At 38.7% G+C, this 288,358-nt stretch overlaps 2 protein-coding genes across 3 annotated transcripts; one reads left to right on the top strand and one right to left on the bottom strand.

Annotated features, from left to right (window-relative positions):
• Window positions 1–79,059: 79,059 nt before the first annotated feature.
• VEPH1 (ventricular zone expressed PH domain containing 1) lies at window positions 79,060–285,930 on the top strand. 2 transcript variants are annotated; one of them, XM_019732040.2, is made up of 14 exons: window positions 79,060–79,199; window positions 88,452–88,743; window positions 102,256–102,471; window positions 112,086–112,260; window positions 141,852–142,018; window positions 155,578–155,787; window positions 177,829–178,049; window positions 193,121–193,330; window positions 193,949–194,346; window positions 237,003–237,142; window positions 240,053–240,187; window positions 266,633–266,750; window positions 281,346–281,482; window positions 285,273–285,930. In XM_019732040.2, the coding sequence occupies exons 2-14, from the start codon at window positions 88,606–88,608 to the stop codon at window positions 285,507–285,509; spliced, it is 2,502 nt and encodes an 833-aa protein (XP_019587599.2). In that variant the 5' UTR covers window positions 79,060–79,199; window positions 88,452–88,605; the 3' UTR covers window positions 285,510–285,930. The 2 variants fall into 2 exon arrangements, with proteins under 2 accessions (XP_019587599.2, XP_074183023.1); XM_074326922.1 differs by lacking the exon at window positions 79,060–79,199 and having other exon boundaries at window positions 88,471–88,743; window positions 193,124–193,330; window positions 285,273–285,648.
• Window positions 128,516–134,647, bottom strand: PTX3 (pentraxin 3). The gene is made up of 3 exons (XM_019732045.2): window positions 134,365–134,647; window positions 133,507–133,908; window positions 128,516–129,719 (listed from the first exon to the last, which is right to left on the bottom strand). Exons 1-3 carry the CDS (start codon window positions 134,492–134,494, stop codon window positions 129,106–129,108), a joined length of 1,146 nt encoding a protein of 381 aa, XP_019587604.2. The 5' UTR covers window positions 134,495–134,647; the 3' UTR covers window positions 128,516–129,105.
• Window positions 285,931–288,358: the final 2,428 nt, after the last annotated feature.

Genomic DNA, 288,358 nt, shown 5'->3' with positions numbered 1-288,358 from the left:
GCTGGATTGTGTTGCCATATGAATGGAAATCCCATCGTGGCTGGGTTTTTATTTCTGCAACCTATGGATGACAGCGGCTCCCTGGTCCCTCCTGGCAGTGGAGCCTGGAGCAGTTACCTGCTATTATTCGCCTCCCATCAGGACTCAGCTTCTTGCCTCCCTGGATTTTCCTGGTTCTTTTCTCTGAAAGGGAGTGTCATTCTAGACTAATTTCCTGATGGTGTAAATGATTTAGCAGGGCTGATGAATATCAATAGAGCTGCAGATGGGTTTAAGACTCCTAATGAATGTGACAGTCACCACTGCCAAAAATTTTTCCAACTTGCATTTAGGATGAAAACAAGCTTGAATAGTACCCACAAAGGTTACTTCTTTAATTATGCATTATAAATTTTAAAGTCAGTAGTCAGGTGCCGGCAAATCATGGCTCAGATGAGAAGCTGTATCCATGGCGATGTGCCAGAGAGCCCTGGGTTCGAATCCCAGCTCTGCCACTAAGAAGCTGTGTGAATTTGAACAGGTTTTGTATACTATATAATTTCTCAGAGCTTGATTGTAAAAGGCAGATGATAGTATTTGCCCTCGGGCAGTTTTAAAATAATGAGCACAGGGAAATGTAGTGTTACTGGCCTTCGTAATTCAACAAATAATTATTAAGTACCTACTGTGTGGAAAGGGCCGCACTGGGCGCTGGGGATTTAGAGGCTTTAGAAACTCATAGGTGAAGGAAACAACTGGATCAATGGTTTGCCGGGGTGTGACAGAGAGAACCCACAGGGCTCAGGAAACAGGGGGTGTGTCAGCTGAGAGAATTTGAAGGCAATAATAAAGTTGACTAAAAGTTGATCTGCTTTTTATCACCAACATGTGTCAATAATTCTAAACAATGCCAGTGATAAAATACTCTTTCCCCTCGAAATCTCTTGTTGGTTTAAGTTCTGGAGAACTATTGTGGCTAATGCTGGGTTTTAATACCATATATGTAAGCTTCGTAGTGTTTCATTTTTAAAATTGCTTCTCCTCAAATGCATACGTATTATATTCTATATGAAAGTTCACTTGAACTGCCAGTAATACAGTGGGGCTCCTCTCCCCTCCAACACTCGTGGGTTCAACCACAGGAGTTTGTTTTAGAGCAAGTTTGCAACCTTTTGAAATTGTTGGAGCTGTTGGTTCATGTGCAGGTTTTGCCTCAAGCTCTGGTGGTACCACCTCTTCCTGCATTTAAATAGTAGATTGGAGATAAACACTAGTCGCTCAGTGATTGTAAAAACAAAGAAACAAAGATGTTGAATTATACCAATTCTATAATTTCTGTGCAACCTCTTGGAGGTTTTGTATTTCCAATTTAAATCAAGAAATCTGAACGGTGAAGTACAATATTTTTGTTTGGCAAGTACACATTTTAGTGTATACATGAAATATGTTACTGAATTTGAATATCTTTAAAGTTGCATTTTGGTCTCCTTTTTCAATTGTTATTTGTTTTAATACTAAAGAAAAAGTAGAGATATTACTGACTAGTGTGTGATAATTACGGAAAAGAACTTTATCATATAGAGAAGAGAGTGTTAAACAATGATTCATTCCAGGTGTCAAATATGTGAAGTACATCATTACAATGGATTACACAGTATGTTTTTTGAAATTGTAATTGCTGTAAATGGTGGCCCCTCCTCTTCCATCATGGCAGTCCTCTAACACAGAAGTTCATAATGGAAGAACTAGGTGTCTCTAGTGTTTCTGAATGATGATCTGATTCTGTGGCTTTAAAAAATAGTAGTAACTGCTCTTAAGGGGTCCTTCATATGTGTCAGGCATGGAGCTGGCATTTTACAAATATCATCTAGTACTCTCAACAGTACAGTGAGATGGATATTATTATTCCCCTTTAATCAATACAGAAACTGAGGTGGGGAGAAGTTTGCTCCAGGTCATGCAGCTAGTGAGTGACAGAGCAGGGCCTGACACTGTGCATTTATTACCTGGTTCAAAAGCTTGTTCTCTTAACCACCAGGCCATCAAAAGAAGGGGACAGTGATGCTGACATTTCAATTCCTGACTAGATTACAGGAGAAGCTTAAGGCCAGTGAGATTCTAGTCTTTGCTTGTCTAAACAACCATGCAATTAGATAAGACTCTGACGCTCGCAAATCAAATCAGTCTCAGAGCTAAAATGCAGCAGAGGCATCATGGAGAATTTCATTCACAGGGAAAGAAGTTAAGGCCCTGAGGAATTATTGCACCAATAATCACACAGCTACTACTGGATCAAGAAACCGCCTATACCATGCTACTCCCCAAGCTTAAATTATACACAATAACCTGCTTTTCCTTTTCCAGTTCTCCCACTCCCTATTTCCATGGGTTTTGGCTTAGAAAGGGGAGATCTAGGTTGTTTGAAGCTTTAGCCTGGAGACAGCAGGTTAGCAATATCACTGATAGAAGGGAGAGGTGTGTGCACCAGAGTTAGTGCAGGTGCCCTGGCTAGGGTGCTTTTGGACATCTATTGTCCTCCCTGGGCTATAATATTCAACTTCCCAGACATTGCTTAATATTGATGGTGATAACCTGTTTACACCTGGATAAAAACTCACCATTCACTGTAGAACCATGGGAGGCATTTATGTAGCACCATGCTCTTTCTTCTCCTCTTGAGTTGTTCTGTCCTAAAAGGTTTTATAATTTTATTATAGCTCAGTTCATCTTCCTGGGTTTAGAGAGTTTACATTATTTGCCCACAAGTCTGTTTCCCCATGTAGAAAATATAAGCTCCTAGCTTAATCATTCTAAAACTTTAATGCATACAACTATTGCTTATTGCAGGTTCCTGGGCTTCACCCCAGATGCTCTGATTCAATAGGTCTTGGGGGGCGGGTCCTTGAATCTGCATTTTCAATGCAGGTTTGTTGCAGGGGTTCCCCGACTCTCATTTTGAGGTACTCAGAAGCAATGACATATGTCTTCAATTCTTTCCAGTCCCTTCTGAATGATAGGCCCTTGGTAAGTGTCTGCTGATTGAAAAGTAAGACCACTGCTTCTACTCTTCTACTGCAAATATACACGATTTGAAAAATTTTGTTACTACTTTAGGTTAGGTTTATTTTAATGAACCCCATAATTGATTCTTAATGCTTTCTTTCTCAGACATTGTTCATACTTTGTTTTTTTTTAAGCATCCAAAAGTTGTACATAAAAGGAGAAGTTGCTTAATCAGCAATATGGTTTAGAAAAGCATCAGCAATATTTCATAAACATTTCACATTAACTGTCAGGAAATAGGTTGAAAGGCAGACTGAGAAATAATAATCCATTTGTAGGTACTTCCAATAACAACAAAATATACCGCTTAAAAGAAAACATTGGGTTTCCCTTTCCTGATAACATAGAGACATTCTAATAGTTGCAATGTAAAAAAAAACAAAACAAAAAAAAAACAAGAATTGATTAGAAAGAGTCCTAGAACCCAAGTTTAAAGGAAACACAACAGTCATTTTTGCAATAATGAGACCTCTCAAGCATAATATAGGTGGCAAAAATTGGAATCTGGTAGTCTAGGAAATCTAGCGTATCCTCTTAAAATATAAAATAAAATCCCAGGGTTCTTCTGCCAGTTTTTGTGACAGTCATTATTTTCATACTTATACCAAAGTTTTAAAAGATGAGAAAAACAATAGGAAGCATGTGTTTTTCTAGCATCTGTCAACAGTTTGTGAGGGAAACAGAGAGAGGGAAAAAAATTAACAGAGGACTTGGTGATTTGCTACACCAGTCATTCCAGGGCATCAGACAAGGTATTTACCAATTATTATAGCTTCTCCTGACATTAGTGGACCGCTGGAGGATTTTACCCATTATTTTCCAGAAATTCCATTTGGGAATCCACGTTCAATATGTGACTTCCTCATCAAATTATTGTTCAGCCTCAAATTGTGCCACATGGCAGTTTGGTGAGCAAAAGTCACTTTATTTCCCTTCTTACAAAAATTTCATCTAAAAGCCAAGGCAATCGTTCTAAACCAACCATCTGTGTGGTTCTAATTTTGAAATAAGGATTAATAAAAATTCAAAACACTCAAGCACCTTCCTCACAGTGCTCTTTCATCCATGCCTTGCCTACAGGCCTCTGAACTTTGCAGCTAAATTCATTGTAGGTACTGTTGTCTCCTGAAATGTCAGAAGAGCATTTGCACCATTTTCTGGTCTCAATTTATTCTGCCCAAGTGAGGAGGCAGATCAGGACTTATTACATATCTTGAGAAGAAAAACTCTAAATCAAACTCCAAATACCAAGGTAAAGAGCAGAAATATATTACATTTTAATTTCCCTTGAGGTTAAAGAATATTCTGAAGAGATGTTCGTTTAAAAACAAAATGATGACTGCATATCCAAAACTCAAACAGTTTAACTTTTTTTTTTTTTTTCCTGAACGAACCACAGTGGGAACAAAAGTGGAAGAAAAATCAACTTCAGGACGTATAATCTCTGTGGCCCTCACAGTCTCTAGATCAAATGTCTTACAGAATGGGCAGAAATTGCTTTCTTTATAAGAAGCGCTGGCTAACTTGATTTTTTTCCAAAAGTAATGCTAGATGTTAAGATCTCTCTCACTCACTTTTTTAGGAAAAAAATAAAATGGAACAGGGCAACATTATCTTGTGTTTACATTTTATGATGACTTATTATTCAATGTACTTGAATTTACAGATGAAATAGCCCTTTGGCAATTCATTCATTTAAATCAATGAATTATTCCTACCCGAGATAACCAAAAATTAAGTGATTCCAAAGACTGATTTTTTTTTTTAAATTCAGGCATTAAAATTGAGTACCAAACAGATGTGGAACTTTCTCTGGTCTTGTGGGATGTTTCCCTCTTCTTGTAAGCTGTTCAGCCCACTCTTGCTCTTCCCTGGTGTTTTTAGGTGACAAGAACAGTTGCTACGGTCCTTGCTCAGACACACCTGCAGTGTGTAAAAAGTTCCCAGACACGGGATGATGGAAGATAGCAGGCTGAGGGTCAGAGATTTGTCTCAGGCCTTCCACTTGACTGTATGACTTTGTCTAAGTCATTTAACTTTGTGCAGCCTCCATGCCCTCATCCATACAGTGGGGAGATTGGCTCATTATTTTTAGCTCTAGCTTTCTAGACTGTGTGACATATCACTTGCAAAGTACCACACCAGTCAAGAGAAAGATAGAAACTGCCAAATAACAGAAGCTCTATGGTTTATAATGATAATAGCTAGTATTCATTGAGGACCTACAATGTGCCAAGCAAAATACTAAGTACTTTATACCCACCACACTATTGGAAAATAGGAAGTTCTTCTGTTTTAAAAAAAAATTCTATACAGTCCAGTGTAGAATGCCCCAGAAGTCTTAATTGCTTTTATATACACTGACTCACACAATACAGAAGTCATAGCTATGTTATGGGCATCTACCATTCATACAACTTAACAAGATTACAAGTGTCAAGGATCAAGGGTCTTTGAAGTGACTTATAAAGAAAAATCTCCTTTTAGAAATATTCATTGTAATGTGGTGTAAACCTATGTAATACCCAGGTATGCTAACTTCACTTATCTGAAGGAATAGGATACATATAAAGGGCACAGATTCCCCAGAAGTGACAATCCATTCCTCTTCCCGACGATCGATAGAGACTGAATAACTGAGGTCGGAACATCCTGGGAAAGGAAACATTGATAATAAAATATTACCCAATGTTTACATTCCAATTTCAGTGAATGCTGGTGCCATCTCAATACAAAATAGCAGCTTGCAGTCTTGCCAATAGTCCATGGAAACTTTGATAATTAAATTTGCTAAAGTCTAAAAGATCTCACCCTTTTGTTCCCTTTCTGGAATCTGTGCCTCTATCCACTTAAAAGGTGTATTTGAGGCAACCAGCACATAGCTGGATGATACAAGATAGCTTTGCACATTTAAGGTATTTATGGTAGCCAGCATATTGTAATGGGAACGTTTTGATCCTTAAAAAATAAATTGAGTAAAAAGTTATAATGAATTATAATCACATATGATGATAATTATCAACCAAAATTCCTTATTCATGAATAAAAAAATGTGCCATAGATATAGTATGTTACAAAATTTACAAGTTCCCCAAATTATAATTACCTTTTATGTTAAAAAACAAAACAAAAACTAAAGATTGTGGGGTTCAACTTTTTAGTCATGAAGTGATGTGAAATTCTATACTTAGAGAAGGCATTTTAAATCATCAGTGTAATTTAATTTCAAAATTGTATTAAGCAAAAAGTAATGCACACATACAGGAGTGCACATGTACCACTCCCCCCCACCAAATAAAAACCATTAAGCTTAACCAGCTAGTTTCAAAGCTGTAGTACAGTGAAAGGAAAAAAGTTAGAGTTACTTTACTTTTAAACATTTGAAAATATAAAAAAATAAATTAAAATTTTAAACTTGTCAATTCAGATTTCAGCCTGACTGTCTCAGGGGCAATGATGGGGTAATGAAAGGACAGATATTAAGGTAGAATTGGGTCCTTTTATGATGACCCAATATAGCTGTGTCTCCACCTTCTTCAGTCCCTGACAGACATGCAACCTCGTGGAGATATACTTACTACATGAATATGAACAGGGTGTTTTCTAGCTCCTTTTCTCCAGGCTTCACCTGCATAACTCATTGACCATCCACACACCAAAACTGTATCAACTACTCATAGAAAAATATCCATTTGTAAATGTGCAAGTGTGTCCTGCCAGACAGAGGGATTGAGCCCACCTACTCAAAATTGGCAGAGCTAGCTATGCATAGAATTCTTGTATCAGCCCAGTAGGATGCAGAGTTTGAGAGACCTAGGGAAGTACTCTTGCTCTAAGGACAGCCATGGCTTATGTTGACATGCCAACCAGTCTAACACCTTTCTACTAAAACTTGACATTTTTTCTAAGAGTACTTGCAACAACATAGAAAGTCTACACAGAATCCGGAGAGAATCCATGCATTTACTCATTTTTTAAAAATTTCAACACATATTTATTGACTGCCTACCACATTCCTAGTGGGATATCCTAGGGATACAACAATGAGACCAAGTCTCTGCCTTCATGAAATATATGTAATAGTGGGTGAAACAAAGGTTATATAGGACATAACTAGTGCATTCACGTGAATGAATTTTACTAAGTTAATTTCTTCTACAGTAGTACTCTGTTTCCCCGAAAATAGGACCTAGCCGGACAATCAGCTCTAATGTGTCTTTTGGAGCAAAAATTAATATAAGACCCGGTATTATATTATATTATATTATATTATATTATATTATATTAGACACAGTCTTATATTATAGTAAAATAAGACTGGGTCTTATAGTATTAATATTTGCTCCAAAAGACACATTAGAGCTGATTGTCTGGCTAGGTCTATTTTGGGGAAACATGGTAGCACCTTGGACACCAAGACAGAACTGGGCCCTTGACCTAGAAAGCTGTATATATCAGTGTCCTAACTCCTTGACTTTTCTCTGGTCTATATCCCTTTCAATGGTATCACTCTAAAGGTGTGTATTTGCAACTAACACACGTTAGAAAGACATTTAAACTTTTGTAGAAGATTAATAAAATGTAGTATTAATCCATGCTTTTTTTTTTTTTAACATTTCTTTTTTACACTACTGGAGAAAAACTTCAATTCATACAGCTCTTTAAAACTACATTTGTTAGAGTCTTGGAGCTTTTGAAACAGGCTTATAGGGAGAAAGCTAAGTAAAGGACTTGATGCTTTTTAACTAAATGAAGTCAAGGCCCTTGTCTAAGAGTTAAGCAACAGAATGAAGTTAGAGAGGCCACAGAGCTGGTGTGTACATTACAAGTTTAGGTGAGTGAACTTGATTTCCAGCAATAAACATTCTATCAAATTCAATTTCCTTTCACAAACTTATAGTGAGTAAATGCAATTTCCCATTCCAAGCAAGCATGTCTCTAAGATTAAGGATAGAAAATAACAATAAAGCCTAAAGTCAGTATTTCTCCAAGGAAATTCTTGCAAACTCATCAGAGAATGATTTAATGATAACAAGATGCAGTATAAATATAAACATGGGGAAAAAAACCTTCACCCCAACCTTGCTGTTTATATTCTTAGTGTGTTTAATGTAAACATCTTATATTTTCCAGCTATTATATATTGAGAGGTTCTGGCTAACTCAGTTCTTTGTATTCACCAAGCTCTGTGCCAACATTTTTCAAAGCTCTTCATTAAACTGAAGCTTGTGATCCTCTGGCTTTGGTCACAATTGTTGCCAAGGTTGAATCAAATAAATTTCAGAGAAGGTCTAACTTTCTCTTTCCATTACTCCTCAGTGTCACCCTCACACTCTCAGCTGGGTGCTCATTGCCTTGGGGAACAAGTGATGGTGCCTAAAGAGGAAAACAAGCCATTTTTCTCTGATTTGTTCCAAAGTCCAACCCTCAAAGGAAAACTGACAGGAGGCTTGTGCAGAAACAATATAACAGATTTGTGAGAATGCTTAATTATGTAAGTGTAAGGCTTGCTGACCCAGAGATTAAAAAGATTCCCTATAGCAAAGGAAGGGGCAGCGTGGAGTTTATGCTGGGGTCATTGAGGGAGGATTCCTGTGATCCCAAATACCATGGAATGGAAGAAACCCATTCCTCCTTCCTGGGCAGAGCATGGAGAGTTGAAATAAGATCCCAGAGTTGAAATGGCTACGAGTTGTATCCACGTAGATATGCCAGAGGCAACCACATAGCTTTTCCCTGCCCAAGGTAGGGATGAAGCAGCAGACTCATATTCTTGTGCCCAGGAGATGCATGGAAATTAATAGAGACCTACAGCCTTGCAGTGGGATATAAGGGAAGTCATAGCAGCAAGGACCAGACAGGAACGAGGATATTTCAGTAATTCCAGCAGAAAACAGGTGATGACTCAGATTAGATGGACAACCTCCCTGCTGCCCCCTCCACCTCCAGGCCTTGCCATCATTTAAATTCCCAATAACTTAGTGCAACCCCTGGGAAAGAAGTAGGAAATACGCTTTATTGACTAAAACTAAGATTTTGCCACCTAATAAAGGGGAGCTTGAAATGAATATTGAGTTATAGAAAAATAAAGTTCCGTTTCTTGCATACCTAACTTTATGGACAATATTCCCACCTACTACGTTTTCATAAAGAGTTTGGATATTCAGCTTAATTGGGACTAGTTGGGTGTGGTTCTAGGCAGGAACTTGTTTTGGTAAACAGATTTTCTGTCTTTTATCACGTGGTTTTATTTTGTTTGGTTGGTTTGAGGGACTCAGGAGAAAGAGAAAGGGATCTCTTTAAGTTAGAGTAGAAAGCAAAAGTCACTGTTTTGAAGTCACTAGTTTGAATCCTAGATTGGCAAAGACCTTTTTCTCGGTAAGCTAACAAAGTTTAAAAAGAATTAGAATCATAAGGATTAAAATTCTTTGGTATCAAATTTAACCTTGCCTATCTGTCTGTGGCCCAACCTATATAAAAGTTTGAAAAGCTGAATATAATCAGTGATTTTTCAACCCTAGGTGTATGTCGGAATCATCCGCTACAAAAGCATTATCAAAAGCCATTGGAAATGGTCATTTCTGTATTTATTCAAAAAATATTTATTAAGCATCAATGATTTGATAGGCCCTCTCAGAGTTACCATACACAGATAAGTAGCCTTTTAAGACCTGCATGCAATCAATATAAAATGTTGTTTCAGCTTCAACACCTCAATGTGAGAGGTGTCACTTAACCCAAAGATGAACTAAAGTCTAACTCCCCTGTCATGAGTTGGGCTGGTACTTTCATCAGAAGCCCAGAGCCAAGCATACTTCCCGAATCTGGCACTCACATCGTCCATTCCCTACTCAACTAAGAAGCAAATAAGGTCAAGAAGCCCCACAAGTCTCTTTTCTCTTGTGGGGGGTAAGGGATGGAAGTTTCATGGGGCAACAATGCTTTCTTGCTCTTATGTGGCAGTGAGTCCTCTCTCCCACCAGTTCCACTCACCTGACTCCTGAGCAGTATCACCTGCCATACCTGGGAGTGGGTCGTGCTCACGCTGCTGACAGCCACGACGGACTTCAGCAGGTGCCAGGCAGACTTCTCTGACAACTCCATACGAAATAATGTCTCCCAAATGCTGCTTTGATCATGTCACTGCTTCAAAGCTTTCAGTGAGTCCCCACTGCCCCCAGACGGCTCTCAAAGCCCTGAGGATCTGAGCCCCTTCTAGCCTATTCTTCCACTACCGTTCTATCTATAGTGACTCTTCTCTAGGTCGTATCATAGCTCAGATATTTGCCCACCTCTAAGCCTTTGTTCTTGCTCTGCCATTTGCCTGGAATTTCCTTCGTTTTATCTGTCGCTATTGATAAGCTACCCTTTCAAGGCCACATCAAATGCTCCCACCTCCATGAAGGCTTCCGTGTGGGTCTGCTGGGGCTGCCATACAGCGTACCACAGGTTGGGTGGCTTCAACAACAGATACTTATTTACTCACAGTTCTAGAGGTTAGGAGGCCGGAAACAAGGTGTCAGCAGAGTGGGTTCCTTCTAAGGGCTGTGAGGGCAGAATCTGTGCCAGGCCTCTATCTTTGGTTCATAGATGGCTGTTTTTCTCCCTGTCTTTATAATGTCCTCCCTGTGTCAGTGTTTGTGTCCAAATTTCCTCTTCTTATTGGGAGACCAGTCATATTGGATTAGGGCCCACCCTCCTGACCCCATTTTATTTATTGATTTATTTATTTTTAAATAATTTTTGTAGTATTTAATTACAGTTGACCTACAATATTATATTAGTTTCAGGTACACAGCATAGTGATTAGACATTTATATAACTTAAGAAGTGATCACCCTGATAAGCCTAGTTCCCATCTGACATCATACATAGTTGTTATTATGTTGTTGACTCTAGTCCCTATCCTGTACTGTACATAACTCTTTTTATAACTGTCAATTTGTACTCCTTAATCCCTTCACCTTGTCCTTCATTTTAATTTAATTACCTCTTTATACACCCTATCTCCAAATACGGTTACATTCTGAGGCACCAGGGGTTAGGGTAGGACTTCGTCGTATGAACTTGGTATGAACTTATGCCTTCTGGTCACTCACTGCAGCCAGCAGGGAGCTCTCCTCCTCTGTGCTGATTGTCTCTACTTCGCAGCAGCTGGACTTCTATCTTTGTTCCCCAACTGGGGACTGTCACACTGCACTCTACTTGGTAAGAATTGATTAGAGTAAAAGCTGCTTCACAGACCCTCCCTTACAAATTCTGCACAGGAGCGATTACTCACGCCCTCCGTACGCCTCCCTCCTCCTTGACCCAACACTGAGGGCTAACAGACAGCGCACCTTTCTCTACAGCCGTTTAGCTTCTACTCTGACTAGCTGAGTGGCAAGTTCACCAAAAATCAGTTAGTTTTGATCCCCAAGCTGGGTATGCCCTATTGGACTTAATATAGTTACACAATTAACTAAATATTATGGGAACCAGTGAAATATAAGTGCAAAGAGAAGGAACTGTTTCTGGGAAAATGCAGATGGCTGCTTTGGAAGGCTTGCCAAAAGGGAGCTCCTCAAAGTACTGTTAAATTATATGTGAGTGAGACAACTCTAAAAGTCAGGAAAAACATAACAATTGTAATCTGGCAGCTTCTGCTCTCAGATTACTCTGTGGGTGACTTTAAATTGTTGGTCTACTCTAATGAAGCCATAACGTTAAAGAAACCAAAAACTGAGAATTGTTGATGATGTATTATAAATGTGGTTTGTGAAAGACCACTCCAATATCAGACCCAGATTCAAAGAGAAGACTTTTGCCCTCTTATGTCAAATGATTCCTGAATGAGTACACAATTTTATATTTTGAGTTAAAAGGAAACGTTTATAGAATGTATTTTTTTAAATGACTCTTCATTTTATGAAAGTTTTCCAATCAACTCTCCAGTTCCTCCTGAATAAGCTGCCATGTCAATGAAGGATTGTACTGAGGTGTGGTTTTCATAAACAAAGAAAGCATAAGAGCTGCCTGCAGGATTTGCTAAGCTCCAGGCAGCAGCTGACACACTTGAGGTTTGAGGAATAGTAATGTTTCTTTCCAAACAAAGAGCTCAGGACAATTGCCTCAGAGGCAAAGTCCTAAACAGAAACACACAGTCTGGAGAGTGGCTGCACTTGTCATCACAGCCCCATCACCGTGATGGCCAGAAAATCCTCTGCCCTGGGACCCTCTCCTGGCCATACCCACACCCACAGGTCAGTCCACTCTGCAGTGTCTGATCCAATGTTCATAGAAAGCCTGCTCACACCAGGCACTTCTGCTTTGAAAACGCTTTGCAATCTTTCCCAGAACCAGTTCACTCCATGCTTTATCAATATGTTACTCACAGCCCATTAAGACATGAACCATTTCACTATTATCCACAACAGAAGGGGACTAATCCCCTTTCAACCCCTGTCTATTTTAAGAGACCAGGTATCACGCAGAACACACCTGAGTGTTTTCTGTCATTCTGCACATTAAAGACATAAGAACCACTGCTAACTATGGTACTGAATAATGTTAGAAGCAGAGATAGTAATTCCTACAGATTTTCAGAGCAACTAAAACATAGCCAATTGCAGAAAACTTTGATGGGAAACGCATTCTTTATTGAGTATCCAATGGACCTGGTTGGGCAGAACTTACAGAGTGAATATGCTGCAGGGAAGAAAAAGCTGAACTCACCCCTGCTCCCAAAGAGCCTCAACAAAACGAGTTCCTCATCACACCAAAGACAGAGGCTGCAGCTTGCACATTAGCAGTTCTCTTTATTAACCAGCAATGGCTCTCCTTCCAGCACCATCAACCGGGCCATCGGGGTCCCTCTCTGCAGTACAGCATGAACTGAGCAGTCACCTGGTATGTTTTCCTTAAGGAAAAAGTTAAAAGGATTATTCATTCTGACACTACTTACAGAATTACACTGTAAATCATCAGCTTTTCACCCCCTCATATTAAATCTGAGATACGGGAAATTAATTCGCCTCCCACAGTTCTCTCACCCCATTACTTATCGATAAGCCTGTTTCCTTTCGTTCTGCTCCAAGTTCTTTCTCAGTCTTGTTGCTCTTTCCTGATCTCTGCCTTCCTTGCCTCCTTCCTCGACTTGCTTGCTTTCCTTTATGTCCTACAGCCAAAGGAATTGAAATGAACAAACAAAACAAAACAAAAAAAATGAAATAAAAAACCTCTTGACTTGTATATAGAGTGTAGACAATGAATTCTAAAGCTGGGAAGAACTATATAAGATGGAATTCAATTCCTCCCATTTTTGACAAGTGAACTGAGGTGCAAAGCATGGCAGCTGCTTGTGGCAGCATTTTCCCCGCGCTGGTGGCTCATGGGGTAGCTCTCCAGTTGGTACCAGTGCAGGATGGGCTGAAGCAAAGACCATGCTGCTTCTCTGAATTCACCAAGGGCCTTCTCTCCAAAGAACAGCACGTCTGAGATGTCGTGCGGGAAACTGCTTGTCAACTGGATAACATTTTAAACATTTAAGCGTTTTAAGAAACTCTATTGATCATCAGTGTACTGCGATGACATTTATATCTCCTCAGTTCTGAAGTGACACTGAGCACAATGAAGGCTGGTGTGAGAACTCCGTTTAGCAAGCTCTCTGGTACCAGTCTCCCTGGAAGGAGTTAAATGAACACCTCCAAAAGATGCACACTTCTTAAATTCTCACATTTAAAATGGCCCAGGACTCTCAGGAGAGCAAAAACAAAAAGAGGGAGAGACGGTACCACATGCTAGGATGATGTGTTATTCCTGTCAGCACCCTGAATCATGTGTGAATCCATTCTCTTTGGGGGAATGGACATTGTTCTTAAACAAGAAGAAAATTCATCATTTGAATAAGCTGAACAATTCCTCTCCTCTATTTACTTATTTACTTCACATTTGGCCAAGTCCCTTCCTCACCTTTTCCACTGCAGTTCTTATCTCAGAGATAGTCTACTTTTGGCCCAGGGATTTTTAGAATTAAGTTCATGGCTGAAGTGTTGTCCAAACAAAAAATTATATGTGATGATACTAGTAATGAAAAATACTACAGAGGGCTCCTCAATCGTTTTCATCTGCTAATTCCCCCAAGGGATATTGTATTTATTGCTTTTATTTCTTTTAAATAAAGGAAGAGTTTTGCTATTAAGAGATGGAGTGAAGTTGTACTAACTTCTCCTCTCATCTAGGGTCAAATAGACAATGGCAGGGTTCTATACTGCTCACATCCAACGTTAGTTTGGATCATGGGGATTTTTGTTGAGAGGAAGCAGTGAAAGTAGAGACAATCCCAGACATTCTTTCAAGTTGAACAAAGTCAAATTAGCACTGTCTGGGCTTGAAATCACTCTGTCATTCCTTAGCAGAGACACCACATCCTGGTATAACATGGACATAGCCTAGGCTATAGAGATTCCACCCAATGCTAGGGTATATTGCCAAAGAATGGAGGGCAAGAGAGGTACTATTATAAATGTGGAGATTTGACACAGAGGTGAGAAAAGAAGGGAGGGAACACCCTTAATTTCAGCCACTGAATCAGAAATATCAAAGCAGGAGTCTGGGGAACAAGTGAATCCAAATCTCATTTAAAAGAATTTTGAAAGAGTTTTCTAAGAACAGAATCTGCCACCAAGGGTGTAGAAGTCAGGCTAGCTGTGGTCTGTGACTGGTCTGACAAAGGCTAACTCTTACCCAGATGTCCAATAAAAATACTTAGCCAGTATCATTTCCATAAGGCTTTGTCTACTTGAAACACAAGCCAATTGTTTGGGTCCAATTTATGAAGCAAGGTCTTACCAAGGTTATAGGGTGAGGAGGCCTGATGACAACTAAATTGCCTTAAATGGAGCTCAAAATACCACCTTAAACATTCTCTTCTCCCAAGAAATGCTTAATCATAAATCAAGGGGCTCAAAATGTATTAAAAATGACAAATAGAGCAAGCACTTACATCTCATTTTTTTCTTTTAATTCACCAATGCATCAAAGATTTCTGAGGGATATTATTCCACACACACACACACACACACACACACACACACAAACATAAAGTGCACCAGGAAAGCAAGATTCCAGGGATAAAAGAGGAGATTAAAAATCAAATGGTGGACCAGACTTAATGTTGAAAATTATTCTGAAAATAGACATACTCATTTTAAGACAAGGAGTTGAGGAGTGTCTGTTCTGAACTTGTAAGGAATGGTGAATCTCACAATAATTGGACACATGTTTCTCATCTTAGAAGAACTTATGAATCCATTTCAATGCATTAAAGTTCATGGGCACTATTTGTCCACAAGTAAGCCCCCCCTTTCCCAACCATGCATTCTTTAATGGGGATTTAATTCAATGGGGGGAAAAAACCATCCAAAATTCACTAATGTTTCCTGAACTGCTGTTAGGTTAGCTTTAGAAGGAGTTTTAAAGCATGTGCTAAGTGAAACTTTCTGTGCCAGAATCTTTAATATTCTAATGCTTTTGTGTAACAAGTTATTTTTTTATGTGTCTCTTTCCCTATGCATCAAAATTAATTCTCAGCAATAAGAATTATTAAGTACCTAACAGAGGACATAAGTTTTATCTTGACCTGGAGTAGGTTAGAAAGTGAATCAGGCAGAAAAGTGCAGCCTGGCAAATTATAACGCACCTCCTCAAAAGATATAGGTTCTGAACATTCAGAGGGCTCCGTGTGGAAGGAAGAAACAGCAAACTCTGGGAGCAACTCAGTTCTACCTTCCTGTTGTCACAAATATCTATAAAATTTAACCAGTTCTAAAGGCAGTGAACCTGGTTTTTGCTTCACAACCTTCTTCAGTCTACTTGGAAACATCTGTTTTTAATTGTGTTTGGATTTGAAAACGAATTTCGGGTGAGACTGGGTTCAGGCTCCAATCAAGTTGGAACTGAGAGATTATTGCTTATCCACACATCCCCAAATTCAGGGAGGCTGAAGGCCAAGGATACCACACTTTCTGAACGAATGCACGAGGCACATAGATTTAGAAATGAAAGGGGAATGGCCTAATTCTCTCAGGGAGACTTCTTTAAGGCCATGATTTGGGTTTTAGGTTACAGCTTTTAGACTCAGGATTCCATTTTAGGAAAGGTCAGTTGGAGGACAATACCCTCCCGTGAATTCCAATATATGGAGCGGGAGATTAAGCATTCATATGATCAAATCAAAATAAAAACCAGCATTTTGAGTTGCCTGAAGAGATCATAAATCCACCCCGCGCCCTCAATTTGAAAGAAATTGAAACAAATATGCTGTCACCCAACCACAATTTCCTTCTATGGTCTTGCAATGGTGAGGCGCTCTTTTCTGCCCTCCACCTTACTAGAAGGGCGAAGAAAGAAGAGTGACTCAAGAATTCCTCTTTGTAGGGGTTCTGAGCCTGCCTTTTCCAGGGGACCTGTTGAGGACAGGTGCTCAGGGGTCAGTCCCAACTTGACCACTAACTCACAATGTATTCCTAGGCTCTCTGCCTCAAAGTATCCAATGTTAAATGAGGCTGTTATTTTTCTGCTTCATAAATCATTTTGGGAGAACTCATTAGCAATGTATCACAAAGTACTAAAAATCATGAAGAGCTGCTCGAGTGTAAGAGACGATTTCGATTTTCTTTAATAGCTGAATCCAAAAAATAAAAGTAAAATTCATGCCAAGAATTCTAAGTGCTTATGTTTGATTCTCTGTTTGACAATTCAGAACATGAGCTTTGGGTCTCTTGGTCTGCAATTCCAAATGACAATGAGTGCCAATTTTATCTAACTGATCAACAATAAACATGCTTATGCTTTTTTAAAAAAAATTCTTATTAAAATATAGTTAACATACAACATTATATTAATTTCAGGGGTACACCATAGTTATTCAGCATTTCTGTACCTAAAGAAGTGATCACCATGATATATCCAGCAACCATCTGACACCGTACTATGCTATCACAATATTACTGACTATATTCCCTATGCTGTACGTTACATCCCCATGGCTTATTTATTTTATACCTGAAGATCTGAAACTCTTATTCCTCTTCACCTTCCCCCAGCTTTTAAATTTTTCAATTACAGTTCCCATTCAATAATATTTTATATTAATTTCAGGTGTACAGCACAATGGTTAGACCTTTATATAACTTAAGAAATGATCCCCCTGACTAGTCTAGTACCCACCTGGCACTATACATAGTTATTACCATATTATTGACTATATTCCCTATGCTTTACGTTTACATCCCCATGACTATTTTGTTACTACAATGTGGATTTCTTAATGCCTTCACCTTTTCACCCTGCCCCCCAATCCTCTCCCATCTATCACCCTAACAAATCTAGTACCCATCTGACACCATAGATAGTTATTACAATTTATTGACTACATTCCTCATGCTACACCCTACATCCCCATCATTACTGTGTAACAATTTGTACTTCTTATCCCTTCCCCTTTTTCATTCATCCCCAACACCTCTCCCATCTGACAACCATCACAATGTTCTCTGTATCTATGACTTTGTTTCTGTTTTGTTTATTTTGTGCTTTAGATTCCACATATAAGTGAAATCACATTGTATCTGTCTTTCCCTGTTTGACACTCCACTCAGCACAATTCCCTCACATCCATCCATGCTGCCGCAGATGGCAAGAACCCATTTCCTTCCCTGGCTGAGCAATACTCCACTGTATACATGTACCACCTCCTCTTTATCCATTCTTCCATTGACAGACATCCGGGCAGCCTCCACAGCTTGGCCATTGTAAACAATACTACAATGAACATATGGATGCATATGTCTCCTCAAACTAGTGCTTGGGTTTCTTCAGAAAAAAACCCTGAAGTGGGATTACTGGGTCCTTCTTTGTCCCTTGTTATAGCCTTTGTTTTCAAGTCTATTTTGTCTGGTATAAGTATTGTTACCAGAGCGTTTTTCTGTTTTTTTCATTTCCATTTTCATGAAATGTCATTTTCCATCCCTTTACTTTCTGTCTGTGTGTCTTTCAATGCGAAGTGAATCTCTTATAGGCAGCCTATGTAAGGGTTTTGTTTTCTTATTCATTCAGCCCTCCTATATCTTTTAATCAATACATTGAAAGTAATTGTTGATAGATATGTAGCTATCACCATTTTTATTATTCATAATTTTGATCTGGGATTTTTTCCATCTTAAAGAAGTTCCTCTAACATTCCTTATAATAAAGATTTGGTGGTGATGAACTCCTTTAGCTTTTTCTTGTCCGGGAGCTCTTTATCTGTCCTTCAATTAGAAATGATAGTCTTGCTGGGTAAGCTTGGTTGTAACATGTTGCTTTTCATCACATTGAATATTTTATGCCAATCCCTTCTGTACTGCAAAATTACTATTGAGAAATCAGTTGACAATCTTATAGGAGCTCCCTTATAAGTTACTAGTTGCCTTTCTCTTGCTACTTTTAGGATTCTCTCTTTGTCTTTAACCTTTGCCATTCTAATTATTATGTGTCTTGGTGAGGGCCTGTTTGGGTTCATCTTGTTTGGGACTTTCTGTGTTTCCTGGACTTGTATGTCTATTTCCTTTACCAGGTTAGGAAAGTTTTCAGTTATTATTTCTTCAAATAGGTTCTCAATCCCTTGCTTTTTCTCTTTTCCTCCTGGTACCTATATGATGCGAATGTTGTTATGCTTGCTTGATTTTGTCCCAGAGGTCTCTTAAACTATCCTCATTTTTTTGGATTTTTTTTTCCTTTTTGCTGTTCTGATTAGGTGTTTTCTGCTACTTTGTCTTCCAAATGCTGAGTTCATCCTCTACTTCATCTAGTTTGCTGGTGATTCCTTCTAGTGCATTCTTCATTTCAGTTATTGTATTCTTCACTTCTGACTGGTTCTTCTTTATGGTTTTTATGTCCTTTTTTATGCCTGCTATCTGTCTGTTGAAGTTCTCACTATGTTCCTTGAGCATCGTTATAACCATTGTTTTGAACTCTCTATCTGGTAGGTTCTTGTATCCACTCCATTTAGTTCTCTTTCTGGAGTTTTCTCCAGTTCTTTCATTTGGGATGTATTTCTTTGTTTCCTCATTTTGGCTGCCTCTCTGTTTCGATGTATTAGATAGTTCTGCTGTGTCCACCATTCTTGGCCAGGTGGCCTTATGTAGTAGGTGCCTTGAGGGGCCCAATGGCACAGTCTTCCTGGTCACTTGCACTGGCTGTCCAAGGAATGTCCCTTGTGTGAGTTTTTGTGCCCTCCTGTTATAGGTGAGCCTTGGTTGCTATTGGCACATCAGTGGGTGGAATTGATCCTCAGTCTGATTGCCCGTGGGATTTTGCCACGTCCACAGCTTACAGGTTGCTATGCAGAAGGGCTTACCCCGCTGAGTGGGAGTCACCCTAGTGGGCTCTGGTGCCTTTTGAGACCGCCCTTTTTGTGTGCCACTTGTGGGTTAATTAGGCTGTGCTTTGCTGTAGTCTGAAGCCAACCTCCAAGTATACTGGTTATGGGGCCTCTTGAGAGGGGCTCCGGTGCAGGGCTAGGTCACCCACTGCCTGTGACTGGCCGGGGACTATCTGGTAAGAGCTAGAAAGCAATCTGCAGTTGTTTGCTGCCTGTGCTATACCTGGAGGTATGTGGGAGAGGCCACACTGAACTGAGGACATCTGTCACCAGTACGAGCCTGGGGTAGCTTTGCAAAATGCTAGGACACCCTGAGGTCTGCTGCTACCTGCCAGCTGCCTTAAGGTTCATCCACTAATACAGCCTCATGTGTTTTGCAAGTTAGTTGAGGCAGGGTCTCAGGCAGTCACTGGAGTATGAAGAGTTATGGACACCATGTTAATGTAAATTCTGGTTTGGTGCCAGTGCTAAGCCTGAAGCTATTCAGCAAAAGTCTCAGAGCACACCAAAGCCAGTTACTGCCCGCCTGGGGTCTCAGACTTTGATAGTTTTCCAAGAAAGCATGCCATGTGGGCAGGGCTGGCTGCTCTTGGAAAATGTGCCTCTGGTATTCAGAAAGTTGTGTGGTATGGAGTCCCAGGGAATCAACAGGGTGGAGCTGCAGAGTTCACCAGACCAATCAGATTCAGATTTGGCCATAAGCATAGGGGGAGGACTCAACACAGGAAAGATGGCACCTGCCTGCTGGCTGCACAGGAGAAGAACAGGGAAAATGCCAACAGTTCTCCAGCCCTTGTTCCAAAGCCACAAAATTCAATCTGACCCCCTTATGTCTCCAACACCCCCCAAGAACTGTCCTTCTGCTGGAGCCCAAGGTGAATGCTTAGGAGTGAGAGAGTCTGTGCCTGGGCCCTTTAAGAAGACACCTGGGTTTCCTGCCACCTCTGTCCCATCCGGATGGTTGGAATCCCCACTCCCCCACCACTGCTTTTCACAGCTAGACGTTATGGAGGCTCCTCTTCCTGGCAGCAGTACTCTGGTCTGGGGAGGCTGGCGTGGGCCTGGGGTCCCTGACTTTTCTGGGGGAAAACCACCATGGCTAAGATATCCCTCCTGGTTCCCAACTGCCACACAGAAGGTTGGGGTTAGCCAGTTCCACATCTACAACTCTCCTACCTGTCTCAACATGGCTTCTTTTTTATATCCTTAGTTATAAAAATTCTGTTCAGCCAGACTTCAGATGACGCTCCAGGTTGACTGTTCTATAATTTAGTTGTTATTTTAATGTGTTCACGGAAGGAAGAAGGCATCAGTGTTTATCTACTCTGCCATCTTGGATCTCCAAGAGTAACCTTCAGAATGCCTTTGTTTTTTTGAAACTCAAATTACCAGTGAGCAAAAGAATACAGAAACATATTATTTCAATTTGACTACATAACTATTATAAATTTTAGTAAACTAAGATACTTAGTACAAAGAATGCCCTCATATTTGTTCCCTACATTCTTTGAATGTAGGTTTAAACAATATTGTTAATTTTCATTAAATTCATTCGATGTTTTATTTACCATAAACTATTAATTTATAAGATTCATGTTACTGACAGAAGGCAAAGCACCAGTTATCATTTATTAATTCTAAGTGTTCTGTATAGTGATTTTTAGAGGTGACATGGTTTCTTTTCTTAATACCTGACATTGTAATCTAAGTAGAATTTAATATCTAAAATCCTTAATCTTGGTTCAAATGTTTTCTATCTGATAAAACAAAGATAACCAAGGATACTACATTTGTTTGAAATCTATCCCCTGCTAAAATGCTAATAATTAGGAGACCTTAGAAAAGAAAGCATTTTCCTTATAAATGAAGACCTCAAATAAAATAAGCACCCCTGTGAGTATGGGTTGCATACAATATTTTATCCTGCCCTTTTCTCCACTATTATATATTGTAAGGTCATTTGGGTTGTTCCCCAAATTACAGACAACATTGTGACAAATTTCTGAGTACGTATATCTTTTTTCCATTTTTCTGGTAATTTCTTTAGACTAGATACCTATATAGAATCCACACTTTTAAAGCTTGTGAAACAAATTGCTAAAATGTCTTGCAGAAAGTCTGGAGCAATTTACATATCTACTCAGCAGCATATATATGCCAATAAGCCCTGCCCTTATCAATTTGATCCCTATAATTTCTATATATTTGCCAATTTGATAGACTAAAAAGGTCTACTATTTTATTTTGCATTTATTCAGCTCCTAGAAGAGTTAAATTATTTTTCGTGAATGTGCTAATCATTTCCATTTCTTCATTTACCTCTTTTTGAATCCTATGTAAATTTTTCTATTTAATTGTTTTTCCTTCTCAATTTATGGAAATTTTTATTAACATTCTGTTACTTACCATATGTATTTTCTAATATGTTATTTGTTTTGATTTCATATCTGTATTTGATATCCACACATGTCAAATATTTGTAGTTAATTCTATAACTTTTTTCCCTTCTCATTCATTTCTTTCAAATTCAGAAAGTTCTAAGATTTAAATATTTTTTATGGGTGATATTGGTGATAGTTAATGCTCTTTTAAGTGCCATTTGGCACTTATCACTTAACTCCAACATTGGATTTGGGGTTAGTAAAATGCTTACCTACTGAGCAGCTGCCTCTTAGGTTCATTTTCAAGGCGATTCTGAGGGACCATAATATTCTCCACTGAAGAAAGTGTTGTTTCCACAAAACTTCTTTATCCTGAGCCTGCAATGTGCTTCCTTGTTACTGATTACTAGTTTATATATTCCTTTTGGTTTACAGACACACACACACACACACGTGTGTGTGTGTGTGTGTGTGTGTGTGTGTGTGTGTGTACACTGAGGGTGCCAAACAAATTCATACACAGTTTAAGGAAAAAAAACTATTAAAATTGTAATCCTTAATATATACCAATAACAAGACGAATACAAGTCACGTTTGACTTTGAAAATTACAAGAGGCGCTCAAAGTGGTTACCATCAGCGTCCAGACACTTCTGATTATGGCAAACTGCTGCTTGAGCAATGTTGACCAAAGTGTCCACCTGTATACACTTTTTGGCACTTCCAGTACATAGATACATAGATGTGTATATATGTGTGTGTGTGTGTGTGTGTATGTGTGTATATATATATATATATATATATATATATATATATACCTTTTGCAATACTTCATTTCAAAATATTTATAAATATGTAAAAACTTTGGACCATTGGAAATTCAAATGCCTTAATTAGAGAAAAATACCATTTTATTCTCATTAAATGTTCAGAACTTTAGTTACAGGTTTCAATTTCTATGACAGAATGAGAGAATATACAACTGGAAATTCCAATAAATCATGGATGATTAACAAATCAGGAAGATGAGGTGTATGTCTCCAAGTTGGGTCCTTGCTAGGTAGCCACAATGAAGTATATCAGCTGCAAAGTGCAAGGGAATAGTAACTCCTTCACAAGTTGGAACCACCACTATATCCATGCAAAATGCTTTGTATAATTTGTTGTGACTTCATCATACTGGTGTTAATATGCAAGCCCAGCAAAACAGATTTAGACAATTCTGGCTGATCTATATTCTGATGCTTAAGCTGAAAGGAGCTTAAGAAACAGCAACAACAAAAAAATCTGACAAGAATCAATTCAACACTGTGACTTCCATGTTGCAGGTCCCAAAAGCACTCCTCAGAATTCCACAGCACATCTTCCAAAAGTAGACGAAAAGAGATAAGAAGTGCTTCTGACTGAGCAGAGCATACAGAGCAAATAATGTACTTACATTTCTATATAGTTGGGGGACTCGAGATCCCAAATAGCATATACAAGACATACAGCCACAAATAAAGCCTGACATTTCAATTATGCCAAGAGTATCCTAAAAGCAGGAACACAGAAAGAATAATAGCATTAAGGTTCAATTTAAGCATACATTAGGATCTAAATATTTTAAGGGAAACTGAGAGTCATTAGAGAAAACTAGGATGGAAGTTTTTTTTTCCTGTGTCCTTGTTATTTTGGAGACCAGTGAACATTAAACATCTCTTTCTAGGATGGACAGTATTACCTAATCAGGTAGCAAAATAATTTATCTACCTACTCCTGTAAGTTGAGTAAGTTGTCTTGAATAATGACAATTAAACTGTATTTCAGATAATTTCAATAGGTTTAGTTAGCTGGTTTCCATCTGGATTTCTGGTTCAGTCCCACAGAACCCGTTCTCTGACCAATATAAAATCAACTTCCTGTAGGAGGCACCAAGTGCACAGGTTCACCAGCTGGTGGGTCTCCTCACTTTTAGTCAGGCCATTCTGCCCACCAGCCTCTGTCCCCTGCAGGGAGAAGGTACTCTCTGAATTTTCAAGTATCTGGCTCTTACCAAGCCCTGATCAATCCTGGTATACTAAAGTTCACTACCTGTGAAATCCCAAAGGCTTGAAGTTTCTTAGATGTATTTCACAAAGTTAATAAAAGTTCCTTCTTGAATTTTTTTATTAGGAGAATGTAGAGGGGGTGGGGGCTTCTTCCTAGCACACTCTCATTTCTTTTTTGAGATAAAATATTTCCTCCACTAACTTCAGTACATCTACAATATCTTTGTGGAGGTTATAAGGTTAACCACAGTGAAAAACTCTGCAAAAAATATTAGACCCCAAAAATGGATCTAAGAGCAAGGGTTTATGGATCTCCAATGAAGATTACAGGTAGTATCTGATGGGCTGTGGTAATTGGCTGGATCAAGTATAAGAAAGGAAGGTGCTGTTTTAATTGTCAGCTACACATTTATAAGCTTAATGCCTCCATCCTAGCACTGACCAGCCTTGGGAGGGGACAGCAGATAAGAAGAGAGAAGCACGACAGACATGAAGAAGGAAGAAAGTGCAGACTAGGATAGAGATTAAAAGTGGTGTTAGTGGCAGCTGTAGCTAACAGAAATTAAAAGCAGTAACAGGGAAAGTGATCCAGTCCTCGTGGAAGGAAGGAGAGAGGCAGCCGAAAGTTCTGCATTTGAGACAGATAAAATGCAAAGTGACCAAGAGAAACCCAGGAACATGTCACATAGGGGTCCTGGGATGGAGAAAGAGGAAACATTTAATCAACAAATTCTTAATAAACACCTACATTTCTAGGAACCAGGCATGCAAAACAATAATTCATGCTAGTGCTCCAAAGATGCTATAAATTAAGTCATTACATCCTAAGGACCACATCTCATATATCTGCATCTGGACCACTCAAAGTTAAATCAGCAGCGCCAGCAAAGGTACATGTTGGAAAGCTCTCCAGGGAAGAACACAAAAAGCAGCTGGTCCACAAAGCATTAACTATACAGAAAAGAAGGACTCCTCCACATGGGCACTGGCGGCTGTGTTCTTATTCCACCAGGTAATAATAAAAGCATGAGAACTTCCAGGAGTGATGATCAAATCAAATACCCTTGTTTAGGGAGCTAGGGAATACTGGGATGTAGAACCTTAGCATCTGTGAAAGGCAAGGCCAAAAAATGAACAAATTATACTAAAACTATACGAAAACCTATGTTTAAGTGGAGCCCTTGGTCTCATAAATCACAGCATCATCCACCATGGGTTGATAGAGGCAGAGTAAGTCCATGCTGTTTTAACCTCTGTATTCTATAATATTTTCAATTTTTTAGTTTATGTTGCATCTATATTAGGGAGACATCAGGAAACACCAGACATACGGACATCTGATTGCAAGATTCAGGGTAAATCATTCCCACTTGTTTAACATCAAACTGATGAAGCATTTATTTAAGAACATTTGTGGAGTTATAACTGCAGAGGGAGAACTCATGGTTTCTTTCACATTACAACCACATGTTAAGACAATAGACTTCAATAAAAAACATTTACCTTCAAACACACTTTGTATTTGGGGGATTTGCTTTATTCCTTAACATTCCAGGTTAGAGAGACCATTGAGCACACATTCCTTTGCAAAACTTAATTTTCTTCTGAACCCTGCATTGACCCTAAGTTTAACATCATTTTAAATTCAGTATACTTTGCCCACACAAGATATTGAAGCTAAGCAAAACTCTGTTCTAGAAACCTCATAAATTGTATGAGCTGCTCAATTGAGGCCTGAGGGAGTAAATTGAAGAGAGCGAGCCTGTCATACCAGTTTGGACTGTTTGCCACAGAAATTGAGGATTAGTTCTAGATTGATTGAACTAGTTATAGTGGTGGATTGATTAACTAGTTACGTATATACATATATATATACATACGTGTGTGTATATACACACATATACATATACTACATATGCACACATACGTATCCTGCTATTTTAGTGAACTTTTATCAAGTAGTCTCTTTATTTTAGTTCTTGATGCCATGCTTTATTTAATATACTTAAAGTGGGTTTGGTGTTGGAGATAAAGGTGGATACGGAGCGGGGGGGCACGACTGGGTGCCCTCTAAGGACCAAGAGCTTTACTGGGGACCTCCACATATTTTATAATTCATTCCATTTTACACCACTGTTCACTGAATGCCTGCTAGGGGCTAGGTGATCAGGACTCAATATTTAACAGACAGAGGTAGAGCCTCTTCTTATGAAGGTTATGATCCACGTGACACCATTGAAACTGTGAATCACTCAGATAAATTCCTGACATCATCTTATGTTGGTTTAGAAATGTCATGCCTCCACTGACTAGCTGTGTGATCTTGGTCCAGTTTGTTGATGCCTCAATTTCCTCATCTGTAAAATGAAGATTGCTATGAGGAATGAGTGAGCACAAGGCACACATGAAAGGACCAGCACAGTGCCTGCTACCCAACGGGGAGTTGTCCCCCTGCCTTCCTCAGAATAGTACCCAGAGGGATGATGAGGAGTCGATTTTGTGGATTTGAGTAGCTGCTCTCGCCCCTGTTATAGTCACGCCCACCAGGGGGCAGTAGAAAATGTGACCCGTCAGTTCCAAGGAGAGAAATGGGGCCACTTGCACTGATACGAAGCTAAAAACACATTTTGTTTTTGTGCTGTCTCATAAATAAACAAACGAAGAAACAAACGAAAAACATAAGTTAAACAGGCATTTGAAGATACAGTAATCAAAGCAAAAGTAATATTCAGTTATTTAACAAATATATGCGAGGACCTAATCTGTGTCAGCCTCTGAACATAAAAATAGTACCTGCTTATGGAGTGGTGTGAGGATTAAATGAATCACAACAGTATTGACAAACAATAAACGGGAACTATGTGCAGTAATCATTTGGGGGAGGGTGTGTTTTCAGAGTGGCCACAAGGAAAAATGGTAATGTTTATCACCTACAGATATCTGAGTGTTTGACTTTTCCTGTCAATCTCTCTCTTATTAGAAGAACCAATTTTTTTCTGATTTTATCATTTCTCTTCATTTTGCAATCACACAGACCAATTACAACACAAGATAATAGCATGGAATATAAATGTGCCACATACAAAAATTCTCAAAAGACTCATTGAGATGATTAAGAGCAATGTTATGTCTAATCAAAGTATGCCTTATCTCATTGAAAATAACTCTAAAATGTTCTATTGGTTTTTAAATGATAAAATGTCAATTACAAATAGAATTATTAGAATAAACTGTTACTGATCTGACATTTTTTCCCCCTCTGATTCTTTAACTTAGTACATGAATTGTGAGAGCATGATTACATGCCTGTCCATGTGGAAGACAGCTGTAAAAATGTGGAGTGGTAAATAAGCATGCACATTGGTGAGTGTCAAATCCATTGTGGAAGCCACCATTATCCAACATCTATAATGTGGTGTATGAAGGTGATAAAGTCATTTACATGATTAAATATATTAACGAGATATTTTAAAAGCTTACAAATCTTCCACTTTATTTTTTTTTTTTTCCATTTGAAGACTGCCACAGAGATGTTTGCCTGTAGCCACTGACTCTATTTTTAATGATTACTTTCATTGTGGCCTATCTGTCAGCATCCAAGGATCATTCATCACCCTTCCTTAGTATTCAAAAGAGTAAGATAACCCCTAATGGCAATAAGTCACGTTCAGCTACCTTGAGACAAGAAAATATTAAAACTGGATCAAGACAAGAAATTAAAACTGGATGTAGATTTAAAAAAAAGAAGAATACCTGAAAACAGACTGGCCTCAATTTTACTCTAAACAAGATGCAACATTAAAAGGATTGTCAGAGAAAATACAGGATTTTCATGTAATCTTTAAGGCATGCTTATACCAAAAAGTTAATCATTTATCTAAATGATTGTTTATCTGAAAGCCCTGTATTTTCATTTGCTAAATCTGCCAATCCTATACATAAGCCATCCACGCACACATAACACAGAATCTTCACTCTTTGAAGATAAATACTGAGAAAGATTTACCTGACTAGATGGTTAGTTGGTCAGGTAGCAGCCTATAAAATTTGTCAGGTCCCTACCTATCCAGCACAGCAGAAAGCCCAGAGAAAGTGCTTCACCCACTTTTCCACTTCTGTAGGCCACAGAGAGCTGGCTGCAAAGTGACAATTGACAAATAAACACTTGGCTCACAGAACTTAATGAGGCAACTCAGTACCAATTACAAACAAAACTAATGATGTCTAGCAATGAAACATCCCACTCACGCCCAGTCAAAGCTCCAGAACTGTTCCCTGACCTTCATTTATGACAAGCAGCAAACGTACTTAAGATCTAAAAGAAACACAGTGCCAATCCAAAAAAATTAATCTGCCTCTTCTCTCTGCTTTTCTTTTGCCATTTGTATGGAAATTCATATACATGTGCTAAGTACATGTTATATTCTCTTGGCCTCATAAGAGAGGAAGGTATTAAGTTAGGTAATTAGAGAGACTAGACATATCATTAAAACATAATTAAGACCACAGGTTCAAATTTACTATCAGTGGTTAGATTTTTAAACCAGCATCTTTTAAAAATAAAATCACTTGTAATGAAGAATGAAGTATAAATACTTTATACTTCCACTAGTATAAATAGGGAAATAAATGCAAAAATCTATTTGACTCTTGTGTGGAATACTCAAAAAAGCTAGAACTCTGGGGTCCAAAAGACCAAAAGCTATGACTTGTCACCTGTGGGAAATCAGACAATAACTTAACCTCTCAGGACCTCAGTTTCTGTATCTATAAAATGAGATTAAATGATGATGATCAGAAAGTAGTGGTAAAAGTGGGCATCAGCCTAAGTCTGCCAATTCCAAGAGTATCTTTCAGTACCACAACAACTACCTAATAATATTCCCGGCACTCAAATCTGAGACCATAAACCAATGCTGAGTCATCCCTCCAGTAAGTGGCGGTGAATGGTATGCCAGCGTGATTTTCAAAATGCATTTCCTTATGTTTCAGATCGCTGGTGCATCTGAGAACTGACTATATTCTGTACCTTTCTACAATACTTTGTAAACAGATGACATATCTAGGCACGTATAACATTTTACACTTTCCCTTGAAGCAGTTCTCCCTTGCTTGAGATTATTTCTGTACTAGATGTGGTTGGTGTCTGACTTCTCATTATAAATAAATTCAGCAAAGATGGACAAGTTTGCTCAGCAAAACTAAACTTCTTAGGCTCTTTTGAAAAGTATCCCCTTGTCCACTAGCAGAGAATTGTACGATGCAATGTCTGACGAAAGATTATTTAAATTTTGCTCTCATCATAGAACATATTTAAAAGGAATTCAACACAGGATAGTAAAAAGATAAAGTACACATGCTTTATTTTCATTTTCTTTTTTTTCTTTTTTCTTTACTAAATAGAAAAGATTTGTGTATCTTAATCAAGAGAAAAGCAGTCAGTGCAACATATCAACAACCTTGCTGTAATATTTCAAAATGTTTTAGGATGCTTTTCTAGTACATTCAAAATTTACAACATACATAGAACATTGGTTTAATAGGAAGCCCAATGTATAATTTAAAAATATTGAACATATTTAAAATAAGAATATTTAACATTTTAAAGAATATTATGGGCAATAGTATTAAATTATGGACTTAAATTAAAGATTCTTAATTTACTGTAGAGTAGTAAACAGAAAACAGACAATGGGAACCAGTCCTGTAAACGCACTCCAGTCTTCCTAGGAGTTGCACACACATTTCTGCTGGAAATGCAAAATGCATGATGTCCCCTTCATACAAGCCTTCCTGTCCTCTACTGAAGAGAGACTAGCAGTAAGCAAAATTCACCTGCGATTCCATAACACACGGATAATCAGTGGTGTTATTTTCCAAGAAAATACAATTTAATATCAGAATGAAGGCTTTTCTCTTTAAAGATTGTCTTGATTCAAACTGAAGTTTGGCTACAAATTGTTTCCAAATCTGTAAAATTTAAATATAAAAATTAAATGACATGTAAAAAAAGTTTTTCTTACAAAATATTGTTGAAAGAAATTAAATATTAAATAAATGAAAAGACATCTCATGATCATAGTTTGGAAGACTTAGCATTGTTAAGATAACAGTACAACCCAAAGAGATCTGCAGTTTCAATGCACTCTTTATCAAAATGCCAACTGCCTTTTTTTCAGAAATGTAAAAGTTGATCCTAAAATTCATATGGAATTGCAAAAGACCCCAAATACCCAAAACAATCCTGAAAAACAACAACAACAACAAAATGTTGGAGGACTCACATTTCTTGATTTCAAAACTTATGACAAAGCTACAGTAATCAAAACAGTATGGTACTGTTGCATAATCTATTCCATATAGATTAATGGAATAGAATTAAGAATACATAAACAAGCCCATCACTTTATGGGTAATTTATTTTTGAGAAAGGTGTCAAGACCATTCAATAGGAAAAAATACTTTTTTAAAGATTTTTATTAAAAGTATAGCTAACATACAATATTATATCAATCAGGTGTACACCATAGTTATCCAACATTTATAAACCTAAAGAAATGATCACCATGATAAGTTCAGCAACCATCTGACACCATACAATGCCATCACAATATTATTGACTATATTCCCATGCTGTACGTCACATCCCCATGACTTATCTGTTTTATACCTGAAAATTTGAACCTTTTATTCCCCTTCACTGTTACCCCCCCTTTTTAATTTTTCAATTACAGTTAACATATGGTATTATTTTGTATTAATTTCAGGTGTATGGCATAGTGGTTAGACATTTGTGTGATTTAAAAGCAATTCCCCTGACCAATCTAGCACTCACCTGGCACTATACATAGTTATTATCCTATCATTGACTATATTCCCTATGCTTTACATCCCCATGACTATTTTGTAACTAAAAAATTGTATTTCTTAATCCCTTTATCTTTTTCACCCTGTCCCCCAAGCACCCTCTTATCTATCACCCTGATAAACCTAGTATCCATCTAACATCATACATAGTTATTACAATATTATTGATTATATTCCTTCTGCTATACCCTATATCCCATAACTACTTTTTAACAACCAACATGTACTTTTTAATTCCTTCCCATTTTTCACCCATCCCTTCAACCCCCCTCCCATCTGGCAACCATCAGAATATTCTTTATATCTATGAATTTATCTCTATTTTGTTTGTTAATTTTGTACTTAGATTCCATGTATAAGTGAAACCACATTGCATCTGTCTTTCTCTGTCTGACATACTTCACTCAGCACAATACCCTCCAGGTCCATCCATGCCACCATAAATGGCAAGAACCAATTCCCTTCCATGGCTGAGCAATATTCCATTGTATATATGTACCATCTCCTCTTTATTTATTCTTCCATCAACAGACACCCAGGCTGCCTCCACATCTTGGCCATTGTAAATAATGCTGCAATGCACAAATGTATGCACACGTCCCTTCAAAATAGCATTTTCGGTTTCTTCAGATAAATACCCAGAAGTGAGATTACTGGGTCCTTCTTTGTCTCTTGTTATAGCCTTTGTTTTAAAGTCTGTTTTATCTGGTATAAATATTGCTCCTCCAGCTTCTTTTTGTTTTTTTGTTTGCTTGTTTGTTTCCCTTAAACCATCCTCATTTTTTGGATTCTTTTTTCCTTTTTACTGTTCCAATGGGGTGTTTCCTGCTACCTTGTCTTCCTAATCATTGCTTTGAACTTCTGCGTCATCTGCTGGTAATTGCTTCTAGTGCATTTTTTATTTCAGTTATTGTTCACTTCTCGCTGGTTCTTTTTTATGGTTTATATGTCTTTTATTCTGTGCTTGCTATCTCTTTGTTGAAGTTCTCACTAAGTTCCTTGAGCATCCTTATAACCATTATTTTGAACTCTGTCTCTGGTAGGTTGCTTGCCTCTATTTTGTTTAGTTCTTTTTCTGGAGTTTTCTTCTGTTCTTTCATTTGGGACATATTTCTTTGTTTCCTCATTTTGGCTGCTTCTCTGTTTGTTTCTATGTATTAGGTAGGTCTACTATATCTCCTGCCAGGTAGTCTTATGTAGTAGGTACCCTGTGGGGCCCAGTGGCATAGTCTCCCTGGGCACCTGCTCCAGGTGTACGAGGAGTGTCCTTTGTGTGGGTTGTATGTGCCCTCCTGGTACAATTGAGCCTTGATTGCTATTGGCATATCAGTGAGTGGGACTGATCATCAGGCTGATTGGCTGTGGGATTTGGCCATGTCTGTAGCTTATGGGCTGCTATGCTGGGGGGGCTTACCACATGGAGCAGGATTCACCCCAGTGGGCTCTGGTGCCTGTTGAGACTGTCCTTTGGATATGCCACTTGTGGGGCTAATTGCGTGGTGTTCTGCTCTGGTCTGAAGCCAACGTCCAAGTATGTTGGTTCCGGGGACTCTTGGGAGGGACTCCGGTGCAGGCTCAGGTCAACCATGGTTAGTTGCTGCCTGTGTTGGACCTGGAGGTGTGTGGATGAGCCATGCTGCAAACTGAGGACAGCTACCACCAGTACCAGGCCTGGGGTAGCCCCACAAAAAGCCAGGACACACCTGAGGTCTGCTCCTGCCTGCTGGCAGTTGCCGGCTCAGGCAAGGTTCAGCCGCCAATAAAGCCTCCTCCAGTATGGAGTTGGGTGTGGTGGGGGCTCGGTGAGTCAGCAGGGCGGAGCTGCGGAGCCTACCAGGCCAATCAGAGTCAGATTGGCTGTAAGCGTAGGCGGAGGGCTCAATACAAGAAAGATGGAGCCCACCTGCCAGCTGCATGGAAGGAGAGCTCCTCACAGGGAAAATGCCAACTGTCCTCCAGGCTGCTCTCCGAGGCCACATACCTCAGTGTGCCCCCAGTATGTCTCCGACACCCGCCGACTCACCATCCCTTGCTGGAGCCCAAGGTGAGTGCCGGCAAGCAAGTGAATCTGTGCATGTGCTGTTTAACAGGATGTTTCGGCGTTCCACAGCTTTCCGTCCCACCCGGATGGTTGGAATCTCCACTGTCTTTCACAGCCAGATGTAGTCGGGGCTCCTCTTCCTGGCACCAGTAATCCTGGTTTGGGAGCCTGGTGTGAGGCTGGGGTCCCTTGCTCCTCTGAGGGGAACCTTTGTGGCTGAGGTATCCCTCCCAACTTTCACCTGCCACGCAGAGGTTTGGGGCCAGCCTGTTTCGTGTTTCCACCCCTCCTACCAGTACCAGCGTGGCTTCTTCTTTATATATTTAGTTATAAAACTTCTCTTCAGCTAGATTTCAGTTGGTTTTCCAGGTTGATTGTTCTATAATTTAGTTGTAATGATAATGTGTTCATGGAAGGATGCAGGAACAGTGTTTATCTACTCTACCATCTTGGATCATTCTCCAAAAATAGTCTTTTCAACAAGTGGTGCTGGTACAACTGGATATCCACAAGCAAAAATTGAAGTTGGACCCTTACCTCACACTATTTACAAAATATGACTCAAAGTGGATAAACAACCTATGTATAAATGCTAAAACTGTAAAACTCTTATAAGAAAATAGGACTAATTCTACATGACTTCGATTTCATGATGGATTCTTAGATATGACACCAAAAGCACAAACAACAACAAAAAATATAGATAAATTGGACTTCATTCAAATTAAAATTTTTGTGCATAAAAGGACACTATAATGAAAGTGAAAAGACAGCCTAGAATAAGAGAGAAAATTTTGGCAAGTAATATACTTGATAAAGGTCTGGTATCCAGAATATATAAAGAATTCTTTCAACTCAATAACTAAAAGACAACTCAATTGAAAGGGCAAACGATTTAAATAGGTATTTCTCCAAAGAAGTTATACTAATAGCCAATAAACACATAAAAAGATGCTTAACATCATTAGTTGTACAAATCAAATCCACAATAAGATACTTCAAACCTACTAGGATAGCTATAATTTAAAAAAATAAGAAATAATAAGTATTGGCAAAGATGTAGAGAAATGGGAACCCTGGCACTTTTTTGGTGGAAATGCAAAATGGTCCAATTGCTTTGGAAAACATTTCAGCAATTCCTCAAAGAGTTAAACACAGAATCACCATGTGACTCAGTAATTCCACTCCTAGGGATTCCATTCCAAGAGAACTGAAAACAGGTGTTCAAACAAAGACTTACACACAAGTATTCATAGCCGCATTATTCATAATGACCAAAGGTAGAAACAACACAAATGTTTGTTAATGATAAATGAATAAACAAAGCATGATATATCCATGCAATGGAATATTATTCAGCAATAAAAAGGAAGAAAGTACCGATACATACTCCAATAAGGACTTCGGTGTCCTTGAGGGAAAGGACACATCTTCCACTTGACTTTCTCTTCTTCCTGCTGGGTAATATGGAGAACTAAAGGCAGCACCATCTTAGACAACAAGGTGAATTTATGTGTTGAAGGTGGCAGAGCAAGTAGAAAGAAGCCAGGGTCATCACACTGGTTCTCACACATCTAACTGTCTATGCTCAGAGAGAAATAAACTTTCATTTTGTTTTAGCAATTATTAGTTCTTTGATGTAGCAGCTGAGCCTTTATTCTAACTGATGTAATAATCTCTAGTTTGCTTATATGGTTGCTCCCAGCAATATGTCATCCATGGAAGTTTATATTACAGAATGATTCAGGATGACTTGGTGAAAACCATCACTAACTGGTCTTGAAAACTGTAGTGACTGCAAATGGGATAATCAATTGCACTTTGCTAATATCCAATAATAAAAGAGAAGGAGGCAAGTGCCAAAGCAATAATTCAATATAAAATCAACAAGTACTGGATGCCTATCATGTTCTAGGAAGGATGCTGGGTGCTAGGCATAGAGTGATGGGCAAGAGTGACATGGTCCTTTCTCCACAGAACCTGCAGTCTGGCTGGGAAGGTGGACAAGGGCTATGACAGGGTGCTATGGGAGCACTCAGTATGGGTACTTTACCTCCTCTGAGCTCAGGAAGTGAGACAGAGGGAGGGAGAGGTATGTGCAGGATGATATGGTGCTTCGGAAGGGCTCCTCAGGTCCTGCCTCCAAACAACACAACTTAACAAATTGAATATAACTGTGGAAACATTATCTAAGCTTCTTCTATGTGCAAAACTCTGTGCTACGCCCAGTGAGGGACACAAAGATATATTCTATACATAAATTTACTGCAAACTAAATTTAATAAAGGATACGTCAAGCCTTTTAAAAGGGACACATAAAATATTATGGAAGGAACCACGATCAGAGTTTAGAGTTCCAGAGAGGAGGACACTATATAGAGAAATGGCGCCAGAAATCTGCTCATGGGTCACCTTGAGTCTTTGGTTGAATGCTCATCCAAAGTAGGTCAAGACTTCATGAGGTCAGGCAAATAATAACTACCAGGGAAAGAAAAGCTACCTGGGAGCTATTAACTGTAAAACTACTGGTGCTTATATAGTGCTAGAAGACATTTGAGTTCTGACTAGGCAGAACAGTGAGACCTTATTGAAACCAGGAACATTCAATAGAGGTTCCAAAAAGGCCACGCCTTGGGAGTAGGTACGGGTAAGCTAGCCTTAGAGGATGTTTAAAATTAAAAAGACTAACCATACCAAGTCTTGATGAGGATGTGGAGTAACTGGTTGCAGATGAGCGTGTAAGGTGTTTCAAGCAATCAGGAAAATGTTTGGCTGTTTTCCAAAGGCTAAAGTTAAGCCCACACTTACTTTATGACTCACCAATTCCACTGGTAAGTATTTACCCAAGAGAAATGAAAACATGCCCATACAAAGAATTGTACATATATGCTTATAGGAGTTTTATTAATAATTGCCAAAAATTGAAACAACCCAATGTCCATCAATGGATGACTGGATTAAAATTTGTGGCTTAGTCATACAATGGAATCTACTCGGGGTTAGATAAGAATGAATTACTGATACACTGACAAAATAGGAAAATCTCAAAAACATACCAAGTGAAAGAAATCAGCCCAAAAAGAGTAGACATGCTGTATTAATATTTCTAAGTTCTAGAATAGGAATACTAATCTATGGTGTGAATAAACAGATTAATAGTTGCCTGGGCTGGGTGTGAATAGTGGTGGTATGACTGGAAGATGCACAAGGAGAATGCTTTGGGTGATGGAAATGTTGGATATCTTGATTGAGGTGGTAGTGACACCCACTTAAACCGGGGGCATTTTATTGCATGAATACTATACCTCAATATAGCAGTTTTTTATTGAGGTGAAATACATATAATATAAAACTAACCATTTTAAAGTGTAAAACCCAATGGCTTCTCAAATATTCACAATGTTGGACAATTGCCATCTATCTAGTTTCAAAACATTTTCATCACCCCAAAGGAAATCTTCGTGTTCATTAGCAGTTATTCCCCATATCCCTCTCATCCTGGTCACTAACCACCAATCTGCTTTCTGTCTCTAAGGATTTACTTATTCTGGATATTTCAAGTAGGTGAAATAATACAATATGTGTCCTTTTGTGTCTGGCTTCTTTCACTTATCAAAATGTTTTCTAAGTAGCATGTATGAGTACTCCGTTTCTTTTATGACTGAATAATATTCCATGCATATACCACAATTTATTTATCCATTCATATGTTGATGAACATTTGGGTTGTTTCCACCTTTTGGCTACTGTGAATAGTGCTACTATGAACAAGCATGTGTATGCATTTGTTTGAACACATGTTTTCAATTATTTGGGGTCTCTACTTAGAAGTAGAACTTCCAGGTCATATGGTAATTCTATGTTTAACGTTTTGAGGAAATGCTAAGCTGTTTTCCAAAGCAACTGGACCATTTTACATTCCCCTCAGTAAAGTGCAAGTGTTTCCATTTTTTTATGTCCTTATCAACACATTATTTTCCTTTTATTCAAAAAAATTATAGTCATGCTAGTGGGTATGAAATTTCATCTCATTGTAGTTTTAATTTGAAGCCCCCTAATGACTAATGATGTCAAGTGTCATTTCATGTGCTTATTGATCATAGCTCTATCTTCTTTGGATAAATGTCTATTCAAGGCATTTGCTCATTTTAAAATTGGGTTGTTTGTCTTCTTGTTCAGTGGTAAGAGTTCTTAATATGTCCTGGATACTAGACTCTTATCAGGTAGTGTATGATTTGCAAAGATGTTTTTCTGATTCTGTGGGTTGCCTTTTCACTTTCTTTAGAGTGTGTTTTGTTTGTTTGTTTCAAACAGCAGGCATTTATTATCTAAAATTTCTGTGGGGAAGGAATCAGACCTGAGTCAGTTGGGTCCTCTGGCTCAGGAGCTCTCACAAGCTATAATTAAGCTGCTAGCTAGGACTGTATTCATCTCAATGTTCAACTACAAGAGGACCCATTTCCAAGTTCATTCAAGTAGTTGTTTGCCATGTGTGAGCTGCCCTGTGAGAAGCCCATCTGGCAAGAAACTAAGGGATGGTCCCAGCCAAAGTCAACCAGGAACTGAATCTTTATAGTGTTCTTTGATTCTCAGTTGTAGTCCATTAATCCTTATGTCTATTCTTGTGCCACTAGCACATGGTTTTGAGTATTGTAGCTTTGTCGTTAAGTTTTCAAATCAGAAAGTGTGATTCCTCCAACTTTGTTTTTCTTTTTCAATATAGTCTTGGCTATTTGGGTCCCTTGAGTATCCATATGAATTTGAGGTTATCTTTACCATTTCTGAAAAAAAAAAAAAAGAAAAAGGCTGTTAGAATTTTGATAGGGATTTCATTGACTCTGTAGAACGTTTTGGGTAGTATTACTCTCTTATCAATATTAGGTCTTCCAACCCATGAACATGGATATTTTAATATTTACTTAGGTCTACTTTAATTTTTGTCAGCAGTATTTTATAGTGCTCAGTGTACAAGTCTTTCATATCCTTGGTTATGTTTATTCTCAGGTATTTTATTCTTTGGATGCTATTATAAATGGAATTTTCTTAATTTCTTTTTTGAGTAGCACATTGCTGGTGTATAAAAATCACAGATGATTTCTGTGTGTTAATCTTCCATGTTTCCCCAAAAATAAGACCTAGCTGGACATCAGCTTTAATGCGTCTTTTGAAGCAAAAATTAATATAAAACCTGGTTTTATTTTACTATAATATAAGACCAGGTCTGATGTAATATAATATAAGACTGGCTCTTATATTAATTTTTGCTCCAAAAGACACATTAGAGTTGATTGTCCGGCTAGGTCTTATTTTCAGGGAAACACAGTTGTACCCTGCAACTTTGTCGAATTCATTTATTAGCTGTAGTAGTTTTTTGTGGATTTGGGGGGATTTTATATATACAGAACCATGTCATCTGTAAATAGAGATAGTTTACTTCTAGAATTCTTTCCAATTTAAATCTCTTTTATTTCTTTTTCTTACTTAATAGCACTGACTAAAATTTCCAGTACAATATTGAAAAGCATTGGTAAAAGCCAGAACCATTGTTTTGTTCCTTATCTTAGGGAGATAGCTTAAAGTCATTCAACCTTGAGTATGTTAGCTATGAGTTTTTCATAAATGCCCTTTACCATGTTGAGGAAGTTCCCATCAACTCCTAGTTTTCTGAGGGTTTTTATCATGAAAGGGCGTTGGATTTTGTCAAATACATTTTCTGTGTCAATTGAGATGATAGTGTGTTGTTTTTTTTACCCTTTATTCTATTAATGAAGTGTATTAAATTACATTGACTGATTTTCTTATTTTTACCCACTCTTTCATTCTTGAGTTAAATCCCACTTGGCCATGGTATATAATCCTTTTATTAATAATATACTGTTGGGTTCAGTTTGCTAGTGTTTTGATGATTATTTTTTGCATCTATATTAATAAGGGCTATTGTCTGTAGTTTTCTTGTGGAATCTTTCTGGTCTTGGTTTCAAGGTAATACTGGCTTCATATAATGAATTTGTATGTGTTTCTCCTTCTTCAATTTTTTGGAAGAGTTTGAGTAAGATTGCTGTTAATTCTTCTGTAAATGTTTGGTAGAATTCACCAATGAAGCCATCAGGTCCTAGACTTTTTGTTGTTGTTGTTGGGAGATTTGATTTTTAAGTCAATCTCTTGTTATAGATCTGTTCAGATATTTATTTCTTCTGAGCCAGTTTTGTTCATTTGTGTGTTTCTAGGAATTTGTCAATTTCATATAGGCTACTTAATTTGTTGGCCTACAATTGTGCATAGTATTCTCTTTTAATCCATTTTATTTTCTGCAATATTGGTGGTAACAACCTACTTTCATTTCCAATTTTAGTTATTTGTGTCTTCTCTGTTTTTCTGGGTCAGTCTAGCTGAAAGTTTGTCAATTTTGTTGATATTTTCAAAGAACCAGCTTTTGGTTCATTAATTCCCTCTATTGGTTTCGTAATCTCTAAGAATAGATTTTATTTTTATTTTTTTTAACAGACATGAAGGACATAGGGGACAGAGAAACCAATCTTAATTAAGGACCTTTGGGAGGGTTACTTTGAGGGGGTATATATAATTTGGCCATTAAATTCCTAAAAAGCAATGTTTTATTTCACAACTGTCTCCCAAATTGAGAAAAAGGCTGGGAAATTTTTGCTACTTTTGAAGAGGTGCTGTATTAGGGAAGGAGATGTATCTGGAGAACATTGTGTGTTTATTTGACCTCCTATTGAGTGGCTTTTTGAGTAGTGGTTAGCTTCTAAAATGGTAATATTGAGGGGGGGAAAAATCCTCCAAGCAAATTAGCTTGACTTTCTTTTTTGTTTTTTTTCCACTTCCTGATCCTTGACATCATGGAACATGATTGTTGGTTTGAAATTGAAATGATACATGGCCTATCTTATTTATCAAAGTGCTACGTGCTTAGGTCCAAAAGCATATGTTTTGAAAATGAGTGTGATCAAAAGAAATGATATTCAAAATAAAGGTTAAAAGTAGAGCCTATCCACGTTTCAGACGCAGGGAAGAAAAATAATTCATGCATAAGTATCTTGGAAGCTTCTTTTAGAATTTGAAGATTGAAACCTCTTCTTTTTGACCAGTCCCAAACATGACACCTCTTTTAACACATATATTAAAAGAACAGAGCAAAGCAAGAAGGAAAAACAGATTTCCTAAAAGTTTTAGACAATGTTTCATCATTGTATTTTCCACGAAATTCACTCTCCTGGACACAAAACACAGCAGTAAGATATTAATCACCTTAAGAGATGCTATCAACTTTATTAGTATGAAAATTCAGATGCTATCTATAAAATCCCATAAGATTTTGTTTGAAGCTAATAATCAAAAGCTATATTTTTCTTTTTGAAAATTACATTTAGCTTTGAGACACATGCACATTTTATTCTCCATTCTCAACTTCTTAGTAATCTTCTATTATAAAAACAAAGCTATTAGAAAATGGGAACCCTCAGTTTAATCTTTTGTAAACTCTCTTGAATTGTTCTCTAAATAGTATAAAAGGAGAAAGCTCACACATCTCACATCAACATCAGTCCGTCACAGCCAGTAAATGTTAGTCAGACGAGGCAAATTCCACCCACTATGTCATCAGTAAGCTCTTACTAATAGTTCAAACGTGTGGTTCTAGCACCATTCTGTTGTGCTCAGAAATAAACCCAAGATGTAATTTATGTGTCAAAAAATATACTTGTATTTAGGTCAATCCAGCTTTCTAACTGACCAGCACCCACCTACAAATTAAGTAGCTGCCAGGTAGGGCGGCCCACTAGCTTTTGCTGTTGTTGATACTTGATATAATCTTTAAAAAACTGCTGGCAGTTTAAGTAGAAACACATTTCTGTAAATATCTCCACAGCACTTCCTCCACAGTGAGGTGGAGCTGCAATGTAAGTGTGGGGACAGAGCCAGGAGTACAGTTTCCAGGCTCTCGGCCTCACATGGAAAGGTGCTGGCTCAGGTAGTAAATGGCCATCAACTGAGATTGGATGGCTATCAGCTGTGGCTGGTTGGCCATCAGCTATAACCCTTTAGCCGTTGGCCGCTGATATAACTGCCGCATCTGCGCTGGGGAGTGGAGTCAAGGAGAGTCGGTTGGTTGGCAGAAAAGCGGACAGCAGGTCACACGTCGTTTGAATCCAGCCTCCAGTGAGACTATAGTGGTATGACTCCCTTACCTATGGCTCTGTGGGTGTTCCTTTTTGGCCTAGCCATATCCTGTGTTCTTATGTGGGGAGCGGAACTAGAGACCAGAGGAGACTCCACATGACATCCTGGCATGCCAGTAAGTCTTTTCTATTTTGAGGGCACAATATAAGAGGTGCCTGAAGCTCTTTGGACTGTAGTTGTAAAAAGGTTTTAGTTTGTTGCCAATGTTTATAACAAAGCAATCTCACATAAAAATAGAGAAAATAGGCTTCTTTTGGAAATGGGAAAATTTGGCAACTAGAGCAGCTTTCTCCACAAGAAGTCTGGAGCTGAGGAGCAGCTACTCCTTCTAAGATGGGACATGCACCCTACAGACCTGTTGGCATTTGAGTTTGCAACTCTGGCTTTTACATTCCCCACAACTTTTAAAACATGGTCACAGAGTCTACGGCGTGAATGTAGAGGACTCTGGAAAAAAGGCATTACTTTCCACATGGAGGCATGGTTTTGTGTGTGTCTTCGTCGAACTGGCCCATTGTGACTCTCTGGTCTCCTAGTCATCCTGTTTACGCAGACTTTAAAAAAAAAAAAATCTTATCTCTGCTACTTGTTTCAGGAGGATTGAACGTTTTTGAACTTTGTGTTCCTCACTGCATCTAAAGCCATTTGTGAAGTGACTGCAGATACCGTTTCTGCTTGGTTAATTTCTCTTGTTTCCCTAGAAGCTTTTATTCTGCATCCCCTGAGACATCCATGGTTTGTTTTGCCTGCCTTTTGGTACACAACAGTTTCTTTTTCCATGTGGGAATAAGGGACACGCAGGTTCAGAGTCTTCAAAGTCAGACGCTACCCTTTCCCCCGACTCTGCTTGGCCCATATCTGTTGAACTGCCGTGCACAGTCCACATGGCTCAGCAGAATTCATAGCGGGCATGGTGCTACTTTTAATAAGTCACCCAATGATACTTAGCTGCTTAAATGTCATAAGGAAATTATTGCGTCTAAAAGGCACATGATAAATAAGGTGTAGTGGGCAGAATATGGATTTGGGGATAGGAAAGAGATATAGTTTAAATCCTGGCTCTGCTATTGTATAGCTATATGATTTTATTAAGTTTAACTCCTAAGCAAGCATCAATTCCCATATTTATAAAATGAAGGGTAAAAATGAAAATATATGTAAAGCAACAAGCGCTGTGTCTGACACACAGCAGAGACTCAATAAGGCTGGTTCCTTCCACAGTGTTGTGTTCTATAGACAATAGAAGTCAAGTCTTACACAGACAGTAGTTTAGTGGTTACCAGAGGGTAAGGGGGGTGAGGGGTGGGAGATGAGGGTAAGGGGGATTAAATATATGGTGATGGAAGGAGAACTGACTCTGGGTGGTGAACACACAATGGGATTTATAGATGATGTAATACAGAATTGTACACCTGAAATCTATGTAATTTTACTAACAATTGTCACCCCAATAAATTTTAAAAAAACATGTCAAGTCTTAGAAGTCCCACCAGTCTCAGTGACATGAGGAGTGAATCTGGGGACTCTGTAAAGAGAATGCTGAGAATTACATTAACTTCAATATGAACCCAAGTCAACCGAAGGGAAAGAAAACCAAGAGCCAGGAGAACTCAAGAATAAAATTTAATTTAAAAGATAGAAATGAAAAAGTCTCCCAAATTTTGTCCTTACTCCTTGATCTCTCCTCGAATCAGTCCTATGTCTCCCATCCAGAGCTACTCCGAAGGGGATGCTTGGCCAAACCGATCTCTCAACATCTGTCTCCTGAGCCTCGCTATATGGCCTTGTCTAGCTCCTTGCTACTGAATTGTGATCTGCAGACAAGGAGCGTCAGTATCACCTGGGAGCTTGGTAGAAATGCAGGATCCCAGGCTCCGGCTCAGACCTATAGAATCAGAAACTGCAAGTCAACAAGATTTCCAGATGATTCTTATCATATAAATGTGTGAGGAGCGCTGCTATCATTCATATACTGCATCAATAGGGCACTTTCTTGGTTATCTCGGTCCAGACTATTCCCTGAGCTCCTGTTACATGCCAGGCACTGTCAGGTGACTTGTATGTATGTATATCCTAAGCCTCACAAAGGTAGGAATTATTATCACTAATTTATGTGTGCTCAAGCTGAGGACCAGAGAGTTTGAGTGTCTTTCCTAAGCCGTCAAGAAGTGATCACAAGATCTCTTCAGCAGGCCTGGACCTCTCATTTCTAGAGCTGAGGCTCTCAAACTAGTTTAGGAGGCAGAGCCCCAAAGTCATGGTAATCTCTCAGGAGAACACCGTGAAATATAAGATACAGACTTTATCACATGAATGAGAAGGGTCTTAACTGGCAGGCTCTAGGACTAAATTATGTTGTTGCAATATAAAAATCACAAGTTAGAGCATTAAATAAAAGACAAGCTGTCACACTTTGCAGTTAGCTGCTTCTGAATTTTATCATTAATATTTATCTGTTCCTTGATCATTCACTTTGCCTTCTGCTGACACTCACATGCCAACAAGTTGTACCAGGCACCAAAGCTTTAGGAAATGTGAGGGAGGAAATACTTAAAGGTAAGACAATTTTCACTTAACTTGTTCCCCCTGTGATTTGGATGAGACCAGGCCTGGCCCATTTTGGCAGTCAGATATCACTGGGTGTAGCACCTAGTATTTTGAGGGAAGGAAGTTTGAGAAGTTTACTCTGTTTGGGCAGTTTATGATGCAGAGAACCAGCCATGCAGCCTCTTGGTGCTGGAAAGCCTTTCCGCCTAAATACACAACACAAAATCACATACTTCCTGTACATCTCCATTCCCCGAAAGTACCCACAGCCATCCATAGACCATTAATGGCAACCAGGTGAGACAGCCCCCTTTCTCAACACCTACAGGTGTTAAGTACCTACAGGCCAGGAATGAGGTCTAAACTATGACATCCCCTGGTTTTTCTCCATCTTCCACCTTTCCCAGATTTCCATGTGCTCAACGAGGGCTTATTAAATAAGATAACTTGATAATACTGTTGCCATTTATTGAGTGCCTCCTACCTAGTGCTTGACACCGCTCCAGGGGCTGGTTAAATGAGACACCTGTATGTAGGTACAGAGCATAACAGAGGCTCTTAGAACCACGCCTGTCTGGCACACAGATGTTACTATCATCATCATCAGAGTCCAGACACCGAGTTGCACTTTAGTGGGAGCTCACACCAGCACTTTATGGAGAGAGAATCTAAAAGGAACAGTAAGGAAAGAGGTTTCTTACCCTCAGAACACAATAACTCTTCTCTCTACCCTCCTTACGTCCATTTCACTTCCCACATTTCCCTCCAGTCACGCTACACATGCTTCAACTCAAGGCCGAAACATGCTGAGAGCAGGGTATGTGATTGACTCCCTATGCCTCGTTCTGCTGAATGAGTTTCACTTTCCAACCATATACCCCCAGCTCCTATATCCACAGACAGCTAATCTCTCCAGAGTGGACTCTCTCTTCTTTCTGCTGTCTATTTCACTTCAGATGGTTATTCCTTCTCTTACTGGAGCTACTTTCATAACTGAACTTCCCCTAAACTATCTCGTCCGTGGCAGGACAGAACTCAGGCAGAAACCTTCCCACCCGAGAATCTATGCTCCGGCTAAAATACTCGACTAGCTCATTGTCAGCACACACATCTTTTCTCCACACTGATGTGTAAGCCCCCCCCCGCCCCCCCCCCACAGAAGGGACAGACTTAGTATACTGTCACACAGGGACGTCACTGGCTTTTTGAATGGGACACTTCTTCATAATGTCAGGCTATCTCAGGCGTCATAGCACATCTGGCAACCCTGGCCTTGATCATTAACTTTGAGTGGTCCCCCTGTGTTTGTGACAATCAAAACTGACCGCACATTTTCAAACAGGTGGGAGATGTGAGGTCACACAGGTTGGGTAGTCCTCCCTAAGTTTTATTTTTCAGTTGAATTTGGCCTCCACCTTTTCCTCCCATTACTCTTAACAGTGCCTGATTGAGCAATAGGTATCCATAATTATAAACCAAACATTTGGGTAATCCAATTACTACATTTGGGTATGTAGTAATTTTTCAAGTAAAGAATGTTTCCAAGGAGTGCAATGCACTCCAGGAGTATGATCTCAGGCGGGTTGCTGAGATCTATGCATCCGTTTCCTCAACCGCAAAATGGAGATGCTAAGGATGCTCAAGGATAGATGCTTCTTGTTCCCCTTCCATTGTGTAGAATTGTTCTGTGAAGTGACTTCCTGGGCTGGAACTACACTTCTTTGCCCCCCATTGTGTTTAGCTGGGGCGATGCGGTTAGTTCAATGAAAGGTGAGCAGAAGTGATGTGTGTTACTTTCTGTTAATGTGGTTTAGAAGTAGTTGCATCTTTTTACCTGTTTTCTCACTTGCCAGCTAGATATCAATGTCCCGAACATCCTAAGAAGGGACACATTGTAATGAAGGAGCAACAGCCCAGGAAGGAGCCTGGGCTCCCCGGATTTCCATTTGGAGGGGAACTGCCTGCCAGTCAGAGATACTCATACTAGACTTGGATGGATAAGGAAACTTCAGTTGTGTTTGAGCCATTGTACATTTTGGAGTTTGTTAGAGCAGGTAGCATTGCCTTCACTAATACAATATTTAACTCTTGTGATTAATTAAATAAGGTAAAGCACTAAGGAAAGCTCCTGGTACACGGTAAACATTCAACAAATGCTAGCTATAGTTATTATAATAATTATTATTGTCTCCCCATATTTTTTAGTGGGGTCAATGGCATCAAAGTCTCCTCCATTGTTTGGTGAAAACTGGGTGAAGGATGATTTGAGACACCCTGGTTTACCTGGGACTGATGGGTTTCCTGAGATGCACAACTTTCAATGTAAAAAAACGGGATGAGCTGGCCACCTTATCTAGGTCCTCTGTACCCAGTTTCTACCCCACCTTCCCCTATGAGTTTATGGATGGGAAAGATATATTTTCTGTTGAAAGTATGAGGTTTGGTACCCTGGATTGATAACGACAGGTGGTTTTACTTGAATGAAAACACTCATTTTTCTGTCATTACTGCCATTGTGCCACTGGTTGACGGGTCATGGGTAGACAATGGAAGGGCCAGTCTCTTGGGCAGGATCAGGATATGTGGACAATTCTAAGTGTCTGGCAGAGATGTGGAGGCTGCTGTGATACACTGGCCTGGGCCTCTGGCTGGGGGTCCGGGGGCTACATCTGCCTGCTCTCTGGATCTGCAGTATTAGTAACTTCAGATTGGTATGAAGTATGAGAGCACATGCACTAAATAGGACCAAGTAACAATACTTTATATAGGCCTCTCCTGTATATTTGCCTCTCCTGTTGAATTTCCTTTTATTTTTGTTTACATTTTATACTTGGCCAATTCCTTTGGTGAACGTCAACTGATCTTGCTGCACTGAAACAAGAAAAGGGTTTTATCTACATTTGTGCTAACACTGTAAATTAGTGGAGCATTCTCTGGCTGGAAGGCAATGGTGATCTACATAAAGGAAGACTGACAGGGAGGGGAAACACCATGGGAAAGGTGAGAACTGCTTGGCCAACCATCTCCTCCCATCTTCCAGGGCTAAGATGGACGAGGCCTGCCTTTTGTTTTCATAGGGACAGCAACCCCTTATCGCCTACTGCCTCACAGCATGGACTATGGGACCAGATTGGATGAATTCTGTCTTAGTCAGCTCGGGCTGCCATAGCATACTGCAGACTGGCTGGCTTAAGCCCAGAGCCAAGCATAAGGTGAACATTTAAACTTTTACCTGCAATTATATACACAGGGAAGAGTCACCACCACGCAAACCCAATTTGTACAATATGCACTCTGTCCTCATCTTAAGTACTGAAATAACCCCAAGGGGAAACCTCATCATTACAACTGCACCACGAATTTAAAAGTGGCAGTTCCCCAGCGGGTGGAGAGATTCCCCATCAATCTGGATATCAGGTGTAATCATGTGTTTCTTTCCCCAGAAGAATGTGTCCCATTTGTCTCTTCTCTGTGAAGAGATCCAGGGCACTAAATCACAAAGGAGAGAAAAGACAAGAAGCAGAGTGGATTTAGGAAATCACTTAGTGGTTGCCTTAGGACTTGCACATGGAATATACAAGATTAAAGAAAGTGAAGGCACAATCACTTTTAATAGTCCCTTGGAAAAACTCCATCCTCAAATGTCCTTCATTCTTGTTGCTATTTGTTGAAGCTTTGCAAAGCTGACTAAGAGTGTTTTATGCTAATTGGCTTTATCTGACATCCCTTTATCATTTGAAATTAATAGACAGCCTCGTAGATACAAGGTTAATGGAATATCTTCTCCACCTCAGATTTGCAACTTGGCGTTTTCCCCAAAACACCACTTTCATCTTTATATAAGTGGTCGTGTCTATAAAGTCTTCTAAGAGAGGCATGCTGTCTGATCCCATGAACCCATTCGTGAAATGCTCCAGAGAGAAATTGTTACACTGTCATTGTAAAAGCTGTTCTGCTCTTGGCATGCTCCTAAATGCCCATCACATCTGACATCCTCTTAGCCTGGTGGGAAGACAGCAGCCTGATGTGCCAAGCACCAAGCAACGCTGGCCCCGTAGCAAAGCCCCTTCTTCAACTCTTTGGAATGATGCCATCTGAAAGAAGTAGAACCAAACTCCACCTCAAGGTGCAGAGATGATAGAAGCCCTCTCTCCTGCTACTTCTCCCTTTCTAGGAATACAGGCTGAGGGAACATTTGGAAAGGAATCATAAAAATATTATAAAACTAGAAAGACTTTTGGCTAAAGGAAGGCTTCTCTGAGTATCTATGAGGAGCAAGAGGAGAGGAGAGGGGAGGGGAGGAGACAGGAGGGGAGGGGAGGTAGTAGATAGGGTGACTATTTGAGCATTCAAGAAAAAGAGTCAAAAGAATCATCTGGTTTATCTGTTTTACTAAGTCATGTCAATAAAAGGACAGGAAAATTGAAGGAGGCAGATTGAATATAGAGCTCACAATGGTAACTCCACAGGCTTTAGGCTCCAAAGGCTTAAACAGCAGTGTGCTGGAATTTCAGCCATTCTGTTCACATTGCTGGCTGAAAGACAGGGAAAAGGCAGAAGGGCACAAAGGGGTCATTAGCAGCTAAGCACAATTCCTTTAAGAAGTTCCTGGAAGGCCTTCTCATTTCCACTTACAACTCATTGGCCAAAACTAAATCACATGACCACACAAAGCTGCAAGGTTCTCTTCACTCTGGGAAGCAATTTGCCAACTGATATTATAAATTCTATTACACAGAAGGAAGTAGAGAATGGCTTAAGCAACTGTAGTCTCTGCAAAGATTCATAGTCGTCTATGTGTTTGTTTTTGCTTACATGCATTGCTGAGATTCATCCATGTTACAGTTATAGCTCTGGTTCATTAATTTTCACGGCTGTATACTATTTCCTTCTTTCCTTCCTTCTTTCCTTCCTTCCTCCCTCCCTCCCTCCCTTCCTTTATCCCTCCCTCCCTTCTCTCTCTCTCTCTCTCTCTCTCTCTCTCTCTCATTGCACCAACCTGAATCTCCAGTTCAGTGATCAATACTGAATACAAGTGGTAGTAGCAGGTTTTCTTGTCTCATTCCTGATTTCAAAGACAATTTTTCTAACATTTCACCAGTTTGAAGTTTGCTATAGGATTTCATAAGGTTCTGTATTGGGCCTTTTTCTCCCTCAGCATAAATATTTATTGAACATTTGCAACATGAAAGGAACTGTGCTAGGTGCTATGAAGTAGACAAAGATATATAAGACATGATTCCTACCTCAAGAAACTAACAGGATCATTAGTGACATGAAATACATACAAATAACTTGAATACAGAGCAATTTGAAAAGTGACAAATGAAAAATACAAATTGAGAGTTTAGATGTTGCATCATCTCCTTGAAGGATTCAACTCAATAAATATTGAGCACCTACTCTGTGCAATGATTAGGGTAGATTCTGTAAGAAATTATTTGAATCTTAAAAATGTTTCTAAAGCTTAAATGAATAAACTCTTAGGTTAGTAGTGAGGATAAGTTTGTGTTCAGTGCTTTGCCTATTTTATGATTCAGCTCTTAAAACCCAAAGGTTTTAAGAAGGGGAAAAGGCCAGTTTTATCCCCATGATAGAGCTAAACTCTAAAATGTACAGTGCAAAAAATATATATATGTCAGTATTATGGAAAATAGTGTTTCAGCTACAAAGCTACATTTTAGGCATAAATTTAAGAAATAGAGTGGTCATGTAAGAGTTGTAATGCTATCTTTATAGAAAGAGGGACAAAAAATACTGCCCATAAATAATTGCTTTTAGTGCCTTCAGAACTTGAATTTTTTGTGTGTGTGATTTTGTAGTTAAATTCAATTTAGTAAGCTGCAAGGAAAAAATAATCCTCTAGGGCTTGGATAAAACCATTTTTTGGTATGTTTTTCTCATTATAAGTAATTAGAGGTAAAACTTGATTGTACCCTCTTCTGACTATCCTAAAAAGAAATAAATATCCATTTTCCTAAATCATTTGTATTTGGCAGTGTTATATATGTATTACCACATAGAAAAAAAAAAAAGACTTCTTCCAACATTTTCCCATACAAAACATCTATCAATCTTATTATAGTTAATGTTTTGTAACTAAAATATTGTCTGACTCAGTTGTGTGTGAAAAGTAAGAAAAAGCAGAATCTAATTCTCTCGGGTAAAGTGTAATAATACTACAGAAAAAAATAAAAGAATGACAGGAATGATCAATAGTTTTCCATGCCAGTGAGAAGAAATGTCTGAGAAGTGTCCACTCCATTGGGTCACTAGAGACCTTACTGATACCATTTTTAGTGAAGTGATTGGAGTGGGAAGGAAGCCCTTACTGAAGGAAGAAGGGAAGGTGAGGGAGAGGAAACAGTGAGTATAGACAACTTCTTCCACCGGTGAGTCTGCTGCTATCGCTCAAATTCCCTCAGGGGAGTTGGAGTCCAGAAAATAATGACTCTCAAATGCCAATTGTTGAATTCCATCCAGATACATAAAATAGTTTTCACTGGTCCAAATCAAAATGAGGAAGGTACAGACTATGTAGGAAGCTGTTCATAAAACTGCATTCATTCAGTTTAAAGAATTGGCTCTTACTTTGAGTAATGATGTTCCGAAGTATCTGTCATCTCTTGGTGACGTTAGGAGTAGAGGTGGGGAGACTTTGTGAAAACACCTTTTCCTCTATGAAATGATGGGGAAGGTAGGTAAAAATTTTCGGTATGGCTCCTTTTTTGTAAAAAGGTTCTGAGTAAAATTTTAATAGTTGTAGTTGTATATTTGTTCCATTTCATTTCTGGTGGAGTTTATTTTGGTGTTTTTTTTGTTTGTTTGTTTGATTTTTTGCTTTTCTTATTGTTGTTGGCCTAAGATTCAAAAGTCTTAGAATCAGATTTCTTTCCCTAGAACAGAAACTGCCTTGGATAGACCATTACCGCAGCAAACCCACCTGGGATACTCCACCTCCTCTCAAAGGCCTGTCTTCTTTCTCCCTAACTCTGCTTCCTTAGCCACCCTGCCCTAGGGAACATGCAGGGTCCCACAAGTAGGACCCCTTCCTTTTCTTCTCAGCCCAACAGCAGGGAGCAGTATCATAGAAGAGAGCATAACCTCACCTCTTTAGTTGTAGGATTGCTAACCACCAACTCTGGGCTACTCAGAATCCTACACAGCCCCAATTGGGCCGTCTCTCTCTATAGCAGTTCTGCCAGGTGTGGCAGCATTTTTGTACTCTTGTCTTGTGGGCAGTGAACTCTTGCAGAGTTTGTGACATTGTCAGTTTGGTAGACCCTATGGGTTCTTTTATTCCTTCTCTCTCTCACTAGATGATGACGACGGCGACGATGATGATGATGATGATGATGATGATGATGATGATGCTTGGAGTTCCATAGGCAGAAAGTTCTTTAATCCTATAAGTCATGCCTATTAAATGCCTTCTCTTTACAAAAACAGAATTTTGTTCAAGAATGACAAATAGCAAAAATAATGTGCATGTGTCCCAATATTTGTCAATTTGAAAATGGTGACAGATTGTATTTTCTGAGATAGCCATCCAATTTCCCTTCTTACATACTTTTCTTCTGATGTGAGGTTGGCACTTCCAGTTGTGAGGGGATGTCTGTGTCACTACCCTTTGAAGGTTGGTAGGTCTGGGACTATGGCAGAAGTGATGCTATGTGACTTCCAAGGCTGAGTCATCACAGAAGATACAACATCTACTTGCAGCTCTTGGGATGCTCATTCTTGGAATCTAGCCACCATCATGAGGAAGTGGAGGGACCGTGTATGGGTGATCTAGCTCATAGCATCAGCTGACATTCCAACTGACTACCAGCATTGACAGCCCAGCATCTGAGGGAACAAACCTTCACATGACTCTAGCCCCCAGCTGTGGAGTCACCCCAAGCTTTCTAGTCTTCTAAGCTGATAATGCAGACATTATGGAGCAGACGCAAGCTACAGACACAAGCTGTCTCTGCTGTGCCCTTTCTGTGTTCCCAACACAGAATCTGTAAGCATAATATGATGTTCATTGTTGTAAGCCACTAATTTCAAATGATTGGTTATGCAACAATAGATAAGTGGCAAAGAAGCTTGTTGATTTGTTATGGAATAATAATGAAAGTTAACATTTATTGGGCCTGGTAATAGGTAAGGAATATATAGTACTTTCTCACTTAGTCCTCAAAATGAGCCCTTGAAGTACGTATTCTTATAATTAATTCCGTTTTACAGATGATCAAACTGGTGCACAAAGGCATAGGTGAAACCTCACGGAGCACAAATACGTTTCATATTTTTCATAATTAATGCCATATTATTTCTCTTCAACTCTTTTGGCTCTTTTCTATATGCCAGTGACAAAGGGTCATTTAATGATGAATATCTTTTTTTTTATGTTAACTTTTGAAGAATCTAAATTCTGAGTAAAACTTGGAGTAAACTTCATTCATATGCAAACTCAGAGTTTGCATTGTCTTGAAAGAGAGATTATAAAACAATTTAATGAAAGAATCCTGGCAAGTATTTTGCTCGTGGAGAAGATAGTATAATAAACTGGTTTCTATAAAGAATATACTCCATTGCATTCTTATATTTTGTTATAAGAGGCTCAAAGAACTCTGCACAGGGTTATCTTCATCTGTCAACCATATCAACCATAATCCTGTCTCTTGAAGGCTTGGAATGGTATAACTAAGTGAGCTCTAAAGGATCAAAACCCCAGCAGGAGGGGAAGGGGTAGGAATTGTACCTCCTAGTCTGTGAGCTGGCCTCTTTATTTACTTAACTGCAGTTTTCTGACAACACTAAGCATCATTCAGTCATTCATTATTGATTTTTAAATTTACAGTGACCTATCACACACTAATAGTGTGTCAGGCACAATGCTAGTGTGATTGGGAAATGTTTTTGAACTATTAATTAATTTTTTAAAAATTTCCCCCCACCTCCTTTTTTGGTTCTTTCCCCCAATTCAGCCAGTTGGGTTTTTCTGCGTTCATAAATCCAAGTAAGTGATGTGAAAACAGAAATCAGAGGGAAAAAAGTTGCCGTTTGCTTTTGGGTTTGAAAACACTCAGCCCTCAGAGGAACACAGGACTCCATATAGATAAAATATTCGCGAGAGAGAGCTCAAAAATAAAAGCCAAGTCTTCTATCTATACTGTCCTCTGCTCCTTCCAGGAAAACAGTCTCTGAATTGAGAAGATGGGGAGAGTTGGAAGAAGGTAACGAGCATGCAGACGTGGGTGGGGCCTGGGCGAGGGCCTTGTGCCTGTCTCTAGGTAGGAATGTCTGCACAGACCAGGCTTCAGTCAGCAGCACAGACCGCCTGCTCCCTGGTGTAGGAACTGCAGGATGGTTTGTTTTGCACATAATAGAGACAGTGGTGAGATCCCTGGGTGGAAGGGCCTTGTGACTTGGAAGAGGGCGTCTCCCTGGTGGTCTTTGTGAACCACTGACAGGCTTGGAAAGACAACAGGTCCTGGCAGGTGCTCGTGTAGACAGAGAACAAGGGGAGATTGAGAAGGCACACATGTAACGCCCCTACCACCTTGGTGCCACCTCAGGGAAGTGGATAGGCAACCCTGTCGATTTAGATTAAATTTACCTACCTTGGGAGAATGGGAATTTGTAAAGAAACATGCATTATTTAGTTGTTTTTTTGCACACTGGTTTTAGGAGCAGTGCTTTTTCTTGACTGAACCAGGTTTGGGGATAGTTGGATAAAGAGATAATAAACGAGCAAGCAAATAAATGAATGAGATAATTATACGCTGTGAAAGGAGTCAGGAAGGAAGTAAATTGGGTGCTAGAGAATAACCAGGAGGACCTACCTGCCTAGGCCGGTCAGGAAAGGCCTGCAGGAACAGCCAGCACAAGGGCGCTGAGCTGTGAAAGAGCTTGGCCTGTCCTGGACCCCACAGAAGGCCAGCTGACCGGAGTGAGGATTGGGATAAAATTGGAAAGGCTACAGGTCTTGTGGGCCATGATAATGCGTTGGGATTTTATGTGCAATGAGAAGTCATTAAAGTGTTTGAAACAAGAGAAATCAGAGTCAAATCTATATTTTAAGAAGCTTGATAAGGCTGCTGTGTGGCCTGGACTGTAGGGGGAGGGACAAGACGGGAGTGGGTGTCCCCTGAGGGACTCCTGCCGTGTCCAGGCCAGAGATGACGGGGTCTGGAACGAAAGAGGAACATGGGATGAAAAGAAAGCAATAGAACAATATAAGGTATATTTTAGATATAGAATCAAGAGGACTGGCGGATGCGTTTGAGTTTGAGAAAAGGAAAAGTAGATGTCCACTGGTTCCCAGGTGTCTGGTTTTTGTAACCAGGTAGACATTGGCCATTTCCTGAATCTGAGGGAAACGTGATGCTGGAAGGGTGGTGAAGTCTTTTTGGGGTTGTGGTAGGCAAACACTTGTTCCATTTAGACTTGTTCAGTTTGATATGGCAAGAAGCCGTCTACATGGTGCTGTTCGGAAGGTAGTTAAATGAGTCGGTAGTTCAGAGGCAAGGTCTGGGAAGATGTAAGTTTGAGAGTCATCACTCTACAAATGGTATTCAAAATCATGGAATGGGTGAGATTGATGAGGGAAAAAATGTGATGGATAAGAAAATAAGGACAGAGAACTAAGCCGGATCCCAACATTTAAGATTTACTTTAAAGTAAAAAAGTGTATTTCTATTTATTTACTCTTTGTGATAGCTCTCCTTGGTGCATAGAGCAGCTGACAGGGAACCAACACGAATGAGCCCTGTTCCTCACATGCAACTCCCTTCTAAGGCTCTGAATCAGTCTTCTCGGTATTAGTTTCCCCAGTTACACAAAAAGGCCCCTGTGGTAGGAGCCACTGCCTCCCTTACAAGGCTTGGTGAGAAGTGTCAAGATGGAATAAAACTCAGGCACAAAGATTTACATTCAAATGCCAGCCATTTTCTCAGTCTTTAAGAATAGTCCAGACTTTGTATTTTAGGCCTTTAGAAATACTAATAATGCAAACGGAATCAAAATCATCATTCATATTATTAACAAGCATTTTTTTGAGTAATGTTTTGAGTAAGTGCCTAATAAAGTTTAAGAAATAAAAGTAACTCATGTTTATTAAAGAGGAATTACTAGGTCTCCATTCATAAGCTTCAATATCCTGCTTAATGGATTCCATACAACATAACACAGAAATCCAGTGAATGAATTATGGAGAAACAGTCCACAAAAATTATATGGTTTCCTCTTTTACTGTTGGTCCCCCTCCATGAAATAACAATGAGGAGTGTAGCTTGAATAAAGCCATTTCTTATAACAGAATGAAAGCATTAGGGTGACACTGGTTGTATTTTAGCAGACTGGCAAGGACATCAAAAGCTTTATGGTCGGAATGTGCCCCCTTGTGGAAGATGTGAGTAAATAAAGATGCAGAGAAGCCAGTATTGAGCTCAAGATCTTGTGAGCGAATTGAGGGTGGTGAGAGGCCTAAAGAGGCAATGAATAAAATGCTTGTTGACCACATTTTGTAAAGAGCTGTGTAAGGAAGCAGTCACTTCATCAAATAAGGAAATGAGTGTAGCCGGGTGGAAAGGAGAGCCTGGGGCAATTAAGCTTGCAGTCTTAGGTTCTAGAAAACTTGAATCATTTATGATGAATTATAAATGAAAAAGCCACTGAATGAATTGTAAAGTGGTAGAGGAGTATGTTGCCTCTGAACTCAGCCTGCCTGGGTGCAGATTGTGGCTCTGTGAGTAGCTGTGTGACTTGAGGGAGTCATTTTGCCGTTCTCTAAGCTTCTGTCACCCCATCTGTAAAACAGAATAACGACAGTGCCCTGTTAGGTGTTGGTTGCAGTTATAGATCAGAGTTGTTGTCTGAAGCAAATGAACTAATGAATAGGAAGAATTTTCAGTATAGTGACGGCTGTTAAAATAACTATCACTGTGACCTGCCAGTGCGTACATTTAAAAGCGCGGAAGACATTGGCATTTCTATTTTTAAAAATGGCTTCCAGATACAGTCACTGACTACAAAGGGAAGCTCTGTGGCTCAGTGAAAGTTGGGAGCTTGAAGATTTTTGAAGCTTTCTGCAAGATACACCACAGACAGTAAATCATGTTCCACTCGCTCATCTGCCATATGTGCATCATCAAAGATGTCTGGGCACATATGGATGAGTGTGATCAATTTGTTTTTATTGCAGTTGAAGGAAGGTCCGTCAGGGCTGGGTACCTGACTGAGCAGGGCTGGTGGGGTGGGTGGTGTGGGGCAGGGTTCAGTTCGTGAGTGACAGACAGGTAAAGGCAGAAATGAGAAATCAAGCCAGCGCCACAGGAAGGGCACAGGTTTACTGGAAGCCAGAAGAGTTGTGTGTTAGGAGAACACAAGAGAACATTCTCAGAGCAGTGACTACTTCCACTCAAGCAGCAACACGGTGCCAGTGGGCAACAAAAAAGTAGCAGGATAATCATGGGAACTTTTCTGGGGTTTCTGAACTTACCTTTTTTTTTTTTTTTTTTTTTTAAGTGTTTGGCTCTTAATTCTCTCAAACGTGCTGCCAAAAATTCAGGTATTTGAAAATGTCAAGAAGCACTAGAATCTCAAAAGAGGGAGGTTGGTGGGCGTGTGTATGAGGTCTGAGGGCCACGCACCAGGCTGAAGGCTATCCTTCAGAAGGAGGCCTCAGGGAGAGCTGCTGGTGGACAGCTCTGCCCGTCTCTCTCATTCCCTGAGAGAGTTCACAAGCTTCATTTTAAATGCAACTTTTGTAAAACAGTTATCAAATGAGGAATTCCAATTCAGTTAACTATCATTTGGAAGTTACCTACCTTTCTCCTTTCCTTAATCACTAGAAGGGGTAAGTTTCTCTTGTTTGCTCACCTCACAAAACGATAGCTCAATAAACTTTGGAAATTAACTCAATCTAGTGACTGTTATAAAATGAAACAAAGCCAGTGTAGTGATACTAATAATGATATTAGGTTTCCACGAGTTTCTCTGCATATCCATGACATCCTTGTGGATTCCCTTGGCTGGCTGCTTGGCCTGGGTCATTCTTTTACTGTCCAAACAGCACTCTCTCCAGCACCTACCATCCCTCTCTTCATTGGCTTTGTGCAAGTCCCGTCTAGCCTGTCCACACTTCTGGGTTACTCACACTTTGTTTTGTCTTTTCTTGATCTGGGCTGACAAGTGTTCCTTGGAGGAAAAATCCCCAAATAGTGCTATTAGAGTCCATTATGTATTTATACTCTTAAAATCTGATCTGGGACCTCAAGGCCTCTTCCAAATCTTTTATTTACTTCTTATCGCTCCTCACTTTCCCCATGGTGTCTGGGTTGGACCAGACCTGTTCCTCTGCCATCAGGGTCCCAGCCCCAATGCCGCCACTTCTCACTTTCAGTAACTCATATTCTATCCTTTACTTCGGAAGAAGAACTAGGATCATTTTTCTTGGCTCTTCTTTGTCCACACAAACTGATTTTTGTTTTCAGTGTAAACATTTTTTCATGTGTCTCAGAGGAATGTGGTGCTTCCACTCTGACAAGGCTGACCTTACATTCTACTCTGGGTCCTGTCCCTGGAATGCCCTGCTTCATCACTTACCTCCTTTCTGTCCCTTGGCCAGTTGCTTCCTTTATGCCTGCTTCCCATGTCTAATATACTTACTTCCCATGTTCCAACTATACTTACCTACCCTTCAACTTCCACCTCCTTGTCAAACTTCTTGAAACAGACCTCTGTGCATGTTCCCAATGACTACTACTCTTTACCATCTAGGCTGGCTCTTATCACTCTATTATAATGTTTGCTTTTTCTTTTTTCTTTTTTACAATGTTTTTTGGAGGGCTGTTGATGACCTGTCTTCAGATGTTATCTTTCTTAACCTCTCTAGAAAGTTTCAAATGGCTGACCATCCTCTTTCTTGATAATCTCCTCCCCCAATTCACATGCATTCTCTTAGTGGTTTCTTCCTGCTTTTCTTAGCACTAGTTTTATATCTCCAGTGCATTCTCCGTGTGTTGTCTGAGTGGTCTATCTAAAGTACACATCTGACCATGTCATTCTTCTGCTTCAACCACTCAAACTTCCAGTTTTAGGATCAACCTCAAATCTTTTCTTTTTTTTTTTTTTTTCTTTTTTTTGAGTTTCAGGTATACAAAACAATGTAATAGACACACAAAGTGATAACCGCCCTCCCCCAATCTACAACCCCTCTAATATCATATATAGCTGTTACAATTCCATTGACTCCATTCCTTATGTTGTACTCCGCATCCCATGACTATATATGTGTGTGTGTGTGTGTACATATATATATTTAATTATAGGATCACCCCCAAATCTTTAAGATGGCTCATGAGGTTCCGCTTACTTCCTTAGCCTCTCACCTCACTGCTGCTCATCCACTCCATAATCCAATTACCCTTAACTCTTCCCAGGCTGCTTCCTCTAATTGAACACTCTTCCTCTACCTTTCCCTTTATGCACCACCTCTCATTATCCCCTTTGACTGGCTAAGTCTTGCTGGTTTTTCATATTTCAGTTTAGCTATCATTTTCTCCTGGAAGCCTGGTCTAGTGTCCCATGTCTCAGTTGGATGTCTCTACTATGTGCTTCCGAGCCTGTGTTTCTATAGAAGTTAGCATGGTGTGCAATCATCTCTTTCCTCATCACTGACCCCCACCATTCTGTGGTCTCCATGACAAAAAGGCGCTGGTTGATTAGGTCACCACTGAAGTCCCACAGCAAATTACAAATATTAGAAGCTTAATAAGTAATAATTGAATGATCAAGACAGTGAATTAAATGTGTTATACAATCCACATAATAACTAATAGTAACAAAAGTAGCTAACATTTTTATACTGTTTATCATGTTTTAAGTACTTACTATGTATTATAGTACTTTCATAGTTTAAGTACTTGAGTACTAATTAGTACTATTTAACTCATTTAATTCTCCTAACATACTCACAAGGTAGGTACTAACATATTTTTATTTTACAGAGGAGAGTAGACTGAAGGATAATAAAATAATGTTCTACATCAACAGTTCACAAACTACTGCTGTTGGGCCATCTGCCTGATTTTGTTAATAACGTTTTATTGGTACACAGTCATTCCCATTTATTTACATATCTTCTATGGCTGCTTTCCCACCACAGTGGAAGGGTTAAGTAGTTCTGAGAGAGACTGTGTGGCCTGCAAAGACAAAACTTTACTATTTGGTCCTTTATAGGTTCATACTTGCCATCTACCAAAAAGTCTTCATTTAAGGCATCCTGGAAATCATGTTTATTTATGCTGCTTTATTTTTTATATCCTGAGAAGACAACCTCACTATTCTTAAACTCCATGTTAATTTTCCACTTTTTATTACTATTGTGTTTTGGTAGTACATTAAAGCAAAATCTATCCATCTATAATATAAAAATACTTTCTCTTCATGGAATAGATACTTTTAAAACCCCATGACCTGGCTCTTTCTAGTTTATAGAATTTAGAAACTGAAGGTGCCCATGGCCTCTCCCAATCCATTTTTAAAATATGGATTTGGAAATGAGGTCTGGAGACCCGTGAGCAATCAAGTGTAGGGTCTGGACAAGAACCCAAGTCTCCTAACTTTCTGACAAAGGCCCTAGCAGCCCAGCTGTCTGCCTCCCAGAGCACCCACTCTGCCTGAAGGAATTATTTTTGGGTCAGTGATTTGGGGTGGAGACAACAAGTTTGGAAGATCTGTTTTCCGAAAGCATAGAGACAATTCTAAGCCCTCAGCATCAACAAGACCAAGAGGGTAGCTAAGGACTGCTGTTACCTTTCTGTTAGAACTTGTCCCTGATTTCTTTGTTTATCTCATTCATGTGTGTATGTGTGTGGGGGGTGGGGGCTGGACAATCCAGTTTTTATGACCAAATCTTAAGCAAATGAGAAAAGTGCTCTAAGTTCTAACTAGCACAAGTGCTACTCTAGTAAATATTGGTTTTCATACCATCTGAGCCTTGGGGTACACAATATGAAAATTCCAAATGGTTATTATTCAGATCAATCAGTAAAGAGCACATTGGCCTCTGCGGAGCAGCACAGCTCAATTAGCACACACAGCATCCACTCCCATGCTTACCGGATGCAGCTCACATCACCCAGGACCCTGCACAGGCAACACTGTGGTTAAGGATATGTCACGGCGAATCAACAAAATATGCAGTTTGATCAGCACATTCTAAGAGCAGATCATTAAAATATGCAACCAGATCCCCCAAGTGCATGAAAAATTAACTAACAAGTTTTGTATCTTGATCAGTTTAATGAGTGAGAAGTCGCTGAACAAGAGTGTCGAATTGTACAGTCTGGCAAGGGGGCAGATAATTGCCTGAGAGGAGCTGGGAGGGCCAGAGCTAATACTGTTGGTTTTCAAAATACCAATTCTTAGAATTCAATGTCAGAGAGAGCTGATTAGTATTAAGATGTTGTCCAGCCTGTTTCCAGCAGGATGTGATGAGATGTCGAGCCTTCTGATGTAAATGAAACATTGATTCTCTCTTTCAGGCTTCACTAAGTCTTAATAGACTCAGCCATGTGCCTGGAAGCTCCTGCCAATGGCATCATAGACACATGTGTGGAACTAAGAGGCAGTGGCAGCCTTCTGGAACTATCTAGATGATCTGACCTTGAAGAGCAGCTAAAAGAAAGAGGGGGGAAAAAGTTATTTAGTCAAACTGTATCAGAGATGCCCCATGCCATTGAGAAAAAAGCAGGACTTAATAAACCAAGAATGCTCCAGCTAGAAAGTTGGTGGAGAATTTGAGTAAATTAAGCCTGAGTGGTTGTGATCACTGAGGAGACGTGTGAATTGGATTGTCAGAGAAGACTGTGAGGCCTGCTGTCACCCGGCTATTGGCAAGATGCTGATGGGGAGATTGGCAACCCACTTTTAACACAGCCACACATGCCCCCAATGAGCTGGCCTACGTATTAACGGGGACTTGAGCACCAGTCTATTAATTCTGCTCTGCTACTTGATCTTGGCTGACTGGCTGGCATTGCAGCTGCAGGAGTGTCAGTTTCCCAGGGCATAAATTTACCCGCTTCTATAATGAGCTGGGTAACAGAAAGATGGCAATCCCAAATAAAAGGCAGAAAGCAAATCCAAATGGGAAACATTCTTCAGACAAAGGAGGAGATTGGCAGTCTGGCAGATGCTGAGGCTGGAACTGGCTGCCGGTCGCCCTTCTGTTGAATGTGTACCGTTGGGGCAGAGGAGGTGGGAGACAGGTAGACTTTTTTGTGTCTTTCTCAGTTCAATTAGACTTTTCCAAAATGTAGCACATGAACATATCTAAAATGACTTTTGGTCAAATGTGGTATATGGACACACTTTTTGAAATGGTTACAGTTAAATGATTCTATTTTCATAAATATCGGGCATAACAGAAATAGCATATCAAATTCATGATTTAACTAGTATTATTTCTTAGAGTGAGGTAAAGATAGCAAAAGTCAAATTAAAACAAATTTAAAGAAAAATACTCCATGTATGATAGAACATGTGATAAATAGATATGTCAGAAATCGTAAAGGGATTTTTCAAATGGCTGAGGTTTAGGAAAATTTGGGCTACAATATTTTCCTTGAGCAAGAAAGTTTCATGCAGTTCAGCCAATGAAACAGTCCTGTGTATCTGTTGAAAAATGTAGGTTACTGTTTAAAATGATTTTCAACAGAAAAGGAAGAATGGAGAATAGGAGTAAATCATGGAAATAAAAGAAGGATCTCAAAATTTGTGACTTGTCCCATTTGCATTTATTGGCTGAGCTAAGGGAAGTTCTCTAGCTATCAATGCAGGAAGAGAAAAAAGTTAAGGGTCCACAGATTTTTTCCACACTGTGTTTCAATGATACATATTATACACTGCTCCATGCTGCCATAGGGCCAGACCCCGGTCTGCATGAGGGCCCTCTTTCTTAGATCAATCAAAAAATGTGAATTTAAAAAATTTATAATAAACAGGCGAAGGAATAGAAAATCACATTACTGGAGTTAGCTTATTACCTCCCTGTAATACAAAGATAAAAAGTAAGAAGCTCAGACCCAGAACACACACTTGAGGCACTAACACAATAATAAGCTGTCATAAAACCATAAAAGTACTCTTTGAATTACCCAAAACTAATGTTTAATCATTAAAAGTTTTAAGTAAATTTTTATTAATGTTTTATTATAAATTATAGTGTGCATCAAAAGCATATATATCTATATATACAACATGTATACATGCATATATGCATGTTTTTTAAACAATAAGACACACCTTACCCTCTAGCTACCTTAATACATAGAAAATGACTAGTATTTCGAAGCTGCCAGTATGTCCCCCAACAGCAAACTTGTTCCCGTCCTTTTCCAGTTACCTATTTTACTAAGTTTAATGTTGATCATTTCCTTGCCTTTCTTTTAATCTTACTACGTATGTATGCATGTATCCCTAAGTAATGTGTTATCTAATATTTCCTGTCCTTTAATTTTATATTAAAGGACTCACACTATATTTTTCTTCTTAATTTGCTTTTTTTCATTCAATATTATGATTTCAGTATTGACACATTAATATATTAGATTTATTTTTATTCATTTTCATCCCTGTGTACTACTCCAGTGAATATACCGCAATAATTTATCCGCTATCCTGTTCATTTTTTATTATTATGAACAGTGCTGCTTTTACAGATCTCTTGGTATCCATGGTAAAGAGCTTCCCTTGGGTATACACTTATGACTGAACTTGCTAAGTCCTAGATATGGGCTTCTTCCACTTCATAAGGCAGCATCACATTGTTTTCCAAAATAACTTTATCAATTTACAATCCCACTATTTGCAATAGCAACAAAAAATAAAACGACTAGATCTTTATCTTATACTATATACAAAAATCAACTCAAAATTGATAAAAGACTTAAATGAAGACCTGAAACTAAAACTTCGAGAAGAAAACATAAGGCAAACGCTTCTTGACATTCGTCTTGGCAAAGCTTTCTTGGATATAACACTAAAAATACTGGCAATAAAAGCAAAAATTAGTAAGACTACATCAAACTAAAAAGTTTCTGCACAGCAAAGGAGACCATCAACAGAATGAAAAGGCAACATACGGAATGGAAGAAAATATTTTCAAACCATGTAGCTGATAAAGATTTAATGCCCAAAATAGTAAGAAATGTCAACAACTCTTTGGAAAAAAAAAAAGAAAATCCCTGAATTACTCAATTTTAAAAAGAACAAAGGACTTGAATAGATATTTCTCCAAAAGAGACACACAAATGGTCACCAGCTATATGGAAAGGTGTTCAACCTCACTAATCATCAGAGAAATTCAAATTAAAGCCACAATGAAATATTTTTTAGGATTACTATTCTAAAAAAAAAAAAAAAGACAGAGAAACAAAGGTAACAAATGTTAGCAAGCATGTGTGAAAATTGGAACCCTTGTACACTGTTGTGGGGACGCGAAATGGTGCAGCCACTATGGAAAACAGTATGGAAGTTCCTCAAAAAATTAAAAATTGAACCACTTTTGGGTGTATATCCAAAAGACTTGAAATCAGGATTGCAAAGAAATATCTGCAGTCCGATGTTCACTGCAGAATTATTCAAAATAGCCAAGATATAGAAACAATCTAAATGTCCACTGATGGATGAATAAATAAAGGAAATGTATATATATTTAATAGAAATATATATATATACATATAATAAAATATTATTCAGCCTTTAAAAAGAAGAAAATCCTGCCATATGTGACAACATGGATGAATCTAAAGAACACTATGCTAAGTGAAATTAGCCAAAAGATAAATACTGCATAATTTCATTCATATGAGGATTCTAAAATAGTCCAACTCATAAAAGCAGAGAATAGAATGGTGGTTGCCAGGGGCTGGGGGCAGAGGAGAGCGGGGAGTTGTTGTTCAATGGGTACAAAGTTTCAGTTATGCAAGATAAGTAAGTTCTAGAGCTATGCAGTACAACATAGTTCTTAGAGTTAGCAATGCTGTATTTCGCACTTAAAAGTTTTGTTAAAGAGGGGAGATCTCATGTTAAGTGTTCTTACCACAAAACCAAAACCAAAAGTAAAGGGGCACAAGGAACTTTTTGAGGTGATAGACATGTCTATTACATTAAAAGGCATATGCAAATGCCCAAACTCATCAAATTGTATACATTAAATATGTGCAGTTTTTTTCTATATCAATAACAACTTATTGCTATTTAAAAATGTGTTTAACATGTTTTAAAAATGTACTTGTTCATGAAAAAACTAATTTATTAAAAAACATTAAGGGAGATCTAAATAATTTTGAGATAGCTTACTGTGGTTAGGAAAACTTAATAGTATAAAAATATTAGTTCTTCTCAAATTAAGTCTCCTCAAATATTAACTGTAAATTTGATATTCCAATCAAAATTTAGATAAAGGCTTACAATCTGATTCTGAAGTTTACATGGAAATTCAAGGGGTCAAGAATAGCCAGAATAATTTTGAAAAAGAAAAAGATGAGGCATCTTGTTCTACCAAATACGATAATTAAGATAATGTGGTTTGAGTACAAAGATAGACTGTATAGTAAAAGCACAAAGCGTCAACCCTAGAAATAGAGCATTTCTTAGAAGGGAACAGTATGGTAGACATGGCAGTGTCGGTCACTAGAGAAGGGACAACCTCCTAAGTAAGTGCTCCTCTGGCTATTGGTTGACTCTATCGGGAAAAATCAAACAGAGCTCTGCATACCACCACACACAACAACCAATTCCTTGTCTCTAAAGACTTAAATATGACATGCAAAACTGTGAAAGGCAGTAAAGGCAAATAAATTTATAAATCTCAGTGTAGGGAAAGATTTTTTTTGTTAGTTTCAGGTGTACAAAACAACATAATGATTAGACATTTACACCCTTCACAACTGATAATCCCATCAAGTCTACTGCCCCTCTGATACCATACAGAGCTGTTACAATACCACTGACTATATTCCCTATGCTGTACTTTCCCATGCTGTGTGTGTGTGTGTGCGTGTGTGTGCGTAAAATAATATTGAATGTCAACTATTTTATTTTATATTAGTTTCTGGTGTATAGCACAGTGGTTAGGCATTTATATAATCTATGAAGTGCTCTCCCCAGTAAGTCCAGTACCCATCTGACACCCTACAAAGTCTATGCAACATTATTGCTTATACTCCCCATACTGTATTTCACATCCCTGTGACTATTTTGTGACTACCAATTTGTACTTCCTAATCCTCTCACCTTTCTCACCCATCCCCCACTCCCTCCCATCTAGCAACCATCAGTTCTCTGTGTTGATGAGTCTATTTCTGTTTTGTTTGCTCGTTTATTCTGTTCTTTAGATTCCACATATAAGTGAGATCATATGGTATTTGTCTTTCTGTGTCTGACTTATTTCACTTAGCATAATATCCTCTCGGTCCATTCATATTGTTGCAAATGGTAAGATTTCATGCTTTTTTTATCGCAAAGTGATACTCCATTGTATAAATGTGCCACAATTTCTTTATCCAATCGTCTATTGATGGACATTTCCATTGTTTCCATATCTTGGCTATTGTGAATAGCTATTCTGACAAAAGTGAGGTGGTATCTCATTGTGGTTTTTATTTGCATTTCTCTGATGATTAGTGATGTTGAGCATCTTTTCATATGTCTATTGGTCATCTGTATGTCCTCTTTGGAGAAATGTCTATTCAGGTCCTCTGCGCATTTTTTAAATTGGATTTTGTTTTTTTGGTGTTGAGTTGTAAGATTTTTAAAATAAATTTTGGGTATTAACCCCTTACCAGATGTCTCATTGGCAAATATCTTCACCCATGTAGTAGGATGTCTTTTCATTTTGTTCCTTTGCTGTGAAAAATCTTTTCAGGTTGATGTAGTACTATTTGTTTATTTTTTCTTTTGTTTCCCTTGTCCGAAGAGATGTATCAGTAAAAATATTACTAAGGGTAATGTCTTAGAGTTAATTTCCTATATTTTCTTCCAGGAGTTTTATAGTTTCAGGTTTTCCATTTAAGTCTTTAATCCATTTTGAGTTTATTCTTGTATATGGTGTAAGAAGGTGATCCAGTTTCTTTCTTCCTTTCTTTCTTTCTTCCTTCCTTCCTTTCCTTCCTTTCTTTCTTTCTTTGTTTTTTTTTTTTTTTTTTTTTTTTTTTTTTTTTTTTTTTGCATGTATCTGTCCAATTTTCCCAGCAGGGAAGGATTTCTTAAACAAGACACAAAAACACAAAGCATAAAGAAAAAGATTTATAATTTTGACTATGCTAAAATCAAGATATCAAAAGACATTTAAAAATATAATAGAGATAGTGAAATTCAAACCACAAACTGGGGAACATATTTGAAATACATATATCTCAAAAAAAAAACCCTCATATTAGAAATACATAAAAAGAATTCTTATGAATCATTAAGAAAAAGATAAATAATCAAATAGAAAAGTATGCGAAAGACATGAATAGGCATGTCTCAAAAGACATGACTGGCAAATATTAAAAGATGCTCAAACTCATTGGATATCAATAAATTTCTATTTAAAACCAGAGTAAGATACAATCTCACACTCACCAGACTGACAAAAATTAACGAGTCAAGCAATATTATCTGTTGGTGATGATGCAGAGCAAAGAGCTCTCACTCACTGCAGGTGAGAATATAAATCAGGACACCAACTTTGACAAATAAATAAGCATTTTGCAGCACAGTGGAGGATTCACATATTCTGTGTCCTAAAAATTCCACTTCTAAGTATATACCCGAGAAACACTTGTATATTTGCTCCAGGAGACATGATAAGAATGTCCAGAGCAGACTCTTCATAACAGCAAAAATGGACTAAGCCAGATGCCCATCAGCAAAGAAAGGATACAGTGGGACCAAGGCATAAAGTGGAACACTATGCAACTGTAAAAGAGCAAATCAACCACACCTCCATGGATGAATCACAAGAACAGAATATTGAGTGAAAATCACTGAGTCACAGAAGAATATATAATATATTACCCAATTAATATTTCAAAAAATGAAATATTTAGATAAATACATAAGTATAAAACTATAAAGAAAAGGAAGATAATGCTCGTATACAATTCAAGTAGTGCATATTTCTGGATGGGGAAAGGGAGGGGAAATTGGAGGGTACACGTTCTAACTACAGGTAATGTTTATTTCTGGAGCTGGGTGGTAAGTACATGAGTGTTGATTTTATCATCCCTTAAATTGTATATATAAAAATACATATTATCTACACTAATTTGTATTTATTGTAGAACCTACATTTTTTTAAAAAAGACAAAATCAATTATACAGCTAACAAATACACTAAAAATTGTGACAGTATCACTTAATTGACCAAGTAAGGGTCATTCTATGCCACAGAGAAAAAGGAGGTGTGACTGCAATATATGTACTGCCAAAAGTCCCATTAATTCTTTTGGGACACCAGTGCGTACATGAATATTTGACACCTGGCACATAATAGATATTTAATACAGTTGGTGAAAGAAAGTAGGAGAGGAAGGAAAGAGAAAGGAAGGGAGAGAAAGAAGAAAAAAAAGGTAGATAGAGCCAGGGGTGGGGAGGGAAGGAGGCTGGCCACCCTGGATCTGTGAATAATTGATTCCACACAATAAACAGATTCCCTGGTTTTTGGAAAGAGTTGAGTCTTGTTTTGACTGAGGGAGAACTCTATTCTCTTGCAGAACTTAGCCCATTGTGTCATGTGTTACTAATGGCTCTTCTGACAGCTCTAGTACACCACTGAGACTTGCTTGTCAAACATTAATGACTAAGCCATGTTATTATAGATTTTTTTTCTGGTAGAGTAATCACTACTACTTATGCGGAATGACAGAAGCTGCCTGATAGTATTTAATCTCATCTGAAAACGTAAGAAATAACCCTGCTATGTAAGACATAGAAAGAACCCAAAGGGAATTTTTTTTGGAAAATCAGGATGGGAAGGGAATCGTTAAGCATATAACTAAACTCTGACTGACTGTACTTTTTGTTTTAGTTCCATGAGACTTGGGGTAGTAGGTAAATAATCCAGGATGTTGATCGCATGCTTACATCTGTATTTTAAAAATATTTTTTTAAGGTTGAATAAGTACCAAATAATGTTCACAACATATTTTTAAAGTATAAAGTAATGATAAAAGCAAAAACTTTAAAAACACAGCTTTAAAAAATAGAACATTCATGTAATCTTAGAAGCTCTTCTCACATCCCATCCCATCCACTTTCTGTTAGTCCACGCAAAGTAACTACTATCCTGAATTTTATTTAAAGCATCTCACAATTTTTGTTGATAGTGTTACATATTTGGATGTAATGCTAAGCACTAAATTCTTTGTTTTTACATATTTTTAAACTTCGTATAAATACAATAATACTGCATTTTTTCTACTGTGACTTGTTCTTTTACCATTCGGCAGTCTGTTTTTGAGACTTGTCCATGATATAATGTACAAGCCTATAATTTATTCATTTCCATTGCTCTTTACAATCACATTGTGTGAATATCACACACAACAGACTTACCAGTTTTTTCCTATCGATTGATATTTACGTTGTTTCCAGTTTTTTGTTATTGCGACATGATGAACTTTCTTGTACATGTCTCCTGGCTGACATGTGCAAGTTTCTCTGGGACTACACCTAGGAGTGAAATTATTGGGTGAGAGGGCGTGCACATCTGCAATTTTACTAGATAATAATTGTTTTCTACAACGGCTTACTAATTTGTACTCCCACCAGTATTGATTGAAAATTCCTGTTGCCCATATCTTCATCTGTCATTTTTGCCACTCTTATGAGTTAGTATTCATCAAGCCCTCTGATGTGCTGATTTATACTCTTAAGTAACTGCAGATGTGATTCAGTCAGTATACAAACCATACATTTAGATCTATGCCCATGATTTGAAGTTAGTGGCCCATGTTGAATGGGGCTGTGGCCTCATTTGGACATTTATCAAAAAGCAGGGCTTAAAAAGGAGAACAACTCTGCTGTTTTCTCAATAAAGTGCTGATTGACAAATGTGAGGAAAAAATCATGATGTTCGTGGTAGAAATGAAATATTGTATTTGGCACTGTTGGGAAATCACCCAAGTTTTGTGGCTTTCTTACTTCATAACTACAAGATATTTGGATCAAAGTATACTTACATTAGGTGACATATGAATTCATAATCCAAGGGAAAAAGCCTCATAAAAATAACTTAACATTAAATATATCTTGCAAAAGAACCATTTAACTTGGCAAAATATTAATGAAATAAAACACATGGGTTAGATTTCCCTTATAATACACATAGGAATAAAATGTGCTCAGCAAAATATGCTTTGGCTTTTGCTAAACTAGAAACATCTGAAAATAACCTCAGAGATTTTCTTAAACCATAGCATGTTTCTGGCTGTGTCCACCATTTAATTAAGTGTTGTTTTAATAATGAAGCACATTAGGCATGGGAGTTGTATCCAACTTACAAACCATTCTTTATGGGGTAGTAAAGATAAAGACAATAGTGCCGACATAAAAAAATATATATTTAATTTCACAGTCTTACCTTCTTAGCATATGTTTCATATCAGCCTTACTACTTGTTTTCTGAAATCCCCTTTAGTTAAGAAAGTTAGCCATTGTTTTGTCCTTGAAATTTTAGGTGGAAATCTATTATGATGGCTCAAGGATAAAGGAGCTAGGTAAGATGTTTCCGTAGCAACTGTAATACCATTTCTTATGAGGAATCAAGTTATGTATGCTGGGAAAGCATATTAGAGTTCAGGCATGTTTCAAGGCAAGTTATTGCATTATTCCATGTATTCACAAGGTGAACTCTCGAACCTTTATCTAACCAATCCATTTGCTGAAGACAATACAACCTGGACAAGACAATTTTTTAAGTGTCCAGAAAAAATGTATTTCAAAGCATTAAAAAGATAAAAAGAATAAAGTATTGGTGAGGCAAGACATAAGGAGAAGGGAAGCCAAGGGAGGTGAACCTGGCTTTGGGGGCCATTTTTTCCCAGTGGGCTTTTGCTGATTCAAAAAGGAACCAGAAAGTCTAAGAGGCCAAGAAGCTGAGCATTACTTTTCACAGAGAAAAGAGAATAAGCATTAGAGTCTAGTACCTATCGAGAAGGGAAGGGAACTTGTAGAAATGCCTGTGGAAATCCTGAAGGGCTAGACCCTAGGGACAGGGTAAACTAGAAATAGAGGAAATGAAGCTGTTTCAATTTATCTCAATACTTAAAACTGGACTGAGGTGATAGCAAGGCTAATGCATGAATCCTCTTACTAAGAACAAGACATGCTGAGCCTCAAATTATTCTTACAATCAATTTTGCAAATATGATGTCCGCTTACACACACACACACACACACACACACACACACACACACACTCACATACTCATATACACACACATAGGCAAGCATCCAAGGAAACAACAAAATATAAATTAAAAGAAGTGGGGAAAACCCTTAAAATAATAAATGATATATAATTTCCAAGCTTACAGATGAGAAAAGTGGGATTTAAAATGTTCAATCAAAACCAAAGGAAGAAAGGAAAGAAAAAGAATCAGAAATCAAATGCTAAGATGATAGATTTAAACCCAAATATGTAAGTAATTAGATTAAATGAAAATGGTCTAAATGTTCTAATTAAAAGACCAAAGTGATTGGGAGTGTGGGAACAAATGATGGAAAAAAGACATATCCAAATCATAAGGATAAAGAGATTGAAATTAAGAGATAGAAAATGCAAATATCCACCAAAAGAGACTTCATGATTGTATTATGAGACAAAACAGACATTAGAAGAAAAAGCTTTCATATAAATAAGGGATGCTTCATAATAATAAAAGTTTCTATCCACCAGAAAGAGTATGACAATTCTAATTTTCTAAGTAAACAGAGCCTCACAATAGTTATAATTACAAAATAGAACTTTAACATAGAAAAAAGGAGAAATGGACAATTCCAAAACCTATGAGGAAATTGTAACACACCTCAAAATATCTAACTTAAAAAGACGTACAAAAATAATATTATAATATTCAGAAAACTAATTTGCAAACTTGATCTAATGTATATAAATAGAACACTGAATCCAACACACAGGCATTGTTTAATTGACCACATACTGAGACATAAAACAAGTTTCAAAATATATTAAAGGATTGAATAGAGTGGATTCTCTGCCCACAGTGGAGGAATAAAATGGCAACTAGAAAATCTCTAAGTGTCTGGAAATTAAACAATAGACTTTTAAAAAATTCATGGGTCAAAGAAGTCATGATGAAAATAGAAAATATTTTGAACTCAGTGATAATGAAAATACAACATATTAAAACTTATGAATGACAGCTAAAACTATGTTTAAATGGAAAATTACAATTTTAAATCCAAATATGAAGAAAGAAAGAAGGCTAAAAATCAATAGCCTCAAACTCCAATTCAGGAAGATTGAAAAAGAACAGCAGAATAAACCTATAGAAAGTAAAGGAAGGAAGTAATAAAGATAAGAGTGTAAAACCTATAAATGTAATTTAAAGAACATTTTTAAGAAAACTAAAAACATATATGAATAAGCTAAATAGTCCTTCCAAGAGACTAGGGGAAAAAAGGTAAACCCAATAAAATTTATAGAAAAGAAACAATAGCGATAAAAGTAGAAGATAACAAAATGGAAACGAAAAACAAAAATGAGAGTGACCAACAAAACAATCTGGTTCTTTGAAATGACTAATGGCAAGATGGGTAAAAAAAAATTAAAAAAAAAAATCAGAGGAGGTACAAATTAATAAAAAAGAAGTAAGAGATATATGAATGGGGGAATGGGGATGGATAAAACTGTCCTTATTTAGAGATACAATTATCTACATTCAAGAGACTCTACACACTTTTAAAATTAATAATAGGATTCAAGAAGGCTGTGGATACAAGACTAATAAACAAAAATCTTTAAGGTTCCCTCACACTAGGAATAATAAAACAGAAAATGTAATAGAAAAAAAGAATCGTAAAAAAAATACAACAGCAACAAAATTATAAAGTACCTAGAAACAAACCCTATAAGTATGTGCATGAACTTTATAAAAAACAGGTAATTGTTTATTGAAGAACGTAAAAGAGGACTTAAATATTTTACCTTGCTCATGAATTAAATAAATCAACATTAAAAAGATATCAGTACTTCCCAAATAATCTATATGTAATTCATTACAATCCACACAAATCTAATTGCAATTCTAATCAACATCTCAAATTGATTTCTGTTAAATGATTAATTGAATCTAAAATGTATGTGGTCAAAAAATTGTAAAGGTCAAAGACCTCTAAGATAATGTCAAAGAGAAAGAACAAAGAAGGGGTACTCTTTCTATACAATATCAAGACATACTAAAAAGCTAAAATCAGCAAAACAGTGTAGTATTGTTCCAGAGGAAAACAAATAGATCAATGGTACATAATAGGGACTCCTAAAATAGATCCAAATATATTTGTAAACTTGGAATATAACAGATCATATTGGTTTCATATATCATACATCACTGGTATGTATCAATGGGTAAAGAGCAGACTAAAATATTGTTAGAAAAATTTTCTATATATATATATGGTATATATATATTACTATATATATGATATATGTATATATACATATATATCATATATATAATATCATATATATAATATATATAAAACCATATTCCTACCTCATATTACAAATAAAAAATAAATTTTGCATTAAAACCTACATATAAAAAAATCTACCTATTTTAGAAAAAATATAACAGAGTTATCTATCTTGATGAACTCAGGGTAATGAAGTCTTTCTTAAATAAGAAATAAAAAGCATAAACCATAAAAGGAAAGATACATTTTTTAAAAGCTAAAACCTTCCATTTTAATTAGTTCTTTATTTTTGATATGATGAAAAGTTGAAATTAACCAAATACCCATTATTAAATAAATTATGGTATATGCATACAGCAGAATAATATGCAGCTTTAAAAAGAATGAGTAAGTGCTCTACATGCTGATATGAAAAAAGCATCAAGATAAATTATTAAGTGATTAAAGCAATATGCAGAATTGTGTATATATAGAACTGCCATTTATGTAAAGTTGAGGAAAAATATATTTATGTTTGTATTTGAATTAAGAAACTGGAAAGATACATGTTTTTTATAGCAGAAGGTCAGGCAGGAACTAAGTAGAAAGGGGTCAGGTTTGAGTGTATACTTTTCACTATATATTTATTTTCTTTGAACTGTGTGAATATATTGTTTTTCTGAATTTTAAATTAAAACTTTTCTATAGCAAATACCTGCCCCAAACAACGATGAAACATAAGTTAGATATAATTGCAACATATGTAGCTGACAAAGCCTTAGTATCTATAATGTATAAAATACTCAAATCAGTAAGAAAAAGACACTTCATACAAATCCATGAGAAGAATACGAGACTAAACAGACATTTAACAGTAGAGGAATTATAAATATATTCAGAACTTAAAATATGTTTAATTTCATCATTTATCTGGAAAGGCAAATTAATACCAGAAAGATATCATTTTTATCCAACAGGTCAAATTAAAGAGTCTTTTTTTAGTGTTTTCAGGTATGTGACAAAAATTTGGCGTTCTTGTGAGAATATTGGTTAGTATTGACAGTTTGGAGTGCAATTTGGCAGTGTTGAGTGAAATAAAAATGAGCATACCCTACAACCCAGAAATTTTACTTCTGATATGTATCCTAGACAAATTCCTGCAACTGTGCACCAGGAAGCACTTATAAGGATGTTCCTTCCAGTGTATATTTAACAAGCACTCCTGTAGCACTTACTGCATTCCAGTCCTGGTTCTAAGCACTTTACAAATATTACCTCAGATAATCCTCATAACAACTCCAGAAGGTAGGTACAATTCATATCCTTGCCTTATAGATTAAAAAAGAAAAAAAAGCTTGACATGCAAAAAAAAGGTTAAGATTGTGGTCTAAAGTCACGTAGCTGGTAATACATAAATAGTAGGTTAGATGTGAACCCAGGCAGCCTAGAAGGAGTGTGATCTTTCAACCTCAACAATACAGTGTCTCTCAGTCAAATCCTGCACACCACTTACTTCATCAGTAGTGGAACTGATAAACAGAACGTGCCATACTCATAGGATGAAGTGTTATCAGCCACTAAAAGGATATATATGTATATAAATATGTATATAGATCTATATATAGATATATATGTATCTATAAATGTTTATAATGTATATATGAACACTTAGCTCTCAAAGCATCTTATTGTGAAATAAAATAAATTTTCTGAAAGAATTTGTATACAATTGATATAATTTATTTCTTAAGTGTATTGTAGAATGTACCAGTGAAGCTATCTGGGCTTCAAGTTCTCTTCATGTGAATGTTTTTAACTATAATTCCCATTTTTAAATAAGTAAATATAGGGCTAGTCTTGTTATCTATTTTTTTCTTGAATGAGCATTGACAGATTTTGTCCTTCAGGGAATTTGTCCATTTTGTCTAAGTGTCAAATTTTTTGACATAGCATTTCCATATTCTCCTTTTAATGTATCTATAGAATCTGTAGTGATGGCAACTTTTTTATTCCTTGTATTGGTAATTTGTGTCTTTTCTCTGTTTTTCCAATTGATCTGATTATAGTTTATTTCAGTAAAAGGATACGCCCCTTTCTCCCTTTTTACCAGTACTGGGACAATTAAAAAAAAAAAAAGTTGTTTTATTTTTCACCAGCTTAACAAGTACATAATTCTCTCTCAGCCAAATAGATTTCTTTGCTATACATTTCTTTGTTTCTGTATCATGAATTATTTTCAATTATAGAATTATTATTCTATTGGTGTTTTTATAAAGGAAGCCTTCATTCATGAAATTTATATTGAATTCCTCCTTTGTGCCAAATAGTAGACTGGAGCTGGAGTTTCTCAGATGTTTAAAACCTGATCCCAGCCCATGAGGGGGGGGCCAGCTAGTGGGACGGAATAAGGATAATAATGTGGCCGAAGCCTGTGCAAGTTGCCCTGTGGAAACAAAAGAAGAAGTAATCATCTATACTTGACCTGGGAATCCTTACAGAGAGGAAGGGGTAAGAATCATGATTGGCATTTTATAAACAGGCCAGGGTGTTACATGTAGAGGGACTGGCAGTTACGATGTACAGAAGAAAAAGGGAGAATAGTATCGGTGATTTTAGCTGCAAGAAACAGAAGCAGTTTCTGGTTGATTAAACAGAAATGGATTTTTATTGAAGATCCCGACTGGGAGTTCACAGAATGCTGGGAGGACTGGAGTATCAACCCCACACTGAAGAACAAGCCTCACAAGGAAGCCCCTATTGCGCCTGCGCTGGGCACTGTGGAAAACCACCTCTGTCCTGGCCCTACAGGAGCCAGTGTTGAGCCAGGACCATGACCTTGCAACCACTTCTGCCCCCAAAAGATGGATATTTCTGCTCCTTTACTCCATGATAAAGTGGGTTCTACACAGTTATCCTTCATCAGGTTGTTTGCTTCTAAATCAGTCTTGCATGGAGAGTCCGACTGAGTTTAAATCCTCTTCTCCTATTTATTCAATTTATTGAACAACGGAGGTCCATACTACATACAGAGTGTGGAACTCTAGAAAAATCAACTGAACTAATAAAGTCCCTGCCTTCATGAAATTCATATTTTTGGAGAGGTAGTGATGGAGAAGAGTAATAAAAAACGAAATAAGTAAATATATAGTATGTCAGATGACAATAATTGCTATAGGCAAAAGTAAGCAGGAAATGAGCCATGCAGGGGGGCAGGGAGAGTCGCTGTTTTCTAGAGAGTAGTCAGGGAGAATATCACTGCTAAAGTGCTTTATGGGTGAAGCTATGAAGGAAGGACAGGAGCAAGCCATATGGACCTTTGGGAATAGAGCCTCCCAGACAGAGGGAACAGCAAATGCAAATGCCCTCTGGAGGAAATAGATCTACTGTGCTGTGGAATGGAAAGGAAACTCTGTGTAGCTCCAGCTGGAACAGAGAGAGCAAAAGCAAGAATGATGGGAGATGAAGCTGAAGGCATGGAGGGCGAAGGGGGAAGCTGTATCACATAGGGCTTTGCTGATGATTGAAAGGACGTGGGCTCTGACACTGGGTGAGAAGGGGAGCCATTCCACTGCAGAGTATTGAGCAGCAAGGAGTCAGGTTTGATTTGTTTTTTGCACAGGATCACCTGGATATTCTGTTAAGACTATACTTTAATAAGACAAGGATAGAAGGCAGTGAGCTATTGCAATAATCCAAGTGAGACATGAGATGATGGTGTTTTGAGGCCAGTGGTAGTGTTTAAAGACATGGAAAGGTGATAGGCTCCTGGATATATTCTGAAGGCGTTGACCTCAGTACACAGGGTTGTGCGTGCGTGAGTGGTGGAAGCAAAACTGGAGAGAAAGGAGAGAAAGACATTACAAAGTCTTTTGTGTGCCAAGACAAAGGGTTTGAATTTCATCCTCAGGCAACAGGTTGCCACTTACTGATTTTAAGTAGAAAAGTCACATCTCATATTTTGTTTTGGAAACCTGATTTGGTGGCAGAGTTGAAGGGCCATCCACGCTGAAGGCAGTGAGACCTGCTAGGAGACTCTTGTCAATACCCTGACAAGAGAGGATGAGGAATTTAACAGAAACAGTGACTATTAGTTATCACAGGGGGAGAAATGGGACCATGGTCATGTATTAGTTTTCTATCGCTGTGTAACAAATTACCATACACTTAGTGGCTTAAAATGACACACAGTTATTATCTCATACTTTTGTGGGTCAGGAATTCAGGTATGGCTTAGGTGAACTCCAGAAAATGAATCATCAAGGGTCACCTTAGGATATCTCCACCACAGACCATAAAGAATGTTGAGGACATAGAATGGGCAGGACCTAGCATGTGATGAGATCATTGAGTGCAAGTGGGAAAAGGAGAGAAATTTGGGATAATGCCCAGATCTCTAGTTTGTGATTGGTGGATAGGAACAACCCTTCACCAAGGTAAGAAGCACAAAAGGAGGAGCTAGTTTGGGAGAGAGTCTTCTCTATTTTGGGTGTAAAAGATGTTACCTTTACTATCATATTTTTTTATCAAAGTATTATTTATTATAATGAAACAAACTAAATAAACCTTAGCCACAGGTCTCTAGCCCCCCGTTCTTAAAAAAAAAAAGGGAAAAAAAAAAACCCGCTTGACTCTCACAGTTAAAGCAGTCACATGCTATTCTGCAGAGCTAAAAGGGAGTTCCTGGATTTCGGAGATTTTCTGTGCCTGTAATGGGCTCTTGCAAAGCTGGGAGGCTGAACACAGGAATGGTGTACCTGAAGGAGTGTCGCTTGTTTCAGGTTAAGAAAATTTACAGAAAATGAAATCATCCAGGAATTCTCAGTGTTTATATGTAAGCTACCCATTTAAAGTTGCTTTAGAATTTATATGTTTGCTGTAAAGGAAGCATCTTAGTCTGACTTTGTAGTTAGAGAGAGCGTTCTTTATTTCATATTTACTAAGAGTGGGGAGGAGGATGGGAGCTGTGCAGGAATGGGGTGGGGGGTGGGAGGTGGGGGAGAGATAAAGATAGAGCAGTAGTCTGTGAAATTAATTACCCAAAGGAATTTATGAAAACTGCATGCATGGATGGGTTCCATGACCAGGTTTACTGAGGTCAAACAGTGTGTGGCTAGGAACCACCAGACAAGTCTAGGTAGCTGACTGGGAAGTAGTTGGGGGACCTGAACATGTAGTTCATAAAGAAGAATTAATTTAAAGAGTCCCACTTTCAGGTACACTGAATGACTCCATTCTTTCCCAGGTTTTGCCTGCCTCCTGGCTGTCTGCGGAAGCCTGTGGCTATCATTAAAGGATGCATTTGTTATGATGGTTCCTAGCGAGTCTCCTAGTCCACTTTGTTTGCAACAAGCTGCCCGGTGGGGACTCAGAAGAGCCCACCCACAGATCTGGGTTGGGCTGATTCTGTCGGGTAGAATTTTTTTAATGACAAATGGCAGAAAACCCAACCTAAAATCACTTAAGCTGTTAAGGAATTGGCTTACAGTGAAGGGTGGATCTTATCTACTTCAGGGGGAGCTGGTTTAAGGGGACCAAATGAAGTCACTAAGATTGGGTTTCTTGGTGGCAGGATGGCAAGAGCAACCAGCCCTTACATCTTCTTGTCATCGAGTCCAGCAGGAATCACTCTGTCCCCACCGAAGCCAAACATTCATCTTTGTCATGACTCTCATCGGACGGGGAGGGGTCACACACCTCCCCTGGATAAATCACTATGGTGAGGGAATGCAATTTCTTGGACTGCCTAAGACCCAACCTGTCTATGTGAGTCAACTCTTCCCAAAGAACATTGCTTGCCAAGGGTAACTTGGGCACAGTTTTTACCAGAAGTAGGATACATGGATGTTGGGGGGTAAACACTCTCCACCCCATGAGTATGCCTGTTAATGGAGCCAGCAATTTTCTTACATGGCAGCATGACTGCCAAGGACAGAAATATTGATATTTCCAGTGTACACCTTACACCTTCCTCTCCCCCACAGCACTACCCCACCACACTCACACTTACTTTGACTGAAAGCTAATTAGGAGCGGCTCAGAAATATTCCATTGCCTTATGTGTAGGCCAAACCTCAGATCAATGACGGGAGAGAGGCCATGTCATACACTTAAAATGGGAGAGTAGAGCCTCCAGATATACCAATCCACTGGGTACCACCAATTAATTTATGCATTAGAGGTTTGAAGAGCGTTCTTAAAAGAGAATGAGAGAGATGTAAGGAGATGTAATACTACTTGTAAGGGATCCCCAGTGTATTAGGGCTGAGAAGAGGAGTTCTATATTTGGATGTAAAAGGAAATGAAATAGCAATTTGGATGGGCTCAAGAAGGAACAGTGCTGACTTGGAAAAAAAAAAAAAATCCCTTGTGCTACTAGCGGGGCTTCATTAGGTTGTTCGGTGTTTCCCTGGCAGTACCAATAGCATAGTTAGGCTTTTGGCTCCTTTAGCCATTTTGCTTCTCTTGTGGTATTTTTCTTCTATCATATTTGGCTTAAACACTATCTCATTTCACTACTGCCCTCTCTCCATCCCTCCCCAAGCCTTTTCACTGATGCCTGCCTGATAAAAGTCTCCACATCTGATATTAACCTAAAACTTCCTTGATTCCTTAAAGTGGGTTATTCATTAACAGAAGCTAAATTACTGGTTCTTGGGCAGATCTTCTCATTCTTTCAAATGACTGATTTGCTCGCAGAAACTTCTGTAAGTCTACTGTAAAAATAAGTGAAGCTTTGTGCCCATTGTTAGCTCTCCGCAGAAGTTTGGGAGAGGGAGGAGAAGTTACTCATTTGCCCGGATTCCACACGGTGAGTCCAGGGGAGGGAGTCAAGTGTACCGCAGGCTTGACAAGCAGCCCCAGGAAACCCGGCTGCTTGCCAACAGGACAGGACGGGCAGGGGCTCCCGGGCTGCTCTGAGCATGGTCCTGGGTTGCAGAGGAATTGCTCTAAAGATCAGGCATGTTGCCTTCTCTTTCCTGTGATGGCCAGAGTTTCCTGTGCTAAGAGGTATGGCTATCCTCTTTCTTGTCCTTTTGTTCAGCAAAAACAAAAGCTAATTAAAGTAAATGTCAGAAGCTGCAGTGAGGCAAGCAGTGGGCTGCGAAAGCTAGGGGGGCAGAGAAACTTCCAGGGGCTGGCTGATTATGCAGATAAAGCACATTTGGGAGTTGTGTGTCTAGCCACGTATGCATGCTTTTCAGTTATTCGGGTAAAAAAAAAAAAACCACCTCTCTGAGGGTTATTAAAACACGTCTCTAGGCCTGAGGAGCAGAAAACTGTGCTTCTCTGTGCATTTTTGGTTTATGTGCATTTTTGTTTTATTCCATAATAGTCTAGGCTCATTTCTATTTCATAATTTGTTTACCTCAAGAAACATTTTGCAACCAGCAAAGAAACTACCCCTGCCTATGATTTTCAAAGAAAATTCAATAGCATCACTGCAGTCGCTGGGCTGGACAGTCACCATAACTGTTTGCTGTTGCTATCACTTTTTCCTTTGATAGTTCAGATGTCTTGGAAGTCATAATTGAATCTAACTACTTTTCGGTTCTTTCTAACGTGTATTTAAATTGCCATAGCAATCGACTGTTGCATTTCTTGACATGGATATATGTTTTCAATTTAAAGAATAAGAAAAAACACTTAAGACATTATTTGAATTAGTCATGTAGTTGTTTTAGTACATGGAATTTAAATGTAAATAAAGAAATATTTAACATAGAATTTTCCTTGTAATTTGAGGGTTTAGGTATACTTTCTGGAAAAACAAATCTACAAAATTTGAATTTAAAAATGTTAGCAAGATTTATATCAATTCCAGAGCAAATCTGACCTGCAAAGTTCAACTTTACAGGTGAAAATGGATACACTATGAAATCATTATGACAGATCACAAATTCTTGGTTTAGAAAGTTGGTTAGACTTGAAGATGTTTCCCTCATTCCCGATGAAGAAAAATGTTTCCTATCTATTTTTGTTTCAATAAGTTGCAATGCATGTTAGAAATTAAATATGGCTTTTGAGCTCTTGCCTAAACAGGTTACCAAACCTATGTTTTGTATGTGCTTATGGTAACAAGTCTGCTAGAAACGCAGACTAGATAAGTCCGAGTGAAAAGACCAAGGGCCGAGTTCCTTAGCATCATTTGGAATAACCCAGCCTCAGAGGCTTTTAGTAGAAATGAAGTGTAGCAACATGTCCTGGCAGAGGAAACTGAGAGACGCCCAGGGAACAATAGACATCTTGTGAGAAGGGCTGAAATGTATGCGGCCAATTCCCATGGGAACGCCTGTAGTTCTTTCATACTGTGTGAAAAAGATGCTCCTTGAAAAGAATCTTTAATCCTTTCTTCCAAGGGAAAAAAAAAATCTATCTGAGAACGGTATCAAAAGTTTCTAGAACCCAAATGGGTCTAAGTTAGTCCATGGGTATTTTTATTACAGGCGAATAAACTGCAATTTTTTTATTTTTATTTTTGAATTAACGTTTATCACAGTGACAACTATTAGTAAAGTTACATAAATTTCAGGTGTACAATTCTGTAATACATTACCTATATCTCACATTGTGTGTTCACCACCCAGAGTCAGTTCTCTTTCCATCACCATATATTAAACCCCCTTTACCCTCTTCTAGAGACCCCGTCCCCTTACCCTCTGGTAACCCCTAAACTATTGTCCATGTCTATGAGTTTTTGTTCCTTCCTTTGTTTGTCTTGTTCTTTTGTTGTTTTCAGTTTTATATACCACATATCTGTGAAATCATATGCTTCTCTACTTTTTCTGTCTGACTTATTTCGCTTAGCATTATAATCTCAAGATCCATCCATGTTGTCATAAATGGTCCTATTTCATCTTTTCTTACTGCCGAATAGTATTCCATTGTGTATATATACCACAACTTCTTTATCCATTCATCTATTGAAGGACATTTTGGTTGTTTCCATGTCTTGGCCACCATAAATAAACAATGAATATTGGAGAACATTTGTCTTTATGAATAAATGTTTTCAGATTTTTTGGGTAGATACCCAGGAGAGGGATTGCTGGGTCATATCGTAATTCTATTCGTAATTTTTTGAGGAACCTCCACCCTGCCTTCCATAGTGGCTGCACCAATCTGCGTTCTCACTAACAGTGAATAAGGGTTCCTTTTTCTCCACAGCCTCTCCAACACTTGTTACTATTTGTCTTGTTGATGATAGCCATTCTAACTGGGGTGAGGTGATATCTCATTATGGTTTTTATTTGCATTTCTCTGATGATTAGTGATGTTGAGCATTTTTTCATATGTCTATTTGCCATTTGTATATCCTTTTTGGAGAAATGTCTCTTCAGGTCCTCTGCCCATTTTTCAATTGGTTTGTTCATTTTTTTTATTGTTGAGTTGTAAGAGTTCCTTGTATATTTTGGATATTAGCCCCTTATCGGAGACACTGTTTGCAAAAATCTTCTCTCATTCGGTTGGTTGCCTTTTTATTTTGTCGATGGTTTCTTTTGCTGTGCAGAAGCCTTTAAGTTTGATATAGTCCCATTCGTTTACTTTAGCTTTTACTTCCCTTGCCCTTGGTAAACTGCAAAATTTTTGATGCACAGTATTGTTGTCCAAAGCTTAATGTAAATAAAGATGGTTATTCTAGAAGTGAAGAAACCAGAGAATGTCCTAACCTCGAGTTGGAAGCTATAGGCTAATTTCCTCAGTTTTCCTATATTTTCATTTAGCAGAATCTACTGATGCATAATAGAGTAAACCAGCAATGTTTTATTAGCACCCATTGAGTGTAGGTCACCTCGAAAAGTCATAAAGAACTTTCCCTTTAGTGTCCTGGAGGGAATTATACATTCCCTTCTCACTGTTACTATTTAGCCATGGTGGGGGTAGCGTCAGAGTAAGGTTTTCTCTCCAGGGAACAAGATAAGTTTGCCAAAACATCAATAGGGACACATTCAAGATAGTGCATGAACTACTCAGATTTACGATTGAAGGAGAGTACAACTGGGATATAAATATGACACGAATGGGAAAGTCCTAGGCATTTGTAATGCTGTACACCCAATGTTAGGTAGCAGTACAGAGTATTTGCTTCTAGGGAGGGCATGGGGACACGTTAACAGGTGAGTGAACTCTAATATAAAGGACATTACGGATATGATTTCTGTCACCTCCTGTGTAGTTGCTCTCTGCTAGGTTCTGTGTTAAATGCCTTGCATAATCTCAGTGAACCTCCCAACAACCTATATCATAATCCTCAGGTACAAATAAGGAACCTGAGGCTCAGGAAGGTCAATTAATCTGCCCAGGTCCACACTGTAGGCAATGGCATAGCTAAGCCCAGTTCTGTCCAGGTTTCCACACTCTAACCACGTGGCTCTTCTTATTGGAATCCCATAGTGTCCAAATCTGGATGCTATATGCCTTTAAAAATGTAAGAGAATTGGATAAAATCTAGTAATAAGAAACAATAATAATGAATAAAGGATAAAGAAGAGGGAAGGCTAAAGAAACATAGTCTATTTCATTAAAAGAGGATGTGTTACCTGTAAGCCAGAAAATTACTAATAAAAGAATACACCTACTCACAGATGACTATATTCTCTATTGTTATAAAAGAAACTCTTCAAGGAGACATTTCTCCATGTGTGGATGGCATAAAAATGTCATTGATCACCAAATGTCTAGGAAGATTTCTGAGGTCATTCTCCCGGAGCATATGGCCTAGTTCAATGTCAGGTGTATAGCCATCTGATCTTGCACCTTTGTGGGGTAGCACTCTGGGGGGGACAGTCACAATATCCCCATCTTAGTGACCACACAGATGAATTTCTCTGCAGCACAGTTTCCCGTGCACTTTGCCAGCAGACAGGCGATTTGATGGGTAGTTGACCTATCACAGGAACAGACAAAATAGGGGTAGAGAATAATACAGTTTAAAAACATGTTTGTTTTTTTAAATGCACTGTTAACTGTTGAAAGGAGGCTTTCAGTACCTTTTTCTCCTTTGGAGTGTTAATAGATCAGGCAGGATAAAAGTATTCTCTGCAATACTGAAAGCACAAATCTGCTATATCTGATCCAAGTGGATTTTTATAAAGAAACTTCCAGCAAATACAGTGAGGAAAAAAGAGGGTAACATCATTGATAGATTCTTGGAAACTCTGACTTTAAGCCAAACAAGTTAGAATGAAACCTATTTTACCATAGGCTAGCTGATATGCACAAGAGTTAAGTTCCTGTACCATATTTCTGGTCATAAAATAATACCAAACTTTTTAATAAAGACTCAAAACACTTCTAATAGTAAATATTGACGTATATGCGAGCTATACCTACATTTAAGAGAGATTAATAAGAACAGGTCAGATCATTATTTTCCAACCGCTTATTCCAGTTCAGGGTCTTGGGGGGCCAGAGCCCATCCCTGCTCTGTGACTCAGGGCACAAGGCAGGAACCACCCTGGACTGGATGCCCTTCCATCAGGGGGCGCTCTCACACCCACACCACCCTCACTCAGGCTGGGACAATGGAGACATGCCCATTCACCTGACTGCAGATCTTTGGAATGTGGGAGGAAACTGAGGCACCCAGAGACAAGCCATGTAGACATGGGGAAAAGTGCAGGATCCACAGACAATGGCCTCAGTGAGGAATCGATTTTTTTCTCAGCAATTATGAAGGAAACAATGTTGAAGGAAACGACATTATTCGAGAACCTGCTGTATGCATTCTTGTTGAGTAGGTTTGTTCTGTTCATTAGTGACTTCCTGCATCCTTAAATTTTCAACCATATTTATCTAGAGGCAGAACAAGAGGATCGCTTCTTTAGGAGCTGTGGCTCTTGCTGGACAAACACTCAGTGTTTCAAACTATGTGTGTGAAATCTCTAGAGGGAGGGACGTGTTAATTAAGTTACAGTTCTCTCTTCCCCAGGCTTTGTGCAATGGCTCCCAATAGCCATTCCAGTCACCTGCTTGAGTTCCTGTTGAAAGTGTATTTCCTGTGTGGCGTTTTTTTTCCCCCCCAATCTTCCCAGGGAAAGGATAGATTTTCATGAACACAGGGAGTTTTGTTTTCTCTGTTAAAAACAACTCTACTTTACTGGAGCAGGCTTTATGTTTCACCCCAGGAAACAGAGCATGTTACTCAGAGGTAACTCTCTCTCCACTGGGTGAGGCACAGCTTGTCACCTGACCAGCTCTGGAGGTGCCCATGGCATCAAGCTGCATTCTTTGAATTCTTTCACCCTGCACCAGCACCGCACCAGCAATGAACAACTTCAGGTTCACTGAGCTGAGTGGATTCGGCTCGCTGTGCCCTTGGAGTCCGCTGCCCGAATCTCCCGCCCAGTCTCAAAACACACAGCTGAGTAACAGCAAGCCCGCTTTTGAGGAGTAGCACGCAGGTAAACTGAGCTTGTGGGGAGAGCTGTGACTCCCTGAAATGTGTCATGCTGGGTGCAGAATCATTTCTCTTCTTGTGGTGTCTGTTTCTCCTTACAGAAACCTGACTTGTCAACCAATAGCTTAAAAATATTTATACGAATTAACGAGAATCTAGGCTTCAAATTAGGATTCCCTTAAAGATTAAAAAAAGAAATTATGAGAGTGAAAGTGGGGAATAAGAAGGAATTTTATAACCCCTTTTTTTGTAATTCAAAAAAGCCAGATTTGGAGGCTGACCTATTTGGCTGTGAAACTTGGCTCTGTGTGTAACCTCGGACACAATATTTAAACTCACCAGTCCTGTTTCCTCTTTGGTAATAATATCTACCTGCATGGTTGATGGGAGAACTGAGAGAAGAAAGTGTCTAGCAAAGAGCTTGGTGTATAGAAAGTTTCTGAGTGTGCACATGTGTGTGCATATTTGTGCGTACATGTGTGTGCTTGTGTTTGTGTGGTGGGTGCATCTGCATACATGCATATAGGCCACAGGACTATGACATTCATAATGGAGGGTAGGGAGTTTCTCAGAAGATGAGGTTGAATTTGATCTGGCTGTGACATTCTCTGCTGTTGCAAAGAGACCAGCAGAAGAAGCCAGACACCTGAGCCAAACATTGATCAGAGCTGCTGAAAAATAAATAACGTGCCTTGCTGATCCTTATCTAGGAACGGGCAGTATAGTGTAGCAGTGAGATACTCCTTAAATGAGGACTGATGGGAAGGGAGGCAGTTTAATAATTATCAAACATGTGTCGTGTGTACAACGGTACACAACCCTGAGAGGGCTTTGTCCTGGGAGACCAACTGCCTTCAATCCTCACTCTGCAGCTTGCACTCCAGGTGCGCCTGGGCTGGTTATTTTCCTCTCTGAACATCAGTTTTTCATTGCATGGAATTGTCATGAGAGTTAAGTGACTCAATACTTGGGAAGTTCTTGGAGTAGTGCCTGACACATGGTAAGCACCCGCTAAACATTAGCTGTTCATGTCGTTATTTTACAAAGAGCTCTTTTATGTGTTATCAGCTTTGATCTTCAAAATAACCTGATGAGACAAACTAGGCGTGTAGTAGCCCCATTTTGCAGATGAAGAAACTGAGGCTGGAAAAGGAACTAGCATGAACCAAAAGTCCCATAGCCACTAAGTGGCCAGGCTGGGACTTGAATTTCAGTCCCCAGGCAAGAAACTGAGTATGTACTCAGGACTCATGCATTGAATGAAATCTATTCTAAAAGGTTCAGCTCAAACACCCTTTCCTCCACAAAGGCATTCTTGTGATCTTCCCCTATGAGACATCTTTGTCCCTTATACTTCCCCAAACTTCCTTTTACAGTTTGCTGGAGACTTTTCTCTGGATCATCCTTGTGTTGTAGAATGTTTGGTATAAGTCTCATCTCGCCCTTCCCCACCCCTAGATGTGTGAAAGTTTTCATACCCACCTGTGTGTTGAACAATAATGTTGCATATGATAGACACTCAAGAGTAACAGCTGAAGTGGGAAGCGTGAATGTGAGGCTTCACACCAGGTGTTAAGTGTGGAGAGTAAAGGAGGAGCCCAGGAAAAGCCTGTGGGTGCTCCTTTCCCCCAGCATGCATTTCTGCTCCTACTCAGAGCTCTGGCTCTGATATGCGTGGGGCAGCTGACTCTGCTTCAGGAAGGGCCAGATGTGGACCAACAAGCTGGCTAGTCAAGGTGAAGTCATTGCCATCCAATGTCTTATTTTTCCTGAATCTTATTGCACTGAGACTCTCACTTCAAATGTCTGAAGCTGGACAGGGGGATAATGCACTAAGGCGAAAATTCAGGAAAATGGTGTCCTAACTTTTCTTGTAGATATTGTAATTTACCCTTCCACATTTGCCAGGGTGCAAACCACTTTGTAGGACCCTCGTTCCTCTCTCCGCACACCCTGAAACCTTTCCGACCACTCTTCTTCATTTCTCTTCTTCTAAGCTTCTCTTCCTTGTGACTCTTCTGCTCTCTGGTTGGCCTAAATCCTAGGGCATAAAGGGGCAAAGATGTAGGGTCAGAGCAGGAAAGAAGAGGGGTTCATTTTCTTAAGACTCTACCCATCTCTTCATCCTTAAATGTTACGAATGCTCTGAGGGCCTTTATTCCTAATAGTAGCCTCACATGGGACCTCACAGGGAATCAACATACCGTCGTGGTTATGAACTTGGAGCCTAGCACTCTGGATCCAAAATCCAGCTCTCCAGTTTGTGAGAGCTGTGTGGCTTGGGCAAGTTATTTCATGCCTTGGGTTCCTCACCTGCCAAATGGGGATGAAGCATCCTGATACAATTTTTACCAGGGTTAAATGAGTTAATGCTTACAAAGCCTCTAGAACAGTGCCTGGTACAGAGACAAGCATATGTAAGTATTGGGTGTCATTTTTCTAAAGCTGGTAGGTAGCACAAAAGTTACATGTAGGCAATACTACACTTGAAGTCCCTTAAACAACCTGTGAATTGCACCATTTGGATTATTATTGGTAGCCTATTTAATTGAGTGTCTGGTGAAGGATTTGGCTTGTGTTTAGAGACCATATTACATGGAGAGTATGTATCTTTAAATTTTAAAATTGCATTCAGTATGGAGAGGTGCTCCCACAGTCATAGCTCAGAGGGGAGGTCTGTGGCCCAACCAAGTAAGCAGTAAACTTCCTTCTCCCCTTTCACACTCATTCTGGGGAGCACAAGCGGAGTAAAATGCTGGGCAGAATCACCAATTGCTTATATTAAATAAATCACTCTCGGCTTTCACTCTCTGAACACGTGGCTGCATTTGTAAGTTACTTGCATGTATAAGATGACTCCACTTCCCTGTAAACCATTAGGGAAGCCCACTGGCTTGAAATCAGAACAGCAGTGCCACAGTTACCATGGGGCCTTGGGGAAGTCATTAAACCTCCCTGGCCATTAAATGATCGCGAAGGTCTCTACCAGTGCAAATGGTCTGTGATTTTATTAGGCCCAGAAGGGAGCTGATGAGAATAATCAGATACTTAATTTGTGCCGTTTCCCTACTCGCTTTGGACTGTTAATTGAGTGAGAAGTACAGTGGGACTTTATTATTTCAACTGTGGGAATAGAGGGAGAATTTCCTGATTCCCTAAGCCCTTCATCTTTAGCCTGCATTGCAATGCTATCACCTTCAAGTTCAATGTTCAAGTTCAAGTTCATGCTCACGTTCTGTTAAGATTTATTTAACATAACTCCGAGGCAGAGTCCTTAATTTCATTGTAACTTATTTAGAGAATGCATAATAATAGGACAAGTATTGAGATCATTTTCTGGACTGAGTGTTGGGGCAGCCTCTGTGGTCAGTATAGCAAAGACACCCAGCCAAGAAGGAAAACATTGGTTTCCATGTCCAGGAAAAGATAGGCAACCAGGCAGTGAATCGAAAAGGTGTTTCCTGTGTTTTCTCTTTCCTTTCATTGCCCTTTTCAGTTTGGTTTCTATGGGAATCTGTTTGGGGGAAACCTGGCAAGTGTTGGGCATATTTGTTGCTTGTCCACTTGTTTGCTTGTGACATGGGGAAAAGTAGAAAGAATATAGAAAAGAGGAAACTAGGTGTGGGATTTATGCTGCTTTTAAGGCTCAAATTAAATTTTTGAGAAACCTAGTAATTTTTGACAGGACTTTTTGAGACGAAAATAATGAAAGAGCTCATTTGAAGACCATCAAGCCAGAATCTGTTACTCTATGCACATTTCCAAAGGTATTTTTTTTCCCCTCTCTGCTGGGCACCAAGTTCACATTCTGAGCTCATGACATTCTAGTAATGGCTACATTGTGTCATTTGTTTCTCTTGCAGAGAGTGTCCAAGAAGACCTCAAAGTCTGGAGAAAGATGACCTTTCAACGAATCCAAAGTATACCTCCTGCTACATGTTTTTGTCCTACTAACCTCTGATAACTGCGACACATGGCCCTGGGCCTGCAGAAAGTCAATTGACGATCAAACTCATCATGCATCACCTGTTCAGACTGGTCTTGGGACAAAAAGATCTTTCACGAGCCGGGGACCTCTTTTCCTTAGATGACTCTGAGATTGAAGACAGCCTGACAGAAGCTTTGGAGCAAATTAAACTAATTAGCTCATCTTCAGTAAGTAAACTAGTTTTTAGATGAGACCTCTGAAACGATCTATTCTAGAATCAAATGATGGTACATATCACAGGAAAAACGATTTTTGTAAGGGAAAGAGGAAGGACCATCAGTATTGGTCTCTCTTATCTCTGCTTATATCTGTGGTTTAGTTGGCGTCTAAGAAATAACACCAGGGAAGTCATTGACTTAGGGAGCAGCCAGGCCACCTTTTGCCCACTCAGGGAGACCAGAACTCTGGAAATGGCAGGCCAAAGTGTAATTCTCACAAAAGGCTTATCTAAGGGTTTTGTCTACACCCTTGGAATGACATGGAGAGGAGAGGGAGCGAATCCAGGGAAAAGAAGACCTGCCAGGCTGCCTTACAGCATCAGTAAACAAAGCAGGGTATGCAGTGGAGGCTGAATAATGAAAGAAGGCAGGATGACACCTCCTGCAGTGCAAGTAACATGAGACCAGGACACCCATCACTCTGCTGCCAGAAGTGACAGTTACCCAGGGCTTGGTCATGCTGATTCTGTTTGCTTCTGTATCATCTGTTTTCTTTTTTTCTTTCCTTTGCTCCTTTTTCTACATACTGCCCACCATTTAGTTCAACTCATTCATTATTAGCCCCCAGTATCATCAGGTAAATTTAAAATTTCCATCGACCCTCCCATTCCTTTACTTCTCAATGTCAAGATTATGCATTCTGAAACCACTTCCCAAAGGGAATATGGTTTGATGTTGACCTTCCTCATCACACTTGGACCTTTCATGAGACTGGTCCCATTTCAAAGGCCAAGGCCACCAAGCACCCATTCGCATCCTCCCAGCTCAACAGCCTTTGCCAACACGTGGCATAAATTCCCACTAGGCAGAGGAAAGAAGTATGACTCAAGCCATGAAACACTGAATTAGCAAATGTGTACACACTTCAGAAATAACAGCTTTCTTCCATGTTATAATGAGGAAATATTTAAAAGGCCTACTAGCAACCAGTGCAGCTTCTTCCTCCAGCCTGTCAGCAGGTTCTGTTGTCGGCTGGCACGACACGCCAGACTCCCTCGGGGACCAGTGAAGTCACTGCCCAAACACTCTTCTTTTCTCAGGTAATGTCTTTGACAGCAATTATGTGTCCACATTTTTTTCCAGAACATTAATCAACTTAGACGGATTCAAAATACAGAGTATTCCTGGTACATTTCCACTTTCTGAGTTAGGATTTATGTGTTATTTCCAGCAGTCCCTTTCTTCGCACTCCTCTGGAAATTAATGTATCACTGATTTTCATCTAATCTAATACTATATACATACATATATATATATATATATATATGGTCTATAACATACCAAATCCTATTTCCACTAGAGGTCACTAGTGTCAGTGATTTTTGTTTGTTTCTTTCTTTCATCAATTGCTTTGTCTCACAGATGTTAAATTCAGAATTTTAGCACTGGTAAGTTCTGTTATGGGTCCCACTTTTAGCCATTAGGTCTGGCAGGTCCCTTGTCATCAGAAGAACGGTCCATCCTTTAAGCCCTCAATCCCACTAGACCAGCAGGTCTAGACAGTCAGTAGTTCTGCGTTCTTCATCTACTAACTTCTCTCGCATCTCACGTCTTCCATTTCTCTATCAGTAACCATGGCGTAGAGCAAGTGGGTGACAGAATAAAAATAATCACTTTTTAGAGGGATTGTGCAAATCAATCTAATTTTTAAATTTCTTAATCAATCTTAATTATAAATATGTCCTTTTGCGAAATTCCTTCTCCCTCTCCATTCCTTTAAAAACCAGTTCGTTTCATTATTCCTGAAACGATTTCCAGTGGTTCTAGTTCTTAGTGATTACTTCTCTCTAAAAATACATATTGCCCTTTTGCATGATAGTCTGTCCTTATAGAAAATCATCTATTCATATACTCTCACATGCAATCTCTACATTAAGAAATCCCAAATCTCTGTTTTCAGCCTTGACATCTCTCCCTAAGCTTCCAGCTCATCCTAGTTGATATCTAGCACCTCAAAAATCAATGTATCTTAATTAGAAAGTATCATCATCTTTCTTCCAGTTATCCTGTCCTGGAGTCACTCTTGACCCCTTCCTCTCACTCTCTTCTTGCCCTGTGAGTTCTGTAGACACTGCCAGAGAAATGCCTCTTCATCTGCTCCTTCTTTTCTCTTCCTGCTGCTGTCACCCTGGCTTGGGCTGTCAAAACAATTCATCTCCCTGCCTTTGGTCCTGCCTTTCTCTAGTTCAATTTACCAACAGTTATCAGAGTAAACTTCCTAAACCAGATTTTATTACACATCTCTCCATTGTTAAAACATATCCATGATGCCTCACTTCCCATGACATTCAACGACCAATGCCAGTAATTAGTCCACTGAATCACCAGGCCTCCTCTGTGGCTGACTTCCCTGTTAGCTGCATCCTGTCCTTCCCTTAGGACTAGGACCACATCTTCCTTATCAGTCTTTTGCTAATCAATAACCCTGGAGCTCAGTAATCCATTCTATTTTTCAATTTATCATTAGAAACATAGAACCTTCAAAATCATCTTTTTCAACTTCATTCCAGCACAGAAATCCCTTCTTTAGGACTCCTAACAAATAGCTGGATTTTCCTCCTGCACTTGCAACGGTGAGGAGGTTTCGTCAATATGAGCAGGTTTCTGGTATTTTTTCCTGCTTCTCAATTTTGCTTTAGTGAATTTCCCCTTTCCATTGCATGAAGCTTGATGGGACCTTCAGCCAAGATTCCCTACTTTGACATTGCCAGTAGAAGAGGGAGGAAAAGAGTGGGAACATCTAACCCAAGCTATGCCAATCAGAATTTCTTTCCCAGTAATTCTAGGAAAGGTATCAGCAGAGGGTGATTTACCATAATGATTGTTCCCCCAGGAAACAGTCCATTGGTTCCTGCCTTCCTATCACCATAGCTGCTTTGGTCACTGCCCTTCTAAGGCAAAGTCCGGCAGCATTTTCTTCAAATCTGTGAGCCACATTCTATCTTTTAATTATTTTGCTGTAGTTATCCAGACTTTTTCTGTTGCTTGTGACCAAAGAATCCTAACTGACAAGGAGATAGCTCTTCCAGTGTTGGAAGTTCAGATTGTTAGTGTGCTCTTCCTTTTGGCCAGATGGAGTCTCGTTCTTTATGCTTTGTTCTATCTATTGTGTTTTGTTCTTTGCCCCAACAATCAAAAAAATCTAACCCCTAGAAGAACTTTAAACATATGAAGATAGGTATTAATCTCACCTCTGGGTTCTCTCTTCCCAGCTAAACATCCTTAGTGCCTGTATGGTTTCCATGACAAAGAAGGAGCCTATGACAGGGAAAAGCTACACCAGCTCACATTTCTAGTCTCAGGTCTGGAAACAGTTTTGTCAATACCTGAGAAATACTATCAAATCATGCTATCCAAATGCGAGACTCAGAATTAGAAATTAGAATGCTGACTTACTGATTTACAATGTAAAATAAAACTCACGTTGGTCAAACTTCTTGTGTACTCCATACTGTTCTTTCCAACTCTGTTTACCCAGTCTTTCTCTAGACAAGTAATATTATTATTGATTAGATTTCTTCCTCTATTACAATCACATTTCAGCTCTGCCTCCCTGAGATTATATTTAACTCACCGGGAAATCACCCATGTACAGATCATATCTGGGGTTACCCCAGTAGCTGGCTAATCCCATTTATACAAATGGACCTTTTGTTTGTTTGTTTGTTTAATCCTCAAAGGGCAATCTTGTTTCCAAGTTCTTGGAGGATGCCTTATTGTAACTTCCAAGTACTGCCTACATTCTCAACATTCTGGTTACGCTCCCCTGAAATCTTCCTAATTTATTATTGTAATGTATCATTGCCTAGTACTTGAACCAATTTTTTAGAAAAACTGCTGGTACTAATCAGGTACTCCATTTCTAAAATTTCTTTCCAATAATAACCTCACACTGTTGGGCACATTTATCCTGTGATGGGCAGAGATCCTCAGGTTGAATCAAAACTTATAATTAGATAACCTGAAAAAACTTTTTAAAGTAAATTATGTCATATTTTATACCATTACAATAATATGCCCTTTAGGCTGTTTTTTGCAGGATATCCATTCTTTTTACAAATCATGATTCTGTCCAATATGTTAGTTATCATTCAAGATTTGTAGATCAGAAAATTTGATAAGCAAGCTTCCAATCCTCCTAAAGTCACTCACAAAACAATTGAAACTTACTAGATTCCATTCTGCAGTCCATGCCCTCTTTTTCCATATTACTCAAAAACACTTCTGGAAAATATTTACTCCTTATGCTTTGCTTTGAAAATGTGACTTCTCACTCAAAATTCTCTCCAAGTTCCCCAATTGTGCCTTTAAGTTTTGTCTTTTCATTTCAAGTCCTTTCTGGAATACCTTTACCTAATAATCATTTCTTCTACTATCTTGGCTCTCCTCCCATCCTGTTTCTGGTGAGATTGTCATCTTACCGATTCATCCTCTTCTCCGGCTCCCAACCCCACCTTTCGTATGATGTTCATACATGCTGAATCATTCCACCCACCTTCCAGTTCACTTTAATTTTTTGATAATAAAAAATGGTAGGCACTCAAAAATCACCCAATTTAAACAATTAGATAAAATTGAAGTCACCTGCATTGCAATCTATAATCCATTTCTCAACTCCCTTTCCTCTCAAAGGTAATCAATATCTTGATTGTGGTATTTATTTAGGCATGTTTTTATTTCTTTGCTACATATTCATGATTCAAAATTACTTATAGCACCATATATCATGTTTTTAAACTTTATATAAATGCTGTCATAGGCTCAATATTATGTTTTTGAGGTTTAACTGTGTTGGTACATGCAGTTCCAGTTCATTTGTTTTCAATAGGATAGAGTATTCTATTACATGACTATGCTGCAGTTTGGTCATCCATTCTTTATTTGATGGACATTTACTATTTAAAGAGTGCTACAGTGAACATTCTTATAATTAACAATTTTGGCAAATATTTTGCTAGTATTTCTAGTGTACACACTATGAGTGAAACAACTGATTTGGGGGTCTTATATACTTTCACCTTTCTAATATACCACCAAAATGCTCTCCACTGTGGTTATTCCAATTTACACTCCCAGCAGTCATGGATGAGAGTCCCAGTTGCTTTATGTCCTCACCAGTGATGCTTGCTTTTATCAAACTTTTAAAGTTCTTGTCAATTTAAGTGAAACAGTATCTGATTGTTATTTTAAATTTGTACTCCCCCCTTTTTTATAATGATTATTTGCTATTTGTCATTTGGGTTTCCTCTTCAGTAAAGTACTTGTTAATGGTTTAGGCTTCTTTTTTCTTTCTATTTTTCTATTGAGATTTAAAATATATTTTTTCTTATTAATTTGAAGGAGATTTTGTATATTCTTGTCCTAATCCTTTGTCACTTATGCATGTTACACATTTCTTACTCTAACTGTAGCTTGCCTTTACCTTTTATTGTAATAAGTATTGATATCTGGTAGGACAGTTATTCCCAATTCCTTCTTTAAAATCATTTTGATTTGTTTTTGTTCTTTAACAATTTTTTATTAGGCTTCTCTAGTTTCATGAATAATTCTGTCAGTGTCTTGATTGGAATTTCTTTAGGTCTATAGATTAATTTGAAAATATTAACATCTTCTGCTCTGTGGATATTGTATATCTATTTATTTAGATCTTTTTAAATATCTCAATAAAGGTTTATAATTTTTTCTTAAGGATCTTAAGAATCTCATACATCTTTTTTTCAGTTTGTAAGTATTTTATATTTTTCCCCTGAGACTATAAATGGAATCTTTTTCAAAAATTGTATTTTCCACCTATTTTTTCAGGTGATTTTTACAGAACTGACACTTTTGTAGTGATCTTATATCCAATAAATTCACTCAACTCTCTTTTAATACTAATAATTTGTCTATAAAATTATTTCCATTTATTCAACAAATATATGAGGCACCTACAATGTGCAGGCCCTGTACTGAATGCTGGGGATACAGTACTGAGCAAAATAGACCCAAAAAGTTTCTGCCATCATGCATTTAATTGGGTGAGGCAGAAAATAAACAAAATAAATAAGGGAAATATGTAGCATATCAGAAGTGCTGTGTAGAAAAATAAAGCAGAGGAAGAGGACACAAAGTGGAAGTTTGAAATTTTAAATTGGCAGAGATGGCAGGACACACTGAGAAACTGACATTTAAGCAAAACTTGAAGGAGTTGAAGGAGCAATATCTATGGATACCTGGAGGAAATCACTTCAGGCCAAAGAAACACCCAATACAAAGGCCCTTGGGAGCAGCCTGGAGTTTTTGAGAAACAGCAAGGAGGCCAGTGTGGCTGTAGCAGAGGGAGCAAGGCAAGAAGATCGTAGGACTATAGGTCAGAAGTGAAGTAGAGCCTGGATCCCGTAGGGCCTTGGGTAGCCGTTGGAGAGTTCTGACTTTCCTTTCCCTATTTTGAGAAGAGTCTGTTGAAAGGCAAAGGTGAAATCAGGGTGGCCAATGCAATAAAAAAATTAAAAGCCTACTATAGTAATCCAGATAAGAAGAATAGAGACTGACCATCATGGAGCAATGGAGGTGGTGAGAAGTGTTCAGATTCTGGATATATTGTTGAAGGTGGAACCAGTAAGATTTGCTGATATGGTATGTAAAGAGAGAGGGAGGGAGGGAGGGGAAAGGGAGAAAGAGAGGGAGAGAATTTTGAAGATTTTTAGCCTGAAAAACTAGAATGATGACATTGTCTTTAAGTGAGATGGAATAGACTGAAGGAGGAACAGATCTGAGGAGAAAGATAGGAAGGAATCAAGAGATCTGCTGTAGACATGTAAAGTGTGGGCTGTCAGACATCTGACTGCAGACGTCATGAAGATAGTTGGACATATGAGTCTGAAGTTGAGGAGAGACGACTGAGCTGGACAATTTTATTTTCGAACTCATCAGTCTTGAAACTGAATGAGATCACCACGGGAGTGAGTGTAGAAAGAAAGTCCAAAGACTGAGCCTGCTGCTCAGATATTGAGGAAATGATGAAGGACCAGCAAAAAACTGACAGAAAGTCCAGTGAAGGAAGAAGAAAGTCAGAAGAGCATGATGTCTTGAAAACCAAGTGAGAAACTGTATCAAGGACAGAGAAATGTCAAATGCTGCTGATGGGTAAAGGGAGATGAGGACTGAGAATTGATATTAGATTCAGGCACGTCAAGGGCACGTGACATAACAAGAGCAGTATCATTGGATAGTAGGGTGAAAACTGGATTAGAGTTAGTTGAAGACATAATGGGAGGAGAAGATTTGAAGAAAATGAGCAGTGACAACTCTGGACATTTTCTTATAAAGAGGAGCAGAGAAATGGGGCAGTAATTAGACAAAATTAGGAAGTCAAGAAAGAATTTTTTTAGATGAGAAAAACATATTCTTTACAATTTTTTATGTATACTTGTACAATCATCTTTTTTTCCCCCCTTTTCTGCCTCTCCCCCACCCCGCTCCCATTCAAGCCGTTGTTTCTCAGTCTGATTGTGTAGGACACAGTTCCCTGGCCTGTGCTGGTATTATGAGCCTTGGGTCAGTGGCCACTCACAGCAGCTCATGGCAGCTCTGGCGCTCCAACCACCTGAGCCACCAGGCCTGCCCCAATCATTATCTTAATAATGGTTTGTTTCTTCCTTTTCAGTCCTGCCTTTTATTTGGTTTCTCTGTTTCATTGTCCTCACTAGCAGAACAATGTTGAATAGACTGGAGATAGCAGAAATCCTTTTCTCTTCTTTAAAAGGAGTTTTCTGACTTTCCAATGTAAATATGATGCTTGCTCCAGGCTTTTGGTTAATACCCTTTATCAGACTAAGGAGGTTCCCTTTTATTCCTATTTTTCTAAGAGGTTTTTAGTTTTGTCAACTGCTTTTTCTGCTCTTTTGAGATAATCCTGTTTTTCCCTTTTAATCTGTTATTGTGGTAAATTGCAGTAATAGGTTTTTTAAATATAAAACCATTATTGCATTCCTGGGATAAAATGAAATATGACCTTTATTTTAATAAATTTCCTGATTGCATTTGCTATTTTTTAAAAAGTTTTGGAACTATGAGATTAGTCTATAATTGTTCTTTCATCCACTGTCTTTTTCCTGGGTTGGGTTGGTATCAAATTACACATACTAATCTCATAAAATGAATTTGGAAATGTTTCCACGTTTCTATTACCTACAAGAGTTTTATAAGATTGTCATGATCTATTCCTTGATGTCATAGAAAGCTGTAAAACCCTCTGGGTACCATGAGGTTTTTTTGGTTTGGGGTTTTTTTTTAAGTAGATTTTTACAGATTCAATTTCTTTGAAGAAAATTGGGGAGGAGGGCAGCGGCCTTACTTTAATCACTTTTGATAAAATATGTTTTCTAGGAAATCATATATTTTATCTGCGTTTTCAAATTTATTGACATAAAATTATTTGTATTATTCTTATTTCTTGTGTTCTGTTGCGTTTGTATTTAAATGCTCTTTTTCACTGTTGCGTTCTTTTATCAGTATTTTCAGAGCTTTGTCTTTTTTAAAAAAGCTTTTGGTTTAATAATTACCTATATAGTATCTTTTTTCCTGTAATTAACTTCTTTTTTAATGTTTACTATTTTCCTCTTTGTTCTTTTCTCTGGTTATATTTTTCTGTTCTTTTTCTAGTACCCTCAGTTGTATGATTAACTTATTTTTTTTAACTATTTTACTTTCTAGTAAAAACATTTTAGACTATAAACATAACCACAAGACCACTTAATCTAATCCCACAAGTTTTTGAGGTATAGTATTTTCATTTTAAATTCTAAATACTCTCTTATCATGAATTCTAAATACTCTCTAATTTTGATTGTGATTTCCTTTTTGACTCATAAGTAATTTAGAAGTATGTGTTTTATTTTCCCAAAGAATTTTTAAAATCTTTTTGTTGTTAAGTTAAAATTTAACTGCATTATAGTCAAACAATGTAAACTGCATGAGACTGGTTGTTTGGAAATGGTTGAGACTGCTTTGTAGAATATTTTAAGGCTTATCTGTGTAAGTAATAATAACTAATAATTATGCAGCATTCACTGTGGCTAGAAACTGTTCTAAGAGCTTATCGCATGTTAATATATTTATTTATTTCAATGGCTTTTGAGATAAAAGTACTAACATTATCCCTATTTTATGGATGAGGAAACTGAGGCACAGAGACATTAATAATTTGATTTGTCAAAGATTTTATAGATTTTAAAAATAATCCAGTATAAAATCTCTGTCTTCTAATTGGTAAATTTTGTCAACTTATATTTATTGTTATAAATGATATATTTGGATGCATTTCTCCATGTTATTTTGTGTTACATTTCCTGATTTTTCTAAATTTCTCTTTATCTTTTCTTTTGCAATATTTTTAATTGACTGAGTTTTATTATTTTATTTTCTACCTCAATTGGCTTTGTTGATTTGCAAGTTACACATTCTATTTCTATTTTTTTAGTAGTTACCTCTAAATTTTTAGCAAGCATATTTACCATATTTCATCAACTGTAAGACAGACATTTTTCACATATTTATATCTCTGATACAGGTATATATTTCATAATTGACTGCAATCTTGCGATTGTTGTTGGCCTGTAATTTCTACTATTGCTATTATGGAATCTGTCATTAAGCATAATATAGTTGCCATTGTCTGAACGTGCATGAATTAACTGTAGCTTTTCCTGTTGTTGCCATTCCAACTGAATTAGGTACATTGTTGTTACTACCAATGCTGAGTTAAATATTCATTTAAAATGTTTCTGAAATTTCTAAATAGAATATGGCACTGAAACAAAACTTACTGCAATGCATAAAGGCATAGGAAGAAAGCACCAGAAGATAATTTTCATATTAGTGAACCAAATATTCATCATTAGGGGGAATGACAGAAATCCCACATTTTCTTGCAAAACAGTAACCGAGCTTTACAGAAACTGAAAGAGGACTTTTTGTTACTGAGTTTTGGTAAAAGACTGTCTATTACACTACAGAAAGTGATGCAACTGAAAATAGGAGAAATAGGCAATTTGCTTGAAAGAGAATAGATAAGGTATATGAAATGAGAGAGAGGATAGTACCATTAATTCATATTTTGCATAGAATTCTCTTTAAGGCATGTCGTAACTCACAATTTAATTGGCAGTCTTTTCTCTTTCTTCATAATGGGAGATCTTCTAATTGACACCTTACGTTTGTAGAATTACAATAACTATATCTAAAGTTATTCAATAGCTTTATTTTCCTCCTATTACCGTACGGACCTTGGAACACTTTAATGCCCATCTTACATGTTTTTCTTAAGTAACATTTTTATCCCACCTATTCTTTAAAATTACTGATTTTTTTAAAAATTCAGCCAATGTTTACTTGGAGTAATTAATTCTTCCCTATTTTATTCTCACTGTTCTTTTATTTTATTGTCTTCCTCTTTTTTTCTTCTGAATTTAGTGTCCACTTTCCAATGGATATAGTTTTTAAAAGTTTCTTTAGTGAAGATTTGTTAGTGATAAACTCAATGTTTGTTTTTCTGAAAAAGTTATTATTAATGCTTTGCCCTTAATTTTGAATGATAATTACCTGGCCATAAATTTCTAGACTGGCAGTCTTTTTCTGTCTCAGTAATTTCTACTATTGCTATTATGAAATCTGTTGTCAGTTCAATTGTTATTCTTTATATCTTATCTACTTTTTCTCTTTTAATATTTTCCCTGTGTCTTTGGTGTTCTATGGTTCTATTAGGTGTCTAGATATGGCTTTATTTGTATATTCTGACTCAATTTTCATTGTATTTTGTGAGTTTGAGTTTTATACCTTTTATCAATTTTGGAAAATTTAAAAATATTGTATCAAATATTATTTTTTCCATCTAATCTCTCTTTCTAGAAATCCCATGTGTTCACTCATTTATGCATTCCACAAATGTTCTTTGAGTATCTTCTATCTTTCAGCAATATTCTCAGCGTTGGTAATGTAATAGTAAGCAAAGCAGACAAAAATCATTGCCCTCATAGCCTTTGTATTCTATCCTATTTTATCCTCCATGTCTCTTGATCTTTCGTATTTTCCATCTCTGTGTGATACATTATGTCTTCATTTCTTCAGCTCTATATTCCAATCCACTGAGTCTATTTTTAGCTCTATCTTATTCAGTATTTCATCCATTCATTGAGTTTTTCATTTCTGGAAATTTACGGTTCTTTCTAACATTTTTCTTGTCTTTTTTAAAGTGACTTGGTTTTTGCACATAAAAAGAATTTTCTTTTCTATATTGAATCATTTTGAATATATAATAGCACAATTTGAAGTCAACAATTACCTGAAGTTTGTGAATATATAATCTGCTGACAAGTGTTCATATTGGCTTATTTCCTTGGGTGTTATGATTTTGGATATTTGAATTCAGTTTATATAGAATTTTACTGTGTAAATACTGAATGAATTGCATTGAATGTTTCACCCCTCGAAGTAGTTCACTTTTGCTGGAAACACCAGTGATATCATCAGCTCTGGGACCATTGTTGTTGTTGCTGCTGTTGTTGCTAGTGTCTTGACTTTGGAGACTTTTGGAATGGAAAGGTGATACAAATATAAAGAATTATTAGTATTGATGCCAATATAGAATATGACAACAAGAGAGGAGTAACTATGTGGTCTTGTGTGCTGTACCTTATTAAGTGGTTGTAGAATAAATGTGTAAAAAGTAACTATGAAAGGAAATATCTCTAACACACTGTGTGTTACAAATATAATTACTGCATAGAAGGATTTTGTTCTGATGTAAATAATAATTCTGCTGTATTAAAATAAAGAACACACTCACTAACAAAGGAAAGTAAAAGAAAATACACTGAAACAGTCCACCAAACCAAATAGTGTTCATTCTATGAATAGGAGGATGGATTAATACCTGGAAATTTCATGTTATATGGCAACATAACACTTCATATCCATAAACCATATAGGAAAAAATGTTTGGTTACATCCATAGATGCTGAGAGGGCACTTTCAAAAATTAAAACAAATATATACACTTTGAAAAAAGAAAGTGATGTACCCTATTGATATAAAACATTGACAGTATTTTCTTGCTTTTAGTAAAATTTTATATCAAAAATAAAGAACTAAAACCAGAAACTAGACCAGTATTCTTTCTCTTATACTTTTATTAGGAAGAGCAGAGCTGAACATCTGGGTACAAAATAAATACAGAAACAACAAGAAAAAAGCTGTAGGTTGACTTAATCAGCAATAACTACAAGTTCTAATGAGGGGAAAAACAAAGATTTTGTTAATAGCAAAAACAGACATGAAATACAATGGTAAACACATTTAAAACTTTATGGAGCTTATATGAAGAAAATGATAAAATTAGTATTGTGAAAGAATTGAGAAATGAAACAAGCAAACAGAAACAAACAAACAAAAACAGCCTTGAAATAGAACCTGATGTGTATAAAACAATTACTAGGAAATGAATTATTCAGTAAATAATGGTAGGAGAATTAGACTAGCTATTTAGAATACAATGTACATCTTTACTTACTTCCATAAGTACCAAATAGATTTAAGTGAATAGTTAAGAGACTAATTTCTAAAATACCAATCTAGGCTCTAAATAATCCACAGTGTGGAGAGGGCTTCATGCATATTTACTGCAGCATTAGTTATAACAGCAAAAAATTATTATTAGAGCTAGAATTTGCAATAGGACTGAAAGGCTCATCGCTTCCTATCTTTAATGGCACGTGACAGTGTGAGGATCTAAATGCTTCACTGCTCTGTTATACTTTCAGGTTTGTTAGTCCACCGTGTAGAGTTCACAGTCAGACCAATTTCCAAATTAAAGCAATGGGCCTATTTTTCACATTTAGATGTTTTGAAGGGTCATATTATCTCTCAATAAAGATGATTAGGTATTTGAGGGAGAATTAAAATAGAGGAATGGAGGGCAATTTGCTTGGGGAAAAAGTTAAAATGGATTTGGTAGTTATTTGAATTGAAAAAAGAGAGATGAAGTGATGTGTTCTATTGTGTACAGAAAGAGAGAGAAAGTTTATGGGAGAAATTGGAAGGTAGCTTCAAACATTTCACAAAGGTTACTAAAATGTCAGAGTAAAAAGTAAACCTTGACCTGCAATGGACTTAGAAACTAAAATAGCCTGAGGATCATACCCACCTGCAAGTGAATAATTAAGCTCCTTTGAACTCTCACTGCTCCCTATCAGTGTATCTGTGATAACACAAACCTGCTGCATTTTAGCACGTTTGCAAATCTGCCTCTTCCATAAGATTCTTGTCTCAAAAGAAGGCCCTCATTGTACTGGGTTTTACAGCCCCACCTCTTATGCTACCGTGTGGCATACCCATTGGCTAAATGACTGTGTTTGTATCTTGTCAGTCCTTTGGAAGGGTGACTTTCCAGGGTACTATCTAACATGAAGCTTTTCTTCCAAATAGGATTACCAAACCAATAACAATGACCAGGCAGTGGTTGAAATCTGTATCACGAGAATCACAACAGCCATCAGAGAAACAGAGTCGATTGAAAAGCATGCCAAGGCCCTCGTGGGGCTCTGGGACTCCTGCTTGGAACATAACCTGAGACCCTCCGGGAAAGACGAAGACACTCCCCATGCAAAGATCGCCTCTGATATCATGAGTTGCATTTTACAGGTATGTCGGTGTTCAACATCACGATATTTGATACTGGCTTGGCAGTTTAGGCGAACACGTGATGTCTCTGAACCAAGAGCCAATGTTTCTGTAGTGTTTGGATACTGTAAACTGATACCACAGACCATCAATAGCTAAACCAGACAGGTTTGGTCATTAATAAACCGTGAAGGTTCTATTGACTCCCTACTGTGTACAAGACACACTGAGGAGTTCAAAGGAATACCACAGCAAGCTCTAATTTGTTTGGAGAGATAAGACACGAGCATATAAAATGTTAACAGTAAAGCAATGTGTGCCAAGATTCAAATGAGGAATCTTGGAAAATGCAGAAAAGGAGACCTCTTTCATCCAAGGAGACCAAAGGGGAGGGGGAGTCTGAACTGGGGGGCAGTGAGCTTGGAATATGCGAAGAGAAGCAAGTCATTTTTTTAAGTGTATTTCTATATGACTGGGAATTCTCCCTAATGATATTTGTCTGTTCTGATCATGTTTAAATTCTTCTGGCAAAAACATGAATTTGGAATTTTGGCTCCACCTCAAACCAGTTACATAAGACTGAAATAATGGACAAGTCACTTAACTTTCTAAGCCATAGTTTTCCCCCTCTGAAATGTAGATGAAACTACATTGGCTATGACAAATTTTACCAACCAGTGATGTTGACAGGTACTTTGCAAAAACAAAAACAAAAAAATTCTGTGGTCAAATAAGTTGGTAAATACTGAATTCAGATTTTCCCTTTTGAGCAATAACAAGTCTTCCTAGCATATTAAAGGCTCTGGAAACTCCTGCAACAAAGAAAGCTGGTTAACTGTTTAGTACAGAATTTCCACTCTGACTTGATCATGGAACTTTCTTTCCCCTCCCTACCCGCAATGCAACATTGACGAATAGCCCTCAGAACTATGAGTCCACTAAGCACAGTTCAGGAAATTCTGGTTATGTTAAAGCATTTAGCACGGTGTGTGGCAGCTAATATTAGTTTCTTTTCTTCTATTTTTTCTCACAGTTGTCTATGCTTCACTGGAGCATATTTCATTTTGTCTCCTCAGTCCAGGGACTGGCCAACTCAACAAAAGACTCTACATACACACTTGCACACTTTCTTTGTCCCTAGGGTTAAGGGTGGGAGGAGAGGATATGGAGATTTAAACAAAATTAATGAGAGATTAATAAAGTTTGGGTATAATAACAAAGACCTAATATATCTGTTCTTTATTGGTTATTTTGAGTATGTTACTGATATACATCAGAAACATAGATTATTTTACTCCAAAGTGCCACTCCACAGACTCAGACAGAAACTCACAAATCAGCTGTGCTCCCCAGTCCCACTGCAATTTCAGAACATCTGGTCTAGACTCTAGGGCAGTGCTATCCAACAGAAGCAGAACGCAGGCCACAAACATGAGCCACCTATGTCACCTGAAATTTTCTAGCAGCCACATTAGAAAAAAGTACAAAGAAACAGATGAAATTGATTTGATAATCTATTTTCCTCAACTCAATATATGCAAAATATTATTATTTCAACAGGTAATCAATATAAAAATGAGTGAGATATTTTCCGTTGTTTTACACTAAGTCTTATAAATCTGGAGTATGGTTTAGCAGGTCTTACATGGGAGTCCTCGCATTTCCGGTGTGCACTACCGTGACGTGGGTAGTGGCTCCTGTGTTGGCAGAGTTCTGGAGAGTCAGGAAGGCTTTCAGGAGATCACATTTAGAAAGTGTTATGGGCAATAAGTAGGAGTTTCACCAGATAGAAAAAGTGAGGGGACATTCAAGCAGGAAAATACATCTTGTGCCAGAGTCTAGATTTGTAAAATAAGACCAAAGTCAGAAAATTATAAACAGACTGCCTTTGCAAAATGCCCCAAATTGTAACATAAAGGGAGGTTCGATTCTGGGTAAGGCATTATATCTCCTATTTAAAAGTTGTGGGTGGGGGTGATAGAAGGGAAGCAAATGCTTTTGAGAAACAAAACTGCTTCAACTTACTGCTGATCCATGGCTCAGTGTAGATGAGCCTGTGAGACTGTGGAGAGCTGGGCCCTGAGGACAAGTACTGATATTTGGGGAAAGGACCGAGGAAAGGGAAAGGGGGTAGGCCTCAATGCTAAAAAGGACAAATAAGTCACAGAAGTGGACCCTGACCGGCTGTTGGGCCAGTGTAGGCGCAGGGTGTCCTTAGTGCATCCTGGGAAGATGCAGAGGGTATTGTAATGGGAGGTGGGAAGCCCTACAGGCAAGCTTGCCTTTCAACAAAGGTCAGCAATTTGTCCAGGCCACCCCTGAGGCTGTGATCCCAGCAAGTCAGCCCCACCAAAGGCAAGGCTGTGGTCACAGAACTGGCATTTAACTTTCATCAAATTTTAAGATCTTTTTGGCCTTCAGTAAATACTGAAAAGATGATTTTATCCTACTTGTAATTTGGGTTCTTGTGGGAGCCATGTAGAAATCCAGATGACTCATATTCTGTTCTGTTTTTTCAGTAAAATAAAACAGGAGATCAACTTTCAAAAGTCATCCTTAGCATTTTTAGCTTGCACAACATACAAACAAGTGATTTCCTCTCCACCATCGTACCTCCCTGGATAAGTAATCCAGCATCAGGCAAATCCAGCTCTTCCCCCATCCTTGGCCATTTCACTTGATTTTCTTTTTTCCTTTTATTGACATTTCAAACAAACATGTTCACTCACAACAAAAACTTTCTGTCTTATTTTCCCCCAAGTTGCCTTTTTCAAACTAAACTCCAACCTACTGCAAGGGACCATTTCGATTCCTCGTTTAATGAGTACTTACATTGAATCCTTTCTTTTTTTGGTCCCTAAATTTGTGAATTTGCCAAGTCCATACATTTATGAATTAGCCATAAAATAACTTCTAAAATTGCAGAATTCACCTTGTAGACCTTTCTCAATATAAAATCAATCCACGTGTGCGGTAGATACTTGTGAATTCTGCTTTCTTTTGCCACCTTGGCTGATACACTTTTACCAACCCACCATGTGTCCTTAGACAATGCTCCCAACCTGTCATCTAGATAACAAAGGATGAACCTTTGCTGTGACCCTTTCTCACAGTTGTTTATGCTTAACTGGAGCATATTCCATTTTGTCTCCTCAGTCCGTGAACTGCCCAACTCAACAAAAGACTACACACAGTCTCTCAGATCGTCTCCCGGTTTGAAATTCCCTTAGGAGTTGCTGAGAGGTAGAATAGTAAGAGCTTTAGAGCTTGGGGGCTTTAGAGTCAGATGTTCTTGGTCTTACATAAATGAGAGATAACTTATTTGATCTCTCTAAGACTCTGTTCTGCCATCTGTGAAATGGGCATAACAAACGTGCTGCTCACGGAGAGCATCGTTTTTATTATTATTATTAAAGTTTATTGGGGTGACAGTTGTTAGTAAAGTTACATAGGTTTCACGTGTACAATTCTGTCATATATCATCTATATATCACATTGTGTGTTCCTCACCCAAAGTCAGTTCTCTTCCCATCACCATATATTTGATCCCCTTTACCTTCATCTACCACCCTTCTCCTCCCTTACCCTCTGGTAAGAAGTGCATCTTTTTTTACAAAAGCAATCTTCCTGTGTGGTCTAGTCACTGTCTGGAAATTCCTATTTCAAACTACAGCTTCCTCTGACCAGGTTTTTATATGGAATTGGCCAATGCCTATTTCTTTGCCCTTGGAAAAGTCCTGAAAGGGAATATACCCCACACACACACCCACAAGGTACACTACAATCTAGCATAGATCCAAACCTGAAGAGGGTTGAAAAAATTAAAATGCACCTCAAGGAAGTTGGAATGCTTGACGTAGCTGGTGTGCTAGAATGAAATTCTAGAGGATTAACGGGCCTCCCATCATGGTGTTGAGAGCCAACGCCTGTTTTACCTTTACTCTACTAGTTACAGCCTCTTCTCCCACCAAATCTCTTAGAAGAGCTGCTGTCAAGTGAGCTCTGCATTTCATCTCTTTCTCCATCTCTGCTCACACAGTTGATGGACCCTGTAAAGAAGATCTGCAAGGGGATTGTCTGGAGGGAGAGAGAAATAGGAAGAATCCCCAAATCTGCTGTTGGAAAATCAAAAAGTATCTATTTTTTTCTCTTTTATGGAAGGACCCACTGTCCATTCTCCTTGATTCCACTCTTCAAATTGCTTATTTCTTCCCTAGTGAGTGTATGAAGAGTCAAATCTGCCAGTGGTTAGCATTGCAGGCAAAGTTCCTCGGACAGTTTTGTGAGCATTTCCATTGCAACTCCTAGAAGCAGGACTGATTTTGTTGGTCTAGAAGTTTATTCAATAGGCAATCTCAGCTTTATCATTTACTTGCAGTGTGATCTTGGGCAAACTAATCTTTTCGTACCTTCATTTCCTCATCTGTAAAATACGGATAATACTAAGAGTAGCTGCCTATGGAATCTGTTGTGAGAATTAAATGAATAGACATTTAAATACAGACATAAAATCTTTAGGACACAGAAAGCGCTGCATGAATATTGACTCTGGCTAGTGTCATCATTAGCATCATCTGTGGAAGACTAAAACAGTACTCAACATTTTCTTATAAGCTATTAATTTCATTATTTGTTATAGTCATTGTTCACTGCCTGTCTCCGCTTCCCCAAAATATAAGTTCTGTTTTATTCACTAATGTAATCCCAGTACCTAGAACAAGTGAATGGCACACAGTACGTGCTCAAAGTAATATTGTTTGAATGACTAAATGAATGAACAAACGAATGTTTTGGAGACGTGACTGTTTTCTGGTTTCCATACTAGCTACCTTTCTCCCCAGAGTGGGCTGCAGTACCTATTCCTCAATTAATGTCACATGAGACAGTGGCGTGAAATGGGAGGAGACTGGGACACCCCCCCCCCCAAGTTCATGAGACCTGTCAGAAAATACACTGGGAAAACTTACAAGTATATGCCATTTAGATTTTCTATATAGCCATGCTGCTAAAAACCAAGCATTTTATCCAAATTTAGTTTGATTTATCTCATCAATGATGCGGGATGAATAACCATAAAATAACTATTTTAATAAACGACCCTTACTATTTCTTGAGATTACTCTTTTATGGCGCTCGCTTGAATTCGAGGCCTGAGAGCCAAAGAGCTTTTTAGTTGCTCTCACCTCAGATAGATATCTCTTCTACTTAGCTTTATTCTTTCCAATTTCAAAACACTGGGAAATGTTCCCAAAGTGCATTTTCAAAAGGAAAATCTCTACCAAAAGCTTAAATTGGTGCTAATCTAGTTAAGAAATATAATTCTTGGCATCTGTAGAACAAAGGCCTCTTGTTTTGCTTCTCCAGCTAGATATAACTGTCCCTGTGAACACGTCTTTATTTCTACCCTGTACTTCACTGAATTTGTTCCCTGAGTGCTGGGCACTGAATTGTGTGTAAGATGATACACATACCAACATGCTCACGTCTGCACTGAGGGGCAAGATCTATCATAGGCTCTGGCATTAACAGCTGCCGCTAAAGTGGTTTATTTGTACGAGTAATCACAGGGCTTTCTTTGCATGTGTGCTATTAGCATTCCTGTGATCCAAATAATCCTGGTGGTAAAACAACTTCATGGGCTTGAGATCGACTGCATTAGCAACTAATTTTATTTCACTTGAGAGCGAAGCTCAGCCGTTGGAAGAAGGTTGTATACTACCTGTCAGGTCCTAGGACCTGTGTCTGTCCAGCCTCATCTGGGCCTCCCAGCCCCTCACTCACATCCTGTTGCTGTCAGCAGTGCTTTTGACACACTAGGACCTGTCTAGACACTGTTTAGAGATTGTGAGCCTTTGGTCACAGATTCCTTAGTGTTTATGTGAACTATTTGCTCTTTGCTTAATGTTTCACTTCTCTTATCATTTGAGAGATTCCCAGATGACATATGAAGGAGGAAAACAGAAAAATTGAATGTTACAGTTGTTTTGTTTTAAATAATAACATTATACATTTGGGGGGGGGGGTCATACAATTCATTTGGAACCACAGTTTAAAGACTTTAATAGCTGCCCACTATTTTTCTCAAGGACATCTATAATTGTGGTAAAAAAGAATATGATCAAGTTAGCTAAAACAGCCTGCTGTTTCATTGTTGCTGGCAAGCATTAGCCTACGCCCAAGGTACAAAAACATCAGTTGCGGGAATACTGATTTCCAGTGACCTTTCACTGCGCCTGTCTGAATTCACAATTGGTTGGGAACATCTGCGTTATACTTCCCAATGCCACCACCTGTGGTTTCTCAGTAAATTACAGGTTAATGTGTTTGGAGACGTAGTCCTCTAATGGTAGACGTGTACCACTCTAGCTGCAAATTGTTCTCGGCGAAAGATCCAGAGTAATCAAAGTAAACTGGGGCCTGCCATGCTTCGTGGGAAAGCGCTGAGAAGAATTGTGCGATTATGCTCCCCTCTCCACACTAGGGCTTTGACCTTCCGTCGCAGGGACAAAGACGTGGCATCTAAAATTGAAAACTGGCAAAAAATTACACGTAATGGAGAGATTAGCTGTCTGTAGGGACAACCCAAGAAATTGTATAGGTAAGACAGAAGAGCGTGAGAAAAACCCGGTGCTCTCATAGGAATATAATCTCAAGGGAGCAGGGATAGACTATGACTATAATTGAGAAAATGGACAAATCAGTTGGCCTTCCTTAATACCTCCTATCTGAAGAGTATGTCAGCAAAAAGAGGATGCTCCGCTTGGGGGGGGTCATTATTTTGGCACATTTACCCAGCCCTGTCCAGGGGGTAGACACTGAATCTGATGACTAGGAAAGCTCCAGTCACTAGAGATGGCAATTTGGTTGCCGGGTAATAATTTGGGAGACTGGGCAGAGACAAGACTGTTATTTTAGTTGGTTTTCACATGGCCAAAATGACATATCCCTCAGGATCTTTCTGTGCTTCAGGCTGATCTTGTGCCCACGAATGAACAGTCTGGTTAGTACTCTGGTTCCTAATCTCCTAAACAATGTGAAAGGGAGACTCTTGGTGTGACCTGGGAGACACCCTCACTGTAGATGAGTAAGCTGGCGTGGCTGATTATGCACCAGCCTTTTGGAAATCTCCTGGTGTAATCCCTCAGTGGGTCCAAAGAATTCTGTATGGCTAACCAAGCACACGTCCAGACTTCTGAAGCTAAAGGCAGGAGAGCAGCCAACCTCCTAGGGAGGCCTCATAGTTCATCATGTCAGTAGTGGTCCAGTTCAATCAGGCCCAATTAAATTCACCAAGAGGGGAGACACTAGACCAGGGGTGTCCAAACTTTTTTCAACGGTTTTCACCAAGGGCCATATGCGGTAAAATACACAAACAGCCGGGCCACTCACTAGAGGTGAAGTACATATTGTCTCACCTGGTTTATTTAAGTAAACTAAATATATTTTTGGAATTTGCTGCAGGCTAATTAACAAAGAATTCCGGGCCGCAGTTGGCCCCGGGGCCGCAGTTTGGACACCCCTGCACTAGATAAAGGTAAAGCCTGGTGTCAGAGAAGTAAGGCTGCAGACCATCGTCTTGATAGTTAGATCTTGTCAGGAACTCTAAGAAGATAGAGCAGAAACCTAGTGAATGGAAATGCTATATAAACACGATTTGTCACCAAGGAATAGGGTCAGAGCTCTCAACATGGCTGACTTACGAAGCATAATGGTGAGATATCAGGTTAGGTTGTTGAATACTTGTTTTCTCTGCTCAGAAATCAGATTAACCCTTGAGTCTGGAAAACAGGTAGAACTACAGGAATGAATTAAGATCTTATCAGGTCTATTTTTGCTTCTAGGGGGATGGGAGGGGGAAAAAAGGCTTAAGCACAAGAGACTTAACTGGCTCACTTAAAGAAATTTAGGGATAGAACTGGTCTAAGGCACAGCCTAATGCTTGAGGCTCAGATGATGTCTCCAGGACCTGGTTTTTCTCAACTTGTCTCTCAGAGAGACACATATCGCCTTGACTATCAAACAGAGTCTCTCCTTCTGGAGGTCACAAGATGGCAGCAGCTACTTAATCTTCCATTCTCAACACTTTGAATCCATCAGAAAACAGAATCTCTTTCACAGAGTCTTTGAATGGTTTCTTGATTATAATTGGGTGACTTGCCCATCCTGAATCTATAATTTGGACTGGGGAAATTTGATTCTCTGGTAAATGTCTGAGTCATTTGACCACCCTTGAAGCCAAAGGTATTAATGTCTTCATTAGGATAACCTGAGTTGGTGACTATGGAAGTTGGAATCTGCTAAGGAGTGTCACAACTCACCTGCCTAAAAATCAGCGGCGCTGGTGCATTGGGCCCACTATTGCTGGCAGTGGGTGGTGTCAGCAAGAGGGACTGAAGTGAGCAAGGTCCCACATGTCCCTCCTCCTTTATCACCATGTTATGTTCCCAATGACAACTATAACAACAGATTTACATTTTTATTAGTTATTCAATTTGACAAATGTTTACTGAACACCTATCATAAACCTAGAGTTGTGGGAGGTACCAGAGAGGATAATCCATGGTGGAAAGATATAAGCACTTTTCACGTGAACAGTTAGAGAAAAACAACCACTTTGTATTTCTAATATAATAACATAAAGTCAAATCCCCAAACACATGTGCTCTGTTCAACTTTTGCTTTAGAGATAGTGTAAGGAGTGGGCTTAATGGTCAGAATGGTTGATGGTAGGGAAGAGACACCATTCACTTTTAAGAAAACAAGTTGTATTTCCCAAATAGTGTTCCCTAATTGGGTAATCAAATGTTAATAGCATTATTTTATATGCTATAGATTGATGTTCAGTCAGAAAGAAAATTACTTTCGGGTCCAGAATTCCTTTAGTTTTTAGTATTACGCTCATTCATTTTTTTTTTTCTTCTGAATTTCATTAGCTGAAGCTTTAGTTTTTAAGATACAGTCGGAAAGCAGCTTGTTCAACAGTCCTTGGGTTCTTTTCTTAAGTATAAATCTGATGAGTTATTTGTCTCATCAATAACTCCCGGAGTCAAAATGACCCTTAAGTCAATTCCAAACTCCTTAGCACGGCATGCCAGACCTTTCAAAACCATACCCCTGTTTACTTCTCCAGACCCTTCTCTCACCTCCCACCCTAATTTTTCCACATGCAACACACTCCAACTATACTGAATGATTTACAGTTCCCCAATGCACAAGCTCTCTCTCTCTCACCTCCGTGCCTCCATATGTTCTTTTCCTTCTGCCCACTTTTTTTCTCACCATCACCCATCCATCTCCTGTTCCTCCACTAGGTCTCAGCTAAGACATCACTTCCTTCATGAAGTCTTTCTTGATACATCCTCCCCACCCTACCCCCTGATGGGTTAGGTGCTCCTTCTTTGCTCCATTAGCACCGCGCACTTTCCTTTCATGGCCCTCCTGGCCTGTGCTATTCACAGCTTGTTTGCCTTTAAGTCTCCCTAATAAGAACAAGAGTTTTCAGAGTTCCCAAATACCATGAAAACAAGGTGAAGCCTGTATTTTCACGTCTGCACTTTGGAAGCTTAGCTCAAGAAACATTTGTTGGATGAATAAGTAATGAGCCACTTATTATCTGTTGTTTTCTTACATCTCAGAATTACGACCGGCCCCCTGTGATGGCATTAGCCATCCCCATTGCAGTGAAATTCCTCCACAGAGGCAACAAGGAACTGTGCAGGAATATGTCCAACTACCTGTCACTGGCTGCAATCACCAAGGCAGATCTCCTGGCTGATCACACGGAGGTTATCGTAAAGAGCATCATCCAAGGTATGGTGTGAAGGCTGTGCTTGGGGACGTGCGTCAGGAGTTGTTTAAAAGTGTTGTCATGAAGTAGTAGTGGTATGTGGGAAGTGAGACCTAGAGTATGGAGAGATATGTTAGACTCTCTCCTTTGCCACTAGATGACTTGTAAACATGGGTAAGGTTACCTGGGCTGGCTGAGTCTGTGTCTCTTCACCAGGCAGATGAATGATTTGGACTCATTAGATGAGTGGTAAGCTTCCTTCCAATTCCACATCTCTCAGTTTGGAGAATTGTGTTTTCCATGCTTCTGGTCACCTTGTCTGACTACTGGCTGTAGAGAACCTATCTGTCTCTACTGAGTGGAACATATTCCACTGCTCTCAGTGGCAGATGAAAAATTTCATCTTCCCTTGGTTTCCAGAAGCAAGAAATGTTAGATAAAATATGTCAGAAATGTGTAAAGACTTCTTAAATGAGAACATGATTGGGGACTGATTTATAATTGTGTTAGATACTATTATAAAAACCCAAATCAGAGGACGTCATCAAAATGGCGGTGTGAGGTGAGCCTCTGTAAAGCTCCCCGGGAATTTACAACTAATCAAACAACAATAACTCCACAAAGGACTCCCTGCACAGCAGACAGACAAGACGAAGAGGCCCACTACTGAATTCACCAAAAGGTGGGCAAATCCCGCGAGCGGGACTAGGAAAGGGAGAAGTGCGGAGACGGAGCCACGCAGGCACAGGACACAGACGTAGCTCAGTGCTCCGAGCTCGCTGCTTCCCGGAACTACCGCAGCTGCAGGAGAGGGAAGAACTCAGACTGCTAGGGCTCTGCTTATGGCCCACAGGGCTGAGGGGGCAGCATGTAACACGGCTGAACCCAACCCTCACTGCAGAGACCTCGGAGAAAAGACTGAGGGAAGAAGGCTGAAAACGGCGGTTTAAGCCCTCACTGCCGAGCAGAGAACGGAAGCCTTAGGCACTGAGACTAGCCGCCCCCTCCCTCCCCTCCCAGAGCTTGCCCCGCCCCCACCTGCCCGGTGCTAGAAGTGGAACAGTAGCAGTGTCAGATCAAAAGAACAGAATATTTGCTGTTCTGAGAACTGTGGACCGCAGACACAGATTCGCAGCCCAACTAGTTCCGGCAAAGGGGAGGGAGCTGTGGAAGCAGGACTGGCTGTGGTGGTGGTCACTGCCATTGCTCTGGGCCACCTCTCACAACTCACCCCGCCCCTGGCCCCACCTATCTGGGTGGATCCCTGCAGGAGTAAAAAGAACTGCTGAAACACACAGGCTCTGAATCTGGTGCAGGAAGAGCTTTGGAACTTCAAAAGCTCTCTGCATACCCACACGGACACTGCACCCTGTGACCCAGGCGAACTATTAACAAAGGAGAAGCCCGTCTCCCAGAGAATCCCCCCATTGTGTGAGAAGCTGGGATAGTGCAGAGAAAACATAGCACTACCGTGTGAGAGAGAAAAAAGGCTGCAGTCAGAGAGAAAATAAAACATTCTACCTACAAGTACTGGAAAACAAAAGAAAGACCTCTTCCTATCAACCTGTTGCAGAAGCCACTCCTGTAGATGTCTAGGAAGAGAAATAATAAATCAGTAATTGCCATGAATAACCAAGGCAACAAGACAGCTCAGAAAGAAAGTGAAAAGTCTCCAGAAAAGGAACTTAAAAATATGGAAATATGTGACTTAAATGACAAAGAATTCAAGATTGTAGTTCTGAAAAAACTCAACGAGATGCAAGAAAACACAGAAAGGCAGTTTAATGAACTCAGAAACACAATCAAAGAACATCATGAGCATTTTATGAAAGAGATTAAAATTTTAAAAAAGAACCAAATAGAATTTCTGGAGATTAAGAACTCAATAGAAGAAATTAAGAATGAAATAACCAGTTTAGATAGTAGAGTTGACCAGATGGAGGAAAGCAGGCAAAAACACAAATACATGGAGATTAAACAACATACTTTTAAAGAACGACTGGGTCAAAGAAGAAATTAGAGGAGAGATCAAAAGATACATAGAAACAAATGACAATGAAAATACACCCTACCAAAATTTTTGGGATGCAGCGAAAGCAATTTTAAGAGGGAAATTTATATCATTACAGGCCTATCTCAAGAAACAAGAAAAATCTCAAATAAATAACCTCATGTTACACCTTAAAGAACTAGAAAAAGAAGAACAAGTGAAACCCAAGGTCAGCAGAAAAAAGGAAATAACAAAAATCAGAGCAGAACTAAATGAAATAGAGAACAAAAAGACAATAGAAAAAATTAATGTGACAAAGAGCTGGTTCTTTGAAAAGATTAACAAAATTGACAAACCCTTGGCTAGACTCACTAAGATAAAAAGAGAGAAGACACTAATTAACAAAATCAGAAATGAAAAAGGGGAAGTTATCACGGACACCACAGAAATACAAAGGATCATCCAAGAATACTATGAAGGACTATATGCCACCAAATTCAATAACCTAGAAGAAATGGACAAGTTCTTAGAAACATATAGTCTTCCAAGGCTGAACCATGAAGAACTGGAAAATCTAAACAGACCGATCACCAGTAACAAAATTGAACCAGTCATCCTAAACCTTCCCAAAGGCAAAAGTCCGGGACCAGATGGCTTCACTAGTGAATTCTACCAAACCTTCAAAGAAGATCTAATACCACTCCTGCTCAAACTCTTCCAAAAAATTGAAGACGAGACAGTACTCCCTAACTCATTTTATGAGGCCACCATTACCCTGATACCAAAACCTGGTAAGGACAACACAAAAAAAGAAAACTACAGACCAATATCTCCAATGAATACAGATTCAAAAATCCTAAACAAAATTCTAGGTAATCGAATACAACAATGCATTAAAAAGATTATTCATCACGACCAAGTGGGGTTCATCCCGGGGCACAAGGATGGTTCAACATCCACAAATCCATCAATGTGATACATCACATAAACAAAATAAAGGACAAAAATCATATGATTATATCAATTGATGCAGAAAAAGCATTTGACAAGATACAACATCCTTTTATGATTAAAACACTTAATAAAATAGGTATAGAAGGAAAATACCTTAACATAATAAAGGCCATATATGACAAGCCCTCTGCTAATCTCATAATTAATGGTGAAAAACTGAAGCCCTTTGCTCTACGTTCAGGAACACGACAGGGATGTCCCCTATCACCTCTGCTTTTCAACATAGTGTTGGAAGTCCTTGCCGGAGCAATTAAGCAAGAGAAAGAAATAAAAGGCATCCAAATTGCGAATGAAGAAATTAAATTATTATTCTTTGCAGATGACATGATGCTATATACAGAAAACCCTAAAGACTCCACCAAAAAGCTATTAGAAACAATAAACGAATACAGTAAAGTTGCTCGCTACAAAATCAACGTACAAAAGTCCATTGCATTTCTATATACTAACAATGAAATCTCAGAAAAAGAAATACAGAAAACAATTCCTTTTGCAATTGCAGCAAAAAGAATAAAATACCTAGGAATAAACTTAACCAAGGATGTGAAAGACCTATATGCTGAAAACTATAAGACATTTTTGAAAGAAATTGAAGAAGACACAAAGAAATGGGAAGACATTCCGTGCTCATGGATTGGAAGAATCAACATAGTTAAAATGGCCATATTACCCAAAGCAATATACAGATTTAATGCAATCCCCATCAAAATCCCAATGGCATTTTTTAAAGAAATAGAACAAAAAATCATCAGATTTGTTTGGAACCACAAAAGACCCCGAATAGCCAAAGCAATCTTAAGAAAAAAGAAGAATACTGGAGGTGTCACACTCCCTGACTTTGGCTTGTACTACATGGCTACTGGTACTACCATCAAAACAGCATGGTATCGGCAGAAAAACAGACACATAGACCAATGGAATAGAATTGAGAACCCGGAAATAAAACCACATAAATATGGACAGATAATTTTTGACAAAGAAGCAAAAAACATACAATGAAGAAAAGACAGCCTCTTCAATAAGTGGTGCTGGGAGAAATGGATAACCACGTGCAAAAGAATGAAACTGGACTGCTATCTGTCACCATGTACCAAAATTAATTCAAAATGGATCAAAGACTTAAGCATAAGACCTGACACAATAAACTGCATAGAAGAAAACATAGGTACTAAACTTATGGACCTTGGGTTCAAAGAGCATTTTATGAATTTGACTCCAAAGGCAATGGAAGTAAAAGCTGAAATAAATGAATGGGACTATATGAAACTTAAAAGCTTCTGCACAGCAAAAGAAACCATCGACAAAATAAAGAGGCAACCAACTGAATGGGAGAAGGTATTTGCAAACAGTGCCTCCGATAAGGGGCTAATATCCAAAATATACAAGGAACTCATACAACTCAACAATAAAAAAAAAATGAACAAACCAATTGAAAAATGGGCAGAGGACCTGAAGAGACATTTCTCCAAAAAGGATATACAAATGGCAAATAGACATATGAAAAAATGCTCAACATCACTAATCATCAGAGAAATGCAAATAAAAACCACAATGAGATATCACCTCACCCCAGTTAGAATGGCTATCATCAACAAGACAAATAGTAACAAGTGTTGGAGAGGCTGTGGAGAAAAAGGAACCCTCATACACTGTTGGTGGGAATGCAGACTGGTGCAGCCGTTATGGAAAGCAATGTGGAGGTTCCTCAAAAAATTAAGAATAGAATTACGATATGACCCAGCAATCCCTCTCCTGGGTATCTACCCAAAAAATCTGAAAACATTTATACATAAAGACACGTGTGCTCCAATGTTCATTGCAGCTTTGTTTACGGTGGCCAAGACATGGAAACAACCACAATGTTCTTCGATAGATGAATGGATAAAGAAGTTGTGGTATATATACACAATGGGATACTATTCGGCGGTAAGAAAAGATGATATAAGAACATTTGTGACAACATGGATGGATCTTGAGAGTGTAATGCTGAGCGAAATAAGTCAGACAGAAAAAGCAGAGAACCATATGATTTCACTGATATGTGGTATATAAACCAAAAACAACAAAAGAACAAGACAAACAAATGAGAAACAGAAACTCATAGACACAGACAATAGTTTAGTGGTTACCAGAGGGTAAGGGGGGTGCGGGGTGGGAGATGAGGGTAAAAGGTATCAAATATATGGTGATGGAAGGAGAACTGACTCTGGGGGGTGAACACATAATGGGATTTATGGATGATGTAATACAGAATTGTACACCTGAAATCTATGTAATTTTACTAACAATTGTCACCCCAATAAATTAAAAAAAAAAACAATTCAAATCAGGACACCTCTATTGTTTCATGTTTGAATGAAAGAGATCAAGTTAGTCCATCAAAATATCCCCCTTGTCTTGGGTTTTTTCCTGTGGTTTTAAATCTGTCAGAAACCATGCTTTGGGATTTGGGATCAGAGAAGAATATATGGTATTATTTGATATGTACCCAATTGTCCCAGTTCTCATTAACAACAATGTATAAGGTCCATGAGTATCTTCGCCTTCATTTTACTGACACCTCCTCCCCACGTGCTCAAGTTGAGCATTAACCGCCTGTAAAGTGCTCTTAGTCAAAGTATTTCTTAGAGACCCCAAGGGAGTCCTGTATGTGCTCTAATCCTGAGGGTCCACAAGCCTGTGCTGCTTTTTTCTCCATGCTTCCTGGCATGGCACGCTGTGGTGGTGTCTCCTTCCACCACCCTGAGCCCAGCAAACTCTGTGGCTGCTACCATCAAGATCCCAGGAGCACACTCCATTCCACACTGCCCTGCCTGTCTGTCCTTCTGTGCTGCTCCACTTGAAGCTCCAGGAGCCATCTGTCCTGGGTCCACTAATTCCTAGTGGCAACCTGTGGCAGGGTCAAGGACAATGCCTGCCTTTCTCCTCGGGGTTACACGTTGGTAGACAGGCCCAGGGCAGAGCTGTTTGGCTCCCGGTACCAAACTGTGTTACCGAGTTTGTGGTCACATAGGTGTTTCTGTTTTATTTAAAACTCTCTCTTCCCTGGGTTCCACTATTGATCCAAGAGTTGGGCTAGCCACAAATTAGTCCTCCAGTTCTCAAAATGCTTATGGCCTGCCAAGGACTAAGGTTTTGTTTATTGTACCAAACATTCCCAAGAAGAGTTCTTAGCACCACCACCCCCAACGCCCAGACGTCTGAGCAGCCACCCCAGTGGTCTGCCAGAGGCTCCCCTCTAAAGATTTGTCATTGATGTTACTAGTCAGTATCATTCATTTCTCATTCTCTTTGGCTACAGGATTGAATTGCTAATTTCATTTCATACATGATATTAAATTTACTAAAAGCCCAGAAAAGCAATTATGTTGTTCTCACCACCTTGGCTATATATTTGGAACAGATTTTATGGGAATTACAAAGAGTTATACCCACCACACATTTTAAATCCATGATAGTTAGACTCACAAGTAACTTATTTATGGGGGAAAAAAATGAATTGTCTCTTTGCAGCTGCCAAGAGCTTAGGTCATGTATTTGGGGTGGGGGGATGGTTGTTTTTTTGTTTTTTTGAAATGCACTTTCAATGACAAAGAAATCTTTTGAAATGCAAAATACACTTTCTCAATTCACTGCAAGCATTTGAAATAAACAAATGATTTGGTTTATTTGTTCTGGCACAATGAAAATTACCATAAAATAAATGATAATTTTATCTAAAAGGTTGGGACTACATATTTCATGATTTAGATTTTTAGGACAGACATGTCTATAAAACTCCACAATCACTCACATGAGCACATCAAACTTTGAGCTTCAAAGCAGAAGTGATTTTGCTGTCTCTGAGTAGTTAAGTTTTCTGCTCTGCAAATCTTTGTCATATATCCCCTGCCAAATAGCCTTAGGAGCCATCATTGGGATTTCTTTTTTCTTTACCTAAAGTTTTCTCCCCTTTAGAACTTGACTTATATTCTCCTAAACCTCATTCTCTCATTTTTCTATTTCTACAGAAAACACTGAAGTATTACAGTTATTTGATTTGATCTAACTTTTTACAAGACTAGAATTACAGAAGTATAGAATCTTAGGTTGCGACATTTAACATGATTTAGCGCAGTTACTTAGGCAATGCTTGAATCCCCACCAAATGGTCATCCATTCAATGATAACTATAATAATAATAATAATAATAACTACAATGGTTAAAATTTATTTCATACTCTCTTTATACCAAATACTGTATTAAGTACTTTATACTGATTATGTCGTTTAATCCCCACACAATTTCTATAACAGAAGTCCTATTATTACCCCATCTTACCAGTTAGTAATATTTTAACTAACGGAAACACCAGGTATAAATGCCTTGATGGTGGTAAAGATGATGAAGAAGAAGAAGAAAGAGAAAGAGGAGGAGGAGGAAGAGGAGGAAAGGGAGGAAAAGAAGGGGGAGGAGGCGGAATTCCTCATTGGAACACAGGCCTTGAAGGTGCATAAGTATATCAGACTTCCCATATGGCTTGATTCAGAGGTCAATGGTGGCCCCAAAATTCATTACTTAGCTCTGCTTCCTGTGGATTGGTTTCATTCTCAGGCTCCATGGTATGGGCCTCTGCAGCTTCCAGCTTATATCATCATGGATACCAATTAAGCAAAAGAAACGCCATATCCAGTCTCTATCTCTGTTTGATCTATCATGGCTCGCATGCCTGTTTACAGCCTTGTGTATCTACCTTTATCTCTTTATACTTCCTTCTTAAGAGATTCTGCCCATTGCTTTGACATGCCAAGATACTGGACTAATGATGCTTCCATCTCAATGTATCTACAATTCTTCGGAGATTCTTGTCATCTGTAAATTTTGTGGAAAGAACCACTCTACTTCAATTTAAAGCACTAATGAGAAAGTAGGCCAGATGGGGCCATGCAAGCTTCGTCATGTACCGATGATGACTGCCCCTAACACTTGGTCAATATTATTCTATTGATCATATTTTTTCAGTTGTGTTATACACGTCTGTCCCTGATTCCAAACCGAATGCCTCTTTTATGCTTATAAGTCAGTCATGCAAGGCTTTGTCAAATGAGCTTATGTATTTATCCCTGAAGGCAAATATTTCAATAGTTCTAAGCCATTTTTTTGCTACTTCTCATTATTCATGGTTATATATGAGTAAAAGTGTTTACTTTTACATTAAATGTAAATACAAATTCATTTTATTCAACTCGTTGAGACTCTATTACTATGTTTTAAATTTTCTGAGCTCTCCCAGTGAGAAGGAAATTGTGAAAGGTTCTTCCTTTTGGAGAAATTATTGAAGGCATTAGCAGGGCACTGTCTTGATTTGTACTGAAAGCTAAGGAGATAGAAATAATACATTTGTATCAGGATTTTTAAATCAACCCACTAAAAATAGCAAAAGTGAAAACTGTCCTATTCAGTTTTACAGACAAATTAGGACAAATATACAAGGAATAATATAATCATATCTAAACTTTTAAAAATAATAAACCAAGAAGCACATTCTCTAATTCTAAAAAGGTAGTTTAGTCATGATATCAACACCAGCCAAGGACAATATAAGAAAGGAAAACATAAGCCCATATTAATTATAAACATAGATACACAAATCATAAGTAATAATTTCAACAAAATGACTCTAGCAATGCTTAAAGAAAATAATAGTTAACATTTGCTGAGTACTTTCTCTGTACCAGATGCTGGTATTTTAACTCATATATTCTCCCAATTATCTTATGAGGGAGAAACTATTGTTATCCACATTTTATAAAATTCATAATGATTAAGTTGAATTTATCCCAGGAATGCAAAGATGGCTTAATACTCAAAATGTAAGTCCCCACAGTAAAAAACTAAAGGGGAAAACAATTATGTGATCAGTAAAACATCTCATAAAATTCAGTATTCATTCATGAAAAAAGGTTTTTATATGTGGTGGTGAAACATTAGAAGCACTCTTTAGAGTCAGGAATGAGACAAAAATGCCACTAAATCTACTTCTATTTACTACAGCACTATAAATTCTGATTATGAGTATCAGAAAGGAAGTAACAAAATAATCATTATTTCTAAAAAATATGATTACCTGTAGAAGAAAATCAAAATACTTAGTAGTCATATCTTGGACATAATAAAACAAATTTCAGTAAATTTGCTGGAAGTGAGATCAGTTTATAGAAACCAGGTGTTTTCCTATATACCAATAATAATAAATTAAATTTATAACTTAAAATTACAAATATTAAAGTAGCAAAATAAAAGATGCCTAGAGAAAAAGATGTGTGTTAGTTTTGAAAATAAAATAAAACCTTATTGAAAGTAACTGACTAAAAGATAAACAAATAGAGCAGTAACCCATGTTCAAGCATAAGGAAAACTTGATGCAGCAAACACAGATTTTTCTCTAAATGAATCTATAAATGCAATGAAATTTTAATAAAATTCTCAGAAAGATTTCCATGAAAGACAAAAGCTGATTTCAAAATCACAAGTAATATACACTGGAAAGATAACCAAAACAATTTCTTCAGGAGAAGATGGGATTTTTTTAGGGAGAAGGAAGAGGCAGTAACTTCCGTACCAGATATCAAGACATTGTAAAATCATAGTACAGTGCCTGAGTTATAACGGTTCATCTTACGGTTTTTCGACTTTACAATGGTGTGAAAGTGGTACACGTTCACTAGAAACTGAACTTCAAATACTGAATTTCTATCTTTCCCCAGCCAGCTATACCCAGTACGATACTCTCCTGATGCTGGGCCGTGGCAGCGAGCTGCAGCTCCCAGTCAGTCACAGGAGTGTGGGGGTAAACAGCTGATACTCTCCAGGCTACTGTGTTGCCAGGGGGTTTAAATATTGGGTTCATGTTTCTGTATCCCATCATGTCTGCAAAATGCCCATGTGTCTTCTGTTTCTGGTGGGTAGAAAAGGAAGGCAAGTACTTTTGAGATGAAACTCAAGATAATTGTCCAACTACAGTCTAATGTAAGTGTTCTGAGCTCGCTTAGGTAGGCTAGGCTAAGCAATGGTGTTCAGTTAAGTTAGATATACTAAATGCATTTTCGACTTAAGGATATTTTCAATTTACAATGGGTTTATCAGGACACAACCCCATTGTAAGTCGAGGAGCATCTGTAATTAAAACGGTGTAGTGCTGGTGCAAGAACAGGCAAATAGCCCATGGAATAGAATAAACAGGCAAAAGACACATACATGCATATACAGAAATTGCATACATGGCAGGGGAATCTTCACAATGGGTAAAGATAGACTATTCAATAATGGTTCTGGGACAACTGTCAGTATCACAACATGCATAGATTAATTTCATGTGGAATGAAGACCTAAATATGAAAGGCAAAATTTTAAGTCTCTCCTTTTGTAAACTTCAAAGTCTATTCATGATTTTTTTAAAAATATCTTAACAGACTAGGAATAGAAGGAAACATCCTTAATCTAATAAAGGATGTCTATAAAATACCAACAACTGAAATCACACTTAACACGTTGCGTACGGATCACGAGACTCTTCACGAGGGATTTAAACCCCGCTGTACGCAATGTGTTAATGGGGAAATATTGAATGCTTATCCTTGAATTAAAAAATAAGACAAGGGTGTCACTTGGGTAATGAATTTGTTTTCTGTTTAAATCGTATCAGAGATAACTCCATATTTTGTAACATCACCATCTTCTCAGAGTGGGAGAGTTCCTTCTCAATGGTCCTGAGTAATTCTCCACATTTGATCTTGGCCATGTGAAGATGGTGAGTAGTACCTGTCCAGTATTGGAATATAAAAACAGAACCCATACTTAGTGAAGCATGCGTTAGCATATCTTTCACCCAAGGAGCTGGTGATATTATTGGAAACCTCTAATATGAGGGTCTCTCCAACTCTAAGAGATTATTTGAGGGCTTGTAGGGAAACCCCGTCCAAATTTTGATTTGAAATTCTGTGATGCAACGCCCACCACTGCTATCAGAACTAAAGCAGTGATGTGCCTTCCTCTGCATTTCTGTCAGTGGTCGTAATAAGGAAACACTATGTCTCTCTGTCAATATCCCTTTTACATGGTCCTCTGGCACTAGTAACAAAATGACCTCAGATGATTTGAAACTTAAATAGAAAGTTTTTGGAAAGAAAATGTAATATTGCCTCAGCAAGAGTCCAAATTCCTTTTCTAACTTATTGGCCATAACCTAGAAAAGACTGTCTAGTAAATTATGATAAATTCACCTCATTTCTTTCTCAATGTGAGGTAAAATTCAAATCACTGATTAGTGAGCTGTCTCAGAAGAAATGGAGGTAGAAAACTGACCACCTTATTATGGCAGTAATAATATATATCAGCTAGGACAGATGTGAGGCTTAAATAGATAAAGCAGATACAGTTTGCATGATGCCACATCACAGTTCACCATGGTTACTATGATTCTTCTTAATATCTTCATCATTACTGTCTCATTGTTTTTGTCATTGTCATCATTAATTGAGTATCGCATGTCATGTGCCCATATTAAAATACTAGAGGCAGAACCATATCCATTTGTGCAGTTTCATAATCTCTTGGAGATACTTAGCCATTAAAAATTCATGATACAATTATTCTTAAAGGAACAGGTTTTAAGTTCACCGTATTACAGGTTGTTGGGAAATAATGTATTGATCAAATATTCTAGGAAACGGGGGACCAAGCATTCTTATTAAAAATATTCGCAACAACATGGATGGATCTTAAGATTATAATGCTAAGCAAAACAAGTCAGACAGAAGAAGTTGAGAACCATGTGATTTCACTGATAATGTGGGCTATAAAACTGAAAGCAACAAAGGAACAAGACAAACAAATAAAGAGACAAAAACTCATAGACATAGACAATAGTTTAGTGGTTACCAGAGGGTAAAGGGGGAAGGGAGTAGTAGATGAGGGTAAAAGGGATCAAATATATGGTGATGGAAGGAGAACTGCCTCTGGGTGGTAAACACACAATGTGATATATAGATGAGGTGTTACAGAATTGTACACCTGAAATCTATGTAACTGTACTAAGCATTGTCACCCCAATAAACTTTTTTTTTTAAAGAATATTCATATGCATAGGGAAATATTAAATTAATATTGTAAAAAGCCAACCCAAATGTGGATTAAGAAATAGAGACGTATTCTGAAACAGCAAAGGACCTCTTGAGTTGTTAACCAAGTCTGGGGTCAGGTGCTTGGCAGAGTTTGCACCTTCTCGACTCCACCAGCAGATGTTGCTGTGAAGTAGTACAAGACCTGCTCAGATATGAGCATCCATGCGCTGAACTCTGAGAATGACTTGCCCACGAGGAAAGGGAATCTTTATATTTGTTTATTTGCTTATATTTTATTTGTTTGCTTATTTTCTATTTAACCCACTGGGAATGACTTGGGAAAACATTTTTTAAGTAACTCTTTTATTTCAAATATTATTTTATAATTTAGAAAGCACTTCTAGATATGTTTTCTGTTTTTATATCATTTTCTTAGTAACTGTACAGCAAAGTAGGCAAGTCCTGTTATCCCTAATTTCTTAGCTAATTTGAGACTCATAAAGACTAGCTGGCAGGCTTAGTTCTTAGAGTTAGGAGGTGATGGTGCTAAGATTTGAATGCTGGATTTCTGCCACCAAGCCCAGCAAGCTTTCTTTTATACTCCAGATTTATAAAAAGGAATGCAATTGTCAGCAATCTGAGTTTTCAAGTTCACTGAATTCAGGAATATATAAGTAAACATATACAATTATTTTGACCAAGATTTTTAACTGCTTGAGTGCTATTTTTTAAGTGACTAAAAGATAGTTCTGGAAACATTCGGCCTTCTAAGCTTCTCAAAGAAGAGCTTTCTAATACAAAATTTAACAAGATGAAATACAATTCAGTTATAATTTCTTCCTTGTTTGCAAATCTAATTCTTTGTTAAACTGAAGTTAATTAATTGTAAATACCAAGCTCTAAAGTTCTAAAATATACACTTAGTAATCAAATGTTCTGAATATATTTTAAAGGAATTAATACTTGATTAAAAGCCAATTTATACTGTAATAGACAAAGAAAATATGTTTTGTTCATGTATTGTCACTGCAAAATAAGTTGGTCTACTGATATACGTACATATGTACTAGAGTGACAAAGTGGTAAACTGTCACAATATGCCTGGAACTGAAGGGTTTCCTGGGACATGGGACTTTTAGTGCTAAAGATAAAACAATCTTAGGCAAACCAGGACCAGAGGGTGCCAAAAAAATGTATACACATTTTCAGAAAGGAAAACTGTATTAAAATTTTTAATACTCAATATATACCGATAACAAAAGATGAATACAAGTCATGTTTGACTTCTGCAATTACAAGAGGTGCTCAAGTTACCATCAGCGTCCAGACACTTCTGCTTATGGTGAACTAAAGCTTGAGCAAAGCATTAATGCTTTGACCAAAGTGTCCACTTGTACACATTTTTTGGCATCCCCAGTGTACAGTTTATTATATATACCTTTTCCTCCTAATAACTTGAATCACTTTGCACAATTATTTTACTAGGCCATAATACGGTGATGCCCTTAATAACCATTTTGGTGAATGAAACTATTTGCCAATGTGCTAAACTAAACCAGCATATTAATATTTCTTTTTAGATATTTTATGTCAGTTTCACACATTTCTTACTTTTTCCTTTTGCTGTCACTATGTATTCTAAAACTCATTAAATGCTATGAGTATAAAAAAAAAAGTCACATAACCAACTTCCTGAGAATTTGTAAAATGTATTTTCTAAGTGTAGTCTATGTGGTTTTTTTAATTTTTAAATTTGTAGTTGACATACAATATTATGTTAGTTTCAAGTATGCAACATCGTGATTAGACATTTATATACCTTATGAAGTGATCACCATGATAAGTCTAGTACCCATCCGGCACCATACATAGTTATTAGGATATTATTGACTATATTCCCTGTGCTGTACATTATATCTTGGTGACTAATTTTATAACTGGAAGTTTGTACTTAATTCTTTTCACCTTTTTTTGTCCATCGCCCCACCCCTACTTCCCCTCTGGCAACCATTAGTTTATTCTTTGTATCTATGAGTTTGTTTCTGTTTTGTTTTGTTTCTTCATCTGTTTTGGTTTTTAGATTCCACATATAAGTGAAATTATATGGTATTTGTCTTTCTCTGTCTGACTTATTTCACTTAGCATGATATCCTCTAGGTCCATGCAAGTTGTTACATAAGGCAAGATTTCATTCTTTTTTATGGTTGAGTAATATTCCATTGTGACTATATGCCACTTCTTCCTTATCAATTTGTCCCTCAATATACACTAAAGTTGCTTCCAAATCTTGGCTATTGTAAATAATACTGCAGTGACTAGGAAGTCTATAAGCATTTGGAGGGCATAAAATGCATAGTCTTTTTTTAAAATTTATTTATTTATTAGCATAGTCTTTTTAATTTTAAAAAAACTGCTCTACTGAATCAGGATTAGATTAGGTGGTCAGTCAATAGTGCATTACAGAAGCTAGAGGGGATTTTTCTCTCATGTAAAAGCAATCCAGGAACAGGCAGCTCAGGGCTGGCTAGGCAGCTTAATGCCATTGGAGACCAAGGCTGGTTCTATATTGTTACGTTGGATTTCATGGTCTAAGATGGTTGCTGAGATTCCATCTTTACCATATTCCAATCAAACAGAAGGAAGAAGGAAAAGACAATTACACTCAATGTTTCAACTTCAATCAGAAGTTAGAAATATGGCCACACCAAGTTGCAATTAATGCTGTAAAATATAGACTTAGTCTGAGTGGCTATATGTGCCATTAAAACCAGACTTCAGTTACTTAGGACAAGAGGGAAAATTGATATCAGGGAACAATTAGGAGTCCCTGGAATACCTATCCAGACTTACTGGCTGTAGCAAATGAATTGTCTACTTCTGTAACACACAAATTACTTTATTTTTTTCTATTTGTTTTTTGTCTGCCCTCGATATATGATTCGCATATAAAAAAATGTAAAGTTCCCTTACATTTAACTCTGTCATCATATGTGTTTGCATATATCTTGGCCTATATCATGTTGGGTCTCTTGAACAGACATAATTCATGCTGAAATGTGGAAAGGAATTGAAGCATGCCTAAATTTATGATAAAGGCTGATGCTGGTATGTCTTCTTACAGTGAAGCATTCAAGTCATATGGACAATACTACACAGGGATTTGCATATGGCCACTGTGCCTGCAACCTTGAATTACATGATCTCCAAAGTATGAAACTGGACTATACCCTCAAAACTGCAATTTTTTTAGAGAGCTCTCAGTCTGGTTTGGTGGGTCTCACAAGTAGGATGAAGCTATACTGATACCATGAAGCTATACATTCCTAGATTCCTGGAACTTTATTGCTAAAGGGTACCAAGTGTCCGCCTCCCTCCTTTTCCTGAGAAGACCCAGAGGAGTTAAGTAATTTGTGTAAGGACAACCCCCTAGTTAGTTACAAAGTGTACTTTGATAATTACTCCTGGCCCTATTTTCCAAACCACGTGAACAGCACATGACCTGTGGTTGTTCAGACCCTACCTTTAGATGGACACATCATCGCTGTTTCCACCATATTTCCCGTTGATATTCAGAAGCAGCTTTGTGATCAGCCTGGCCTAACATCCACAGGAGGCGAACACTACTGTGATAGAGAGTTACCTCCCCACCTGCAGGGACAAGGGCTTGACTGTCCTCTCCTTCGTGTGTAAGTAAGAGAATGGGATGTGATTTGAGGGCAGGAATCGTTGATTCTTTTCCAGATTCTTAGATCTCCCAAATAACGGCCCATCTCTTTCAGGCATCGTATGTATCCGGGGAACTGATACTTCATAGGTTTTTTTGTTTCCGTGTTACACGTGGCAGGAAGTTGTATATGCTCATTAGAATCATCAGATTGGAAGAGACCTAGGGATCATTATTTCCTCAATTCCTGGATTTCTCAGTTGTAAAAACTAAACCCAGAGAGATAACTTGACTTAGCCAAGACCATAGTTCTTCTTTGATTTAATGAAAACCAAAGCTTAAGACAACTTCATCCTTTGTTCCTAATAATATTAACTCTTGCTATTTACATAATGGACTAGTGTCTGAAAACTAATTGCCCGCTTTAGATGAAAAAAGTGTGAAATTGCTCCAAAATCTTTTCAATTTATAAATTACATGACATGGGCTAGGTTTATAAAATATTTTATTTACAGTAGAGCTTTACAAAAATAGTCTTAATAAAATTAATACAAAACCATTTTACAATATAACTTATATAACTATCTTCTCAAAAAAGTGACACTCGATTGTAACACATAAACTACATTTGTATTTGTTAAGTCACAGTCTAGTATAAATATGTCTCATCATCATTTTTTTATAATAAGGTACATGCCAGTAACAAAGAACAATGGACAACAAACGTAATTTTATTATCCTTCCAATGTAAAAGTCATCTCTGGCCAAAACCAAATTAACCAAAGAAAAGTAAAACAATTTTCCTTCTGTTCAAAAACACAGTCCTTTTGAATTACTTGAGAGTTTATCTGACAAAGACACAGCATTAATCTGAAAGCACCATGGCATAAATCTAGTAACAATATCCTCAAAAGCCTTCTCTGATGTCTTCTCTCAACTGTTTATTCAGTATTTTGCCAAGATAAATATTGATCTCAATTCTCTCCTTCGTTAGTCTCAAGTGTTCTTAATATGCACTAAGGTTTCTAGACCATTCCAACTGGCATATGTTTAAAATGTGAGTTTCTTTCTTTGGCTTCAAGTAGAGTTTCACAATCCTTATGAAATGTACTGAGCTCCTCCGTGCGGCTGAATCTCTGTGACCCCCCACCCAACAACATTTCCCCGGATGTGACAAGACTCTGCCCCTCCCACCTCTATGATCTCTTCATTGCTGAGAACATGATCCCAGATATTGAAGCCTGTGAGTCTTCCAGAAAAGGCTAATGTTTCGTCAAAGCCACCACTCACGCAGCAGCCATTCTTTTCTTGGCCAATCTGCAGAATTCCTCCTTCGGGAACAATGTGATCTGTGGCTATCCCGACAGCAGTAGCCACCAGCTCACCGTTTACCCACAAGAACATGCGCCCTTTCTTTGAATCCCAGGTGCTACACAGATGGGTCCACCTTCCCAGGGAAATTACAGTATCGGCCACCAGTTTGTTCTCCTCTCCACCCACTGCGAGCACTATGGTCTGATAGCTGAGGTACAGCTGGATCTCATATGGATTCCTCTTGGTGCCATAGGAAAACAGTATGGTTTTGTTTAATACATCTGTGGCTTTGACCCAAATGCAGGCACTAAAAGACTCCAGCGTCATCGGTGTTGCCGGATGCACACTTCCAAAAATCTTCTTGGAACGCATTGGGAATAAAATTGCTGTTTCACAACCTAGAGTAGCAAGAAAAGAAGAATATGAGAGAAAAATATCACTTCATTCAGAAAGGATTCCAGCACTTAGGTATTTTAGCATGGGCATTTTAATGACTACAACTGAAAATTATATGCAGTATCACAATATGACTTAAGGGGCCTCAAGTGTAATCTCTGTAGAGGAAAGAAAAGGGGAATAAGGAAAGCCAATTGTCTCATTCAATGAAGCGTCTAAATGGAGGAGAAGGTGTGCAGAAGCCAAATTGTCCAAACCCACAAAATAATGAAACTCGTTTTAATAACGATTCCCCTCCCAATTAGCTTGTTTTCTTTGTCACCGCTTTTTTTAAAAATGTCGAATCACTATGTGTTAATTTCAAACAATGATGCTGTAATTTCCAAGAACTCAGAGCCAAACTTGTTTCCCGAGATCTCCTTGACTTCACCAAGCTCCTAGAACAAAAACCTGTGAAATTCAGTGGACCTAGCTCACCCCATTTTGCCACTGTCAATATGCATTTTTAAACAAAAACTCTAGGACAGCTATGTTGTTGCTGCATACAGTTTAACATACCACATGATCTCAGATATTTGTAAACTTTGCAAAATTTGTAGAAAACTACCTGTGAAAGGCAACAATGTATAATAATGATGACTACCTCTTATTGGGTACTCACTATGTGCCAGATAAAGTTCTTATCTCTTTGAATGTCATTTTAATCCTCATATTAACCCTAAGTGATAGTCTTAATATTCCCATTTGATGGATGACAAAACTGAGGCTTAGAGCACTGTGTAACTTGGCTATGCTTACATAACTGATAAGTGGTAAAAGTGGGGTTTGAACTTGGGCACGCTTTCTGCAGAGACCACACCCTTAACCTGCACACCGCATTGCCTCTTAATGGTAGAAGATCCCCGGGATTTGGCTAGAAGAACTAGAATTCAGTTTGTTATACTACTAGTAAGCTGTGCAGCTTTGATGAGCCCCCTAAGCTCTCCAGGCTTCACTGTTATCTATAAAAGACTCTTCCTTCCGTTCTCCTTCCAATATTCTGCAAGTCTGCAAGCAACAAGTACATAGCACTCACAAGAACTGTGTAGGCCAAGTTCATGCTTAAAAACTCTTACTTTTTCCTCATGCTTACTCATATAAATACTGTTTAAGCAATAATAGAAAATCTTAAGGGAGAGTGAATTCTTCCAAGGAGACTGGTGGAGAACATATTTCTGCTAATGAGCACTTAGAAGGAGACTTTCAGACTTGGGGGTTGGAAGTTCAGTGAACTCCCATCTCTGTCCATCCCCAGGTCACATGTCTAGTCAGGGAGCTGGAGATGCTGAAGTGAAACCTTCTAGGAGTCTCTAGAAAACGATGTGCTAAAACCTTTAATAGATAAGCTCTGCTTTATGCTAACATCATATATAAAAGACCAGGTATTCACTTTATAACAACCTAAAGTATATTTGTCATAAGATAGCTTTGAAAAGCAAACTCCCAGAGCATTGAAAGACTAACTGGTGAACAGACAGAACTTGCAGGAACCCTGTGTCCACGCGAAGTGTGGTAAGCTAAGTTAAATGCCTGCCAGTGGCTAAGGGCGCCATCGTAAAAAAAAAAAAAAAAAAAAAAAAATTTAAACAAATGAGGACCTAGAAATAGTCAAAGAAACTACTGACATTCAGAAAAACCTATAAAAGTAACTATAATACTAAAGCACAACATTGGTCCTGTCACACTTTGGTATTAACTTTTTCACTGAATAATGTGAATTTTTGAAGATTTTTTAAATTAATTTTTATGAGACATTCCTTTTTCAAATGAAATTGGTAGATGCATTTTTTTTCTCCTAGCTGTGTTAAATAAATCAAACAAAGATCATGGAACAAAAGATCACCATATGCATGGGCATTTGAGAAACTCTCTGTCAAGTTTCAGTAAAATAGTGTTCAAGACTGTGCCCACTGCAATCTAATTAACTGATTTCCTGTTTAAATAAGCCCAGGCAGTCAGGACTGCATTCCAAAGCATTCCTTGATTGCCTCTCAGAGACCCCGTTTCCCCTGTAGGCGGCACTGGCTATGTGAGTTCATGGAGTTGAACTGCATGTTGGCAGGTTTTTTTGTGATTTCTTTAGGGGACCAGTGATTGAGACTCTTGTATCTCTTTAAAATGTCAGAAACTCTCTCATGAAATGGCTTTTGACTAATAGGTTTTTCTGATTATGTTATCAAAGACCAAACAAAATGAAAACCAGGTTCTTAAGAGGCCAACAACAGAATAATTAGGAATCCCTTAGGAGCCAAGCTGGCAGGAAACCAAGAGAGGAGAAATCAAAGCATGTAGGTAAATGTATTATATTATTGGATATAATAAAAATTAACATTTTAGAATTTAGAAATACATCCCTCTTCTGTTCTAATATGCAGAGGTGAAGATGAAAATTAAAGTAATTCTTGTTTTTCTGGTACATTATATGTTCGATGACTTTACATGGCTTGCAAAAGACAAGAAATTTCATTCATTAACATAGCCACAGAATTATAATTTGTCTCCTGGTCACTTACATTGAGGATTTATCTTATATGTGATTTTATTCTCCCCCCACCCAAACCCTACTTAATATTTAAGAAAATATATTCAGTACTGATAAACAGTCCTCAAATTTTTAGGAAAGACTAACAATATTCTAGTATGGTTTCTATAATTTTAAATGCAATATGCTCTGACATGCTTATGAGTCTTCCTCATCCTCCACCCAATAAGAGTAGTTTTACTGGGAACAGAGGGAAGGCTAGTACTGCAATTGTTTTTGGTTTCTGAGATTCCCAGGAAAAGTGCAAATCATATTTTCTTACCTAGGACACTGATTTTCTAATATAACCCACAAATGATTGTTACATCACTGTGTCTTAGAAATTTTGACTTACAAAGGAGTGTTATTTGGCTCCAAATATCTTTATTTTTTTAACCATCTTTAAAATGTATTATTTCGGACCCATGTGAATGGGAGATTCATGGAATATCCCATGGGACTTGGAGAAGTTGCATCTGGTTTGAACCACCTCTCTCCTATTTGGTCCTGATCCTCCAAATCCCTGGGGTGGGGTCGGGGTACCAATTGGCTCCTACACTGACTGTTCCACTTTGGATCCCTCGGGGGCTGGTTTATTCCAAAGCGCGCACCCTGGGATCTCTAGTCACCAGCTAATTCCACAGACTCCGGAGGCTGGGGCCTCTCCACTAATCCTTCAGGAGATCAGATTCGGCCTCAAGTCCCTTGCTCAGACCCGCAAGGAGGAGAGGCAAGCCCAGGGTGGGCCCTGAACTTTAGGCTGGGCCTTGAAATAGCGCGGAGAACCAGAGCTCCCCTAAAGAGAGAGGCAGGCTAAAATTAGAAGAAGTGGAAATCCCGAACGGAGGGAAGCTGGACGGCTAGAGAGGTCACCATTATAACTGGCCCATAGAGCCCCTGCAAGGCCTGGTCATATCAGGTGTCAGTCAGGGGCCCTTGCCTATTTCAAGACTATGATCGTCATGTCCTCAGCTATCTTGGGGGGTTCCGTGGGACTGGAGAATACTTTTTTAAGCCAATTTCCCCGCCTTGCATGGTGTGTCTGACTCTGTGACTGTGCATGGAGAAATAGAGGCGTGTGTGTGTGTGTGTGTGTGTGTGTGTGTGTGTGTGTGTGTGTGTGTTTCTCCCGTTAAAGCTTCCCCTGGAGGGCGGCCTGATTTGGCTTCCCGTGATGCGCCCCCCAGAACAAAGCCGCAGAGGTGTCCCTACTAGGCCTGCGTCCTCACCTGCCGGCAGCCAGCGCCGGGCCGCCCATCCCTGCACCGCGCGGAGGTCCGCTCTTGTTTGCCGCAGCTCTTCGAGCACGGCGCCCAGGGCGCGCCCCGCCTCCTCCGGGCGCTGCGCCTTAGCTCCCTCCAGGAGCGCCAGCCTGCGGCTCGCGTCGCGGCTCTCCTGCAGCAGCTCGTCCAGCACCCGGGCAAGCCTGGCTTCCGCGGGGGCCGCGGGTGCGCATGGCCTCTCCGGGCTGTGGGTAAGCCGGCCCAGCTCCTCCCGCAGCCTTCGCAGCTCGCGCCGGAGGATGTCGTCGGTGGCCTGCAGCAGCATGCCCTCCCTCATCTGCGAGTCCTCCAGCATGATGAAGAGCTTGTCCCACTCAGAGTGCTCCGAACGGCAGTCGCACGGCGTGGCTAGAGCGCGGGAGACACACACGCATTACCCACCCGCCCAGGCCTTCCTTGGATGTGCTTTGGAAAAAGATGACCTCCCTCGGTGGTCCCAGGTTACGGTCCTACCCAGCACTCCCCTTTCCTTTAAGGACACCTCGGAAAAAAACAGCGTGTAAATATCTCGAGAATGACAGAAACCATTCATGTAGGTATATATTAATTTGAACTCTGTGAAATTACCGTTCATGTAGCTCAAAACAGGCAAATTTCGGCAATTTCATACGGTTCGACCCATTATATATCTGACAGAAAGAACTTTCTGAAACCTCCCCCTTTCCTAAAGTGCTTCTCTCTTTTACAAAACAAACTATAACTTTTATCTCGTTTCATTGGCTCGAAACTATATGTATGATTTTTAGACCCAAAGAGGTGGGTGTGTAGTTAGGCTTAGCAGAGAAACAGTTAAAAGGAACTTACGGTCCTCAGTGGGATGGAGTCCATTGTCTATTTCGTTGTCCAAGTTCACATACATGAGCTCATAATCATCCGAGTTCTCGGCGTGCACTGCAGACCAGAGAACACAAACTAGAATCGCAGAGAGATACATTGCTGGAGAGAGACAAAGTTCTTCCGTGACTTCCCACCGCTGGCAGGCAGGGACCAAGCGAGAGCCTCTCCAGTGAGCTGAGTTTGAGCAGAGGAGAGTGAGAGTGAGAGAGGCAGGAGCCCAGAGCCCTTAATAAACGCTGGGAAAGCCAGAATGGGGATGAATGAGTAATGCCGGTGGCACTGCAGCAACGGGAGTTCCCCTGAATTTAGTGGGGGAGGGGGCTGGGTGGGAGGGCGAGAGAGACAGCGAGGTTACACAATAGTAAACCACAAAGGTTTACACGGCAGGCAAATTAATTGGAGGAGGGTCAAAGGGGAAAGAGGGGGAAAATGGGCTAAAACGGTGCCCCTGAGGAGTAGCTGTTATAACTTGAATTGGTAGCACTGAGGGATGAAGGGGGGAGGGGTAAGGAGCGAGGTTAGGGGGAGAAATAATTCAGCAGGCATAGAGGTGTGAAAGCAAGATAGTCATTTCAGCGTTTTGTGTGCGTTTTTATTATTTCACAACCCGTTATGTATAGAAAACTTTTTTCACTTCTTTGGAAGCAGTTTTACAGGTCTAAGCTGTGAAACTTACTCTATGATTCCAAAATAAACCAACTTAGAAAGAATTTCTGTGGCTCTACAAGCCAAGTCCATTCCGAGTTACTCCGTCTTGAATCCTTCTGGAGTTGCAAGTATACTTTTATAAACATACATTTTAAATGACAGCACAGCAAAGCTGGTAAACCTAACATGAGAAAGAGATGCAGGAAAGGAATAAACTGATTTTAGGTATGTTTTTAATAGCCTTGATATTATGTGTAAATTATATTATTCCACTAGGCTTAGAGTCAAAAGTCATGTTTTAAAAGTAAATTTAGGTATTCCTTCTTCCAATACATGGAGATCTATATAAGCTTAAAACTCTTCTGTACAAAACACCTAGAAATGTGTTTAAATTATAATAAAAATAGAAATTTTAAATGTACAAATGAGTTCACCTCCCCCCCGCCACCCCCAAAAAGGGAAATACCCAGTAGCAGAAGATAGAGAGGGAACCTAAACCAGAATGGCAAGCCCAAGAGCTGATGCTAGGGCCCCCCTGGAGAGGGTTATCAGTTCTGTAACAACCAAGTGTTAATGACCATGTGGGAGTAAAGCTTAGGCCAGGGTGGGAGTTAGAAGTGAGACCCTTACCTAAAGCAGGACTCTCAGAGAGTAACCTATTGGATTTCAGTAGACATCGCCCCACTCTGCCCTAGCACGAGAAAGTGAGAATTAAGCATGTCTCTCTTTGATGGAACTCTACAGAGTCCCTAAGAGTTTGTGACTTTGGGCCTGCCTTCACATGTTTCAAATTGAAGTGTATGCTATCTGCCAGTGTAAAAAGAAATTCACAAAGGAAAATACTTAAACATATGAGGAAATAACCCACCATAAATGACAATCAGCGGAAACCCAAAAGGATTAGACACTCCTCCCCCAAGAACTTCAGTTTTTAAAATATCAGCTAGAAACTAGAAAATAAGTGTGTTTAAATTATTTAAGATCTACAAGAAGGAATTGGAAACCTGATAAAAGAAAAAGATTAGGTGGATTTTTTTAAAGAACCTAATATAACTTCTAGAATTAAAATAATAATAATTGATGTTTTTTTTAACCTCAAGAAATGGGTTAAATGGCAAATGAGGCAAAGCTGAAGAGAATATTAGGGAACTGGAAAAAAGAGCTAAGAAAATAATCCAAAATGTACTCTTTAAGTTGAGTATACTAAAATCTTTTCATTGTTCAGCAGGATGATAAAGAAATTAATTAATTTTGTTTTGTTAGTTAAAGAATGTTTATCTTTTTAGGGGTGACCACCAAAACCAAAGGAAATAGAACATCCAAATAGAAGGAATAGAGGGAATTAAAAAACAAAAAACTTGATGTATTCAATAGAAAGCAGTGAAGGAGGGAAGAAAAACATAGAGCAAGATAAATGAAAAAGCACAACATAATGTGGTAAAAATAAATCTAAATATACCAATAATCACTATAAATATTAATGAAATAAACTTTCCAATTAAGAGACAAAGGTTGTCAGATAGGTATAGTTTTAAAATCCCCAGCTATATGTCACTTACAAGAGCCATATGTAAAGCATGAGAATCTAGAAAGGTTGAAAGCAATAAATTTAAAGGAAGTGGAGGAGGGGAGAATATATTGAATAAATGCCATTCAGAAAAAGCTAACATAACTATATTAATATCAATTAAAAATAGACTTTAAGGCAAAAGAGAATTATTAAATTATGATAAAAGAAACACTTTACCAGGAAGGTATCTCAAAATTATCTAGTGAGGTAGTTTCAAAACATATATATCCAAGATTGACAGAATAATAAGGAGAAATTGACAGATCCATAACTAAGTCTACTTCTATCATAACTGATCATTCACTGCCAAAAAAAAGAAAGAAAACTGCTAAAAGGTACAGAAACAAACTATATAATTTAAAGTTCAACTTAGTGAAATACATAGAGAATCACCCAGAAGGTTTTATAAACAAGTTTAAGTAAAGATTCAAGTAACTCATAAATGCCATCTTACCAGACTGCTTCTGAGAATAGAGTATGCAGGAATGTGGTAAAATCTTTTTATATGTCTAGTAAGTATGAAACCAAAAAGAGACAAAGACAATACAAGAAAGGGAAATTGCAGGCCAGTCTCATTTAAAAACATAGATGCAAAAGCTCTAAATAAAATATTAGCCAAACAAACCCAGCAACATATGAGTACAAATACGCCAGAACCAAGTTGAATTTATTCCAAGACCACAAGATTGATTAAATGTTAGAAGATCTATTAATTTATTACATTAACAATTTAAAGGAGAAATCACATAATCATGCCAACAGATGCAGAAAAGTCATTTAATAAAATTCAACACTCATTCATCTAACTAGGAAACAGAAACTTAAACTGATAAAGCATAAATACCAAAATCTATAGAAACATATACATACATAATGGTGAATCCTTAGAAACATACTCTTTAAACAGGGATAACAAAAGGGTACTCATAGACACTGGTTCTATTCATCAAAGTGTTGGAGGTCCCCGACAGTAAAGTAAGACAAAAAAAAAAAAAAAAAAGGGCAACATAAGGAATAAAGTTGGACAGAAAGAAACAAAAAGCTGTCATCAATTATTCTGAGTTAATTATCCATATACAAAAAACTTAAGAGACTCTAAAGACAGATTATTAATAAGAGAATTGAGCAAGTTTTGCTGGGTAAAAGATCAACATACAAAAATCAGTTGCTTTCTTACTATCAGCAGGCAATAGAAAATACATAAAAAGGCTTCCATTTACAATAGCAACAACAAATATGGGATACTTAGGAATCAATTTAATAAAAAAAACAAAGTACAATATTACATACTTTATTGAAAAATGTAATATATATGTGTATATATATATATATATATATATATATATATATATATATATATATAAAGATATATCACGTCCTTGAGTGAGAAGACTCAGTTTCACAAAGAAGTCAATTGTCCCAAGTTAGTATATACATTCAATGTGGAAGAAAAAAAATCTCAATCTAGTTTTGCAAGGAAGTTGACAAACTAATGGTAAAATTTATGTGAAGGAGCCAAGAAGAATTTGAAGTACAAAGTGAAGAATTTTGACCTATGAGATAACAATGATTTATTATAAAGTTGTAAAGAAAATGTGTTATTGGTGAAGGTATGATAAATACCCAGAAACTGATCCAGACACATGGGACATCTTATATATGAAAGGGGTATTACAAATCAGAAGGGAAGCAATTGACTACTTAATAAATGGATCTGGGACAATTGTTTATAAACATGCAAATGATACATAAGTAGATCCCTTCTTCACATGTACAAAAGTAAATTCCAGGTGGATTGAAGACAACTATAAAAACAAAATCATAATGTTTTTAGGAGAAAATATAGGAGATTTTTTTAAAGGAACTTAGGGTAGAGAAAGACGTCTCAGTAACAAATAATAATAAAAATAATAATGAACCATAAAGTAAAGAAATTTTAAAAATCATCTAGATTAAGACTGCGACTTTAAAATTGATTTAAAAAAATCCATGTCTAGAATAAATAAGGAACTACTACAAATCAATAAGAAAATACAAACATTCCAATTGAAAATAGGCAAAAGATATGAATGACTAAATCACAGGGAAGGAAATGACCTCCAAACATATAAAGAGAGTGCTCAGCCTCACAAGTAATCAAGGAAATGGAAATTAAAATAGAAAAATGTGATATCATCTGACACTCCATCAGACTGGAAAAAAACAATATCTGTCAAGAGCAAATGTTGGCAAGGATGTGGAGCAACAGAAACACCTATTGCTGGGAGATGGGAAATTGTTGTAATCGTGATGGTAGGCAGAATAATGCACCCTACCAAACATGTCCACATCTTAATCCCCACAACCTGTGAACATGGTACATTTTATTGAACTGAAGATGGAATTAAGGTTGCTATAAAAGATAGGGAGAAACACCTAGATTATCCAGATGGGCCCAGTGTAATCATAAGGTGCTTAAAAGTGGAAGAGAGAGGCAAAAGAGAGAATCAGAAGAGGTGTGATGACAGAAGTAGGGCCAAAGAGATTCTATGTTGATGACGGTGAAGATGGAGGAAGGGGACCCCAAACCAAGGAATGTTGGTGGTCTCTGTAAACTAGAAAAGCCAAAGAAACAGATTACCTCCAGGTTCCAGGAAGGAACCCATCCCTTCCAACACCTGAATTTTAGCCCAATGAGACTCATGTCAGACTTCTGAACTATAGAAAAATATAATAATAAATTTGTGTTATTTGTGGCCCACTAAGTTTTGGGTAATTTCTTATGGCAGCTATAGAAAACTATTCCAACCACTTTGCAAAGAAATTTTTTGAACCTGTAAAAACTTAATTCTCAGGGACATACCCACTGTTTTGCTACTTAATTATGTGGTCCAGGGACCATCAGCATCACCTTAGAGCTTGTTAGAAATTCAGATTCTGTAGCCCTACCCTCAACTGGCTGAATCAGTATCTGTGTTTTAACAAGATGCCCAGGTGATTTCTAAGTGCATTAAGCTCAGAAGCAGTCCCCTAGGGAATATCTCCCATTTATGCACAAAGAAACAGGTATAAAAATTACAGCAAATTGGTAAAATTGGTAAAACAAGTAAATATATATATATATATATATATCTTTCAACCACAGAATATATGAACAAATTGTTGCATATTTATACAACGTAATACTACCATGTTTCCCTGAAAATAAGACCTAACCAGAAAACAAGCCCTAGCATGATTTTTCAGGATGACATCCCCTGAACATAAGCTCTAATGCGTCTTTTGGAGCAGAAATTGGTATAAGACCCGGTCTTATTTTCGGGGAAACACGGTATACAGCTGTGAGAATAAATGGAGAGCTTCTTGGAGATAAAACTTCAACATTATGCTGCATGAGGGGAGAACATGTTGCACAGAGGTATGTTCAATATGCTACTATTGATACAAAATTTTAAAGCCTGCAAAACTCTATGAAATGCTAATTGGTACGTGCATATGCAATTATAGTATAAAAACATTCATGAAGATGATAAATACCAACTTCAGGATGGTGGTTGCTTCTGGGGAGAAAAGGGAATGATGGAGATGAGAAGAATCACAGCACAAGGTTAAGTTTTGACAAAGCTGGTTCATGAGTACACCAGTGCTCCTTGTAGGATTGTCTACCTTTGCCTAATGGCTTGGAACATTTCATAATTAAAAAGAATGTACTTGTGTAAGAATGGAATTTATACGATTTCTAAACCAAAAAGTGTCTCATCAGTGTCTAACTCAAAAAAAAAAGTTCTTATGCATTTATTGTTGTATTATTTGATTGAAATTCAAGTCAGCTGAAAATGACTAATCTGAGGTTCTCCCCAGGGCCTCTAGGGAGTATTGTACCCAAAAGCCTTACACCAATTTCCTATCTTTCATTCCAACGATAGCCCCGTTCATCATGGCATTTTTCAGCAATTGCTCAGTTGTCCACATAACTAAGGTTTATAATCTAGGTTGGGCATTACATATAAAATTCCTGATCCTTTAAGGAAAAAGTCTTAGTAGAAAATAAACAGAAAATAAAGAAACAAAGTAAAACAGTATTTTCTGAGGGACACCATAATTTTTTATAAGAAAACCATGACTATTTCCACTACCTTGTATTCTATGGGCATCTGACTAAAATGTTTGAGACTAATTCTATGAACCACATATGGAAAAAGCAGTTCTCATTATTTGTTGTCAGCCAAATACATTCAGTTTGCTCCAGAGTCAGCCCTTCATTAAATTTAGTCATTGGTGTTCTGAAAATGCTGGCCTTCTTTCCTGAATTCTCACATCTAAATGTACTCTATATATGAACTTATCTCCGTTACTTAATAAAGGTCTACATATGTGTAATCACTGCTTATTTGATTCTTTCCATGTATATCTTCTATATACAAAGCCAAATTTAAAGTAAATATAGGCAAGAAAATTTTTGTTCAAGAAATCCCTAGGAACCAGTTCTGAGGCACTTAAGTACTTGAGAGGATTTTGAGAAAAAATCCATACCATAAAGTGATAGGCAGATGTTTCCCATATGTTGTTTGCAGATAAAGCCCTCTAGTTTATGTAATAATTTTTCTTGAGATTTTGCCATTTTAAATCCAGTTGTCCATGCATGTCTTTGAGGCAAATCACATGTGACAAATAAGCTGACTCTAAACTTCTCTTGAAATAGTGCAGAAATTAGGAATTTAAATTTGCATTGCTACTTTTCTAATTATTCATAAAAATAAGGCATAGTTTCCATATGTCAGTTGGCTAAATCATGTCTTGTATTTCTCAGGAACGTGAATACATTCCTTTTCGCTTTTTTGTTGTTGTTCAGTTTCATTTAGGTTCATGCTTATGACACTGCTTAGTTTTCACTTAAACAGCATCCAAATGTTCTCATCAGAAATTCTTTCTCGGAGCTGTTTCCTTCAAGGGTGTGGTCTGGTTACTGTCAACGTTTCCTCTTTCCCCATAGGACATTACTCAAGAAAATTTTTCATCAGATAATAATACTGATCACATCGTAAAATACTTCCTTTTACGGAATAGGTTTAAATTGTGCTTTTGTGATTTTTTTGGTAAAAGGTAGCATCACGTACTATGTTATCTTCAGCAGAAGATTTAGATTTCAGCTTGTGCTTTTTAATGTGTAAGTGGAAAGTTTACCTCATTGACAATAACGTTATTTTGTTGTTCATGGGCTAAAAACTCATAATTCCCTTTATTGTTTCCTCAACAGGTAATACCATGTTGTTGAGGGTGCTACCTGCTGTGTATGAAAAGCAGCCTCATTCAATTAACAGGCACCTGACAGAACTCCTGGCCTTGATGTCTCAGCTGGAACAGCCAGAACAGTATCATCTTCTACGGCTTTTGCATGTGGCCGCAAAGAGAAAGCAACCAGAGGTAAAGAATGCATTGTATATGTGATGGTCCATGCAACCAGGCATGTTTTGGGGTATATGAACAGGATGTGTGCTTCAAGTTTCCTCTTTCAGATGTCTGTACACACCCCTCTTTAAGTGAAAGCTCTCATCTACTTTTTCTAGAATTGTAAAACTCAACAGGTGATGGCAGACATTGGGTACTCTCTTAGGGTTCTCCAGAGAAACATAACCAATAAAGTGTGTGTGTGTGTGTGTGTGTGTGTGTGTGTGTGTGTGTGTTGTGTTGCGTGTGTGTATAATGAGGAATTGGCATACACAATTATGGAGGCTGAGAAGACCCATAATCTGCCATCTACAAACTGAGGACCCAAGAGAGCGAGTGGTGTAGTTCCAGTCTGAGTCCAAAGGTCTGAGGAGCAGGAGACCTGAGATCTAGTTCGAGTCTGAGAACCTGAGGGCTGATGGAGTAAGTCCCAGACAGACTGAATGAGACCCATCTACATTGCGAGGGCAATCTGCTTTACTTACTCCTCCAATTGCAATGCCAATCGTATCTAGAAACACTCTCACAGACACGCCCAGAAGAATGTTTAACCCAGTAAGATTGACACATACGATTAAACATCGCAGGTACCGTAATAAAAATACAACAAATGTGCAAATCTGTAGCCATTACAAGACAGCTTTAATGAAAGTTTAGTTGGGCCATGCGGTCCCAGGAATGTATGATTTCTGGGACAGAGCCAAAGGAAAGATTTAACACATGCCTGGATTTATGGGAAAATCAGCCTACGTTGACAGCAAAGGATCATTTTCTAAATAGCAAATTAATTAGTGTTCTTTCGATTCAAGTAAAGTATTGTATTAATTAGGATGCCTGTGATTATCAGTAACATAACACCCAACCCATAGTGGTTTAAACAATAAAAGGACTTTATTAGCCAATGTAATGGGGAAAAAACCTTCAGATGAGGTGTGATTGAGGAGCTCAAATAATGTGAAAAGAACAGTTTCTCTATCTCTATTTCTCAGATTTGATTTCTAGGTTTTGCTTCCATTTTCTGCAGACTTTCTCCTGTGGGCTCCAGATAGGCGTTAGGGCCTCTGTAGGCACTTTGCTTCTCCTACCTCCACCACGACCAACATCCAAGCAAAAGTTCTGATATTTTCTGTTTAGGACACAAGGCTTTTGCATGTGGCTGCAAAGAGAAAGCAACTGGAGTTAAAGAATACATTGTATACATGATGGTCTATGCTTCTCCTGGAACTTCCCCTGAACCCCAAGGGTACCTGGATAGAAACTTGAGGCTGCCAGGAAGGGGGAAGTAGAAATGGATTCTGGAGGGTACCAAAGTGTGCACAGTGAAGATTAATGGTCAAACCAAGTTTCTATCAATTATGTTGCATCTATGCCCCATTTCCTGAAAATGTCAATATCTATCACTTGGAAAACCAGTCAACACTAAGGTGAAGGACTGGAACATTTGTATTCAACATTCAAATTGTCCAAAGAAAGGCCCTGCAAGAATGATCATATACATAATTAACCACAATAGACTGCAAGCAAGCTCCTAGTGGTAAGGAATAATTGCTTCTTTTCCTCTGTATCCCAGACCTTGACATAGTATCTGATAGCACTCAATAAATATTCATAAAACCAAATTTAATTAAATAGGGTGATAAGTGTTCTGCGAATGGAGAGTGGGGTGGGGTGGAGCATTGAATTCTGCCTCAGGGGGAAATGGGTCATATATGCCATGCAGACTCACAAAGGGAGTGGCCTCAGGGCCAGACCTGCATGACTAAGCAGTAGTGTTTCAGGTGGAGCAGAGATGCAGAGGGGCTCAGGACGTGCAGACAGGCTGGGAGTCCTGGACGCCAGAGAGCAGGCTAGAGCCCCACCCTTAGAGATTTCCGTTCAGTAGATCTGGGGTGGGGACCCCAATTCTGCTTTTTGACAAGTTTCCAGGTGACATTACTCCTGCTGCTTCAAGAACCACACTATGAGGGTAGTAAGGCTGGAGGCTGGACAGGGGACTGGGAAACTCTATGTTACCTGGTATACAATTTATCTCTTACCCTTAGAACAATATATTGTCACTAGTTTTGCATGTCTGTCTCTTCCAGTGTATTGTAAACTCCTTGAGGAGCATAGAACCTGTATCTGCATATTTGTGTGCACTTTCTAGCATAGCGCTGGGCACATATAGTGTCTCAATAAAAAGTTGTTAAATTCAGAAATGAATAAATGAACAAAAGAGACCAAAGAGTGGCGACTAAAAAGAACCAGGGAAAAGATGTATTGTGGTCTCCAAAGGGGGAAAAGTGGATCAATAGAGTCAAGATCTAAAGAAGTAAAGGAGACTGGAGATGACAATTTGCCTTGGATTTGGCTACCAGGACTCACTAGTGACCCACAAAGGGCAGTGACTGTGGGGGGTTGGGGAGTGGCGGTCATCTATTATGGATTATGTATGGAAGGGGAAGGTAGGAAAGTAACACATGAGTACGGGAGTTTAGAGGAAATAAGAAGGGCTAAAAAAAATTCAATAGTTGAAGATAAGAACAAAGTACTAAAGGAAGTTACAGAATGAATTCCAGAGCACAAGTGGAGGAATCAGTTTCAGAAAGGATTGAGGACAGAAAGGATGAGTAAAGCCACAGTAGAGTTTGGGCAAGGAGTGGAGTTGATGGATCGCCTGAAAGGAGGCTCAGAGTCAGGGGGCCAGAGACGGTGATGTACGCGTATTCGTTTCCTATTGCTGCTGTGAGAAATGACCACAGACTTAGTGATTTAAACAACACAGATATATTATCTTACAGTTCCAGAAGTCAGAAGTCTAGCACGAGTCAGCAGGGCTCCATTCCTTCTGGAGGCTCTAGAGGAGAATCTGTTCCCTTGCTTTTTCTGGCTTCTACTCTCACGGCCAACATCACTCTCACCTCTACTTTTTTCCATCACATCTCCTTCTCAGACTCTGACCATCCTCCTCCCTCTTCTAAGGGCCCTTTTGATTACATTGAGGCCACCCAGATAATCGAAGGGTATCTTACCATCTCAGGACCCTTAACTTAATCACACCTACACAGTCCCTTTGGCCATGTAAGGGAACACATTTACAGGTTTGGGGGATTAGGATTGACATATTTAGGGAGTCATTATTATGCCTCCCATAGGTAGGTGATATGGGGAGTAGGGAGGGGTGATTAAAAGGCCAAACTTGATTTCATAAAGGAGGCAGCTGGCATGCCACTTTATCTGCATGTTTATATGCTATGTTCTCCACCTGGAATGTGCTTCTGGACCATCCTCCCTGGGCTGACTATTCCTGGTCCTTTAGACAGCTGCTTAGATGTCACTTTCTTGCCAGGAATCTTCTCTGAGTCCTTCCCTCCCCCAACCCCTGCCACAGCAAATTTCACATGGTCTCTACTTGTCTCTCTCCCTCTGGACCACCTTTGCTGTGGTGCAAATGCTTGAGACATGAGGAGCATCTTGCTCATCACTATGTCCCCAATGCCTAGCGTAGTACCTGGCCCACAGAAGTCACTTCATGAATATTTCTTTTCGTAAGATTTTTATTAAAAATATAGCTAACATACAATGTTATATCAGTTTCAGGGGCACACCATAGTTATTCAACATTTTTATACCTACAGACGTGATCACCATAGTAAGTCCAGCAACCATCTGACACCATACCACGCTACCACAATGTTATTGACTATCTTCCCCAGGCTGTACATTACATCCCCATGACTTGTTTGTTTTATACCTGGAAATTTGGACCTCTTACTCCCCTCCATTTTCCCCCCACCTTTTTTAATCTTTCCATTTGAGTTGACATTCAATATTATTTTATATTAATTTCAGGTGTACAGCATAGTGGTTAGACATTTATATAATTTAAGAAGTGATCCCCCTGACTATTCTAGTACCCACCGACACTATGCATAGTTATTACTATGTTATTGACTATATTTCTTATGCTATACTTTGCATGCCAATGACTATTTTGTAACTACCAACTTGTACTTTTTAATCCCTTTACATTTTCATCCTGCTCCCCAACCCCCTCCCATCTATCACCCCAACAAATCTAGTACCCATCTGATACCATACATAGTTATTACAATATTATTAACTATATTCCTTATGCTATACCCTACATCCCCATGACTACTTTGTAACAACCAATTTGTACTTCTTATCCCTTCCTCTTTTTCACCCACACCCCCAACTCTCCTCCCATCTGGCAACCATCACAATGTTTTCTGTATCTATGAGTTTGTTTCTGTTTTCTCTTGTTTATTTTGTTCTTTAGATTTGATATGTCAGCAAAATCACTTTGCATTTGTCTTTCTCTGTCTGACGATCCACTCAGCACAGTATCTTCCAGGTCCATCCATGCCACCACAGATGGCAAGAACCCATTCCCTTCCATAGCCGAGCAGTATTCCATTGTATACGAGTATGTACCACCTCGTCTTTATCCATTCTTCCATCGACAGACACCCAGGCTGCCTTCACATCTTGCCCAATGTAAACAATATTGCAATGAACTTATGGATGCACACGTCCCCTCAAAGTAGCATTTTGGGTTTCTTTGGATAAATACCCAGCTGTGGGAATACTGGTTCCTTCTTTGTCTCTTATTATAGCCTTTGTTTGAAAGTCTATTTTGTCTAGTATAAGTATTGCTATCGCAGCTTTTTTATTTGTTTGTTTGTTTCCATTTTCATGAAATATTTTTTTCCAATCCTTTTACTTTCTGTCTGTGTGTGTCTTTCCACCTGAAGTGAGTCTCTTGTAGGCAGCATGTGTAAGGGTTTTGTTTCCTTATCCATTCAGCCCTCCTATGTCTTTTGATTGGAGCATTTAATCCATCTACATGAAAGTAATGGTTGATAGATATGTAGTTATTGCAATTTTATTACTCATCATTTTTATCTTTTTTTTTTTTTTTTTCCATCTTGAAGAAGTCCCTCTAAGATTCCTTGTAATACTGGTTTGGTGATGATGAACTCCTTCAGCTTTTTCTTGTCTGGGAAGCTCTTTGTCAGTCCTTCAATTTTAAATGATAGCCTTGCTGGGTAGAGTACCCTTGGTTGTAGGTCCTTGCTTTTCATCACATTGAATATTTTGTGCCAATCCCTTCTGGCCTCCAAAGTTTCTGTCAGAAATCAGTTGACAACCTTATGGGAGCTCCCTTATAAGTTACTAGTTGCCTTTCTCTTGTTGCTTTTAGGATTCTTTCTTTGTGTTTAACCTTTGCCATTTTAATTATAATGTGTCTTGGTGTGGGCCTGTTTGGGTTCATCCTGTTTGGGACTTTGTGCACTTCCTGGACTTGTATGTCTATTTCCTTTGTAAGGTTAGGAAAGTTTCCAGTCATTTCTTCAAATAGGTTCTCAATCTCTTGCTTTCTTTCCTCTCTTTCTATGATGTAAATGTTGTTATGCTTGATATTGTCCCAGAGTTCTCTTAAACTATCCTCTTTTTTTTTTCAATTTCTTTTTGCCGTTCCAATTGAGTGTTTCCTGCTACCTTGTCTTCCAAATTGCTGATTCGATCCTCTGCTTCATGTAGTGTGCTGGTTATTCCTTCTAGTGCATTCTTCATTTCAGTTGTCATATTTTTCACTTCTGACTGGTTCTTTTTAATGGTTTTTATGTCCGTAGTTCTCACTAAATTTTTTGAGCATCTTATAACCATTGTTTTGAACTATGTCTCTGGTAGGTTGCTTGCCTTCATTTTGCTTAGGTCTTTTTCTGGTGTTTTCTCCTATTCTTTCATTTGGGATGTATTTCTTTGTTTCCTCATTTTGGCTGCCTCTTTGTGTTTGTTTCTATGTATTCGGTGGATCTGCTATGTTGCCCAGTCTTGGCTGGGTGACCTTATGTAGTAGGTGCCCTATGGGGCCCTGGCACAATCTCTTGGTCACTTGTTCCGAGTGCACCAGGAGTGTCCTTTGTGTGGGTTGTGTGTGCCCTCCTGTTATAGTTGAGCCTTGATTGCTATTGGCATGTCAGTGGGTGGGATTTGTCCTCAGGCTGATTGGCTGTGGTGTTTGGCAACATCCACAGCTCATGGCCTGCTGTGCAGGAGTATTACCCCACTGAGTGGGATTTGTTCCAGTGGGCTTTGGTGCCTGTTGAGACCACCCTTTGGGTGTGCTGCTTGTGTGGCCTCTTGGGATGGGGTCCAGTGAAGGTCCAGGTCACCACTGCCTGTGACCAGCCAGGGAATACCTGGTAGGAGCTACAAAGTGACCCATGCTTGTTTGCTGCCTGTGCTGAAGTTGGAAGCAAGTGGGAGAGGCCATGCTGCAAACCAAGGATGGTTGCCACCTGCCAGCTCCCTTAAGGTTATGCCACTTATAAAGCTTCTTGTGGTATGCAAATTGATGAGAAAGGGTCAGGGAGTCACTGGAGTGGGAAGAGTTGTGCTCACCAGGTTAATGTAAATTCTGGTTTGGTGCCAATGCTCAGCCTGAAGCAACTTAGCAAAAGTTTCAGAGCACACCAAGGCCAGTCACTGCCTGCCTGAGGACTGTGGACTCCCATAGTTTTCACAGAAAGAGTCAATGTGGGTGGGGCTGGCCACTCTCAAGAAAGTGCCTCCAGCGTTGGGGGAGTTGGGTGGGGTGGGGTCCCTAAGGAGCTCATGAGACCAATCCAGATTCATATTTGGCCAAGTGGGAGAGAGCTCAACACAGGAAAGGTGGTCTCTGCCTGCTGGCTGCACAGGAAGAGGACCCCACACAGGGAAAATGGTGACAGTTCTCCAGCTCTTGTTCCAAAGCCACATACCTCAGCCTGTCCCCCGTATGCCTCTGACATCCCGCAAGTCACCATTCCTCCAAAGGAGCCCAGGGTGAGTGCCTACAAGTGAGAGTTAGAGTCTCTGTGCAGGCCATTTAAGAGGATGTCTGGGTTTCCCACAGCCTTCTGTCCAACCCAGATGGTCAGAATCCCCACTGTTTGTCATAGCCAGATGTTGTGGGGGCTCCTCTTTCTGGCACCAGTACTCTGGGGTAGGGAGCTGGTGTGGGGCTGGGATCCCTCACTCCTCCAGGGTTAAATTCCATGGCTGAAATATCCCTCCTGATTCTCAACCATGACACAGAGGTTTGGGGCCGGCCTGTTCTGCACTTCTACCCCCCTTCCAGTTTTGAGGTGGCCTCTTCTTTATATCCTTAGTTATAAAGCTCTTGTCCAGCCAGACTTCGCATGCTTCTCCAGATTGATTGTTGTATAATTTAGTTGTAATTTTAATGCATTCACAGAAGGAAGCACACAGTGTTTATCTACTTCACCATCTTGGATCTCTGCTATGAATATATCTTAACATGGATGAGTTAGTATTAGTGCCTAAATTTACAAAGAACTTTGTCATTCACAAATGACAGTTTTTAATTTCTAATTTAAAATTTCTCATTTAAACCTATTAATAACTCTATAATGTGTTATTTTTTGCTCCATTTTTACACCAGTCAAAATGGATGCGCTGAGAGGTTAATTTGCCCCCTATCATACAGGCAGTAAGGGACAGGTCCAGGACTCTGACTCCCAACTCTCTTCTCCTCAGCCTGGGGAAGTAACAACAATGCAGCCTCCACTTAAGGATGGGAGCAGTGTTCTCAACTGGTTCAGAGGGCTGGGAGGTGGACAAGGAGCACTGATAGTGGGCAAGGTCATACCAGGTACCAGACACTGTGTAGGTGTTTTATATTCATTATCTCACATATTCCCCACAACAAACTTTTCGTTTTGTAAACAGAGAAGTCAAAGTTTGGAGAGGTTAAGATGGTGGTACCAAAGAGTGACTTGGTGAGGAGGCATTTCATGCGCCCCTCACCTTATCAGCCCCTCCAGTTTTTTTATGGACAATGTCTTTGTCTCCCAATGGCGATTAGAGTTACACCCCTCTCCCTAAGACTGCCATTTACAAACAAATCTGGGACTGACACTGGCGAGATAAGTTTCCCAAAGCCATACAGACAAGGCCAAGCTACATCATAAATCCAATCTAATTCCAGCCAATGAGATCTTCTGACCTCATACAATAAAAAACAATTGAGGCTGTAAGGCTGTGGCTGGTAAGGCAAATGGTGGTTCCAGAAGCCACACCAGATGATAGCAGTCAGAGAGGTGAGCTAGACGAGAGAAGGAGAATTGAACTGAATAAGGAGGAGAGGATGAAACCAGATTCCTATGTGTTGTGGGTGCCGAGTCCACACTTCTCTAAGAATAAAGAAGCAAAGGTTTAGGAAGCACCCATAGTGATGGTAATGAACCCCACCAGTGCCAGGACACCAAACTAGTAGGAAGAAGTTGTGACAGGGGTACTGCCCAACCCTTTGTTTCCCATTAATGCTTCCCTATATGTTAAAGACCCTCCACTTGCCTCCTATAGCTCTTAGCTCTTCACAAGCTCACACTTGATTGCTGAGTTGTACAGGCAGTGAACTAGAGAAATTCCTGATTCACCTCTTTTCTCTTACATTGTTCCTCAATTAGACAGCAGGCAAAGGGAATGGGAGGCATATAACAAAAGGTTTTACAGAGAGAGGAAAGTGAAATAACTTGCAGCAATCAGAAATGTGAACTGATGCTTTCAATGTAAGTCTAGTTAATTCAATTTCAAGATGAAATGAGAACCTAAATAAGGAAGTTTTTGACCTTGTGATTTTTTTTTTCTTTCTGTAAAAGCTGTGCCAATGCTCTGTGACTTCGAGGTAAACTGAGCAGGTTCTCCAAAGAGAGTAATGTGCATGAATGTTTCACACTTTCTTGAATGCCCTCTTCACTCCCCACCTTCTGTGACTGATGGTAACCTGACTTTCCAGGGCTGGAGAGTCAACCATTGACTCTTGAAAAAAATCCTTTTTATGTATAACTGACCAGTCCATGGGATTGCAAAGGTGGCATAGCTTCCACGTCTATACATCTGTGAGCTTCTGATGTGGCTGGCTCCTTTCCTCCATCACTGCCCTCTGGGTATCCCTCTCTCAGGAAACCATCCTTCCTAGGTAAAGACAGGCAATTCCTGGTTAGTGCTTCATGGCTGAAAGCTCCAGAGAACCCTGAGTCCATTTATAGGAAGGCTGGGTGGTCAATTTTCCAAGTGACCTTCTGGGGCTAAGTCTGTATTCTTGGCTGCTATAAATTATGCTGCAGTCCAGCCAATGAAAGGAACAGAATTTAGTAACAGATACGATAATATATATTTAGTAATACAGATATATTTAGTAATATATCTGTTATTATCTCCAGGACATTGGTTTCTAACCCTAACCGTACAGAGATGAGTGGTAGCCAGTGGCAAGTTCAGCCCTCTGTTGATTAACGTTCAGGCCCAGAGGAAGTACTTTTGTGGTCTGGTCCCTCTAGAAGAGAGTCATTTTCTAAGATTTTCTCTCAGCAGTGTAGAGCATTCCTATTTCCATACCTAATCCTGCAGCACCAAACATAGCATTGCCAAGCTGACATTACTCAGAGGTCATTTGTGGTATGAAAAATAAGAAGCCAGTTGTAGAACATTAAGAAGATGAGTGATAAAATACATAGATTGTTCAAAAAGAGTCTTTGGAATAGAATCATGGTTTTTGGAATACATATATTGTCAGTGTGGTGGGAGTAAGTAGTAAGCGAAAAGAGTGGAAGTTATTTTATAGATTTTTTTTTATAGATTTTTAAAGATTAGTAGAGATTGTTAATGCTATCCAAATTAATTGAAAGAGAAAATTGAGCTTGAGGACTAATTTAAGGGGGAGTGTATGCACACATGAGTACACAAACTCATACACACACACACACACACACACACACACACACACACTAGATCTATCTTTTACTCTATACATAAGAATTTAAATGTCATTTGCTGCCATCTAAGTTATGATGCTGTGTTTTCAGATGGCCTTGCCCACGACGTGCCCATGGCTTGGGTGATGAGATGTGTTCACAAAACTTCAGTTGAATGAAAAGATGCTAAGCTTGTCAGTCTACTGCTATGGAAACACAGAAAAGGCAGTAATTCTGCTCAGGAAGGACCAAAGAAGCCAGGGATAGGACCCTTCCCTGGGCTACTTGCTTTAAAGGGCTCTGGCCTGGCCCAAATCCGGTCTGTGCCCTCAGGTCCCATCTATTCCCTCACCTACTAGGTAACAGGGACCTTGGAATCCCTTTGCTTTATATCTCCATTCTGCTTACAGGCCTGCTACCTGGGTCTGTTCTCTCAATGACAGGCCTTGCCAATACTGTGACCCCACAGGCCTGAGGGGTGGCCTAACTGAGCTGTGCGCTCATCATATGTGGGCCGGAGTATCTACATACACGCAGTACAAAGCCAGAGGTAGGAAGAGAAGGGAGGGGCAAGAGATGGGGCCTAGGACTCATTTTTCCCTGTTCCTTCTACAGAGGGCAAAAATTCTAAAGTCAGATCAAGCCTCTCAGATTGTTATAAAGGTGTGTTTGTCAGGTAGAAGGAAAGAACCTTTTTTTTATGGCTGCTGAGTATTCGGGTGTGTGGTCTGGGGGCCTGCATTTGTACTGTAGCCCCAGGTCCTGCCTAGGTTAGGAGGGGCTGGAGGGAAGCCTTCCCAGAAGTAGAGCTGTTTGAGATGGGCTTTGAAAGTATGAGGGTTCTCCCTGTATTTAAGCCACTGTGGGTGGTCAGTGGCATGTTGCTGGGTCAGACGGTTCATGGAGGAGGAGGCAGCAGATATGCCTGTCAATGAAAACCCTGGAATTCCATGGCATTGGGATTCTGACCGTGGGCTGTGGGAAATCTCTGAAGTCCTGACATGATCAGATGGGATTTCAAGACAATGACTCTGATGGCAGTAAGGAGGCTGAACAGAAGGGACAGATACTTAAGGCTAGGAGGCCCGTTTGGAAGCTCTTTCTGTGGTCCATGGAAGGGGGCGTATGGCCTAAATCAGGGGTGTCCAAATTGTGGCCCGCGGGCCAACTGCAGTCCGCAATCTATTGTTAATTGGCCCGCAACAAATTCCAAAAATATATTTAGTTTACTTAAATAAACCAGGTGAGGCAATACGTACTTCACCTCGAGTGAGTGGCCTGGCTGTTTGTGTATTTTACCGCATATGGCCCTTGGTGAAAAACATTGAAAAAAGTTTGGACACCCCTGGCCTAAATGAAGGCCATGGCAGCTTGCTCTCTATTGGCCACCTATATTGTCTGAGTGACTGCTCTGCTCAGCAAGGACAAGGCTTCCTCTAAGCAAAGCAGCTCCCAAGGAGGCAGCACTGAAGAGGCCAGCCTAAGCAAACGCCCCGTGTTTGGAAAACAAAATAAATCCATATCCAGGAGTAATCTACCCAAGCCCCAAAGCACCAGTTCTCTCTCATGTGTATGATAAGCTTCAAGAAGTATCTATCTTTTCTGTCACCATCATAATAAACTTTGGGTTATCAGGAAACTATAGCAAAATGACAAGCTTTCATCTAATTGGTAAAATTGGTGTTACTTTCTTTACATTATTCATAGCATCTCTTCTCTTTGCTCCTTTTATGTATTTGACTCTGCCCAGGCCAGTGTATTGGCCCTGATACTCCCTTTGTTCTTTCTCCCCTTTTTTCTTTTTTTCTTTTTTTCTTTCTTTCCTTCTTTTCCTTTTTTCATTTTTCTTGATGGGGCAGCAGATATAATATGCTCTTGCATGGCTTGGGATATATGAGTGGAACTTAAGTAAAATTAGCATGCTACGTCCCAGAGACCTTGGTGTGCTGTGGAATAGACCGTGAAGAGTCAGCCCTGGGAAATGGGATATTATAGCTTGGGACAGGAAAGGTGTAAGCATTTTCCATTCCTAAAGGCCTCAGGTTAGGTATGCTGCCCTGACCCGGAGCAGTCGGTGACATTTCTGCCATATGTGCCAGGGAGCGCTCTTGGTTTCTCCTGAAGGATGCACTATCACTCCCAATGCACAGGCATCACTTATTGAAATGTTCGTTCATCTGTGCCATTTAACAGAAACTAGTCCTGTTCTTTCATCTGCAAGAACTAAATATAAATATAAAGTTTAAATTTACGGGTAGGATAATTTTAGTTATATCAAAACTGTCTACTTTTATGTCCCTGTTACGTTGTATATGACACATGACAGTATATATATTTAAAGATTATGGGCAACTATTCAAGTACTATGGGGTAGGGATGGGGGATATCCATATGCTATCCTGCAAAATCACTTTGATTTGCTTTTCTTTGATTCATTTCTCCAATATTTACTGACTTACCTCTGGCCAGGCTCTGTGCTAGGCATTGAGTATACAATAATGTATAAAATAGAAATGATTCTTGACCTTGTAGAGCTTTCAATCCAGCCTGCAAGACAGACATCTAGACCAGCAATAAGAAGGAAGTGTGAGAAGCATCTGCTCAGAGCCATTTGGTGTATGATAGGAGACTCAGCAGGGGCACTAGACTGAGAGGAGAAGAGGAAGGAAGTTGAGGAAGACTTTTTAAGGAAATAGCTAATCTGAGGCCTCAAGAATGAATAAGAGTTATCCAGCAAAATTGGGACAATGAGAATTACAGGCAGAGTGAATCACATGAGTAAAATCCCAGATGTAAGAGAAAACTTAGCAGGTCAAGAAAACTATTAAAAATTCAGCATGATGGAAGCGTGATATGTGATGGGATCTGGATAGGGAGAGAGTAGAATAAGTGGGTGAGGAGATAAGTCTAGAAAGATGGATGGGAGTCAGTTCACAAATGATATGCTAAGCTTCTATCTTGAGAGAAATGGCAAATTAGGAAGTGTTTTAAACAAAGAAGGGTCACCTTTGGCCATGGGTGGAGAAGGGATTGGATAGGCAAAACTGAAGGCAGGGAGAACACTTAGGAGGCTGTTGAAATAACCCAAAATTTGTCAGTATGCAACATGTCCGTGTGTTAACATAGTGAATTTATTCCACAAGAAAGTCACATTATCCTTAATATGAATTATTGTGTCTTTATATTCATAAAAGCATTCAAAATATAGAAAGAAACATTAGAATACTGGAACTATGCCAGAAATAATTTTACTTTAATATTTTTTAACTTATCACATTTTTGTGATCAAAATAGAAAAACTAAAAAAAAAAATGTGAGGACTCTTTTTGCTTTCTTATTTTTATTATTGTTTCCAAACCATAGTTCTCCCATTTGAAGGCTTTGATTGACGTTATCAAGGATCTCTTACTTATATTGTCCTTTAAATTGTAGCTCTCATCATGGTTTGGTGGAAATGTAATACTCCTGATGAAGACATAACACGTCAAAACTTGATTTATGAAGAGTGGTATCTAAGTACTTGTAAACTTCACTCTTCAATAGCAGAGCACAGATTAAAAGAAAAAGAAATTGAAGCCTCTGTAATTTTATTGTAAATTTTAAATTCCAGACTTGGTAGATTTGCTTGAGTTCCAAGGAGGGTAATAATCTCAGAATGTGTTGAATTAAGATTGAATACCAAAAAAAAAAAAAATTAGATTGATTCTGATGAATTAATTTTCCTCCTTGTTTCTCTTCCTTCCCTCCTCCTCTACTTTCTTCTTGTAGGTGGTTCAGAAGTGTGTTCCTTTCCTAATCGGGCATTTAAAGGACTCGGCCCATAATGATATCATCCTAAATATCCTCATAGAAATAGCAGGCTACGAACCAGTGGCTTTGAATAGTTTTCTTCCAATGCTGAAAGAGATTGGTGAGAGATTCCCTTACCTGATTGGACAGATGGCAAGAATCTATGGAGCCGTGGGGCATGTGGATGAAGTAAGTTTGGCTTTTTTATCCCTCCATTTCCCTAAATTTCATTGGCATTTAATCTATTGGAGTCCTATGACTTATACATTTGTCCTGGGACTTCTGAGAGTTCCCATTTCTCTTTCAAACCTTTTGCAAGGACAGTGGCTTTCGGATCAAGGACACATTGAAATAGGGCTACATGGAAAGTTCAGGAAGTAAGGAGTTCATTGCTGAAGTATCACCTGAGGAAGGGGAAAGGTTATAATGGAGAGAGCACTATGACAGATTCAAGACCACTTCATAATAACAACAAGTAATAAAAGAGTTTCATCTCATTTCTGGTCACAGTTCTGCTTCACTCAGGAAACCATCAGTAAGCACAGGGTTGGGTCTCAGAGATTACCTGTTAATGAGAACCCATAGTGATCCTGTCAATAAATGTCTGCACCCTCTGGACGATGTTACTTGGGAGAGTCAAATAAACCTTCATTGATGTTCAAAAGTCCCATCCTAAATATTTGCAGGATGGAAACTTTTGGCGAGGACAACAGGATGCCACCAGAGCTTGTGGGGATTAGACAACTAAGAAAGAATTTCCAGAAATTCAAGTACTGAAGGGTGCGTGCAAGCATGTGTGCACGCCTATGTGTCTGTGTGATGCTTTTATATTGGGATTTAGGATTTTTATCTTTTAAAAACAAAAGCAAATATATAATTAATAGAAGGAAACTTTTACTTTCACCCACGGACATATACTGTAGTTTCCTATAAGATAAATATAAAATTGCACAACTCTTAAAAGGGGTTTCATCGTTCATCAAGCTCATCTCCTTAATTCTACACAGGAGAAAATAAAAAACTGGAAAGTTTACGTCACTTACCCAGACTCAGACCAGCTTGGTTGGTGACCCAGTTGGAAGTAGGTCTTTGGTGTCCTTGAAACTCTTTCCCAATTTTGTCTTAAAGTGGATCTTTGGTTCTGCTGAAATTTGTGTAGAGCCCAATGAATGCTGGGTAGAGAGCTTTTCTCCTCCATCTTCCCAGAAGAAGGAGGGAGAGCTTAGCCCCCAAGCAGCCTGCACTTGTCAATGTGACAGTGGTTCTTGTAAGAGGATTACTGTGATATAGACATGCTACTTAGTCTAATCCCTTTCTGTCCACTGCTGTTGGGAATGTCTCACGCCTGCCACAATCTGCCTTCTGGTAACACTTTCCCGTGCCACCACCTTTGCTGCCAGGAGAACCCACTTATGTGCCCAAGTGCTTTTCAGCCAACTTCAGCTGACAGCTGTTTGACTGAATCTGCTGACCCTGCAGATTTTTTAATGCACCAAAAAAATTCAATTCTGATGTGGGAGGCCCTGGAATCTTTAAAAAGCGTACTCTTCTTGTACTTTAATGGTGTTATTTTTGTCACAAATACATTTATGATTCATTACTAGGTAGTAATGCACAGTGGAATTGACTAAACTTCACACATAAAATGTAATCTACTAAAAAAGAAAAAACACTAGCCACATACAATTACATCGCTGTTGGTTTGTCTGAACTAAGGTAAAGCTGAGAAAGAATGGTCTATTAGGTGACATTTGTGTGACTCCAGGTGGTTGCAGGGCAAAGAGATGATCCATGCAGCATGAGGAGTCAATTATCCAGAATATCAAAATATTCTGTCTCTCACTCTCTCTCTCCCTCAATCTCTCATTTTCATGTGCCCATACAGACATCTATGTTTGAGGGGGAGAAAAAAAAAATGTTTCTGGTGGTTTTCATTCAGCTCCCCAGCAGAGAACAATTCTGGATCAAATACTTCTGAACGTATCTGGATATCAAGATTTCATGGGGAGATTTCTTTTTTTCCATAAAATAAGTTCTTGGACCCCACAGAATACCTACTAAGTCAAAATCTCTGGAAAAGGATCCAGGACTCTGGATTTATGGGTCCCTCTGCCAGGGTAATTCTGATGCAGCTGTTTGTGGATCCTTTGACATAAAATATTTAAAGCATTTTCTCTTTTAGACTTAGAATCAGGCCTTGTCTATCACGCATTCTGCCCTCCTCCTTCAAGTCATGCTAATCAATTAAAACTTTTCCCAACTACTGGAAACTATAGCAGTTTAGATTAGGTATGGTGGAGAGTAACACAAAAATTCCAAACAACAGTGGCTTAAACAAAGATACACATCTATTTCTTTTGCAAACAAAGAAGTCTAGAAGGCAATTAATACAGAACTCCATATTACAGAAAACCAGGGTTTTTCTACCTTGTTGCTCTATCATCCCTGAGCACACCAGAAAGCATCTGGCTTTCATCTCTTGGTTCCAGAGAGCTACTCATCTCCACCCATGAAGTCAATATTTCAGCCAGTAGGAAGGGGAAGGGGAGAAAGAGTTTTTCAGACAGTCAGACACAACCTATTGTTCATATACCATTGGCTAAATAGAATAAAGCTGCACTTGACCATACCTAGCTGCAAGGGAGGCTGGAACATGTAGACTGGATTCAGGTGGCCACATGCCCAGCTAATGGAGAGAGAAGGGCAGAAAGACTGATGGAAGACAAAGAATGTCTCTGTTACAGCTCCTTGAGTCATTTCATTTCTCTGGGTCTCTTTCCTCTCCTCAACAAAAATATTTTGCACTGGATTACCTCCCTTCTGGCTCTGATGTTCTTTGATTTCATTATTCCAGTTCATTTAGGATCAGCCTGAAAAAATTACCTATAAATGTCAGTCAGTCTCCTTTACTCAAGAATAATGCCCCCTTATTTGTTTCTAATGCCTAAATATCACCATTAGAAAGTCCTTTTAGCTTTAAAAATGCTAAAGCTCAGATGTCCCAAGAATAAGCATAGTAGTCTAAGCAGTTATTTACTGATTAATTTGAGTGAACCTGTTCAACTTTCTGAAAATCTTGTGGAGCAGTATTCCTAAAGACCAAAACCAATGAGGAAGATATATATGTATGTGTATTTCTACCCAGCCTCTTTCCAAAAGGCAACAGAAAGTTACTGAAATACATTGCCAGGTGGGCATGAGGGTGGAAGTCGAGTATGGGGTTCTGAGCAGTTATGGAGGAGGAAATTGCAATAAAGAGGGAGCAGCAGGAAATTTGCTCTGGAAGGACCGTACCACTTTCTGTGTGGAAAACTTGATCTATGGTGAGATAAAGAGACATGAGAACATATAAGACATGGAAATGTTTAGAATGTTAATGGTAAGACAGCCACAGGACCCTCATAACACCAGACCCTAGGATCCTCTCCCCATCCTATCCTGGTCTCATCTAGACATTGGCTTAATTTAAAATTTTTCTCTTTAACACCAAAGTAACAATTTCATATAGACTTAGGGGTTCCAACTATCACATGATTTAATTGGTAGGATTTAAAAGACTTTGGAAATGGAGAAAAGCTAATCCAACATTGAATATCTTGCTCCCACTTTTGAAATGCACAATCTGTGACTAATTGAAGCCTACTTTTCAATCCCTCCCTTATTGCCTGGCTTCCAGCAAACTGCATTATTTGAGGAAGATGGGGGTACACAGTCCAGGGATAGCCTCGGGGGTAGAATCAGCCTGGAATCAATCACACAACTTATTAATTGGCTTGTGCTTCACCTTCTGTGCTTGCATGAAGTCTGGTGTAAGAACTCCAGGGCTGGCTATGGGGAACAAAATGGGGACACCCATCTGTCTTTCAAATCCCGGCCCATCTGGGTGGGCAAACTGTTTCAACAGCTTGATAACAGCATTACAATATTTTTACCAGCATTATACCAGCAAAGAAGACCTGTTTATATAAAATAAAAAATTAAATCCTACAGATTCTTATTTTCTATGTCTCTCAAATTACCTCAAGGATCTTTTCTTTTCTTTCTTTTTTTTTTTTTTTTTTGGCCCAAATTTACATGAAACCATGCTTAACAGCCATATTGTGCTTGTGTCATGATAGGAGACTATAGAGTGACTCACAGGCCAATTTCAGATATGTGCTAGCATCCAATGCATATCTATCGGATGGAGAGTGAAACTGGAAGGACCCAAGGGCAACTAATGAGCTGTTGCCCCGAAGTGTACCTTCCTTGGCCTATCTAGTAAAGGACACAGCTGTTTCTTCATCATGGCCGGGATTCATTCCACTTCTGTGGTATGCTCAGTTGAAGCAAACGCATAAATAAGAAATACTATTTTATTAGATATGTCCTCAACGTGGCAAAATTACACAGGTCTTTTTGTCTTTCTCAGATGGGAAGATTGCCATGGAGACCTCTCAGCTAATAGCAGGAATGACTTGTTAGCTCCTAGGGGTCCATCCCCAAACATACATCCAGGAAATTCATACAAAGCCCTTAGCTCAGTGCCTGGCTTATAGTGAGTGCGTGATACATTTCTGCTAATAATAGTAACAGCAGCAACAGCCACAGTATAATAAAAACCCGCCTCGCTGGAAAGGCCTAATGAGAGAGGAATGTGTTTCTTCCCATTCTAACGCATCTTTTGTAGAGTTATCAGTTTTCTCCCTAAGAATACAAGCGCGATCCTACTTCCTTGTACGGTCTTCTGTTGGTTCACTCTCTGCCTATAGGATGCTATCTAAACTCTTTGCTTGGCCCAAACTTCCCTCTCTAGCTTTAGCTCTTACCTGTCCAGGCTACTCCATTCCTTTACATTCATTCTGTCTACTAACATTTTTCATCCCTCCTTGAGCACACCTTGCTCTGACACACCTGGTGACCTAAACAGCCCATACTTCCTCCTGGATAGTCCCCACTGCCTTCTCCTACTTATCTTTCTAGACCCAGATCAAATGTCACCTCCTGTGTAAATTCTTCCCAGTTCCTTTAGGCAATTAATCCCCACCCCTCTTCCCACTCCCACCACACTTTGGTTGTACCTCAAATGTCATACAGACTGTGCCATGTTGTAATTTGCCTGTCCGTGTCTATTTCTTCTCCATGAGTCTCTGAGCTCCCAGAGGAAAGGAGTTACACCTTACCTACCTGAATTTACCGGTGGTCAAAAGAATGAATGAGTAATCAAGAATACTGTTAATTAAGAATTTAAAGGTTGGATTTTATTAGCCACGTCATTCAATCAAGTCTCTGATTCTTCTAGGTGACATAATTATAGCTTAAGAGAAAGGAGAAGAAAGTATTAAGCGGGAGAGGACTGTTGATACTTCAGAGCCTACACAATTTATCTCTGATTTCTAACAAGTGAAAGATGAGGATGAGTTTGACAGAGGACATGGGGTCACTAACCAGAAAGCAAGTGATAAAGCATGTCCATCTATGATTCTAAAAGATCTTGGCTCCTTGGTAGGTGACGTAAGAGAAAGATGACATTGAGTGGATCATGAAAGGAGGCTTTCATGTTTGAGACCTCAGCAGGCAGCACACCAGTTGAAGTGCAGCTCCAAGGAAAACATTCACCACTGTAGGCTGTGTAGTGAGCACCATCTAGGATATGGCTGTGTAAGAATCCATCACATGATCTTGCTTACTGGGGACACCCATACAGTAGAACATACAGACCAAGAGACTGGGCTCAAGAGTCAGACTGCCTTGGTTTGAATCTTGACTCAGCCACTGACCAGCTGTGTAGCCTTAGACAAGTTCAATCAGCTCTCTTGACTCAGTTTCCTCATCTGTAAAATGGGAATAGCAATATTAGTCACCTCAGAGGTTTGCTGTGAGAATTTAATGAGTTAGACTGTGTAGAACGGTGTCTGGCAAATAAACATTCAATAAATGTCAGTACTTTAATTTATTGCTTCCTTCCTCAGTGTTGCCCAAGGCTTTCTCACTGTTTATATTTGGATATGGACCTGAAAGTTAAACCTAATAGACAAATTAAGGAAGCTAGCAACCAGGTAAATGGCTTGCCTCTTCCCTGTTTCTCCAAGGAAATAGGCTGAATGGATGGATACGTGATGGACAAATCAAGATAAGGCCAGACAGACAAGGGATGAGGAACTATGGATAACTGCACGTACTGTCTTGTTAAAGGTGTGAAGCAGAACTAGCTATGTACTCTCTTTTTTTAGGAAGTAACTGGTATATGGAGATTCCTCAGAGTGGACTGTGTATTTGCATTATATTTATATTGCAGAGTATTTTTCATGAGGGAAATAAGAGTAACAAAAACAATAAGAAAGCCACATTTCGTAAAAATTTTACAATTTAAGATTGGCCTTGTTTTACTTGGGGGCACTGGAAGTGCATTGTTTTCCATAAAGGGCAGGTGGTCCCCAGTTCCCCACCTATAAAAACAGCTCAAATAAGTTTGTAGCAATTTTTTTTAAAACCCTCATTAACTAAACTGAAGTGGTTTAAATTAAACCCAGGTGAATTGACTTTTCCTGTCCATGGAGAACCGACATAGAATGTTACAATTCTGGATGGTTTATTTTTTTCATTATTTTCTTCACTCATTACACTCTTTCAGCCGTGCAAGTAGTCTCAACGCACTTGTTTGGGTACCGGAGTTATTATAACCCATTTTCCTAACATAGGTCAACATGGCAAAGAGATTCCTTTAGAAATGGCTTTGAATTTTTGATAAGCCGAATTGAGTTCATGCATTCTGTCCGTCTGCTTAAGTCTCAAACAAACTGAAACAATTTGAGTTTAATAGTCAAATCCTCACTAGTACCTAGCCTTATTAGAAGGCACACTGGTTAGTAGCTTGTACTCCGTAGCCATGTTTTCCCACATGCCAGACCTACAAAGCAGCAGACCTGTGTGGCGGAAACAGAAAAGAGGTGCTCTGAGATGCTCTTTACAAATGATCTCATAGTACGAGCTTTGACAATTAAGTTCACGAACCTGTTGCAACGATGTTGCTAACCTTTTTTGATATCAGAGGGATTATTCATTACGAATTTGTACCAACTAGACAAACAATTAACCAAGTTTACTATTTGGAAGTGCTGAAAAGGCGGCGTGAAAAAGTTAGACAACCTGAACTTTCTGCCAAGAATTCATGGCTCTTGCATCATGACAATGCACCAGCTCACATTGCACTGTCTGTGAGGGAGTTTTTAACTGGTAAACAAATAACTGTATCGGAACACCCTCCCTACTCACTTGATCTGGCCCCCAATGACTTCTTTCTTTACCCGAAGATAAAGGAGATATTGAAAAGAAGACATTTTGGTGACATTCAGGACATCAAGGGTAATATGACGACAGGTCTGATGGCCATTCAGAAAAAAGAGTTCCAAAATTGCTTTGAAGGGAGGACTAGGCATTGGAGTCAGTGCATAGCTTCCCAAGGGGTGTATTTTGAAGGTGATATTCAGCAATATTCAGCAATGAGGTATGTAGCACTTTTTCTAGGATGAGTTCGTGAACTTAATTGTCTGACCTTGTATGTGGGAGGATGCTATGGTCAGTTGTTTTCCTTAGCTGGAGACCAGCAGTCTGCACCTGTGAAGAATCAAATGGCATGCCCTCTGAGGTCAGCTGCTGCCAGCGTGGGTGTGAAATCCTGTGCCCTCTGCCTTGTTTGCCTAACTAGCTGGGATATGCTGGCCAAGCACCAGGCCCCGTTCATTACATCCTCTCTGGGCTCAGTGTCATGGACACTCTCCAAGTTAAGAAGTGACACCCATCTTGCCCAGGTCGCGTTTCTGTGACTTCCGGCAGGTCTTCCACAAAAATACTTTCAGGAGGAAAAGGAAAAGAATGACAAAGGCCACTGAGAACCACTTTACTGTCCTCATCCTGACTGTGGAAAAACATCCTGCAAAACAGGAGCTGGATAGATGATTTGTGCATTCAACTTGCAAATCAAGAAGAAAGGATTTGGGGGTCATTACACAGGAGGAAGGACCTATGACTTCAAAAACCACAATTTCAACAAATATGGTGACGTAAGTTAAAACTTGGGTCAGCTCAGTGACTTTGGGGATTTGTTTGCTCAATTCTTTGGTTGGTGCCCGCGGCTACTGTATTGTCAAAAGTTAGGGACGATTTTTTATCCTGAAATGAAAATACGTTTCTTGTTCTTTATATTGTAAGAAGGTTACATGCTAACTGTAAATAATAATAGCAAACCTGTTGCACAGTGTCAAGAAAACAAAAAAACTTTGAATATGTACAAAATACACTTTCAAATAACTGCTGATATTCCAAAACCTTCCTTCTTCAGTGATACAGGGTTGAGCTGCAGGTACTTTCCAGGTGTAAACCCAGTGCTGGTGATAGGGACACAGAGAGGAGAAAGACATGGTCCCTGTCCTAGCGGGACTCACAGTGAATGAAGACAAGGGACAAATGAAACAGCTGATTCATATTTAATATGGTGCCTCTTACTCCTGACTTCTGGACTGGCTCAAGAAGGAAGCAAATAACCCCGCATAGGGGAGTTTGGGAATGTGTTATAAACTGGGCTTGTTGAATGGTGTGATTATGTCAGGGGAAGCAGAGGGTCGTGTCCACAGAAGCACAAGCAAGCAGGTAGAAAAAGGCCCAGAGTCTTTTGGATACCGTGAAGAGTTTCCGGTGCCTGATCATTGAATGACGAGGGAGAGGGATGAGGCTGGATGGTAGACTGGGGCCAAAGTATGAAAATGCCTCATTGATTAGCAGATGCTTCCTGTCTTCTACCGTCTCTCTCTGAATTTATTCATTACCAGTGCCCAGGTGACCTTGGAACAGTATTTTGTTTCCCTTCATGATGCAATCAAGTAAATGGATACTGTGGACCTCAGTTCCCAAGAAACTAAAGAGTCTGGAGAAAGGACAAAATGGTCCCCACAAGTAGTTGCAGACCTAGGATAGTAAATAATGGTTACAAAAGTTACATGTTGCAACAATTTTCAACAATGTCTTGTAATTATGAAGTGTAACTGAGGCCGACTGACCAAATCCAGCAAGTGCTTTCAGGTCCTCTGTGAGCTGGAAGCTTGGCGAGTCCCATGATGATACAGCTGTGCCTAGAAGGGGCCTCTGGCTGGCCAGACTCCCCTCAGGAAGAATGGTCAGCTGGTCCCCACAGATCTAATCTTCCTCTCTTCAAAGGGGCACAGTCTGACTTTCTTGCACCAGGATGTGTGAGGGAAGTAGGTGTGTGCTTGCCCCAAGAAAAGCAGGTTTCCACCTACTGCCCCAAGAAAAGCAGAAAGTTTCCACCTACTGACTGCCCCTTCTACCCTGGAGCTCAAGAAATGAATGAATCCAGGATTCACCAGAAAGGACAACTGGCCATTGGCTGCAGTGGGGTTGAGAGGATTAGCGTAGTTGCTAATTCCAGCTCAAATCCTGATGCTCTTTTAAGATAGCAACAGCATTTATTTGCCTATAGCTTTCCCCAACTTCACAAGGCACTCTGCTAACACTCATAGCAAGACAGATGTGTGAGGAACTAGATAAAGCTCCCCCCCAGCAGCCCTCAACCAATGATGGGGGTATTTGCACCTCAAGCCCCTCCCCCCCCAAATGAGATCATCTTTCCCCAGAATTCCCAGACACCCTTCCTGAGCCACTTTCCTTCTATGCCACTCTACTCCCATACCTGTCTCCAGCAGTTTCCAAACAGATGATTTGCATTTAAATCATCTCAGAGTCTGTCTGTTTCTGGCAATCCTAATCCAAGGGGAGGAATTTCCATACGTCCCCAGGCTGTTGCAATCTCCCCTGCTCTGAACCCTTGAGAGCATATGTCAGTAAGATGGAGTTTAGCACCTGATTTTCTTCTGGTCGCACGTGCTTTCCATTCATTCAGTGTATGAATACACACACTCCCAACCCACTATAAGCACACAGAAAGGAAGAACCAAGCCTTACACTTCCTCATGCCCCTTGTACCACTCATCTCAATAACGTGCTTATACTAGCATGCGGCCCACTGACACTTGCCAGCTAATTGCTCTGTAGAGCCTGGAACGTGATTGAGCATCAGTGTCTTGTACTAGTAAATGGCAGCTGGTAACGTGGCAGGCTGTGTTTGAGGAGGGCCAGGAAAACTATGAGCATTGAGTTCTAGTCATGGGTGGTGGTTAATAGTTTTCAGGATTTGTTGGTCTGCTTCCAGACAAAGACCAGCAGCATTGGGCATCACCCGGAACTTGAATCAGAATCTACAATTTAACAAGATCCCCAGATGATGTGTATGCACATGAAAGTGTAAGAGGAACTGGTCTCGAGGATCCAACTCCTACAGGGTTTATCTGTTATAGAATCCCCCAGGAATTTATCAAAAAAATTTAAACCCAGATTTATTTTGTAGAGAGTAGGAGTTGAGAACTTGATACTGGTTCATATGGACTGAGCTAAAGGCCCTAAGGAAAGATGTATCTGACAGTAAGCTCATCAGCAATGGACTATCACACTGAAATGTTCGTTACAGTTCTTAGCATCAACCACAATGACTCTTGTTATCTAGATGAATACATGTAGATAGCATATTAGAAACTACAATGAGAAGGGTATATTTACATCATCATTTTCTTGTTAAGTAATAAATAAATCCAAAGTTGATAAAGGAATTGTTGTTCCTATTTAAGATTAATATATTTTAGAGGACTGGAAAATGAATGTTCCCAGAACATGAGTAAATGAAAATGATCTAGGTAATGTTTCCTAACTTCAGTGCTATGTAGATCCCATAGAGTTTTAAGTATGTGGCAGTTCACCCAGAGAAGTGGAAAACAAACTTTCCTAACTATTTCACATCATTGAAATGTTTATTTACTAAGTATAGTTGATTTCAGAAATCCCTGGGTCATGCTAAGCTCCTACTGCTCTCTCCATTCTCTCCCGCTCTTCTCTTGGACTGCCTTCCACTATGGAGGGCAAGCTTCCTACAGCTGTAGACAGCATTCTCCCTAACGACGGGTCCTATCTCATTCAAATATCCCTTTCCTCTTTCAAAACACTTGTGAGAGCCCATCTTCTCTATGACAGCTCAACAGTGCTAAAACACTATTTGGTTACCAAATCCTTCTCCTTATGACTTAGGCACACATTAAATTGGCAGGGAAGGGAAAGATGGGAGGAAACAGTAGAAGATACAAAGATTTCCTGAAGGAAACAAGCTACCTTCCTCTATCTTAGCAAGTGAGAATGACCTTAAAGGCAAGATGCATAGATTTTTATTATCTTAGATAGTAGATGCAATGGAAACAGTAGGTAAAATGAGGTGACTCCTCTGTTATTCTGTTGAGAAATGGCAAGATTAAACCATTCTGTGGTCTGAATGTACCCCCCTCCAATTCATTTGTTGAAACCTAACCCCCAAAGTGATGGTATTAGGAAGTGGAGACTTTGAGGGTGATTAGGTCATGAGGGTAGAGACCTCAGCAACGAGATTGTGACCTTATAGAGGAAGCCCAAGAAAACTCCCCTGCCCTCTTCCTCCGTGGAACCAAACACCAAATCTGCCAGCATCACAATCTTGGACTTCCCAGCCTCCAGAACTGTGAGAAATAAATGTTTGTTTTTTATAGGCTACCCAATGTGTGATATTTTGTTATAGCATCCTGAATGGACTAAGACAAACCACGAGCTCATTCAAGATCTCAGTGCAACCCTATCTAAAAATCCTAAGAGACTGTTTTACTTTATGTCCATTGTTTACATAAAGCTAAGCTCACAAATGAGTGGAAAGCAGTTTGGAAAGTAATTGTTCTCTCCAGTCTGGTATATTTCAAACTTTTTCTTTTGAGCTCACCCTGGCCAGACATACCTTCAAAAATTAGCTGCAATTTGTTTGCATATTTTTATTTACTTATTTATTTATGCCCCACTTACTTCCAGCAAGCAGTTAAGGCAGTTCACAATGAAAACAGTTGTTCTAAAACCAAAAATAATTAACCCAAGGCAAAATCCAGGAACTGAAAATAGGAGTATTGGAGGGTGACAAGTTACAAAATAAAAAAGAAACTGTATCAAACTCTCCTAACTAAGGAAATTGCCAATCTCAGACAAGGTTTACACTTTTGCAAACTGCATTTTTCCATTTCATTTTCCCCTATAAGTAATGAAATAATACTCATCAAATATTTCTAACTTGTATTTTGGGAGTTACATCTTGGCTACCATGGAAAAATCTGGCTATTTCTTTTGAACATAAGAAGGCGAAAAGAAAGATAGGCATCATGTATTTAATTACATAATGAGTAAATTATGTAATGCAATGAGTAAATTATAGAAAGTTCAATCATAGCTGATGTATCATTGGACTGAGTTAAATCTTACCATATTGTTAACGAGCACAAAGCACTTTTTTTCTTCCTGGCAAAAGGTTCAAACACAATTTCTTCCTTTCTTTCTTCTTTCTTTATATTTCTTTTCTTTCTTTTTGGACCCATAATAAGCATCTTTCTTCAAAATGGTTTCCATGATTGGGCCAGAAGCTCTGTGGTTACTTTTTTCTATCATTCTGTGATTACACCACATTTGCTAAACAGATATTGTGTAATTAAAGATGGGCTGCTTCTTTGAGTTCTCTAGAAATGTTTCAATGCTGAAGTCCCCAATGGTCTTTCAAAAGTTTGCTTAATTGAAGCAAAAGAAATAGTGGAACCATTGTTCAGGATAATCAATGAGAGGTCATTTACATGAGGGGACCATGGTGTGGTGGGAGAAGAAATTCTGGCTCAGTATTATTCACTCTGGGTCCCTTGAGCCCACACAAAAGATTTACCTTTAAGAGGCTAAGTTCCCAAGCCCCCAGTTTTCAGAGAGGAAATTTGAACTAAGGAAACTCTAAATCTTTTATCAACCCACAAAATAACACTATATTCAAAGTTCAAATTAGATGGGCTTCTATAAGTTTTAAGGTCTGTAAGTAGTTGGGGGTCAATGCAAAGAAAAGATGCTGAGAAATAAGCTCTCAGCACAAATGGAGATATTTGGGTTTTCAAACATAAATGTGGCCACATTAAATGCTATTTTGGGGGAAATAATCTTAAATTGGAAAATTTTATTTGACAGCAGACCATGTCCAGTTTTCTGACTTTTTAAAAAATAAATCATACTAAAAACATAATTGTCTCAAATAACAAGGTATAAAGGTAAGCTATCTTTCACATTCTCTGATTTCTATTTTGAATTCAAAGTTGATTTCATTCAAACATTTCTTTTAGGAAGACATAGTAAGTTCCATATTTAAATAAAAGCCATTATTATTTTATAAATACAAAAATTGTACCTGGGTTTTTGTTTTTTTACTTACAAGCGTGGTGTTTATTTTAGCAATCTGTGCCAAATATATAGAGTTGAAGTGAGGTCCAGTTGGTACTTAGTTTTTGCCATGTTACAAAATTTGAGTTTCATTCAAAACAAAGGATACATGTGTTTTCATCAGCTGTTTTTTGACTTTTATTATGGGACTTATTTTTTTTTTTAATTCTTTTGCCCTGACAATATTGTTTTACTAGGCATGATTTATTGCTCTCTCATGTGCCCACAGAAACTATGAGCTCCTGAAATCATGCAAACTGAATAAAAAATAATAAGGAAAGAATGGGAACTTATTCCATTTACATTGGATTAAATAGTCATTTAGAATATGTGTATATGTTTAAATCCTAATGGAGTTTTTGTTTATCAGTGGGAAGAAAAGTATGGTCAATTATTCCAAAGTGATATACAAAAAAAATTGAGACATGATCAGAGGATAAATGAAAAAATTGAGGAATGTGACATTTTGGAATGCTGTCTTTAAAATCAGTGCAAAATTGGAGGTTTATCTGCCTAAGAGAAACATTAGCAATGTTTTTGTTTTTTCAATCTCTACTTTGTTCCAGAAAAGAAGGATTTCAAGGAGTTCTCCCTCTCAATGTTCTTTTTTAAAAATCACTGAGTCTTAACTTTAGAATATGGTAAACTAACAATATTTGATGCCTACTTACTGTGCAAGCATTTTGTATATATTTTATAGTGATATTTAAAGGCTAGAAGTGCATATCCTTGTCCTTTTTAAAGAAGAGTATTTATTAATTATACAATTATCTTGGAATATATAAATTACTGGATACCTTGACTATTAACTGCCTTTCCTACTCCAATAACAGCAACTTTTTGTGGGATTGAAAATGTTATAACAGTAGACTATTTTTACTCCAAGAAAAAATTGCAAAAGATTGGGAAACGACTGGAAAAATCTAGCTAGCTCTAGATAATAAGCTAAAATTGGGTGCAGGTCATTAAGAAAAGTTGTATAGTGTTTTGACTTAATCATGTAACATTTTTTTATAAAGGAAATAGGCTTTCTCAGTAAAATGAGCATATTTCACTTCAGGGTAAACTTTTTGGCAGGTTACCGAAGCACTGGCTCATATTTGTTGGTTTGGGTATTTTGGACATTTCTAGAACATCCAAACCTTTCCCAATTTACAAAATAAGTTAACCAAAAAAAATTAAGGGGATTTATTGCTTCTGAGACAGCCTGTTTTAGTTTTTGTAATAATTCAAATATGTCTGCATTTGCATTTAAGATTTTTGACACTCAAGCAATAATAGCTAACATTTATTTAGTATTTCTATGTGCCAGCCATTATTCTGAACGCTTTGCTTTTAACTTACTGCATCCTCACAGCCACCCTACAAGGCAGGCACTGTTATTAACCCATTTTATAAATGGAGCCATGGAGATAAGTAACTTGCCCAAGGTCCACAACTGGCCAGCTGGAGTGCCAGGGTTCTGTAACTACCACATTACCGCCCATGCCAGCTCAGACAAGAGGATCGGCTGTGAGGGTTTCCACGGTACAGCCACCTTTCTGTTCTCTGAAGGTGGGATTTTTTGTGTGAATATGTATCCAAATAAATTCTTTCCCATTTCCTGACCGTTTGAATGGCCAATACTCTTATGTGCCTTGCCAGTTTCTTACTTGCCAATTCTGCATTACCCACAGTAAAGAAAGGCTCTGGAAAATCAAACACTTAACAACTGTATTTTCAAGGGGAGATTTTAGGCTATGGAACAATTTAGGGTTTTGCTAGAAGGTGTCTCAGGAAGAGCTATAAATTGCTAGGATGGGTGCAGTTCAGGGAGGCCTGAGAAGTGGCTTGGATGGAAAAATGTAACACGTTGTTCAGACAGACCTGCTGAACCCAACAGGAAAGGAGTCCTAGTAGGTCTCGCCTCACTCTGACTCAGTCATTGTTTTGAATTTTCTAAAAAGAGTGACTATAAATTCATCAGTCAAGAGAACATTTGAAATTTTATTTGAAAAGCTAATACCTCAAACTCGGAACAGACAGCAGAAGACAGGGTACCAAAAGTCTTCCCATATGTTAGGACAAAGAACCAAGAAAATGTATAAGGAAGGTACTCAGGGCGAGGAAGGGAGAAGCACAGGGGGATGGGCCTCCAGTGGTGTTGCTAAAGCTCCATTTCATTACTTAAATATATGAGTATTTATATATATTCTTTCATATGTGGCGTATATTACATAATGTCCAAAAAAAAAAAAAAAAAAACCATTAAACATTTACTATGTGCCAAATAGTATGCCTGGTATTGAAAACAATAATATTAATGGTAAAACACTAGAACTCTACCAAGTGGTTTATTTTTTTAATTCATTGATATGTCTGGTATCATCAAATCTCATTAAAAATAATATAATAACGATTGCTACCATTTTTTATAAATGATTTGTTCCATGCTAGGCCCTTTACAGGTATGATTTCATTATTCCTCACAATGTCATGAAGTATTTGTGTCAGCTGAGTTTGGTAATAACATACCCAACTAAAATTGGCTTCAATAATAAGAATATGTGTCTTATATAACAAGAAGTCTGGAAGACATGGTGGGTCTAAGGTTCATTCAAAAGTTCCACAATGTCATCATGGACCCTTGATGACAAGGCTCTTTCCATCCTCTCCCCACCATCCTCATTTTATTGATTTGGTCCCATAAATATGTCCCCTCATACCTGACACAGATCCAGGCAGTACATGATGTAGATACAGCCATGTCTGGTTAAAGGAAAGGCATATGTCTATTTTTCAGTTAGGAAGAAAACCTTTTCCATCAGTTTCTCACCCCAGAGAACTTCACCTCAGGTCCAAATGCCCAGCATACAATAGGAACACTGGTTCATAAATGTCTTACCAAAAATATCAGGATGTATTATAAAAGGATTTTCAGATACGTTTCTTCTCTGGCTTTCTCATAATTACAGTTCCCATGCAGGAAGGCCTCCCTAACTCAGGGTCCCAAACCAAAAATGGATCATTTTTTTTAAAAAAAAATGTCAGAGTATGTCACGTTACCTATATTTTTCATATTTTGTTGTAGACAATTGAGTTGCAAAAAGCAAATGGCTGTTGGCAGTCTTCAATCTGCACACCCGAGTTGGGTTATATATACAAAACAATCTAGAATGGGGAGAAGAATTAACATGTGGGTAAAAAACCGTTAGTGCTCCCATGAATCTGGATATAGTCAGCCCTCTGTATCTGCAGGTCACCATCTGGGGCTTCAACCAACCCCGGATCAAAAATACTTTTTATAAATGTTAAGTTGTTGCTCCCATGTACTGTAGAGTTAGGCCTATGATGGCTGTGTCTGTATGGAACATGTGCCGACTCTTTTTCTTATCATTGTTCCCTAAGCAATACACTATAACAACTTTTTGCATATCGTTTACATTGTCTTAAATATATATTGGACTTGAGTATCTGCAGATTTTGGTATCCACCAGGGTTCCTGGAACCAATCCCCCACAGATATGAAGAGAACACTGTATAGTAACTTGCTGAGGAAAGAAAATTCAATTAGTTTAAAGGCAATAAGAAAATATGCTCATGGTGGGAAGTAGAGGGAAAGACAAACTGGAAGATGTGCTGGAAACTTGAACTTAAACCAAGCTCCATCTGACCTCAGAAAAGCTGAACTTGCATTTCTCTGGGCATGATTGTAATAGCTTAGTGGAAAGTTATGTCTTAACAGTTTAGAATATCTTTTGACTCTGACCAGCCAAGGTGAAAACAGATACTTTCCTTTTATAGGAGACCCATAAAGATCTGAGATCAATTGATCGATCGATCTATCTATCTATCTATCTATCTATCTATCTATCTACCTATCTATCTATCTGCATATATCTTTTCTGTCTACCTCACTGGTTTCATAGCTGCAAATTCACCTACTCACTGAAATGTGTTTATCTGCATCTATCTATCTATATATATCTTTTCTGTCTACCTCACTGGTTTCATAGTTGCAAATTCACCTACTCATTGAAATGTGTTTGTAGCCCCAAACCACTACTTGAGGCCCTGCTAAAGTCACTCACAGACATGCACATAACAGAGGAAAATTTGAGTCGCCCAACACAGGTTCCCAGCTGAGGTTGACCAAGTCAATGCTCTGCCTCCTTGTTTCAGCTCTTACTGTAAACAAGTGGTGTATTTAATGCCACATTTTTCTCATCTTTGTGCTTTATTATTGGTGATTTCAGTGTTTAAAATGTCCCACAAGTATAGTGTTAAAATGCTGTCTAGTGTTCCTAAGTGTGAGAAGGCTGTGAGGTATCTTACAGAGAAAATTCATGTGTTACTTAGACTCTGTTCAGGCATAAGTTACAGTGCCATTGGCTCTGAGTTCAATTTTAATGCATTAACAATATGTATTCATTAAGATGTCTTTAAATAGAAACATACATAAAACAAGGTTCTGTGTTGATGAGTTGACATGGGACCAGAATTGGTTCCATGAAAATGTGTGATCAGAGGCTTTCGGCAACATAATCCTGTATTTTTCCTAGAAGCAATGCTTCAATATTTACCACTTCAGTGTTCAAAGTGTCTTTATAGAACATAGCTACCGTGGAGAGTGATAATCTATATGTATGCACACACACACACACACACACACACACACGCATGCACGCACACATAGAGAGACAGGTATATATAATGATATATCATCATATTCACCAGCAATGTGAGTCTACTGAGCAGAGTCCTCTGAGGTGAAATAACTTCCCACCTACTCACAGACTCGAGAGTAGGGTGATAAACTGTCTCAATTTGCCCTTGATTGAGGGTTTTCCCAGGATGTTGGACTTCCAGTGCTAAAACTGGAGCAATCCCAAGACAAATCAGAAAGAATTGGTTCCCCTACTCTAGAGTTCCTTGAAGCCAAAGGATTGGTGTTGGGGAAGAGACCCAAACAAACTCTTTGACTCTTGCTCTGGAGCTAGTAACCATACCCTCATTAAGAAAGAGACTTATGGAATAAATACACCTCCAAGCAGTTAAGCACCATTGGCCCACTCAGACTTCTGAGATCTCCTAAGAAAACCTGGGGTCTCCCTGGCAAAGCCTCACTGAGAAAGCAGTAACAAGCTCAGTTGATTTATATTTCTAATGGCCCTCACAAGTGTCTCTTTGGTGTATGGAGACTTCAAAGAGTTGAGCTGTGAAGAAATATGAGTTCTTCATTATAAAGTTAAAAAAAAAAAAGCAATAAATAATAAAAAAGCAAGAACAGATGCGCAATAATAAAATATTTTCATGCAGACAGCCGAATATATTATTTTCTATTACTCTTTTGTAATTGATAAAGCATAGAGGAGAGAAAACTGTGGGTTTTAGGACCAAATTCACATTTCCTAAATCAGCTACTTCTCAAATTTTCAGGGATTTGGGGATCTATATAGACTAGTGACTCTCAACGTGGGCTGCACATTAGAATTATCTGGAAAGTTTTAAAAAATGTCTATGCCTGGACCCCACCCACTACAAAGAAATTAAATAGGAATGGGGAGTGGAGGGATACTTGGCATTAGAATTGTTTTAAGCGCTTCCCAGATGCTTCTAACATGCAGCCAGGGATGAAGACCACTCACTAGAAGGGCAGTGTTGAGAAAGGGCCTCGGGAAGCTTCTGCAGAGAGGAGCACTGCAATCAATTTTTGATAGAAGAGAGAGGAAGGTTGCCACAGGCAGGGCCACACTAAAAGTCTTTTTCCAGCCCAGGCAAAGCGGAAACGTTCAAACTCTGGAGTCAGGCAGGTCGTGATTCCGTCCTGCTCTGTCACGATGACTCTCTCATTTGTGTAACCTTGGTCAAGCAATTGACCTTCTTCACCTCAGTACCCTCATCCTCATACCCATTTTGCAAGGTTGTGGTGAGGATTAAGTGAGGAAGCATATGCCAAGTACCTGACCCACAGTGGATGTGTAATAAAGGGAAACTATTGTCACCATAACCAGGTACGCACATTTTCATTTTGGGCTACTTTCTGAGTTACATTCTATTATCCTGACAGAGAATAACAGAGGAGCTTAATGCGATAGGAGTAGCAGTATTTGAACAACTAAATAACACTGATGAAAATGAATGGAATGGCCAAGGCAATGTTGCTTGCACATAATCTAGTTCAGGGGTCAGCAAATGACTGCCTGTGCGCCAAATCCAGCCACACCCATCCATTTACTCATTGTCTGTAGCTGTATTCCCACAGCGAAGACCAGATGGCCCCATAAAGCCAAAAACATTTACTGTCTGGTCCTTTATAGAAAAAGTTTGCTGACCCTGGATTTTAGTTCATCAATTCTCAGTGTGGTCCATGGACCCTGAGGCCCCTTCGGGGGATTTGTGAGGTCAAAGCTATTTTCACAATAATACTCATACATTATTGACCTTTTTCTTACTGTGTTAACACTGGCACTGAAAGGACAAAAGCAGTGATGGGTAAGACTGCTAGTGCCTTAGCACAAATCGAGACAGTGGTGTTAAAATGTATTCATAGTGAGATATAGATACATAGTGAGATACAGAATTGTACACCTGAAATCTATGCAACTTTACTAACCATTGTCAGTCCAACAAACTTGAATTTAAAAAAAAAAAAAATGTGCTCATAGGTATATTCTTCATTACCACATACTCACAGGAAAAAAAAAAAAAAAAAGCCAGTTTCACTTCACTCAGGGTTTCTCAGCCTTGGCACTATTGACATTTTGAGCCAGATAATTCTTGGCTGTGGAGGGCTGCCTTGTATGTTGTAGGATGTTTAGAAGCATCTGTGGCCTCTGCCCACTAGATACCCACTACCAACCCTGCCTCCCAGGCCCCAGCTTTGACAACTGGAAATGTCTCCAGGTACTGCTTTTTTTTTTCTAATTTCTCGATTTTAACTTACTATATGGTAAATATCAATAGGTATAACTCAGCTACACAAAAACTCTTTAGGGTCTTCTACAATTTTTAAGAGAGTAAAGAGGTCCTGCAGCCAAAAAGTTTGAGACCTGCTGGTCCATTTTGTATTTACAGAGTATTTATGATGTGTGTATCTCTAAATCAAAAATAATTACATGAAAAGGGCCTTGTAACCGATAACGAACAAGATATAAGGAAAAAGGAGTGGAACAAATATGTGCATGAACAGGCCTAGGATTTTCAATGGGAGGGACTGAGATGGAGCCAACAGGGATGCAGCTGTAGAGACAGAGGGCCATGTGAACTGAGCAAGTTAGTCTGCTGTCAGTGCCACAGTTTCCCCCTCATGAAATGGCAGTGGTCACAGGATTTACCTCCTAGCGTTACTGAGAGAAATATATGAATAAACACATAAAACACATGTAGAATAAGCTGAGCACTTAGAGTACTCTCTGTAGGTCAGCTATTATTACTTTAATTATAAATAATTGATTTATATCAGAAGGGCTGAGGTCTGACCTACCGTTAAGGCATACAGGTGCTGTTTCCATAGTGCGATAACTGAAGAAAGAAAAATGCAGTCCTTGGCCCCCAGAGACAAAATATCGTGGAGCCGAGAAAGAAATCAGAATCTCCTAACCCTCTCCTTACCCTAACATCACACTTTCTAATTCAAAATTCTATCTGTTACCCCTGAGAGGTACATGGATGTGCTCCAAGGTTTCAGAACAAACCATGTGAGATTGGCTTGGTTTCATATGTGAGTTCCAGAGCAGTTATAATTTTTCTTGTTCCTGCACTGTGATTAATTTTCCCTTCAGCTCAATTTAGCTGCCAGAAGATCGCCCATAATTAGGTTCATGTGGGTATTTCAGCAAATACCCACATAGCCATCCTCACCTTTAAGAAAACATATGCTTTAAAGAAAGGGCATGTTAATTTTTATATGAGAAGAATTCTTGATGAAACCATAGGGACACTTAGATAAGCAAATGAAATGGTTGTGACATGATGTAAAAAAATTACTAAATCAGAATCTGAATCAGAAGCTGAGCAGTTACTTAAAATTTGAAATTGTATTCTCAGTAGTAAACAGTCACATCTCCTGTTTCCCAGGTCTTTCTTATATCTTCTGACCTCCTTGTATCAAGCAGGACAACTTTTACTGTGATTGTTTTCTATGGTTACTGAGAATGTTGGGTTTAGATTCTAAAACCTTGTTGAATTCAGATGTCACCTCTGTAAGATCTGACCTGACTACACTAATTAACACTGGCTCCATCCCTGCAATTCACCATTCTGCTTCATCTTTCTTTTATTATTATTATTATTATTATTATTATTATTATTAGTTTCAGGTGTACAAAACAATGTAATAGTTAGACATTTCACCCCTCACAAAGTGATAATGCCCCTTCTCCAATCTACTACCCCTCTGACATCGTATATAACTGTTACAGTTCCACTGACTCTATTCCTTATGCTGTACTCCACATCCTGTGACTGTAGTTATATAAAATTATAGTTGACATTCATTATTATTCAGCTTCAGGTGTACAGTGTGGTGGTCAGGTACCTATACCGTCCACGACCTCCTTCATCTTTCTTTGAAGCACATGTCTCCATCCAACACACTATGTATGTTACATATGAATTCTGTTTCTGATTTGTCTATCTCATTATGATGACAGGGATTTTTATCATTTTTCTTCAGTGCTGTGTTCCTAGCTTCTACAACAGTGCCTGGCACATGGTAGGGACGCCCACAGTCAGCTTTTGCCTTTAAATGGGGATTGGAAAATGTCCCTGTGATGCATTGCATACTGTGAATTCACTACAGCGCCCTTGCAGGAACCTCCATATTGTGTTTCCTAATGGCTGCACTAGTTTCCATTCCCACCAGTTGTACATGTTCTTCATTGTTTTTGGCAGGAGAGAGCCCGGAGCTGCCTGCCATTCCTGGTGAGTCAGCTGGCCAGCATGGAGCACTCATTTCACCATGTCCTCCTGCTGGAAATTAAGAGCATCACAGACACATTCTCCTCCATTCTGGGGCCTCAGAGCAGAGACATCTTCCGCATGAGCAACAGCTTCACTGCCATTGCCAAGTTACTTACCCGACAGCTGGAAACCAACAGGCCCAGAAGTGGCAGGTGAGCAGGAATCCTGTGCACTCAGGAATCTGTTATGAATCCATGTGGGTATTGCACAGACAGCTACACTTCCTTTTGTGGGCAATCCCAAAGGAAGCCAAACCCACGATCTCAGCATAAAATAACTTCTGAATAAATGACACTAGCCAGAATTTTTTCTAAACCTATGAAAACCAAAATGCAACAAAAAAATTTTCTGAAAAGTGTACAAACCATGGTAAAAGAATAAGAATGGAGTACAAATGATGTTCTGTATAACTTACTTACTCAACAAACATTTAACAATTGCTTACTTTGTACCAGGAACTCTGCCAGAAACTAGCTATATAGAGAAATAAAACATGTTCCTTGTACCCAAAGAGCTCACTGTCTAGTAGTGGAGATAAATATTTAAGTGGGTAATTAGAGAATAGTGGGAAGGTTATGCTAAACGCAGTGGTATCAAGGAGTTTGGGGAATAGAGATGGGGGTGTCTACTTGTGCGTGGAATGGGAATGGAGAGGAGTGGGAAGCTGAGATCAGGGAAGGCTTCCCAGAGAGGTGATATTTGGAACCAAATCTTGAAAGATGACCTGATTGCAGCAGGCATTGCATCACATGTCTTTTGGGCAGCATGTGAAAGAGTCCGACACTTTCTGGGAACAGAAGTCATTCTGTATGGCTAGGGTGTGTGTTACAAGGACAGTAACCTTAGGTAATGCTGATGAAGTGGTAGGCAGGGACCAGGTGACGAGGGGCCTGATATGCCTTCCTAAGGAGTTTGAATTTTACCTTGTGGTCTGTAAGGAGTCATCATGGGCTTTGGTACATGGCAGGATATAATCAAAATCCATTGTTTCAGGAAGCTTGCTCTGGCCCCAGTAAAGAAAATATCTCAGAGGGAGGTAGACTGGAGTCAGGTCAAGTGAAGGAAGGACAGAAAAGCATCCACAGGAAATTATTGATGATTGTGGTGAGGAAGCCGGTGGTGTGACTGGGCAGAAAACAGGATGCCTGGGGTCGAAGGGAGAGAATGGATACAATGCACAAAACTGATCTTTTCAAGAAGATTGTGGAAAAAAATAAAAACACTATGTAAGATTGAGCGAGGGGTTTTATTTTGTTTTACTATATTTTGAATAGGGAGATACTTGAAAAGTTGTATGACCATTAGAAATTACAAAGTACTTTCATTCATAATCTCATTCAATCCTCATGACTTCCCTACAAGGAAAGAGGGCAGATATCATGACTCCTGTTTTACAGAAGAAGAAACAAAGGCTCAGAGACTGGTTAAATGTCTTCCCAAGATTATGCAGTAACTAAGTATAGAGGATGGACTGAAACTTCAAATCCTATGATTGGAAGGTACTCAGTTCCAGAGCAGGTCCAGGGCCCATTTGAAACTAGCATCAGATTTTGTGCGTTTTGGGGGTAACAAATGCTGCATACCATTTCCAGTATGAAACAAGGATTCTAAAAACACAGGAAGCCATCTTGACAAAATAGTGAGCATTTCGTCACAAGGGTCCACTTTCTGCGTAGCATCGTGCAGACCCTAGAGGTCCCAAGAGATATAAAATAAAACATAAGACATAAAACACCATCCCTTGAGGGGCTCAGAGTCAGAGGACTGGACAAGATTTTAATAGAAATGCATACAATGGGCTAAGGAGCATGAGAGACTACTGACCAACAGCCAGCATCCAGGGAACTGAAGAATTTTTCCCAGAGAAGGTGAAATTTAAGTTCATTCCATATTGATTGAGTAGCTTCCATGTGCCAGACATCTGTTTAGGTACAAGAGTGAGTTGCACAGGATGAGTGAGGATAGAAAGGACACTCCTCATGGGCAAAGATAAAAGAGCTTAAGAGTGTCAGACCCAGACTAAGGAAAAGCCGTTGGCTCAACATGGCTGAAGCAAGTATGTCAATGCAGTTAGGAGAGTAAGCGGAAAAGTTAGGTCAGAGGCAGATTATCAGACGCCTTACATTCTGTGTCAGGAAGCAAGGAATTTGTCCTGTGAGGAACAGGGAGGCTTGGAAAATTTTGAAGCCAGGAAGTGATCACAGCTCCTAGCACAGTAATTAGCAGATAGTAGGCACTCAATAAATATGTCTTCACCAAAGGACTATGTGAGTGAGGAAGTGCCTAATGTTGGGGAGAACCGAAAGGATTTGGAAGGCACAGCAGACTGCTGAGAGAGAGAGAGAGAGAGAGAGAGAGAGAGAGAGAGAGAGAGAGAGAGAGAGAGAGAGAGAGAGAGAGAGACCAGGATACTATTGTTGGAGTCTTAACAACAGATTCCTTCAGATCTGGTCAGTGGTGGGGAACTTAAGTCAGGGCAGGTCATTATAGTGAGCGAGCTCCAGATTATGAGGAATTGATCACCAGTGGGAGGTGTGGCGGGGAGAAGGGGAGGAGAGTGGACAAATACCCAGAGATGTCTAGCTTGAGTGACTGCATACACGTGGAAGGTGATGCTGATAACCAAGGAAAGAGGTCGCGGGAGGGGAGCCTATATGAGGGCGTCTCTGAGCCACTCTACACAGAGAATATTATCTGGCCAATATGGTCTTCAAAGTCAACAGTAGCTATTCATCCGAGGAAGACAAATTGCAAGTGCCCTTTTCTCTCAACACCATGCTTTTGATTAAGCATATAAAAATCTCTCATTTCCTGATTCAATGTATAGATGCCCTGGTATATCAGGGTTTCTAACTTTAGTACTACTAAAATTGGGGCTAGCTAATTCTTGATTATGGGGCTTCTGCATTATAGAATGTTTACCATTATCCCTGGCCTCTACCCACTGGATGCTAATAGCAACCCTCTCCCTCAGTTGTGACAACCAAAAATGCCTCCAGACATTGCTAAGTTGCCTCTAGTTGACAACCACTGCTATATACATATTCCATTCAAAAACACCATTTTCACAGACCCATGACCTGCCTAGCAACAGCCCAGACACGGCAGCATCCAAGAAATCCAAGGCCAGCATCATGAAGGGAGGATTTGTCATTTATATGCAAGCACAGAGTCGCTGTTAGCCAATTTTCATGATGTGGTTTCAGAAATTTTGTTTAGAGCTTCTACAGCTGGTGTTTGGGGGAGCCATTTTGTATGCTGCTCACAGCCAGTCTACTTATTTCTTCTTCCAGTGATGACTGACATATGGATCAGATGTGAAAGCTTAGGCACATGTTCTGGCCAGCAGCTCATCCGTTCTCTGCTGCCTCTACAAACGCAAAGTTGCAAGAGGCCAACTGACATCTGTACGATTGTATGTGTGAAAGAGGTTTATATAAAGGGAAAACATGTTCTACAAGGGTATTACATTAGGCATTCTAACAGGAAAATTGATCCTTAATAAGTAGGCCCAATACAATAAGCAATAAACAATTTCTCCAGGAAAAGAAGCATTTAGGAGGTATGTAGATAGGAGGAAAAAATAAGGACTCATGATCAAAATGTGAGTCTTCATGTATGAGACTTATTTAAGTGTCTACTCCCTTTATTATATTTCTGAGAAAAATTAAACGTGAAGAGATAAAAGGCCACCAGTCACCTCACGTACTACCACCACTGCCATCACCACTACCTCAACCTCTCTCAATTCAAAATACAATTAAAAATACTTCTCACCGTCAGTCTCCTTCAATCGATTATAATTATTCGGTGGGAACTTCAAAACACTGGTTTGGATAGCCAGCCTTTTGTATTACCAGCTCATCCTCTCTGGGATGGTTGCTAAGGCTTCTCTCCCAACAACTTTTCCCTGAATAGCTCTCATTGTGACCATTTAGCTTCAGTAATTTTAATCTGTGCCCTCCCAAAGCAAAAAGGTCGACCCTTTTGTCTAAAGCATCCAGCAAAGTCTGATCCTTACAATTGGAGGGGAAATGAATAAGTGAAGAGAGCTTAAAAGAAAATTAAAGATGATAAAATTCAAAACAGATGTCATCTAATTTACAAATCTGACACATAGCTCAGCAGGCCAGATTTTAGACTTCAGGCCAAAACTATAAGATTATCAAAAGAAAAGCAATTAGCATCCTAGAGAGAAGGAAAAACTGAAGCAGACAGGAGTCTTCTTTGTGCTAAATGACTCAGGATTAACTGGGTGAGCTTTATTCGATGGACCAGGTAAATACACTTGCACCTTTCTTGTTCCTGTGTTTTGGAAAGAATTTTATATCTAAATAATAAACTAACAAAGGCTGAAAAACAGGACAGCCAAGCAAAGCATTGAGATTTTGAAATTAATTCTGGGGAAGCAAAAGGAGAATAACAGCAATCATTGATTGGAAAAGAGAAGGTGTCAAGATCGGGGAAAACTTGATACCATTTGAAACTGTGAGCCTTATGTAGTATTCTGGGCAGCCAGTGTCCATTGCATCCTTTGCCTGTCAGGACCCAGGGGAAGCTAAAGGAGAAGGCAACTCCTGACAACTGTGTGTTGGCTGAACATACAGTGGTCAGTGGACTAGAAGATGCCTTTGCCAAGTGCATGTGGTGTCGCGAAGGCTGCTCTAATCAGGCACCATCAGAGTTGGGGACAATTGGTCACAGGTGGTCTTAGCAGGAGGTTAGGCACAGGCCCCAGTTGGAGATGGAAACTTTGAGTGATGGAAATTGCGGAAAGAAAGTAGGGGTGGGAAGTAAATAGGAGAAATCAGAAAGGATGGGGAGAAAAGATGGCAATAGGAGAAGGCACAAGGGGAAAGCAGAGGGAAAGGAACAAGGTCATTTGCACAGCCCCAAGTCCCAGGCCATGGTAGGAACTTGAGAGGTATGGGTGACAGTTCCCTCAAACCCTAGCCGAAGCCATCAAAGTGTGTGTGTAGGGGGGGGACTGCTTGTAAGAAAATTTTAATGCAAAGCATGTGATTAAAGCTTTCCCAACCCTCTGGCTCAGTTAAATGGGTGGTTATGTTCTTTTGTTGTTTTGGTGGTGATGGTGGTAGCAAGTGGTGAGATTCTGTGTTTACTTTTTTGTTTTTAAGAATCAGGCCTGGAAAAAATAAAAGGAAATGAAAGGTAAATTATAGTCAAAAGCAACTGGGTAGGTGTAAATTTGATTTGGGTATAAATGGAAAGAGATGACACATGCAGGGATGGAAATAAAACAAATGTGTGGGGGAGAATGAATGGAAAATAGAATAAGGAGATCACGTTCACAGGAGAACGGCTCCAGGAAATCTGCCTTCCTTGGAATAGCCCCAGAGTTTTGGTTTACCCTAAATTTCATGCATGCAATGAACATCAAAGAAATGGACAAGAAGGGAGAGCCAGAGGTTTGAGTCAATGTGTGGCCTAAAGTATAGCCAAGCAACATGGCCTGCAAAGACCCTTTTCAAACTGTGAGACCCAGAGTTCCCATCTTGATATCCTAAGAGTCACATCACCTAACCCTGGGGTCACATACAGTCCCTGAAGGCATTGCCCAAGAGCTCAAGAGTGATGCCTCTTTACAGATTGAAATTGCAGATAGCAGGGAGCCAAGTTTCTCTCTACACCTTTGCAAGGAAGGCTGCATTTGTAGGTCTGATCAAGCTTTTAAATAGTTCCTGCCAGGGGACAGATTCTGTGCTAGGGACTTTTATTATGTAATATTGTTTAGTCCTCATGACAACAAAGTCTTCAAATATATGTAAGGATTACAGAGGCCTCACTTTAAAGCATAATGGAATATATCTTGAGGACAGGCAAAAACAAAATAAAGTTTTCTACCCAGAACTTACACCCCTCTAGTTCCATGGTAGTACTTGGGGGGTAGTGGTATAAATGCCTAAGTACTAGCTCACAGTTTCATTTCTTCCTTCAGTCTAGTCCAGTGGATCTGACATTTCCATGTGGATGAGATTTACAGAGTTCACAGTACATCATGGATAGTTCAAAGGAATTTTAAAGGAATGTCAAGGGTGACTTTTGCCTTTTCCTCCCAAAGGTGGTACCCACTCACCTTTATCATTACCTTCTGGAATGCCCTTTTCATGCCTCTCTTCCCATCAAAGACTCCTCTCTTCCCTTGTCCAAGACTCTTTTGGTACCACTTCTCCCACATTCCTGCCCACGGTGACCTTCTCTCCTCAACAGTCCAGCTCAGACTGCCCCCCACCCCTCCACACTCACAATCCTGCCCTGAAGTATGTACCCCTCTAGTCTCCCCCAAACTTGAAAGAGCTAATATTCAGAGCCTTTACTCAATGGAAAGAGACTAGTCTTAAACATGCTTATAAGAACTCCTACTTTTTAAGGCAAGACATGTTTATACAAAGAGAAGTTGATTCTTTGAGAACAACTGTTGTTCTCAGGGAATGTACATGAGGAGGTTCGGGACCGTAATTAATACCATGTGATGTTCTGGTCAGCCTTGCCCCCTGCTTAGAAAAAGCTAAATGTAATTTTGCCCCACCCAGGTAACCAGAGTTTTAATAAAATAAAATTTTTTTTAAAAAAAATGTGTATCTTTCCAATCTAGAGAGGTCTATGCTGGTCACTTATATGAAAAGAACTTCCTGACAGCCATTCGTGGCGGTAGCTCTGGTTGTTGTTACCCTCCTTGCATAGGGGAGGAAAGAAGCATTTTGGGTTTTTTAACCCCTCTTCTTACTGAAGAGGTTAAGTCGAACATGTGGTACCATTTATGTTCCATCTGTTGTTCATTTACTCCACCATTTGTCCTTCCTTAAAGCAGCATTTATGGCGACGTGAACGTCTATAAAGGTATTTCAGGAATTCGTTTATCAGCAAGAGATGTAGGTGGGAGACATCATTATCAGCTTTGGAGACAATGAAGCCAGCCCTGGGAGTGTGAGGCCCTGAGGGGCTGCCTGCAAATGCGGACAGAGGGCTGAGGAGGGGGGCAGGGCGGCCCTGAAGGAGTGTGAGTGGGGCAATTACAGCCTTGCTGGCAGCCAGGCCCCTTTCCTGTAACACAGCAGTGTTCAAAACACAAGACACACCAAAAAGGAAAATAACTTTTCATCAGGCTCCTAGTGCTTGGTTTCCCATTACAAACAAGACAGGAACACCAAAGCTTTCGCCTCGAGGAAAGGAAAAAGTGTGCTGTAGGAGAAGAGGTGACAGGAGCTTGACTCCCGCAGCCCCTGTGGGAGGGTGACAGCCGAGGCTACACCAGTTCTTACTGATGCCCGATGACCTAGCTATTTGCTAGTGTGGCTCCCCAAGCACTCCTAGTTTCTTTTGGTAGCAATCATAATTGAACTCTGAAGTTGCTTTTTGCATGACATTTCCTGAATTTTGAACACCTTTTCAGTTTGGGTTAAAGGGCATGCCAAAATTCATTTTTCAGATCACTGTGAAGGGTTGCTCAATGAGTAGATGTCAATTCTGTTCTGGCATCTGTTCCCACAGGATGGTACTCAGAGATATTAGGGTATAATATTATAACTCTTGATTACCGCACAATTACCAACCCCCTAATATGTATTACTTATTTGTGGGGAAATTTCTGATGCAACCTGAACCAAACACCTACTGAGAGGCAGGGAGGGAGGGGTGTGAAGTGGGTGAGCTCTGGAGGCAGAGTTTAATGCTGGATTTACTAGTTGACCTTCAGTAAATTACTCAACATCTCTGCTTCAGCTTCTCCGTCTGAAAGTGGAGAGAGTAATAGACCTGCCCACTTGATTATGAGGGAAGTAATACATGTAACAAACGAGAACAGAGAGCACCTTGTGCATAGAGAGCCCTCAGTAAATATTAACAGTATCGGTACTCGGTTCCAGGTGGGCATTAGAGTAGGTGATCTCACTTAGCGTGTCCATTAGACCAGAGCGACGCAAAGCATAGCTCGTGAACCAGCATCCATCTGCAAACAGTTCCTTTCCAGCCCACGCCAAGGTTATTGTAGAGATTGAAATAAGAGTTTAGAACTTTTATAGCAACTTGACATTTCTGCAGTACCCACATGCTTGATCAGTGGACTTATACCCTGGATGTCATTGTTTTACTCATTTTATTTCTCTGGTACTTTACTGTATTTTTACAAAAACAATAGGTCTGTGACATATACAAATTATAAAAAAAGCAAAAAATGGGTATTAGAGAAGCATTGCCTTAGATCCTTGAGGCAGCTGAGGCTGGATAAATCTCAGAACTCTCTTTAAATAACTAATGTTTGGCTCCCCAAACTTTCCTTTGGGACATAAAGAAAGAGAGTTAATAAATGAAAGGTAATGAACACACAGCACGTCAGCCGTGAATGAGGTACAGCGATTGAGGAAGGGCTCAGCTGCGGAAAAACAGTTCTTGATGGCATTCATATTAAGCACCAGGCAAAAGGTGAACTTTTTATTAGTTGGCAGCCTGAGGCTGTCAGCTGGACTTTTCTGTAGTTAAAAGCTGCATTCTAGGTGGACTAGGAATTGAATCACAGGATTGTGTGTAGAGTTCTAGGCCCAGCTCAGTCATCCGCGTGTGTGACTAACTCTCTCCCTCCATTTCTGGGTACCTATGTTTCTACCCGGTAAAAGCAGAGTAGGACATGGTGTTTGGGGTAGAGACTATGAGGATGTATCAGAAAGGAAACCGTAACCGTTTTCCTGCTCTTCCAGCCTCAAAAGCTGGTGAGTAACCACATGCTAACCATTTTCTTATCCATGCCCTGTGTTGCATTTTCGTGGTGGACACCCCCACCTTAATCCTTACTGCCAGACTCTGTGACCTGCTTATGTTCCCAGACTATCAAGTTAGCCTAGACAAAGAGGAGCATATTGTTTTTACAGTTCTCACCCGTGATTCAAAGTGCTCTGGTGACATTACTACTTTATATTTTTACATCCCTTTATAGCTTACAAATGCTTTTGTAACTTGTGCCACATCCAGATGGCAGTTCATTAGGATCCAGCAGCTTTCTGCCCATTCGAGTCTCAGGAACCTTGACTAAAGATCTGGGAGACATCTGAACAAGCATTTATCAGTGGCAAGGTACCTTTACCGGGGAATGAGAAAGACCCCGAAAGGCTTGTGGCTGACAAAACTGTGGAGTGGGGGCTGCATACAGTTCACCACACCACAACTCCAAACAATGCATACATTGTTTGAAGTCCCGCCTCCCTGCAGAATTCGTGAAATCCTTAGCAGCCTTGCTTGACCAAGGGAAAATGCCTCTATCCTCTTCAGCTTCTGTTCTTTCATTGTCTGGGCAGGTGCGTCTCAACTTGACCGTGTCAGGGGGCCACCTGGGGATAGTGTGAAGATGCACATTCTAATTTGGTCGGTCTAGGTGGAGCCTGAGATTCTGCTTCTCCAACAACCTTCCAGGTGGCGCTGCTACTGCTATTTCAGTGACTCCACTTTGAGTAGCAAAAGGCAGGGGCTTTGCACCTTTTGCTCATTTGTTTTCCACGTCCTAGTCTCCCTCATGTCGGTTGAAGGAAAAGTGAGCAAATGACTGAGCGTCTGCATTCAGTGGTCACTTCCCTGTATCAGGGCTTTTAAACTTTATTTTAATTGCAAGGAATTCTCTCTATATATTTGTAATTGCTCAGAATTCAGACATGCAATACAGAGATTTTTAAAATCAACTACTTCCGTATCCCAGTTCTTGTACTCGTATGCTCACACAGCAGGGAGGGTCCCTGTCCTATGGTCCATACTCTGTAGAATGCTGCAGCAGGAGGAGGGACTTTGAGTGGAAAAAGTTATCTTCCAGGTTTGCTATCACCTGCACAAGCTACCTTCTTTCAGTGTCAAATGTCCTCATTGGGCAGCAGCCACCCAAGTTTTACTATTTGACTTTTTCATGCTCATTCTGTATGGACTACACATAATACTTACATAACGCTTTCAGCAATTTGGTGATGCAGTATGAATCCCATTTTTACATGACAACAATGAGATGTGAAGTCATAAAGAGGTTTGCCCCATCCCTAGTAAACAGGATACTGGAGTCATGAACCTAGGTCTTTTCCCTGTAAGCCCACGTTCAGTCCATGCCTCCACAACCATCTCCTTTTGAAACTCCTTTTTAAAACCTTGTGTGAATAAAATAAACCATGGAGTCACTTCATTTCAGCAAAGTTTTCCCACTGGCATTCTGGTCCCCATATCACTGGCCTCCTGCTGGTCTCTGCTCACCCACCAAGCAGGTTAGAGGCACAACCGAGGACCAAGAACCTAGATTATCACTGTCCTTTCCCTTGGTACTCAAGCGTAGTGACCCTGCAGCATTACTCACTGCAGTCCCGAAACAGACGAAAGCACTGTGGAACTGGGGGTGTCATCTCTGTCCTTCTTAGGATGACTTATTACCCAAGAAATTGCCGAAGAGTTAGGAACATAGCATCCTACAAATTCACAGCTCCCATGTGGATTTGATCCATTATGTTCTCCTACTTCTCCTCTAACAAGCTCAAGTCTGCAGAAGTACATATCCTGGACATGGGATCGTAAGCCAAGTTCATCAAACATTAACTGATATTATTTTTCTTTGATTGAAGGAGGCGGGGAGAGAGGCTGCCAATCTCTCATCGCCTGCCAGCTTTATAGTCTCATCCCCCAGCTTAGTGAAAGCAGAGAACTGCCCAAGGGCCAATTTGTTTTGAGGGGAGTCCCACTCACACAAGAGGGAGGTAATTAGACCTCCCCTGGGCAGCCCGAGAGGTATTTTTAAAAACTTTACTTTGGCAACACAGACCAGAAATCATTCAGACTGGAAATCATCTGAGCCTCGTGTAATGTGGCGTGTTGAGTTAAAGCCAAGTTAATATTTAGAGGATTATAGAACTCTGACAAAGACTTCCATAAAATTACCTCTGGAGTTAAAAGTGACAAATGGGAAAGAAATAACAACCCCAGCCCACTGGCCTTCACCTCCACCATCCCCCACAAGTAAACGCACACAGGACCAATGGCTCCACCAGAACTTTCACACTTGGGATGCCGTTCCTTGCTCTAGGAGGAATGCAGAGTTTATCTCTGGAAAACGGCCTTTGTTTTTTGAACAAATTCTCTCCTGTCTTTTTACCTAAATTTAAAAACCAAGAGGAGGAGAAGTGAAGGAGCAGTGAGTGTTTATTATAAACTCGAACTTCTACCTACTATTTCCCGACTTGCCAGCCTGTTGGAACCATAACTTGTCTTAACTCCCTGCCAGCAAAACAGTGTGACAAGCCCTGGTGGACTAATGTCCAGTGACAGAAAGTTCTCTTTCGTCCCTCTTGCAGATTTGGCTGCCTTGGTGACTCTTTATTATGACCCCTGTCCCCTGACTTCTTGTTGTACAAATTTCCATATCATGAAAAAAGAAAGACTGTAGAGAAGAGAAAGTCTTTGTGGTGAGATTTCTATTCATTGGCCTCATACCTAGAGATTACTTTTCTGGCCCACGCATTTTATCGTTGCTTCTTCACGCTTCTTATTTGGTCATTTGCAAATCTCTCTTCTTACTCCCACTCTTGCTTCTAGCTTCTAGCCACATTTGACAGGATGCCTGTATTAATTTTCAGATAAAGAACAAATAATTTTTTAGCGTAAGTATAATCATTTTAGTATAGTATAATACAATTTTAGTACATCCCATTAGGGACATGACTGTTCTTTAAAAAAAAAAATTGTTGTTTATCTGAAATGCAAATTTGGCTGGGTGTTCTGTGTTTTACTTGGTAACCCTACCCAGAGACACCTGCCCTAACCCCTACCCTGTTATGTTGCATAATAATATAATCTGATGTCTATTGACTGCCTATTATGTGCTAGGAACAATGCTTCACCCTGGTTCTGTCATTTCATCTTCCCAACAACCCTATGTGTTAAGTACAGCTATGGTCCCCATTTTATAGATGGGGAAACTGATACAAAGAGTGCAAAAATAAAAGAAAGCTCTCCATAAGTAAGAAAAAAATATTTTAGAAAATCAGAAACTGATCCAATAAAATTATCTAGGGAGATTTACTATAATCATGTGACATTTGAAGGTTTGGGGGAGAAATGCTATTTGTTTTCATGCAGCCCCAAAGGGGCAAGAAGAGACTTGAATTTGGGGAGGGCAGACCCACCAGAGTAAGAAAAGGAACAGTGAGAGAGGGAGCAGAGGAGCCAGAGTAGGTGAGAGGACCATCCAGGAAGCCCCGCAGGACTCACCTGTAGCACGGGTACTGCCCTGACAGACAGGGGAAACAGGCCCCTCTCAGCTGGGTGGGTACTAAATGGCCCCTGAGGCCCCTGAGGCCTGGCTTTAGGGCTCCAGCTCCTAGATGTGGCTGGTGGCCACCAGCTTAGCCCTTGTCCCCAACTCGTGCTGGGGGGCATCCTCAGACAGAGCTCAGGAAGCTGGCAGAGGGTCTCCACTGCTTCTACTGGCCCAAAGAGACTTCTACTGGGAATAAGAGGGCGAGGGAGAAGAACTGGAGGCTGAAACCTCCGTCCCTCCCAGCCTGGGGTGACTGGGGAGGAGCAGCAGCCTCCTTCTGACTCCAGGCCCTCCCAGACCCATAGGAACTAGTAAGGTCTAGTCACTGGGACTGGTCACAGTAACTGGAGGTGGAGGTTGGTCTTTAAAAAAAAAAAAGAGAGAGAGAGAGACAAAAAGGCTCTAGTCTCCTACAAGCTTTCCTTTTTTAAATGTTTTCTTTTTCAATTACAGTTAACATACAATCTTATATTAGTTTCAGGAGTATAGCATAGTGATTAGACATTTATATAACTTAAGGAGTGATCAGCCTGATAAGTCTATTATCCACCTGACACCATACATGGTCATTACAATATTAACGACTATATTCCCTATGCTGTACTTTACATCCCTGTGACTGTTTTTATACCTGGCAGTTTGTACAAGAGGAAGGGATTAAGATATCCTACGAGCTTTACAACAGGAGCTGTGGTCTTAGTAGAGAAAGCCATGGCTTGGCAGGGAGAGATCCAGGAGAATAACTGCCCCGACCCATCTTTTTCCGTCTAATTTCCTACTGGTACTTTCCATTGGCCAAGCCCAACCTCCTTCCCCACAAAAAAGTTCTTATTTTAACTGTTTTTATAACTGAGAGCTTCATGTAAAAAGAGAAAACTGGTAAATTTGTGATAAAATATTCCTCTAACAACTCATATGTTTTGAGATTTAAAAATTTGTATAACACTCAATATCTGATATATGCATATGGGGGTATACTTTGTGCTTTACTAATTTTTAAGTTTTGATAATCTCTATAGAAATTTCTGAAAGAAACTTCAAAAATAAAGGTAGTTTTCATTTTTGAAATGTGATTGGGTTCCAAGGCATCAGAGAAATAATCTTAGTTTTGTGACTATACACAGACTAACATGAACAGAAAATAACTCCCGCCACCCACAGAATATCTCAGCTTGAGAGGGTTCAGTGGATCTTTTAACATTACCCTTGGTAATCATCATGATTTGTAAAATACCATCTAATGATAGCACCATCTTGGTTTCATTTGGAATAGGAAATGAAACCATTTCTGGCCAGAAGATGTCCAAACCTTTCACGTGTTTGTGGGCAGCCAGTGTCATGTATGTGTCAGAAAGAGAAGCATGGTCATGAGTACCCTTTATTCCCATATGCTGATTCTTGAAATCTACTCATACATATTTCAGTCAAGCATGGTATGGATCATAAATTTTCCATTGTAAATGAAAAAAACCATAGGAAGCTTATAAAAAGTATATAAAAATATATTTAAATTTTCTCAGCAATAGCATATGAGACATAAACAATGTCCTGGTTACCTAATGGATGATCTAGTCCCCTTCCCAGCTTGCACCATTAATATCTGTCCCTGGGCTGGACTAACGGGGATTCCCACCACTGAGGACCTAAAACTAAGAACCCTCTCTCAGCCAGCCTCAAAGGCTGCTGATTCAACCCTGTCAACAAACCTTCCCCAGTGATCACCACAGACATGGCCCCAGAATGGGTGGACTGTAACTGAAAAAAAAAAGTGTCACCAGCACTTTTGTCTTGGTTTTCCTTTAAAAAACCATGCCATTAAAAAAAAAAAAAAAAAAATGTATTTTCTCATCCTTACCTAAGTAACTATGCCAGGTTTACTTTGGTCCTTAGGAGAAAAGAGCCGTATGTTTGCAAAAGCCAGGTTGTTTCTGTACGTTTGAGGCCTTTTCCTCAACCTCTAGGAAAAACGCTAAAGAAAATCAAGTAACTACACACAGACAAACCAAGACGGAATCGTTAAGCCGTCTTGGTGAATGGATTTCTAGGGATTATTAACGTCTATGTTTATAAGGACAATATTGATACTAACCCCACATGATATGATTGATAGTGATTGTTAAATAAAAGTTAAAGTAGCTCTAGGCTGGCTCATATTAGAAGGCAGGTTAGGGGAGATAAACGCTGGTTTCTTTTCCATAATCATTCACCACCTTAGTGAGTATCAGAGAGTTATTTCTGTAGCTTGTCCTTAGTTCTTACTCTCTCTAAAACATGGTGTGTGACCTTAGAGGGGTTCCAAAGTTATTCCACAAATAGCCCCTGCCTTGACGGAGGTAATTTTAATGACCCATGGAATGTTTGATAGCTTCTGCCATAAAAGATATTTAGAACTATTAATCTCATTCATGGGAAACCTCTTCCATCCCACCTTTTAGCATTCAGAAAGATGTTTCTTGCTTTGTACGATGAAAGAGTCACACTGATTTCCATAAAATTAACAAAGCCATGAGTTTACACAGTCCATTTGAAATGTTCTTATTCTAGCAATTTCAGTACCAACAGATCGTGCGTGTAAATGTTCTAGAAAATGTCTGGCATGAGTTTCATATGAAAGGCATGTTTTTGGAATGCAGAATAAGAATATGGTCAGTGAGCATAAAAACTGCTTTTTATTCTCTGAACCCTTCAAAGGCATTTCTAATACAAAGTTGACATAAACACCAATGTTTCTAAACTTCTGGCAGAATAAGGTATAGAAACAATTTCAAAGATTTATGTTCATAGTTGTTACTCAATAAATATTTGTTAAGTAACTAACAAAAAAATTATCAGGTAAGGTTTTCAGTTCTGAATAAAAGGCAGTTAGAGAGTAATGCTGCTCTAAAGAGTATATGTAACCAGCGTCTAATGCAATGATTTTTATTCCTTTAGTAGAAAAACCAGCACTGAAATCGAATTCCCTGAGAAGCTAGAAGGAACCAAGCTCACCATATCTGAAAATGAAGACCATGAAAAGCTCCAAGTTAAAATACAGGCTTTTGAAGATAAAATAAATGCTGAGAGCAATACCCCTGGCTCTATCAGAAGATATAGTTTGGGCCAAGTTTCCAAGGAAGAAAGAAAAGACATTAGATTTAACAGGTATAAATTTTGTTTCGCTGGTTTTTTAACGTATGTGATTCCTATTTGCTGTTAGTTTTGTTATCACACTCTTATGGGGTAGTTTTTAAATATCTTTTACCGGTAGCCACCCAAAGTTCTTTTTGTGAATGAAATGATGAAATGCCATCCACAATGCGTTCATTATCCAAAGAAACTTACTCTTTTAAAAGGAGAATACAAATGGAAAATAAGCCTATGGTTTATTTAAAAAAAAAAAAAAAAAACACTTCTAAAATTCTATAGATGTGCTAATATTGAGAATGATACTTATCAAAAGCTTCTCTTGATTTCTAACGAAAAATCTGAAGCAAAAGCAGAAAAAGGAATATAAATATGTAAGTCCACTATTTTCCAGGCAGTTTTGCCATGAAATTGATTTTTAAATCTTTGTTTTGGGAGGGGGCCTAGATCTGTAAAAGTTTGGCTTATTACATAATTTGGTGGTCTATGTTTTATAAAACCTGTTAACAGCACTGATTTTAGATTTCACATTGTAGAGGGAGGAACTTTTGCCCCAGTGTTATTCTTCTTTATTTTCCTTCTCAGTGAATGGTATCTCCACTTCTTGACCGTCTCAACCTTCTCTTTATATTATAGGTCAAAGAGTTTGGCTTTGCACACTGTGCTGACAAAGGGCCTGAGTTCAGATGATGAAGAGCTTGTTGAGAGTGGAGATATACCAGCCAGCATCTCTCTTTCAGAAATAGACCCACTTAGCCAAGGCCATGACAAGTCACCCTTTAAGCTAGACCCTGACAGATCACCGCTGGGAAATTCTTCAGTTTCACACCCAAGTATTCTACACATAGAATCAGAGAATTTGCCAGAAATGGTAAAAGAAAACTGCCAGGAAGAAACTCCAGAGACAACTCCAAGACCTGTAGAATACCAAGATAAGCTCTGCTTGCACTTAAGGGAGAACCTCAGTAAAGTGAAAGCATATGCTGTGGAAATCAGAAAGAAGATTCCAGTGCCTGATCAGTGTACCATTGAAGGTAAGTGCTCTGAACTCCCTAAACTTGAGAGATTTCAGACATCACTGAAAAAAGAAATTCTTAAATGACATAAATTGCCAAACCCTTTTCTGGATTTCTTGCAAAATAGATCATTTTGAAAACACCCTTACATTATTTTAATTGTTTTTTTAATTATTATTATTCCAGTAAGGTCAATAATCTTTTTGATTCCTGTCTGAATCTACTTAGGTGCTTTAATCTACTAACTCTAACTTTTTTTTCAAACCTTAAGATGCATTGTTTCTGGTTCTCTGTTCCTAGCGTTCAGGAAAATGCTGGAAAGGGGTCTGTGGCCCCCAAAACAGGTTCTAGGGTAGTGGTTCAGCCAGAGGCATTTTTCCATCCACATGATCATGTAAGAGAGCCATGCACAGAACTGAACTCTAAGGGATCTTTTTTTTCCCCACTCATTCAATAAGCACTTATGAAGCTCCTATTGTGTGCCACGTGCTGTGTAACGATTCAGCTTTGTATGAGATTCATCTATGACCCAAACAGATACAATCCCTGACATCTTGGAAATTAGAGTATAGAAAGAAAAGGGCAAAGCTATTTTCAGGCAGTGATAGAGGTCAGGAGCCAGTGAGAATGTGAGCTAATCAGAAAACAAAGTTAAAAAAAAGGAGGGCAGGGGCCAAGACTTCCCCTGTGTGCATACATAAAGGAGGAGCCCAAAACCTCAGGAACATTTTAAGCAATGATGCGATCAGTAACAATGTCTTGCCAAGCTGTGTTGAAGATGAGTTCAAAAGGAGTAAGGACTATTGATCACGTCTTTATTTACAATTTCGATATTTTGTTCATCATGGACTTTTTGCATTAATTTTGATTTTTAAAAATATTATTTATCTTGAGTACTAAATTTCCTGGTGCTCCCTTACATTTTGTCTGGCTCTGGTCTGGCCCTGGGAAAGATGATGGGTTTGAGACACAGGTACTAAAAATGGCAGAGTGGCCCGGGGCAGGCTCACCCTTCTGGTAGTGGGTTACACAAGTTTGGATGACCCAAAGGCACTGTCGGGCTTATTAGACCATTCTACAAATGTTCTTAGGCAACAGCCGTGTTCTTCCCTGGAGATTTAGATGAAGGTCCTAGTCCTCTCTTGGGACATGACATCTTTTCACAAGCTACAACCATCATTGAAAAGCCAAGCAACCCACCTTTCAGAAAGAAACATAGCTAAAGGATAGTGAATCCAATTCATATTCACCCATCTACTGACTATCACCCTCTTCTAGGTTTAGGAACTAGGAGAGTTTTCCAACTTTACTTGCTCTCCTGTCTCCCACTCCGTATCAGAGGAAAGAACATAATCTCATGTTAACAAAAAGAAAGGGTGTAGGGTTCAAGGGTTTGGTAATGATAAGTATTATTTAGTATGTCTGTATAGAATCTGACATTTTCAAAGGTGTTTACATTAATTTATTGATTAGCCTTATTAAAACTTTTTTTCAATGGTGACACTAAAAGTGATATTGTTCATATTCAATATAAGTTTTGGATAATTAAGTATACCAAGACTTGGGAACAGCTAAAATCAATAAAATTCAATGGACAAACTCTTTACAATTGTTAGTTTCAGTAATAACCTATGTTTTAAATGTAGAGGTTGAAGAATTTAATATAACAGAGGTTAAGCAAATTTTCCTGTTTGACAGAGGAAGTCTGTAGCAAATATAAAGCCTGCCACATTTCCAACTACTGGAATAGTTTATGGTTTTTGTTTTAAGTTTAGCCAAAAACATTGAAGATATACTATACAGTGAGTTATAATCTTGTGAGAATGTGAAGAAATCCTGCAGAGTTATTTCAAGCATCTAGTTGTCAAAAACACATGATATTTCTTATTGCCTTGAATTATTCTGGGAATTTGAGAGTTAACTAGGTGACTTGGGTTTTTTTTTTTTCAAACTATTGAATGAATCTATCATATATATATATATTCTCTTTTGATGTTTCCACCAAGAATAACCTAGAACTGAGTATGTATTTTTAAGTTGACACTTTGGAATTCATTCATATTTTTGTAATTTCCTGGATGTTCCCAAGAAATTCCTTGCACAGATATATGTGTGAGGGATAGAAGATTTATATGACTCACTGTAAATACATCCACCAAGAAAGGCCTCATGCTGACTGCAGGGGACATGTTGTTATTATTTCAATGATTGTGTAAACCATTCAGCAAAATGCCGGCAGTCATCTGGCTGACACAATTTTGCTTGTTCTCATGAGTTCACTCAGCTCAACAGTATCGTGTCTTTCCTTAAAAATTTCCTGAAGAAAGATTTAGGCTTAGAAACTGTGTTATATTGAATGTGTTGTTAGTACATAATGTTTTGTTGGGATTTGGTCTTTCTTGTTAAATTATGCAAGGTGATCAAGAAACAGAGGGAGAAGTATGAAGACCACTTCCACAACACTGAAATTAAAAAACACAAATAGCCAGCAGGAAACAAGAACAACAAAGCATTAAGAATAATTTTAGACTTATGTTACAAAGTCCATACTATAAAAACGTGACAAAACAACCCTTTAAAGAAATTCTTTTGGTATTGGTTTGAATTGTATGCAAAACTGATATTCAACTTCCTTATTTTGACCTTAAAAAATGGTTCAACCTAACACTTCAGTAATAAACTGTGTTGAAGGAACAGGTACCTCACTAATTACGATACAGCAGAAATCAGTGTGTAGTGAATCAAGGTCACAAATAGCATTCTCACCCCAGTCATCCGTCTTATTTTTGCATGATATTGATCACACTGGGGAAAGGCAATGGAGTGTTACGAGATCAGCACAAATCTATCATCATGTCTGGAAAAATTGTCAAACCCCAAGTCTTTTTTATAAAGATTTTTATTAAAAATATAGCTAACATACAATATTATATTAGTTTCAGGTGTACACCATAGTTATTCAACATTTGTATACATAAAGCAGTGATCACCATGATAAGTCCAGCAATATCTGACACCGTACCACGATATCACAATATTGCTGACTATATTCCCCATGCTTGTACATTACATCCCCATGACTTATCTGTTTTATATACCTGGAAATATGGACCTCTTAGTCCCCTTCCCCATTCCCAAACTTTTTAAAATTACCAATTATAGTTGACACTCAATATTATTTTATATTATTTTCAGGTATACGGCATAGTGGTTAGACACATATAATCTAAGAAGTGATCCTCCTGACTACTCTATACCCACCTAGCACTACACATAGTTATTACCATATTATTGACTACATTCCCTATGCTTTACTTTACATCCCCGTGACTGTTTTCTAACTACCAATTTGTACTTTTCAATCCCTTCACCTTTTTCACCCTATACCCAACCCCCTCCCATCTACCACCCCAACAAATCTAGTACCCATCTGACACCGTACATAGTTCCAATAGGAACATTATTGACTATGTTCCTAATGCTATACCTTACATCTCCATAACTATGTATCAGCCAATTTGTACTTCTTAATCCCTTCCCCTTCTTTCACCCACATCCTCCCTCCCCCTCCCATAAGGCAACCATCAAAATGTTTTCTGTACCTATGAGTTTGTTTCTGTTTTGTTTGCTAATTTTGTTCTTAGATTCCATACATAAATGAAATCACATTGCATCTATCTCTCTCTGTCTGACACACTCCACTCAGCACAACACCCTCCAGGTCCATCCATACCACTGCAGATGGCAAGAACACATTCCCTTCCATGGCCCAGCAATATTCCATTGTATATGAGTATGTACCACCTCCTCTTTATCCATTCATGCATCCACAGACACCCAGGCTGCCTCCACACCTTGGCCATTGTAAACAATGCTGCAATGAACATATGGATGCATATGTCCCCTCGAAATAGCATTTTAGATTTCTTCAGATAAATATCCTGAAGTGGGATTTCTGGGTATTTCATTGTCTCTTCTTATAGCCTTTGCTTTAAAGTCTATTTTGTCTGATATAAGTATTGCAACGCCAGCTTTTTGGGTTTTTTGTGGGGTTTTTTTTTCATTTCCATTTTCATGAAATATTTTTTCCATCCCTTTACTTTCTGTCTGTGTGTGTCTTTCAATCTGAAGAGAGTCTCTTGTGGGCAGCCTATGTAAGGGTTTTGTTTTCTTATCTATTCAGCCCTCCTATGTGTTTTGATTGGAGCATTTAATCCATTTATATTGAAAGAAATTGTTGCTAGATATGGAGCTATTGCCATTTTATTATTCATAATTCTGATCTTTTTTATTTCCATCTTCAAAAAGTTCCTCTAACATTCCTTGTAATACTGGATTGGTGGTGATGAACTCCTTTAGCTTTTTCTTGTCTGGAAGCTCTTTATCTGTCCTTTGATTTTAAATGATGGCCTTGCTGGGTAGAGTAGTCTTTGTTGTATGTAGGTCCTTGCTTTTCATGACTTTGAGAATTTCCTGCCAATCCCTTCTAGTCCGCAAAGTTTCTGCTGAGAAATTAGCTGACAGTCTTATGGGGGCTCCATTATAAGTTACTAGTTGCCTTTCTCTTGCTGCTTTTCAGATTCTCTCTTTGTCTTTAACCTTTGCCATTTTAATTATAATGTGTCTTGGTGTGGGCCTCTCTGGGTTCATCCTGTTTGGGACTCTGCACTACCTGGATTTATATGTCTATTTCCTTCACCAGGTTAGGAAAGTTTTCAGTCATTATTTCTTCAAATAGGTTCTCATTCTCTTGCTTTTTCTCTTGTCCTTCTGGAGCCCCTATGATGTGAATATTGTTATGCTTGATGCTGTTCCAGAGGCCTCTTAAACTATCCTCATTTTTTTTTTAATCTTTTTTTCTTTTTGCTGTTCCAATTTGGTGTTTTCTGCTACCTTGTCCTCCAAATCGCTGATTCAATCCTATGCTTCATGTTAGTCTGCTGGTGATTCCTTCTAGTATAGTCTTCATTTCAGTTATTGTGTTCTTCACTTCTGACTGGTTCTTTTTTATGGTTTCTATGTCCTTTCTTATGCTTGCTACTGTGTTTCTATCTCTTTGTTGAAGTTTCACTAAGTTCCTTGAGCATCCTTATAACCATTGTTTTGAACTCTGTCTCTGGAAAGTTGCTTGCCTCCATTTTGTTTAGTTCTTTTTCTGGAGTTTCTCCTTTTCTTTAATTTGGGACATACTTCTTTGTTTCCTGATTTTGGCTGCCTCTGTGTGTTTTTTTCTATATATTAAGGAGATCTTCTCTGTCTCCCCATCTTGCCGAGTGGCCTTATGTAGTAGGTGTCCTGTGGGGCCCAGTGGCACAGTCTCCCTGGTCACCTTAGCCAGATGCTCCAAGAGTTTCCCATTTGTGTGCTCTCCTGTTATAGCTGAGCCTTGATTGCTATTGGCATGTCAGTGTGTGGGATTGACCCTCACGCTGACTGGCTGTGGGTTTTGCCATGTCCACAGCTTATGGGCTGCTGTGTGGGAGGCGTAACCCACTGAGTGGGATTTGCCCCAGTGGGCTATGATGATTGTCGAGACAACCCTTTATGTGTGCTACTTGTGGGGCTAATTGGGTGGTGCTATGCTGCAGTCTAAAGCAAATCTCTGAGTATGTTGGTTCTGGGACCCCTTGGGAGGGGCTCTGGTGCAGGACCAATTAACCCACTATCTATAATTGCCCAGGGCCTACTAGTAGAAGCTACAAAATGATCCACAGGTTTTCGCTTCCTGTGCTAAACCTAGAGGCACATGGGAGAGGCCACACAGTGAACTGAGGATGGCTGCCACCAGTACCAGGTTCAGGATAACTCTGCAAAACGCCAAAACACCCCTAAGCCTGCTGTCACCTGCCAGCTCCCTTAAGGTTCAGCCACTGATAAAGCCTCGTGTGGTACGTGAGTTGGGTGAGGCAGGGTCTCTAGGGAGTCACTAGAGTAGGAAGTGTTGTGGTCACCAGACTCTGGTTTAGACTCTGGTTTGTTGCCAGTGCTGAGCATGGAGCTACTCAGCAAAAGCCTCAGAACACACCAAGGCCAGTCACCACCTGCCTGGGGCCCATTGACTCTGATAAGTTTCTAAGAAATAGTGCAATGCAGGAGGGGCTGGCTGCTTATGGAGAAAGTGCATCCAGCTGTGCATGAGTTAGATGTGGTGAGGTCCCAGCTGAGTACGCAGGGTGGAGCAGCAGAGCTCACCAGGCCAATCAGATTCAGATTTGGCCTGTGGGGGCAGGTTCAACATAAGAAAGATGGCGTCTGCCTGCTTGCTGCACAGGAGAAGGGCTCCTCGCTGGGAAAATGCCAACTGTCTTCCAGTCCTCCCCCTGTTGCTACACCCCTCAGTCTGCTCCCCGTATGTCTCAGAGCCCCTCCCAAGTCACCACCCCTCCGCTGGAGCCCAAGGTAAGTGCCTCTGGGTGAGCGAGTCTGTGCACCGGCTATTTAAGAGGATGTCTGGGTTTCCCACAGCCTTCCATCCCACCCGAACGGTCAGAATCCCCACTGTTTTTCACAGCCAGATGTTGTGGGGGCTCCTCTTTCTGGCACCAGTACTCTGGGCTGGGGAGGCTGGTATGGGGGTTAAGGTCCCTCACTCCTCCAAGGGGAACCTCCACAGCCGAGATAGCCCTCCTGATTTTCAACCACCACAGAGCAGTTTGGGAACCATTTTGCATCTCTACCCCTCTGACCAGTCTCAACGTGGCTTCTTTTGTATATTTTTAGTTATAAGACTTCTGTTTGCTAGACTTGAGATGGTTCTCCAGGTTATTGTTCTGTAATTTAGTTGTAATGTTAATGTATTCACGGAAGCACAGTGTTTATCTACTCCGCCATCTTGGATCTCTAATCAAACCCCAAGTCTTATTGAGGTTGGGTTGGGTCAGCAGTGTCATTCTGGGTATAAAAGAGCCTGTTATTCCCAAGTCAGTCATTTTCTCCTGGGCCTTAGAGGCCTCTGGCACTGGTGCAGGTTTGCCAACCATTGCAAGTTATGCATTCATATGTAAAGCAATGATCTAATATCACTGCCTGATTATATTTACATACAAGACCAAAGGAATCTAGTTCATCTGCCAAAGGGCATGTTAAAAAATCTGAATCACTGGTATTCATTTATGTGAACAAAAATGATTACAGGTTTAAAACCAAAAAAAAGCACATGATATTGAAATACATCCTTGAAAATCTGGCCCATCACTGGAGTTCCATAAAGGATGATATAAAAGCTTACAAGAACCCATCAGTGCTGCTTTGGTTAGCTTTGAAGTATTTCCTGATTGGGTGAAAATACATCCCATCTGTAGAGCATATCAACAAGCCTGACTTGCAGAAAGCTAATTTTAAAGCTAGTAATGTTGTCCTTTCTCTAATAGACCCACATAAGTTGATTTTTCTTGACTTGAACAGATAGAAGAATATACAAAACTGGCATAAAATCAAGGTCATTGTAAATATCACAAAGGAGGTGCTATTTTCATAGCTAAAATAAAACTTCCTTATTGAAATTTTGCATGTAATCAAGTCCAACTTCACGTTGGGATGACAGGAGGAAGCACGCTGACACCAATCTTGACCTCTTTCTGCTCAGATGGTCCAGTCTGGGGGGGGGGGGGGTCATAATCGTAATACTCATCCACTTAATGTTTTTGGGGAGGCTGCCTTCTTTTTTAACTCCTTTGCTGTGATATTTGGATCTTTCTGAATGAACACTGACTGCAGCGTTCGAGTTTACCCCATGAGCTCAAAAACACTTTTCCCTCTACTGCAGAGTTTGGGTATATATGCATAAAATAGTCAAAATAACTTTTTATTTTTTGACGATTTTTGACACATTTTGGGGAGAAAAAAACTTGAAATCAATTAACTCTGTGAAAGGGTTAAAATACTATAGATTGGTTTCCTCATGAGACTAGGACCATGTATCCATGGGAGACTTGTAGGATCTGGAGGCAGAGAATAGTCCTAAAGCTTTTTCTGATGATTGGACAGGGAAGAAGAGCAAATAGGAAGAGGTTACAAATGTCCTGATGCCTCATTGCACTGAAGTGGTCCCTTGGGCCTCTGTTTAACACTTGTTAGGGAAAATTTTTCTTGGTATTTTGGGATTTATCTTGAATTACCTTACTCACTACTTTCTATTTCTCCATAAAGTCAATTTTAGTCAAAAGCAGACAGATATAATATCGCTGGGTTCTCCCCTTTACTTTCTCCTGCCACATTCATCTTGGTCCCAGTCACTTGCAGTGGCCCATGAGAAACATCCAAGTAATAAGGCTAAAGGAAGAGCTACAAATCCTTTTGAAAAGATCCCCTCCAAACTCTTCTATTGAGTTAACACCAGATTACTGTTGGTCCGCAGACAAGAGAAGCTGAAAGTCCCAGGCAGGTAACCACATTACCAGTAAGGATGTTAAATCTACAATGTAATATATTGCAAAGTCCCACTAGAGGACATCAAATAACTTCATTTCTCTTTAGTTAAATTTTCAAAAGCTTTTCTTTCCTAAAAAAAGTATGATTTTCTTTGTTCAAATAAATAAAGTGCTCTAACTATGCTATTGGACAAAGGGGTGCGTTGCTTATCTGCATCTTGGCTTACCTGATATTCATCAATGGATAAGATGTATCTTTTTTTTTTTTTTAGTTTCAGGTGTACAAAACAATGTAATAGTTAGACATTTATCATTTCTATCCCTCACACAGTGATAACCCCCTCCCCCCCGTCTACTACCCCTCTGACATCGCACAGAGCCATTACATTTCCACTGTCTCTATTCCTAATACTGTACTCCACTTCTTGTAACTATATATATATAAAAAATTGTAGCTGACATTCATTATTGTTCAGCTTCGATAAGATGTATCTTAATCCAACTGGGAAACAGCTTAAAGTAAAACTGGTAAGCACATGTACACACTTGGGCCATTTTGTATAGAAATTCAGAAAAGATTATCTGCCTGTAAATGAAATGAGTCATCCAAATCCTTTGAAAGGTCAGTTTCCTTGATATTGTGTCCACCTTGAGTATGTCCCTAGTAGGTTTAAAGGGACCTTGCTAATAAATAAACAAATAAAAGTAAATGCATAAATGGAGCAAAAATGCACAGGAGTGCATTTCAGTATATCTAACCATAAATGTAGTCATATTAAAAGAAGAAGAAGGAGAAAAAGAGGTGGTTTAGCAGCAGTAGTTTGGTGTGACATATTTCATAGTCTTAAATATTTTCTTCTAAAAGTATTATTTTTAAAATAGAAGATTATATAGCATTATATTCATCTGCAGGAGTATTTTTATCTATGTTTAGGGAAGCTTGTATTCAGAGATTATTATCAGTTGTCTATTATTGTAGTTTGGAGACTGTTTTACTCCAAAGGAGTAAAGCATTTGCTGTACAAAATGCTCCTGAGACACTGATGGTCCCAGCAGAAGAGTACATTCAGATCCATTTTGCCACAAACCAAATTTCAAGACAGTGAATGTTATTTTTCCATTTACTTCCTTCATGAAACTGGCAGTATATGCCCTATAGGGAAACAAAATGGTCCCTGGATATTATCAAATCTCATTTAAAAACCGAGCAAATCCATGTTTCTGAGCACTGTTGATGATGAAGAGCTGGTAGCAGGAAACTAAAGAGAGATTATATGGCTGGGTAAAGCGTTTCATTGTGACAGAGGAAAAGGAAAAAGAAGAAAAGATATTTTCCTCTTGTTTGCTCCACAACAACCATCAAACTTTAGATGATGTAGCATTTTAAAATATTTTTCCCCAAACATAAGGCAATTCCATAGTTAGCAATCAGGGGTCCAGACATATGATAGTTTGGCAGGCATTTATTGGTGTTACAGTCCATTTTCAGGGAGGAGCATGTTTACAAACTGCAGATGAGTCTATCGAAAGCAGACAGAGCCTCTGCCATGTATTGGCAGGCCCACTTGGAGTGAGTGAAAAAACACGTTCCTGGGTTTTCTTTGTCCACATGGGTACCCTGGCCACATTAGAGACCGTTAAGAAATTATAAAATGCAATTTTTATTTGAAAAAAAAACATTCAGTGGACTTTTAAAAATAAATTGTTTTACAGAAAATAATCATTTTTCAGGTTCAATAGTTACATCAATTATCCAACTCCATTAAAATAGGATGCCACCATTAAAATGAGCCACAAATGCAGGAAATGCGAGTATAATACCACTGTAGAAAATCTGAGTATGATTATGCTTCTCACCCTAAACCCCCTAATTTCTAAGGAGGCTTGCAGATTGACTCCTTTCACTAGTAATATCATTTAAGTTTCCTTCGTGTTTTTTCATGACTTGATAGCTCATTTCTTTTAGTGCAGAGTGATATTCCATTGTATGGGAGTATCCAGCATTGTAATATCACACAGAATAGTGTCACTGCCAAAAAATGCTCTGTGCTCTGCCCATTCATCCTGACTATTCATTCTTCATTCATTCACTCACTTACTCATTCTACAAATACTTCTGAATGCCTGCTACATGCCCGCATCATTCTAGGAATAAATAAATTCATTCTCAGTGAATAAAATAGTATCCTTGCTTTCACAGAGGCTGTTCTAGTGGGAAAAGACATACCATAAATAATAGAAATGATGTACAAGTATGTAGGGTGTTTGAAAGTGTTAATGCTATTGTAAAGGAAAAACAGAGCTGCCTAAGAACTAGCACAAAGAGAAGAATATATATGGACAGGGAGAGTTCTAGAAGGACACACATCAAACTATGACGCTGGTTTTCTCTGAAGAATCAGATTGGAGATGAGGGTTGAGGAAAGGGAGAGGGAAGGAGAAACTTGCACATTTTAAAGTATACATTTCTGCAAGGTTTGGAAATTTTTTTTAACAATAGTATTTGGCTTCAGTAATAGAGAGATCTGGTAACGTTTACCCAGATGATAACTCCAGACTCCCCAGCATCTTGTCTAACCAGAGTCTATAGAATTGGTTTTCAGCCCCAACTTGCGGTTGGGCAGTTTGAATTCCTCAAACAGGTTACTTCATCTCCTTGGCCACCACTTCCTCACCCTTACCCCAAGAGTGTATTACGGGATCATGGGTTTTCAACCTGTGCCCTTAAAGAGCTTCAGGAGCTCCTTTGAAGGGGTCCAGACCCCACCCTTTCCTCCTTTCCCTGCCCTGCAAACAGAGCCAAGCTGACTTGGCTGGGTTTACACATTGGCCTTCCTGATAGATGTTTAAACCAGGAATTCTACAGCTTAAAGAAACTTGAAAATCACTCAGCTGGATCATCTTTGAGGTCCCTTTTTAAGGTCATTTATGCTCTAAATTAATTATTTCTGACTGCCTTATGCCTGAGCTAGCAAAATGTAAAATGTTGGTTATTTGGCCAAGCTCTTCATCAGCCTCAATTTTATATCTTCAATATAAAATTAAGATAAAAATACACTTTTCTTTCATGGTAATTTCTTGCCCTTTCTCCAGATATCTGTAGTAATCATCAATTTACTACAGTTTGTTGGGAGAAAATAGGCCACATTGTTCAATACTTTTGAGACTTGTCTCACTATCCGCTATAATTTATTAATATCTATCAAATAGCAAATTATGATCAGCAAATTAATGTGTTGTGCCTGCCCTGGCTGGTCTATTTCTATTCAAATTGTTTGGGTTTTCCTTTTTTAATGGAAACCAATCTTACTTCAAATCGTGTATGGGAGCCTAAAAAATATATAATAAAATTAAAAGATGATTCACTGAATGTGAGGAGAAAAAAACAAACATACAGAAATAAAATAAATCCAGTAGCTATTTTTCAAGAATGTGTACCTGAAAATTTCCACAATTGCTAAATGTGGTTTGCAAATTTACTTCTGAGCACCCTAGTGGCCATAGTAAGGAGGGAAATAAAATCAGTTAAAAATCTACAGTGTTCATAAATAAAAGTATGATAATTGCCCAGGAGGAAAAAGTGAAAGCCGTTTATTTATTTGGTTGATGACTGCTGTACTCACTGAAGCTAGTTCATCAAAAGAGGTGTTTATATTATGCAACAAACGTGTAACCACTAAATATAACAATAGAGCAGTGTTTCTCAACTAGAGGCAATTTTGTCCCCAGGTTGGAGACTTTTGGTAATGTATAGAGACATTTTTGGTTACCATAACTGGGAAAGGAGAAGTAGGTGCTACTGGCATCTAGCAGATGCTGCTAAACATCCTAGAATGAATATAAGAGGTCTCCAAACAAAGAATTTCCAACCCAAAATATCGTTTGTTTTTCAAAATGTGGTCCTTGGATCAGCAACATTGATATCACCTGGATACCTATTAGAAATTCAGATTCTTAGGCCCACCCTAGACCTACTGGGTCAACATCTATAGTTTAACAAGATCCCTCAGGTGACTTACAATGCACATTAAAATTTGAGAAGCACTATTACTACAGGAATGAGACATTCCAGCAGGAGATGAGTTTTCTTCTGAAGAACACTCGCAGACACCAGGCTCAGTTGTCTGGATTGTTCATGGCACTCGATTTGTGGTTCCCATTGTCCTTTGATCCTTCTTACAGAAAAGGGTAAATTGGCTTGGAAGACAAGGAACTCTACTTGTTTGTATATGTTTGAATTTTTAGTGTGTGACCTAACTTTTTATGAACATGGTAGTTTTAACAGCTTTAAAAGACCTACAAGTATCAAGTATGTTTCAATCATGCTTGGCCACATTGTGTAAATGAATTTGAGACACATGAATTATATTTCCCTTAAACTATGCAGAGAATTAAGATTAAGAAGAGAAAAAAAAAAAAAGATGTGAGCTTTCCTAAACCCAAAACATTGAAAGGTCGATTGAGACATCTATATTCGAGTTCACCTATCATTGATATTTAAAGGTTAATCCAATTGGCCCTTATTCCTTTTAATAGGAACTGAATTATTGAATTCCTTGTATTTTGGACCATCTTTCTTCTATTGAATCTACATAATTTTTTTCTAAGTTCTTTTACAAAGAACCTTGAAAATATTTAAATAAAAGTTATCTTTTCCAATAAAGGTAGACAGTTAAGATTATTCCTACATCCCTGTCACGTCTTCCTACTGAATTTTTATTTTACAGTCATATCAGTTTATAAATAGTTACACCCTGGGGATTTTTGTTCGTTTTTTAGCAAAGCCTTTGAACTCTTATAAATAATTGAATCTACTGTAAAAAATTAAGATAAACGTAGAGGTATTGCTTACAAGATTGATATTGTACAATCTCTCCATAATTCCAATGTCAGATGTATATTAAGCACTTAGGATGTTTGTTAATGTTTCTAGAAATTTTGTCATGTTACATTTTGCATTCCCTGGACTATTGTATATTTTTAATTTATGTGCCATGAAAAGAATATTCTGTCTTCTTAAAGTAATTCAGTAACTATATAAATTAAAGGGTTTATCTGAGAATTTAAAGCACTACAATATGAGGAAATTTCCAAAGCAAAGAATAAAACAATAACATATCGCCATTCCTGCTTTGTTCGAGTGTTATCTGTGAATACCTTTAATGTAAATTATAGTGCCCTAATGGATAAGGGAACCCATCTAAGTTCAAATTAGAAACTGGTTTTTCAAATATTTGGGGTATAAAGAAATTCCCAAATGCTTTTAGTCAAGCCTTGTTATTGTTAACTTTTGAACTCCTGCACATTTTAAGGAGATGTAATTCATGTGTTTCAAATTCATTTTCACTTTATCCATCAAGATATGGTTTGGCAAACTCTTCTGATCACTATGAGGTGTTTTACTGATAATAGAAATCCCATCAAGAAATGACCTTTGCTGGTTAAGAGGAGACTTGTACCAGATTGCTGTAATGATGACACTACTGACTTTTGTAGGAAAATATATATATATTTTTTTGTTTTCTGGTCTTGGTCACACACTTTTCTTCCATCTCAGATCTATTAGAAACAAACCAAAACCTAACTTGACATAGAATCTTGAAATCAGCTGGTTGTGGGCAAGGTTTGTACAGGAAGATGTGGATATAGGCCTCTCTACCCATTCACATTAAGTATAATTGGGCTTGGAACTACCGCCATGACATAGTGATGAGGGTTAGGGACCATAAAGAGTCTGAGGAGAATTCCCCTTCTCTTTTCCAACCCAAAGTCTACACATTACCACCTTCTTGGGCAGGAGCCTCTCCTAGTACTGCATGCCGTTGTCTTCTCACTCTTTCTCCCTTTCCTCTGGACAGAAGGGGCTGACATTCTCCAGAAAGATGAGGGTCTGGAGACACAAGGACTCAAAAGGGAGAGTGTGGGGGTGGGGTGTCCCCAATGAGCAGGCACCCCATGAGAGCAATCGCAGCGTGCAGCTGCTTTGCAGCTGCTCACCCAGTGCTAGTCCATACCAGCCCAGGAGGACAGCAGCCTGACATCTTCGGTGTCCAGCTAACCAGAGCAGAGAATTCCATGCTGCAGTGATTCCAGCCTGGGTCAGCCCTGGCAGCCAGCTTAGGCCTTCCCATGCCACACGTCACTGCTTCATCAGATAAATAGCCTTCCCAAAATACCTCTCTGTGCCCTGGAAGGGGGCTTCCTGGAGCCTTTTACTCTTCTCGTGTGAAGTTCCCTGCTGGGCAAGCAGAAGCCCAGGGCACCCGGTATGGTCTCCTCAGCCCGTGGAGCCCTCAGCCAGGCCCAAGGTGGGACAAGAGTCACACTCAGAGCCTGAAGCGAGTTCTTGGGCCTTGGAATAGAATTCAGGATACCTTTTTCTAGGATTCCAATAGCGTGGCTTTTAGGGCTCTGGCTTAAATAACCCAGTTATCTAACATCCCCCACATTCACTCACCTTCTGAGATACCCACAGAGAGTGTCGGGTGTGGAGTCCCAGAGCCAGAGTTAGAGTGGGGCATCCTCACCACTGAGACAAGCGCAGTCAGCGCCGTAGGTCTGAGCTGCTTTCCTTGTGACATCCCTGCAGGCCCTGCGCCTTCTCTCACCTCAGGGCCAGGCACAGAGCAACTGCTCGACACACACAGGGGAAGGAAGGAAGGGAGGGAGGGAGGGAGGGAGGGAGGGAGGGAGGGAGGGAGGGAGGGAGGGGGGAGGGAGGGAGGGAAGGAAGGAAGGAAGGAAGGAAAGAGGAAAGGAGGGAAGGAGGGAAGGAAACAAGGAGGGAAGGAAAGGCATGGAACAGGCCTAGCAGGCAGTGTGTGTACCATTAATGTGTGAATGATTTGCAATCTTCCTGTCAAGTGGACTTGAACACTGCATGTGACTTTTCACTCATGGTTAGGCTGAGAGTCTTAATTTAATTAGAAAAAGAAAAGTTAATTAGCTTGTTACACAACATAAAAGGTTGAAAAGCCACAGAAACTCCCACAAATAAAGAAATTACATCTCAAACTCCGCATTAAAAATGAGGCAAAATGGCTAATCATTCGCCGGGAGTATGTGCATGGTATTTTTCAAAACATTTGATATATTGAAGAAAATACTGAATTAGTGGAAATTCACAACTGTTAGTTCTTTTTAAGTAAATGAGCTTCACTATAGTTATTCATAAAATTAGAGGAGACACGCAAGTGTGAAGCTCTTGGGTGGGGTAGTTAGCAGCATGGGTGCCAGCAGCCAGGGTGGACGCCAGAAGCTTCTCTTTTATAATAGTGACCAATTCGTTGCATATTCAAGAATTAAATGAGATAAACATCCAAAAAATATTACTCTTGAGAGCTTTTAGTATTTTTAACCTGAAATTCAATCAGTATGCACATTGCAGTCTCCAGCTATCATGGACTTTAATTGCATATGGAGTTTAATTTTTATCTGTAGGAGACTATGGAGTTGGGGGATGAGGGCACAGTGTAGCTTCCCAGAACCCCCAACACCTATATTGAGGAAAGGCATGCGCTGAGGGTAGATGAGGCAGACTTCTCCTCCCCAGGACAGTTCCACAGATGTGTCACCTGTGGGGAGAATGATCTTATTCTCCAAACTGAAAATGGTACATGTCAGCTGCCAAAAAAAAAACACCACACACAAAACTATGTGCCAATTTACTTATATCCAATGGTTTTCAGACACAGTTCTCAGTTTCTGAGTACTTTGCACTTCTGAGGTTGATATTGCCTGAAATTATTGTATGTATAAAACAGAATTAGCTCATCACTTATCCCTCAGCAGGCTAGCCCACTATTGTAATAACTTTATGACAGCTGATAGAGTAATTGAATCTATCAACTAATAGCACAGCCCGATGTTAATCCATTTCCTGGTGGAAAAATGTTCCTAGTGAAGTTAAATTTATTTTACAATTATGAAAGTATGATGTTCACTGGGAAATTTCGAAAGTGAAAAAAAAAGGATAAAGAAAATAATCCTTAATCTTACCATTTTACCATTGTTAGAAATTTTATATTTTTCCCTCCAGGACTTTTTCTATGTTTTCTATGTTTTTTCTATGTTTCTATGTTTTAAAATATTTTGACCTTTTATAGAAGGGCTGCTTTTCAGAGATACTCACTTTTTAATCACGATGATGAAATTTGGGTTTGAAAAATGTGGACTAGTTTAGAAGTACAATTTAAGGATCTAAGCCAGCAGTATGAAATTATAGTTACCTTTTGCTACAAAATTTTAGTAGGATAATCTTCTAAATGAAATATTTTTGTTGAAGCACTGGAAACAACAGACCTGCTTGTCAACTAAGATTTCTTTAATATGTGAAGAGTTGTCAGATTTCCCTCTGTGAGAACATTTATCTCACAGCTATATTGGATAAAAGATACTGAATCTGGATTAGTGCCTTTCTTTAAAAGGATGTTCATTTGCCATACCTTAGTAAAATATTTCTTTCCTGCCCATGGCATTCACTTTGACCCCAAGATTAAATGTAATAATTCCAAAATTTTTAACATTCTTCAAACAAATTTTAAATATAGAAAATTGTTTGCATCAACTCTTGCAATATTAAGCATTGTTATCAGCTTGCATTCTAGACCAGAGGTCGGCAAACTTGTTCTGTAAAAGGCCGGATAGTAAATATTTTTGGACAGAGACAGGCCATATAGTCTCTGTTACAACTACTCACTCAACTCTGTCATTGTCATGTAAAAGCGTTTATAGATAATACATAAATGGGTGAGCATGACTATGTTCCGATAAAACTGTATTTAACAAATAAGCAGTGAGTCAGACTTGGCCCACAGCCATAGTTTATCAAGCCTTGTTCTAGGCAGTTCGTTTTTATTGACTGCCACCTTCACCTGGAGTTATGTGTTAGATGGTGTTTCAGGATTTCTCACACCTCTCCTAACTCTCTCTATGTCTCTCTCTCTGTCTCTCTGTCTCTCTCTGTCTCTGTCTCTCTCTCTCTCTCTCTCTCTCTCTCAAGACTTCCAGTTAACATGGCTGGTTGAGCACATGTTTATCTCCACTACCACTAAAATTCCACTTAAATGATAATAAAGGAATTTAAAGGTGTAAGCTTAGGAAAATGGAGGAGAAGACAGCAGACAAAGGATGTCACCAGAATGTTTGGCAGAATAAAGGAGACGCAAACCTGGCAGTAAACAGTGCCTGGGTAATACCATTTGTGGTCCAAGAGAGGCGCTACGTAAGAGGGATTTTGTACAATTGCGCTGAAATCTAGTGACCTAGTGTTGGAGGGGCAGCAAACTGCTTCTCAGGGAAGCTGGGTCCTAATCTGAGGCGGTGAATGTCTGAGTTGCCACAATTGGCTAATTTGTAAAACTCCAGTAAATGGATGGGGGTGTAGTGGGGGCCTGACTCCAACTGTAAACGTTTTGGTATTCAATGAGCTTTTGGAATGAGAAGAATAGTACCAATAAGAACTAGCAGTTTTGACACCCAGTGCTGTTACTGCTATTAAGCTATTCTGAAACCCTTTCCTTACAGTCTTCTTTCCACGATCCAAAGGAGCATTGGCTCATATTTGCAGTGTCATTTAGAATCCACTGATGAGATTCCATATGTGAGGAAGGAAGGGCCCCCAAATCAGAAGACAAGAAAGGGCAGAAAGAAGGCTGCTGGGATACTCATTTGCATGCCTGGGTCTCTGTCCACAGAAGGAAGCCCCACAAGGAGAGAAGCTGGTAGCTATGGTGCCCGGTTGGCTATTCGGGTGTCTCACTCCACAGCCCCATGTGAGTCCGGCAGACAAAGGCAGGGTGTTAGGAAGCTGTGTACTCTGTTGTGACAGATGCACCCTTCAAGGGTCACTGGGGTCATATAGAATAGGCTTCACTAACTCTGAGCCAATAACTCCCATCTCTTTTTCCCAGCACAGTATTTGAAAAATTGATGAGGAAAAAAAATGCAAAGTTGACTGAGGGTTTGTTCTTTTTTTTGAGAAAGACACTTTGTGTGTTCTGTTCTCTCTTTTGTCCCAAGGCAGACACTAGTTAAATTTGGGTCCTGCTTGTTCTACTCATAGGGAAATAAATTGGACTGCTTGGGTTATTACCACCACCATCACACGATTGTCTTTCCTTTGATTTGATTTCCTTTCCTCATAATAAATTGTCCTATCTTCTCCCTCCCTTTGATGTTCTGTCTCCTGTTCTCAATTCATTGTATTTTGCATTTCCTTATCCCATGCACATTCCTTTCAGTCTTTAGTTTGGTCTCCTCTGAGAATGTCATACACAAAGCACTCCCTAAAGTCCCATACTCACAGACTTCGGGCTTTTCAACAGCAGCTTCTCGGAGACCATTTCCCTGAGCATAGAGCATCATAATATCAATGAAGGTATTTAGGGGAGTGGGCTGGTTACTGATTTTTCAGTTGTGACAGAAGGTAAAATTAAAATCACATTAAATTCAGCAGCCCATCCTCTCCACATGGATTAGGAAAGGAATGAAGCACAAGGGACCATGAACCTCTCCTGGGTGTGGAGCGTTATCTCTGCCATCATTTTCCACTAGATGCTGTCTGCTCATGGTGGTTCTCTAGCCTACTGGATCTTACATTAATGTGGACACCTAAGGGCCGTCTGCAGACAGCCTGCAGTTGGTTACCATCGGATTTATGCTAAGTAGTAGTTGTATTGGAGGGAAGACCAACTCAGCAAGACCAGAGAGAGGTAAATAGTGGGCATTTGCCATGCTGATGCTGCAGGAAGAGCTTTGGCCAGCCTCAGGTAGAGCAAGGTCCATGGTGGTTCAAGCATGATGGAAGAGTTATAATCTTAAAAAGGAAATAAAATTAACTCTACCACCTTTTGGTATACTCTTTATTACCATCTTATTCTTGGAGTACCATCTAGTCACATCATTTTCGATAAATTCGCTGGATCTGATGTGAGTTGCTTTATATGAATGCGATCTCTTGAAGCTGGGGGACCTTAGGTCAGTCATTCCTCTATGTATGCTTGGGAATTAGACTACCCCTCTGACAGAAATGGTTTTGAAGTTCTATTCTGAGAGTTGCCAATGAATCTCAGAGGTCACCCGGGCCAAGCTGGCTTTGAAGTCATCTATCACAGTCAAGGTTTATACAAATTTAAAAAGAAAAACAACAGGCGACCAGGTCTGGTGAGGTCTTTGAGGCCTGTGTGCCAGCCCCATTGTCCAGGTTCTTTCTGACCACAGAGCCCAGACCTGAACCACTTCCTCCTCCCCCCTCACCTCGCTCACTCCTGCCTATCCTTTAGGTCTCAGCACAAACATCGCTTCCTCAGAGCAGCAGCCCTCTCTGACCAACCCCAATCTAAATTAGCTGTTCCCATATTGGTCTGGGGCAGGAGGGCATTTTCCTGTTTTTTTCCTTCATAGCACTTATCACATCTTTATTTTTGTGTATTATTCTTTATTGTTTGTCTCCCTCATTAAACAAAATAGGTAACACATCTTTTATTTACTACTGCGTACCCAATGTCTGTACTGCAGGAACCCAGTAAACACATGCTGACTGAAAGAGCTTTTGAAAATTCCTATGAGTCTATGTCTATATTAAATCCTTTCAGTAATATTTTTTTTTCCTTTTTTCCTTTTTTTTTTTTTCTTTCTTCCCACTGCTTTGAAGAAGCAGACCTTTATAAGGAGCTCTACTGGCCCAGTTTAACCTTTGTATGTCTGGACATTTTTGGATTTTATTTCTATAGATTTTATTTTGATTAACTTCTTCCATTACCCTTTCAAAACAAACAAACAAGAAAAGAGGGAATTACTTGTAAATCATTGAACAAAGAAATATATGTATTATAAATAATAGAAATAGACCACCATTTGGTTTCTGCTGTTGGTTTGCCTTTGTATCAGTTTTGGTATTAAGAGGCTGTAAATTGATGCTGACTGTATCTGGATGTGACTTATCCCTCTAGTTTTAGGCTCCAGTAATTTCCCACATGGACTTGCTGTTTCTAAATGGGTCAGCTTATCACTTGTAAGAATAGCTAACTTTGCGAAGAATCATTATGGTGCTGACTGCACATTGGATGAATAAAAGAACAACTGAATAAATTATTTTGTATAATCCTGATGAAAAGTCAGCAGTCTAGTTATCATTGCCTTCGTTTTACAGATGAGAAAAATTCCGAAAGTCAAATAGCCTGTCCAAGGTAATATAGCCAACAGGTAGCAGAGTGAGTCAGAACTCAACCCTGGAATCATGGCCCTGTCGCTACCTGTCTATCCCACACTTTCTTTATGAATATGTCATTTTCATCCCCCATCTGTGCTTCTGACCCATCTGTTGCTCCTCTAGGTGCCTTCTACTCCATTTATCTGGACCCGCCATTCATCAAATCTAGATCAAGTCTTACATCTTCAGGGATTTCAGTTACTACTGATCTTGCACTTTACCTTGGATTGCTATTTTTATAGTCATATATTCCTACTATCTCTTTTTAAATTCTAAGACTCTCAATGAGTCTTTTTATAGTTTCAGTACCCAGCCCAATGTCCCATACTTGATAAATCCCAAAAATATTTGTTGATGATGATGGTATTCGATGTTTCCATGGTGCAGGATAACAAATGAAATCAACCTTCACGGCTATCCATATTGTTACAGCAACTGCATCAATGAAAAGTAATCTGTAACATCTTTCAGAATCTATGCTCTAAGAGTATATGTGAAACAGTTCATATGAAAATACCCTCCTCAGAGGCTTTCAGTCATACTTGCAGTCTGCAGTATTGAGTTTCCCTTATGACTAGAATTACACTCTAAAATTAGCTTCCAACTTCATGGTATATCCTCAGAACTGGGTGCACAAAATTAGTTGCTTTCTATTCAGTGAAACCTCATTTAGCAGTAGTGAATGAAACAAGATGCTCTCTAGTTTTCTGTGTCAGATGCATGATTATGAAATCAGCTTAGAATAGATCTCTAGTGGATATCCTAGGAAAGCCAGCCTTGGTTAGAAGTTGCTAAAGCCACTTTCTTGCAAGAGCTTCAGAGAGTTGGAAACAGTTGAGATATATATATATATATATATATATATATATATATATATACCATGTGGAGGTCTCGTATATCTTGCACCAACTTATCTGACATAATCAAACCTCTTGGTAAATACATATCCCTCTCCCCAGAGTGTTTTTTTAGAGGCTGTTGGCTGGTGGTTAGGCCAGAAGGTCTTTGTTCAGAACGGACAACTGAAGAGAGCAATGAGATAGATGGTTCACATATAGATCATCTTAGACCCATCCTTCTTTCCTTAGGGGAAAAAGTGTAAGCAGACCCATTTTACTGGAGTTTAATAATAAAATTTCCAAACATTTTCTGTGCCCTAAATCTGGTTGTTGTTATGCATTTTGCAGAATTTTAAAGTAATTGGTAGCACATGGAATGGTACCTGCAGGGGATCACGGCTTGACTGCTTTCTTTGCCTGCCTTGTTTGCCTCTGCACAACTTTTGGTAAATCTCTGCATGGTAGAGCCAAATGTTTATTTAATGGTAGAGCCAAATGTTTATTTACAACACATGGGGTTCCACCAACTCAGTGTGATCACAAAGTGACTCTGTATCATTGCCAGAAATCAACTCTGTTAGCATCATGAAAAAATATATATACAGAGGGTGCCAAAAAAATGTATACACGTTTTAAGAAAGAAAAAAACTATTAATTGTAATACTCAACGTATGCCAATAAGAAAAGATGAATACAAGTCACGTTTGACTTCTGCAATTACAAGAGGTGCTTCAAAGTGGTTACCATCAGCATCCAGACACTTCTGATTGCAGTGAACTACTGCTTGAGCAGAGATAACATCTCTTAAAATGTGTGTACATTTTTGTAGCACCCCTGGTATATATACATATATGTATGTGTGTATTTGATTTAAAATTCATATAAATTCTAAAATTACTTTTGTGTCTACAAATTGTGCTGGCTCCTATAAAAAGATACCATTTTTATTTCTGATCATATTGATAGACTACTTTGTATTCTTACTGTTTGGACATCTAACTTGTGTTTGGCAGCCATCAAGAGTACATGGTAGGAAAAAGCTGACTTCTTCCAAGTGAACTTACCCTTACCCTGGAGGTTTTTTGATTAATTAAGTGCTCAGGTTCCTCTTCCTAGGGCTGAGTCAAACTCCTCACCGCTACTGGAGGGTGCATTCTTTCTACTGGTAACCAAAAGTTCACTGGAGCAGTAATAAAAGTACCAGTAGTGTAATTTAAAAATAAGTTCAATTTTAAATTAGTTTCATAATTTATGTCTTCATTATTCTTATTTGGGGGGAAGTATTGGGTAAATTCCTGAAAATACTAGAAATGACATTGAAGTTAACACAAAAATATGAACAATGTTACTTACAATAACCCTTTTCCGTAATTATAGGCAGTCAGTCACTCTATCAGAAATGATCCTTATTTGAGTATAATTTGTAAAGGTTGCTGCTCATCTGTCTGTGCAATCAGGAGACCAGGAAAGTGACTACAGATGTCACTGTTCAGGTACATCTCCTTCACAATTAATATGATGATTTTATTTTTAAATTTGGACATTATAAGGACAAAGAAATAATTGTTAAAATATACATGACCATTTCTCAACAAGTTAAACATAGGATTACCTTGTGGCCCAGCAATTCCATTCTTGGGTATATACCCAAAAGAATTGAAAACAAGTGTTCAAACAATAATACGCACATAAATATTCATAGCAGCTCTATTCACAACAAAGGAAAGGTAGAGAGACAACCCAAATGTCCATCAATGAATGAATGGATAAACAAAATGTAGCGTATCCAACCATGAACTATTATTCAGCCATCAAAAGGAATACATGCTCGATACATGCAACAACATGGATAAACCTTGAAAATATTATGCTAAATGAAAGAAGCCAGACACAAAAGACCTCATTTTATATGACTTCATTTATATGAAATATCCAGACTAGGCAAATTCATAGAAACAAAATACAGATTTGTGGTTGTCAGGGGCTGGGGGCAGGGGAATGTAACTGCTTAATGTGTACGGGGTTTCCATTTGGAGTAATGAAAAAGTTCTGAAACTAGATAGAGGTGATGGTTGCCCAACATCATAAATGTACTTAATGCCACTGAATGTACACTTATAAAATGGTTACAATTGTAAATTTTATGTTGTGTATGACCAGACATCCTGTGACAAACTCCATACTTAATAAGCAGCAGGTCCTCCATGAATAAGCATTATAAGCATAATTGTAAGCATGGTTCTGGGTTAACCCTTCTGTACTCCTAGTAGCAGCAAGTACTATGTGCTAGTGTCACTTTAAATGCTTTACCCTGAGTAAAATATTATTATTCCTAAATTACAAATGCAGAAACTGAAATATAGAAAAAAATTTTGCTCCAAATTACGTAATCGGCAGACAAATGGTAGAGCTGAGATTTGATGCTCGGTTATCCAGCAGCAGAATTTTTACTGTTAGCTGCTGTGCTATAGATTGAACCAACTTTATCCTGTGATCCTAAAGCTGATGTGCTTATGGAAGCACGTTCTCAGATTCTTCAAACAATGTTGATGAAGTTTCCGTTCTTAAAGAACAGGCTATTTTTATTTAAATCTGCATAGTACAAGCATATTTCCATTGCCTTTATTATTTAGTTGCCTAATTACTGTTGTATATACACAAGCCGTGAAAGAACCACAAGAAGTACAGTTCCCTTTCGGTGCAAATTCGTTATGCTCTGTAAGGCTGTTGTGTGGTTAGAGGTATCCTGTGGCTCTCTATAGTCTTCTGTTGGAACAAGAATTCCATGCCATTTCTCAAACATATCTCTCCCTTCCTGTCTTTCGTTCCTGGGGCTAGACCTAGTTAGCTACATGAGATTTGGTTGAGTTATAAAACAAGGGCTTGGCAAAGAGGCATGCAGGAGATTGAGAGAAGTAAAGAATAACATAAGCACAGAGAATGGGGGTAAGTCGTGGATGAGGAAAAAAGCTAACTAGAATAGAGTATCAGCCTCCTTCAGGGATCTCCATACAAGCCCAAACCACACTGTCCAAAGAGTGTGGCTCACTTGCATTGAATGGGCAAGGCCTCTGCTTTGGTTACTCCAGAGGGCACCATGTTTTGCAGTGATCTGTGAGAATGACACCCCCTGGAGTCATGCAGTGGAAAGCTTGTGTGGCTGTAAGCAGTGGCCATGCAGACTAGGCCTAAAGTCATATCTAAAAGGATGACGTTTACAGGGCAATGAGAGTTCTGGGACTGATACACTTCTCAGCAACAAATGAATGCCAGGAGCATGTTTTCAGCATAGTCCATTCAAGTGGACACAGGGAGATCCATAAACAGGGCCAGCCTCTGGTGGGAGGGCTCTGGCAGCAGCTAGGCAGGATTCGGAGCCAGCTTCCATTCCAATGAAGCAATGGAGTGGGTCCCACTGGTGGGGAGAAAGTGAGGACCCATGGCTTACTCTTCCTGTATCCCCATCTCTGTCCATCCCAACCCAGACTATCTGCAGCCCAGTAACATTAGTGGTGACAGAGCTCCTGGTTAACCCCTAGGTCTGCCTCATTTGGTTCTGGAAGTGGCTCAGTCAAAGGGTGGGTTCTGTGGTATTTTTACTTGGAGCCCATGGCCATTTCAGGTTCCTCGTAAACACCTAGGGAAACCTAGGACTATAGCTATTTCTTGCCTTTTTGCCATCCAAATCCTGGGAGAGACTCCTCAACATTTATCTCACCTGCCATTTCTTTCAGTCAAGGAGACCAGCCCAGGACTCAGTAATAATGAAGTGCTTTCTTATAGTTTTTCCTACAGAACAACGCAGATACTGTGAGGTAGCAATACTTATACCAGGAATCTGGTTCCTCAGATTATTGTGAATTTATGAATATGAGTGGGTTCTCTCCTGGGGGCACCAGCCAATGGTTTTCTGCTAAAAGATTTCCTTTGAACAAGATGCTATCACAGTATATGGACAGGTTTTAAATATCTCACTCATTTTCAGGCAGGCTCTGGGTTATAAACGCCTCCCATCTTGACTTTCTGATTCTCAGATGCCCCTTCACAAGAGAGGGCTTAAATGAGATCAAATATATGGTGATGGAAGGAGGACTGACTCTGGGTGGTGAGCACACAATGTGATATATAGATGATGTATTACAGAATTGTACACTTGAAACCTATGTAACATTACTAACCATTGTCACACCAATAAACTTTAATTGAGAGAGAGAGGGGGCTTTCAGTGAAGCCCAAAAATTGACAATAGAGACCTTGTCAATGTAGAAACATTTAATTTTTCCCCCTGGAAATTGTTTGTTTTTTAAGATTTTTATTAAAGATATAGCTAATATACATTGTTACTAGGTTGGTACAAAAATAATTACAGTTTAAAAGGTTAAAAATAATTGCAAAAACCACAATTACTTTTGCACCAAACTATATATTAGGTTCAAGGATACACCATAGTTATTCAACATTTATATGCTTAAAGAAGTGATCGCCATGATAATTCCAGCAACCACCTGACACAGTACAACACTATCTCAATTTTACTGACTATATTCACATGCTGTAAATTATATCACCATGACTTCTTTTTTACCTGAAAATTTGGACCTCTTATTCCGCTTCACCTTTTCCCCCTTTTTTTAATTTTTCAATTACAGCTGACATTCAATGTTATTTTATATTAATTTCAGGTGTACAGCATAGTGGTTAGACATTTATATAATTTAAGAAGTGATCCCCCTGACTAGTCTGGTACCCACCTGGCACTATACATAGTTATTACCATATCATTGACTATATTCCTTATGCTACACCCTACATCCCCATGACTACTCTGTAACAATCAATTTGTACTTCTTAATCCCTTCCCCTTTTTCACCCCACCAACCTCCCCACCCCCCAAATCTGGCAACCATCAATATGTTCTCTGTATCTATGAGTTTGTTTCTGTTTCTTTTTGTTTGTTTGTTCATTTTGTTCTTTAAAGCAAAATCACACTGCATCTCTTTCTCTGTCTGACACCTCCACTCAGCACACTATCTTCCAGGTCCATACATGCCGCCACAGATGGCAAGAACCCATTCCCTTCCATGGCCGAACAATATTCCGTTGTATATATGGTATGTACCACCTCCTTTTTATCCATCCATCGACACACACCCAGGCTGCCTCCACATCTTGGCCATTGTAAACAATGCTGCAATGAACATATGGATGCACACGTCCCCTCAATGGAGTGTTTTGGGTTTCTTCAGATAAATACCCAGAATTGGGATTACTGGGTCCTTCTTTGTCTCTTCTTATAGTCTTCGTTTTAAAGTCTATTTTGTCTGATATAAGTATTGCTATCTCAGCTTTTTTTTTGTTTATTTCCATTTTTATGAAATAACTTTTTCCATCCCTTGACTTTCAGCCCATGTGTGTCTTTCAATCTGAAGTGAGTCTCTTGTAGACAGCCTATGTAAGGGTTTTGTTTTCTTATCTATTTGGCCCTCCTATGTCTTTTGATTGGAGTATTTAATCTATTTACAAATTGCAAGTAATTGTTGACCGATATGTAGTTATTGCCGTTTTATTATTCACAATTTTGATCTTTATTATTTTCCATCTTAAAACGTCCCTCTAACATTCCTTGTTATACTGGTTTGGTGGTGATGAACTTTTTAAACTTTTTCTTGTCTGGGAGCTCTTTATCTGTCCAATTTTCAATGATAGTCTTTCTGGGTAGAGTATCCTTGGTTGTAGATCCTTGCTTTGTATCACATTGATTATTTTGTGCCAATTACTTCTGGCCTCCAAAGTTTCTGTTGAGAAATCAGCTGACAGTCTTATGGGAGCTCCCTTGTAAGTTACTAGTTGTCTTTCTCTTGCTGCTTTTAAGATTGTCTCTTTGTCTTTAACCTTTGCCATTTTAATTATAATGTGTCTTGGTGTGGGCTGTCTGGGCTCATCTTGTTTGGCATTTTCTATGCTTCCTGAACTTGTATTGTCTATTTCCTTCACCAGGTGAGGAAAGTTGTCAGTCATTATTTCTTCAAATAAGTTCTCAATCTCTTGCTTTCTCTCTTCTCCTCTGGAACCATGATGCGAATACTGTTATGCTTGATGCTGTTCCAGAGGTTTCTTAAACTATCCTCATTTTTTAAATTATTACTGTTCGTTTTTCTGTTCCAGTTTGGTGTTTTCTGCTACCTTGTCTTAACAAACTGCTGATTTGATCGTCTACTTAATCTAGTCTGCTGGCGATTCCTTCTAGTGCATTCTTCATTTCAGTTACTGTATTTTTCACTTCTGAGTGCTTCCTTTTTATGTTTTTTATGCCATTTTTAATGCTTGCTATATCTGTGTTAAAGTTCTCACTAAGTTCCTTGAGCATCCTTGTAACCATTGTTTTGAACCTCTGTTTCATTTACTTCTTTTTCTGGATTTTTCTCCTGTTCTTTCATTTGGGATGTATTTCTTTGTTTCTTCATTTTGGCTGTCCCTCTGTGTTTGTTTCTATGTATCAGGTAGATCTGCTATGTCTCCCAGTCTTGGCTTTGTAGCCTTATGTAGTAGGTGCCCTTTGGGGCCCTGGCACTATCTCCTGGTCACTTGTTCTGAGTGTGCCAGGAGTGTCCCTGTGTGGGTTTTTTGTGCCCTCCTGTTATAGTTGAACCTTTATTGCTATTGGCATGTTAGTAGGTTGGATTGGCCCTCAGGCTGATTGGCTGTGGTGTTTGGCAATGCCTACAGCTTACAGGATGCTGTGTGGGGGTCTTACCCCACTGAGTGGGATTCGCCCCAGTGGGCTCTGGTGCCTGTTAAGACTTCCCTTTGTGTGTGATGCTTGTGGGACTAACTGGGAGGTGCTCTGCTATAGTCTGAAGCAAATCCCCAAGTATGTTCGTTCTGGGGCCTCTTGTGAGGGACTCCAGTGCAGACCCAGGTCACCCACTGCCTGTGCCCAGCTAGGGACTACCTGGTAAGAGCTACAAAGTGATTTACAGTTGTTTGTTGTCTCTCATAAACCTAGAAGCACATAGGAGAGGCCACACTGCTAACTAAAGACGGCTGCCACCAGTACCAGGCCTGGGGTAGCTGCCAAAAGCCAGGATACCCCTGTGCCTGCTGCCACCTGTCAGCTCTCTCATAGTTCAGCCACTGATAAAGCCTCGTGTGGTACACAAGTTGGATTTGGCAGAGACTCAGGGAGTCACTAGAGTGGGAAGAGCTGTGGTCACCAAGTTAATGTAGACTCTGGTTTGGTGCCAGTGCTGAGCCTGAATCTATTCAGCAAGTCTCAGAGCACATGAGGCCAGTCATCTCCTGCCTGAGGCCCAATGACTCCCATCCTCCGATAGTTCTCAAAGAAAGTGCAATGTGGGCGGGGCTGTCTCCTCATGAGAAAATGTCTCCTGGGTTGGGGGAGTATGTATATTATAGGACTGTTGTGATCATTCTTAACTGCCACATGGAAGTTGGAGGCCAGCGTGTTTACTATTTCCACCCCTCCTACCAGTCTTGACATGGCTTCTTCTTTATATCCTTAGTTATAAAACTTCTGTTCAGCCACACTTCAGATGGTTCTCCAGGTTGATTGTTCCGTAATTTAGCTGTAGTTTTAATGTGTTCATGGAAGGAAGCACATACAGTGTTTATCTAATCTGCCATCTTGGATCTCCTCATATTTTGTTTAATTTTAAAATGAACATCATTATCATCTAAATACATGGGGAAATTTGAATTGTGCGCTTCAACATGCTTTTAAGTGTATTTGAATCTCAAGATTTTAAACAAAAGAATAGCTTTCTGAGCTGTTTCCATTGCAATCCTGCCTTATAAGAGAGAGCTTACCACTCAAGGTTCCTTCCAACTCTGGGACTTTATGATTTTTGACTGGCACCTGCCATCAGATTTCCCACACAAGTCAAATATTTGAGATGCCAGAGTTCTGGGGGGCAGTAGTCCACTCCTGCAGCCTCTATAGAATGAATGTTGATTGTCTTCTCACCCCAAAGTTCATCCTACTAGATGGACCACTGGGAAATAAACAATTGAGGCAAGGATGATGATTCAACTCTATTAACTCTCACATTAGTTCTTCCACAGATCTTTCTCTCTTCTTCTGTGGGACAAAATATATAACCAGCCATTTCAAATTTACAACTAGAAGGTTGAGTTTCTGCAAGCTGAATAACATTGCTACTCTATTTTATGATATAACTTTGTCTCTGGGTAGCAATAAGAAAAATGAAGACAGAAATGATTAACCAGAAAGAATGAAAATAGTTGACTCTCTTTAGTGTTAACTATGATGATTAAGGCCATCACATCACCCCTGGATTTTAGATTACCTAAGAATGAAGCAGGTTACGCTTGAATACAACGTGAAAGAAGCAATAGACAAAACTAAGGCTCTCAAAGACATGTTGACTTCTGTCATGTATAACAGAATTTATAGAAAAAAAAATAATTTTGTCATTCTGACATTTGCTTCTACTATAGACTTTCTATTTTCCAAAGCTCACTTGACAGAGGCAATTTATTTCCTTGACTTATTTCCCTGAATGCTCTGCTTCCAGTTCAGGTGGTTCCCATTGAGGAACAGCAGTACCTTGAGTTGGGATTTCATGGATCAATCACGGGCTTCCCTCAAGAGAGGTTTGAGTATGAATGGGAATGAGCCACATAACTCATCCAGTTGTGCAATAAAGATCAAAACTGCAATCAAAACCAAAGCAAACGATCCACAAATCCCTAAATACCCTAAATACTGTTTAAATGAAAGTGATACACAATTTATAATAGGATTTACATAATTAAAAATACCTGGGTATAAATTAAATTCCCCTTTAACTTCAACTTTTATTAATTGCTGTTTAATCTAAATTATGTAACATCTTTGAGCCTTAGCTTCTTCCTCTAATCTAGAAGTATCTATTATTACAGGATTGTTGTGCTCATTAAGAGGCAGTATACACATAAAGCTCTTAGAACAGTGCCCAACATATAAAAACTAATCAATTAATGTTAGCTATTTTTCCCTTATTCTGCTGCAAGAATATCTTCTCACTTATGATGCTTTGGCTACAGCGGACTATCAAGCCTTTCCTTAGAGCTTCCCCATGGGGTTCTTGCCACATTTCTGGGCTTCCAACCCTCAAAACAGCATTAGCATCAAAAGTCTCACTTGTTCCTGACGGACATACAAAAACGTTGGAGGATTTCAGGGAAACCAAGGGGATGGCTTCAAGCACTGTTACTAGATCTTCTTTCTTGCTAGATCTTCTTCTGTCATATCCCCAGAGAAATGCATTTCCATTGTATGGAATTCTACATCAGCCTGTACTTCAGTGTCAGTTCTGTATTAAGTTCTTTTTAAAATAAGCAATTAGGTGAAAATGTTAAGGACACTAAGAGAGCTAGAGATTCCAAGGGTCATGGTGTAGCCCCTTCTCTCTAATCAAAACAGCATTCAAATGCTTCCACCTGGCTGAGGGATCATTTCTTTTTCCATATACAATAGTAGCAGTTGTAATACTGATGATGAGAATGACAACAAACATTACTAAGCATGTACTCCATGCCAAGCACACTTCTGTCAGAGAAGCTTACGTGAATTAACACATTTTCTTCTCAGGTTAACCAGGGTAACAAATGTTCCTGGTTTGTCCAGAACTTTCTCAGTTTTAGCACTGGAAGTCTCAATTCCCAGGAGCCACCTCAGTCCCAGGATGATTGGAGACTCTAAATAACCTTTAGAAATAGATGCTGTTATTATTATTCCCAGTTAAGTCGCAGAGAGGTTTTGTAACTTGCCCAAGGACATAAAGCTAGTGAGTAGGAGAGTCTAGCTCCCGAGTCTGTGCTCTTAACCACCACCTTGGAGCAAGACCAGACTTTGGGTGAGGGGTCAGAGCAATGGTCCTCGAATGGCTTCTGAGGGGAGGGGCTTTTGGCTTTTCAGTCCCTATCAGGACAGCATCCAAAATTCTCCATCATGTGAAAGTTAATGGACAAGTCTCACTCTGTTCTTTAATTGCAACTTAAAACAGCAAGCTGATTCAATTTCTTAGTAGTTTTCACATAAGAAATATACAATCATATATGCACTAAGAGACATTACGTTGCAGTGTGTGATTAGACTTCAGCCCTCATGTGCAAAATATCCTTACTCAGCCTACTCCACATCTTTTGCTGTGTGACTCTTAGTAAGACTCTGACTGTTTATTAGGACAAGATTTCTTTTTCCACCTGAGTCTCCTTATTCTCCGCAGTCTTATTCTCTATCATTAATTTTTACTTATTGCAAGATTACAAAATTTCACATTACAGATATGCAGAGAAAATGTACCATCATTTTATCTAGAACGCATCATGAGTAACTACAGATTAGTAAGGAAGGAAATTAAATGAGTTCCTCCTTAATTTAATCCCATCTGATCATTTGAATAGTACATTTAGGAAAACATTTATCATTTGGATGAAAATGTTCTTTCTCTTACTTTCTCCCATGCTTATCTTCCTAAGATGGCATTTGGGGACATGAGGAAGTGGGTTCTGTTTTCTTGTGGTGGTGCAAAAGCATTGTGCCTGGGGGTGGGGAGAAGGGAGTGAAGTGTCTACTTGCTAAAGGATAATGTCCTTTGTCTGATCGCCCTCTCCTAGCTGGCACACACAGGTGAAGTCCTGGATGGTGTCACTTGTCATCCATATACTGTGCACGTGGGCAGGCTATTCTGCACCTTGCCAATCTGACACCACCTCAACACCCACTGGTGCTGTGTGCCCCTCTAAGGCCTGGCTTGGACTGTTCTCTCTGCAGTCCGCTGTACAGATCTCCTCCCACCCCCACGGCGATTTCTCTGAAAAGCTGTCCAGCAGGAACTTCAGTTTCCTCTTCCTCCCCTCCCCTCCCCTCCCCTCCCTTCCCCTCCCCTCTCCTCTCCTCTCCTCTCCATAACAGAGGCAAGGGGGACCCAGGAGAGCTGAACCTCAGATCTCTTGGGCCTGGTTCTGTGATCTGAGCTTTTAATTAAATTGATTGACCTGTGCTGGTGCTGAGAGCCACCTGGGAGTGGATCTCCTTGCAAAGGATCACCATTGCCCTCAGTGTTATCATCACTTACCTAATAGAGCCCCACTTCCCCAGGCTGAAGTCCAAAGATGGGGAAGTCAGGACCCACTTCTAATGGCTTCACACTTGTCTCTCTCCTCTCCACAATCACCCCTGCCAGAACTGTAAAGTCTTCTCTTTTACTTCTTGGTGTTGCATCCTTCTCCCTACAAACTTCAGAACTGACTTGGCTGCTGTCCCCTCCACACCACAGATCTATAATGTGAATCATCCATGCTCGGGTATTGATAGACTAAAGAGAGGTAAAGAAATTTAGAATATCCTTCCTCAAAACAAAAGCTTTGCTTGCAAGGCTATTGTCATGCTGTATAATCCAACTTGGGCAGTTCAATTCTGTCTTACCTTGGTCTTTCTCTCTGTATTCCTAAAACTGAGAAATGTCCACCTTACCCCCACTCCTGTGTCCACCCAGCTGCCAGTAGGTAGAGACTCAATTAGATTAGGGCAAAGGTTATGAACTCAGGAAGGCAAAAGAGAAAAATATATTTAAAACTATAAATAATAGCCCCATTGCATGGTAAGTTCGTGAGAGACATTATTTAAATGACCTGATTTAAACAATATCAACTTTTTCATTGTATATGATTTTTTCTTTTTAAAGTATACAGGTAACACATGAATATAAACCCATAAGGAGAGAATTACAAACACACAGAAGTATTGTGAATAAAGAGTGTGTGCTCCCCATAATCCATCTCACTTCTCAATCCAGAATAATCACTGTCGATGGTTGAGCTATAGACATTTCTCCCAAGACTTATAGAAATATATGTGTTTATATACAAACACATAATTTTGATTTTTTTCCCAAAATCACAGCCAAAAAATAAGACAATGTACATCTATGGTTTGTACATTTCTGAATATACAATTACCAAACTTCCCTTTGCCTCTCTGAATTTTATTTGTATTAATAAAGCAGTCATTTTTCTGATGACCCAAAACAAAAGTATTTGTCATGTTTGTTTGACAACTGGCTGGAACTTTTGCCATGAGTGGGAGAACGAGTATAGTGCTTTTGCTCTGGGTGGGGGTGTTGCATACATGTGCCTGTGATATGGCGGGTGGCCAACCAGCTGCTGAGAAGGGATCATGTATTTCTCAACCACTAATGTCATTAAGAGTGCTTAGTGAAAACAAGACAAAGTTTTCTTTTGCATCACCTTCCTGCTCTAGTTTCTTCATCAAATGAGAAATTTGGTAGATTTTCCTTAAGCACACATCAGTTCAATAACTCACACCGTGTTATTAGGTTGGAAAACCAAAATGCAAGAGGAATAAATGGATCCTGAGTGAGGGACCAAATGGCAGCCCTCAAAACCAAAGGCAAGGTGAGCATGGTTACTATAATGGACCACAGTCAAAGCAACACAGTGTTTCCCCGAAAATAAGATCTCACTGAACAATCACCTCTAATGCATGTTTTGGAGCAAAAATTGGTATAAGACCCAGTTTATATTATATTATATTATATTATATTTTACTATATTAAATAAAAATAAAATATATTTTATTATAAGACGCGGTATAATATAATATAATATAATATAATATAATATAATATAATATAATATAATATAATATGTATAATATAATATAATACCGGGCTTATATTAATTTTTGCTCCAAAAGATTCATTAGTGTTGATTGTCAGGCTAGGTCTTATTTTGGGGGAAACACGTCTTTCTGAGAACCCACTACAGAACCAGACCCTGGAAATATCAAGATGATTAAAGCAATGTCTACTCTTTAAGAACTATTTGATATCGTTTCAGTCATTTTAGAAATTCATCTTTGCTTTTGAGAATCAAATTTTGTTTTTTTTGTTTGTTTGTTTGTTTTTTTTTTTTTTTTTTGTTTTGTTTTGTGCTCTATTTGTTTTGTTTTATTTCAGTAGATCTTGGTGAGAATTACTTATCAATATGTAATTCTTTTTTTTTTTTTTTTTTTTTTTTTTTGAAATTTGGATATTGTCGATTTTATTTTATTTTTTTTTTTTTTGTCATCATGGTGAACATACATTTTAGAGTTATGCTTTTTGTAAACATACATTTTCATAGTTTTTCATTCTTTTTATTAACATTTTTTTTTTTTTTTTTTTAATTAGTTTCAGGTGCACAAGACAAAGCAAAACTTAGTTTTTGCCTTGGAATACCTTTTCTTTTATTTCCTACACCAAAGTTAAGACATAATTGTTATTCTGTTCAAAACTTCTAATCTTTAATTTGGGAGTGACAGAGAGTACAACGTTAGTCTGAGACAAAAATATATTTTGCAAATTATATGGAATTAAAGCCTGGTAAGTAGTCCACATTGGTTTGTGATATTTTCTTTCATTTTTTTCAGGCAAAATCAAAAGCATTTTAAAGTGATAAGCTTGTTCTACATTTTTCCCCAAAATTATAGTCTATGGTTGACCTCAGAAACATGTTTTGTTTTTTTAACCTACTTTGGAAAAGATCTCTTCAGACAAATTACCAGTTTCATTTCCTCCTACTTTTTTTCTGTCGATTTAGGATATTTATTCAGTTAAGTGACAGTACTATTTATTCATTCTGTGTCAGTATTTTGAATCCATTGTCTTTGAAATACATCAAAGGAGAATTAAATGCAAGATGGAAGAAATGCCTTCTGTGGTTCCTGTCTGGCTAGTATCAAGCAGGAGGAGGGAATCTATTCTAACAGACCTTATTGCCATCTGTCCTGTAGTGAGTGCTAAGAGCAAGTCCTGGTGGCCCTGGACAAACCTCCGATCTTGCTTTGGGCAGTCATCACACATTTCTTCATGTGCCTCAATAGCCCCTCACCAAATCATAGACTTTCAGAGCTCAAAAGGACAATCTAGTGTGACAGTTCCTCAAAAAAATTAAACATAGAATTGCCATATGATCTGGCAATCCCACTTTGGGGACTATACCCAAAAGAACTGAAGTCAGGGCTTACAGGAGATATTTGTACACCCATGTTCATAGCAGCCTTATTTATAATCGCCGAAGGTGGAAATGACCCAAATGTTCATCAACAGATGAATGAACAAACAAAATATGGTATATACATACAATGCAGAAGTATTCAGTCTTAAAGAGGACTAAATTTCTGATAAATCCTGTAATAGAAATGAACCCTAAAGACATTATGCTGAGTGAAATAAGCCAGACACAAAAGGATAAATATTGTGTGATTCCACTTACATAAGGTATTTAGAGTGGTCAAATTCATAAACAGAAAGTAGAATGATGGTTGCCCTGGGCTGGAGGAGAGAGGAAATTAGAGAGTCATAGTTTAATGGGCACAGAGTTTCAGTTGGGGAAGATGAAAAAGTTCTGCAGGTGGATGGTGGTGATGATTGTACAACAATGTGAATGTACCTAATGCCATTGAACTGTGTACCTAAAAATGGTGAGAATGGTATATTTCGTGTTATATTAATTTTACCACAATAAAAATCTCTACCTTCCTGGAGCTTACAATCTAGAGAAAGATAATAAGCAAATAAAAATGTAAAATTTTTAAAAGTCCATTCTAGATCAGCTCTTGGCCCACCCCCACTTTAGAGATAAGGAGTAAGAGGACAGAGAGAAAAGAGAAGAGTCTGCCCATGAAGTCCAGCCAAGCCTTTTCCACTGAACCACACTTCCTTTTTGAGGTACTTTTATTACCTCTATTGTCTGAGCCATTCAGTAATGTACCGAAAGAATAGGCTCTGGAACCTAGATTCAAATTCCAACTTATTTGCTTACTGGAAGTTTGATCTTGAGATTTCCTTCTCCATAAAATGGGGATAACAAGACATGCTTCATAAGCGTCCAATGTAATGTGTTAACCTATATCTTGGTAGAAAGTAAGGAAGGGATGAAAATTAGCTTCCTTTCCGCAAGTCCATCAAATGCCTTCTTTGAATTTGTTGCTTATTAATAAGCTATGTTCAATGTTTGAATGCTTTCAATCTAGCAATTTCAGTAAAATAGTCCTGTGTTTGAGTTTTTAGAAATCACTCTAGAAATATAGTTTGCATATGGAGAAGAATGGCTCAGTTGAAAAACCTGGGAAACGAGCCAGATACTTTTATTTGACCCTTATTTAGCTGGAAGAGAACTTTCACAGTGTAAGTTTGGTAAATAATGCAAAACAAGAGCTAACTTGTTTCTTTTTCCAAAAATTAAAGCCAACTCTTGATATTTCTACTAGCTATTAAAAAACATCAAAGCCATATTCTATTTTTATTCTTAAGTCACTTATCTCTAAATAAAAAGTATATAATGGCATAGATTATATATAAATGACTACCCTGTGAAATGAGTCATACGTGTCTAGTCTCCCAAGAAGAATGGTGTGTTTCCCAGATCCAATAAAGATAATTAGAAAAATAGACACACTTATCAACTGATAGCAGAGCATCACAGGGCATTAAAGTTAGCCCACAACCCTCCCTTTTCCTAATTCCACAGCTTTCTCCAGCTCGACAGAAATCTGAGTCTAGTCATTTTGATTATTTCCTCTGGGTTCAGTACCCACTCCTACTTCCTCCTACCATATTTAAAGATAAAAGAAACCAATTACTCCCATTTTACACAGATCTATAATGAACTTCTCTTTATAGATTTTTCCAAGGCTGTTTAGACGTATGAAAAGATTTGTCCTACCCCCAGCTTAGTGAATTGTGTTGACTATATAGTAATTGCATAGAAATTAATGCCTTAGTTTATGTTTCTGGGGCTGGATAAGTTATGTGGTCTTGTTAAAGATATAGGCAATTTATTTTGGGTTGTCCATCCTAGCCCTGCAGAAAGTATAGGTGGCTCAGCTGGGGAGGCAGGTTCAAGTCCATTAGACAATATGATTTTAAAGGAGGTAATACCACGTTGTGAACAAACCATGGGTCTTGCATTTTGATGAATTTGAGTGCAAATCCTACTTCTGAATCTTACTTGATTAAGTAACTTAAGCCTCTGTCCCTTTAACCTCTTATGTAAAAGAAGAGATAATAATAGTTAGCTATGAATCAAATGATAATTATATAAAAGTATAATAGTAAATACTAATATTAGTTATTCCACACATCAGCTTGCTCTAATATTTTAAGTAGTTCACACACACACATAAACTAAAATCTTATCTTCCTTTCTGATTATGGTTTTGCTTGATTTAGAATTTCCACTAGACTTCTAAAATATTGTTATTAAACTATAACTCCTTTCTGAAACTTCATGATGTCATTTAAATTTAATACTATTTCTAATTTTAAAAGGTTTCCCAAAATGTAAATTGGTATACTTTCTGGATTTCTAATGGCTTTTTTTTAAAAAGCATTTTACAACCGTGAAACAAATACAGAAGAATTTTTTTTACCAAGATCATAACGTAAGATTACTGGCATCTGGACTACAGCTGAAATACAAGTGGCTAACCTATGGAAGAACGTTCACATCAGTAAATAGCTGTATCTCTCATGCTAGATATGACCTTATGGAGTGATTAGTTAAAAGTGAGGTAAAATTTCAGTGTCAAAATTAATATTGTATTATTATATAATAATATCTCATTTTCATGGGACTATCCTACTGTTCTTTGTTGCTCCAGAAGATATCAGAAAAAGTATAATAAAATATCATTCTTATTTTTTTGTTTGTTTGAGGGAAACCTCTGTATGCCAAGCGCTATGGTAGGTACTAAATACACAAAGATTTTTAAGAAAGAGAAGAAGGAGAAGGAGAAAGGGAGAGAGAGAGAGAGAGAGAGAGAGAGAGAGAGAGAGAGAGAGAGAGAGAGAGAAAAGTTTGCCTTCTGTAGTGCACAGAGATAAAACTACTAACAGAGTGGGAGCCAGGCTTCGTACTGTTAATGTGGAACCTTACAGATAAACGAGGGAAGGAGGCTCAAATTATCCACGTGGTAAAGGATTAGAATTGAAATTATCAGTATGAATTTATGTTTAGTGTAATATAGATAGAGATGGTTACATATAAAAAAGTTTAGGTATATATACATACGGGAGTTAGCGTACACCATACTTTCCTTGCTCTGTCGGCTGAGAGCTCCAAGGAGTAATGACACCCTAGTAGCCACATGTATACCTTGTACCCAGATCTTGGTGTCTAATACCATTCTCCAATAAAAGGAACCAGAACTCCTTGGAGAAACAGCTGATTCTAAGATAGGGCAGGAAACATACAAGATGAGCCTGGAGCATCTTTTAGTGCCAGAAAGTAAGAAAGTACTTAAAAAACAAAGTCACACACACACAGTGATGGTAGCACCTCAAATGGACATGGGAGCCACCTGAAAGAGCTCCTACTGGCCAAAGCTGGACAAATGAGAGCCAAAAAAATAAAATAGTATTGAAGTATGAAATAAATATCCATAAGTATATACTGATAGAATAATTGACTAAATAATTTGAATGAAATAACTGGAGGAGGAAGAGACAAATCTGTGCAGAAGTAGCTATTCTGTCCTCAAGAGGGTGAAGCTAACTCCCCACTCCTTAAGTGTGGGGTACACATTGTGACTTTCTTTCAAAGAGTACAGTTTGGAAAGGGGGGGGGATGGGTGTAACTTGACAGTGGAGAAACCTGGTAAACCCTGTCTCTGCCAGGTGATCAATGACATCAGTAAGTCATAAGTCATGTTGATCAAATGTGCTGTTTGTATGATATGATGAAAATGGTACTTTCCCTCTGTCGTCTTCCTCCCCCAAATTCAAAATCTCAGTCTAATCCTGGGAAAAACAGACAAATCCCAACCGAAGGTCATTCCACAAAATACCTAACAAAAATATTCCTCAAAACTGTCAAGGTCATCAAAAACAGGGAAAGTCTGAGAAATCGTCACAGCCAAGATACGTAATGAATAAATGTCATGTAGTATCTTGAATGGCTTCCTGGAACAGAAAAAGGATACTAAGTACAAACTAAGGAAATCTGAATAAACTATGGATTTAAGTGCATTATAATGTAAAAATCCTGGTTCATTACTTGTAACAAATGTGCCATACTAACTTAAGATGTTAATAATAGGGGAAAGTGGGTGTGTAGTATATGGGAACTCTCTATACTTTATTCATATTTTCTGTAAATCTAAAAATGTTCTAAAAGTTTGTTTAAAAATACTAACCACATTTTAATATGATTAGGGAATGCAGTTCAGGAAGAAAGGCATATGAACTGTGGGAGAAAAGTGGCAGAGGAAAAAAAAAAGAATTCCAAAATGCTTCTTAAAGATTTTAACTCAAAAGGAAGACCAAATGGTCTTGTATTTTGTGTCATGTCTTTGAATTTATCCATGTGTATAATGTACACATTTTGGGTATTCAGCTTACAGTCTGTTAATGTCAGTCTTTATAATAACCAAACCAAATCCTTTGATTTTTTAGAAAAATAAGCCACAATGTACCAAAAGAAAATGAATAACAATCAGATTTGGTGGGTTATGGAAAGAATTTTATATTTAACAAAGCATGACCTTCTCTTTCTTCAACATAAGTCTAGGAAAATAAATAACCCTTTGGGCATCAGTTGTATGAGTAAAACAGACCTTACTGACCCAGATACACTAAAATTACACCTGGAATTGTGTCAAACATTGAGGCCTTGTGTGATTTTTTTTTTTCCAAGGTGCTCCCTACCCTTACAATGCTTGTCACCCTCATATTTCTTTTCTAAGTTCAAAATCTTCATCATCTGTCATGGCTCCCCTCAGATATCTCCTCCCCAATGAGAACAAGCTGCTCGTGTCTCTGAGTGGTCATAATTGTGTGTGCCTCCATTATCTCATGGACTTAAAACAATTTTGTGTAGATGTTTATAAACAATGCTTATAGATGTCATTTATAGATGTTTTTTCCCATGTGAGTGTAAGCTTGAGAGTAGGGTCAGCACTATTCTTGCTCTCCACACAGTGTCTGATGTTCATTCATTTCTTCAGCAACTATTTATGGCATGCCTGCCATTCAATGCAGTTGGATGAACAGGAGGCAGAAAATGACAGAGAAAAATTAGCTACTAAATGTCAATGTTGTTGGGAAAACTTGCCAAGCCAGGAAAGGTCTGAAAATAAGGAGGAGAAAAATATTGACACAGGTCAGCTTTCCTGAAAGCATTAACAGAAACCTTCTATTCCAGAACTGATTTATTTTTCCAGCCAGTGTACATGCTTCTAAGTTAAAGGGCTCTCCTCTACCACTTGGCCCATTTTATGTGATCTGGGAGAACTGTGGTTTGTGTATAGAAAGCTGGTAGACTCAGCGTGAGGAAAATAAATCTAATTAATGTTCATTTCAAAAGAAAACATGAACGAACGGTAAGAATTTAGGGCAAGGAAATAGACAAAAACAGTTTTTTCATGGCAGAGGCCTAAAGTCCAACTTGTAACTGTCAAGCCACTGCATGGTTTCTTAGAAAAGAACTTTGTTTCCTTTTGAAACTTTCTACTAAAGCAAAAGGTTGCTGTCTACATACCTACAATTATATATACATTGTATTTATTTCAAATACCATTTTTGTGCGTGTGCTCTTATGTTATACTTGGTTTCCTATTTCTCTAACATAGATTAATTTAAATTCAATTTTTTCAGAGAATCAGTACCAAAAGTATATTTTTAACTACCGCTGTCAAACAGTTTCAGATAGGGCCATTGTAAGCTGATATTGTGTTGCATTCTATCCTGAGGTCTTCTTTCCTCAGTCAGGCCTCCCCATGTTTTTCACTGACCCTTCAAGCAGTCTTCACATCGCATGATCCATGCACTCAGAGAATGCAGAAATAATTTCTGATTTTATACAAGGATATCGAATGCTCAACCCCAATTTTTTTTTAATTCTCCAAAACAATTAGCTTCATGGAAAGTAATTATCTTCCATACCAATGTTTCAGAATCACAGAAAGCTGTTGATAGTAAGATTTCAGTATATATTTCTAAAGTGCCCGATGCCATCTCCTCAAGTCTGTCATTGGCCATTCTCCATTAACTCTTCCAAAGTCTTCCTGAAAAGCCTGCTGTGCCTTCACAGCTGACCCTGATGTTGCACAGAGAAGCCTCCCGCCATTTTCTGGGGAACCAAATGCTCTCTCTCAGGTAGGGACTGATTCTGCCACCTTGCTAAGGTCCCCATCAACTTTTAATAGACTCTAATCCATTCTATTTTTAATAGTAGGGCATATTGAACCTATTAATTTTGAAAATATTTAAAATGGCAGATTGATTCTGAAACAATAAATACCCGATGAACTGTTAATATAACTACAGATTTTAAATGCCCTAGTATGGCAGTGCCTAAAGCATTCCACTGTGGTATCAGCTCAGCTGAGTTCAAATCCAGTTTTTCTGGACCCCTGAGCATCATTCTTCTGTCCAGATGCTCTCTGAGGAGCACCTACTGTGTGTCCTGTGCCAAGGTCAAGGTGAGCAGAGCTGTTAGAGTGGTTCATTTAAGCTGACCCTCAAACGGGCTAAGTGTCCTCATCTTTAAAATAGAAATCATAATGCCCATCTGTAAAAATGGAATGGTTCCTCTTACATACGGCTTCTCTGCTACCACCTCCACGCTCTCCCACTTGCTTGTCCCTAAAGGATGACCTCATGAAGCGTCCCTGCTGAAGCTCTTCAAGATGAAATGACCTTCTGGAACCAGACCAGGCCAGTTCACAGGAAGCTACGCCTCTGGCCAGAGTTATTCTGGAGGCTTTCTGTGTGGCACTGCACAACCAAGAGAACAGTGCCCCTGGTCATGGCACGCTATCTACTGCCCAGAAAATGCCTGGGTTTCCTCCAGCCACTTGCTTATTCTTCCCAGGTTGTGAATACAAGGTGCCCAATCAGATGGAAATGACACAGTAGCTCCCTTTTCATTGGAAAGGGTTTTTTTTGTATGTTTTGTTTTTTCTCCCATGTGAGTTGCTTGGAGATTCCTCATGTACCGTTAATTAAAACAAGAGAAAGATGGATAAAATACCACTTGATTTAAAGCATCGACATTCAAATCCATATTCTATTAACTGGATCCACTCCCAACTAAACAGTTGTTTGAAATTATTAGCTGACAGTGTTAAAACAGAAGAATGTATTTCTAAAGGTGTTTGTGTGTTGAAATATAGAGCATAACTCGGGGGAGAATCTAATGTGTCATGCTATGTGTGTTTGTTTCTAGATTCTGTTAGAAGCTGTGTAGCCAAGTTGTTCTTCACCTGCTCCCTGAAGGGTCATTACTGCCTGTACAGCAAGTCCAGTTTTATGCTCATCAGCCCAGAACCACAGGCATGGATCCACGTCATGTTCCTATTTCAGCAGGTGTGTGATGTGTGTCCGTCGTGGCTCCTTAATGAGTCCGTGGGTTATGCGTTCATAATCACTTCTACTGAATTATTCTGTGACCGAAGCTGATATGTAGATAATAGCAATACATACACATTTCATTACTGATTTGTAACAAACATTCTCTATATTTTAGGATAGTTTCCTTATAAAAGACCCTGGATTACTCATCAGGAAGCCAAATCTCTTAATAGCTTGAATATCCTTAGCTTTAGAAAAGAAGAATGAAAGGGAAATACTTTTTATTAAACAACAGGAACAACAAAAATCCCAGCTTATTTGGGGGGATAGCTTTACTTACGCGGGGCTAGCCTTTATTGATAGTCATTCAATCTCCAATTAGTTTTTGTGTCATTTTTTTCTTTTTCAACATTGTTAAAAAACTGGAATGCTACTTTTTTCCCCATGGAATATATGTATATAGGTAAATTTACAGGAAGGGGAACTTTAAACTTAACAATGAAATATTTGATGCAAAGATTTTAGCTTCAAAAGAGATTCATATTTGGAAATACTTATCTTGAATACATTGAACTTTCACATAAAATTCAAATACAGATTACAAAATGTTAGTAATGGAGGGGATCTTAGATATTATTTTTACAGCTAAGAAAATTAAAGGGTAGAACTCAGACCACTTGACACCTAATCCAGTTGTCTTTTCATTGTGGCCCTTGTGTTAAAAAATAAAATGAGGGGATGCAGGAAGCAGCAGGGAGGTGAGAGGCAGAATAAAACAGAACGCAAATGTTATAAGATGGTTAAAAATTAGGCTAAGTGATAAGATAGTTTATTTACTTCTGTTAAAAAAATATTTCTATAGATGATGTAATACAGAATTTTACACCTGAAATCTATGTAATTTTACTAACAATTGTCACCCCAATACATTTAAAAAATAAATTAAAAAAAAAAGATAGAGGAGTGACCAAAAAAATATATATATATATTTTTATAGTAGCCCCTACAAAAGTCACAAACTAGATAGTTATATTTCTTTATAAAGGCAGACTTATTAAGAAAAAATAAACTTTAATGATGAATGTATCATAATCATAAACTAGAACTATAGTAATTAAGAAAAGAAACAGCTTAGATGTGCCTTAAAACTATCATCTTTTCCTATATTAAGTCTTCTTAATACTTAATAACATCTCATAGAGAACACCTCACATTTTGATATGAATCAAAATGGAATATAAAAAAAAGCATTGCTCTCCCTTTTCTTGAAATAAAGGCCATATTTTTTTCTACTTACATTTTTCAAATAGTTTTTATCAGTGATTTTGTATTTGGTTTCATCTTTGGCTTTCTTCTTAACTGCTGTCAGTTTTCTGAAAACAAACCAAGAAAACTCACTTTTATTTTTGCCCCTGGGTCTTATTTTATTGACTTAGTCTGATTCTCTGTCTTCCTTTTAAGCAAAATCACCAAAAAGCATCTGTTTATGCTGCTTTTCTTCTTTGTTCATTTTACTATAATTGTTCCTTTCTTTTTCCACAATTTTGACGTTGTGTGGTCTGGATGAGCTCTGACTCCACAATATCAATAAAAGATTTGAATAAAAATCAAATGTTTGACTTAAGGATTACAAACCCAGTACTAGCCTTGTAAGCAGGGCCAGACTCTTTCTCTTCTCTTTCAATTTAACACATTCATGGAGCTCTCAAATTCACTGATTCCAGTCTAAATGCTCCTTTTTGGACTGGTGATTAATTATATCAGGTTCTGCTCTTCTTTTAAATGAAAAATCATGCTCTGTATAAGTTTCTGATAATAATTGAGGAATTCATTATGGCTGCATAATCAATTTATCTGTTACTGGCTCTGAGCCTTTTATTATCCGTGGGCCACTTACTCAGAGTATAAAATTCTGCACCATTCCCCACTCAGTACAAAAACAGATCATCTTGATGATAATAATGAGATTTTTCTGGAAGAAACTAATTTTTATTTACTAAATAGAAATTTTGTATACACAAACCACCTGGAGAGTCTCATACTTGTAAGTCAATGCTTAGACGTTGTTGACATAGAAAATAGCATTTTATAAGCTAATACCATTATTTTATCAATCATACCTCAACATAAAGTACAATATATATGATATACATATAATGTTTTATGCCCTTTGATGTTCTGTACGTTTTTATAAAATGTTTCCCTTGAATTACAACTTTCTCCATTTAGAGATATATTACAACGTGTAAATGACTATTAAACATGTAATTGATTAGTAAATATACAAACACAACTTAAATCTTCCTTTGAAACTTTTATTTTCATTGACTTAAATATACATATAAATATGATTTTCTTTACATTAACAATCCTGTTATCTAAAACTTAGAATATCTTAAACCTCTAGGGATTATACATTTTACATTTTAGGATTAAAAGTGCTTTTGTTTCCTACATACCCACTCATACATCATATTTGAGTAGTTGAATAATGAATACTTAGTTATTGAATTTCTAGTCTTCACAATCCACTCTGATATTTGTAATCTAGATTTAATTTTATACCTTAATTTTCAGATCTCTGAAAACATAAGTATGAACATTTATATTAACCGTTTTCCAATTAGGTAACATGCTTGGGAAATTGATCAAGGCAAACACTACATTAAAAAGGTTAAGCATATTTATAGAGATTGATACCAACTGCCTTGAAAATCCTATTGAATAATTTTAAATTTCTGTTAAAAAATGAAAAACCTAAAATATATGTTTGATCTTCAAGATAGATTTCTTTGTTGTTTTATTTAAATTTAAACCATGTTAAAGTTCAAACCAAGAAGCTCAAATAGTGCCTTGCAGTCAATCAAACAATATTATTTGGACAAGAAATAACATGTTATGTTTTTCTCATTAATGCCCCTTCAGAGCCTATTTCCGGAGCCCCTGTCCATACAGAGCCATTCTGTGCAATTTCTCAGATCTCTGTGGGAGAAGACCCAGGCAGAGGGTGCTCGCAGCTTTGAAACAGCCATGATGGAGTCCACATTTTTGCAGCAGAAGGTAAATAAATGCTTCTTTCTTTGGAACTGTTATTATAAACTTGAGTCAAGATTATCTTGAAACGGTATGCCTTTTTCTCAACAGTACATTTTTTTCCTTCTTTCCTTTACCTTCTTTTATCACTATCAAAAAAACCACTTATTAAGTAATGATTTTCATGTCGTGCTACAGTGGACTCAAGACCGAGTGACATCAGTAACAGGGTCATTCATTGCCTCTTGTGACTTTGTTAAATTAACATTTGTTAAGTGTAGCACAGGGTGCCAGATGGTGAGCCCCGGCTCAACAAAAGACCACAGAAAAATCAAAATAAAGAAGTTTATTAGTCACAGGTCCTGCAGGAAGTACGCAGCAGGCCTTGAAGAGCCATGAGGGGAGGTCAAGGCAAGGTGCAGACAGAGAGAGAGGCAGGACCAGGGACACATGCCTTTATTTGGGTCTGTAGAGTGAGGTTCCCAGGCTAAGGCCACATTAGGCAATTCAAGTCAAAAAGAGCGCTTTTTGGTAAGCCCCACAGGAGTCTTCTCTAAGGGACACACAAGGGGAAGGCCCTGGGAAGCAGGGGAGACTTGATCACAAGGGCTGTTGGGGAAGTCATATCAGAAACTTATATTTGCTTGTGACTCTGCAGGCTGTTAACTAGAGCAATCACTTACCTTAGGGGGCTGGTGTCAGTTTAAGGCCCTCACAGGTCATTTGGCCAAACAAAACAGATACCGAGGCAGCAACATCATGGAGTAGCTAGGCTAAAGTCTCAACATTGCTGTTTGAGGTTCACACGCTGACATAATATTCCCATTCAGAGCCACTCAAAAACTACACACATGGTATGAATTAGAAAACATTTTACAAAAGAAGACCATGGACTCGAGGATTGAAAGGGAAAGAGCATCAGGGAATTGGGCTTCAGGTTCTTCAGTGCTTTTCATTTCTTCCCTCCATACTTCCTCTCTTGTACTCCCCTTGTACTCTGCAACCACCGCAAAGCAAGAAAATGAAAGAAAGGTAAGCAGGAAGAGAGAGAGAATGGTCAGGGTGAGAAAGAACTCTGCTGAGACAGCAAGTATGATTTGAGACACAGAGGATTTTAAGAGTGTGGAAACAGGGGCATAGCTCACAAGACAAGATTGGTCAAGACCTCCTGAGCAGACCTCTGAATTAGAAAATGACCAGACTGGGGAACTGCACCCATCCAGTTGATAGAGTGAAACATACATTGATGTAGTCAGATTTGCATATGAGGAAAGACACAGGGCTGGGTATGGAGAGAATGATTAAAGAAAACCTAACTGGAGACAGGAAGATAACTTAGGAAGCTGTTGCTATAACCAGATGGGAAATGAAGACCTGAACTGAAGCTGAAAGTTATAGGAAGAAGATGAATTCCAGAGCTGTTAAAGAGATAGAATCCACATGAGTTGGTACCTGATAAGGAAAATGGAACCAAGGACCAAGGATGACTCCAGATGCATCATACGGCCAAATGGATGGTGGTACCATCCTGAAAAAGAGAGACCACAGAGGATGCTGATGTGGAGAAAAGATAAAGCAATCTGGTTTACATATATTGAGTCTGAATTGTTTGTATAGACAACCAGGTGGTGACAGTGGTTGAATTGCCATTGTGGACCTCAGGAAGACCGTGACTGGAGATATGAATTTGGGAGACTTTAAGGTAGCACTTGACCTGATGACAGTCGATTGGATGACTCAGGGAGAATATGTATAATGAGAAGAGAGAACTGTTATTGATCTCTCCTTAGTAAATATTATCAGCTTCTCTAAGTCCTTCCCGTACTCAAAGATCCTGAATACTATTTTGCCTTCAAGAAAACCCAGTATTAAGCTTTGGATGCTTACTGAGCAAACCAGAGATTCTGAGAGTATATGATCATGGTCTCTGTCCTCGTTTTACTATTGAGAAGAGGAACAAACATAGTAATATTAAATAAATTCAAAGTACAAACAAGCAGAAAATTAATTTTAAAAACTATTATCCTGTGAAACTTACTCAATGCTTCCTAACTGCTGAAGGATTGTAAAAGGATGAGAAATGAGTACGATTAATCAGAAGTTTACGAGTATTTAGAGTAAGACACTGAAGACACATTCAACTATTGCATCTTTTTTTTTGGGGGGGGGGCTTTGCTTTTAGAATTAGATGCGCAGTCTTAAAGATCAAAGGAAATGCCACAATTGCATCAATGCAAAGTTGAATGGAATTCTTTGCATATTTCATTCAAATTTTACCCTGTTGCATCATGTTTAAAGACAATGCCTCAAATTCTTATAAAGTTTGCATTGTGAACTGTATTTTCACTAGAGGCAACTAGTAAATTAAAACTTGGCAGGCAGCTTCAAGTTCTGAGAGATTTTTAAAAAAAAAAAAGCCTTGGCAAACCAGTTTTGTGTGTGCTCACAAGTATACTTATTCATATTTCTATGGAACCGATAAATTTGCCTCGGGAAAAATTAACTGCAAACCAAACTGTTTCAAACTTTTTTAAGTTTTATATTTTGGTTTATGCATAGGTAATAGAAAAAAATTTTGATATCTGAAAGGTACATTATGTGGCAAAGGTATCTACCTGGGTATTTCTCAAACAAATTGGTTTTCTTCTATTTTTTGTGACGTGTTCTGCTCACTAAATTCAAAATAGCTGTGAGAATGATCCAAAGAATATTTTAATGTTACCATATAAGCAGTGTGTACACACACCAGTGATTTGAAAGTGATGAGCTTGTGTGTATCTGCTGCTGTGATGAAGTTAACACTGCAGCAAAGTGGATGCAGGATTCAGCAAAGAAGGAAGAAACTCCTGAGAAAATGCCTAAGTCTCTAGAATAAAATTCTCTGGAAGGCCTATTATTGTAGTTGCTTTTTAATAGAATCTTGGGATTTTAGAACTCAAAATCAATAGTAAGATACCTACTAACGTGCAAACTGCTTGAGAGCAAGGATTGCACCATGTTTACTATTGTTATTCCAGGGTCACACAGCGTCTGGCATATGTTAGACTCTCAGTATATATTATGGGTAAATAATGAATGAATAAATGAATCCTGTTATTTTCCAGATGTTAAAATTGGAAGCAAAGGGACCTGTTGAAGGTCATTTAGCTAGTCAGTGGCAGAGCTAGAGCATAAGCACATACTATGGTGACATCAGGGCTGTCATCCATGTAACTGGTTCTTCTCTACTGTGGGCACATACGAAGATGACATTTCCCTGCCTCTGGAAGTAAGGCTTGGCCGTGTGACCTGGTTCAGCTACTGAACTCTGAGGAGGGATATGTGTCACTCCAGGCAGAAGCTTTTAAAAGCCAGTGTATGATTCTCCAAGTCCCTCTCTTTCCATACCATGGTGATTATAGAAACAAATGTCAATACTGAGTTGCCAGAACATGAACACAGAAGAACAGAAGATGAACCTGGAATTCCAAGCTACCACATGGAGGACTGCTGCTCTGGAGAGCCACCCAGACACACCACACCATTTGCATAGGGAAGAAACACTCTTTTCTTTTGTTAAAGACTAAAGTTTTGGTGTTAGTGATGGCAGCACAACCTACCTCTCGACTCATATACCTACGTACCAGAGTAGTTAAACATGTCGTCTCTGAGGCCAGATGACCTGGGTTTAAAACCGCATTCTGCCACTTTCCAGTTCTGAGGCCTCTGGCTCTGTGTCCCAGTTTCTTTACTTATACAAAGATGATAATATTAGTACATGCTTCATAGAACTGTTTGAGGACTGAGTAAGTTAATACACAGAGAACTCTCAGAACAGTGGCCACTGTTGTGATCTCTCAATGAATGGTAGCTAATATTCTGATTCCCAGCCAGCATCTCTCTCTCTCTCTCTCTCTCTCTCTCTCTCTCTCTCTCCCCCCCCCCACTTCTCTCCCTTCGTCCCTCCAAAAAACACAAGTTCAAATCTGTGCAGATGCGTTAAGAGAAATTCAGAGTAGAGGCAGAAAGATGAACCTAGACAATTTCTCAATTGATTGTACTTTTCTAATTTGATCAGACCAACATTATTAGAAAACATTCTCCAAATGTCAAAGAGGAATTTGCAGTATAAAATTCAAAATATTATTTGCAAACTGTTTACCAATCTTACACAGGAATATAATTGTGAAAATCCTTGTATACTGCTATATTGTTTTTTGTTACAAAAATATAAGAAAAGTTTAAAATAAGTATAATGCATCAGTTCAATAATTCAAATAAGAAAATAATGTCATCTCTACATATTTAAATGGCATTTGATAAAATTCAATATCTGCTTTTAATAATCACACATTTTATATAAAAATTTTATTAATGTCTGTGTCCCTAATTAGACCGGTTTTCCACGAGAGCGTATGTTTGTCATTGCACACCCAGCACCCAGAGCATCACCTTAGCATATCATAGGCACTCAGTGACATGTGTTGACTGAATAAAATGAATGAACACTGTTAATAACAAGCAATGGAAAGATGTTTCCTTAGCATGATAAATATTTGTCTTATAAAAAAATTATACTTAGGGGTAAACTACTGAAGATGTTTTTATTACATACAGAAATAAAACCAGAATACCCACTATAATCTGTATGATTTAGTACTGTTTAAAAGCATTGGCCAACATGAGACATAAGCTCCATAAGAGCAGGGATCTTATCTGTCTTGTTCATACAGAATCTTGGGTGTCTAAAGAATATGCCTGGTTAACAGTAGGCATTAAAGAAATAATTATAATATGTTGAATAAATAGAATACGAGACAGAAATAAGGAGTATACTACTTGAAACAAAGAAATAAAATCAACATTACTTTCAGAAAACAGAATAAAAAAACTATTAGAATTAATAATATTCATCATCATCATAATTAACTTTCACTGAGCATTTAGAATATGCCAGTGACTGTCCTGTGCACTTAATATAAATTGTTTCACTTAATTCCAACAACAACCCTATGAGATAGATAGAATTATTATTCACATTTTACAATTGAGTAAACTAAGTAGAAGAGAGATTAATTCATTTTCTCAAGGTCACAGTACCATGGAGAAAAATAAGTCTTGAATAATCATAGTGACATATCAGGTTCCTGGTTGGGAATAATGAACATTACAAAGATGCTAATACTTCCTAAGTTAATTAACAGGTTAACCAAACTTCAATTTAAATTCTAGCAGAATCGTTTTTGATACTTTATGAAGTGATGATAAAATATAAACAAAACGTTAAATAGGTGAGGCTAGTTTTTAAATGTTGGGGAGAAAAAAATAAAGAACTTTCCTAAATATTAACACATACTATACAAACTATAATCATTAAATCATTCCACTTTTATGGCAAAAGTTAACACACAGATAAATGGAACAGGCTATGTAGTCCAGAAACTGACACTAATGTATACATCTAATCAGTTAATGTGTACATATAATTGTTTAACTACATATAAAACAATTTAAATCCTTAAAAAAAAAAACTAGACTCAAGATGAATTAGCTCCAGAGATCTGCTGTACAACATGGTACCTACAGTCAACAATAATATATTGTACTTGAAAATTTGAGAATTTGTTAAGAAGATAGATCTTATGTTAAATGTTCTTCCCACAATAAAATAAAATTTCAAATAAGTAAATTTTTTAAAACTAAGAAAAAGAAACTAGATGTCAAAATCCTAGAGCTAACTGCATACACATAAAAGATGTAAAAGCATTTTCTATAATTAGAAATTAGACCAGGATGCATGCTATCACCCTCAATATTTAACATTTTGCTGCAGTACCCAATGCAGAAAGTCAAGAAAAGCAAAGAAGAGATATAAGGATTGAAAGATAAGAAAGGAGAGAGAGATTGAGAGAGATACAGAAAGAGAGAGACAAATTATTTACAGACAATAAAATGATTTGCATAGAAAATTCAAAAGAATCTAAGTAAGCTTTAGAACTTACGTGTATAAGGGAGATTCATGAAGTTAATTGATATAAGATCAACATATAAAATCAATAATAAACCTAAAATTAGTATGGGTACATGTGACTTTCCAGATTGAAAAGATAAAATTAGATCTCTTGTGGACACTATATAGATAAATTAACTCCAGCTAGATTAGAGGCCTAAATATAATCAAAAAAATCTTACAACTAGAAAGTCTTTATGCCCTCAGGATAAGAAAGAATTTCTTAAGACACAAGTGAGCAGAAATCATGAAGGAAATATGAATAGACCTAACTACATAAAAACTTTAAATTTTGCTATGACAAAACACACCACAACAAAGTTAAAAGGCAAGTACAAGCTGTGAGAAGGTATTTGAAATATGCATAACCCACACAAAGATCTGCAAATCAACAAGGAAGAGACAAACAACACAAGAGAAAACTCAGCAAAGAATATGAACAGAAAATTCACTGAACAGAAAACTCAAATGACCGAAAAATGTAAGACATTTAGACTCACTAAAAATCACTGAAATAATCAATTTAATATTTTTTAAATGATATACCATTTTACAATAATCAGACTGGCAAGAATAAAAAATAGTGATAATAAAGTCTTGGCAAAAACACACAAAAATGAGAATATTTATACATAACAAATGAGAATAAAACAGTTTTGCCTACTTAGAAAATAATACTTAAGAAAAAATATACATATAATAATTAAGTTAGACTCAAACATAAAAGTAATGATAATAAATGTATATATTAAATTAGACAGCTAGCTCACAGTCAACATGGGTGAGTAGCTTTCCAGAAGTCTTAATTCCATTTAAAGTTATTAAAAAATACTTTTAAGCATCACCCCCAAGTTTCCTTTAGTTAATTAAGATTCATTACCTCACATATTTAAATGTGAGAACATTTAAGTTCTAGCTGAGCTTAAGCATTTTATCAGAAATATTCATTTCTTTCCACAGAGAGGTTTTATATTATAACATACAAAAATGTTCTGTCCTAGACAAGGTTTAAGACAATTTTTCCTTAACCATCTTTGTGAAAGAGCAATATGGCAATAGCTGGCTATATTATAAGTGCATTGTGCCTTATTAATCTTGCAATTCCATTTCTGGGTGAAATTCTCACATAACTGCATCAGGATTGCAGATATTCAACCTTGTTAGTAGTCAAGATATAAAATTTGAAATTACTAAAATAACATGACCCTTTTTAATTCATTTTTAAAACGACAATAATCAGTGCCTGCCAGAGTAAGGATGTTTAGAAACATGTTAACTGAGCATTGTTTGCATCAAAATATCAGGATCAATGCAAAAAGTGCAACAGGAGAAGAATGAAGAAAAACGTTGAGATACAGTCATGCTAAACAGGCAGTGAAAGGGAATTATTATAATTAGACTTATATGTAGTAATATGGACTAAATCTTGAAAACATAACATTGAGCTTTAATAAGCAAGATGCAAGAGTATGACATGAATACTATGACAGTTTGCATAAATTTTTAAAACATACATTAAGCAGTACTATGCATTATTTATGGGTACATATACATGTGATAAAAATATAACACCATATTTAGAATCACACCAAATTCATGATGAGGTTGCCTCTGGAAAACGAGAAAGTTGGGAAAGGAAGAAGGGAAATATTACTGGGAAGGGGATTAAGGAGATATCAATGTCATCTGTAATTTTGGTTTTAAAAAAAATCAGAAGGAGGGCCACCTGGTGGCCCAGGTGGTTGGAGCGCCACGCTCCTAACGCCAAGGTCACTGGTTCAATTCCCACATGGGCCAGTGAGCTGCGCCCTCTAGAGCTAAGATTGTGAACAACAGCTCTCCCTGGAGCTGGGCTGCGGTGAGCAGCCAGAGATGGGCGTGAGCTGCTATGGGCTACTGTGTACTGCTGTGAGCAGCTGGTGGTCAGCATGAGTGGCCGGCAGCCAGCGAGAGCTACTGTGAGCAGCCGACTGATGACTGGTGACCAACTACCTCAGCGTTGGTGGGGGGGGGTAGCACGGCTCATAATACCAGCATGGGCCAGGGAGCTGTGTCCTATACAACTAGACTGAGAAACAACAGCTTGAACTGGAGTGGGGGGGGGGGGGGGCAGGGGGAAGAAGGGAAAAGAAAAATCAGAAGTAAAATATGAGCATTTGTTAAGTTTGGCTGACAAGTACAGGAGTATTTGTTACACTATCCTTTGTACATGATTTTTTTTTAATTTAATTAAACTTAATAGTAATATCTAAGAGTAGAGAATTGATAGGCTTGACTACATAAAGATATAAAGTTTATAAAAAGCAAAACCTGTCAATATAATAACTTAAAAATAAAAAGGTACTATAACTAGCATAAAAGATAAAGTTTGATCTTAAGATACTATAAGTTCATGCATATATGTAATCACTGGGCCAAGGAAATGAGCAAATGACACTTTCAGTCCAGAAAAAGTATTCAGCCTCATTAGTAGTCAAGATATAACAATGGAAATTAAAATAACATGACCCTTTTTAGTTCTTTTTTAAAAGACAATAATCAGTGCTGGCTTCAGTAAGTGTTTAGACACTCTCACATTTCTAGATGAAGTGTAAATTATTTCAACATTTCTAAAAAACAGTTTAGCAATTTAGGTCAAGAGTCTTAAAAATATTTATATCCTCTAACACAGTGATTCCACTTCTAGGAATCTGTTCTAAAGAAATAATCTGAAATGTATACAAAACTTAAGATACACTTACGAAAAAAATATTGTGGTGTGATTTTGTAAATAGACTAAATGTCTGTAGATGAGAGGATAAGATTAATGTATATAGATACACAGATATAAATATGCAGAGGGTGCCAAAAAAATGTATACACATTTTAAGAAAGGAAAACTGTACTAAAATTGTGATAACACATACCAATAACAAAAGATGAATACAAGTCACGTTTGACTCCTGCAATTACAAGGGGTACACAAGATGGTTACCATCAGCATCCAGACACTTCTGATTATGGCGAACTACTGCTTGAGCAACGTTGTTGACCAAAGTGTCCACTTGTACACATTTTTTGACACCCCCGGTAGATAGAGAGATATAGCTAGAAATGGGAGAATTAAAGTGAGATAGATAGATAGATAGATAGATAGATAGATAGATAGATAGATAGATAGATAGATGGGATGGATATATGTATCCATCCATCCATATGGGAGAATATTAAGAAAACTAATCATGTTTATGAGATATGTTTAATGACATGAAACAATACTTATGTTACATACCACATTGCAAGATACAAAATTATTTATTTAAAGAAGATTATTTGGAGGTTTGCCCATCAAAACAACAAAAAGGAAATACATCAAAATGTTAGCAATGGTTAGCTCTGGTTGATGAGACTAGCATTCTAAATTTTCTCTAAGTATGTATTTCTTTTATAATCAAGGAAAAAATGTTGTCACATAAGTACCACTTTTAGTTATGTAAGTAAATGTAAATGAGCAACTTAAAGAAAATTCCATCTTAATCAATTTTCATTATAAAATAAGGATTTTAGAAAGAGGGTAGAAAATCCATTGATTTACTTAAGAAACAAGGAGAATGGCCTCTGTGGAGTAACTAGAGATACAATTAATAATTCTATTCCATTACATGTGTGCCCAGCCCTTCAGAGGCTGAGGTGCTCTGATCCTCAGAGGACAGACAGTTGACAAAGTTGGCTGGGGGACGGCTAAAGGACTGGAATTTGAGAGAGAAGTCTCCTTACATATGTTCCAATTCCCAAAGCATGAAGAAATTCCATATGCCTTTGAAATGAGGTCTCAAAACTATGCCCATTATGGAAACAAAACAAAACAAAAAAAAAATTAAATTTGCTGCTGAAATAAAATGTGCCCCATCTGGCTAACATTTGGATGTTTGTTTTCTATCCATATTGCTTTAAACACACTTGACAATTCCCAGGGTAATAATTGGCAGTAGTGTCAAAACATAAATAAAACTGAAGCACCAGTTCTAGGTAGAACAAAAGGAGACCTTCTGATGCTCCCAAGGCTTAGATTTAGTGTTTTGAGTTACACTGTTAGTATAGTGCTTAAATAAATGAGGAAGTAAATAGGATTGGGCTTATTATTTACAGGCTGCTAACTATTCAAATTCTTATGAGAAATTTAAGTCACGCATGTGATGTGAACAACAAGTGTTGTAGGCCAGCCTCATGGGACAGCAGAGTGAATCACAATGTTTGAGAGAGGTTAGCTATGTTGAACCTCCCTTTCAGAGCAAGCTAGATGGGAATGGCATAGATGGGAATTAGGTTTGGGATTTCAGAAGCTTACATGGCGGTGGGGGCTCCTGGGCTATTTGAGGGCGCCTTTAACAAGGCAGTATCTAAGAAGCAAAGGCAAGGTAAAGAAATTAAAAAGTGTGACTAAGAGTCTATCCAAAGAAGCCAGGCCAAGGGGTAAATCCAGTGATTACCCTCAAATGCAAATCTTGATAGAAAACGGGAGGCCAAGAGCATTTAAAGGACAGATTGAAGGTGGTATGTGGGTACAGACGCAAATGTCTGGGACACTTCTTGTGGAAAGGGAGCTAGTAGGGAGAAGAGTGGACATTAATATAGAGTCCGAGTTTTTTAAAGAAAGAGGAAAATGGTTCCATGTAAAGAGAATGACATCAGCAATAACATGGAGGAAACAAAAGAGCACAGTGAAGTCATGGTACATCTGATTCTAAATTCATTCATTCGGTTAAAAACAGTTTTGGAGAGTGCCTGCTGTATGCCAGGCGCTGTGCAGAGACCCAGCATAAGCAACCGTGCCCTGCCCTGATGGAGACAGCAATAAACACCGTTCTACCCTGATAGAGACTAAAAATATAAAATGCCCGAAGGAAGTGATGATGGCCGGACAGGAGCATTTGTTCAGTCGTGTCTTCTGTGAGGTGGTGTCTGATGAGTTTTCCTGGCAAAGAGAAAAAAAGAATATTTTACACAAAGGCCTAGAGATTAAAAAAAAAAAAAAAAAAAAAAAGGGAAGTGTAAGAAAAGCAAGGCAAAACATTAGCATATTAGAGAATTCTCCAAATTTAAATCACGCATCCCATCAGAAAAAAAATTTCTGAGCAAGCACCCTCAATGTTTACATTTATTTACTTATAAATTGTATACATGTATTATTATACTAATTATTTCCATTACAAAACATTCAAAAATAGAAATTTTAAAGGGTGAGATGAACGATAAAGTGAAACTTCTAATATTTTCTTCTTCCTACATCACTGTGGATGGCCATGCCCAACTAGGAGTGAACTCACTCCCCATCTACAGCACTGAAAGAAGTGAAAGGATCAGGGTAGAGCCCAGTGAACAAAAGGCAAGCTGAGTGTTCTTCCGGGGGAATTTACCCCTGGCCTTGTAAGCCATGGCAAGGAGCTTAGATTTTATTGCAGTCCTATGGGAAGTCACTGAAGAATTTTGAGCAGCAGATATTACCCAGCTTATCTTCAAAAGATCACTCAGTCTGCTGTGTGGAGACTAGATCAGAGGGGACCAAAGCAGAATCAGGGAGGCCCCGGTAGGGATAAAATAAATGACACATTCAATATAAATTTTGCAGGTAAAGGGGACATAACAAGCTTATGGGTGGCGTGTAAGGGTGATTGAGGGAGGCTTTCAAACATCTTAAGTTTAAAATGCCTGTGAGATGTTCTGGTGGAATTATCTAGCAGGCAAATGTGAAGCAGTTTGGACCAGAAATATAAATGATGACATCGATGACACTGAGGTGATGAAAGCCTTGGGAAGATTATAGAGAGAAAAGGAACCAGTTCAGGATTGATTCAGAGAGCAGGTGAGAGACAAAAGAACCCCAGAAAGTGTAGAGATCACAGACCTTAAGATAATGTCCAAGAAAGAGAGACCTAATGAATGGCATTTGGCAGCAAGATCAAGGAAGATAAGTACAAACATTGTCCATCCATTTGGACAACTTGGAAAGAGCAGGGGTTTTTTTGTGTGTTTTTTGGTTTTTTTGTTTGTTTGTTTTAAGTTAAAATTTATTGGAGTTATAATAGTTAGTAAAATTACATAGGTTTCAAGTGTACAATTCTGTAATGCATCATCTATATCTCACACTGTGTGTTCAACACCCAGAGTCAGTTCTCCTCCTTCCATCACCATATATTTGATCCATTTACCCTCATCTACCATCCTCCTCCCCTTTAACTTCTGGTAACCACTAAACTATTGTCTGTATCTGAGTTTTTGTTTCTTTATTTGTTTGTCTTGTTCCTTTGTTGCTTTCAATTTTATATCCCACATATGAGTGAAGTCATATGGTTCTAGACTTTTCCTATCTGATCTATTTTGCTTAGTATAATAATCTCAAGATCCATCCATGTTGTTGCAAATGGCACTATTTCATCTTTTCTTATGGCTGAGTAGTATTCCATTGTGTATATATACCGCATCTTCTTTACCCAATCATCTATTGAAGGACCCTTTGGTTGTTTCCATATCTTGGCCACTGCAAATAAAGCTGCGATGAACATTGGAGCACATATATCTTTACAGTTAAATGTTTTCAGATTTTTTGGGTCTATGCCCAGGAGAGGGATTGCTGCATCATATAGGAAGAGCAGTTTTGATGGAGTTCTCAGGGCAAGGTTCAAACAGGAGTAGCTGAAGAAATGCAAATGAAAGAATTAGGAAGGAGACAGAGCTTAAGCAGGCAGCTGTTATAAATCCTGAATGGGTTGGTCATGGAGGAAGTATAGAGCTGGTTTAAAAGGGAAGCCCCCATGGGGTGGCCGGTTAACTCAGTTGGTTAGAGTGTGGTGCTAATAACACCAAGGGTGCCAGTTTGATCCCTTCATGGGCCACTGTGAGCTGCACCCTCCTTAAAAATAAAAATAAATAAAAATAAAAAATAAAATGGAAACCCCCAGAGCATGTTTGTAACTTGGGGAGATGCAATAGAGAGAGAATGATACGTGGATAAGAGGAAAAGTCATTGCATGCAGACCCAGATCAAGTAGTAGATTTGATGGTGGAAAGATGAGTGAGGTTTTCTTTTCTTTTTTTTTTTTTTTTTTATGGGTTTTCATCTTTTTCAGTGAAATAAGAAGTGAGGCCATCAGCTGAAATTGGGATGGGGGCAGAAGGGGTGGAATGTGGGAGGTTTGAGGAAAGAGAAAGCCTGAAATGAAATTCTCAGGGAAAGGAACCATAAGCTTACTAGAGAAATACGCAGTGCTATCAGGCAATGAGGAATAGTCATTTGGGATCTGAGATGATGAATTTCAAGTAAAATGGAAATATGATCTTACCCAGCAGTGATCAGCTGTTCAGGTGCTAAGATGGGCTGTTGTTGTTGAACGGCAATGAAGTGGTGAAAGGTTTCATGGTGAGGCAAGGGGAAGATCTGCACTTGAGAAGATAGAAGGTAAAGATGCAGACTAAAAGAATGGATTTAAAATGCTAAAGGAGAAGAGTCTACTTGTAGGAAACCCTATTTGAGAAACAGAAAGATGGCTTTTAGAGCCCAGAAAAAAACAGAGTTATTTTCTAAATGAAGAAGATGATGGATTTGTGCTGAGCTTCTCTTCACAGGAACCCTCTGCTTCTCCTCCCAGCCCCGACACATGCTCTGCTATTCCCCTTGGAAACCAGGACACAAGCTCATCCATCACACTGCTAAGGCAGACAGACAAAGGACAAGCAGAGTCAGGATAACGGTGACCTCGGCCGCGTTTACACCATGCTCCATGCGTAAGGCCTGCAATGCTGGGTAGCACGGGAGAGTATTCACTTAAGCGCGAGATGAATTTTTATCACAGCTTATGTAGTATCAGTGGACTCACACTCCTCCGCCGTAACTACGTAATAGTTCATCTGGGATTAACACGATTAACGTAAGAGGAGAGGCTCAAAGGTGAAAAGAGTCCTTGAGAACTGACAAGTCTTCTGGAGACTTTTACAAGCATGAATTTTATTGGTGACTGGGGATCACTGAGTTTGGAAGTCCAGCCAAATGCTAAACTTTGCCTCCCTAAATACTGTCTCTACCTTCATTTGGATTCATTGCTTTTCCCTTAAGAACTATACATTATAGCAATCTAGAGGGCCCCTCGTTTAAACAATTCCATACACACAACTCATTATGTTAAGTGATTGCACATGATTTTGTAAACACACTGAACCTAAGTGACAGTTCCACTAACTATTAAAAATATTAGAAAGTTATTACCCTTACACTTGGCTAATGGATAGACACATAATAGATCCCTAACCGCCATCCACATACATTGTATTTATTTTGTACGTAAGCTTTGTGAAAGAAATTAGAATTGAGATAGGACATATTTTCTCAGTTTATTTAAATCTTGGTTTATCACATGTATTGTATTTCCTTCATATTACACAAGCCAAACTGTCCTATAATGAAGCATGTCAATTTTACTACTGTAGTGAACATTCCTTCACAGTCAGACAGATGTTCTGCATCAGTCAAGGAAATTAAAAAAAAAAAAAAAAACCTTTAGAAAATAGTTAACGAAATAAATCTATTCCTGGGGGAACAGAGGTATGCAGTTCCTCGGAAATGTCTGTTCTAATCCAATAGTGGTTTAGGTTCTTTTCATAAATCATCAGTGCATGAGTAAAATCTTTTTCTTTTTCCCTTGATGCAGATATTGTGTGAATACTTATCTGGGCACTAAACTATTAGAATAAACAGCACCTCTTTTCAAGCAAAATGGTAATGTGGTTGTTCGAAGCCCAGTATCTAGATTTGAATCCTGGCTCTACCACTTTGCAGTTCTTTTATTGCAGTCCTCTGCCTCATCTTCTTTACCTGCAAAATGCAGAAAATACTAGTACCCACTTCACAGGGATGTTATGAGAGTTAGAAGACATAATATAAGTAAAATCCTTGGAGCAGTGACTGGCACATTCGTGAGAGTTCAATAAAGGTAATTAGTATTATTTTATTGCAATTCAGCTGCAAGACACCCCCAAACAAGATGAATGACAAAGGTTCGATCTCTGGAGATTGAGCTTTATTTTCAAAAATAGCCAAAAAATGTCTCCAGGCCCAGGTCTATTACAAAAGGAGACTATTCCAACTGAATAATAGTTTTCCAAGTGAAAAGCTGGGTTTCACTAAAGTCATGAAAGTTTTTCTGGTGTCTCGTGGATGCACTCTAAAAACAATTCCAAAAGAGACTTATAAAAATGTTTGGAGCAGAGGCGGTGTCACTAAAATGTGAGTAGTCATTCAAGTTTAACACTCATTTTAAAATATAAATTCTGGGTTTTTAATCTAAAAAATCATAGCAATTTAAATATCTCAATACTAGACATATCAAAAAAGAGAACAGTGATGCTGTTTGCTTTCATTTTTAAGATCCTGAAAGTTGCATGTTGATTAGCCAACTTTGAATTCCAAGGACATATTACCCTCTTCTCCTTAGGGGTTACAGACTATGGAGTGATCTTTACTTCTTTGAATTCAGTAAACAAGCATTTGCTAGAGTCTAATTATGTTCAATATATTTTTTCATTTTAAAATATTTTCAGTATAATCAGTTGATGCCTCATTCAAGGGTCTGGAAATTCCTTCTACAGTTACCCTTGTAGCCAACCCAAATAACTGATGCTGAATGTACGCCTCCTCTTCGTGATCTTTCACCAGCGCTAAAGGGAAGCATGAGAACACCCCCCACTCTAGTGCTGGTCTCACTGAGTAGTTCCCAGACCTTAGTGCATGCAGCAGTCCCTGGAAAGCTTGTTTAAATGCAAGTTTCGGGGACTTCTGCTGATCTTGCAAATGGTACTCACTGGGGTGAGCCTGGAACTTTGCATCTTTGATAAGTAATCCACGTGATTCTGAAGCAAGAGGTGTCACAGACTCCTTTTATAGCAACACCAGAAGAGAGGCAAAAGCAGCTAGAATCCAGTTAGTTGACTTGGCTTTCGTCACATCTCCACCACTGACTGCTCTGGGCATCTGAGAAGTCGGTTGAGCTCACTGTAGCTCAATTTCTTCATCTGTAAACTAGGAACTAATCTACCAGCCTCATAGGGTTGCTAGGAGAGGGAAATGAGACGATACATTTAGTTAAACACCCAGCAGAGTACCTGGCACAGAGTAAGTGTCCCAAACAGCACCTTTAAAACCATTACTTCATAAATTTTGAGGCCATGGTTAAATCACCTGTTTAGTTTTCTTTTTTCTGGATTTGTAACCATTTAGATACCTTTATGGGTCTGTTCTGAATTTTTTCCATTTTCATCTCCTTTCTAGGAACTGAATACTATGGTTTGTGTCTGATCAGGGCCCAGGTAGCTCATTAAAATCCTATGTGTATGTCTAATTATTCCCTAAATGGGCACAACTCGTTGGACCTTTTAATTTCGGCATCTCATTAGAGTGCTCCATTTGCCCACCTTGTTATTTCCTATCCTTTTACCAACGCCCCTTTCTTCCTGCTCCTCCTTTCAGTCTTGACATCATCGTATGCCCATTTCTTTATTCATAGTATTAAACCTTTCCTTTTATGCTTGTTGTCAGTATTCCCTCCTTTCTGCACAGCTCATTACATCCCTCCATCTGTGAATCTCATTATGCCATTCCATTTTTATCTCATTACACCCTCATCATGCACATATGATTAGCTCCTCCATTCATGCATAGCACTGCTTTCTTTCTCTCTGCTTCTTATCACAACCTGCCCTTTCCACCCTCCTCATTTAATGCTTCCATTTATAAATCATATTACATCCCCCCTAAATGCTTTTATCATTACACCCATCTATTTATGCATCTCATTACACCATTATCCATGCACATTTCTGTGTGCATTTCTATTTGTACATCTCATTATGGCCCCATCAAACATGCACATGTCATTATTCCCCTTTCAAATGTTCACGTTGCCTTACATCCTGCTATGTTTGCATCTCATTACATCCAATATTCCTGGGTTTAACAACAAACTAACAAAAACAGACAGATAAGTGTGTTACTTGCTTTTAGAAAATGAAATCTCTTTCTCAGGCACCTAATATCACTATTTCTTAAACAAGTCATTCATTTCAGAAAGATTTATATATATTTATCTGGCTAAGAGACCAAAAAAAAAAAGCACCATATATATATTTATATGCGTAAAAAGGAGCTTCTTATTTTGCTTTGTTCAAATCATCATTATCACTACTTTATATTATTTCTCTACAGTTAGTGTAATTATCCATTGATTTGCAGCAAAAACTCTCTAGAGGAGAGAGCTTAGGGATCACTGTCATTTTACAGATTGAGGAGTTCCTTGAAAGCACTGAGAAATTAAGATATTCCCCAAGAACTGCTAGTGAGTGGCAGTGGTGAGAGCAAACTCAGATCTTCCGGCTCTGAAACCTACCCTCTTTACACCATAGCAGTCTGCAGGAAAAAATGTCTTATTTCTAAGTGTTACTTCTGTCATTTAACCCATTCTGTAATACTTCTCTACAATGGAACTTGGTGTCAGCATGCTTTAGGTAAAAGAAAACCCTAGGACATATTTCAAACACGTTGCATGTCATGCTTAGCTCTTTGTGTCCCAGTTTGAAGAGCTAGATTAAAAGAGGCCTTAATATGGAGGAACCCCCAACAGGAATAAGTGCAAAAATCAGGAGAAAAGACATGGTCCTTTAATGACCTTCACCTCAAGGCTATTCACACAGGCAAAATTAAGGAACTCTTCTACAAGGGACGTGAGGGGTACCAAGGAAGGCCCCCTCCCACATACAGAACCTTTCTTCCTCACAGGTGTTAACCCCTGCCAGTCTCTTTGCTTCAATGAACTGTGTTCTCTGCCTCACTTTTACTTTTTATTCAATTATGGAATATTCCATAAATTCAGAAAAGTGCAGAAAAATGATACCCATTCCCACTACAAGATAAGAGATATTTACATTTCTTCCATATTTACTTCAAATAGTTCCCTTCACAAAAGGCAAACTGTTGCAAATAGTTTTCCAAGGTTCATGTTTATTATTTCCATGAATGTTTTTGTACTGTTGTTTTAAAATTTTACATCTTACCATATTTTATGTATCTTTTGCAATATGCTTTCTGTGCTTAACATTATCTTTTTAAAATGTATCTGTTCATATATGTAGAGTTAGTGCATTCATTTTAGCATCTATAAAATTTTCCATTGTATTAACAGACCATAGTTCACTTCATCCATTTTCTACTGGGCGGTAGTTGAACTTATTGCATCTCCCTTAATCACTATTACTTCACCAATTCTTAGTGCTGTGATATATCTGTTGAATGACTAAGTAGAGACATTTGAAATTCCCACATCATGGAAGCTATGTAGGCCTTCTCCCTTAGTCTATGGTAGAGTCAGTTTGATTCCTTTTGTAACTGCTCCAAGTAGTAAAAACATCAACAAAATAATAGTTCTTAAGGTAAAACTAGACCCTGGCCAAATGTGGGTATGCACTAGTGTATTAAAATAATTGTACCTAAAAAGGGTGGTCTGGTTCCCAGAACCTGGAATGCTTCTCATAACAGCAAATGGCAATAAAGACAGAGAAAAAATACAATGCTTTCTACAGAAGTGTGGTTGATTTTTCCCATGGTTTAAGAAACAACAGTTTAAGAAGCCATTGGAGACTGTTGCAAGCCCCTCATGCAGTCAGACCAGTATGTCTGCAGTCACCAAAAGGATGGCCTGTTTCAGACATGGGAAAAGATTGTTGGATGGTAATTCTTGCAGAGCCTAGAAAGGTCTCCCATTGTAACATGGAAAGGAATTCTTCATGCTGTGTGGAGACGGGGCTTGGGGTTGAGGGGAGGAATATAAATTGGACAGCCATTTTGGAAAGCAATTTATCAGAACCTGGTGAAGTTAGGGATATGCATGGTTAGTAAAATTACATAGGTTTCAAGTCTACAGTTCCATAATACATCATCTATATATCACGTTGTCTTATGTAAACAAGGTTTCTGAAGCAGAGCAGATTATTATTTACAGCAAATAACCTCACTGGTTTTCTTTGCCTCAGTTGCCTAGGGCAACACGATGAGAACCAGATATCATCCTATACATAGTAGGGTCTGTATTGTAGTTAGGGAACCCTGAAAATATGAATCTGGACATTTAAATAGGGGAGGGACAGCTGCTCCCACTCATCTTGAAAAAAGGGGAGAAAAATCTTTTCTCCTTGGGAAAGATTCTGGTTTCCTACTTTTACCCTTTGGTATAAAATAAATCTCTTTAGCGGGAGAATAAGACTAGCGTCAACAGCTTGACAACCCAGGGATGTCTCCAAATCTTGGGTCTCATCCCATCTTGAAAAGTAAATACATACTTCTGGGAAGATAAATCTCTCTAGATGATTTCTTACTTTCTAATCAGTCATAAATTAACTTCTAATCCTTCTTCTTTTAGCCCAGTCCCAAGTTTCAGTAAAATTTGCTCAGAAAACCCAAACTGTACAGAAACATAAAAATAGTTCATCTACAGTCTTACCTATACCTATGATCCAACAATTCCACTCCTGAATGATTATCCCCCCAAAATTCTTGTTCACGTCCACAAGGGGACATGTATGAGGATATTCATTGTTGCATGGTTCATGTAAGTGCAAAGATGGAGGCACCCTGGGTGTCTATCCCTCGAGCAATGGTTAGATAAAATGTGTCAGGTGGTGGATGCACACTGTGGAATCACATTTCAGCAGTAGATGCAACAAACTAAATACATACGCCACACCATGTAGAGATCTTCAGTGAAGAAGAAATAGAAGCAAGAAATAGAATGTGGTCTATGGCATAACATCATTTGTGAAAATGAAAAATACACTGCACATTGCTACATGTTTTTCAAGATATGTATCTGTTCAAAGACATTTATCAAACTCAAAAGAATGAGAACTTCCATAAAGGGAAGGTGAAAGGAGAAGTCTGGGAATGAGCATGGTATCTGCGATAAAGGGGGAAAAAAGAGAGGGACCTTGCCCCCAACAAAATGACCTGTGTAGCTGAGGAGTGTGGCTATCGCACTAACTGATTTCCAAAGGAAGAAAAAGGAAGTCCCTCCCATGAGCTCTTTCTACATCAGTAACCTCTGCGGTCTAGTTCTCGTACCGCATAGTATGACTAGTCCGTAGTTGTTCTACACACTCAATGCATGGTGGCTCAATGCAGGTGGCAACCATCAATTAAGAAAGAGAGGAATCACTGCAATTCTTTGCTTCCTAACGTGAATGCTGGCTTTCTTTGCCAAGTTCCGGTGATTACATTTTACTGCTGTCACCACTGTGGAAACGTCAAAGTTTTCTTGACAATTTGAATATTGGCAATCTTTTGTTCTTGCTTCTATTCTGATAAAAAAAATACTTTGTTGGTTTTAATGGGCTGAAAATCTTTTAATTAGATTCATAAAGAAATTAATTGTGGGTTTATCATACATTTATGAAGCTTCGCTCAATTTGCCACTTTTATTTTCTACTCAATCCATATGCTTATATTAGTTTTTCCATAAACTTGTTTATTTAAATTCTTGTCATGTTTATTGCCAGCATTCTGTAATCAGATTATTTCTTCATGATCCTTACATGAGTGTGAAAATTTGACTTTTTTGAACCAATTCAAATATTATATCATAGCTATTGGTTCTTAAATAAAAGAATTCTTCAGAACTTCTCTGTGAAGTGAATCAAACAAAGACGAGTGCTTTGTTCCAGCCACGCAGAGCCAGACTAGTCAGAATTGCCACGACTTGCCAAGAAGCATTACGTTCTTCCCAACACACTGGGACTCAAAGGATAGGAAGAGAGTTGAGTCTATTTTATGACGTGTAGTGACAGGAAGACGCTTCCACAGTGACCACATATATTCATGTGAACTTAGACTTCTCTTATTAATTTGGGATAGACAAAGAAGAGACAGAGCAATGCAGTGTGTGTGTGATATTCATGTCGAATACCGATACACACTATGAGTTCTTTCAGACCAGCACCCTGCCGCCTCTGCATAGAGTCTGTCTCCCACGTGTTGCCCACCTCCCTCCCACACATCCCAGCCTTCTGCCAAGTTTCAAAGAAGGCCCAACAAGTTCAGCTTTCACACTTCATCTCTCCCTTCCATATTGCACAATTTGGAATAATAACATCTCTGATTTCAAAAACGGAATTTTTGCTCTTGCAATCAATTTATATATTTTGTCATATGAAATCTATTGTGGAAAAATATGAACATATGCCCATGAGGATTGATAAATTCCTCAAATACCAATTAATGGAGACAGATCAGCCATCCCACATCTGTTCCCAAGGGTAGGGTTAATCCCTCACTGGGTAAAAGTTCCTTAGCAAGAAGACTGGTTTCTATATTATTTTGTAGCTTCAGAAAATACTTACTATAGCACTTTGCTTGACGTGCCAGTCCGTGCGCATCAGAATAACTTGGGGAGTTTGTTTAGAAATGCAGATTTCCAAGCAAGGACACAGATTTATAGGGTTAGGCTCTCATGAGTAGAACCTGTATCTGATGTTTATAACAAGTTTCCCCAGGGTTCCTGATGCCAGCTAACAACTGGTGATCTGGAAAAGCTGAGTCTTGAAAACATGCGGTCAACATGCTATATTCAGGCAAACATTCTTCTTCAATTACTAACCTTCTATTCTAAAAATATGTTTTATAAAATTAAGTAAAATGAATTCCTATAATACACATAGAGATGTGGGTATATATTTTTAAAAATAAACATGTCCTGAAAGGGCTTTATGGTCATAGTTGAATAGACATGAAAATTGGAAACCCTAATTGGTACTGTTGATGTATATTAGAGATAAAAATCTATGTGTCTCAATCAGTAAAAATTTATAAAAATTCACTGAACGTCTACTATAGGCAAAGTGCTATTGTAAGTATTTTCTGAAGCTACAAAATAACATAGAAATCAGTCTTCTTGCTAAGGAACTTTAATCCAGTTGAGGGCTAAAAGAGTCACACCAGAAGAAGAAGAATAACAATCACAACCAAACTCAAACAAAGGTATGTCCCCATTTTCCTCTGTGAGGGCTACTATGAGCCCATTGAATTACCTTCTCACTTCCTTGGAATACAGGATTGTGTCTCCTTCATCTTGGTTCCTGACACTAGATGCTATAAAGACTCAGTGCTATGAATTGAAATCAGTGGCAATATATTTCAGAAATTGAAATAAAATAAAAATTTAGTTATGGCGTAAATATTCTTTAGTCTCTTTTTCTAGTGTATTCACTCAACATTCAGTGTTTCTTCTAAGACACCATGCCTACACAATGTAGGACAGTATAAATAATATAAAGATGAACAGTATAAACATAAATCATTAATTTTCTTCCCTCCATAAGTTTATTTCACACACTGAATGCCATATAGTTAGAATAGATGTACTAGAAATAGCTATAAGGACATGAAGCCTTACTATTACGTGAAAATATTGGGGATCATTAAAAACAACTCTCATTTACGTTTTCTAAAAGCGCACTTGAAGTATGTGCCTAGAGTTAATCCTATTAACCATAGGCATACAGAGCACATGAGGCAATCCTATGTTTTGTATCTGTGCAAAAATAGCTTTAGAAGAGGATTTAAGTATGCCAGAACCCAAAGTTCTTCCAGATGTACGCTTTCACTGATTTCTGGAAAATTGCTTCCCAGTACCCGCTCACAGTACACAGACCACATTATAACATCCAGAGGCCACTTTGCACTTTATGGAATCCATAGCGTTGACTCATGCTGTCATTGTCATCAAAATAATGTTGTAAATATTCTCTCATCTTTCCGTGCTGCCTGGCTTATTTTTCCCCTAAGAGGCTTCACATGGGACTTTTTATGTAGTTTTCCAAATTCCGCCTTCCATTAATGATTTTTTTTTTTTAACTGGAGTAACACTCATTTAATCAGCTGGTTTGAAAGCATCATTTTCCCTCCAGGGGCTTTTATCCCTTTTGAATTAGATGGTGTTTATCAGAAAAATCCTTCTTAGTATATGCTTTCAATGATTATATATTTTTTCTTTAAATCAACAGAAATAATTTGGACTTCAATATTCTTCGGGTTTTATTCAGGCCTGGTTTGGAGTGTACATGGACAAATGTGACCTTCTAAGCAGAACCATTATTTTCATTGAGAATTAGCCAACAGGGTGACCGTCCCTCCTTCTTCATGGCATAGTCTCAGTATTGGTTCTTAATGCCGCCATAACAAATTACCACGAATCTTGCCGCTTAAAGCAACACATATGTGTTATCTCAGTTTCCTGGGGTCAGGGGTCTGCTTGGATCTTAAATATTTACTTAGCTGGGTCTTCTGCTCAGGTCTCACAAGGCTGCAATCAAGATATTGGCTGGGCTGTGTTCTTACTGGGAGGTTTGAATGAGGAGGGTTGACTTCCAGACTCACTCAGGTTATTGGCAGAAATCATTTATTTGGGTTTGTAAGACTTAAGGCCTAGATCTCCTACTGGTTGGTGGTCGATGGCTGCCTTTAGGTCCTAGAGGCCACCCACAGTTCCCTGCCTTGTGACCCTCTCCGGCAGTTCACAACATGGCAGCTTGCTCCTTCAAAGGCAACGGGAGAGTCTCCCTATGCATTTAACAAGACAGGTCCTGTGTGTGTGTGTGTGTGTGTGTGTGTGTGTGTGTGTGTGTGTGTGTGTGGTGTGTGTGTGTATACCTAATAACATAATCATGGGATTGATATCCTATCACTTTTGCCATATTCTTGGTTAGAAGCAAGTCACAGATCCCTCCCACACTTAAGGGGAGAGCATGCAAAGGATGAACACCAGGCAATGGGAATTATGGGGGGATTGCCCTAGGGTCTGTCCACTACAGTCCCATTGAACTGAAAATACTCAAGGCGTGACTCTACATAGGTATGAAGGATTGTAATTACTCTTCGGGAGTCCAGTTGTCTGGAAGGAAGTTGGTAATTCTCTAAACAAGTCAATCTTTGTTCTGTCTCAAAAAGTAGAAGCCATGTAACAATTATTGGGCAAGGCCTGGGGAAGCTGCAGAACCCAGGAGGGTAAAGAGGATAAACAGGAAAGAAAATAATGTCCTCTAGCACATTAAGAGGTCAAAGATTGCAAAAATTTCGGTACCACGAGTTGTTGATTTGTGTTCACTTGTGTTGTGATTTGTTTTGCTTTGATTTTCCACCGATTCTTAGAACTCTATGTGTCTCATCAGCCTCTCTGTTCCAGTTGGCTGTTATTGCCAACTTCAGTAATTCACAGCGCTTACGTCTGTCATAGCCACTCAGTTCCCTGTGCGTGACACCTAAATCCTCTGCAGAAGGAAGTCTGCTTTTGACTTCAGAACCTGAACACTGGGATGGAGCTTGCCATCTGTCCTAAACTTTTTAAGTAACTTTTTACCAAGACAAATGTGGATTCTAGGCAAAAACCTGGCACATTTCTGGACTCAGAACAGGAAAAATAAAGTAACCCTTAAGTACTAATTTAAGTACTTTGTTTGCTAACAGTGATTGGGGTGAATAAGAAATTAATCCTTAATTGTGTGGGAAATCAGGGAGATATCTGCATGCGACTGGCCAAGGGCAGACTTCAGAGATGCAGCCGTTTTGAAACTAATATTTATGAACATCTGCTTTTCCCCCATAAATTTTAATATGGATTTCATTCTTTGAAACCTACGAAACTCCCAGGTGCTTCTTCAGTCTTTATCTTGGGAACACACTTCTTTAAAATGTATTTTGAAGTCTCCTTTTTTTCTCACTGAACGCATTTGAAATCGCTTTTGTTGAAACAATATTGTGTACATACAGTGCCTGTTGGAATGCCTAAAGTATGGTATTAAATGTTAGCCACTCAAAATACTGTATTCAACATCCAGAGCCTCCAAAATGTCCAATCCAAGCACATGAACCGTAATAGTCTAGCTAAAGGATCTTTGAAAAGTATTGATTTCTAGTTCCGGTGTATGCCTTTCAGTATTCCACACGTATTTATTTAATGCTTACTTATGTGACAAGTACTTTTAGATGCTGAGGTGGCAACAGCCAATACAACAGACAAAACCCCTGCCCTCATTGCATTTATGTCCCAGTGAATGTAAATGTTTTCTAAGAATTCCCTTAAAATTCTCATAATACCATTCATATAGTTCATCGGTAAACTTTGCCCTGGAACTGCAAACCAGTGAAGTTAATCCATTCCTGATGTTGGACTAGACACTGCAGATATAATTGTAAACAGGGCAGATATGTGACTGCCCTCGAGAAACTTAGACTGTAGCATAGTTCTCACCTCTGTCGAGAAATGTAGACCTAGAAAACCAGAACTTTGGGGTAGACTGTGGCTAGCCACTTGACCATTCTCTATTTTAAACCCACCATAAACACTGCAAACTCTGCCTCCATCCCTTGGCTCTTGGACATACTAGGAACTATTAGTATGGAGAGGAGATAAGAGTGTGTGAGCCAGAGGAAAGGAAATAAAATCACCAAGCAACAGAGGACAAACACATAAGTCGGCTGAGCACATACAAGGCTAGCAAGGACATTAAATGCCTCTTAGGAAAGCAACTTTTCAGAGTGCAGTTCTGGCCACCCTGTAGGGGCGGATACAAGTCATTTACATAATAGCAAAGCCTCAAAAGGACAGTTGAGCTATTTAATTTGGTTAGGCTAATAGTTTTCCATCCATTTGCAGTGTAATGGAAACTCTCTCCTACCTCTTAAATAGGAACGCATTGGCAAGGTGCCACAGGGCACGTAAAATATGGGCAGTCTTCTTCGAGTATCAATTCTACTCAACCATTTGGAGGGGACAAAGTTAATTAATTTACTGATAAGTAACTTAAGACATTATTTTCCATTAAAACCAATATAGCCATATTATGGAAAAGAATGCAAAAATCTGCATGCACTTTTAAGATAAAGCATACAACTAAAACAATGCTAGAGCCAAGGGCTAAAGGATTAAGCCCTCCCCCATATTTTCCATCAGCCCCCTGCAAAACCAATGGAATAAAAATGATTTCTTTGATATGGATAATTCATTCTCAATTTTATGTAAAGGGTACATAAAAGACTAATCCCCCAGTAGCATTCCTTTCAACCACACTGTCACTTGGATATCCCTTCTTTTTAGAGATTCTGGAGCTGCCACTGGATTTAAGAAAATTCTGGGCCACTTCAGGCTCTGACCTCTCACTCTCCCCTGGGGCCCCCACCACCCAGCCCTGGGGCCCCGTGCCCCTTGCCCTCTGCATTAAGGAGCACTCCCTTGGAAGAGCTGAGATGGTGCTCTTTTCCACTGTGGGGCAAGAGAAGTCTTCTCAACGCTCCCTCCTTATCCTTTGCACTGAGATTGAGCACTGGCCGTCCGGCTTCCACACACCCCCTTCCCAGTCCCAGAATGCTATGCGGCGGGTAGATCAGCTTATGCTCCTTGTGCTTTGTGTTCCTCAAACAGGATCTGGACCAGGTACAGCTCCATCTGGAAGAAGTGAGGTTCTTTGACGTGTTTGGCTTCAGTGAAGCGGCAGGAGCATGGCAATGCTTCATGTGCAACAACCCTGAAAAAGCAACCGGTGAGAGGCCCCAGCCCTTGCTGCTGGGAATCGTGTGCCCCTGGGATTAACAGCGGTCTGTGAGCCCCGCTGGTGTAGGTGGCCTTCTTTTTGCATAAACATCCTCAGTTGGATAATAGTAATTCACAGAAGTGTGCCTGATTGCCTCTGCTTCATGCTAAGAAAGGTATCTCATCAAAGTGGGAATGACAACACGAAAAGATGTTGAAAGCAAGAGAAACATAAACCAGGACTGAGCAAGAGAAACAAAACCTTACATACACAGGGCGGCCAAGAAAGCAGTACTGGCCATTTTGCCCTGGAACCTTCCTTCATTTCAACCCTAATGACCCTGAGGGTTAGAAAAAAAGAAGCCTTCTGTCCAAAGCCTCAAAGAAATGAGACGGCTCTTAATGAATGAATGAGCACAGACGTCATGTCAGCTCCTAGGCGTCCCTTATGCTTTCTGATCGAATCGTGTAAAATGTGAACTACTTAAAGAGTAAGGAATTATTTGAAGAATAACTTCATAGCTGGTTAGTCACTCTTCCCCCCTCCTTTCTGCTGTCCCAGGAATTTGGTCGGCTGATGTTACCTAAGAATAATAATCGTTAGTGAATATGAGCCAAGCTCTGGGCTAAACGTGTCAGCTAGCTCACCTAACCTGTACAATCATCGTATGAGGTTAGTCCTAACATTATCTCCATTTCTATTGATGGGGAAACTAAGGCACAGAAAGATTTGGTAACTGCCCGAAGTCACACAGGTTATAAGTTAACAGTGGCAGAACTGGCACCCAATCTGCCTCCAGAGCCCATGCCCTTAACCATTTCACCCTTCTGCCTCCTAGTTACACTGGCCCCAATCTGACCAGTGGCAATTGGTTGGTAACAAACTTGTGTTCAGAAAGTTACACTGTCCCTGAACACAGAATATGTCATCGGTGATTTGCCCTTGGAGAGGACATAGAGTTCTTAACATCGGCACTGCTCAGAAACCGCAGTTTAGAACAAAAGAGCAGTGTTAAAACACTGTCAAGGACAAAGCCACTTTGTAGACGAGCCATCCTCTGGAGAGCCATTGATGATACCACCTACCCATGCCTTTAATTTTAAGATTTTGTGCATCTTAGAGATTACCTACTGTGGCAAGTCTATCCTCTTGCTAACTAGCAACAAGTTGAGGCTGAATAGAAAAAAAAAATGTGTTTATTTGGCCAGATGTAGATGTGAGGGGCTCGCGGGGAGGCACCAATGAAAATGTATTACCCCACGGGAAAGGTATGGATGGAAGAAGCTGGCAGTTAGGGACGCAGCCTTTGTGAAACACAGCTTGTTGGCTCTTACAGAGTCAGGACTGAGCTGATGCCAATTTTTTTTAAAGTTAATTCGACCAAATAAGGAATTGGGGAATTGAATGTCTCCATTATAAAACTTCCTCATTTCACCTGTGAAAAAGGCCGAGCATAAAAGTAACTTTGAGAGCATGGTGAAGTAAGGTGCTTACCTTAGGTGGCTCTGAGAGGCCCTGCAGATTTTTCATTCCAAGTAAGCCGAGTCCTTAGTTCAATAAACAGTTCATCATATCTGGCCAAGGGAGGCCTCGGGAAAGGAGCTGGAAGTTAAAAACACAAAGTGTTCCTTTAATATATGTTTTCTCAAATTCACTGCCATGCACTTAAAACGAACATTTTGCCCATTCACTCTTCCTCATTTGTGTTTCTCACAGTTAAATATAGACTGAGAACATATAGCAATAAAAATTCAAACAAGGCCAAATATTTTATAGCAGAACATATTGAATCAAAATGTTTGGCCCTGAAAACTTCAGTGTGCTTGGATTGCTTTGCTCATTTCCTTTTACTACATGAAAGATGGTTTGAGTCTGAGAGAAATCCTATTTTAAACTAGAATTTTCACCAAAAACTCTTGACTCCCTAAAAACTTTACATAGGTTGTTGATCTCATCTTCTTGTTTTTATATAAGCACATAAACTATGTATTTAATCTAATTGAAAGTTCTACCATCTGACTGGAACATACATTATTCATAGAGATAATATTTGCATTCATACTCTGCTTAAATTGTTAAGTTTAGAGACAATCAAGACATAAGAATAAATATTTTGTTATTTGGTTATTCACAGCTAACATAATACTTACATCTCATTTTTCACGTATGTGATGCACGTTGGTTGAGTTGGTTGAATGTCTTCTACAGAATGAGCCTTGGATAATGAATAAGATACAATATCTCTGCTCTAAAAGGATTCATAATCCAGTTAGGCCAGAAGGCATATATGGAAAAATCTAGCATACTTCCTTGTATATTTTTAGCATGCAATAAATACTCGTTGAGTGAGTGAAAGGAAGAAAGACAGAAAGAAAGTATATTTAGAAATGGCAAAGCCAAAACCTTGAATATTAAAATATGATGTTTTAAGTTTGTGGTTATGTGTTACCCATATCAAATACATCACTATTCCACAGCCGGTGCATTTGAGTCTGGTAAATGGAGGTTGGTGCTTGTTTCCTCCTTGAGAGAAGTGACCACATATAAAACAAAGGGTTCACTTCCCTCCTGTCTTAGGGCCTGACATTCTGTGCCCAAGTCCTGTTACTGTTCTGGGTTTCATCAGTGTCCCCACAGGGTGCAGATGTCCTGTCAGCCTCAGGGAGGAGAGGCCTAAAAAGTAGGATTGGAGTCTAGGACAAAAGGCTGAAGAAACTGGATTTGGGTTTGTTTGTTTTTTTAAGTTACAGACAGATAATACAGTAATTGTTGTCAAGTATTCATTATTCTGGTATTTTTATTAAAAATTCCAACATTTCTGTAAGTGAGGAACAAAACATGAGGTGACTAGAAAACTTCAATTGGATATCAGAAAAGATATCCTGAAATACAAATGCTTCTCAACAGTGTGTAGACTAAACTATGGGACTCCAAAAATTGACAGCAAATCAGCTGGTTTACATGGTCACCTTAAGTACATTCCCCTCTTCAAGTAAAAGTTTCATCACCCCACAATTCCACCATCAACACACAGAAATCACAGTAGTTTAAGATCTGGTATTTAATAAAATATTTTTTTTATTCAATTAGGTACAGATAAAGTCAGAGGAAACCAAATGCTAGAAGAGTGTAAACGTCCTGAAAAGATTATAATTGTTTGCATTTATAATGCTATGTCCTAAACTTTACATGCTCTTTTCTTATTTTCTCATCATTTTTTACTCCATTTTACAGATAAGGATATTGAAACACAGAGAGGTTAAGTAATTTTCCCAAAGTCACAGAGCTACTACGCAGTAGAACTAGGGTTTTAATCCAGGTTAATTCTTGAACCTAAAATTTCAGTCTCTAGGGGAAATCCAAGTTGAGGACATGGAATATTGGAAATTCCAAGAACAATTATGCCATTTTCTTATAACATATTAAAAAGACCAAAGAGTGATCTACCTCCCCAATGATTTAGTCTATTTAACAAACAGCAGGCACATTGTACAATAATGTTTGGGAAATGATTACATGTGGGAAATGGTTACAGTAGAAGCTATGTCCAGACCCTCCAATCGCTGATTCAGTTTCTGATAATCATTTTATAAAAGTACAGAGTAGATTAGAAAATCACTGAAATAACTCAAGAATCCTGGGAGACTTGCCTGATGGTGTTTATTGCCAAGCCCATTACTCCACAGGAATGGGGGAATCGAGATTGAGCAAGTAGATTTAACAGAACTTATTTCTGGAAAACCAAGCAAATCCCTTTTATCGGTCACCCTCGTGTCTTGGAATTGCTAGTTCATGTTAACAGTAAGCGTTAGTCAGCTGGGCCCTCCTGGAGCACATCTGGCTTTCTATTCAGTAACATTCTTTAAAGGACGAGGGAGAAGTAGGTCACGAGTTTCACTCTTGTTTCTTGAGACACATGGGATGCCTTTGTTCTTACACTCTACAAAAAACAACTTAGAGAAAGTTCGGTTTTGGCACTTGTGTCTTTGTCTTAGTCATTAGCTATTTAGATATTGAATGTGATTGTCAGTAGGAGGTGTCCTTAGGTTATAAAAGAAAAATGAAAGATTTTTTTTTCAGAAAACCTGCTATGATGATTCCTCTTTAGAACTTGATTTCAAATGTTTGTGCTGTGAGACCATGCTGAGCAATATATCACATGGCAAATAGAGGTGATTTCAAAATGATACCGGGATAAGAAAGGCTTCTGTAGGAAATTTTTTTCAGACACTACAAACTGGCAAAGTCAGTTCTGGCTCTCCTTTGCCGGACACCATCAGTGTGGGCTAGGTGACCTTCCATTCCAGATGCCAATGTGAAAACGGGCTAAACGACCTCTAAGAACCTGGCTGTAGGACACAAATAGCCTCGTGAGTCCATTCAGGTAAAACTTTTCCATTTAAGTTCAGTGTCAACACTCACAACATTTTAAAGGTGACAAAAGAAAACCCATTTTTTACTATACAATGACTGGGTTTGTCTTCTGATGCCTTCCCTCCTACCACATGTTAGAATATTGTCGGATATGCTACATGTTGGTAGAGTACAACAAAGTGCAGGGTTAGTGTATGACAGCTTCACATTTTCACATTTATATACTGTTAGTGACTGCTCAATATTCATTGATTACATAAAACCTCAGTCTGTTGTTCACAGATACTGTGAATTACTTTATAACTAAACAAATACACAATTACCAACTCAGATAATTTATCCTGGAATCTTTTTCCTTTTCCCCTCTTCCCATCTTCATGGTTTGTGCCTTTTTGTCATGGGCAGTCCTCTCTGTTAAACCTCTCTCTCTCTCTCTCTCTCTCTCTCTCTCTCACACACACACACACACATATGCACACACACTGGCACACAGACACACCACCCCCAGATAGAATACGAGGAAATTCTTTCTTCTCTGCCCTCTCTGTTCTCTGTCCATACCATGAACACAGCATGTTTCCATCAATCTCCCCCACTAGACATGAAACTAGAGAAAGAAGAACCATGAATTATTCATCTTTGTACACCCTACCCAGAGCTTGGTACATAGTGTTTAATGAGTATTTGGCAAATAGATGGGTGATTGAAGGTCAGGTATTTAATAGGATGGCTATGGAAGAAATAGGATTGTTTTGAAATGCAACTTTAAAATCTAACTTCTAAAAATCTGGTATTTTCTCAAAATTTAAAAAAAAAATCTGACTGAACTGAAACCTTGACATAGAATCTTTTGCAAAATACACTTTTATAACAAGAAAATGTTGCTGTGTACACCTTATGGATACACAATTTTTGTATTGTATGAAAAGGTTTCAATTCACACGTACACACAGAGCTCATAGTAAACTTGCTAATAACTTGTGAGCTTCAATGAGAAATATGCTAAGATGAATAACCTAGCACCCTTCAAGGGTTAACATTTATTTTTCATCCAGCATCACTTTCCTAATTCTCTGCCTTTCTATAATGAGTCAACAGTCTTTTCCTGATACAGGGTGAAAGTGTCTGATAGGCCTTATACTTGCAACGAAGCATTAGTCACCCCGTGGTTAGCCACAAACCAGTCATCACGCATGGAAACGTGTCCTTTTCCACTTGGAGAATAAGCTGAGTCAAGCCTATACACGGAGGAGGAAAGCGTGCTTTAGAAATGCAGACTAGAGTGAATAAGTCAGGCTTAAGATGGCATAGACTTAAAGAATTTTGGGGCGGCCGGTTGGCGCAGGGGTTGGAGCGCGGTGCTCATAACACCAAGGCCGCCATTTCGATTCCCACCTGGGCCACTGAGCTGCACTCTTCACAACTAGACTGAAAATAATGACCTGACTTGGAGCTGAGCTGCACCCCCCACAACTAGATTGGAAAAACAACGACTTGACATCCTGGAAAAACACACTGTTCCCCAATATGCCCCAATAATAAAATCTTAAAAAAAAAAAAAAAAAGAATTGTTATGTAGCACTTAATACATGTTAAAAGAGCTCTAGTCATCCCCTCTCAGAAGTAATTCTAATTCTTTATTTACCGATATAAATACATTAGAAATGAAGTTTGTTGTTCAGCCACAAACTCACCTGTGTAAGAGACATACAGGTGCTGTTAGCAGCCACTGAGCATGAAGTCATCCCATATCTCGATGGGGTGGTCACATTTTTGCCTTCCTACCTTCTCGGTAACTCTCTAGTACAGATTACCCTTTCTCTCTTCTCTATTCAACTTCTCATTTCCGACCGAACCATCCCACTGGCTTTTAAATACACTCAACTGGCTTACCCTCTCCTTTCCCTTTCCTTTCACCTACTCCCTCTCTCTCGCCTCCTCTTTAAAGACAAAAGAACTGTCAGTGCTCAGTCTCAGCATTTCCTTGCCTCCTTTTCCTCCTGACTCAACCCTCTTCTAAGGCCGTTATCTCTATGCCATTAAAGTCATCCAAGTCCCCCATACACTGGATGTGGCTCAGTCCTTGCATTACGTGCCATTCAGCGGCATCCAATTCTGTTGACCAATTCCTGCTTCTTCAAACGTTCTCTTCCTTTAACTTCTGTGACATACACTGCTCTGGTCTCCCTTCCACTCTGTAAACACTCTTTAGCCCCCTTCCCGGGCCCATCTTCCTCTACCCACCCATTCGATGTTAAAGCTCCTCTCTCCTCCTCACTGTACATTCTCTCCCCAGTCAATCTTTGCTGGTTCTGCAGCTCCAGTAACCCCCTTGATGCGACAACTCCCAGACGTCTGTTTGCAGTCCAGGCCGCTCCTCTGAACTCTAGATTTAGTTCTCCCACCACTTGACTCGTGCTTCAAAGGCACCTCAAACGCCATTCATTTAAATTAAAACTCATGCTAGTCTCTCCCTTGCCCCTATAAACCACTTGGTCTTCTTCCAGCATTCTCTATCACAATAAATGTAGCATCATTCATTGTGTCGCACCAGCCAGAGACCCACTGTTCTCTTCCTCCCCCCCAATCCAATCCATCACCCATTATTGTGGATTTTACCTTCTCAATTGCTCTCAACTCTGTCTGCCTTTCTCCATTGCCCTAGAGCGAGATAGCATCATCTATTATTTAAGATAATGTCAGTAACTGAGACACTCCAACCCCTTCTGGTCTCCCTCGCACACTCCGCCAGAGTGTGATCTCTGCCAAGCACAAATCTGATGCATAAAACCTTACAGTAGCTTCCCATCCTCTTAGCTGAGAGACCAAATTCCATAACATGCTCCTCACATACAAGGGTCTCTCCCAGCCTCCCCACCCTCATCTTGTCCCACGTACCATCTGCTCCTGTCTGCTCTGCAGAAGGGCCTTCATTCAGTTTCCCAAATGCACCACACTTCCTCCTGCCTCCAGGTTTTTGTATGTTCTGCTTTTCTGCCTGAAGTGCCCTTTCTCCCGTCTTTACCTAGTGAATGTACATTTTATCCTTCCCATGACAACTCAACTTCACTGACACAGAAAAGCCTTCTGTCACCTCCAATGCTAATATCCTCAAAGCATCTCGGACCTCTCCTCATAACACTTGTTACAGCTGCTGTCTTGTTTTTTTCTACAAGTGATAATTTGATGAATGTCTATTTCCTCCAATAAATAGTACATTCTATAAAGGGAGCTCCCCTCATCCATCCATCCTCAGCCCCTCGCGCATAATAGATGCTCAGTAAACATTTACCAAGTACGTAAACAGCCAAAGTTTGTATCTTCTCAGAAAATTTTTCTCAGGTAAGTGCTGACACAAAACAAATTAATGAATTCACAGTGATACATTTTAAGATTAAAAAACATATTCATATAATGACATTTCCAGTGTACCTTTTGTGTCAAATGTATTCTTTGTATAAACAGTGACTTCTTAAATAAGTTCCTTTCAAAAGTACTATAAGAGATCATTTTATTTAACAGAGAGTGAGGTATTGCATACACATATGTATCATATACACACATACATATATGTATATATATTTATATCAAGTACACAGAGTATGATGCTGTATATGTTATAGATAAAGTTTCCAATGCAGACATTGTAAAACATCTATTTGTGGCCAAAAGGTTTGAGGTCAAGTGTTGAACCACAACAGATGGAACTTGTGTTAAATAATTCCACAAAAGCATTGTAGACAACATCTTAGGATGTTCTAAAAACTCCAAGATGTACAGGCAAGTAGGACAATAGCTGGGATGTGCTCAACTTGTACACCCCAAACAAGGTTACCCTCCTTATCACAGATCTGGTACAAGTATGTAAATCTATTTGTCCCCAAGCAAGGAAAGCTCTACACCGTACAAGCCATGTGGGAAAGCACTCAACATTTAGAACTATCTAAAATACTATGGACAGATATTGCCAGTAACACCTATCCGTGAGATTATATTAATGGAAGAACAATGTGGGACGCACATGGGAAATGTGTGTGGAACCCTTTCTTACGTGAAGTTCAATTCTAAGATTGAGCAATTATCTCCATTCCTTTCCACCATCCCTGATCTTTCCCCATTCAGCCCTATTGGTCATTACTAGGCAAATTTGGGCCAATCTTCCTTAACAGCTTCCCAGAAAGGCCCAAAAGTGGCCATACTTACTGCTCAGAACAATTGGACAGGTTACTTTCTTGGCAAGCGGCTTTAGAATTTTTGTTTCACGGCTGATACAATAAATTAGCCAAATTCCATAAACATAGATTCTGAGCATATTTTCCATAACTGTATCGACTTAAGCCAAGGACATGCATAGGATCTTATACTGCTATCTTATTCTTTAATTTCATGCAAAGGTAGTAACAATTTTCTTCCCCCTATTGGTTTTGCAGTTTCCCTATTTTGTATATTATATGACCTATAACTGTGATCTACCATGAGGCTCCTGTCATTTCCTAGAAGTTCTTGAGCTATGTTAGAATCACCTAGAGATCTTGTTAAAAATGCAGGGCCTCTCACCCCACCCCAAAACAGTGATTCCGTGGGTTGGGTGGTGCTTTTGAATGTGCATTTTCATAAACCAGCAGGTAATTCAATGTAGGTAGCCCTCAGAACACAATTTAGGAAACATTGCTCTAGAGGTGTATAAAACAATAGTTCTGAGGCTTTTTTCAGATCAATATTTCAGTGATTGATACAAAAGCCTAGAAAGCGAAATACATTTGATGGGTATGAAATTACTGAGAAAGAAAGCCATTCATTCACATGTGCCTGTGTCCTCAAAGGGCTGCTGTCAAACTGAGTCTGTCCTATTTTGGACCCATAGCATCTTGTAGGGTTTTACACAATTGATGCTGGATAATGCCTCCTCATTTATTCGCTACTAATAAGGAAATGTAGCACCATAAAACACTGCCTGGATATTCATAAGGAACATGCTATTTGTTACGATGCTTAGTGATTTCAAAAACCCCAGATGCTGTCTACAAAATGTACCTCCTATGACCTCCTCATTTAATGCTTGTATCCCTCTTTAAGCATATCCTCTGTAATCATAGTTGGCTTTATTACAACTGGCACACACACACACAAAGATCAGTAAAACCATGGAAGGAAATTCAAGTACATTTGAGACTCTCAATACATACAAAGAAATTCCCCATAGACTGTATAGAAGTTATAATTTCCAGAAGCTGTAATTTCATGTAAAAATTTTAAAATTCAGTTCTTATTTAAAAACTATTTGAGATTCATAATTTTTTTTCTAGAACATGCTTTTTTGGTTGAAGGTATTTATCTTTATAACCAGGAAAGGCTAAGAATACAAATATCACAAATTAAGTTCATGACAGTGTCAATTATAGGGTGTCAATTCACACACCATGCAATACTTTCAAGACAAAAGTTGCATAAGCCAGAAAGCACACAGTACAAGGGATTTCCGAGTCTGGATGGCAGTCGGTGAGCAATGTGAATAGTAGTTGTGTGGGGGTCAGCATCTACTGTCCTAAGAACAAGCAGGAAGTCTGGAGGAAAAGGGAGCAACCACAGATAGTGTGGAAAACATTCCCAATGCAGCCCAGTCCATTGTTGGATTGGCTTGAAAATGGCAGTCTTGGTGAATAAATGGATCAGTCATTGAAAAGTGAGTTTGTCTCCCTTTTGGGATTCTGAATTGCCTGTCACACCTTAAGTTCAAAGCCTGCAGTGCTTGAACCTTGAAAGTGTTCCTGTATCACTCTGAATTCTCTCACTATCCCTAACACTTTCATGTATGTTGCATCACATTCCTAGAGTGGAGGGAGAGAGGTGGATTTTATCCCAGAGCCATGAGGATATGGTATCTATAAAAGCTACCTGTTCCTCATTACAATAAATGGATGAGGCTGACCATTGTATGTTGATGGTGATAATCATGATGATAGTAGCTACTATTTATTAATCCCTTACTATGTGCCAGGCACTTAGTTAAGCACGGCCACTGTTAACTATTATAGCACTATTATGTGCCTTTATTTATGGTGGATGAAGTCCACATGCGGGATGCATGGCTTCAACGGCAAAATTTAGGCTGCATTTCAGCCCCTACTTACCACCTTGGCTGAGGTTGTTCGCCAAACTGCACAGCCATTCATGGTGGCCCTGTTGTTCAGTGTGATTCTTACAGCTTCTTTAAGTTCTTTTCTTGTGCTTTCCCTCACACATCCCTCTTGTTACCTCAGTCCTTTTCTGCATTCTTCCTAGAATATCCTCTCTCCCTTCTCCCCTTCTTCAGCAGGGGCCCAGCTCTCATGGCACCTCCTTCCAGCTAGAAGTAGAATTTCCTTCCCCTGAGTACTCTAAGGCTTGGCTCTAAGGCTTCTCCAGTGGCACTCTCCAAACTCTACATTGAGCTGCAGAATTTGTAAAGTGCTTTGTCTCCCCACAAGATGATAAATTCAAGTTCCCTCGATTTATAACTTCCTCGGAGCCAAACACAGTACCTTATAGCTTATCTGTGCTCAAAAGTATGTGTAGGAAGCTCGCTGCTTCACAGATAAATTGGGGAATGTTCTTTATTGCTTTATTCTTCCTGTGGTGGGGGTTCTCAACTTTAAGGTGTCTATCTGGTGTTTCATTCTTATTCACCAACTTCAGGTTGACTAAGATTAAAACCTTCAAAATTCATCTTTTATCAACATAAATATTTTCAATGTTTGGTGCACAAAAGAAATACAATTACTGTATAAACATTTATATTAGCATTCTGAAAGACTTTTAAGTTGATAAACATGGTAACAGTTTGGGTTTTGATAGCACTAGGGAATTCAGTTTAATATGCTATAGTTTTTCAGCCAACTGATAATAAGGAAAGAAACAGATCCAGCTTGGTGGAAAATGTCTTAGCCAAACTGTGGTGCTTTGAATGAAATAATGTGCTAATTAATTGGCAAGTGAGAAAATATTTAAATATCCTGTATGCGTTACGTGCAAACAAGTTAGTTTCAGACATGATCGTTCCCTCATCGACTCATTCCACATGTTATTTTTCAAGTGAAATATGATCATCCTTAGGAAGAATTAGTTCCCTAATTTAACCATGAAGAGACTGATATCATGTGAGAATCATTGCTTACAAGAACGTGCGATGGGCAACAGACCTGTTAAAATGACATATGGTCAGTTATGCATATGTGAGACGTAATTGCAAAAAAAATAGTTTTTTTTAAGAGAGGATAGCAGCTGGGAAAAAAAATTAAGTCTTTGTTTTTTTCTGCATTTTAAAACTATTTTTACATTAATCCTACAGCTACAAGTAACCTGGCTTCTCCAGAATTATCTAAAACTAATTCTAAAGACTAAATCAGGGCCCTACCGTGCAGCTACATTAAAGTTCTGCTAACATTTCCTTCCTAAAACCCTTCCCATGGAATTTTTCCCGGGATTAATTTTCACTAGGCTACAATGAAACATGTTTGCTTACCAGCATGTCTCCACAGGCCTTCATTCTTTTGCTCTCAAGCCGGTCATTTTGCCTGGAGTCCCTCACCATCACTGTGGGCCTGTGGGTACGTGGGTGTGATATCGCATCCACTCCTTGTCTCAAACAGTTTCTTCAGCTACTTTGCCAAGTGGTCCTTGCAAATTTTTGTCACATACTCTTGCAAATTTTTGAAACATTAGGATCTGCCTTGAGGAGAAATACTTGTAGCTCGTCCCCTCTTTCAGATCCAGAAGGATCCATGAACTTAAATATTACCTAAGTCAATCATGATTTCACATCAGCTAAGAAACCATGGTTATTTGAAATTTTTTTTTGAGTAAATATGGAAGACTAACACTGGAAAAACGTACTGTTATTAAATGACATTGCATTAAATTATCTTTTAATTAAAACTATAGCGAGAAAGCAATGTGATTATAAACTCTGAAGTAAAGTGTTTCACAAAAGTAATGGGGGAAGGGATAGTGCTTTGTCACTTACCTAGTGTCTTCAGGTAAACTTCTTTATTTTGATTTTTGATCTCTCCACATCCTTGTTAAGCTGGAGAGAACTATTATTATTTCCTCACTGCTGATCAGAAAACTGCAGTTGAGAGGATGCGAATCTAACTCTTCTGAATTTTTATTCAAAATCCATGAACATTACAATTAGATTGCTTTTTTTTTTTCTAATTTGAAAGCATGGAAAATGGGTGTTCAAAAAAACTTGTTTTAATCTAATTTTGACTTGGGGTTTTTGTCGTTGCTTGTTTTTTGTTTCCTTTTTTATCCTCTTGGATCTCCTCTTGGACATTTCTTCCTCCTCCCAAACAGGCTACTGTGCCCTTCGTGACTCAATAGCACACTTAGCAAACACTCACTGAACCCCTAGCCCAGGCAGACACTGTGTGAGGCTCTCCCTGCTCTCTAGGAAAGCATAGCCCGTGGAAAAGGCATGCCCTCGGTGCTTTATCTGAAGTAACTGCAGAGTGCAGTGGCTGCACAAAGGAAGTACCTTATTTATGGAAAATGTAAATTTGCAAAGAATGTTACTAGCTTTAAGAATGCTCTAAATCAGATGATTCTTAGTAAAACAAAGTAGAACAGTGAAATCATTTTCTTGATATGGATTGTCAATACCTCTTGAGGTCCTGCTTTCCCTACCCTCTGCTATGCACAATACTAGCCACCATGAAGCTTCTCAGAAGATGGGAGACACTTTTCAACGCGGATGTCTCAGATCAAACGTTACCTCGAACGTCCGAGCTCTTTCCTGACTGTTTAAATCCATGTGCACCAACCCCCAAGTCCCTCACTCCTATTCATTTCCATCATAGCCCTGTCGCTATCTAACAATAGATTTGATATGCTTTCAGTTATTAGCTTTACTTTGACATTGATAACAGAATATCCAATTGAATAATCATTGGACAAGAAAAAAAATAGCCTCAATAGAACTTTGTTTATGAAAACGATACATTTCATACATTTCATTATTCTTACCCTGAAAATGCTGTCAAGGTGGCCAAATCCACCTATCTGAAGTAGTTATTTGACCTACATTAGAAAAGAGTAATTGTAGAGTGGGAAGGATAGTTTGTGTTTGTATGATCAACTAGGCACTATCCAAGTTGCCAAGCGATAGAACAAGTTTCATGACTTTCAAGGTGCTGGGAAAATTGAGCATAAATATATGTAAGTAAATATTGTCATCCTTCCCAGAAATCAGATGCTTTTATATGATTTTGAATAGTGAATTTTATGTAATTGGTAAAGAAAATGAAATCCTTCAGTGTGACGTCTCAACTTCTGATATGGTCATGGACCTTCTGATTCTATAATTATGCTTAATCATAAACACTCTACTTCAATGTCAAATTAATCCATTCACACAACAAGTATGTATAGACTCCCCACCATTTGCCAGGCACCGTGTTAGATGGCTGGTGACATAACAGTGAACAAAGATACTGCCCTCAAAGAACTTTCAGTTGGATGGAAAAGAAAGATACTGATCAGATAAACACTAATAACAATCTACAAATTATGATGCCTGATATAAAAGAAACGTGCCAGATGCTATGAGCACATGTAACAGGTGAAGCCACTCTGGTCTGGGTTTGTGGAGGGTCTCCCAAAGGAAGCAACAATTGAGTTGAAGCATGAAACAATTTGTTGTGGACTAAGCGAAGATGGGAATATGGAGAGTGAAGAGAGAGTATGTGTGTTCCAGAGAGTGGAAATAACATGTTCAAAAGAGCTGAGTGAATTTGCCTTTGCAGCTGTTATGGCTTTAGGACAACATGTCTTTTGGAGTACTGCATTGACTTTTGCTGCCAAATAGCTAAATATATTCGGTTTGTGATTATTTGCGAAGCTATATTTCTAAGCAGCTAATGTGAACAGAATACCATGAAACAAAGGAGTTAAGAAGCAGAGAAAGCTGGCTATCTGGATGAATCTTAGAAACTGCTAACCAGATGCTCTTTTTGTGAACTCTATTCCTTTTGAAAATCTTGATGAGGGCTTTCAACACTTTCCCATCATCATATCTCAACAGTGCCTTCTTTTAGGGACAAAGGGGGAGAGGTTAACCAAATTCGTAATTTATTAGCCCACTTTTCAAATATGCTTACTGGGTTGTGGTTCACTGGACAATTCTGACTTTTGATCATTTGCCAAATAAATAATGGAAAATAAATGGCTTGATCGTTCTGTTACCTTCAACAGTTGTAAATCAAGATGGCCAGCCTCTCATAGAAGGGAAACTTAAAGAAAAGCAAGTCAGATGGAAGTTCATCAAAAGGTGGAAAACTCGGTATTTCACGCTGGCTGGAAATCAGCTGCTGTTTCAAAAAGGAAAGTCGGTAAGTTCTTTCGGCATCTTTTTACGCTTGCATTTTTAAGGTCTTGATCTCCACCAACCAGGTAGGCCCTTCGTCCTGAGTTAAAGTGCCAATCGTTTTTCCTTCTCCGTTTTACAATGTTATAATGTCATTTTATTACACAGAGTCTTTTCACTGTCTATCCTGTTCAGCTCTTTGTTCATTGGTTCACTGTCCCACTTCAGCTTATTATGGGAGCTTTTTCTTTGCTGATGTTGACTTAAGTTTTACAAGATGAACTGCAGAAGGAGTAGTCAGCTCCCTTGAATGGGACCCTGTGCCTTTTGTTCCTGTGTATCACCTACATAAATTTATGGCTTGTGATATTGTCTCCGATTTCTTTTATATTTAGAGGTGGGGACCTGAGGAAGGGGGGCTGTAGGCGGGGAAGAAGATGTACAGGCTGGTTTATTTTAAGTACCTTTTGAAGTTGATAAAGTCCAATTCTGATTAGGGAAAAACATTACTATCTTTCATTCATTTAATATCCACTTAACGAATAAAATAGGATGGTAAAAGAAATAATAAATACTCAGTTGATATAATATTCAATCTGAACTAGGATGCTTAGTAAATATCCGTATTCTGAATGTTCAGTGGGAAACCTCTGAAATAGCATTCTATATCCCATCCACAATGCAAAGTTATCCCCCTCTTTTCAAATCAGTTTTATTTATCATGAAATTCTACTGATTCAAGATCAGAGGAATGAAACCTTGACCAACTTCTTGACTATGTTGAAATATAATAATAAGAGCATATCACATGTCACACTGGATTAGCTCAAACAACCCTTTTAGGTCAGCACTATTGTTACTGCCATTTCACAGATGGGGAAACTGAGGCTCAAAGAGACCAACTGGCTTGACTAAGGATACTGCCAGTAAGGCTAGAGCCAGGAAGGGTAAAATTGGACTCAGGCTCAGGCAGTATGACACCAAAACTTGTTCTTAGGTGAGTACGCCATCCTGCCTCCTATGTACACTTAAATATAGAGCCACTGGCAAACCCAACAGTGTCTGAATTAATTAATGAAAGGTGTTAAATTACTTAAAAAACACAATGCACTCAGAACGTATGCACTATATCTTTAGAGTACGCATTATAAAAGTGTATTTGAATTCATTCCTCAGCAGGAATCAAGTATGGTGTATGTGAATTATGATAAATTTCAATCAGTGCTCTTTGAACTAATAAAACTTCATGTGAACAATCACTTTGGTGACACCTACTCTGAACGCATGTTGCTTTCTTCATCTGTTTGTATTGTAAAATATGCAGAGAGACTTTTCTATGGCTGAAGATGTTTTGAAACGGAAGTGTAATGGTGTGTTCAATTTAGACCATTATTGAAGTTTTAAAGAAAACTTTTTTTTTTAGCATAGGCTCACATTGAAGCATTTTTAAGTGTTTAAAATAACCACCTGAATTTCCTGTTTTTAGTAAAGAAATCAGTAATAGAGGTTAAGATGTAGTGATTTCTCAGATTCCTGGAGACAAAGCAGAGTTAGTAAGTTTTTCCTGAAATTAAATTTAAGACCTTTTATATTTCTGAATTCAGAGCTTTTTAATAAAGTTGAGGTCATCAGCTATTTTATAACTGGCTAACTTATTTGACATCTTTATTGGGAAATAGTGGTTTGACATTCCAGAAATCTGACAGAACATGTGGCTTAAATATTGGGAAATAATTTCATATCATCTGCGGACCACAGCAAAATCTTTCTCATCCCCGGGGACACAGTAACCCAGCAGTGGTCAGCAGCCCAGTTCAAGCTTCAACCACATCATAAAGGGCATTTTTTGTAAATGAGGAAAATGCACATTTTTTAAGTAACAACTGAAAGACTACAGTGTTATTTTCTACTTTTACATTCTTAAGTTCCTAAATACCAGCTAGCCAGGCAATGGTGTTCTTTGACTTCCTGTCCATTTCCATATTGGTTAATTCACTGTCCCTCTTTAGACAACTATGGTAACATTTCTTTTTTGAGCAGTTCCTCTCTGTATCAATTTCTGTACTATAGACTAATTCAAAGAAATATAATTTTATTACTATCAGATACATACTATAAACCAAACTAAGCCAACAAAATACTGTCTAGTACAGATATCTTCAAACTTTATCCTGAATCCCCTTAGAGAAATTTGAAAAATCTATATAATACCTTGTAGCATTTTAAGTTGCATCAACACTTTTATCATGTTTTCATGGTTGCACAAACTTTAATTTATGTTAAACTGTAAATATTAAGATAAAAAGATCATATCTCTCTCTTAAATGTAACCATTTGAAACCTAGAGGGTGTTATACGAAGTGAAATAAGCCAGACAGAGAAAGACAAATGCCATGTGATTTCATTTATATGTGGAATCTAAAAAACAAAATAAACAAAACAGAAACAAACTCATAAATATAGAGAATAAACTGACGGTTGCTAGATAAGATATGGTTGTCGGAATGGGTAAAAAAGGTGAAAGAGATAAAATATCATGGCAATTTGGCACCTAACACCATCCATTTTAAAAAATACATAATTAGTTCTTCTTTAACAGAACTGTTTACATCATTTCATTTTTCCTTGAAACCATATTTTTGTTCTATCTCTCCCATAGCATTTTATCAAGATTACCCTATCATTTTGCACTGCAATAAAACTATGTATATAAATTGAAATTTAATTATTTTAATTTCTTGTAACCATCAGTCTCCCAATGTTGAGAATTTTTATATTTACCTTTTTAAAAATCATATCATTTATGAAAAGCCATAAGTATAATACAAAATGTAATAAATAGTTACTAAACATGAAAAAGTGAAATACTATTGTAAATGCATCTTTTAATGAAATAGATGGGGAGTGATTATGTTGCCTTGTTTGAAGGCTGCTTCCCTGGTATCGATATTCTGAACTGCTTGTTTGTTTGTTTGTTTGTTTGATGCTTTTGAGATTTTTCCAAGTTGCATAATCCACCATAGAAAGTTTGAGATGAGTGAGAAGGGTGTCTTTCCATTGCAAAGTGAGAGAAGGAGAGGTGGGAAAGGAGAATTGGCAAGATCTTCAACCACAGGTACATTCCCCAGTAGACAGAATGGATTCAGGGATGTTAAAGACCTGAAATTGCTTTGAAGAAGCATCTGATCCCCTAAAACCATTCTTGCTGGCCCAGTGTGATGGGCCTGTGTGGTAGACATCCTGAAGCTTCTGCTTTGATGCAAGGAAAACATAAATAATTAAATATTCTTTAACTTAATGTGTGTAGGCAACTCATGCTTCCAATGCTCCACAGAGTTTCCAAAACAGTTTGATCTCCTTAAACATTGAAACCTTGTTTATTCAATTAATACCCGTTTCTCAGAGATCGCACACAGGAAAATTCAATTTCATGACTCCCAAATTATCTCAGAATCTGAGTTAATAGCTCTCCAAATTGTACTGTCGCAGTTTTGCTCTATTAACACAGAGTTACTATCAAGAGAAAAGTGACATAAAATCAAAGAAATATGAAGTAAGCAATTTTCTCCCCACCCCACTTATAATAATGTTCTATAAATTGGCAATCTTGTGCCAACTTACAATAACAAAGGGCCAGTTGCTCACTTTTTCCATTGTTCTAATGACTCTTTGAGACTTAGTGCCCAGAATAATCAAGGTCTTGAGCCAGGTGAAGTGAAAGGGTTCTAATCCTCTTGGAAAATTCTCCAGCGGCCAGAGCTCTTTCCATACCCTGGGAGCCAGCTCATGATCTTTCCTTCCCGTGTGCATTTCAGAAAGACGATCCTGATGACTCCCCAATAGAACTCAGCAAAGTACAGAGTGTGAAAGTTGTGGCCAGGAAACGCAGGGACCGCTCTCTCCCTCGGGCTTTCGAAATCTTCACGGACAATAAGACCTATGTGTTCAAGGCCAAGGACGAGAAGAATGCAGAAGAGTGGCTCCAGTGCATCAACGTGGCCGTCGCTCAAGCGAAAGAGAGGGAAAGCAGAGAAGTGACCACATATCTCTAGGGATCCGCAAGCTGACCTCACCCCAAATGTATACCGTGGGGCTTGCATTATAATTGCCAATGTCAAGAAAACGAGATAAACTCCCCAAGTTCATGTTGCTTTTTACTAACTACCACTGGAACAGTTTTCCCTGAGAAGCAGGACCTAAACGTGGCAAGATGCTTAGTACATTTCATGTCCTAATGGCATTTGTATTAACCCCAGAACGTCTGGGTGACCCTTATAGGAAAAGGAGCTATGAATGGCCCAGGGCCAGAAAGGGGAGAGTTGGGATCTAGGAACTTCTGTAAATACGTCATTGCACGTTGTAAAGAAACAACTTTAAAAGATACCTGAAACTACCTATCCTGAGGAAAGATTAGGTACTTCAAAGAAAACCACAGGCTGTCACGTATCTTAAAAGAAAGAAAGAAAGAAAAAACTATTAGGAAAAGTCAAATGAATGGACACTGAGGAAAACCATGTACCTTACTTATAGACATAGAATTACATTTCTCCTCTTCTAAGGCAAATAAAGCTAGCATGTGATAAAATGGTTCTCAAGTTAAGCCGGTTATGTAATTAAACATCTGTCTTTCAGACTGCTCATCTGATTATTCCTCGTAGGCTTGTATAATGTGACCTAAAGTTTAGATACTTGGATCTATCTCCTGCCCAAAGCAGTAAACTAGGATAAGCATAGGAAACCATTTTCTCCATCTTCCAAATATGTTCCACTTCCATTAAACTTTGAGATTTTAAAGTTGTGTACTTTTCTTCTTTGTAGTCAACCTTTTAATACCTCCAAATTACAAACATTTGTTGTGTTTTGCCATTACCCATAATTTTTGTGTTGTTCTTTTTTTAGACTTAAGCTGTGGTACGCAGAGCTAGGGTGACTCCCACACCCTGGTATAACCTTCTCCCCTTAAGTGTGGTAAGACCTGTCACTTGCTTCTAACAGATAGAGGGTGGCAGAAGGAATAGAGGAGTCTCCCCCATGATTATGGTACATTACATGGCAGAAGCGAAGAGACTTTGCAGATATAATTAAGGTCCTTCACCAACTCACTTTGAGTTCATCAAAAGGAAGTGATCCTGGGTGGGCCTGACCTAACGAGATGAGCCCTTTGAAAGAGGGTCAACAAGTCAGAGACTCTCTCCCCCACTGACTTTGAAGAAGCAAGCTGCTATGGGTTCCACAGCTTCAAGGAAATAAATTTTGCCAATAAGCCGTGAGCTTGGAAGAGGATCCCGAGCCTCAGATAAGAGCTCAGACCCAGCCCACACCTTGACTGCAGCTTTGCAAACCCCTGAGCAGAGGACAGCTAAGCTATGCTTGGACTCCTGACCCACAGAAACTTTGAGATAATAAATATATGCTGTTTTAAGCCTCTAAGTGTGTTGTAATTTGTTATGTAGCAACAGGTAACTAATACAAAAGCTAACTTGGAACACACGTGAAGGATCATGCTTTTCCTTGAAATGTATTAACTATGTTGTCTAGCATAGAAACCTAAAGACAGATTATAAGTGGTCAATCCCCTTCATTCTACCCTGACTCTACTGCTAACTCACTAAGATAGGAAATATAAAAGAGGCCAAGTTTGGGGAAGGAAATAATTCAATTTTAACATGCAAAGTTTCAAAGTATTGTGCGTCACAGAAGTTATTACAAGTTGGAAATAGAGTTCTGGAGATCAAAACCTGGGCTTATTGGACATATAGATGTCTCTGAAAATGTGCAATTAGATTAAATTACTCAGGGAGAATAAGGCAAAAGACCTAATCAGGGCTTCCCAGAGATATCCAGCATCTAAGCAAAGGCAGGCGGGATGGGCTGTTAGTTTTCAGAGATATTATAGACCAGGGAAAATAATGTTGCAAAAGCCAAATAAATAAGGTTTTCAGGAAAAAGGGAGAGATCAACCATGTGAAATCCTGAAGAGTAATCACTTAAGATAAAAAATGACTTTTGCAATTGGGAAGCAATTGCTATCATTGCTTTGGTAAGAACAATTTTATTGGAGTGATGAGGTAACAGTGAAATTTCAGTGGATTGAAGAATCAACAGAAGGTTAAGAATTGAAAGCAATAATTGGACAATCCTTTTAACAAAGAGGGGCCAAGATCAAGGGGCTGAGACGTAGAAAGTGTTTTGCTGTTTGTTTTAAAGATGATTTAGACTTAAGGGTAAAAATTTAAAATATAGAAAGAGGAAAAATAATTTTGCTTGAGCAGTTCCAGAAATAATGAAAAAGAATTGATGGAGCAGCTACTAAGCAACAAGTACCATGCTTAGCCTAGGGACAAAAATAAAACAGCCAGCTCCTCCTCTCAAGGAGCTGACAATGTAGTGGAGGTGACAGACATGTATAACAAAAATTGAAATGCTATGTGGCAAGTGCCTTGATGGAGGTTCGCACAGCGTCCTCCAGAAGCACAGGGGAAGAAACCACTGGAATTGCATTTGAACTCAGTATGGGCTCCCTCCCTATTTCCCAGAGGTGTCAGAGAATGACCTTGTCTTAAAGAACTCATAGAGTGTCGCGGGCAGACAAGGAGCAAATAGTAGTAGAGGGAACCACCTTGCAACGGCAAAAGAGGGAGAGGGAATATGGTCCGTTTGCCAAACAGCAAGTCCTCATCTAGGATTGGAACATAAGGGGTCTGTTGGGGAATGGAGCAGAATGATGCTGGAAAGGCCGTAGCATAAAGGGCTTGGTTCCCTACTGAGGATCTTGAACTTTTTCTTCCAGATGGTGAAGCACCATTAAAAAGTTTTAAGAAGATCTTCATTTAGAAAACTAATTTTATAGTGGTATAGAGAATGGATTGTCAGGACATCGAAAATTATAATAGAGAGATGA

The sequence above is a fragment of the Rhinolophus sinicus genome, linkage group LG01 (genome assembly GCF_036562045.2).
Source record: "Rhinolophus sinicus isolate RSC01 linkage group LG01, ASM3656204v1, whole genome shotgun sequence".
Taxonomy (NCBI): domain Eukaryota; kingdom Metazoa; phylum Chordata; class Mammalia; order Chiroptera; family Rhinolophidae; genus Rhinolophus; species Rhinolophus sinicus.
Note: the sequence above shows the minus strand (reverse complement) of the source record. Positions and strands in the feature narration are given on the sequence as shown.

Coding starts and splice junctions, on each gene's coding strand:
- VEPH1 (XM_019732040.2), top strand. CDS start 88,606: ATGCATCACCTGTTCAGACTGGTCTTGGGACAAAAAGATCTTTCACGA. Junction 155,788..177,828: donor CCGTGGGGCATGTGGATGAA/GTAAGTTTGGCT, acceptor TGTTTTTGGCAG/GAGAGAGCCCGGAGCTGCCT. Junction 194,347..237,002: donor TGATCAGTGTACCATTGAAG/GTAAGTGCTCTG, acceptor GTTTGTTTCTAG/ATTCTGTTAGAAGCTGTGTA.
- PTX3 (XM_019732045.2), bottom strand. CDS start 134,494: ATGTATCTCTCTGCGATTCTAGTTTGTGTTCTCTGGTCTGCAGTGCAC. Junction 133,909..134,364: donor ACTCCATCCCACTGAGGACC/GTAAGTTCCTTT, acceptor CCCGCGCTCTAG/CCACGCCGTGCGACTGCCGT. Junction 129,720..133,506: donor CCGGCGCTGGCTGCCGGCAG/GTGAGGACGCAG, acceptor TTGCTACTCTAG/GTTGTGAAACAGCAATTTTA.